Here is a 264,344-nt window from a genome sequence, read left to right as displayed (position 1 = left end):
TTTCCCTTTAATTTTTGTTCAAAAACCCTAGCTACAATCAGAGAAGGGAATAAAGGGGCAAAGGGAGAGTGGGGTTGCAATTTGCAGAGAGAGAGAGAGAGAGAGAGAGAGAGAGAGAGGGAGAGAGATGGGAGATCGGCAGAGAACATTTGTCATCTCCGAAAACGAAGAGCTGGTTCGGTTTCGGAGCACGGCGAGCATCTGAATCCAAAGTCAGAGTCTATTTTGTCCTAAATTTCAGGTAATTCCATTTTCTTAATTTCTTGTTTCGTATATAGAGTGTGCCTGTTATACTTGTTTGATTTCTGGGGCTATTCTTTCCATCATATTGATTTTATTCATGGACTCTGCTTCAATTTCCATTCAGTTTCTCATGCTAATCTTCTTGGGTTGCTCAATGTTCCGCTCGTCTCTGGATTTCTTGGGATTTCTCGGGATTTCTCGTTTGGTTTTGCTGATTTCTTTAGAAAAGCGCATATGAGAGCGGCTCCTAAATCCATGGGCCTTGTTAGGAAAGGGATATGGATATGGGCATATTTTTTATTCAATGATTGCTTTGAGCTGGAGCTACTCCTATTTTGTCTCCTTCAAATTAGATCAAATTAGATCAATCGGGTACAAAGAACTGAAATTATTCTCAGGTGACTAAGTGCAAAATAAGAAGTGAAATGATTTTCATCATAATGGTAATGTGGTTCTCCTTGGAACTCCATCATTTAACATTGTTAGTTGTGCTTATTGCCTGTAACTAGTTGATTCTGTCAATTGTCTTCCTTTGGATCATGTGGGAAGTCGGGATAGCTTTGGAACTATGAATGTCCAACTCTCTATATCCACATCACTAGATGCTAACAGTGCCATTGATCCTATCTGTGCTTCTCATTGCTTGGGCGATTTCGGAATCCCCATCGATTTTGGGAGCACTCGTCGGGTTTAGGCGATGACGGACGGCAACCTCTTGAGCCAAAACCCCATTTTAATCAAAAGGGATAAAAAATACATAGAAATCAAATAACAACAAATCCAAAAAACATCAAAAAACTCTCAAAGCGTTTTTCGGAAAGCTGTTTCGAACTACGTTGGCTTGATCCCTTTCTACAGGGTACGTAGGCAGCTTGGGATCTTCATCCCAAGTTCAGTCAAACTTTTCAATAAAATCATTTAAACCTTTCAAAAAAATCATTTCAGCATCTAAAAGTATCTTTCAAGCTTTTCCCAAAAAATGCGAAAACCAAAATGGGCAAGGATGGTGATTGCCACGTCACTCGGAGCCTCATTTTCATTTCATTTCCGATTGTGATCGTGGTTTGCCGGTTTTATCGGTTTTTCGATGTTTTATCGGGTTTTGGGATGGGCGACGACGTAGCGTGACCCCTTTACAGGGATTGTCCTCGCTGAGCCCAACGATAGGCTATGACGATCGCGAGACTTGTCCGATCTTTAGCGGATCAGGATCACTGAGCTCGATTCCTTTAGAATCGCTCCCTGAGTCTATCGTATATCCCATTTTCTTTTCCCTGGCATTTCGGGTTTGCGCATACCATCTATTTACTGATTCCTTTCTTTCCTCGCATCTTTTAGCTTATCGTGTGTTTGTCTTTGGTTCCTTGTGTGTTTACTTTCAGCTTACTTATTCTTTGTGCGTTTAGTTTCACATGCTTAGCTGTAGATATTTACTGCTTTTCTGCTTATCATATCTGCTATTACTTGCTTAACTGTAGCTGTGCATGCGGATGTTATTGCTTTCCTAGATGTGATGGGTTAGGAGTAGATGCGGTGAGTTAGGATTTGGATGTTTATTTTCTTTTGCCCATTCCCGGGTCATGCATGCTTAGATAGACGTTTCCTCGAGGATACTCGTTCCCATTTCACATGATTTTAACCCAAAACTCTTCAAAATTAATTAAAAATTACATAAGAGACCAGGTGCTTGCACTTGGGCGAATCGGGGGCGCTTAATACCTTCCCCATTCGTCATCAGGCACGGACTTTTGTATCTCTGGTTATCCGTTGCAACAGAGTATTTCATGGGATCCGAGGCCTACTTCCTTGGATGGCGACTCTTCTTTGTTATAGGTACATCTTGGTTCCAGGCTGGTCCTTGAATCGAGAGGTATCTCATTTATATCGCCACCCATGCTGCGAGTGGCATCATTTCGAGAGTTCCTTGGTAGAGCTCTCCTTCACATTGTGGAGATCTTAGAGGACCGGCGTGGGATCTCGTGTCCCTCGCCACACCGTCCTCGGGATCGGGGTCCACACAAAGTAATCCCGGTCCTGCTCATTGGGAAGCAGTGAAAAGAATATTGAAATATATCAAAGGTACAAAGCACCTTAAATTGTGTTTTCAGGAGGAAGAGCTTGAGGTTCTTGGTTACTCTGATGCGGATTTCGCAGGTGACACAGATGATGGGAAGTCCACTTCTGAACATGTCTTTTTATTTGGAGGTGCAGCTGTTTCTTGGTCAAGTTAGAAACAGGGTTGTGTGGCAAGATACACACAGGAAGCTGAGTACATAGCTTGTAGCATGGCAACTGCTAATGCGGTCTGGATTTGACGATTTTTGGTCTATTTGGACCTTGGCCTGGTTGAAGGACCAATAGAAATGTATTGTGACAATCAGGCTGCAATAAGCCTGATATACAGAGGAGCGAATAGCTCTAAGGGAAAACATATACGCGTGGAATATCACTATATTAGAGTTATAGTGGAAAAACAGGAATTGAAGGTAAGTTATATACCTACCTGTGATATGATTGCCGATCCTTTGACGAAAGGAATTCGTGCGGAAACCTTTATCAAGCATGTTGGCTTGATGGGACTTAGAAGAGTCTAAGTCAAATAAAAGATTGTTTGGGAGAATATCTCAAACTACGTAATTGCTGATTGGAAACTCTTATCAAGTATTAAGCTTGATGGGACTCAGAGACATTTGAGTCAAACGAAATTTGTTTGGGAGAATATCATAGACGAAATATTGCCGATCCATAGTTAAAAGGAGTTCGTGCGGAAATTCATTAAGCGTATAGGTTGATGGGACTCGAGAATAATTGAGTCAAGGGTAATTTGTTTAGGAGAATGTCCTAGACAGAAATCTTTTGTGTTACATTGCTGGTCCTTGGATCGTGCGGGAATTCATTAAGCGCATAGCTTACTGGGACTCAGGGATATATGAGTTAAGGTAAATTCTTTGGGAGAATATCCCAAGAAGGAAAATGAAACACAAAAGGAATACACTCAGCCAATGTGGCCAAGTGGGAGATGTTGGGATGTGTGTGGCCATATGGCCTTATCCCTTCCGGGAGTTATGTCGTGGTATGGGCGACAAATAAAGAAGGGGCGAAGCAACATGCTACGATTTAATATGGTGGTTGGCTTTGTGATCTATATATAGACCACAAATTCAACCCAAGAAATCAAAAGGTAATAGCTCCCACATCAGCTGAGCGTAGCCCCCTTCCAAAATCATCCTCCTCTATTCTTTGATCTCGGCATTGAGATCCTTCACTTGATGCTTCTTCGCTGCTGTTGGTAGGAAGTTACCACATGGGATAATATTGGATACTTTTTCTTATTGTTTTTGTTTTTGTTCTTGCTCTGTCCACAATATTTTGTAGAATTTTCTCTTTCATTTTTCCGACATAATATGATGGTGAGACATAGTGTTTCTCTATGTAAAAAGTTTGGCTACTATACTTCAGAAAAATGAAGTCAGATTCAAAATGTTATGTTGAAGTGCTCAAGGGCATCTGTATTTTGTAGAATTTTCACTTTCATTTTTCCGACATAATATGATGGTGAGACATAGTGTTTCTCTGTGTAAAAAGTTTGGCTACTATACTTCAGAAAAAAGAAGTCAGATTCAAAATGTTATGTTGAAGTGCTCAAGGGCATCTGTGTCCTTTTTAAGTAAGACAACAAAAAGCAAACTTGATTGATATTCTTAGGATCTTTTTGAATTGGGTTTTGTTAACGAGTGCCCTAAGGGCACTAGTTAAGCATCATTTAATGACCATCGGGAACATGATTTTACACATACTTTGATGAAAAAAAAATCTCAAAACGGGTGTAGAAGTATAAAAGTATGTGTAAAATCATGTTCCCAATGGTCATTAAATGATGCTTAACTTAGGGCACTCGTGAACAAAACCCTTTTGAATTTAAGGGCACGTTTGGCTACCATAAATTTATTTTCATGATAATTAGCTTCTCCAAGTGGTGAGGGAGAGTGGCAGAGCAATAGTTACAAGAGGGCCTAAGTGAGGGCAGGGAAAGAAAAGCCTGGGAATCCAGGAAACAAAAATCTCATCCCAAATATGAGACTTTTGCCTTGTTTTTTAGCCACTTCCCACCCTCAAGTCAGTCGTGCCCTATCAAGTCTCTCCTTCTCCCACCTGCACTACCCTCTCTCACCACTTAGACAAATTAATTTATCATGGAAAAAAATTTCATGTTAGAACATAAAACACTGATATGATCTAGTTATTGCGTTAAAAAATTTGTTTTATAGCGCTAATCTTTTCTTCCATACCAAGTATTTTACCGCCCAAATATTTTTACTACACGAAAAAAAAATCACGATAAAAATTTAATGCGCTAAATATTTTTACCTCTCTAAAAATGTTTTACCACATTATAATTATTTTATCGAAACTCATTTTCACCAACAATACTTTTTCTTATTCATTCAATTTTCTTCAGGAAAAACCCTAAGAATAGGAGGAAAAAGAGAAAACATAAACAATTGATGACAAACCTTGCCCAAAGGAGAAAGAAGAACGATAAGAAATGAAAATTCAATCCAAAAATGAAATGTCCTTATAGGGTAGTGCCTCGAAAACCTCAGCAGAGGCGTGTTTTCCCCTACACTCCCATTGAGCTAAGCTCAGCCTAACCAGTGTATGCATGACGCACATTAATCTGTTTTGGTGAAGAATCACTGTTAGAATACAAGATGTTTTGCAAAACAATCCTAAAAAAAAACCAGAGAAAATACCTCCATATGGAAGAAAGAGGTAATGAAAAAGAAGATGAAAAAGACGAGCGAGAGAGAGAGAGAGAGAGAGAGAGGACAACTTTTTTATTTTATTTTAAGAACTAAAATTTTCTTTTCTAAACTTTCTCACGTATATATAGTAGATTAGGCAAAGATTCCAACCCATTTTTTTATGCGTAAGCTGGAGGGCTAGGCGGACCCCTAACAGTATAATAAATAAAGAAAGATGATACAATACCATAAATAAGACCATTGCACAAACTTTATAACAATGTCTAAGGAAAAGGGCAGAACAACTAGGGTCATGATACACTTGAAGACAAACTCACAACTAGAAAAGAAAATACAAGAGCTGGACACGTGACCCTAGAGCAGGGCCCCATACTTAGATGAAGCCTTGTTTATTGTGATCCAGGAGGTCTATCATCTTCTGGTTATTCTTCCTTATTCTCTGGCTTCTCCTCAACTCTTGAACCTTTGAGGGTTGACTCGTTAATTTCATTGTGATGGAAGATAGCCCATTTATTGGCGAAGATAGGAAGAAGAGGGGAGTAAGTTTTCCTTTTCTTCATTTAAACTTTTCGCCATGAGTCTTCTTCAGTGGGATTGGATTCCAATTGGAAGGATGTTCCTTCCATATTCTGGTTTCCTTCTTCAATGTGGGATGTCCCTTTCTCCAGAAAATCTAAAGGCGAGAATTTGTTTCCTTCACTCTTTAGGGGATGTCTCTTTGAAGCTTCTACATGGTACTCTATTGCTTCGGTTTGCCTTCCTTTGAAGGTAAATTTTCTCAACGGTCTATTTCTGCCTCTACATTCCTCACCTGTGATTTCGGCCTCTAGTCTTGCCTTGTTTTTTGGGGCGGATTGGGTCATTTTAATTCGCAACCATCGGTCAAGTGACTGAAGTCAAAGCAATCCCTGCAAGCCTTTGGTTTCTGGTCATAAATAACCGGTTGAATGATAGGGCCGGTTGGGGTGTTGATTCGGATGGTATCGGGGAGAGGATTTCCGGCACTAATTTCCACACAATCCCTAGAGTAGTTCAATCTAGAAGCTTCGGCCATCTGAGTATCCATGTAAAGAGGCTTTCCAATATGGCTAGCTATCTGAGATTTTGGTTCTCCCAGAATTTAAGGTGGAGGCCTTGGAAACGAACCCAAATAGGGATGGATGATAGCTTTCGCTTCTCCTTTGCAATATGGGGGCCCCATTTTTGTATGATTAGGGGTCTTCCTCCATAGTTGTGGATTGGCGTCTCAAAAAGAGCGGTGCAATCCTCTGAGCTTGTGAATTTGAAGAGGAAAAATCATGCACGAGTGTGAAAAGTTGGAAATCCCCTTTCAATTTCCACTTCCTGACGAGATATTCTCTAACACAAGAAAATAGGGTTTTTTTTCCTAGAAAGTATCTAATAAGGCATTTTGCCCATTTTTCTTCAGCCTCTATGAATTCTTCTTCTTCAAAAGAGATTTCAAAGTTGTTTTTTTCTTCCTCGGATAGGGCTAAGTATGTGAGGTTTGTGGGGCTTGCTCCGGGGCCTTTGTGAATAGCAAGCTCCAAGGACCATTAACTGAATCCTTTGGACAATAAGAATCACTTTGTTGGTGGGCTCCTTGACAGTTGAGGTTTTACAAAGTTGAGCTATGGCAGAAAGTGATTTCCCAGTTTGAATTTTAAGAATAGGGGTGGCTGGGAGGGAGACGTCAGAGATCATGATTGCTACTGTCGTGTTTGGATCTTTGGTGGTGGCGAGTGCCTCTGGTTCCTCCTTTGTATCAATGAAATCATTCTCATCTACATCAATGACATGTTGAAGAGAGATCTTTGTCTTGTGCCTACTTCCTTATTCTTTTTTTTTCCTTTAATCAAGACAAATTGCTATCCGATTCAGTCAAGGATTTCTTAAGAGTTGACATGGGATTGAATTCATGTTCAATTCCTTCTAGCAATTCTATTTTCTCTTGCAATGTCACTTGTGGTGGGGATGCCAACAGTTCATCTATCTTTCCTTCTTTTGCCATCTCCTTCAACTCTTGCATCCAATTGCTTAGCATGGGGGTATTTGTAGAGTTAAGCTTGTGACTGATGAATTGTGCTATAGAAAGAGTTAAAGGAGAGGATGACTCCAGGTCATTGTCTTCCTCCTCCATAAGTAGCTCGAACACTAATTATCGTAAGTGGGGAAGAGAATGCAGTAATGGGATAGTGAGGATGCACCTTTCCCTCGAAACAGAGCTAGACATAACAGAGCATAAAAAGGCAGAGATGCTGGCAGGGTTTTCAATACTCACTTGCTGGACTAGTAGCCGAAACTGATGAAAAGCCTCCAAGCAAAATCATAAAGATGAAAAGAAAAGCATACCCTTTCTTCCTCATTTCTGAAACTGAAAAAGAAAGACCTCTTCACTCAAATCTCATGAGCCAATATGAACATCCGATGTTGAAAACATAAGGAAAACCCCATCTCCATTTAGGAGAAAAGCATTCAAACCTTTGCTCCGGTGATTTTCACTCGTTTTTTCAGACAAAAAAGAAGAACTGAACTGGAAATCCTTTCTTCTTTGCTCCTTTCCGAAGATCGGGACAAGATGAAGGATTGGGAAGGAGGGAGGTAGAGCGAAACCCTAACCCTATGACAAAATTAAGAGATTTACATTATTCTTGGATGAATTGCAATGAGTCTAATGAGTGTTTAAATATAACACTCAAAAGATAAACATAGAAAGATAAGCCTTGATTATGGAATGAGATAAAGATAGAAAGATCCTATTCAAATCTAATTTCCTCATGAGACTACCATCCTAATTTCTCAAGGTTGCCTCTTCTAATCTACTTGTTTAATCCACCTCCAAGGTGATCCAACGGTGAGATCTTAACCCGATCCTACCATTGGATTTCACATATTCTAACATGCCCCCTCAAACGTAAATCCATATACGTTTGATTACAATAAAATTCTCCAATACAATAGAATTCCCCAAATGACAAATGTAATCAAAATCCAATGCGTGATACCGAAAGTGGATGACGAAGATTCCTCCACGATGATGACTTATGTTGATTGCCGAAAAAGGTGCCTCTTTGTTGATGTGTCGCGAAGAGCCTCAATGGGCTGAATCGAACTCAAGCCTTGATGGGCGAGTTATCATGGCCGGTTTTGGAATACCGAACCTCATAAAAGTGGGTTGTAAGCCCAAGGGCTCCTCATACTTTCACCCATGTTTTGATGATTAACAAACACAAATTAATTAGCTTTTAAGGACTAATATGTTGCCTTGAGTGTTGTGTTGAAACAGGACAAAGTCAGTACATTACATTACACAACACAATGCATGACTTGGAGATCCATGTGGATACTACATGAAGCAACTCAATCTTGATGGGGGCAAGCTCAAAATGTCTTTTGATAGAAGATCCTACAAGATGGAGTGAGGATTCGAAGATCTCAACCAAGTCAAGCATCAAATGGAGCACATTGAAGATCATGTTCAAGAGAAGACTCAAGAGTTGGAAAATTCGATTATAGGTTGTATCTCTAACACTCTTGGTGTTTTCTCTATCAAGGCACACTCTCCTGGACCCCCCAAAATTGTATTTATTATGTCCAAGAGAGAACCCAAAAAGGATTGCAAAAGAAACCCTGAAAATCAAATTGAAAATCCAGTTTTTGCAATCGACGGTAGACCGACCCTAACACTCCGGTCGACCAGCAGTATAAAGAGGTGAAATTCAAAACTGGTCAATTCGGCGGGCGACTGACCCGGTCGACCTCGACACGCCGGTCGACCGATGCAGTTTGAATTTTGTTTTAAAAATCTGACCAGCGCATAGCCCATAGGTGACTGTGACCATCTCGGTCAACCGCGACCACGTGAAAATAGATCCATTGGTGCTCTACGTACTATTTTCAAAAAGAGCCAGTTTTTATTGTTTTGCCCCCCAACGGTTATATGATTTCAAAGACTATAAAAAGGAGATCCTAGCTCCATTTTAACTTGATGAAATCACTCTAAAATAGCCTAACACCTACTAACCTATTGTTTTATCTCTTTGGGTTTTTCAAACCTCTCCCAAACACTTGTGCCTTGATTTTGATCACATCAAAAGTGTTGGAAGTAGGATTATCTTGTTTTATCTTTGAAAGAGAGTTTATAGTGAACTTGATTGTTTGATCTCCCTATCTAGAGGCTTTTGAGCGTGTAAATCCTTCTTTATGTTCATTGTATTCACAAAGAGAAGCGGTTCCCTTTGAGGCGGTTTGCGAAAAGGGCTCATCTTCTTGGAGGTGTTCTTGCTAAGAGGAGCAATCACCTTGGAGGCGGTTTGCAAAGAGGTGGTGTTCCTTGGAGGCGGTTTGTACAAAGGGGGGTTTGTCCCTTGAAGGAGTTAAGTTGTAAAGCTCGAAGATTCGGTGTGCGGAATCTCAAATAGTGAAAGAAAATCCCAAGAAAATACCAATACCAAGTACTTGGGTAGTGGAGTAGGTCTGGTTGGGACCGAACCACTATACATGATTGTGTCGTCTCTTATCATCTCCTTCTCCTTCTCATGGTGATTGGAAAAATCTAAATCCTATTTTCATTATCATTGTGAATTTGAACAAGGGTTAGATTCATAATTGTTAATTGTGAAAATTAATCATAACATTACACTTAACTAGGGAAAATTTTTAATAACCCAATTCACCCCCCTGCTCTTGTGTTGCCTATTGGGATTTCAATTGGTATCAGAGCAGAAGACTCTTTCATAGGCTTTCATTGAAAACCTTCAAGAGAAAAAGATCCAAGGCAACCAATGGAATCTAGACTTCCCATGTTTGATGGTTCAGATTATGGATCATGGTCGATCCGTATGATGACCCATATTAAAAGTCTAGCGTTTGATGTGTGACAAACTATAGAAAAGGGAGTCATGTTCCCTAACACTAGAAAGTTTACTGAAAAAGACACCAACGAAATTATTTTGCATTCAAAAGATCTAATTGTATTGTGTTGTGCCTTAAGCACTAATGTTTATAATGTTGTATTATCATGCAAAAGTGCTAAGGAAGTTTGGAATGTGCTTAAAGAACATTATGATAATTACAACACTTGCAAAGTTATCTCACTTATAACTAAGATTGATGAACAAGAATGCGAGCAACTCAAAGCTAAATATTTAGAGCTTAATAAAGAGTTGATGGAAAGAAATAAAAAGTACTTGTTGATTAAGAAGTCTGTTGACTTCATGATATGTAAATCAAGACCTCTGAAAAAAATTTAGAAGAACTCAAGACAAAAGAGTTTGAATTGCTTGAGATAAACAAGGGTCTACTAAGTACAAACCATGAACTTAATAAAAAATATAAATATTTGAAAGAAGATGGAGAAGAGTTAGGAACTAAATCATCTCAAGAAATTGAATATTTAGAAGATAAGCTAGAAGAGATGGAGTTAGAAAAGGAAAAGATTAGGCTAGAAAATATCAAACTACAAGAAGAGAACAAGAATATGCTTAACCATAATCACTCTTGTAGTTCAAATCATCCCTCTACCCATGACCATTCATGCTCTTATTGTGGTAGAGTTGGACATTACAAATTTATGTGTAAATTTAGGTTTGGAAGGTCAAACAAGTTTGTTTGGATAAGAAAAGATACACTCCCAAGAACAAACTTGAATGGACCCAAGGTAATATAGGTTCCAAATTCCCCTACTCAAAATATTCATTGAATATCTTAATCTTAGGGGTTGTGCTTAATTGTGACATCACATGCATTCTTTCTAGATACTACATCTCATTGCATTAATCATTGTATCTAGATTACATGAGCTTTATTGACATATCTCTTTACTTATGAGCGTAGATGCATATAGATATGTACTATTAATGGAATGTATCTATGTTCATAAAGCTTAAATGATCACATCATATACAAGTTATAGTCTATGAAGAAATCAAGAAAACATGTATTGAGAACTATTGTTGTGCTATATTGAACACTTTTTTTAAAAATCCCTCTAAGTGCAAAATCACATTATTGTGCACTTAGCATCCACAACTAGAGAGCGTGTCATGATTATACTTTGGTAGAGATAGGTTAAACATATTTCATATACTCCACTTAGCAAAGACTAACAAAGAACATCCACATAAAACTTCAAAGGAAAAATCATGTCACTCCAACCACTTGAGTCAGAATGGAAGAAAAACATAAACAAATTTTTAGACATCCTCACACGACCCATGGGACAAATTTGTAAGCTCATTACAATTCCATGAAAAAGGGGAAATTAGAAGAAAAATGAACAAACGACGAATTCCCTTGAAAAATATCGAAAAATTGAAAACAAGGGGAGTGACAGTCGACCGAGCTTCGGCGAGCGACCACTAGGATAAAAATTGAAAAATAAAAAGATCCAGGTAGGGTGCGGAGGTTGACCGACCCTACGGCGGGCGACTGCGGAAAGATGCGAGATGAAAAATAAAAATCAACAGAAAGGTCGCGGTGGGGGACCGCGGAACCCCGGTCGACCACGGGCGTCGAAAACCGCTTTTTAAAGACCTTCCGCGACTCATTTTCTATCTTCTGTGGCTTGATTTTCTCATGGCGTTCTTTGTGTTCTTCGTCCCCAAAGCCTATTTTGTTCATGACTCTCCAAGAAAAGGGTTTTCAGGTAAGATTAATCCATACATTTCACTCACTTCTTCATTTTCTCTTCGTTCTTCCCATCAAAATCGTGTCTTCTTCATTTCACCCACTATCTCTTCATTCTCTCCCTAGAATCTCTAGCCTCCTTAGATTCTTCATCAATTTCCCCTTCTTTTCTTCTTCCTTCTCACCCAAATCCAAACCCCTTTCTTTCTCTCCATTTCCTTCTTTAAAACCCTAACCCTAGAATGGCATCTTCAAGGAAGACAATCGCTCAAATGGAAAAAAGAGCTAGGGTCGAACAAGAAGAGGAAGTGTTCCCCACCGAATACTTCTTCAACAACCAAGCCAAGGATAGATACAAAGCCCTTATGGATCGAACCGTTATCTCAGGAAGGAAAGTCATCCTCACAGACTTCAAAGCCTACGATCTCGTCAATCTCTTGGTGGAACATGATCTTCTTTTGGGGAAAGGACGACATTGAGAAATATTTCAGAAGAAAGAATGTTTATGTCACCCTAGGAACCGTCCCACGTATAAGAGAGAAGCTGAACATCCAGGCCAGTAAAATGAATGATCAGGCCAGAGTGATTCATAAAGTTGTAGCCTACAACGTCAACCCCAGAGCCGGTAATTTTGACATGGTAAAACCCTTTGAAGCCCTCTTGATCCACTACATCATTAAGAAGATCAAGTTGAATCTAGGATTCATTATCTTAGGATATATGGATGAGGCAATAAAAAGAGGTCAGGGAGGATTACCCTATGGGATGCTTATTACTAAGCTATTATGGTATAATGAAGTGGTCCTAGCAAGTGCCTGCTCTAGGAAGCCAAATCATGTACTCAACTCCACCACCATAATTCAGATGGGAATCAAGGGTACCCCAGGGGCAAGTAGCAGTGGAGGTGGCCCTAGCGCAGTACCAGAGGATGAGATAGATGAGGCTATGAGAGAGGCTGAGGAACAGGCAGAGGCCGAGCAACGCGAGGTCTCCACTACTGGTTATCAGAGACCATATGAGCAGCTTGTCAGGGATATGGGATCCTTGAGGACGGGACTAGAGAACCTCACTATTAGCTTCGTGACGGCCGAGAGTCAGAGGGCCACTGATCACTCATAGCTGATGGAGTCACTGGTTTCTGATAGGAGAGCCAGAGCATAGGAGCATGCCGAGCTGTTGCAGGCCATCTCAGGGAGTCGACCTATCCGATATTACACCAGGACTCCACCCCGCGACCAGCCTCCTCCTCAGATGTGATGGATGTACCAGCACCTTTTTGGTAACAGATATATTGTAGATGTTACGCCAGAGATGGTATACTATGTTGCTGCTAGGTCATCCAGTTCTTTTCAGTCTTCTCTTGCCCTATATGGGTTTTTTATTGTGGGTTTATATGTTTCCTTTCATGGATGTTGTTCTTGCCCAGTGTGGGCTTTATGTTTGGATGTCCATGCCCAGGACGGGCTTCAGTTTCATTTTGTTGTGGATGGTGATGCCATGTTTGGCATTGATGAGCACATAAATATGTGAATCTTAGGTAGTAAATTATGCATATTTTATACTTAGAACAATGCTACTTGACGTATTTTCCTTGTTTTTGTTGTTTCAGGGTTATTCCTGAATTTTCACGGAAAATGGACTAAGGTGGATCAAAAGCGTTCATTGGCACTGTTTCGCCCTTTGAAAATTCAATTAGGATGATTTGGATTAATTCAAGAGATGGATAATTTTTTTCTCTTCGGTTGTTAATGAGTTTTATTGCACATTTCATAAGGCAAAAAGAAGAAGAAGCTACAGAATGTGCCTTGGATAGTAACATGGAGGAATGTGCTACTCTTATCATTGAAAATTCAAGCCTTGTATAGGTTTCACTAGCTGCTGTTGGTTGTAATAGTGGGGAGTTGCCTAGGCTACCCATTAAAGATGATATCCCATTTAAATGGAGAGCCATAAGGGGACAATTCAATCAAACCTTGGAAAAAAATATTAGGTACATCTATTTACATTGAAGCTACTACCTAATGGACGGTCAAGATCAACTTTATGGATGAATTTGGAACATCCCACACAATGGACAGCTAGGATCATCTTAGTGAAAATTGATTTATTAAGAGAATACAAAGTCGTTTGGGGTGGGACCCACCATTTTCAATGAGTTTAAATCTATTTCCAAGGAGTTTCGGTCAAATTAAAAGTGGGCTCACTTTGTTAGTATTGGGATTAAAAGGGATACTAATCCAATTCAATTTTTTGACCATAAGGTAGGGCCCACTCAATGTTGGACGTTTATTTCTTTACATTTGTGGAGAAGTTGCACATTTGGAGTGTCGGCCAAGCTTGTAGATGGGCTTACTATTGTTGGAAATTGAGAAATTGATGGCCATAATGAGACAAAACACTTGTTATTTTTTAGAGTTACATAATGGAAATTACTAAAATAAGAGGATACAGGAAAGTGATTTAAAACGTGGGTCCCATCTATATAAGGCCACCCATTTTGGGCGTGAGTGATATAAGCACAACTACTGTACATAGATTGGATGATAAAATATAAAGGCAACACACATGTGCATGCCTCTTGCTAATCGGATGATAAAGTGGGTCCCATCCATATTCGGTAAGCCCACTTTGATTATTAGAAAGTGAATTTATAAAATATGTTGCTTTTTGCATGGCAAGCAAGAAAAAGGCATACGTATACATGTGCATGAAAAAATAGCAGTAAGGATTTTCACTGATAGAAGTTTGGCTTCCTTTTATATAGCAACATAATTGGGACCCATGCTTTCCTTTAATTGAAATTCTATTCCAAGAAGGGGTCAGTCAACACTCAATCTGGTCCCTTGTCCACTTTGAGAAAGAAAGAATGTTGGTAGAGGAAAGAAACAGTTAAAAAGGGAATTGGTCCAAGGTGAGATCCACTTTAATTGGCAATTGCAAGAAATGCACGTTTGCAAAGGAGGGACGTCCCAGACTTTCTAAACTATTAAATTGGAAATTGAATGAGGTGCCGAATGGTGCTATCTTTGGACGACACTTGAAATGGAAACAAGCAAAGAAAATTGGCAGCTTTCTTTTGTTAACAATCACAAACCGAGTAACTCTCTTGCTCTTCCATAAAAAGAAAAAAAATTCGCCCAACTTTGGGTGGTGGGAATTATTAGTATTTTTTTTTATACTCTCTCTCTCTCTCTCTCTCTCTCTCTTCCCTTAGTAGCTCTCTCTCCCATGCTCTTCTTTCTCTCCTCCTATGCCCTCTTTTCTCTAAAAGTTCTTTTCTCTCCCATCACTCTCTCTCTCTCTCTCTCTCTCTCTCTCTCTCTCTCTCTCTCTCTCTCTCTCTTTGCTCTCTACCTCCCTACTCTCAAGTTTATCATACACCATCAAGTCAAGGACCACCACTCCGAGGCAAGATCAAGGCGTGAAGGCGGAAGAATCGGCTTACTGGAGGGAGACCGAGACTAAGTTCTTTTTATCTTATTTGTTTATTTCAAGTTTAAAAGTGATGTACTTTTGATTATATTGAGGAGTGGAGTTATTTTCTTCGTCTTTTTACTTTTATAGCCATGGTTTGTATTATCTTTTTAATGTCTTTTCCTTTATCCATGAGTAGCTAAACTCCCTTTCTTGGGGTTTAGATGAACCCATGGGAAAGGGGAAGGATATTGATTAAAAAATATTTTTTTCGCAAATATAACATACGTTATATATATATATATATATATATATATATATATATATATATATATATATATATATATATATTTGCTCGGTCCCAATCAATCGGCTTTCCCCTTTCGTATGATTGATTGTTGATGGGTAAATTATATATCATATATATAAGATACAACTTGATTGTATAATTAATGAACTCTCATGGGGAATGACATCCTTCGATCTTATCCTCCATCGACCATGTTTATTGGTTATATAACAATCCAAATCAATATTTTCAATTTAATCAACAATCTAACTCACAACCCATGGCGGATTCCAGCCCCTAAGTAAGTTTTTAATATATCATTTTTCTCTTAAACAAATCTTGGTTTTAGTTGTCTTTTAATTTTAGGTTTCAAGTTTGATTTCAAATCTGATTTTTCCGTTTTAATGATGTTAGTAAATTTTCGAAGCCATTTGTGGGCAGGTAAACGACCAAATTAGGAAAAAGTATAAACATAAAAGTTGTAGATCTATCAAAATCCTTCGAAATGAGTACTCAAGGGTTAAAATCTGAGTTTAGATGAGTGAGATACGACTGTTTTAGTAAACAATATTTTTAATTCCAGATTCTGAAATTCAGATTTTAGTTTTTTATTTATTTTCTAATTAGAATAGTTTTAATTTATTTGTTAATTAGAACTGATTTTTCTTATCTAATAGGTACTTAACAGAATCATTAAATCTTTGGTTCACTTTGCCTAGATATAGGAAATAAAGTAATAATCAAATTAAAGTTAGTTTCGATCTTTGTTTTGTTTATGGAGTAAATTTATAGTAAGTTGTTGGCTCCGAGGTAAATCCACGGAAATCCTGAGACTCATGCTAGGCAATAACTTATTATACTTTTATTTTCTAAATATTATAAAGATAAAAAGTCCCCTGAGATCGACCCGTGACTGCATATGATCCGTGCACTTGCGGTTATTTAATATCACAATCAGGCATATATGTGGATAGTTTGGGATTTTGCCCATATGGGCTTTCTTTATTTTGGTTTAGTTAAACTCAGAGTTCATCTGTCCTGTTATTTATAGTGGTGATGAGAAGCACTATACTCTCACACCCATCTATTGAACTTTGTAGGTTTCAGATATGATGGGAAGAAGGACTGACTCTTCTATCATTTGACATGGACTGGAGCTTCATAAAGTCTTATCCTTATATATACATGTCACTTTCTTTGCCATGGATGTGCATTCGCATTTCACTTCATTGTCTATGTATCCATGTGCTTGTATCAGACTACATCTAAAACTTCTCTTTATCCTATATCTGATACTATTCATCTATATCAAAATGTAATAATCTTCAAATGAATCAACTTGAATGGTTAAGGATGTCAAACTAAAACTAAAAGTCACTCAATGTGTGCTCATGCCTTCTTATGAAGGAACAGCACAATCATTTTAATTAATGCATTTAACAACTTTGGTCTTAAGGCCTGCATCCGAAACCATCAAACTAGTGATATCTCTCTTATAATTAGTGCATAGAGTCAAAGGGAGAGTATCACAGTCAGGGGGAGCTTTCAAATCGGTATGACATCACGTTCTAAAGAATCTCCTTCAGCTGAAAACTCAGGATTTCTATTCCAAGCGCATCAACTGTCAAAACTCTAACGAGTAAACAACTGGTGAACTCAAAAAGTCATATAGTAGATCTGAGCATATCTATGCTCATGAAGAGACTTGTCTACATTTCAACAGGGAAACTTCTAGCAAATAAGTAAATAACTTCGAAGCCCAAGAGTTTTACTCAAGCATTCTGAGTATTTCTATTCCCTAAGACATACTTTCACTGTTATATTTAAGGGAAACATAAGCCCCAAGTGTGATTCTTAAAGCTTTACTTTGTCTAGATGACCCAATCGCACTTCATATAGGATGACCATTCACTTGCAAATCTTTAAAACCTAGATATTTTGATCCTCAAAAAATCATACTACAATATGGGGCAATTGCCAAGCCATATGACTCACTTACTTTGCCTAAATGGCTGACAATTTACATGAGCATGGCATACATGGTTTTTTGTATTTCAGATTAAAACATGCTTCATGTGTCTCTCTAGGATTTTGAATGATAACTCACTCTCAAGAGACAAATAAGACACAAAAAAAAAAACTGCCTTTCATGCATTGCATTGATAGTTCTTTCATGGTAAGGCCTATAGACAAGACTAAAATGTTATATCTAACATGTCTATAGATATATTAGGGTATTTGTTACACACCTTGCATATTTCACCTATTATTCAAGCTATAAATTGATTAAAAACTGCCATTTTTTTATCAATGCCAAAAGGGGGAGAAAATTTGTGAATTGATTAGCAATTCTTGTGTCATGGGCATATCTACATTACATTATTGAATTATACATGTGCATATACTTAGGAGGAGGATATTAGCCTTTATTTGCTTAAGTTCTTGATCCTCCTGCCTTCTAATCAATTTGAGTTTAGCACCATATAAAAGGGGGAGAATGTAAGCCCAAGGATTCTCCCAAGGTCTCCTCATACTTTCACCCATGCCTTGATGATTAACAAGCATAAATTGATTAGCTTTTAAGGACTAATATGTTGCCTTGAGTGTTGTGTCGAAACAGGACAAAGTCAGTACATTACATTATACAACACAATGCATGACTTGGAGATCCATGTGGATAATACATGAAGCAACTCAATCTTGATGGGAGCAAGCTCAAATTGTCTTTTGATAGAAGATCCTACAAGATGGAGTGAAGATTCGATGATCTCAACTAAGTCAAGCATCAAATAGAGCACATTGAAGATCATGTTCAAGAGAAGACTCATGAGTTGAAAAAATCGATTATAAGTTGTATCTCTAACACTCTTGGTGTTTTCTCTATCAAGGCACACTCTCCTGGACCCCCAAAAATTATTTTTTTTTATGTCCAAGAGAGAACCCAAAAGGATTAAAAAAGAAACCCAAAAAATCAAATTGAAAATTCAGTTTTTGCAATCGGCGGTCGACCGACCCTAACACCCCGGTCGACCGGCAGTATAAAAGAGGTGAAATTCAAAATTGGTCAGAAGCAATTCGGCAAGCACCCAGCCATCCTCGGGGGACCGACCCGATCGACCTCAACACCCTAGTCGACCAATGCAGTTTGAATTTTGTTTTAAAAGTCTGACCAGCACATGGCCCGCGGGCGACCGCGACCACCGTAAAATAGGTTCATTGGGGGCTCTGCGTACTATTTTCAAAAAGAGCAAGTTTTTACACTGTTTTGCCCTCCAACAGTCATATGCTTTCAAAGGCTATAAAAAGGAGATCCTAGCTCTATTTTAACTTGATGAAATCACTCTAAAATATCCTAACACCCACTAACCTATTGTTTTATCTCTTTGGGTTTTTCAAACATCTCCCAAACACTTGTGCCTTGATTTTGATCACATCAAAAGTGTTGGAATTAGGATTATCTTGTTTTATTTTTGAGAGAGAGTTTGTAGTGAGCTTGATTGTATGATTTGCCTATCTAGAGGCTTGTGAGCGTGTAAATCCTTCTTTATCTTCATTGTATTCGCAAAGAGAAGTGGTTCCCTTTGATGCGGTTTACGAAAAGGGTTCATCTTCTTGGAGGCATTCTTGCTAAGAGGAGCAATCACCTTGGAGGCGGTTTGCAAATAGGTGGTGTTCCTTGGAGGCGATTTGTACAAAGAGGGTTTGTCCCTTGAAGGAGTTAAGTTGTAAAGCCCAGAGTTCGGGGTGCGGAATCTCAAATAGTGAAAGAAAATTCCTAGGAAAGACCAAGTAGTTGGGTAGTGGAGCAGATCCGGTTGGGACCGAACCACTATACATGATTGCGTCGTTTCATATCCTCTTCTTCTCCTTCTCATGGTGATTAGTAAAATCTAAACCCTATTTTCATTATCATTGTTAATTTGAACAAGGGTTAGATTCATAATTGTTAATTGTGAAAATTAATCATAACATTGCACTTAACTAGGGAAAATTTTTAATAACCCAAATCACCCCCCCCCCCCTCTTGTGTTGCCTATTGGGATTTCATGGGTAACTATGGACCAAAGCTCAAACCTCAAGGAATCGAGGCCCTGCAACTGAGTAGAGCGAACATTTTAGGAACGTGCCTCGAAGAGGTACCTCAACTGAAATGGATCAAAGAACAAAAGAAAAAAAAGAGAAGTATAGAGATGAGCGACGAATAATGGCTAGGAAGCAAATGGCAATAAGTATGTTGATTGTATGGGGTGTGCATATCAAATTTGGGGTGGCAGTGCTTGTATAAAATTGATGAGACCATAAAGCGATGCGAGGACGATGGTATTGGGATAAACACAAATGAAAGGGTGTGTGTGAATCATAATGGAAGGGAGACTTATTTCACATATTAGTGTTTCCTCTTTGTGGGACCCGATCCCGCGAGAGGGGTGGTGGCGCGAGAGCCGCCACGCACTATCTCTTGGTCTCTCGTACCCACGCGATTGGCGTGTGCCTTTTATTATTAATTTTAATTCATCTTTTATGTGAACTTGGGATCACTAAGGCAATCCGAATTCCACACAAAAGAGACTGACAGAGTCGCCACCTAGATGTGGGATCTAGGACCCATAATTAACCAGAAATCTAGACTCGCTACCTGGTTACAAGAATGGAAGGTATGGGGATTTATCCACCACATGCACCATTCCTGCCCGATAATCGGTCTTCAATTCAAAAAGTTAACTCTTTTAAATTCATTTTTAATGGCTCATTCAACTCTCTGTTAATGTGCTATCTATGTGACATGCATCCTATGATCTAATTTCAATGTGAATCCTAAATGTGTATCTTGATTTCTTAATTGGTTTGGATTCAATCTAAGTGAAAGTTCTCCTAAAATTCTAATTTCATGGAAAATCCTAAGTGATTTGATTGTTTCAACAGTTTTAAAAGTGATTAGCCCGAGTCCTCAGATGATCTGGTATTCATCCAAAGAAGCCTACGTATCCCCGCCTCCACGAGAATCAAGGCAACGTAGTTCTCCGCGCCTATTCTAAGCTAGGATGCCTAAGACACCTAGACTTCTATCCTAGACTCGATCTAAAAGACCGAACCGGTTATTAAAGTTTCTTGTACGATTATTTAAATTTCAGTGAATTGTGGATTTTATGACACCCTATATGCCCTAACTAAATGCAGATTAGCCCTAAACTAATGCAGGTGGTTCTTACAACCTATGTGTGACTAGGCTGTATTTCTTAAGGAAAACCAAGGGTGGACTAGCGTATCATACTCTAGTCATCACTCGGCGATATGGATCGCCGACTGACCGGACGGAGGCGCTCCTATAACTCTAGGACAGACCCCTAACTCTAAAAACAAGCACACAACAAACAAACAATCAAACAACCTATCAAAAGAAAAACCCTAACTCTAAAACTCTCTATCTAGGAGAAACTCCTAACTCTAGAAGAAGATCTTTTGAAAATAAGATTTTAAAGGTTTTTGAAGAAAGTTTAAAACGTTTATTTACAAAAAAAGTTTGGCTGGACTTGGGATGTAAATCCCAAGCTGCACTACGTACCTCGGAAGAGGATCAAGCCAACGTAGTTCGAAACGAACTCTCAAACTACGCTTCTAAAAGAAACACTCACACTTCAGATTTTTTAAGGTTTTTTTATATTTTCAAATGTTTTTGATATTTTTAAAGTTTTCAAATGTTTTTGAGTTTTAAATTTCTAATGTTTTTGGATTTTAAAGCTTTTCCAATGCTCAGGACCTTTAGATGTTTTCAATCTTAAAGGGAACACGCAAGAACAACCACAAACTAGGGCAAAGCCCTAAATCCAAAAGGGGAAACCCCGAACAAACAACTAACGTCTCAAAGAGACGAACCATAACAAGAAAGATAGCGTCCCAAGAAGAGAGAAAACGATCCAAGATCCCAAGCAAGCAAAGCTCTAATAAGACTGAGTTAGCCTCTAATTAAAGCGAAGTAATCAACAACTCTAAAGGAGAAACTCCTAACTAAAAATATTAAAGAAGGGTACAAATGAGCAAATGAGTCAATGACTCTCTAATAGCGGTGGAAAAACGAGTCAAAGACTCCACTGATAACAACTAAAGGATAGACGAGTCAAAGACTCCCTAAAAGAGATGGAAACACAAGTCAAAGACTCACTGACAACAACATCACACAAACAAATGAGTCAAAGACTTTTATATGAGGCAAAGCATGCCTCCTATGGGTACACCAATTTCGGCCCAGAATGGCATCCAAGGGAGGGAATCGTGCGCTCTTTCCTTGCGCAATTTAATACTTAGGTTATAGCATCTTATTGCCTGGCAGATCTCAGGATTTCCGTGGACAGTAACCTCGGAGCCAATAACATGTTATAGCTTAAATATCTAAATTGTCAAAGATTGGTTGCAATTGGGATACGATTATGGATGCACTGGCCATTTTTCGAGGGAAATCTAAAGACCCTAAGATTTCTGTTTCAATGGATTAATGAGTTAACATGTGACAGAGATTTAAGGTTCTTTAGAAATTTTCAGATGATTTTCAATTAATTTCGGATTTTCAATGGATTTTATCAATTTTAAACATATGAGTGTTTTTACAAGTGAAACTGTAGCAAACGAATTCGAAATGAATCAAAATTTCTACAGCAGTAAGATGGGTATCCATGCAGCTTACGGGATGAATTTTGTGGATTTGTACATTAAGCTCATATTTAATTTTGATTTAACAACAATAAGACCAGATTACAAAAATAACACAGAAACTACTAGAAATAGAAATCTAAATTCCATGAAATTTCTACATTAGTAAGATATAAGTGAAAATAGCATGCTGTAAGATTTCCATGAATTTAGAAAACTATTTACTATCAGTTTCGGATTTTTTAAATTTCAAACCAGATTATGAATTAACACTACAGCTCATATGAAACAAGATCAAAATCACTTGAAAAGTTTACAGAAGCAAGAAGTATAGAATTTAAGACTACTGTAAAAATTTGGAGAATTGTATCTGTGATTTGACATCAGTAACAATTCTCCCAAAATCTGATAATTTTCAAAGAATGCATAAAATAATATACCAAACAAAATCCAAAAATTCTCACAAATTCATGGTAGAATGTATCATTATCATATTATTTTCCCACGAAATTTCATTATTTGTGGAATCTGTTTAGTATATCTTTTAGTTTTCTTTGTTAAAAATCATGCAAAAATCCGAAAATATACCAAATAATTCTAAAAAATTCCGAAAACAGTGTACCTACCTGTGATGAGTTCCTCGCCGAATCCAAGAGCCGAAGAAATCCAAAAATCCGGCCGACGTGCGATCCGCTCCGCTTCCTTCTTTGTTTTTATATTTTCCTCTCTCTCTTTCTCTCTTATTTTCTCTCCCTCTCTTCTTTTTTTTTTTTTTCCTTCTCCTCTTTTTTTTTCTCTTCTTTTTTTTTTTCCCTCTTCCTTCTCTCCTTTTTTTTTCTCTCCCCCTTTTCCTTCTCATCACCTCTCTTTATATAGTGAAAAACTTAGTGGAGAGGTGGAAATAAATAATGAGAATGGTGGGTGTGGTGGAGAATAATGGAATATATAATGGTAATGGTGGGAATGGTGGTGGGAATAATGGAATATATAATGGTAATGGTGGGAATGGTGGTGGGGATAATGGAATATATAATGGTAATGGTGGGAATGGTGGTGGGAATAATGGAATATATAATGGTAATGGAGATAATGATGTTATTTTAAAGGGAAAAATGAAGTTAGTGGAAATGGTAGAGAAAGTTAAGTCATGCTAATGGTGAGTCCCACTTTGTGGGTTCCGCAAAAGCGGGTCCCACATCAGCGGGTCCCACACAAGCGGGTCCCACATCAGCGGGTCCCACACAAACGGGTCCCACACCAGCGGGTCCCACATCAGCGGGTCCCACACAAACGGGTCCCACACTAGCGGGTCCCACACAAACGGGTCCCACACCAGCGGGTCCCACATTCTCTTTTGCTCGGATTCTTATGAATAACCCTTCTCAATACTCAACGGAAAAATACGAAACATGACGGAAACGACCAAAAATATTTAGAAATGTAACAAACGGACGCGGGAAGGAAGGACATTGGAAAACCGATGGAAAAACCCTAATTTCTTAAGGCAGAGCAAAATGGGGTGTCTACACGCCCAAGCATAGCGAACTTGGGTCCGGTCAAAATGGGGTGTCTACAGATGCCCCTCTTTGGCAAAGCCTGTGTAACACGCGAATGGCAAAGCTGAACAGACGACACATTTTGGCTGACCCGAAAGCAAAGCAATTTTTTGGGTTTTCGGGTTCTAAGGATGGTATTCACAAGGGCACACAACAAAGTAACATTAAGAGACTCATAAACAACAAGCAAATGGGAGATAACCTCTCACCGACCCATAACTCGGCAATCATGACATCTCAGTGAGATGGCTTCTCTCTAATACTCACAACTCAACTATTTAAATCAATACGCAAAGACTCTATTAAAGCAAACACAAACATACTCTTTTATAACAAAGCTTTTAAGAAAACGAACCCAATGAAATTACCTCAAAGAAAGCAGACCACTATCGATGCAGACGTAAATCAACCCTTCAAAGAATATCAAATCAAATTACTCAAAGAGTATGTAACACTCATAGAGTCTCAAATCAATCACTCAGAGAGCTTCAAACACACAGAAATCTTTATACTCAAAGAGCCTCAACTACCCGAAGAGTCTGTAATACTCAAAGGGCCTTAACTACTCAAAGAGTCTCAAATTAACGCGAAACATTTATACTCAAAGAGTCTCAACTACCCGAAGAGTCTGTAACACTCGAAGGGTCTCAACTACTCAAAGAGTCTCAAATCAACACAAAACATTTATACTCAAAGAGTCTCAACTACTCGAAGAGTCTGCAACACTCGAAGGGTCTCAACTACTCAAAGAGTCTCAAATCAACACAAAACACATTTATACTCAAAGAGCCTCAACTACCCGAAGAGTCTGCAACACTCGAAGGGTCTCAACTACTCAAAGAGTCTCAAATCAACACAAAACACATTTATACTCAAAGAGCCTCAACTACCCGAAGAGTCTGCAACACTCGAAGGGTCTCAACTACTCAAAGAGTCTCAAATCAACACAAAACATTTATACTCAAAGAGTCTCAACTACCCGAAGAATCTGTAACACTCGAAGGGTCTCAATTACTCAAAGAGTCTCAAATCAACACCAAACATTTATACTCAAAGAGTCTCAATTACCCGAAGAGTCTGCAACACTCGAAGGGTCTCAACTACTCAAAGAGTCTCAAATCAACACAAAACATTTATACTCAAAGAGTCTCAACTACCCGAAGAATCTGTAACACTCGAAGGGTCTCAACTACTCAAAGAGTCTCAAATCAACACCAAACATTTATACTCAAAGAGTCTCAATTACCCGAAGAGTCTGTAACACTCGAAGGGTCTTAACTACTCAAAGAGTCTCACATCAACAAAGGAATTGCTAAATTATCTCATAAGACCCCAGATTTATATGCCCGTGGTGTAACACGGTTCCATATAAATCCAGATTTGTATGCCCGTCATGCAACACGGATCCATACAAACCCCCTCGCAGGTATGCCTGACTCCCAACTTGTTAGGTAGGGACACACTGCGGACACTTAAAAAGTCCCAAATGTCACACTCAAAGAGTCATTCTTATTATTTTTTTTTTTTATTTTTTTTATTTTATTTTTTATTTTTAGAGATTGAAGCTTTACCAAAGCAACACGAGCCAAATACTCGACAGGAGAGCTTGAACAAAAAGAGCGTGTTCAAACTCTCTAGTCTCTATTTGAGGAGAATGTCCATTTCAAATATCAATGTGTATTTGACATCTTTTATGACGTGAGTCATAAAAGATGCCCCTAGTATGATTACTTCCATAACAAAATTCATTTGGAGAGCAACACAAGAAAAATGGGCCAAAGGCTTTCATTAATGTACACTTGGGGTTACAAACTTTTCTGATGAACACTTGGGCTTATAAGGCTCTTAAAAATACAAGAACATGGTTCTGCTCAAAATCCTGCTTCATCACTACCATCTGCTAATGCTGGAATTGGGCTGAAAGCCTATCAACCTCTGAATTGCTCTGCTTTGCACTTGTTCACAGGGGCCATAAATTCTCTGCTTCTCTGAGAGTTCTGCTTTCCCTCCTCTCTCTTTTTTTTTTTTTTTTTTTTGCCACCCCGGCTTGGGGAGGAACAGGACTCTGAAGAATTGAACTCGACTTGACAAAGGAAAGACTTTGACAAACAACGAACGAGGACATTGACGGACACCTGACTCAAATACCAAGATAGACTGAAATCTGCTTCTTAGTCTGATAGGGTTTTTTTTTTTTTTTTTTTTTTTTTTAAACAAAAAAAATGGTAAAAGCCACTCTCTTAGAGTCTTTTGAATACCGTGTTTAAAGGTGTTTCAACCCTCTTTTCAGGATTTCTGCCATGGTTATCCTCCCTTCAGATTGCTCGATTTCAACTTCTCTGGCTCAAAGAGTACCAAAAGAAGTCTTGATGGTGCTTACTTAGACTTTGAGAAGGTGCCAGAGAAAATCGAAAGTTTAGCTGGCTTTTTAAAGCCTTGTCCTCTCTCCATGAAGTCACTGCCATGACCAAATCGCCTTTTCAGGTTTTCGATTCGGCGGACCATATGCCTTAATTTTTGCCTGGACTGTCTGCCCTTGCAGATTTTCCATCCAGCAGGCTCAGCACCCTGATTTTTGCCTAAGCCGCCCTTTCGGGTTTTCAGCTTAGCGGGTGAATGACCCTAACTTTTGCCTAGACCGCCCTTGCGGGTTTTCAGTCTAGCGGGTCTAAGACTCCATCATTTTTCTTTCTTTCTGTTTCTCTACAAACTTGGGCCTGAGTACACCAGAAGGACTTTCGGGTGGGCTTAGGTTCAAACCGGTTAGACTTTGGTATGTTTGCATGTATCTGGACCGAATCTGGATCCTCCAGACTGCCTACGTATCCTTAAAGAAATTGGGAATCAGGTCACGCGTAGTTCGGGTTTAAAATCTTTTATGACGAAAGTCATAAAAGATGCCCCTGGTTTAAGTTTAACAAAGAAATTTTGATTTTGCTTTTGGCTCACAGGTTCTTTTAGCGGAAAGGGGTTTCATTATTCATTTTTTTCTAGGCCCAACGGGTTTGCAAATAGTTTAAAACATTTGGGTATTGGCTTGAAGCTCAAATCGTCCAAGGATGGCCTCCTGGTGTACTTAAGCATAATATTTTTTTAATTGATCCAGGTTTGTAGGTTCATTTAATTTTTCTCCATTTTCATTGAGCAGTCTTACGGCTTTTCCAGGCAGGACTTCATCAACAATGTAAGGACCAGACCAGTTTGGCCTGAACTTTCCTCTTGGGTCAAATACCGGTGCCCTGTAGGACTTCAATACAAGATCTCCAGGCTTCAAATCTCGGACACGAACCTTCTTATTGAAAGCTCTCTCAATCCGTCTCTGATATCCTTGGATATGATATAAGGCTCTCAGCCTCTTCTCATCTATCATCTGTAGCTCATTGTGTCTGGCCTTCGCCCATTCTGACTCTGGCAGATCGGCCTCCACCATCACTCTCAAAGAGGGGATTCTTAACTCAACAGGGAGAACAGCCTCCATTCCGTACACCAAAGAATACGGAGTCACGCCTGTTGAAGACCTGATCGATGTTCTATAAGCCCATAAGGCATAAGGAAGTTTGTTCGACCAGTCCTTATATGTCTCAGTCATCTTACTGATAATGACTTTGATGTTCTTATTTGCTGCTTCAACGGCCCCATTCGTCTGCGGCCTGTAAGGAGACGACTTGTGATGCCTTATCCTGAACTCTTCACACAGGTGTAACACTTCTTTCTTGAAATGTGATCCATTATCTGAAATCAACTCGTGAGGTACTCCGTATCTGCAAATTATATTGGTACGGATGAACTTCGCAACTGTGTTCGAAGTGATGGAAGCATAAGATGCAGCCTCTATCCACTTTGTGAAATAATCAATAGCCACCAGAATGTACTCATGTCCGCTCGAGGATCTCGGATAAATCTTCCCAATGATGTCTATTCCCCATACCGAAAACGGCCACGGCGAAGTCAGGGAGTGCAACTCCGAAGGAGGAACATGAATAAGATTCGCATAGACTTGACACTTATGGCATTTTCTTACAAATGCGAAGCAGTCTGTTTCCATTGTAGGCCAATAGAATCCAAGTCTAAGGATCTTTCTAGATAGCATCTTCCCGTTCATATGAGGTCCACAAACACCCTCATGAGTCTGCTCAATAAGTTCTGCAGCTTTATCTTCATCAACACAAAGGAGTTGTATGCCATCAAATGACCTTCTATATAGCTCTTCACCGCAAATGATGAAATTCGCAGATAACTTCTGGAGAGTTTTCCTTTCCTTGCTTGAAGCTTCCGGAGGATGACCCTTGCCTGAAATGAGGTTTCTGATATCTGTGTACCAAGGCTTCCCATCTGGACATCTAGCTGAAATCTCTATAGCATTTACGTGCGCAGGGGCCCATTGCAGTCTGATGGCTAACGGTTGAACTTCCATTGTAGCGGAGATATCTAACATCGAGGCCAAAGTGGCCAAAGCATCAGCAAAATGATTTCTGGTCCTTGATAAGTGAGTAAATGTGACGCTCTTGAATTTTTGGACTAGAGATTCCAAATACATATTATAAGGGATCAATCTATCTTCTCGAGTTTTCCATTGCCCATTAATCTGGTAAATGATCAGGATGGAATCCCCGAACACATCAATATCTTGAATCTGCAATGCTAAGGCTGCTTCAAGTCCGGCAATACAGGCTTCGTACTCTGCCATGTTGTTGGTGCACTCGAACTGCAACTTGATGGAGATAGGAATGTATTCTTTCTTCGGAGAGACCAAGACTGCACCTACTCCTTGCCCACGACTGTTTACGGCTCCATCAAAGTACATTAACCACTTGGTACTGAGAACCTCTTCTTCTTCGATATCCATAATTTCTTCATCAGGGAATTCGGCTCTTAGAACAGCATTCTCCTCAACTGGAGCATCGGCCAATTGTTCAGCTATAACCCGCCCCTTAACTGATTTCTGAGTGACATAACTGATGTCGAACTCAGACAATAACAATAACCACCTTGCAGTCCTTCCTGTAAGGGCAGGTTTCTCAAACAAGTACTTTAGAGGGTCCATTCGTGAAAGCAGAAGAACCTTGTTTGAAAGCAAATAATGTCTAAGCCTCTGGGTTGCCCAAACTAATGCGAGACAAGTCTTCTCCAAAACAGTGTATTTTAATTCATACTCTAGCATCTTCTTGCTGATGTAGTAAATGGGTCTTTCTTTCTTAGACTCAAGATCCTGCTGAGCAAGCATGCAACCCATCGCTGTATCCGTGATAGATAAGTACAACAGCAACGGCTGGCCTGGAATAACTGGTGAAAGAACAGGGGGCAAGGATAGGCATTGCTTAACCTTTTCAAAAGCCTCCTGACACTCTTCATTCCACTTCTTCGAGGAATTCTTCTTCAGAAGCTTGAAAATGGGTTCACACGTCATCGTCAGATGTGCTATGAACCGTCTCAGATACTGAACTTTGCCAAGGAAACCTCGGATCTGCCTTTCTGTCGTCGGCGGCTGCATTTCTTGAATCGCCTTGATCTTTTGCGGGTCCACTTCGATCCCTCTTTCGCTGACCATAAACCCCAAGAGTTTCCCTGACGTAACGCCAAATACACATTTACTCGGGTTCAGACGAAGCTGATACTTCCTGATCCGCTCAAAAAACTTTCTCAGGGCAACAGTGTGCTCAGGCCGAGTCTTCCCCTTTACGATCATGTCATCAACGTAAACTTCAACCTCTTTGTGAATCATATCATGAAGAAGAGTCGTGGCGGCTCTCTGATATGTAGCACCAGCATTTTTCAAGCCAAACGGCATCACTCTGTAGCAATATGTACCCCACTGAGTGATGAACGCTGTCTTCAACATGTCTTCAGGTGCCATTTTAATCTGATTGTACCCTGAGAATCCATCCATAAAGGATAAAAGAGCATGCCCAGCAGTGTTATCCACCAGGAGATCAATGCTTGGAAGAGGAAAGTCATCTTTAGGACTTGCTTTATTTAAATCTCTAAAATCAACACACATTCTGACTTTCCCGTCCTTTTTGGGCACCGGTACTATGTTAGCGAGCCATTCAGGATATTCCACCACCTGGATGAATTTTACTTCTAACAATTTCTTCACTTCTTCATAGACTTTCAACTCCCATTCTGTTTTGAGCTTTCGGAGTTTTTGCTTCTTTGGCTTAGCACCAAGGATTAAGGGTAATCTGTGCTGGACGATTTCCTCACTTAATCCTGGCATATCATCGTAAGACCAAGCAAAAACTTCTTTGAACTCTTTAAGCAGGGTGATCAATTCCTCGCGTTCTTCAGGGGATAAAGTTTTGCCAATCTTTATTTCCTTAATTGAGGTTTCATCACCAATATTCACAGTTTCAACTTCCTCATCAAGTGGTTTTGCTCGGCGACTCTCCTCCTGTTGGATCATATGTCTGATTTCAGGGGGAGTTTTGTCGGCATCCTCATCAGAGGGGGAGTCTTGATTGTTATTATTAAGATTATCAGATTTTATAGCAGATTCAGCAGATGAAATAGAGACAGGAATGTACTCAAAAGAAGAATCCTTCATTTCATTGGAATTTGAATCATATACATCAACAGACGAATTACCCTCATCGGGGGGTACAATGAACTTTGGACTCATTTTTACAGACTCGATGGAAATGTTGACACCTGCGTCAACTGACTCAGAACTATAAAAGGAAACAGCAACAGATGCTTTATTATGAACAGACTCCAACTCAATCTCGCTTGAAAAGGAAGAAACGTCGCCGATCTCAGGTGAATGGTCCTCTATGGTACCTGCATCAAAAGACTCATTAGAAGATATAGACTCTGAATCAAACCCGGAGACTGACACGTATTTATGGACGACTGACTCTTCTGAAGGGATTCGTTTGTACTGGAAAATAACCTGGGGTAGGACTTGAGAAGTCCAGTTAGTCAGAGGTTCCTCAGCCGGGGTGATAAGACGAGTTGGGTCAAGTATCAGCGGGCTCCTGCCAATCACGGCCACAGTCTGTGACCCTTCTTGGAAAAGTGAATTCAGAAGACTCGGCTCTATGTGCTCTGTCCAATCAGCCTCAGACTCTGTCTCTACAATCTGCATACCCACTGGCTCATCTTCTAGCTCAAGATCGAAGAAAATCTCAAACCCCGGAAGCATCTGACCTGTGCTCTCATCCAACCAAAACTCTGCAAAGCCACAGAAAGGAAAGGCTGCGCCTTCTTTTCGGAATCGACCGTTCATTTTCAAATCAATGGGTGCCATTGGTAGCCCCAAGCCCCGACGACGGTTTTCTGCCCATTTCAGCATCAACTGCTTCATCTCTACAATTTCCTTCTTTGTAGGCTTGTAACCTAGTCCGAACAAACCATTGAATGTTTTGAACACAGGAAACTCGGTCAAACCTTGATGATATTTGCCTAACCCGGCGCCTGGCATATAGCCCTGTCGGCGAATCATTCTGATGACATTCGAATTCGTACTGGTCAGGAAACAAATTTCCTCATTCAAAGCCTCTTTGAAAGTGATCGTAGTTACCTCTAGTGAAAACCCCGTCAAATTGACATCTTTGGATCTTTCCCCAGTTATGTCCGGAGTGATCTGCCCTATCTCGAGATCAGGATCCCCCTTTACTGTTATCACTCTGTTCCTGCGAATGAACTTCAGTTTTTGGTGGAGAGTAGACGGAACAACCCCGACCTTGTGCATCCAAGGACGGCCAAGCAACAGTAAGAATGAAGCCTTAATATCTAAGACTTGAAATTCTACCTCAAAGTCTTCTCCGCCAATCTGTATCTCAGTGACCAAAGTCCCGATTACATCTCGGCGAGTGCCATCATATGCTAGAATACCCTGCTCGGATGGAATAAAATTCTCAGGACTGAACCCCAGGGTTGCTGCGGTGCTTAATGGGCAAACATTCAGTGCAGAGCCGTTGTCAACCAACACCTCTGGCACCTTCTTCTTGTTACAGAAGACTGTGATTTTAAGAGGCTTAGTATGGTCTCGGCCCTCAGGAGGTAAATCGTCATCAGCGAATGACAATGTTTTCGCAGCTCTGGCCATGGCTACGAGACTGACAAGCTCGTCAGGTGAGGTATTAACAGAAACTTGTGCTGCATTAAGCTCTTGAAGGACTAGCTTTCTGTGCTTCGATGAGGCCATTAGTAAACCCCATACCGAGATATTAGCCTGAGTCTTCTTCAGCTGCTTTAACAGGCTCTCATCTTCTTCGTCTGCGCTCACTTTATTCTGCCTCTGATTTTCTGAGTTTCTTGCAACCCCTGCCGGGTTTTCTACACTCAATTCTGGTGGTTTGAACACTCGCCCACCTCGGGTCATGTGACGCATCTCGTTACACTGATCATCCAGCAATAGCAGTTCGTCTTCGTCCGTTCTGAAAACATAAGGTGCATTACTGACATCCTCTTCAAAGTCCTCCATCCTTAGAACATAGGTGGCTTCCTTTGCTTCTTCCAGACCAACATTCTGAAGCGCATATGACTGGGCTGAAGATGACTCAGCGAGTTCAGCATCGTCAAACGACAGCACATAAGGTTCTTTTTCTCTGAATTCTCTGAGCTCTTCATCGTCAAAGTTCAAAACATATGTTTTATCAGATGTAATAGCGCAAATGAGAGCAGAGGGATCAAGGATGGGCTCATCTACAAAGATAGCGTTTGTAGTGGGAGGAGCAACAGCACGGTGGTTGGGGAGAGGATTCTGAGTGATATTCGGCCTTTCAACTGCAAGCTCATCTTTATCGATCATGTTCTGAATCGCGTGCTTCAAGGCCAAACAGTTCTCAGTCATGTGTCCCGGGCCCCTGTGATATTCACAGTATTGATCCCTTCTCCAGTTTCCGGGCAGCGGATTAGGTACAGGTTTGACATCCGGAAGTCTGATCTTCTTGTCTCTGATCAACTTCTTAAGTATCATGGGCAGTGGAAATGGTAATGGGTCAAACTGCCTGAACTGCTTCGTCACCATTGGTCTAACAACTTCATCAACAGGCTTGGCCACTGGTCTGGTATAACTGACTGCTTGTACTTCCTTCGGTTGGATCATAGGCCTCTTCCCCTCTCGGACATCAGATAGCGTTTTGGCTCGGAGGCCCTTAGCAATAGCATCCTCGATCTGGGTGCCGGTCTTAATCAAATGATCGAAATTCTGATAGTGCTGCGGCGCCATGAAGTGAAAGTACTGCGGGGACAAGCTCTTGAGGACCAACTTTATCTGGTCTTCCTCTGACATTCTATGGCTCAGTTGGGCAGACTTGCGCCTCCAGCGCCTAATGAAAGATGTGAATGTCTCCTGAGGATTCTGCTTCAACAGCTTCAGATCTCTTTTAGTGACCTCGATCCCTTCCTCCATGGAGAATTGTTCTACGAATCGGTTAGAGATTTCTTCTAATGTCCTAATCTCTTCTGGTTTCAACCTCAAAAACCATCTTTTGGCTACCCCTATAAGAGACATAGGAAACAAATGAGCCATCTGCTCTCGACTTAAGCCATGCTGCTGGGAAAGAGTGATGAACCATCTGACGTGGTTTCTCGGACACCCAGTTCCATCATATTTGTCATAGTCTGGTGCCTTGAACTTAGGCGGGAATATGGCATTAGGGGACATCAGAAATTCAGAAATATCGAATCCCTTGGACGCTTGAACCTTCATGCTCTCAATGTCACGAGCCATCTTCTCATACTTATCGAACAACTCATTCTCCTTGTTAACCGGAGGGACAAAGTATTCCCCAGCATATTGCTCATCTTTTAGATCGATCTCTACGGGAGAGATGACTGGTCTGGTGAGGTTAGGAGATGTGGCCGGAGGAGGCTGAATGGCGGGATCTTTAGAAGTAGAGACCTTTTGAGTACTCTGGTCTTTTAGATGAGTCACCTCATCTTTCAACCCTGCTATATCTCGACACATATTTCTCAACATTTCCTGTATAGTTATCATGGGGTCCACTGGATCATTAGCCATTTGGTTGACTTCAAAAGAACCTGACAACTCTGGTGAAGATGGTAAAGGTGCTGTTGGTGACACAGTGGGATCAAAGTGACGAACAAGTCTAGATATTGAGGTAGGTCTAGACCAGGTAGGTTTAGCTTGGGTGCCCTTTTTTGAAGCGATGGTTGCTATCTTTCAGAATCCTGATTGGAAGTTAACATACTAGATCAATAATCATGAGATAAAGATTCTGAACAAATAGAGAAAAGAGTAATCTTGAAATACATCAACGGGTATGTTAATTTGGAAAGAATCCTCAATCTATTCCTTAAGGTGTTCTTTGGGTATAACCGTTCTTCTTTTGGGAATGAAAGAGTCAGGAACGATAAACATCCCTAATCAAAATAAGTTTCGATCTCAGCAACGATCATGCACTCAAAGAATACAGGTGAGATCAAACTTTTTCATCAATGATTTCGATATGATCCAGGGGTAAAAGATATATGATAAACATGGATCAATCAATGGCTCAGATAATAGACCATGGCCATAAGAATGACAAAAGTCGGGTCAAGGACCAGATCTAAAATCTGAATGATGGATATCAACAACAAGATGAGATCAAGATGAGATGAGATAGCATAAGATTGCTTTCAACAGATGGATCATGAATGACTAATCCTATGAGATCTTTGGAAATGAATGGGATTTACATCCTAACCCCAAAGGAAAAGTTTTTTAATTTTCGCACATTTTATCAGTGTTACCTGAAGGCATCAACCCTAACCCTAATCTAGCGGAGTGGAGAGAGGATCTCGACTCATGACTTTGTTTGTGTACCTAGGACCGATCGTAGCCATTGAAAGATGGACTACGGCCTAATCTAGACACAAATGGGTAGGATATCCTAAACTAGGCTCACACACACAATTGGGTAAGATATCCTAAACTAGGCTCACACACGTGATGCACATGTGTTCGTATACTACATGCATGTGTGGGTTAATCTAGGGGTAAGGCCAAGAGTTCCCTTAGCGCGAATCCATGTTCGATATACTGTACCAGTGTCCGGCGTATCAGTACGTGAACAAGAGATCCGTTTACGTACCATAAAGGTACTAGGCTAAGGGTGGAATGCTTCTCTAGCACAGAGGCACCAGGTGATGAAATCCCAGTCAACCATGCTAGATAACACTCCGGGTTCCTAAAATAGGACGTGTGTGCATGTGAGATGCAGGGGTTTAGATGAAAGTGATGTAAGTGTGTGCAATAAGTTCGCGCAATCTATGATGCCTTCAGGTTTTGTTAGATTAAGTTTGAGTAAATGTGATGAGAAAATAAAGCATACAAACTAATCTAACAAGCATAAAAGAGATAGAGTTTTCATGAGCCAGTTGAAATAGATTCAAATGAGTTATCCTTTGGAATTGTAATGAAGTTAGGTGGTCCCCAGCAGAGTCGCCAGTCTGTGGGACCCGATCCCGCGAGAGGGGTGGTGGCGCGAGAGCCGCCACGCACTATCTCTTGGTCTCTCGTACCCACGCGATTGGCGTGTGCCTTTTATTATTAATTTTAATTCATCTTTTATGTGAACTTGGGATCACTAAGGCAATCCGAATTCCACACAAAAGAGACTGACAGAGTCGCCACCTAGATGTGGGATCTAGGACCCATAATTAACCAGAAATCTAGACTCGCTACCTGGTTACAAGAATGGAAGGTATGGGGATTTATCCACCACATGCACCATTCCTGCCCGATAATCGGTCTTCAATTCAAAAAGTTAACTCTTTTAAATTCATTTTTAATGGCTCATTCAACTCTCTGTTAATGTGCTATCTATGTGACATGCATCCTATGATCTAATTTCAATGTGAATCCTAAATGTGTATCTTGATTTCTTAATTGGTTTGGATTCAATCTAAGTGAAAGTTCTCCTAAAATTCTAATTTCATGGAAAATCCTAAGTGATTTGATTGTTTCAACAGTTTTAAAAGTGATTAGCCCGAGTCCTCAGATGATCTGGTATTCATCCAAAGAAGCCTACGTATCCCCGCCTCCACGAGAATCAAGGCAACGTAGTTCTCCGCGCCTATTCTAAGCTAGGATGCCTAAGACACCTAGACTTCTATCCTAGACTCGATCTAAAAGACCGAACCGGTTATTAAAGTTTCTTGTACGATTATTTAAATTTCAGTGAATTGTGGATTTTATGACACCCTATATGCCCTAACTAAATGCAGATTAGCCCTAAACTAATGCAGGTGGTTCTTACAACCTATGTGTGACTAGGCTGTATTTCTTAAGGAAAACCAAGGGTGGACTAGCGTATCATACTCTAGTCATCACTCGGCGATATGGATCGCCGACTGACCGGACGGAGGCGCTCCTATAACTCTAGGACAGACCCCTAACTCTAAAAACAAGCACACAACAAACAAACAATCAAACAACCTATCAAAAGAAAAACCCTAACTCTAAAACTCTCTATCTAGGAGAAACTCCTAACTCTAGAAGAAGATCTTTTGAAAATAAGATTTTAAAGGTTTTTGAAGAAAGTTTAAAACGTTTATTTACAAAAAAAGTTTGGCTGGACTTGGGATGTAAATCCCAAGCTGCACTACGTACCTCGGAAGAGGATCAAGCCAACGTAGTTCGAAACGAACTCTCAAACTACGCTTCTAAAAGAAACACTCACACTTCAGATTTTTTAAGGTTTTTTTATATTTTCAAATGTTTTTGATATTTTTAAAGTTTTCAAATGTTTTTGAGTTTTAAATTTCTAATGTTTTTGGATTTTAAAGCTTTTCCAATGCTCAGGACCTTTAGATGTTTTCAATCTTAAAGGGAACACGCAAGAACAACCACAAACTAGGGCAAAGCCCTAAATCCAAAAGGGGAAACCCCGAACAAACAACTAACGTCTCAAAGAGACGAACCATAACAAGAAAGATAGCGTCCCAAGAAGAGAGAAAACGATCCAAGATCCCAAGCAAGCAAAGCTCTAATAAGACTGAGTTAGCCTCTAATTAAAGCGAAGTAATCAACAACTCTAAAGGAGAAACTCCTAACTAAAAATATTAAAGAAGGGTACAAATGAGCAAATGAGTCAATGACTCTCTAATAGCGGTGGAAAAACGAGTCAAAGACTCCACTGATAACAACTAAAGGATAGACGAGTCAAAGACTCCCTAAAAGAGATGGAAACACAAGTCAAAGACTCACTGACAACAACATCACACAAACAAATGAGTCAAAGACTTTTATATGAGGCAAAGCATGCCTCCTATGGGTACACCAATTTCGGCCCAGAATGGCATCCAAGGGAGGGAATCGTGCGCTCTTTCCTTGCGCAATTTAATACTTAGGTTATAGCATCTTATTGCCTGGCAGATCTCAGGATTTCCGTGGACAGTAACCTCGGAGCCAATAACATGTTATAGCTTAAATATCTAAATTGTCAAAGATTGGTTGCAATTGGGATACGATTATGGATGCACTGGCCATTTTTCGAGGGAAATCTAAAGACCCTAAGATTTCTGTTTCAATGGATTAATGAGTTAACATGTGACAGAGATTTAAGGTTCTTTAGAAATTTTCAGATGATTTTCAATTAATTTCGGATTTTCAATGGATTTTATCAATTTTAAACATATGAGTGTTTTTACAAGTGAAACTGTAGCAAACGAATTCGAAATGAATCAAAATTTCTACAGCAGTAAGATGGGTATCCATGCAGCTTACGGGATGAATTTTGTGGATTTGTACATTAAGCTCATATTTAATTTTGATTTAACAACAATAAGACCAGATTACAAAAATAACACAGAAACTACTAGAAATAGAAATCTAAATTCCATGAAATTTCTACATTAGTAAGATATAAGTGAAAATAGCATGCTGTAAGATTTCCATGAATTTAGAAAACTATTTACTATCAGTTTCGGATTTTTTAAATTTCAAACCAGATTATGAATTAACACTACAGCTCATATGAAACAAGATCAAAATCACTTGAAAAGTTTACAGAAGCAAGAAGTATAGAATTTAAGACTACTGTAAAAATTTGGAGAATTGTATCTGTGATTTGACATCAGTAACAATTCTCCCAAAATCTGATAATTTTCAAAGAATGCATAAAATAATATACCAAACAAAATCCAAAAATTCTCACAAATTCATGGTAGAATGTATCATTATCATATTATTTTCCCACGAAATTTCATTATTTGTGGAATCTGTTTAGTATATCTTTTAGTTTTCTTTGTTAAAAATCATGCAAAAATCCGAAAATATACCAAATAATTCTAAAAAATTCCGAAAACAGTGTACCTACCTGTGATGAGTTCCTCGCCGAATCCAAGAGCCGAAGAAATCCAAAAATCCGGCCGACGTGCGATCCGCTCCGCTTCCTTCTTTGTTTTTATATTTTCCTCTCTCTCTTTCTCTCTTATTTTCTCTCCCTCTCTTCTTTTTTTTTTTTTTCCTTCTCCTCTTTTTTTTTCTCTTCTTTTTTTTTTTCCCTCTTCCTTCTCTCCTTTTTTTTTCTCTCCCCCTTTTCCTTCTCATCACCTCTCTTTATATAGTGAAAAACTTAGTGGAGAGGTGGAAATAAATAATGAGAATGGTGGGTGTGGTGGAGAATAATGGAATATATAATGGTAATGGTGGGAATGGTGGTGGGAATAATGGAATATATAATGGTAATGGTGGGAATGGTGGTGGGGATAATGGAATATATAATGGTAATGGTGGGAATGGTGGTGGGAATAATGGAATATATAATGGTAATGGAGATAATGATGTTATTTTAAAGGGAAAAATGAAGTTAGTGGAAATGGTAGAGAAAGTTAAGTCATGCTAATGGTGAGTCCCACTTTGTGGGTTCCGCAAAAGCGGGTCCCACATCAGCGGGTCCCACACAAGCGGGTCCCACATCAGCGGGTCCCACACAAACGGGTCCCACACCAGCGGGTCCCACATCAGCGGGTCCCACACAAACGGGTCCCACACTAGCGGGTCCCACACAAACGGGTCCCACACCAGCGGGTCCCACATTCTCTTTTGCTCGGATTCTTATGAATAACCCTTCTCAATACTCAACGGAAAAATACGAAACATGACGGAAACGACCAAAAATATTTAGAAATGTAACAAACGGACGCGGGAAGGAAGGACATTGGAAAACCGATGGAAAAACCCTAATTTCTTAAGGCAGAGCAAAATGGGGTGTCTACACGCCCAAGCATAGCGAACTTGGGTCCGGTCAAAATGGGGTGTCTACACTCTTCACCACGCATGTAAATGTAACTGGTATGATTTGACGTTTCTCAGCACATTCATCATCAGCGATGATGCACTTTATGAGACAGACATTATAAGATGCAAATTTCTCTTTGAAACTCTTCTTCCTCTCTTGGTTGGGATAACAAGTGATGATATGCCATGCATATTTGACAAACGAACCTGATGAGAGTTGAAAATAAAAACCCCGACGCATAGAACAGCAACAATGAGGTGACGTGGAAATCGATGGTAACTAGCAGGAAACCACGAAGCCTGTAGGAGATGGTGATGCCCAAGTAGTGGGGTGAGATTGCAGGGCAAGGAGAAAAAAAAAGGGTTTTGTATAGGAGGATTCTTAGATCTAATGGGACCGGGCGGACGACTTGATCGTCCTTCCGCCGGAGAACAGCATTACTAGAATTGTGCTCAAGACGAGGTCGTATTGACCTGCTCTGATGCCATGACAAAATTAAGAGATTTCTGTTATTCTTGGATGAATTACAATGAGTCTAGACTAGACATTTCTTTCTGTATACAACTAGCACCAGCCTTGCCTACATGCACGTGTCGTGAGATGAGTTATCTCAGTCATCTGTGTAGTGGACCCTAAGTAAGAAGAGTGGGTGTGACGATTGGATCACGCAACTGAACCTGATCAAATAAAGAACAACTTGTGAACAAGAGAGTATAAAGTTGTTCTTCCAGACATGACCCTTCAAATGTCCTTAGACCTGAGGGATCTTATTAGTCAGTGGGCCCATTCTAGGGTCTTAGTCTATCCTATAGTGATTCTAATATAGAGTCACATTCGGATAGAGCTATATCCTAGAGCAAACCCTTGAGACCAATAGTGATACTCAACAAGGGATTCTTCGTCCTAAAATTTAGGGAATGACATCTACAATTTTGTCAGTGATAGGCATATTAAATATCCTGGTTAGGTGGATTTGATAAAAGGTTTATCGAAATGTTTCATGAAATATTGAAAAGTTTTCAAAGGATTTTACAAATGCATTTGGAGGTCGAACACCTCTTGACCAAAAATTATATACCAAGAGTGGGCCAAGGGGGGTAGGTGTCCACCCTCCGTATGACTCAACTCAGTAGATGTAGTCAAGAAGAGATGACCTGCACATACAAGATGTGATTAGGGGTAAGATGATCTGATGGTCATCTTCAGGGTTACGTCTCGATGGAGGCCACTGACCTAATGCGAATGTAGTTTAACTACAAAGCGAGATCGCAGTGGGACCTACCATAGGGTTCTGCAGGATCGAGTGCCCTGCGACGATCCCACTCATAACTCGAATAACTCGCTAACATTCAAACAGATCAGGGTTCCGCATTTTATGTAATTGCATGGACGGATACGATCCGATTTATCAATGTGGATATTTATTTTATATATATATATATGAGAAAAGTGTCTCTAGTCGGCCGACTAGAGAACCTTCTTTAGTCCGCCGACCCAAAACACAGTGGGCCCACAATGTTTGGATGATCCAAAGCATTAATTTGATAGGCCCTGACATAGATAGGGTGTGCCCAAAAAATCAGTTCCATAGGACCATCTTAACCCTTTGATTTGTGGAGCTAAAAATTGGGCAAATTAGTGAAGTTTTATACCCATCCATTTTAACATCCACAAATCGTAGGGTTGGGATGATCCTATGGAGCTGATTTTTTGGGCACACCCTATCCATGTCAGGGCCTATTAAATGAATGCTTCGGATCACACAAAAACTGTGGGCCCGCACTGATTTTTTGGCGGACGGACTAGAAAACTTTTCTAGTCGGCCGACTAGAAACATCAACCCCTATATATATATATATATATATATATATATATATATATATATATATATATATATATATATATACACACACACACACACACACACACACACACGTCTTTGTTAGTTAAGTAACAAGAGACAATGAGAGAATTTTTTGAGAACAAAATTGGACGCGTATAACTCCCAATGGATGCCAGTTATTAATTAATTAAATGGATAATTAATTAATTATTAATTATAAATTATTAAATATTATTAATATGATAAATAATAATAATAATGTGAAATCCAAATGAGGATAGTTATTCCCAAACCGGTTTAGCAATAAGAGCCAAATTGGAATGGAATTGAGAATCAGAATTGTCCTAACATTGGGAATCGTGTGGTGGGGCCCACCACACGCCCAACACTGATGGGAGACATGGGAGAACGTTTTCTAATGGGTCAAGAAGTTTCAGTTGCATAAGAACTCCTCTTGGAGATTGAATTGGTAAAATGTAGGATCTAGAATTCAAGCAATTCAACTCCAACACCAACTCTTATTGGATAAGGCCTCAAAGGGCTGGTGTGTGACTCAAAAATACACGCTCTCCAAGGATGCTTGTGCGAACCACTCAGCCATGGACGGTTTTGGGAGAGTCCCAATTGTTTTTGGAGTTGTTTGCAACTTGTCTTCTTATTTGGATAACTTTTGGATGAGAAAAATGACTTGACAAACTAAAACTCATTGTGAATATAAACAAAAAAAGGACTTCTCCCCCTTGAAATTTCGTTTTCACTCCCTCTCTCTATCTCTCTCTCAATTGCAAAATGTACATAGAAAAAGGCTTCCAATCTAGTTTTCTAATCTCTACAACAAATGTACTGATTAGATCAAACCTTATACAAGTGAATAAGAGTTATTCACATCCACTATCAACGGTGCAAAGAAAAGAATCCATCGATTCAACTTGCGGGGTTCGCGGCGTTCAGAACGATCGCAACCGTTCGAGGAGTAGATCAAGTAGCGTGGTTTGTTAATTTGTTCTTCAAAGAGGAATTTATTGATGTTTGATTAACAATAATAACTAATATAGACTCTAGGATCTTGGGCAAGAGCAAGATCAAAAAGAAAATTTAAAGTTTTAAACGATTCTACTTTCCTCTACGCATAGCGATATTGCTGGAAGGGGATAACTTTCCTTCAATTAGTTCATAAGGGATTCAATACGGTGATGCAGAGGCTGGTTTACTTACGCTTTCTCATATGCATCTCTTGTCTCCAACTATTAAGGGTCACATTTCCATATCAACTCAAGACATGGGTATTGGACTATGTTTAAACAATCGGAAATCGTCAATTGCAAATAGGAATAATCTCTGATGAGTACAAATAGGTTCTTCATAGACAAGGCTACATCAAAAAATTCTAGATGGGATCTTTGTTGTAATTGGAAGATCCCCATGGCAGCCATTATTAATATTTATTAGTTCATGACTGAACAAATCTACATCTAAGTCAATAACCAAGAAAATAGATTCAATAATACAAAAAAAAGAAGAAGGAAACAATTACAAGTAGAAAACAAGAGGTTCAATAAAGATGTTGCATCAAAAAAAGAAAACATAGCAAGGAAATAATTGTAGAAAAGGGTAGAATAGAATGGAAATGAAATAATTGCCTATCAGGGCAGAGTAGAAGAAATGATCAAGAAGGATGGAAATAAGGACAAAATTATGAAGCGAGAAAACCCAAATATGGAAAAGCCATTGTCGATCTAGGCAGAAAAGATGAAGACAATTGATCAGAGGAGAACAATGAATCAAGCAAGAAGCCCAAAGATAGAATAATATAATATCAAAGAGTCCAGGAAGAAGCATTCTAAATACATTATAATTTTTTTGCATTGAATCAACAATTTTCTTCTTCTTTTGGCATGATCTAACATAAAATATTATTAGAGTAATTACATTTAATTATCATGTATCCATTGAGCACAATAAATAAAATCTAACTAAATATAAAATACTTATGAATTCTATTGTTAATTCCTTAATTTCGGTTAGCACATTTTAATTAGTCACAATGTATATTTTGCCACTCTGTTTTATGTAGTGCTCTATGACCCCCACAAAAGAGTTCAGAACATTTTAAGTACCACATATAAGGGATGTTAGTTCATCGATGGTTCCTTTAGTCCTATCACCAATGCATAGTGTATTTTCATGGACATGTCTTGGCTTGTGAGATTGGTACACATTCTTGATAACCCAATTACTGTGGGTACACAAAATTTTGAAGGAAGAAAACCCAAATCTAGACAAGCTTTTGTAGATCTGGGAAAAAAAGGAAGACAAATAATCTGATACCAGAGAATCCAGACAAACATTCTAATCTTTTGCAATAAATCATCAAAAATAAAATTTTATATTAATGACCTAACATCAAATATTATTAGAGTAATTACATTTTCTTATCATGTATCTATTGAACACTCTAAATACAATCTAATTAAATATAAAGTACTTACAAATTCTATAGTTAATTCCTTAATTTTGATTAGTACATTTTAATGAGTCACAATGTAGGCATCTGCCACTATGTTTTATGTAGTGCCCTTTGTCCCTCGCCAAAGTTTCACCAGAATGGCTTCTCCGTTTAAGCGTATTGTGTATAAAATTATGGTACATATATATCAACATGCACATAATTTAATATATTTCAAAAATATATATTTATCTGAATCTATAGTTATGTTGAATTACTTTACGATCACTCGCACATATTGTGAATGAGAGTAGCCTAGCATGAGATATGCCTATACACATGCATGTGTTTCCCAGGCTCATAGGGTCATCTATCTTCAGGAGTTTATCCACAAATCCCAATGGAACATTTTAAGTACCACTTATAAGGGATGTTAGTCCATCGTTAATTCCTAGTCCTATCATCACTACACGATGTATTTTCATGAACATGTCTCAGGTCGGTATACATTCTTATACCCCACTTACACTGTAGATGTAGAGGTCCCATCCAACTTTGAAGACTATAAATAATTTGACTCAATGATATGTGCACTACCATTGTTTAAGAATTGCACAAACTCAGCTTGCCTTCGTTGGTAGACATTCTTGATACCCCATTTACTGTAGATATATGGGTCCCATCCGACTTGGAAGACTATCAATAATTTTAGGCTACTGTAATGTCTGCACTACCATTGTTTAATATATATAATTGCATAAAATTAGCTTGTGTGTGTGTCTGTGTGAGGGTGTATTGTTTGCAGGGGCGGAGCCAGGAATTTGGTGTGCATGAGTGTGTGGGAGAAGAGAGGAAAGGGGCGGGGGGGTTGTGGCGCGCGGAAATGGTTGTCATAGCATGTTGGGGCCCACACATCTACACTTCATGCATTAGGTGGAGCCCATAGTTTACACCTCTTTTACACTAGAGATGGTTGTCCCAAGTTTAAAATAAGGGGGCAAATGTATCATTTCCCAAACATGAGGTATAAAATAGTGAGCCCCACCACATCAAAATATCATGTGTAAAATGGTGGGACCAGCCCCATTTAAACATGAGCTGTAAAATGGTGGGACCTACCCTATGAATTGGGTGGAGATCTTGGGACACATCCCATCAAAACATGAAGTAAAATGGTAGGCCCCACCCCACCAAAACATGGTGTAAAATAGTGGGCCCCACCATATACATGTGTTTGGGGGGAGATGGTGGGCCCACCATACCATTACATGGTATGAAATGGTGGGCCCTATCATATCAAGACATGGTGTGTCAAATGATGGGGCCACCCCTGCAATGCATGGGTGTAAAAACGATAGGCCTCACCCTATGCATAAGGTGTAAAAAAAAAATCCATCGTAGAAAAAATTGCAAAAATGAGGCCAATAATCATTTGACTCTAAATCAATTTACAAAATCCAAAAGCTAAAAAGGCCTTAGGGTTTCACTTAAAAGCCAAACTCTTATTTTTGTAGTCCTTTCTCTTACATCTTGTTGGATATCCATTTTGGAGGGTAACAAGACTATCTGGATCACCCGAAGATGTTTTCCAATATAAAAGGTCTTGATTTCATATAGATGTCCACTTATGTCCTTTAAATCCCAAAATTATTTATCACCATGATCATAAAAGGTGACTTTCTTCTATTCCAAGGTGAGGGCAACTTCATAGTTGTAGTTACAAAATGTAGGCACCATTTATGTCATTTAAATCCAAAAATTGCTTCTTAAATTGATCATAAACTGTCGCTCCCCAAACCATACCCTCGGCATAGGAAATGACAACACCGTATGCCTGTAAAGCAAGCTCTATAAGTACACAAGGCTAACAAAATAATATCAGATCCAAGCATAACATAGACTAAACGAAAGGAGTTTAACAAAAATCTTTAACAAGGTTCACATAATACTCACTGTCTCACTGATCAAATGAAACTAAAAGATCTCCAAAGTTAAGCCTCGACTTTCTCGTTCGCCTCAGTTTGATCAAAATCTGAAAATTGTTAAACCACAATCACCTGAAAGCTCAGTACATAATAACAGACTACTCTAAGTGTCGACCTAAGCATATCAAGGCTCAATAAGGGTCAACAGATATAGTCAGAACTGAATGCTGAAGTCTCAAACAGAAAGAATGGGTATAGCAATAATCGAAGATGCATGTCAAAACATAATACTGAACAGAGGTGCAATAGAAACTAAACAGTTTCAAAATAGTAGTAAAAGCCAAAGGGGGTCCAGAATATAAATCCACTTCAGAATCATCGGCCTGATCCAGAAGACGTGTTATTGCTTACACTAACCATCCACGGTGTTGGAACTAGTTCGTCAAAGTTCAGATACTTGTCGACGGGGCCAACGCTCCACTCCCACTGACAGGATCCAAAACTCTAGTGCACTACCTCCACGGTGGGTATCAAAAATCCAGTATACTACCCCCACGGTGGGTATCAGAAATAACTCAAGCCTCCAGAGAAATGTCCAGAAAAAGGTGGTGAATCCAAAGTCGGTAACAAATAGTATCCACAAGTCCAGATAACGAAATAGAAGTCCATAATTGATAGTATCCAAAGGTCCATACGGTACTGAACATTGCTGATCGGAGATTTCCACAAAGGGTTCAAAGGTTCATATTATGAATAAAGCAAGCAAAGCAAGGAAAGTACAATAAACAAAGCGATGGCAAGTATAGGACTTATAGGGATCCATATGATTACAAAATAGGCATGCTAGTCCCAATTGGTTGCTGAGATAATGTAAGGACAAAGCAAAAGTACACAAATCTACTAATCAATGGGCAAATGATCAAATCAAATAGGGCTACCAATTCACCCAAAGTAGTACGTTATTACGTACCTAAAATGTTCTTTTCGAACTCTTCCAGACTCAAGATCAATCACCTAATATCACAGTCATTACATTATTATCAATAGGGAACCCCAAAATATGAACCAAAACACGAATACCCAATTCCCGAAACCAAATGGGGTCAAACGGTAATCCAAACTACAGTTCCTCTAAGTGTTTCTAAATTAACATAATTATAGAGTTTTCAAACATTTTTGGAATCATTTTTAATAGAAAGTATGCGTTTCCGGCATGTTCGTAGAGTATAAGAGCATCGAAAACAAATAAGAAACGAAGGAGTTATGAATTTTCGAAGTTTGAGCTGCCGCGCCGGACGTTCGGGATTTTGTCGGACGTCCGTCTGAGATCTAACCCCCCTCGGATTGATTTGGGCAGGACGTCCGCCTATGCGCTTACCCACTTTTTCCCGAAACGCAATTTTTTTCACTTTTTTTGCACAAAAATGGCTCTAACTTGATCATTTCTCATTGGAATTGGGCACGGTTGGGCTCGTTGGAAAGCTTAGAGCAAGGAGCTTCCAAAGAGATAAAAACCTCGCCGGACAGCGATTGGAAGTGAAAATAAAAGTCTAGGTCAAAATCGTAAATATTCACTTCCAAAGATCAAAACATGATGATCTAGGGTTCGACGGGGTTCCAAAGACACGATCAAATCCAAGGAACTCTAGATCTATCAAAGGGATTCTACCAAACACGATTTAAAGATCCAAAATCGCATCTCTCCATTCGATAGTATTAGATTTTTAAGGTTTTCAAAGACCTAACTCACTATGGACATGATTCGTACCTTGATTCACGATCTATGGCTTGAGAATCCGCTTCTCCTCTCTCTTCCATAAGCACTCCACGTCCAAGGGCTGGAGAAAACGTTTTAGAGTTTGTTTAGCCTTCACAAATCTCGAAAAAGGTATTTATAGGCTTTCTTAAAAAGCCCTAAGTGATAATTATCCGGGCGCCCTTCTGCATATGAGAGGGACGAATTTTTGCCAAGGGGTAATTGGGGTATACATAGTGTAAGGAAATTTTGTAGTTATAGTTACAAAATATGGGCAATGTGTGTGGATCATGGTATATCAAAAAGATATTCCTTACACCCCAAAACCGTCCTACTCTCTAGCCCGACTAATCCTAGGGGAAAATTGCCCTCTCTCACTCCCTAGCTCCATCCATGGTTGTTGGGACCTGCTCCTCATGGAGTGTAATTCCAGAGTAGTGTTTGCTGTGTCAGTGATTCATGAGGATAGAAGGTCGTATGCTTGTTCTTCTTAGAGGGAAGCAGGGAGATAGTCATCATCAGTAGCCTAACTTAGCCTAATTTTATCACACATGATGTATACAATAGGAAATGAAATGAGAATTAGATTAATAACTATAAGGGGACGAATATGTCACTCCCCCATGGAAGGTGGATTTATAAAGGGAAATGATATCAGCACAACCATATTTTAACAACGAGAAGAGTATGGAATGTGGGTAATAATTTCAAGCAATTACGGATTTCAGGTACTTTTTAAAACAAGCATCAAACATGGGCGATTCTTCAAAAAGGATGGGGAAAAGACCCCAATACCCTTCTGACATAAACAGAAATTTGAAGGAGCTTCCTTTTTCATTACTGGCCATTAAATTGGCACACTTCGAGGGGCTTCTTTTGGTTCGTTTGAATGTGTATTTGAACCGACATAACCTTAGGTTCATTTCTATCTTGGCCGTTGAAAATAACTAGAGATAGATGGATGCTTGACACGTGTTGAAAAACTTTTTGGAACACTGGCGCCTCTATACACAGCTAGTTTGGTTTGAATTTGAAATCTTTCTTTGAACCCATAGTCCCTTGGGTTCGTTCAAATCTTGGCCGTTGTCAATATGCATAGACTGTCGGATCCACGTCACGTGGACATCAATATGGAATGGTGGCATCTTCTAAGAATATCGCCTTTCTGTATGAGATTCCGGCGTACCCATTATTTACGCCGACTTACCCATTATTTTCGCTTACACCCTATTTTTGCCGGCGTACACCTCAATATTCCGGCGGCATTCTCTAGAATCCGGCGGTGTATTCGATATTCCAGTGGCGTACTCTAAAATCCGGCAGCATACTTGATATCTTTGAACGATGAGTGTTTCTTGAATCGGGCGGCATACTTGATATTCTAGCGGCGTTCTAAGCCAAAAGAGACGTGAGCCGTTATTATCCAAAAGATACGCATGCGCTCCCCTTATGAGGTGATTTGACGTGAAAAGTGGGCAACTTTAACGCTTTTTGATGATATTTTCACTCCCTACGTTCTCATCCTTTAAAGTTTTTAAAGATAATGATTGACGTTCTCATCCATCAGGAAGGGCAACATACAAGGACTCTGATCATGTCACAAGGGTATTGAGGTCTTTTCCCATCCCTTTTTGAAGAATCACCCGTGTTTGATGCTTGTTTTAAAAAGTACGCGAAATCCGTAATTGCTCGAAACTATTAACTACATTTTGTACTTTTCTCTTTAACAACTGCAGAGAGACCCGACTTGTCCTTTCATTTCTAATTGTCCTTTAGAGCTTTTTGGGAACTGTAATAACCCTGAAAGACAAGACATGTTAGTGAAAATATTAAAACGGGGCTGTGCTGATATCATTTCCATTTATAAAAGAAAAAATTGTTAGAAAAATGCAAAGTTTTGGTTAAATTGTCAAGTAAGGGTACGTTCTTTTTATTTGTGAAATAGGGGCTGTCAGTGCTTTTAGAAATCCCAAAGGACAAGAATACCCTCCCTTCTCTTTTTCCCTTCACCTTTTTAGCTCACTTCCCTATGCATTTTCACCTACCCTATCACCTTTTAGCTCACTTCCCTAATGGTTCCGAGATACAAAATGTGGTTCCCTAGTGGTTCCGTGGTAGAAAATGTGGTTCCCTTGTGGTTCTGGGGTATAAAATGTGGTTCCCTAGTGGTTCCGGGGTATAAAATGTGGTTCCATAGTGGTTCCGAGGTATAAAATGTGGTTCCCTAGTGGTTCTGGGGTGTAAATGGGGTTCCCTAGTGGTTCCGAGGTGTAAATGGTGGTTCCATAGTGGTTCCAGGGTATAAAATGTGGTTCCCTAGTGGTTCCCAAGTGGTTCCAGGGTAGAAATTGTGGTTCCCTAGTGGTTCCCTAGTGGTTCTGTGGTAGAAAATGTGGTTCCGTAGTGGTTCCGGGGTATAAAATGTGGTTCTGTAGTGGTTCTGGGGGTATAAAATGTGGTTCCGTAGTGGTTCCGGGGAATAAAATGTGGTTCCCTGGTGGTTCCATGGTATAAAATGTGATTCCCTGGTGGTTCCGGGGTGTAAATGGGGTTCCCTAGTGGTTCCGAGGTATAAATGGTGCTTCCATAGTGGTTCCAGGGTATATAATGTGGTCCCCTAGTGGTTCCGAGGTATAAAATGTGGTTCCCTAGTATAAAATGTGGTTCCCAAGTGGTTCCGGGGTAGAAATTGTGGTCTCCTAGTGGTTCCGAGGTATAAAATGTGGTTCCCTAGTGGTTCTGTGGTAGAAAATGTGGTTCCGTAGTGGTTCCGGGGTATAAAATGTGGTTCCGTAGTGGTTCTGAGGTATAAAATGTGGTTCCCTAGTGGTTCCGGGGAATAAAATGTGGTTCCCTAGTGGTTCCGAGGTATAAAATGTGATTCCCTGGTGGTTCCGGGGTGTAAATGGGGTTCCCTAGTGGTTCCGAGGTATAAATGGTGCTTCCATAGTGGTTCCACGGTATAAAATGTGGTTCCCTAGTGGTTCCGAGGTATAAAATGTGGTTCCCTAGTATAAAATGTGGTTCCCAAGTGGTTCCGGGGTAGAAATTGTGGTTCCCTAGTGGTTCTGAGGTATAAAATGTGGTTCCCTAGTGGTTCTGGGGTATAAAATGTGGTTCCGTAGTGGTTCCGAGGTATAAAATGTGGTTCCCTAGTGGTTCCGAGGTATAAAATGTGATTCCCTCATGGTTCCGGGGTGTAAATGGGGTTCTCTAGTGGTTCCGAGGTATAAATGGTGCTTCCATAGTGGTTCCAGGGTATAAAATGTGGTTCCCTAGTGGTTCCAGGGTATAAAATGTGGTTCCCTAGTGGTTCTAGGGTATAAAATGTGATTCCCTGGTGGTTACGAGGTGTAAATGGGTTCCCTAGTAGTTCCGAGGTATAAATGGTGCTTCCATAGTGGTTCCAGGGTATAAAATGTGGTTCCATAGTGGTTCCAGAGTATAAAATGTGGTTCCCTAGTGGTTCCGAGGTATAAAATGTGGTTCCCTAGTATAAAATGTGGTTCCCAAGTAGTTCCAGGGTAGAAATTGTGGTTCCCTAGTGGTTCCAAGGTATAAAATGTGGTTCCCTAGTGGTTCTGTGGTAGAAAATGTGGTTCCGTAGTGGTTCCGGGGTATAAAATGTGGTTCTGTAGTGGTTTCGGCGTAGAAAATCTTGTTCCCTAGTGGTTTCGAGGTATAAAATGTGGTTCTGTAGTGGTTTCGGGATAGAAAATCTGGTTCCCTAGTGGTTCTGAGGTATAAAATGTGGTTCCGTAGTGGTTCCGGGGTATAAAATGTGGTTCCATAGTGGTTCCGGGGTAGAAAATGTGATTCCCTAGTGTTTTCGGCGTATAAAATGTGATTCCGTAATGGTTCCGGGGTATAAAATGTGGTTCCGTGGTGATTCCATGGTATAAAATGTGGTTCCCTAGTGGTTCCGGCTTACAAAATGTGGTTCCCTAGCTATTCCGAGGTATAAAATGTGGTTCACTAGTGGTTGATATGTATAAAATGTGGTTCCTTAGTGGTTCCGGGGTATAAAATATGGTTCCCTAATGGTTCCGGGGTATAAAATGTTGTTCCCTAGTGGTTCCCTGTAGTTCCGAGGTATAAAATGTGGTTCCCTAGTGGTTCCGGGGTATAAAATGTGATTCCCTAATGGTTCCAAGGTATAAAATGTGGTTCCATAGTGGTTCCGGAGTAGAAAATGTGGTTCCCTAGTGGTTTCGGGGTATAAAATGTGGTTCCCTAGTGGTTCCGAGGTATAAAATGTGGTTCCATAGTGGTTCCGCAGTATAAAATGTGGTTCCGTAGTGGTTCCGTGGTAGAAAATGTGATTCTCTAGTGTTTTCGGCGTATAAAATGTGGTTCTGTAATGGTTCCGGGGTATAAAATGTGGTTCCTTAGTGGTTCCGGGGTATAAAATGTGGTTCCGGAGTATGGAATGTGGTTCTGTAGTAGTTCCGAGGTATAAAATGTGGTTCCTTAGTGGCTCCGAGGTATAAAATGTGGTTCCCTAGTGGTTCCGGGGTAGAAAATGTGGTTCCCTAGTTGTCCTGTAGTAGAAAATGTGGTTCCCTAGTAGTTCCGGAGTAGCAAATGTGGTTCCTTAGTGGTTCCGGGGTATAAAATGTGTTTCCCTAGTGGTTCCGGGGTAGAAAATGTGGTTCCCTACTGGTTCTGAGGCATAAAATGTGGTTCGGTAGTGGTTTGAGGGTATAAAATGTGGTTCCCTAGTTGTTCCGATGTATAAAATGTGGTTCCATAGTGGTTCCGAGGTATAAAATGTGGTTCTGTAATGGTTCTGAGGTATAAAATGTGATTCCGTAGTGGTTCCGAGGTATAAAATTTGGTTCCCTAGTGTTTCCGGCGTATAAAATATGGTTCTCTAGTGGTTCTGGAGTAGAAAATGTGGTTCCCTAGTGGTTCTGAGGTATAAAATTTGGTTCCCTAGTGGTTCCGGGGTAAAAAATGTGGTTCCCACGCCGGGCCCGTACGGGCCGGGTCGACCCGCGTGTCACCTGGATTTTTGCCGTATTTTTTAAGATGTTTTTGGGAAATGTTATCCGCACTACCGTATTTTGATGTGGACACTCCTCACTTTATTAAAAGTATGGTATGGCCCGCACCATAGGATGATCCAAACCGTTCATTAGATGGGCCACAGCCTAAATAGGTTGTGCCCCAAGAAGCATTTCCGTAGGTTTATCCTAACCCTCTGATCAGAATGTTAGAGGGATGGTCCTAACCCTCTATAGATCGTAGGGTTAGGATCAACCTATGGAAATGATTTTTGGGCACAACCAATTTAGGCTGTTGCCCATCTAATTGACGCTTTGGATCATCCTATGGGGGGCCATACCGTACTTTTAATTAAATGAGGAGTGCCCTCATCAAAACACAGTAGTATGGATAACATTTCCTTTTTTTGGTATGGGAGTTTGCTAGCCACCTTTGCCGAGGCAACTTCTCGGCTTGTGGCCCATCATTTGATGCAAATATTGGCAGAAGTAATATGGGTGCAAAGGTGGCTAGCAAAAGCATAATTGCAAAAAATAGTAATCATTACTTGCAAAAAATAGTAATCATTACGGATTTGTGGCTGAAGTGCTAAGTTTTAAATGAAAAATTATGAAAAAATGGAAGCAAAGTATTAAAATTACGAAAAGAATACCAAAAGGATGCACTTAGATATGACAATTACTGAACTATAAAGTTTGACTGTCTTCCGTCGGAAGTCCGAAGTTTTGTCCGGACTTCCGACGGAAGCCAGTAGAATAGGGATAATTCCAAAGATTTTTATTTTCAAATTGAGTAAAAATTCGAAGGATAATAGGGATATACATTGTGATCTTAGTGTCATGCAGGCAACTATAAATTGAAGCTTGATTTTGATGTTTTAGAATAAAAAAATGCAAAGAAAATGGATTACCAAACTCTGTTCCAAGAGTCCGACTCTCTCTCTCTCTCATGATTACCAAACCCTGTTGTAAATGGCAACCTTCAAAACCCTTCAATGGAGTTTTCCACGTTAGAAAAGTCTTGAGGAAGAAGAAGGTGATAGGTGAGAAGGTAATAAGTGCATAGAGATAGGTGCAAAAAGGTGGAAAGAAAAAAGAGGTAGGAGGGGTATATTTATCCTAAAAGCCATCTTCTTTCACCTTACAACACATTTTTTATAATTTTCAAATCACTATCCTTGACAATTTAGACAAAACTTTGCATTTTTCAAACAATTTTTCCTTTATAAAATAGCTCACGTCAATACCTATGCTGCGATTGCCGCCTCGAACTCTTGAGATGAAAACAAACAGAGAGAAGCAAACATAAACGTCAATACCTATGCTGCGTTTGCCGCCTCGAACTCTTGAGATGAAAACAAACAGAGAGACGCAAACATAAATTCTGACGCGGGAAATAGAGAGAAAGTCTTTCTTTTTTTTTCTTTTTTTTTATTTCAACTGTTTTAGGGCGATTATATTTTCACCCTCCTGCAGTACGCATGCACCCCCTTTTCACGTGATTTGACGTCAAAAAGTGTTAAAGTTGTCATTTGTTCACGTCAAATCACGTTACAAGGGTGCATGCGTACTGCAGTGGGGTGAAGAGATCATCTCCCTTGTTTTATTAATGTCTATTCAAGTCATTTAATCGTGCCGGCCTCAACTCTCTCTCTCTCTCTATTGGGAATCCTATTCAGTCTTCTCTTATGAGAGCCTTCCTCTATCTACAATTAAAATCTTTTCGTCTTCTCTTGTGCACTGCATTTCCATTCTCAGTTCTCTCTGTGTCTCGATGGCCTCTAATTCCGCTTTCAGAACTTCGCTCCGCTCAGAGAGACAAACCTCAGCAAAGACGAATTCTTCATCTGTTCGTTCGAAGCCCCCTTACAGTAAACGCTCCAATTTAAGGCCTCCCTCCAACAACCAAGACCCAGGTCCCTCCCTCTCTCTCTCTCTCTCTCTCTCTCTCTCTCTCTCTCCTTTTTCTTTTGCTCTGTTGAGAACGATTTACATTGCTGCTAATTTCATTTTTTTTGCTGTGTGAGGAATCTCACAAAAATAAATCAGAAAAGGCGTCCCTTTGCAAGAAGGGAGAGACAGAGAGAGAGAGAGAGAGTAATTCGTATATAAGTCGCTTGCAACATTTGGTTACTATGGGTTTCTTTATATGATTGTCAAAACATACAATGTGGTGGGAATCTATCTAATTATATCTCTCTGATTACATGAAAATAATAAAGTTATACTCTGTATAGATGTCTAAGAATAGTATATGTTAGGAAAGAAGAGGAGTGAAGAAGATGGGAAGTCTTCACTGGGGAGCTCCTCATGTGAATGATGTATATATAGGCCCAAATTAGGGCAACAATGTACAATGACTACAATACCCTCTACCCTACAAGTAATCACTAAACTACCCTTATACATTATTCAACACTCCAATCTAGCTGGAGTGTATATACTATGGAACTCTAGCTTGCTACAAAGAAAACTACCACAAATAACTAAAAAATAACAAAAAATACAATAAGCTCATACACACATCCAGCTTGGTATAACACCCTTCAGACTGGTGTGGTGAATACATAATGAAAGGTGTAATAACAAAAGACAACGGCCATCATGAGAGTACAATCGTCGAGATCATTGACAACAAAAAAAGGAACAGCTCCCCGTGAAGTAGCACTACGACAAGAGCAATCAGAACAGGGCCTCTTCTTGAATGAGAGCCCGACGAATAAATCTGCAAACCACGAAGGATCGAACGGAGGGACCTCGGTAGGGAAATAACAACGATCCGTCGAGCAAATAAGGGCACACTAAAGGTGCGCACATGAGCAACGGTGAAGCACTGCGAGTTGGAAAGCTAGCTAAACAGCACACCGCCAATAGAAGAAGATAAACAACGATGTGGAAACCATCGGAGACAAGATTGACTGGAAACTGTCGCTTGGAGTTAATAATAATGATAATAAGAAAACCAGCCAACGATGGGGAACTATCGTCTTGAGACAAGGTCGACGGCATCAACATCGTCGCTTGAAGATAAGAATAAGAGGAACAAGAAGATAACCAACCAATGATGGGGAAACCATCATCTAGATAGAAGGTCGATGGCATGAACATCATCGCCTGAAGAGAGGTCAATGGGAAAACCATCGCCTGAAGAGAGCCAACCAACAATAGGGACACTATCGTCTCGAAAGAAGGTCAAAGACATGAACATCGTCGCCTGATGAGAGGTTGACGGGGAAACTGTTGCATGAAAAAGAGCCAACCAACGATGGGGACACCATCGTTTGGAAAGAAGGTCGACGGCATGATCATCGTCACCTGATGAGAGGTCGATGGGAAAACCGTCGCCTAAAGGGCATATAGCCGGACAATAATACTTAAAATTATGCAAAGGAAAAACAGCAAGAACACGGATAAGAAACACGGAGAAGAAACAATGAACAATGCAAAGGAATGACAATGCAAAAAAGAGACAGAACAACCGGATAGTAGGCTTGTGGTTGGATTTTTTGTTTAGAGTTTTTAAGTGGCCGCATGCCTTCCACGGTATCCATTTTCCTTCCTCTCTTATGCCATTTACATACCCCCCTCTCCCTAGGGGTGAACATGGTTCCGTTCGGTTCGGTTCTTTTTTGGGGTATACCCAGAACCAAACCTATTGCTATCGGTTCCCAGAATTTGGAACTAGAATTGAAACACTTACCATTGGAACCGAACCGAACCAGAACCGAACTTGATTGGTTCGGTTCGGTTCTGGGTTTACCCAACCTTTTTTTTATTTTTTTTCATTTTTGGGATCAATTAATGGAATGCATGGCTCAGTTTATCATGCTAGTGATGCACTAATGCTCTATAGTCTATACTATAGAAATGAAGCTCAAGATTGGCCCATGAAAGGTTAATGCTATATTAAACTGATGCTCTATACTGATGCTCAACATTGGCCCATGAAAGTTTAATAAACCACCATGTATCAACTTGTTCAACAAAATTTAATATAGCATTGATGTTCTATACAAAATTTCATTATCTACACTCTTCCAGACAGTTCAGTTCTCAAGTCAAAAGAAAAATTGTAAAAATTTAAAACTCAATATGTTAAAAGTTTCGGTTCTGGTTCGGTTCTTAGCTCCAAGACCCAAACACAGAATTGAACAGGAAATAAAATGGGTCCCAATTTTGGGAACTGGAACCGAACCACCAAATCCTAGAACCGAACCGAACCAAATAGTTCGGTTTGGTTCGGTTCTTCGGGTTGAACCGGAACCATGTCCACCCCTACCTCTCCCTGCAAAAGCAAGGATGCAGGGAGGTTTTACAATACTGTACATGGATTGCATTTCGATTGTCGATCTTTAGTGGAGGTTTATGTCGGAACAACATCTGTTTTAGGTTAGTCTCTTTACCTCTTCTCGGTTTCTTTTTTTTTTGGCCTTGTTAGACGTATATACCCTTCATTAAGGGTATTTAAGTCATTCATTTTATTAAACATAATAAAATACATTTTCGTGGGAGGGGAGAGTAACTCTCTCATTCTTACGACTCTCCCTTTCTCTCTATCTCGTGTATCTCTCTCTCTCTCACTCGTGTATCTCTCTCTCTCTCTCTCTCACTATTACACCATGTAATATAACATGGTATCAGAGCTTCACGGCAAGATCGAAACCCTCATCCTACAAAAAAAAAAACGTATCTCCTCTGCTCAATTCCCAAAACCCTAACTTCTGAAAACCCAAACCCAAAACCCAAATCCAAACCCAACCATAGCCACCACCATTGGAAGTGACCCAAATCAATTCCTAATATACCCAAATCAATTCCCAAAACCCAAACCCAAACGCAACTATAACCACCGCCACTGGAAGTGACCTAAATCAATTCCTAATATACCTAAATCAATTCCCAAAAGCCAAATCCAAACCCAAACGTAGCCATGTAACGACCCGGATTTTTTGGATAACTCTAAACCTGGACCGTTAACAAAAGACAACAATTTTTTATAATTGAAAACTCAATTAAAAGTTTACTAAAAGGATCTAACAAGAGGATTTGACATAATTACAAAAAAAAATAGAAACAAACTAAGAATAAGACGGATAGCCGCGAAGGCCACACGACCACACCAATTACTCTATCCTCGTTCTTGCACACCCCTTTTAATTCTAGATCTCCTCGTTAGCATGTCATCCAATGTTTCGAAACCTGCAGTAAAACCCGTGCGGGAATTTTTAAGGGGTTAGTTCAACGAACTAAGTAGACTCATTCGGTACCTAAACAAATACAATTAAATTACTCTTGAATTTAAAAGCATACAAATTAATTCAATAGTGAACATGTGATAACAATTATTTCAAATTGAAACATGAAATATTAATAAAAGAACAAGCCATAATATCCATTGAATGTGAATCTCCTGATCTCATAAACCATACAACATTTTACATTTAAGCGGTTTATGTTTATTGACATCATCATGTCCACATTTGAAGCAGATCTGGTAGATGGGCGACATGTTCACATTGGAAGTTGGTGCAGGTGTTTAGCATCATGAACCTAAGAGTATTGGGGGAAGTGATCAACACTGTTGGGGTGGCCCACGACCATGTCCGCACCCACATCTTCCACAATTGTAACCACAAGAACTCGGAGGAGATTGGGTGGCAACAAAGGTATTGGCCGTGACTTGTTCTTGAGCGAAGTCTGAGGAATGCGCAAGGAAAAGTTTATGGTTGAGAAGGAGTGAGTATAACTGGTTGAAGGATGGGAGAGGTTGACAAATCGATATAGTTGTGGAGAAGGCGGCATAGTCAAGGTCACCTGCCAAAGCATAGATGAGAAGATCTTTGTCGGCAACAGGACAACGTGCGATGTTGAGGGAATCAACACTTGCTTTGAGATGGTTGAGATATTCCGTAACGGAGAGAGACCCTTTGCACACGTCTTGAAGTTTGCTTTGAAGCTGAACGATGTGAGCCGTAGAGTGAGTGGAGAAGGTGGATTCCAAAGTACTCCAAACGACATGTGAGGAATTAAGATTAACCGTTTGAGAAAGGACCGATTCAGTCATAGTGGCATTCAACCAAGTTAACAAGGACTGGCCAATGCGTTCCCATGCAAAATTTTTCAGATTAAGTTGAGGAGTAGAGTCGTCAGAAGAGAGTAGCAGACGAGGTGTTGGAGTGGTCGATCCGTCGGCAAATCGGAGTAATACGTGGCTGCTCAAGGCTGGCAAAGATGATTATGCCACAAGGGGTAATTGTTTCTCTCTGACCCAACAGAAACCAGATGAGTTATGTGGGTGAAGAGATGAGTGAAGGTAGTCATTAGCAAGGAGGCCGATGAAGCTTATGTAGGGGAGTTGGAGGAGGTGGGCCTATATATATATCCATTTTAGTCCCTATATATATCTATTTTTGTTGGAGGTGGGCCTATATATATCCAACTTAACAAGGATTTGTACACATCTTGCCCTAGCTGGGCCTATATATACATCATATTACATGGGAGCTCCCTAGTGGAGACTCTCCATCTCTCCATTCCTCTTCTTCTCCTCCTCTTACCTTATCCTCCTCATTTCTAACATGGTATTAGAGCAAAGATCCTAGGAAGAAGGAAGAAAAGAGGAGTCCCTTTCCATCTCTCTCTCTCTCTCTCTCATACCCGACGCTCCATCCTCTCTCTTTCTTTACTTATCCATTCTTGCATGAGAGATTTGGGTTTCTCTGTAAACTCACAGATCCCTAAAATCCCTCCCATCTCTCGCAATCTCCTCTCTTTGTCTCGCATATTAGGCACAGCGCAAATCCCCCCTCCCCTCCTTGCCGCGATACCCATAAACCCTTTTTTTGCGTATTTGCGCATTAGCGCATGTTGTGAAAGTTGCCTTATTTCCCACCCACGTGGGTTACTTGGGTGGGAAGGCAATAGGCAATAGGCAAAGACAAGATTGCAAAAAGGAAAGTGGGTACTTTAGGAAAACCCAAAGTCTATAAAAGAGAGTGCGTGAGTCTCTTTTGTGTGGCTAGAGAGTGAAAAAGAGAGAGGAGAGAGAAAAAGAGAAGGAGAGGAGAGTGAAAAAGAAGAGAAAGTGGGTTCTTCTTGGGTTTTTCTCTTGGGGTTTTCTCTTGGGTTTTCTCTTGTACGGTCTTGGTTTGAGAAGCAAGGAGAGGGTTGCGGGTTTATGGGTTTGTGATTAATCCATTGTGATCCTTGTATATTGTTTTTCATAGTGGAAGATCTTGTTTCTCGCCTGTGGAGTAGGCTTGGCCGAACCACGTAAAATCTCAGTGTTGATCTTGTGGCTTGTTTGTTACTTTTACCTTTCCGTTTAATTTGTGCACGATTGGATCGTTTTGCCCGGCGGATTTTCTCAACAAGTGGTATTAGAGCCATGTTGCCCATATCTTTTCCTGATTTACCACCACGCACTTTAATGCTAGGTAGTCGACACACATGCACTAGGAACCGTCCTTGCAGATCAGTAGTGCCAGAGACGAGTATGGGCTGCTACTGAATTCCAGCTTCCATCATGTCACGAATCAATCTCTCAATCTCATTCTTTTGAACGTGGGAGTATTGGTATGCCCGCACAATGGTTGGGACCGCACGTTGGTTGGGACCGCACCTGGTTGAATGGGAATGTGATGTTCCTATGATCGATGGGGTGATACTAAATTCGTCAAGAACCTTACTCATATCTTGTGGAATTGCTTCTGCTGGTTTCATGTGTGCAACATGTGTTATCTGAGCCAAATGACTCCATAGGCTGTGCTTAAGGATCTGCTGCATACTCTCATGATTAACTAGATGCACCGAACAATCACGAATACCTTCAAGGGTAAACTTTCGGTCAGCAATGGTGAAAGCGCATGTAGATCCGAAGTAAGAGGACCCAATGTGCTCAACCATTGCACACACAAAACAAGATTGCACCTTGGAGCGGGATGACAAACAGATCGGTAGAGAACAAATAATCACCAACCTTGACCTGGACGTTGGTGCAACAGCCTTTGCAACCCATACGACTAACTTCATCCACCATGACATTAAAGAAACTCCCTACTAATATCTTGATCTCTAGTCTGCGTTCCACATCTTCAACCAAAAAATTATGGTTACTCCCCGTATCGAGCAAAGCACTCACAGATTGCTTTTTTATAAAAGCATGCACCCGCATCATCTTTAACAGTGTCGAACCTGCAGCGGCATTTTTTGACACCTACGAAGATCCAATCATGGCATGTAGCGACACCCAGGAAGGTCAATGTCTACTACCTGCTCTCCTTCCTCCTCGTCATCTCCATCCAATAGAAAATTTGCAAACTCTTACAACGATGACCTGGCTTTAACTGCTCATCACAATTATAACAGAGGCCTTCGTCTCTGTGCTCCTTCATCTTAGCATAAGAGAGTAGTCGTATCGGAGGCATGGATGAACTAGACACAAGTTTGGGCTCTGCACTAGCATTCTTAGAAGTTGTGTTTGGTGTTGGTGGTGTAGGACGGGTTCCACTAGGCTTGTTAGCTCGTTTTTTGAAGTGCAAGCTTTTCCTCCTGGCATTGTGTGAGTCAGGTAGCCTCCATGAGAGAGTGCTTCTTTCGATCACCCTTCAACTCTACTCGCAAGACACTCAAATTCCTGGTTGTAATCTGCAACGTATCCTTAGTATCGTATCTTCGCTAAAGCCCCATCAAAGTTCTCATATTCAAGTGGTCCAAATCTGGTGCACAAGGCTTCCACGAATTCGCTCCATGAAGGGGTTTCATGCATGCGGTGCTACCTTTGGAACAACTGGGACGCAATGCCATCCATGAGAAATGAGGCCGGGGGAACCCGTTGATCTTCAGGTGTATTCTGATATGAGAAAAATTGTTCCACCTTATAAGCCCACTCTGGTAGGATCTCGTAAAAATGAAGAAAATTGATCTTAGCGAAACGAGGTATGAAACTATGTTCTCCATCGTGCATCCCTGTTCTTCCCCTGTGGTTTTCCATCTCAACTCGACCCGAAATTCTACCCGTTCCCTCTGCAATCATAGTAGAATGTCTAGCCAAACGATCAACAATAAGGGAGATAGTATCAAGCATGTCCTGCAGCCATAGTTGACGACTATATTTATTTTAATAGGATATTGACTGATCTAAACTAGGAATTCTGTCCCTGAAAAACCCATAGAATTGATGGTTGCAGCACTTGCCATCCGAAATTCGGAAAGCTGTGGATGCCTTCTTAAGGCCATCTCACAGAGAACACTAGATGCTGAAAATGCATTGTTTGAGGTCTGACCTCACAGGTCTCTTCAACTGCTAATGACAAATCCATAATCCAACAGTCCAACCATTATGACCAAGAAGGAAAACCAGCAATCACCCCTACAGAAGCTCAAACCAGGTGGTTCAGGGTCCCACATTTCCTTTATCATGATAGTTGGAAATTATTGAGGGGGTCAGGGTTGTAATTGTTAGTTACTATTCCACCTCTCCTTTTAGTTACTATTCCACCTCTCCTTTCAAATTCATCATGCATTTGCTCCATGCAGCATAGTAAATGTGTTAGGTTATTATGTCACAAATATCCCTGCCATTTTCAAAATATAGCGATTTTATCGCTACATTTTGGTGAAATGAAAAAATCTCGAAATAATCCTGAGAATTTAAAAAATATAGAGATATTTTCATTAACCGAGATAATATCATGATATTTTGACTATATTTTTTATTTTTCTTAATTTATATATTTTTATAATTTTAATTAATTTTATTTTTATCATTTTCCCGATATGAACCTGAAAAAATAAAAACAAAATTAATATTCCCAAGATTTCCCTTGCCGAGAAATTCCCAAGAACGATATTTGTGACTTAGTTTGTCTGTACTTATTACTACCAAGGAAGATTCTGGGACCCTGAAATCCCTATTTAATAAATATGGTATCATCTTATTGCTGTGTCTATCCAAAACTTACCCCCCAAAACAGAAAAGAACTTTGTCCTAATTTCTAGCTTTGGACTGACATATATTGGGCCAGTGGATATATCATATATATAACACACACATACAAAAATACATATATGTACACACACTATTAAGAGGCATTTGGACTTTTATATGCTCAAGAGTGGCATATATTGGGCCAAAGGATATATATATATATATATATATATATATATATATATATATATATATATATATATATATAGAGAGAGAGAGAGAGAGAGAGAGAGAGAGAGAGAGAGAGAGAGAGAGAGAGAGAGAGTATTGGAGGAGAGGTAGTAAAACAGAGTGGTTAAAATCTATAGTTTTTAGTTTTTTTTTTTTATCATGCTTCAATCAACTAACTCAAAAATGGCGGAGGATTGGTTTTGCTTAGTATGTGCTTACTGGAACTTCAAATGGCGGCGTTGTTGTCGATGGTGTAATTTAAACAATCGGGAGCACTTGCCTGGAGCTACAACCCCACATCCACGAAGGGGGTTGAGGAAAAAAATAAATAGGGTGAATTCAATTTGGAGACCCGGGGACTGGAATTGCTTATCCTGTAACTACCCCAATTTTAGATGGAGGGACAAATGTCGAAGGTGCCTTCTGACTGTGTAGGGTACTCTCTCGCCTGGGAAGGAAAAAACCAATCCGGATGCCACATTGGATAATGCTAATAAGGAAGCTGATCGATGGCCTGACTCGGGGGCGATCTCTCCTCTGATCGAGGGGGTATTCCGTCTTTAATCATCTCGGGTAAGGAAGTGGAAACAAGACTGGATACCCTTAAAAAATTGCCTCGTCGGAAAGAAGAGGAATATTTCAGGATCCCTTGAAGATCTTTGGCAGTGGGCTAAGGAATCCTGGAATATCCCTTCTCTCTCCTGTCCATGTGATCCATCAAAGAATGAGGTTTTGTTTATGTTTGAGTCGGAGGAGGAAGCCGCCATGATCCTAGCCAAAGGAAAGGTGGTATGGGATAGTAAACTGCATTCTCTTTCTATTTGGAGTACAGAGTATGTCCAAGGTGTGGAGGCGATATGTATTAACTTTTATGGCACCCCCCTTCATGTTTGGGCATTATCAATGGTTGAAGCTTTAGGTGGCTTACTTGGTCGAGTCTTGGAAGTTAAAATGGAAGGGGATCATAAACAATGTATGTCATTCGTATCAGTTAAAATTCTCGTACCGTGGTGGAAATTACTTCCAACCTCTATTCAGATCCGAACATTGGGCCAATGTTACTTTGTCGGAGTCGAAATCCGGAGTAATAGACGGCAGTTGGGTTCTGTAACCGAAATTTAGAAACCCCACTCTGGATTGGCCCCTTCCCCTCTGGCATTTGACCCTTCGAAGATCGTTTCTCAGATCTCGGAAAAACTACCGGCGATGCTGGAGACCTCGCTATCACACTGCTCGGAACTGGATAGGGAAACTGTTGACCCTATGGGGCCTTTGAATTTAAATCTCAAATTTCAGCATTTGACAACAGCATCAGGTCTCTTGCAGGGTAGTGCGCCCCCTTTTTCCTGTTCCTTCCTATGAAAGGGAAAAGAGCCTCGTCTTGGCATGTCAGTCCTATGAGTCAAAAGTTATTGAAATGTAGGCTTGTGAACTTAAGGAAAGATTTGGGTATCATTAGGCCTTGGACCTCTGGATTACTCAACCAGGGTACATATCTGGAACTTAGAAAGACGAAAAGCGCAAGACTAAGGAAACAATGATTCAGAATGGACAAGTATGATTCCGTCGGGAGGTCATCTTGTGGAAAATTACTCAAGGACAAAAGGGGCATCCCCTTGAAATTTACATAAAAAAGGGTTGAAGCATTAAAGATAAATAAATCGAGGTCTATTGAAGTCCCCTTGCTACCCAATGTATGTATTGTGAATGGATGGGGGGTGCCCCAAGCTTTAGTTGGGGTTATGATCAATTTCTTATACACTCATTAATGGTTGGACTTTGGGGGTGTGCCACCTTAACTTTTAGTGCTAAAATAATACTTATCCCTTCTATGGAAGAGCGGGAAGGTGTAAGGCCTTGGACTTGGACTTATAGGAAATCGCTTATTCAATACTTGGACTTGGCCTTGGACTTGGACTTATCCCTTCTATTGCTTACTTCTTACTTTGTAGAGAAGTAAGAAATCCATAGGAGTAGGTGTTGGGCGCCTCTTCCTCCCTCTGGGTAATCAAATCAGCAACCAGGAATGGATAATCAAGACAACACGGGTGGTTCCTCCTCTGGCTCGGTTGCGCGGAGAAGACGGTTATTCATGGAGATTATAATCTTAGAAAATATCCTCACGAGAATGAAGTCGATGACTTATGATGAGGAGAAGGCTTTTATTATTGATCCGACCCACAAAGAAATGACTAAAAAGCTTCTTCAGAAGCAGTGGAAAACTTTTAAACAAGATGCCAAGGATTGCCCCTTTACTTTGTACAGTCTCTGTGGGACATGTGAGGTCAAAGATACCCACTCGCCGTTATTTGAACACCCTTTTTTCAAACTACTGTTAGCTGAAGAAAGGGCAGAGAGGAGAATGAATTGGGAAGCTAACAAGGTGGTAGGCATCCGATTAGTGGAAGAAAGGATTGTTGAAAGAAAAAACACTTGTCGCCTGTATCGGATGCTGGAGGAACTTCTCATTGACATGCCGGATTTTCAAATCCAGCACATCTTGGAGGAGTTGGAGAAGTTCTCGGTATAGGTGAGCTGTTTAAAGGTGAGATGTTGTTGAAGATGCCCGAAAAGAGGGAGGCTCCCATAGCTTTTGGGACACTGTAAGACATTTAGTTTTTGGGGGACTGAAACGTAATTGTGGAGGCTTGGAGGAAGCTTTAGTGGTGTTTATTTTCATAGCATAGGCTAGTTTTTGTTTTAGACACTTTTAATGGTCTAGGAGTATACTTCTAGCTAATCTTATTTGATGCTATGTAATGGAAGTCGAGACCTCCGGTCCCTAATGTATCTTTCATAGTATCAATGAAATTGTCAATTTAAAAAAAGAAATAAAAATAAAAAATATATATACACACACACACACACACACACACACATATATATATATATATATATATATATATATATATATATAGAGAGAGAGAGAGAGAGAGAGAGAGAGAGAGAGAGAGGTGTCTCCAGTCTGTCGACTAGATAACCTTCTCTAGTCCGCCGACCAAAAACACAGTGGGCCCATATTGTTTGGATGATCCAAAGCATCCATTTGATAGGCCCTGACATAGATATGGTGTGCCCAAAAAATCAGCTCCATAGGATCATCCTAACCCTTCGATTTGTGAAGGTTAAAAATGAACAGATTTGTGGAGGTTTATAGGCGTACATTTTAACCTCCACAAATCGAAGGGTTAGGATGATCCTATGGAGATGATTATTTGGGCACACCCTATCTATGTCGGGGCCCATCAAATGAATGCTTTGGATCATTCAAACAACGTGGGCCCACTGTGTTTTTGGTCTGCTGACTGGATAAATTTATCTAGTCGACCGACTAGAGACACTTCTCTCTCATATATATATATATATGTATATATAAAATTATATATACAAACATACATTACATTATTCCATCATCCATTCAAAAACAAATCACTGTTCAAAATGGCATAGTATTTTTTTTGTTTTAAATATTTTCCAAAGTTTGATAAATGAAACATAACCCTAATCCCATCGATTGACAGTTCTGCACTGTTACCACAGTTCCTGGAAGAGTGCGCGTAGCTGTCAGACTTCGACCAAGGAATGCTGAAGATCTCCTTTATGATTCCGATTTTGCTGATTGTGTTGAACTGCAGCCAGAGGTGTTTAATCTTTCCATCAATAGAGATTTACGAGTACCACATAATTTCTCTGCAAATGGAGCATGGTTAATTCTCAGTGATTACAAAATACTTTATTTTAATGCGAATCTATTTCTTGTTCTCCACATGTGCATGATTCAAACTAATTTTTTTTTTTCCAACTTGGTGTAGCTGAAAAGGCTGATATTGAGGAAGAATTATTGGAGTTCAGAATCATTTAAATTTGACGAGGTTCTCACAGACAGTGCTTCTCAACGGCGTGTTTATGATGTGGTTGCAAAACCAGTAGTGGAGGTAAGTGACTAAGAGTGATGGACTGAAGATTAGGAGTAATCTTGTTTCATTACGGGCATGTTTGGCTGCCAGGAATTTTTTCCACTATAAATCGGGCGTCTCCAATTGGCGATGAGAAGCTGCTAAAATACCGGAAAAGGTCGATCCGGTTTTGAGTAGAGTTTTTTGTTTCCGGATTTTTAGCCACTTCTCATCACCGGCCGCGATTTTGTTTCCTGATTTGTAGCTGACTTCACCCTCATCTCCACTTGGAGATGCCGATTTATCATGAAAAACAATTCCTGATAGCCAAACGTGCCCTACATATTTGCAATCACCCATGAAATATACATGGATGCTTTGGTTCTGCATGTAGGCAGTTTAATGTTATCCTGGGATAATGATAAGATTGCAATGTTTAAACATATATTGCCCATTTTGATATACTTTTGCAGAGTGTATTAGGTGGGTATAACGGGACAGTGATGGCTTACGGTCAAACAGGTACTGGGAAAACATATACCATTGGTCATCTAGGTAAAAATGATCAGTCTGAGCGTGGTATTATGGTCCGAGCTTTAGAGGACATAATTGCTGCTTCCTCTCCAGAATCTGATACCGTGGCAATCTCCTATCTGGAGGTATATGAATTTTTACTTTTATGTATTTGATTTGGATATTCAACTTCAATTTTCAAATCTCTGTCTTGTTGAAGAGCTATATGTCGATCACATGTAGTATCAAATGTGGCTGGATGTTAGGTTCCTAATCTCTTATCAAATGTGGAAAAATACCTGTAGTAGCAAGATTCTGATCTACATCTTAACTCATGATGGATACATTTTCTCTAAAATTTTCCTAATTTGTTGAAACAGGGACCTATTTTTGGGTGCAAACAAACGGACGAGTCATGTCGAAGGAATACACACATACACATGCATATCAGTATATGTACATATATGTTATATATATATATGTTTGTCTATATATATATATATATATATATATATATCTTTTGTGTATAAAGAAATGAGTAATGCTAGTGAGACCGAGAGTCAGACTGAGCAGGGGACCGAAAAAATGGGTTTTCGCCACATCACAAGTGAAGTGAGCAATCCCTAGGTTTAGGAAAATCAACCAAAAAAAAAAGAAGATTTATTTTCACACGTGGCACATTCTCATCGTTGGGCTTTCCCATCGGTCGTACTCTCAGTCTCGATATCAATTTCCTAAAGAAATTGTGCACACAAACCTTCCCTTTTTCCATTTCCAAAAAAAAAAAAAAAACCTTTGGATGCAAGATAACTACTGTAATCATTTGAAACTTATACATATCAAATTACCATAGGATCTGAATCTTCATTAGCTATACACTAGATTGATTGGTCACGTATGAAAACTACAATGCTAATGTTAGTGGAGAGTTGTGCTTTTGGCTTGATTTTTACAACTTTGAAACTCATGCATGTAATAGATTCTAACAGGTTTCATAGCTACCTCAGTTGATCGTAACCCAACCTCCTTGCATTTAGAGAAGGGATGGATCCAAGACAGAGAAATTTACAAAGAAGAAAATGGGTTATCCCACTATTAAAACCCAAAACAACTTATTTCACAGGTCAATTTGAACAAATCTCTCTCTGCAACTCTTGACACTACACAGTTCATGTTGGATCGATGGACCCTTCTGTTTCGTATTCAGCCTGTTGTCAGAAACAGAGGTTTCTGCCTCCTACTGAAGATTTTGTAAATATCGAAATGAACCTCGATATGTATAGATAAGTATTAGACATCTTAGATTAATTTTCTGCATTCTTTGTGATTTTTGTAGAGAATTCTAGAAGGTCCTTCTTGAATAATTTATCCAAGTCTTCATTACATGATCGTCCTTTGATGAAGCCCAGGCCATTGGTGTGAGGATGCTAGGCTATGCATAGTTGAGATCCCATTTGGAGATCACCCCAAAAGCTCACAAGCATTTCCAGTTTCTACAAATGTAATACGAAGCATTCTTTCATCTTTCTTGTGTAATTCCTTGTGAGTGTCAGGTGGCCTATGTTGCCCAATTGTCTTAGGCTTACTTAGGCGATGTTGCACAAATGTCACATGAGTGTGAGGCAGGAGTGTTTTCGGACTCTTGACAATTGGTATTAGATTATGTCAGGTTTACTAGGTTCCTCAGCATGGGGGTGCTATGTTCATAGGCGAAGGAAACATGATGTCAGTGTTGGAGGTTATTATGGCGACAAGGGAGGTGCCTCCTGCAAGGATAGGTCTGTGGAGCCAAGGACGTATTGGTCATTATTATGCTTCCAGTTTTAGTTTCAGTATGCGTTCCGGTTTCGATATGCATTTATGTGGGGATGGAAGCATAAATCTTTTGGTCATTTTGTACCATCTTGGTAGAAATTTAGAACCATGGATAAGATCCCTAATCCAACTGAAGCCATCAACCAAGAAAGAGAACCAAACCAAAACCATAAGTTACACCACTCATCAAATCCAAGCTTGAAAGCATGTCTTTGTGATGCCATGATGATATCACCAGCATCCGAGATGTGGAAAATTCATCGAATCCCTGTGGGACGCTCCTTAAATATGCTTAATCGTCTTTTCATCCACACTTTCAAGTTGAGACTCCACAAGGATAGTATTACCCTACTTCATCTCATTTGATCCTGAATTTCATCTCCTTTTTTTTTTTCACTCGACCCGGCTCCTAATGTTCCATGCACCAATTTTCGTGGAAAGCCTACCAATCTCCACCCATTCGCTCCCCCTCAGCTCCATTCTTCTTGTCAAACTTCCCATCATAATTTACATTTGCGATGAGACCTTTTAGTTTTCTCTTACCCTTTTTGATGTTCTTCCGTTCTGTTAATAAAGCGACATCAGTGGTATCCCAATCTGTATTTTCTAGGTTCTGCAGAATTTTTAACATGCCACATGTGTCAACTCCTAACACTGCATTAGCAGATCCATTATGAATGACATCGGAGGCACAAAATCTCCATTTTCTGACTCAGATATTAAAGTCCTTCACTTTGGTGGAAGAGGCAAGCATATCTTTGATAACATGCAAATCCAACAAGAAGACAATACTATTGAATCTATACTACATTGACTATATATATATTAGATATGTGTGTGTAGCCCTAAGTTATCAATTCCGTTCCGTTCCGTTCCGGCCGGAACGCACCGGAATTCCGGTTTTGGTCCGGATCCGGAACGGAATGCCTATATTTTCCGTTCCGGCGGAATGGGGGAAACCCCCTATTCCGGCCGGAAAGTGCTGGAAAGTTGGAAAAAATAAAAAAAATTCCAAAAAATTACAGAAATGCCCTTATGGCTGTTGGGGAGTGTATTTTACATATTTACCCTCGTTTTATGACCGTGGGGATGCTGTTGGGAGGGCTATTTTCATCTTTTTGCAAAAAATTTGAAAAAAATTCAAAAAATTCCAAAAAACTCCCCTCGCCGGAGCGGAACAAAAAATTCCAAAAAATTCACTATACCCACTGGATTTTTTTCATATTCTTAACTATTTTTTTTTTAAAAAAAATTCCCCACGCCGGAGCAGAATGAAAAGTTTTGAACGATACGCCGAACGAAACGGCCGAAACGTTCCGTTCCAGTAGCCAAAACGGAACGGTGACCGGAACGGTATTTATAACTAAGGTGTAGTCTAAGGGCATAATGGTCATTGTAATACTTTTATCTTTATATAAATACATAAGTGAGGGGGAGCTTCTCCAACTCACTCATTTCTCTTATTCTTACACCTGCAACATGGTATCAGAGCCCAAGGGATGGTGCCCTAGGGACCATTGGTGGACTCCATCTCCTTCCCCCGTCTTCTTCTTCTCCTCCATTTCCTCTTTTTTTTTTTTCCTTTTCCTTTCTTCTTCTTCCTCCCAACCTTCCCTGCACAACCCCCCTCGCCACCTCTACTCCCAGCCCCCGCGGCCCTCCTCCCTGCTCCCAGACCCCTCGCCCCTCTCTCTTTCCACCGCACCACTCTCCCCTATCCCCCAAACCCTCACGCCTCTCCTCCCCTACCACCAGACCCTTGGCCCCCCTCTCCCATTTCCCTGCGCCACCCTCCCAGCCCCCTAGGCCCTCGCCCCTACTCCCAGACCCCTCGCCCCTTATTCCCTTCCCCCCGCCACTCTCCCCTGCCCCCAAAGGCCCTCGCGCCTCCCCTCCCATACCCCGACCCTTTCCTCCTTCTCCTCGACCCTCCAGCCCCTTGTCCCTCTTCTCCCTCACCTTCAGTTTCTCGCTCCTCCACCCAGCTCTTCCTTCACCCCTCTCCCTTCATCCACTCTCTTCTTTCTCCTTGTGCCTCTTTGTTTTCCCTTTACTAACCTTTTTTAGAACCCTAAACTTCTTCTCACTCATACCCTCTTCTCTCATGACCTAAAGCTATTTCTCCCCTCTTCTACTCAATCCGCGGCTCCGTCTCATGCCTCTCTCCTTCATTGTCTCTCCTCGGAGCCGCAGTGTCTTCTCTCGGCACATCTAGCCGCTCTTTCTTCTTTGTGCTCGCCGTTGTCATGGTTGAGCCTCTCTTTTTCGGTCTTTTTGCATGGAAGATTCCCCCATCATTGAGGATCCCTCTCTAGGCCAGCCTTCTATGGATCGTGTACCTCCGCCTCTTCCATCCTCTTCTTCGACTGGTCATTCTTCTTCGGTGGAGGGTTCATTCCAACCCATGACCACCTCCAAACTTGATGGGTCCAATTACTTGAATTGGAAAATTGCTGTGGAGACTTATCTTGTTGCTCGGCGGAAGATTTAACTTCTTCGTCAGGATCCTCTTGCTTTGACTGATCCCACTTATGAGACGTGGGAGACCGACGATGCCCTTGTTTGTACTCTCCTCTGGAAGAGTATGACCACTCAGCTTGCGGGTGCCATGATGCATCTCCCGACTTCCCAGCACATTTGGGACCATGCTGTGGCTCTTTATTCTGGCATAGGCAATCTCGCCCGCATCTGTGCCACAGATTCACAATTGATGCATCTCCGGCGTGGTGACACTCTCTCCACCTATTATAGTCTGTTTGTATCCCATTGTCAGTAGCTGGATGTCCTCATGCCTCTCACGACGTATCTCGCGACGGCAGCTCAACAACGAGATCAGTTGCGTGTAGTTCACTTCCTCGAGACGTTGGGCATGAGTTCTTACACCTTTGCTAGCAGTTTTTTGGCTCTGGCACCATGCCGTCTCTTCAAGACGTCTACTTACGTGCCCAACAGTGCCTCATTGGTGACCATTTGCTCACTCCCTATGTTGACATCCCTGCTACGGTAGCCTATGAGGCCGGTGATCGTGCTACCCATGGCGGTGGTACCTTTGGTTGTGGTCGTGGATGTGATTTCAGCCGTGGTGCTCGTGGGGTTGGCCACGACTCCCCTGCAGTTCGTGGTGGTCGACCACGTCCCTACTGCTCACTGTCGACGGGAGGGCCATTATCTAGAGACATACTATGCCCTCCATCCTGAGATGCGCCCTTCTCTTGTGCCTTGCCTTGGTAGATCCGTTCATCTTTTAGCGCCCAATGGTCCCGAGTTGAAGGCCTCATCTTCTCAGCCTAGGCCCGCTACGTCTACTGATGGTGTTTTATCTCTCAAGGGGTATATGAGGAGTCCCAGCGTCTCGGGTGGTCCAGCCGCCCCCCGACCGCCAGGTTTGCCCAGCCAGGTAGCTCTCCTGCCTCTTTTCTCACTAGCTTCAGCTCATGGATCATTGATTCCGGAGCCTCAAATCATATGACAGGTACTTCTTCCTCTCTTAGTTCGTTTTTCCACTGTTTTCTCAATCTATTATTCTTGTTGATGGGAGCACTACTCCTATCTCGGGTGTTGGGAGCATCTATCCTCACCCTGGTCTTACACTGCCCTCAATATTATGTGTTCTTAAGTCTCCATTTAGCTTACTTTCTGTTTACTAAGCATCTTCATTGCTCTGTCTCATTTTATCCCTCTTATTGTTTATTTCAGGATCTTTCGACTAGGAGGACGATTGGCTCGGGCCGTGAGGCAGATGGGCTTTATCGTTGCGGCTACGGACCTTCCCATCCCATTTTGCACAGTTCTGTCGACGCCCATCAATGGTACTGTCGTCTTGGCCACCCTTGTCTCGAGCGTTTACAGTGACATCTATTACTTCATCTCCTCTTTAGTCTTTTCATTGCGAGGCTTGTGAACCTGAAAAACACCATCGTGTGTCATTTCCTTCTATGCTTGCCCTTTTGACTTAGTGCACTCTGGTGTATGGGGTCCCTTGCGGACTACCTCTATTTTTGGCTATAGATTTTGTTGTCTTTATTGATAATTTTTCTCGCATGATACGGCTTTATTTGCTTAATGATAGGTCTGAGGTTTTCTCTACTTTTGTACTTTCCATGCCGAGGTTACCAACCAATTTGGTTGTAGTTGTACCCTCAAATATCTGCGGACTGATGACGATAGAGAATATTTCTCTAAATCCAATGTCTTCAAAGATTTTCTCTCTACTCATGGCATTATCCATCAATCTTCTTGTGCTCACACCTCTCAACAAAACGGTGTGGCTGAACGGAAGATGAGATCGTAGCTCGATGGGGCCCGTACTCATTCAAATGTGGGTTCTCAAGAGTTATGGGGTGATGCCATCCTCACAGCCTACTACCTGGCCAATCGGCTTCCATCCTCGGTTCTGGGTGGTTCCTCCCCCTTTGCTATCTTACATCCTCGTCATGACCCTTTTCCTCTCACTCCTCGGGTCTTTGGTTGTGTGTTATTTGTCCACTACCTTAGTCCCGGCCTCGATAAGTTAGATCCTCGTGCGGAACGATGTATTTTTCTGGGTTATTCACGTACTCAGAAAGATTATCGTTGCTACAGCCCTCGCTTACGTCGGTCCTTCGTCTCGGCCGATGTTACCTTCTTTGAGTCCGAGCCTTACTTTAGCACTCCTCAGGAGAGTATTCTCACTGCTCCTGATTCTGATCTTCTGCTTCCTGTTCCTGTTCTTCCAGATCCGGTTGTTACTCCTCCCTCTCGTCCCTTACCGGCACCCGAGTCTCCTTCTATTCCTGAGCCCTCGTCTTTACAAGTTCCCGTGGCTCCTCTTCCAGCTACTACGGAGACATATTAGCGCAGTTGAAATCTGCAACCCATCAGCTTCCTTCTGATCCATCGTCATCTCAGCTGGAGATCATGACCACCTCCTCTCAGGTACCTACAGATTCTCCTATTGCTTTGCGTACTCGTTCTCATAGTACTGCTGAAATAGAAGGTGACAATCCAAGAGGGGGGAGGTGAATTGGCTAATTAAAAATTTGGGGCTTAATTAAGTGGATTATGAAAATAAATTTGCCCATTGAGCCTTAACAAGTCTAACCCTTTATTAGTTATTAAATATAACGTAGGATAGGGATTAGATATGATTTTATGCTTATATACTCCAACCCTTGTTCAATGAAACATCAACACAAGTAAAGGGAAGAGATTACCAACCACCAAAGTGCAAAGAGAAGGAGAATAGAAAGCATCCACAAGGCACAAGTTTAATAGTGGTTCGGTCACGACTTGACCTACTCCACTCTTCCAAGTTTTACCTCATTGGGATCTCCACTAAAACATGAGATTCTTTAACGGGCGAATCTCAAAGCCGTACACCAACTTCTCCTTCAAAGGGATCACACCCTTTTCACACAAAGACTTGCGAGGGCACCTCCCTCTTACAATGATTCACCTTTATTAACGGGCAGAATCGGAGACCCTCACAACCAAATGAAGAAATAAAAGAAAGAACTCTCTTTGCCTCTTAGATAGGCTGATTACAACTTTGAAAGCTCACAAACACTCCAAGGAAGATAAAATGTAAAGCCTATGGAGTACTTCTTGATGGAATGTACAAATACAAGTTCAAAGAGGTTTTAACCTTTCATCTAAAAGTTTAGGTTCAAGAAGATAGGATTTAATCTTGCCAAAAGGTTGTTTAGAAAGGTTTGGATAGTGTATATATAGCCCTCAAGGAAATATGACCGTTTGGGGGGAAAATCGTAAATACAGGGTTGAAAAAGTCAACCTGCGCAAGCCCCAACGGATCTATTTCCATGTCGCGGCGGTCGACCGAGGCACGACGGTCGCCCGCCCTTATCGGGCTCTTAGTTTGAATTTCAAATATCATACCAGCGCGGTCGACTGGCCCTAGGGCGGTCGTCCGGCAAGGGCTACCTGTTTGAAATTAATTTTCGGCTTAAAAACACTATCACGGTCGACCGAACCTATGGCGGTCGACCTCCAAGCCCAACCTGGATGTTTTCTGGATTTTCGAAAAACATATCCGCGGTCGCCCGATAAATTTCGAGATGCCCTGGAATTCCAGGTAACATCCCCCGGTCGCCCGGCCTATCCCGGTTAACCGACCCTGAGTAAAATTTCATTTTTAACTTTAAATTCCAAGGGCTTTAGGCTTTGGTCTTGGGCTACAGTCCTAGGTTTTCAAACACATTTTTGGGTGTGTGTATGGTTTCCAAAGATGTAAAAAAGTTAAGTGTGAAAACCATTTGAAAACCTTTTTGAAAGTTCATTTAAACATAAAATCAAGAGGACTCCAAATACATTCTAAAAATAAGAACCTTGAGACTTCTTGGAATGTCTTTGCTCTTTGCACTTCCTTGGACTTCTTTAGCTTGAATGAACATTTTGAACTTTATTTTGGCTCTTATGACTTGTCCTCTAATCATCAATGCATGTCGAGGTACATGAGGAGTCACCATGGCATGTTCAAGTCCAAGCTCCTTCTTGACACTTGTTGGGGAAGTTGTGGGATCTTCATGTTGAGCTTCTTGACTTGATCATCTCCAAATGTAGGTGCAAATTCTTTGTTCCTTTGTCTCTTGATCCACAAGCCATGTGTTATGAAGAGTTGTGTAATGACGATTATGACATGACATTCCTATATACAACACAACACCTCAAGGCAACACATTAGTCAATAAAAGCTAATCAATTTAGTTTGCTAGCATCAAAACAAGAAGGTAAGGTGAATGATTAAACCATGGGAACCCTTGGGCTTACATTCTCCCCCTTTTTTATGATGGCAAACAAATTGATTAGGGAGGAAGGAGATAGAAAACAGATAGATGAGTATGCATGATATGATATACAAAATAGAGCGTAGCTCCCCCTCACTATATACACAATTATAATTAATGACTGTAAAACATATGGTGCATGAACATTTGGACTACCTAATCAATTTCCAAAATTCTCCTCCTTTTGGCAGCAGCACAATGGTAGAGATTTACAAGAACAAGTGGGGAGTCAAGATGACTAATAGCTTGTCTAAGCTATGTGCCTTGTATACGATATACCATTCAAGTTCTAGGAATGCTTATCAAAGAGAAAACAAAAGTGAGATGCATGATAAGCCCCCCCCCTTTTTTTTTGATCAACGGATTCGCAAGTTTAGCATAAGAATAGGGGCAATAGACCTTGTGAGCACATCACAATGATATATAGAAACATGAAGATATAACCTTTTGGCTCTCCCCCTATGAATTTGTCATCGGCCTTAGGTGAAACCTATGTTGTAGTGCATGACATGGCAGAATGATTTGAATACTTGGGCTTCATTTGCGACTTTTTGAAGCAGATAAGTATCTACCTGAGCAAGGATATGCTCAGATCTATAACTTAACCTTTCAGGTTCACAAGTTGCATTATGTAGGGGTTTTCTTGTCATAGGGCATACAAGTCTTTTCCTGAGCATGAACATGCTCAGAACTATAAAATATTTTGAGTTTAAGCTGTTTGGCTCTAGATAGTTATACATTTGCAAGTGAAAGCTCCCCCTGACTTTGTGCATCAAATCTAAATGTAAAAGTTCTAAGCACATAGGCCCCGATTTAAATTACCTTAGTCATTCTAATTTTTGCTCCATTCAAATGAGAAGTACAATTTGAATTAGAATGGATGATTATTAGACATAATATGATGACCTTGAGGCAAATTCAGTCTAATAAACACATGGATACAAAATAGTGAAAATCAACAAAATACACATCCATGGCAACCAAAAGATCATGTATATATATATGGGAAACATAAAACTCCATATACATGAACCAATGGATGGAAGAGACACACCCTCTTCACATCATGTCAAAACATCATCAGAGATACAGGAATGCTGGGTATGAGGAACAAGAACTCATCACCACTACAAAGGATAAAATCGCATAATCTCTGAATATGAAAAACAAAATGAACCATAAAGCTCAATGCCCCTTTGGGCAACTATCTAAAATCATCCAAACATATGCCAAACATGGCATATCCATCCACATCTACAAAAAGAAAGCCCCTACTGGGCATAAACGTCCATCAAGTATAAAACCCTTACTGGGCAACATTCATCACAACATAATAAGGATGTCCTACCAGCATTATGGTATACCATTTATGGTGTACCAACTACAGTCAAACTGGTGAATTCATTACATCTTTGGAGGATGCTGATCATGGGGAGGAGACGAGGAGTAAAGTCGAGGAAAATGGGATCTTGATATAGCCTATAATAGCTCATCATGCTCTCGGGCTCTCTCTCTCTCTCTCTCTCTCGTCAGTGGCTAAGGTATCCATTAGTTTCGAATGATCAGTGCCCCTCTGAATATCAGCCTTAGTAAGCCGTCCTATTTCTGCGCTCATGTGGTCAATCCATCTGACAAGATGCTCATATGATTTTTGAGGCTCAGTAGTCTGTGCTTGTTCATCTTCAGCCTGTCCCCATGGTACTCTACTAGAGTCAACTCTACTGCTACCTCCCCCTGTGGTATCTCTTACTCCCGTTTGAATCAAGGTAGAAGAATCGAGCACTGGATCAGGCAGTGTGAAGTGGGCCTTCATCAAATCAACTCCGTTATATTTTAGCAATTTAGTGATGAGCATCCCGTAGGATAAACCTCCTTTTCCCTTCTTAACTGCTTCATCCATGAATCCTAAAATAATGGTACCGAGGTTCAGTTGAATCTTCTTAATAATGCAGTGAGTTAAGAATGCTTCAAATGGCTTGATTGCATCAAGATTGTCAGCTCTTGGAGTAAAATTGTGAACCACAATTTTATGGATTATTTTGGCTTGATGATTCATTTGATTATATATAATATTTAATTTTTCACCTGTAGGGGGGAAAGATCCTAAAGTTTCGTAAACATCCTTCCTTGTGAAGTGATGGTTCTTCATGTCATATTTTCCCCAAAAGAAGATTCTCTTTTCCTTATTAGGGACATCAAAGATATTACAAATTTCTGCAACATTCAACACAAGCTGTGATTTGCAGTAGCTATTCATCACTGCTCCTCCATGTGATATTAAAAGATTTGCATAAAAGAGCTTTACAAGCTTGGGGAAGATCAAGGAGTTAGATTCTAGAATGTTACCCATCCTTGTGCCGAAAAGAGATTGAAGAGATCAAACTCAATAAGGTCAATAATCTCGACTTTCCTTTCCAAGATGATCGGCCTATCTTTGATGAGCTCGTACCTTTCTTGTGCTTGTTGATTGACGAAGTGTTTATTGGGAACTTCATTTTCTTCGGATTCGGATCTTGGCCTTTTTTCTTTATGTGCAAGCATTTTTCTTCTTGAGGATTTCATTCTAGGGTTAGGGTTTTGTGAGAAGATTAGAAAACGAGGTGAAAGATGAGGGATTAGGTGAAGGATGATGGAGGATGAAAGAAGAAGGTGAGGGATGAGAGAAATCAGTGGATTAGAGATAGATGTGAAGAGAGAAATAAAGAAGAGTTGGAATGGAGTGAAAGATAAGAAATGGAAGAGGAAGGACGAGAAAATAAGAGGAGGAAATGGAAGAGAACTCACTAGAACCCTTACTCTTGAAGTTCTTGATCGAAAATAGCTTGGAAGTGAAGAGGGAGGAAGAAAACCCTAGGAGAGAAAGGAAATGGCGGAAGTGGAAAAATGATTCGCGGATGCCCTTTAAAAAGCAGTTTTCGACCATTGCGGTCGACCGGGCTATCGTGGTCGCCCGCCGTGACCTGCCTTACTCTTTTTATTTTTCCCATTTTGACCATCCGCGGTCGACAGGGTTCACGCGGTCGTCCGCCGCGACTAACCTGTTTTGATTTTATTTTTGTCCAGGTTGCCTTCCGCGGTCACCCTCCGAGGCTCGGTCGACCGCCTCAACCCTATTTTCAATTTCTTGATATTTTCGAGGGATTTTGTGGACAAATCGATTTTCTCCTATTTTTCTTCCTTTTATGAGATTCTAATGGACATGTAAACTTGATCCCTAGGCTACGTGAGGACATCTAAAAATTCATTTCTATTTTTCAACATTTAAGCTCAAGAGAATGAATGGACATATCAATGAAGTTCTTTAGATGAGTTTTTAATGGATTTTGCTAGATACAAAATGTGACACTTGTTTAATCTATGACTAGCACTATTTGACATGTTAACTCATCTAGTTCTGGATGCTAAGTGCATATGTGTGTTTTTGCACTTAGATGGATTCTACTAAAGGATTTTCAACAAAGCACAACATATAGTCTAAAGAGGTAATTTCTTGTTTTCTTTATAGACTATAAGTGATATATGATGTGATCATGAAGCTCAATAAGCAAAGATACATTCTATTAAAAACATGACTAATGATATGTATCTATGCTTAATTATAAAATGATATATTGTTAAAGCGCAAGTGATCTAGATACATTGAATGTAATATTGAAATAGTATCTAGATAGAATTCATATGATATAACAATTAAAGCACAACCCATTATATTTGCATTTTCAATACATAGCTTTAATGGGGAATTTTGGAACCCAAATTACTTTGGTTCCAACCAAGTTTGTGTGTAGAAGTAAGTCTTTTCTTATCCACACAAACTTGTTTGATTTTACAAATCTAAGCTTGCACTTAGATTTGTGATGCCCTAATCTACTACAATATGAATATGTATATGAGTGGGTAGATGAGGAGCAACTAGAACCACAAGAATACATATGTGAACATTTTTCTTCTTGTAATCTTTGGTTCTTTAATGAGAGTTCTTCATTTACTAATTTTATCTCATTCAATTGATTTTCAAATATTCCTTTTGATGAGATGAATTAGCATTTAATTGTTCTTCATTTACACAAACATTTTTTGTATTTTTCATTTAAATCCTTGTTTGTGTTTTCAAGGCTTTCATTTTCTTTTCCAAGACTAATGCACTTTTTAATTAAGTCATCATTTTTGTTTATCAAGATTTTGCTCAAATGACTTAATTTTTCATTTCTTTCTAAAGATTCATTAACCTCCGATTTCCAATTTCCAATTTGTTTTTCCAAATCGGAAATTGAATGTTTGAAAGAATTTTCCTTTGCAAAAGATTTTTGTAGAGTCTCTTTTTGTTTAAAAATAATATTTTTATCATTTGAAGAGAGACTATCACTTTTCTCATAGGAATTTTCAAGTTTAGTCCAAATATCTTTTGCATTTGTACATGATGATACTTTCTCAAAAGCATTAGGACATAGTCCACACAAATTACAATAGAGCTTTTGAGTAATAGTTTTGCATCATTTTTAGTGCATTTCCTTAGAATAGAAAATCTCCTTTCAATGACATCTAAGATGTCAATGTCTATGGATTTGAGATAGGCAAACATCTTTACTTTCCAAGTTCTATAATTTGATCCATAAAAAAAAGGAGGAATTATAGCGGATTGGCCTAACTCAAAATCCATTTGGATTGTCACGGATCTTTATCTCTTGTAGATTTTGAATTTAAAAATCTCTTTAGGAGCCTATGCTTAGATACCAAATGAAATATAAGGTGACAATCCAAGAGGGGGGGAGGGTGAATTGGCTAATTAAAAATTTGGGGCTTAATTAAGTGGATTATGAAAATCAATTTGCCCATTAAGCCTTAACAAGTCTAACCCTTTATTAGTTATTAAATATAATGTAGGATAGGGATTAAATATGACTTTATGCTTATATACTCTAACCCTTGTTCAATGAAACATCAACACAAGTAAAGGGAAGAGATTACCAACCACCAAAGTGCAAAGAGAAGGAGAATAGAAAGCATCCACAAGGCACAAGTTTTATAGTGGTTTGGTCACGACTTGACCTACTCCACTCTTCCAAGTTTTACCTCCTTGGGAACTCCACTAAAACATGAGATTCTTCAATGGGCGAATCTCAAAGCCGTACACCAACTTCTCCTTCAAAGGGATCACACCCTTTTCACACAAAGCCTTGCGAGGGCACCTCCCTCTTACAATGATTCACCTTATTAACGGGCTGAATCGGAGACCCTCACAACCAAATGAAAAAATAAAAGAAAGAACTCTCTTTGCCTCTTAGATAGGCTGATTACAACTTTGAAAGCTCACAAACACTCTAAGGAAGATAAAATGTAAAGCCTATGGATTACCTCTTGATGGAATGTACAACTACAACTTCAAAGAGGTTTTAACCTTTCGTACAAAAGTTTAGGTTCAAGAAGATAAGATTTAATCTTGCCAAAAGGTTGTTTAGAAAGGTTTGGATAGTGTATATATAGCCCTCAAGGAAATATGACCGTTTAGAGGTAAAACCGTAACATACAGGGTTGGAAAAGTCAACCTGCGCAAGCCCCAACAGATCTATTTCCATGTCGCGACGGTTGACCGAGGGAGGCTGTCGCACGCCCTTATCAGGCTCTTAGTTTAAATTTCAAATATCATACCGGCACGGTCGACCGGCCCTAGGGCGGTCGCCCGACGAGGGCTACCTGTTTGAAATTAATTTTCGGCTTAAAAACACTAACGTGGTCGACCGGACCTATGGCGATCGACCTCGAAGCCCAACCTGGATGTTTTCTGGATTTTCAGAAAACATTTCCGCGTCGACTGGCTTACCTCGGTCGGCCGGCCCGATAAATTTCGAGATGCCCTGGAATTCCAGGTAGCATCCCACGGTCGCCCGGCATAGCCCGGTATGCCGGGCGACCGGCCCTGAGTAAAATTCCATTTTTTAACTTTAAATTCCAAGGGCTTTGGGCTAAAGTCTTAGGTTTTCAAACACATTTTTGGGTGTGTGTATGGTTTCCAAAGATGTAAAAAGTTAAGTGTGAAAACCATTTGAAAACCTTTTTGAAAGTGTATTTAAACATAAAATCAAGAGGACTTCAAATACATTCTAAAAATAAGAACCTTGAGTCTTCTTGGAATGTCTTTGCTCTTTGCACTTACTTGGACTTCTTTAGCTTGAATGAACATCTTGAACTTTATCTTGGCTCTTGTGACTTGTCCTCCGATCTTCAATGCATGTCGAGGTACATGAGGAGTCACCATGGCATGTTCAACTCCAAGCTCCTTCTTGACACTTGTTGGGGAACTTGTGGGATCTTCATGTTGAGCTTCTTGACTTGATCCTCTCCAAATGTAGGTGCAAGCTCTTTGTTCATTTGTCTCTTGATCCACAAGCCATGTGTTATGAAGAGTTTTGTAATGGCGATTATGACATGAAATTCCTGTATACAACACAACACCTCAAGGCAACACATTAGTCCATAAAAGCTAATCAATTTAGTTTGCTAGCATCAAAACAAGAAGGTAAGGTGAATGATTGACCCATGGGAACCCTTGGCCTTACAACTGCTCATCCTATTTCCTCAGTTGTTTCCTATGATTCTCTCACCACCATGTTTCAGAGTTTTGTGTCTTCTTTGTCTTCTGTTTAAGTACCGCAGTCCTTGCCAGCCACTCTTGATCATCCTGGTTGGCGTGTGGCTATGGACCTTGAGATGGAGGCCCTTTGTGTCAATCATACATGGGATTTGGTTCCTCTTCCTCCAGGAACTCGACTCGTGGGTTGCCGTTGGTTTTATGCCATCAAACACTTACCTGACTGGACAGTTGAGCGCCTTAAGGCGCACTTAGTTGCCAAAGGTTATACCAGACCTTTGGAGTTGATTATCATGAGACTTTCTCTCTTGTCTCCAAGATACCATCTGTCCGCGTTCTTCTCTCCCTTGCAGTTAAAAGGGTGGCACCTGCATCAGCTGGATGTGAAGAATGCCTTCTTACATGGCGAGCTTATTGAGGAGGTTTATATGAAGCAACCTCCTGGGTATGTTGTTCAGGGGGAGATGTCCTCCTCAATATGCTGGTTGTGGTGCTCTATCTATGGCCTGAAGTAGTCCCTAGAGCTTGGTTTGGACGTTTCACTGATGCTTTCATGCATTTTGGCATGAAGAATGTGCTGTTGATCACTCCGTCTTCAGTTATCAGTCAGTTGCTGCTGCTGGTTGTGTTCTATTGATAGTGTATGTTGATGACATTATCATTACATGCAGTGATTCAATGGGGATACACAAACTAAAGACTTTTTGCAGAAAGAGTTTTCAACCAAAGATCTGGGATGCCTTAGATACTTTCTCGGCATTGAGGTTGCTTATTCCACTCGGGGTATCTCACTCTCGCAACGAAAATATGTGTTGGACCTACTTGAGGAGATAGGTCACCTTGGGGTGAAACCAGCCTCAGTTCCTATGGACCCAAATGTGAAACTTCTTCCAGAAGGAGAGTTATTAGATGATCTTGGCAGATAGAGGAGGCTAGTGGGTAAGCTCAAATATCTTATAGTCACTCGTCCAGATATAACATTTGCTGTTGGTGCCGTTAGCTAACATATGAGCTCACCCTGAACTTCCCACATGGCAGCAGTGATTCAGATTCTTCGCTACTTGAAAGGGGCAACATGGAAAGGCCTCTTATTCATGAAGTATGGGCATATTAGGTTGGAAGGATTTTCTAATGCAGACTGGGCAGGATCTCTTGCTGATAGGCGATCCACTACTGGATATTGTACCTTTGTTGGCGGCAATCTAGTATCTTGGAAGAGTAAGAAACAGGACATTGTTTCCAAGTCTAGTGCCGAAGCAGAGTACCGGGCCATGTCACATACTAGTGGAGAGTTTCTTTGGTTACGCTCTCTCCTATCAGAGATTGGTTTCTCACCATCTTCTCCAGCTCAACTTTATTGTGACAATAGGGCTGCGATTCATATAGCTACCAATCCTGTCTTCCATGAGAGAACCAAACACATAGAGGTTGATTGTCACTTTATTCGTCAGCGAATTCATAGAGGCGAGATCCATGTTTAGTTTACTCGGTCTGTGGACCAACTAGCCGATGTTTTCACTAAATCTCTGATTAAATTGAATGACATTTGTAACAAGCTTGGAATGTATAATATATACATTCCAGCTTGAGGGGGAGTGTTAGATACTTAGATATGTGTGTGTAGCCTAAGGGCATTATGGTCATTGTAATACTTTTATCTTTATGTAAATACATAAGTGAGGGGGGGCTTCTCCAACTCACTCATTTCTCTTATTCCTACACCTGCAACAATATATTCCAAAACAGAATTCCTTTTTCCTTTTTAGAAGAACACAATGGGCTCTGAGAACAGAATTCCTTTTTCCTTTTTAGAAGAACACAATGGGCTCTGACCTTGGGTTGGTTACCATTGTGTCATATCAGGCTTAGGGCCAGGATATCAACCTAGTTTTGATAAACTACGGTGGCAGCATCGGCTATAGTTAAGTGTAGGTGCCCACTCATTTGTTAGTCTTAGGCTCCTAGCACTGGAGTTTAAGAACCGAAATGATTATGTAGAAGCATGTTTTCAATAGTTTCTTCCTGTTTTCAGCCAATATTTTGCCATAATTAGTGTTTATTGTTGTCATCATAACAACTGTTTGTTATGTGCTTTTAAACCTGGATCTATTTCTGGTTGCCCTTGCAAAAGCTTCCTGGGATGTACTACTGTTCTATGTCTTAAATATCGTTCTCGGGAATTTCTCGGCAAGGAATAATCTTGGGATATATTATTATTTTTTTATATTTTTTCGGGTTTATATTGGAAAAAAAAACAATAGAAATAAAATTGTTTAAAAATATACAAATATATAAATTAAAGAAAAAATATAAAATAAAAATATCAGGATAATATCGTGATTTTATCGTGATATTTTATGATAAAAATGGAAATATCGCTATACTTTTAAAATCCCAGGATTATTTCGGGATTTTATCGTTTTATCAAAAACGCGATATTTTGAAAATATTGGAAATGTTTGTGACATAGCTGCTGTTGTTCGGTACCAGATCATATTGTTGATGCGACAGGTTTTATTGCGCCAACCATAATTAATTTTGGCTTCACTTGCTTTTTTTCCCCTTCTTCTGTTGCTCTAGCTGTATTTGGAATCTGTACATGATTTGCTAGCACCGGAAAAGAACAATGTTCCTATTGCTGAGGACCCCAAAACAGGCGAAGTGTCCTTGCCTGGTGCGACAATAGTTAAAGTTCGAGATCTTGATCACTTTCTACAACTATTGCTAATTGGTGAGGCAAACCGCCATGCAGCAAATACAAGGCTGAATACTGAATCTTCACGTAGTCATGCAATTCTTATGGTGGTCAACCTCTCCAATCTTGTTTATCTTGATTTTTGTTTATCGCCTTTTTGTTTCAGCCCTGTTCGTTTAAGATTGTGACCACCGATTGTGAGCCCAAAACCTATTATTGGACTCAAAATTATGTTTAATTTTGAGTCCAATAATTGGTTATGGTCTCGCAATCGGTTGCATAATCTTAAACGAACAGGACCTTATTAGGATTTTTCTATTATACATTATGCCATGCATGGATACTTATTACCGCATAAAATGTATCTGCGCTGCATTTGTGTATAGGTTTATATCCAAAGAAGTGCTAAAGGGAAAGAGAACAATGATGTCTCTGGTCATGAGAATGGCAACACAGTTCATCTACATAGCAGCAATGGTGTACCTATTGTTCTGAAGAGCAAGCTACTGATCGTTGATCTTGCTGGATCTGAAAGAATAGACAAATCCGGTTTGGTTTTGAACTTATATCTTTAAGTATCTATTTTCCTAATTTGCATTGTTTCTAAGTTCAGATTACTTAGAAAATAGCACCAGTTATCTTATAATTAGTATTTTGTATGCTATTTCCAGATCTGTGGTTCTGTAAGTGAATATCATTGAACACCTAATAGACATCTCTAATGCCATGTTCGAACAACAGAAATGTCTAACTTCCTTACACTAGGAAAGCTCAAATGTTATTGAGAATGAAAAAAGAACAGAATATCCTATGGCATTTTTGCTGCAGTTTCAATATTCATCTGAACTAGATCTACATCAGTTTGGATCAAGCATCAAATGGGGATGGGTAATAAAGTAAGAGACTGGTATGGATGGAAGGTGGTAGGCATAGAAGGTTTTGGATCAAATATCAGAAAGAGTTTATGGATGGATAGATGACCTCACATCGCATCGGGGTCTCCTAGGCATCCCACCATAGGATCTAAGGCATCACAACAACTCAAAGAAAAAATAACTAATTTTATTCATCATTCATCGTGAGAAATAAGGCCATAGGCTATATATAGATAGATAGATAGATAGATATATATAGAGAGAGAGGCTTATCACAAAATTCAAGATTAGGGTAGAATTAGGACTCCTAAAACTCACACAAATCAAGTTCTAAACCTCAATTTCTATCTTACGTAGGGCTCAAACTTAAGACTCTTTATCGATGGACTTTCCTTTGTAGACTTCCTAAACCTACTACAATATCTACTAGGCTCTTAAAACAAACTCCTAGTAAGACTCAAATAGACGTAGACACCTTAATGAATTTCAACCAATACAGATATGACTAGTGTCCCTTTCACTTCAAGTTTTACCTCTTTTAACAATAGAAACCTCTCAACTAATACTATACTTTCTTTCCATGTGGGCGCTGTGGCTTAAGTGAAGTGTCAAAAACACTTGGGTTGACATTGATAATGGCACCCACTTTAATAATAGGCTAAAAAATGATAAGGGCACCCAAGATACCCTGAAACTTGTAGAATGCCAGCGATGGTCCCCACCGCAAGGGCCGCAACTGTCTAAAAATTTTATTCAAAAGGCTTTACATATATAGAACCTTCGACTAAGGCCAACTGGGTCTCTTAACAACTTTAACATGGACTTTTGGTAGCTAAAACTTGGACTCTTATTTACTTGAGACATGGACGCTTAAATCACTTAAAGCTTGGAATCTTAAAAATAAATTCTACATAGAAATAGTACTCTAATAAGAAAATGAACACTTAAAATATTCATAATACATTATGATCCCCACTTTTATGATGTATTTACTTGTCATTCTTGATTCATGTGAAGGATGGTTCCCATCACATTCCGTTCTTTTCAAATATTTTTATTTCTATACCTTATTTGTTTTCTCATTACATTATGTTTCATGTTGCAGGCAGTGAAGGTCACACGCTTGACGAGGCTAAGTCCATCAATCTTTCCCTCACTTCTCTTGGAAAATGTATAAATGCATTAGCTGAAAACAGTCCTCATATACCGACAAGAGACTCCAAGCTCACAAGACTCCTTCGTGATTCATTTGGAGGTTACACGATCTGTACTTGTCATTCATATTTTTCGCATTCTCTAAATGCTTCAAAAAGATATAGGAGTTTCTAGAATAATATTCAGGCCACTTGAATTGTGCACTATTGAATACACTCTGCAAATTCTCCTATGGGTATTTTCTTCCTGGAAATGGCTGTTTTTTTTTAATCTAAGTTGTAGTATACTATATGTAACTCATCAATACCATGGAGAGAGTTCTAGGTAGTAATCAAGGAGTTTTAATCTGAAAACTGCATTCGTTTCTCTTCATCGTGAAATAGAGGGAATGCGGATCAAATAAAACAACCATTTCTTTATTGTAAAATAAAACTGAACAGTTTTAATGTCCTTTTTTGTTACAACTTGTTCTCCATTTGCACAGTTAAAAAAAAAACTTGTTCTCCATTTGGCTAATTTTCAACTTTCTCATTGGTAGGTTAAATAGAAATTTGCAGGTCACCTTGAAATTCTGCATTTAAATTTTATTCTGTATTAACTGTCAACACCTTACTGGATTGGTTAATACTATATTATATGTCAACTGAAATTCTTCTCACTCATCTTTAGTTTCTATCGTACAGGATCGGCAAGGACCTCTCTTATAATAACAATTGGACCATCTGCACGGCATCATGCTGAAACAGCGAGCACAATAATGTTTGGTCAGCGGGTAAATACTGCATTTGGCAAATTATTTATAATTTTTCATGTCATAAATTGTATTGGCTATTGTTGTCACATACAGCCATTATTCTTTTCCTTTCCAGTAATCATAGGATATTACAATCCTTCATTGCTATGATATAGAAAAGCTATGGACACTCCCTCCCTTTTAGTGTTGCCAAATTGCCGGCACAATCATGCTTAAAATTATTGTCCACTCTTCTGTTGTTCACACATGTTGATGACCTAACCTGAGTGCCAAATTGTAAAAACATGGAGAGTATTTCAAAAAATTGCTATGTACAATCTAAAGTCTACAATTTTTGGGTAATTTTGCATGCTCAGGGTCATTTTTATGGCCGGAAAAGAAAATGATTTTTCCTTTTTGTCAATTTTATGAATAATCACAAAAATTTCTTATAAGATTCCTTTATCTCACCCTCCTAAGCAGTTTAATGTTATATGTATTTATATATCTGTATGTATGTATTTATTCTTTCACTTCTTCAGTTCCTTTTGGTTTCTTCTTTCTGAATTTTTCGCTTTTCCCATTTACTGTCATTATAACTTTAATCTTCTTGTATTCTCCTTTCCACTTCCTCTTCTATTGTTCTTACCATGCTTGACTTTCATCTTCTTTCTCTAACCCTAAGAAAGGGGCATTGCAAGAGGTAAAACATCTACTATTGGTGAGGATTCAAGGCAAGGATTTTGAAGTGCAAATAGAGTGTCTGTGACTCTAAATTTGATTAGAATTAGATGTGGCATTTTTGTACACACGTTTTGTCATTGGTATTATTATTTTATGTAATGTTAATTATAAACACTAGTTGTTCTTTCTTTGCTAAATCAGCTCAGACACTTCCAATTCCAACAATTTTTCATGCAATATCAACGTGCTGTAACAACCGATATACTGAAGGTGGAGAACTAAAACGATCTTTTTAGTTTTTACATTTAAAATTTGAGAAAAGGAAAAAGAAAAATCTTGACCCTGATTAAAGAAATACCAGCACGTAATCAAATACTCATATGCAACCAAATACAATCATTACACATAACAGATGAGATAGCAAGTGATAAATGAATAATTTATTATTAATCACAGGGACTTGTCTAATCTTGCATTGTGGAGATTCCAAAAAGCATGATTATAAGAGCAGGTGCCCTATCATCTAAACCTTCCAACCATTCATCTCATGCTATTAGCATTATAAAATATTAAATTATTTCCAATCTTATATTTAGGTGTTTAATAAAAGATTAGATGGATGGGCACCTTACCCATCAAATCACGAAAATGTTTCAATAAAAACTCCTACAGCTCCCTACAAGATAAAGAAAAAAAACACAAAAACCAAGACAGAGTATAAGGTACAGCAGAGTGACTTTGTACAGTAACTTGCATTGTTTGATCTGAGGTATAGAGAATTACCACAATTATTCAAAGAAAAATAATTAGCATCGTGTAGAACTGAATGGGAAAAGGAAACAATTGACAATTTACTTCAGGACTACCAAGTACCCCAAAAGCTTTAGTCGTTGGAGAAGGCATTATTTAATTTTTTATACTTTAACAAGGACAATCAGACAAGAGTTAAGTGGCCACCTGCCTAATCCCCAGGAATTACAAATAGTTTTCTCAAGAATCATCCAAGACCCAAGTGTCAAGGAAAATCAAATTCTAATGCTGCCTCACTGAATAAATGAATGGAAAACATTTTTTACCCATGGAAGCTACCCTTTGAATTAGAGATCTTGGTATTCCCTAATTGAAACTACCTTAAATAATGCTACCTCAGAATATTAACTACTACAGCTAAATTTTGAGACCAATTCCAAGAATAATAAAAAGAAACAGAAAAAAACACCTATGACTGTGAAATCAATAAAGAGTATACCCATTTGCTTATAGATGCATCAAGAGGACACAAAACCAAATCCCTTGTGCCACTTTCACGGAGAGGATGGAGCTGGTCTTCCACAGCTCGTCTCAAAAAATATTAGTTCGCTGCTTGTGTATCGGTTGAAGGGAGAACTTGTTCATCAATTTTGACAATGAGTGCTTTGGATGAAAATCCAAGACGTTCAGTAGGATAAGTTTGACGTTTAGAACGATGTAATGGACACTCATCTGAGGAGGAGGTTCTAGGGGGCGAAGTAGTACCTGAGCTTGGTGAAGGATATGGTTTCGGAACTTGGAGTGGGATGCCTTTCTTCTTCTTCTTTTTTTTTTTGTTGATAAGTGCCTTTCTTCCTCAGATGTAATGGACACTCATCTGAGGATGGAGCTGCCTTTCCTGTTCTCTACATTTCTGTCTTTGTTTTGATTGTTATTGATGTATTATCTTTGTATCTCTGGTGGTCCGTCTCGGCCCGCCTTCTTTAATATATTATCATCTCAAAAAGAAAAAAAGTGACTATGGGTGTCAATGTAGGTGTTGAAATCATCATAATGGGATGGACTACTTTCATCACCAAAGGAAGGAAGTAACATAGAGATGGAGGAGACAATTCCTATGGAAGATGGTCATAGTAATGTTTTCAAGAAAACTGTGTCAGGAGACATACATACGATGCTGACCAAGGTCAAAACAACAAAATCCTTTCTGACCACCTCTGTATTCTACAAAAATACATTTTCCAGCATGGGGTGAGAGTTTATCTCTCTCATGTCGAAGATGAATAAATAAAACAAATGCAATAAAAAATATGGAGCAGTGAATAGCCTGGGGGATGACCTAAAAGACTGATAATGAGATTTGCTGTGCAAGGTACCTGAAAACTGACAATTGATCAAATGGAAATGAGTAAGAGCAGCCTTCCCCCCTAAGAAAATGCTCAGCTTGGAATTCAATCAGAATGGAATAGATGGAGAGAAGATGCCTGTTCTTTCTTTCAACGATGCCATTTTGTCGAAATATATTCAAATAACTTTTTTGGGAGTGGACACCCTCGTTCTGTATAAATCTCAGAAAGTCACAAGATAGATATTCCCCCCCCGAATTAGAGCATGGAATATTTTTTCCCTGAGTGAAGATACGTTTTAACCATCTTGACAAGCACGTTGACGACATTTATAATGTTAAATTTCATTCGTAATAGTTGTAATCATGTAAATCATATATGATCATCAATAAACATGATTAAATAGATTATAACTTTTCCATTTCAAAAAAAAAAGAAAAAAAAGATGAATAGTGATACCCTTGGAGGTTTGACACTAATGCAGGTCCCATACACCCAGAATTATGAACCAATTCAAAATGTTCTTTGGTGCCATGAGGACTTATAAGGAAGAATACTTGGTTCTTTTACTAAGCAAATAGATATCACAATTTAAAGAGGAAGACAAAGAAAAAACATGAGAGACAATGCTTTGAGTCATTAGAAGGGTGTTATAGTGATTGAGAGCAAATACGGTGCAACTACAGGGCATTGGGAGACAGACGACTGATTAAATCAGCCAGGAGTGACGGTTTGGAGAGATATAGTCTGATTCAGACACAAGTTCTTAGAAGGAATTAGATTCAGGGTATACTTGGAAGACAGGGTAAGATTTTGGCAAGAGAAGTGGTGTGCCTCCATTCCCTTAAAGGAGTCATTCCCGGCATTATATCTTAGAGCAGTGTCAAAGGAGGCTTTGGTAAAATATTTCTACCACAGGAGTAATAACAGGATAATTTCAAGTCTGTCTTTTGGGATAAGTTTCTTTGATCGGGAACTTGAGATGGTGATGAGACTGATGGAAACATTATAAGGGTGTTCTATTAAGCTCTCGGGAGAGGACAAACGAGTTTGGATCTGGAATTTTTCTTGGATATTCTCTTTCAAATCGTTCTATCATCACCTTGGGCCGTGCCCTGCGACTTCCAGAGTAGCTAAAGTTTGGACCATCCAGCCGCCTCCTGGAGTATGCACCCTAGGCTGGGTTCCCCTATTTGACAGGTTCAGATGGTGGGCTTCCTTCGTAAGAGGGAAATGTTGATTGTTGACCATTGTGCACTATGCATAGAGGCAGGAGAATCAGTGGACTGCATCTTCATGCATTGCAATTTGGCTAAGGAACTATGGATCCGTGTCCTCAGCAGGTTTGGATGTCGTGGGTATTTCAAAAGAAACTCATTGAATTGTTGGAGGGTTGGCCAGCCGTCGCTTGAAGGAAAAAAGGAAAAATATTATGGAAGTATCATTTTTAGCCACGATTTGGGTCCTATGGAAGGAGAGAAATGCTAGAGTTTTTAAAGGATACGCAAAGAATTCCTCATTCCTCTTCTTTAAAGTGATAGCTTTGACCATATCCTGGATGAGGACACTTCCGGTTTCAGGTTTGTGTCGGCCTTCAATTTATGGTATGAGTGGAAAGAAATTTGTATGAGCACAGAGCAACGGCATACGATAGTCAGGAGTGGGAACCTCCGGGCTTGGGATTTTTAAAGTTAAACTTTGATGGTCCAGTGTGGGTAACCATAATCCTACAGGAATATGAGGTATCCTTAGAGCTGAGACGGGAGGTAATTTGGCCATTTCCAGGTCCCATTGGGATCTCGGATGCCTGCGAGGCGGAGGGTCAGGGCTACACACTAGGGAATACAATTACTAGACGTGGAAAGCCTCGAAAAGGTAGTTGTGGAAGGGGACTCCCTTAATGTGATTCGATGGCTACAAGGAGATCATCCGTGCCCTTGGCAATTTGCGCTATGTTTTGATGAGATTCGAGACCGAGTAGGAGAATCTCCAATCTCATTCCAGCATGTTAGAAGGTCAGCCAATAGAGAGGCTGATAGATTGGCTAGGGAAGGGATGCCTAAGGAGGGTCTAGAGATATATGATCATCTCCCTCCTTAAGATAGTTCGAACCCTTGTGACTGCCTTTGTCTGCTTATGATCTGTAGTTTTTTTAGTTTTTTCTTTGTATTGACCATCTCGGTCTTTGATTTTTCTTAATAAAAATTCCACCATTCAAAAAAAATAAAAATACTTTGTGTCATAATCAGTCTAGGTTTTAACATTGAACTAAATCTGTCTCTGTGTGGATGACCTAAATGTCTATGCCAGAGAGACCATGTGTTATGAAATGAAGATGAAGAAAGGAAATAGACAAGTGAGGAAATTTTCGCCTTATTAGCGAAAACAAAGTAAAGAAGTCCATGCTTATGTCACATCCTGATCACCCTCCCTGTGTTTAGGTCCTGTATAACACAACCAGATGGAGAGAATGAAATAGAGAAAAATTTCCTACAAAGACTAAGTTCGTATATACATGAGGAAAAACAAAGACACTAGTTAAAGATAGGGACAGATCTTGAGAGGTTTTATTCAAAACAGTTCTAACTTCAGATAGGCGTCCACCATTAACTGTGACAATTCTTTGATCACTGGTGTATTTTCAATATTGGAAATTGCACCAAGAATAGGAACTTCAATGGTCTCCTAAATCATCTGTTGGTGGAATTGTTGACGGTGCTTCTTGATCGGAGGCATTTTGGTTTGGGAATAGTAGCGTCACGGGGTTCCTCTACCACCAGAATTAATCAAATGAATTTTTTTTGACTAGATTGTTTGCTACCCCCACGACCCTCAGGTATGCAAAAACATTCATAGATTATGTTGTCCAGAGTGGTGACATAGGAAGATGTATTTCTTCTTGTAGTTGGAGACCAGATTTCTATGTGTAAGCCCAAGGGTTCTCATGGGTTAATCATTCATCTTACCTTTTTGTTTTGATGCTAGCAAACCAAATTGATTAGCATTTATGGACTAATGTGTTGCTTTGAGGTGTTGTGTTGTATACAGGAATTTCATATCATAATCGCCATTACACAACTCTTCACAATACATGACTTGTGGATCAAGGATCAAAGGAACCAAGAGCTTGCACCTACATTGGAGTCATCCTCATTTGAAGATGCTCAAGTAAAGAAGCTCATCATGAAGATCCCACTAGTTCCTAAGCAAGTGTCAAGAAGGAGTTTGGAGCTGAACATACCTTTGGTGACACCTCATGCACCTCTCTACATGCAGTGAAAATTGGAGGATGTTACAAGAGCCAAGACAAGGTCAAGATGTTCACCCAAGCCGAAGAAGTCCAAGAAAGTGCAAAGGAGCCAAGACATTCCAAGAAGGCTCATGGTATTCATTTTTAGAATGTATTTGGAGTCCTCTTGATTTTATGTTTAAATGCACTTTCAAAAGGTTTTCAAATGATTTTTATACTTAACATTTTATATCTTTGAAAACCATCAACACACCCAAAAATGTGTTTGAAAACCTTGGACTTAAGCCTAAAGACCATTGCCCAAAAGCCCCTGGATTTTAAAGTTAAAATGAAATTTCACTCAGGGCCGGTCGACCAGGTTATGCCTGGCGACCGCAGGATGGAACCTGGAAATCCAGGCAATCTCGAATTTTATCGGGTCGGTCGACCGGGTTAAGCTGGGCGAACGCGGATGCGCTTCTGTTTCAAACAGAACAATCCAATTTGGTCTAAGGCGGGCGACTGCCGTGGGTCGGTCGACCAGGATAGGTTTTTGAGCCAAATATTTTGAGCAAACAGTAAGCCCTCGCCGGGCGACCGCCATGTGGTCGGTCGACCGCGACGGTAAGAAATTTGAAAATAGAATAGGGAGCCCGATAGGGGCGGACGACCGCTGTAGCCCGGTCGACCGCCGTGGTCGAGCAAACTAGCCGTTGGGGCGTTTTCTGCTTGACTTTTTCAAGCCATTTATTCACAGTTTTACCCCAAACGGTCATATTTTCAAATACACTATATATACATGATTAAAACCTATCTCCTCAAATCCCATTTCTCTTTGAGCTTCAACCTTTTTATTTCAATAGCTAAAAACCTCTTTGATCTTCCATTTTTACATGTTATCAAGAGGCACTCCATAGGGCTTTTATTTATTTATTTCTTGGAGTGATTGTGAGCTTTCAACTTTGTAATCCGCCTATTAAGAGGCAAGGGGGTTTTTATTTTTCTTTGTTCTTCATGTGAGGGTCTCCTCTTCGGCCCCTAAAGAAAGGTGAAGAAAAGGGTCTCCGATTTGGCCCGGGAAGAAAGGTGAATCATGTGTGAGGGTTTGATTCCCTTGCGAAGGCTTCGTGCGACGGGCTTCGCTTTGGCCCTTGAGAATGGAAAAGCTTATTGTAAGAGCTTCGAGATTAGGCTTGAAATCTCACCATAGTGGAGTACCCAAGGAGCCAAACTTGGAAGAGTGGAGTAGGTCAAGTTGTGACCGAACCACTATAAAATCTTGGTGTCCTCATTGTGGTGTGCATTGTCTCTCTCTCTCTTCCTTTCCTTCTCTTGCACGTGTGGTGATTGGTAATCTCTAACCTTACTTGTGCTTATGCTTTAATTGAACAAGGGTTAGTAAATGCACTTGTGTTAAATGTTATAAACCCTAATTGCATTATGATATCCATTTGAACAAGGGTTAGTAAATGTGCATTATTAGAAAGTCTAAATCCTAGCTTTTATTTATATACATGTTTTAACAAGGGTTAGACTAATTAGTGCTTAATTAGAAGATTAATTTTTAATTTCCCTTAATTAAGCCTAAATTTTCTAATTGACCAATTCACCTCCCTCTTTGCATTCATAACATTGGACCTTGTGGTAAATTGTGTGTGAGGGGCTGTCCCTAGTGACCTTGTGGAAGGAATACCGCATCTTGTGTAGACGGAGGTGCAACATCAATGTTTGCCTGTGTATACATTCGAGTTTCCGCCTCAAGTAGTTCTGTAGTCATATTGTAAATCAAAATGTTTCCCACGACTACTAATGCCAGCATTACCTCTCAAACTTAGGTTGAAATTGTATGAGAAACTTCACAACATGTCTTGTTCCGTCCACCATCTCGTAAAATCAGAATAGTAGGATTGGATATCCTAATTATCTTGTTGTAACTTTTTTTTTTTTTTTGTGACGTAGGGTGTCCCCACCCCCTTTGGAAGTAGGACTATTCCCTACGGATGCGCACAATAGCCCGTAAACCACGCACATCGGGTAAACCCGGGTGGGATTCGATCACACGTCTCCAGATCTTGGTTGTTACTTTTAAACCACCAGAACTTCACTAAATTCTAATTAGTATCTGTATGATGTGGTTAAACATCAACAAATTCTTACTGTATACGGTGAGTTGACTAATATCATTATAGTTACTGTTAAAGTATAAAGGATTAAATAACACCGTCTCCAACAGCTTAAGCTTCTGGCGTTATTGGTAGTTTCACATGGTCTCAGAGCAAAAGGTCATTTGTTCAAATCTCCTCGACGTTTAAAATCCACATGTAATTGCCAATTGTAACGACCCTCTTTCAGAGTGGTCGCTACGAACAAAGAAACAAATAAAAACCACATGAATTTTAAAAAAAAAACCATACATACTTGAAAAATGATTCATCATGACAAACTAAACTAAATGTTCTCTTTCATTAAAATAAAATCCATAACAGTAATCAATTCTAAAATAATACCATATCTAGGAATAAAATAAAATTTCGACCGATCAACTATTACTCAGATACTACTCAAAGTCTGTAAACAAATCAAATAACTAAATATCCAACTACTGGATATTATATCAACACTTTAACTCTACGAACACGCTCCCAATTCCCGTGATGGTGAATTATGTTTGTTCGTTGGCAAAAGCCCCTTCCTCGATTTCCTCGATCCTTGTGAGGGAAAACGGGGTTAGCAAAAGCTGTGCAAAATCATCTAGTGGCTCGTATGGTAAGAGTCCACCAAAAATAAAATCTCATTATAAAAGTTTTCTTATGATTATAGATATTGCAATAATAGTATTTGAAAAGAAAATCTGGACAAGAAACATGTTAAACAACTAAAATAATAATATGTAGAAAGTAAGAAAATATGCATGTGCATGAAAAGTAAAAGATTCAATCGGCATTTCCCATCAAGGACCCTCTACCCACTTGTGGGTCTCCCTTTTTGGGCCTCCCTCCCAATATTACCATGCAGGCAATCATGCTTTTTATACGTACCTCTTTCACTCTTTACAATGAGGGCTTTTTGTGTCTCTTGCACCTACATTGTTAGCTTTTAACAAGTTCCATTTATTTTCAACAATTTCAATTATGAGCATGATATCCTTCAATAATGTAATATCATATGTAAGAGGCAACAAGAATTAAAAAAAAAACACAATTATAACTACGATTTCATTCTTGGAAACCATTGATATGAAAGTCACTATCACTTGCCTTTACTTGATTTAAATGGAAAGGATGAAGTGTAAAGTCCTACGTATCACTCGGGAAATTTCCTGAAAACACGTGTCAATGGTGTTAGCTTATTTATCTTAGTGGTTTTATTTTTCTTTAAATCCTAGTGAGCCCTTTTTAACTTATTTATTTTTCCTTACTATAAGTACTTCTAACCTATCCTTACATACAACTAGCTCTTGAAATTACAACTTTATCTAACTTGACCCCTCGTTTCTTTTTCTCACTAATCACCCTTATTTTTTTTTTTATCATTTGACACATAACAAAGATCCTCCAACTCACCAATACACACAACATTACTTTACATTAACATACTTTCACACATCACTCTTTTATATTAAATCCTTCCAAAAAACAAGGTTTTTAAACAAAATTCAAGCTCATTATTGCTGATTTTTTTTTTATCAAAACGACATCCAAACACCCTCATGTCTTCCATATAGCTTCACAAACATAATTCATAACATAATTATGCCAAAAAAAATCCTCCAAAACTGCCCTTTAAAACCTATTTTTACATGCTGATTTATTTAAAAACCAATCCAAAATTCACATACGATTCACTGCTAGACCAATAGCCTTTTGGAAAATCATACGTACACCACTCACTACAAACACATACCTATATCTTAAATTAGGATTTTACCTTAAACCCTAAAGAGATTACCCAAAATTCCCTTTTCTTGATTCAAGAAACTCATATTTTTCACAGAAACCCTAAAATACAAATCAGAACTAACATTAAAATTCAAAAGGTACCAAATTAGGGCACTTACGTGTGAAGAAGACCAAATTTCGGAGAACCCCTAGCTTATTCCCTTTTCTTCTTCTCTTTCTCTCTTTCTTTACTTTCTTTTCCTCATTTTCTCTTCTTTTCGTTTCTTCCACTCTCTCTCTCTCTCTCTCTCAGTCTCTTTTTTTTCAAGTCCTCTCTCTTGGACTCTTTCTCTCTCTAACTCTCGCCTCCCTCTCTCTCTCTCTCTACTTTTTATTACGATGACTCTCTCTCTCTTAGTCGGTTAGGTGGGAAGGGCCCACTAGAGGCATGTGTGTGTGGGTCTCATTATCAGTGGGTTTAAGTGGTTTCTAAAAAAAACGAGTGCCAATACCAAAAGCTTAAGTAATTTCAAAAAATCAAATAAAAGAAAAAGGGTGTCCTTATCAATTTGTTAAGTGATTTAATTAGGGTGTAAATTTTAATTCAAAACGAAGAAAAAAATGGTCGTTACACCAACCCAAAAAGTGGGGCCACATGTGCCACGTGTAGGGCAACCCTAAAAAGAAGGGCCACACATGAGGGGGAGTGTTAAAGTTTAAAAGATTAAATAACACCATCTCACCCGAGAGTCCATTATCAAATCCGCTCGCTCGTGTTCAATTCTGGTTTCTGTTCAAGTAAACAAATATGACATGTTTACAGGAGTCTATCCATCGCATATATGCTTCAAGGGACATCATGGCATAGCCGTCGAGGTGAAGTAGGGACCTCAAAGATCGAATGGAACGATATATAGACAAGTAAATCCCTCATTAGTAGTTTTACAGTTACTAAAACCTCGATGAACCATGCCATATAATATATTTTTTCAAGTTCATCTAACATTTAAAATTTTCCTTCCACTTTTTCTGTATTTAATGTTTGTTTTTTGTTTTCTTTCCTTCTCTCTCTTTTTATATGTCTGTGTGTGTGTGTGTGTGTATTTATGAAAAATTTGAGGATGAAGGGTTGAGGCCATAGAATTTTTATTAAGAGAGTCGGAGCGGGAGGTCGATGTTCTAGAGTCGAGGCATTAGGGATTTTATTAAAAGAGTATGAGTCGTGCTTTCATATAAAAAATAGTTATGAAGGAAACACGTTTAAAGGGAAAATATACAGGGTTCGCATTTTAAAAGAGACAATGATGAGTCGGATTTGCCCGAAAAAATAGGATTCGTGCAGGACATGGCTACGGCAAGAATCTAGGTTGTCCCACATGAATCCATGTCCGATTCGCGTGTGGAGACGTGTCGACATGGATTCAGCATAGGGGGGCAAAGAATTCATGCAACACAGCTTGGAATATTGGAATTCTCCTTAACAGTAACGACTAGTCATAGAATACCATTAAAGCTTTAGGAGATAGATGTGAACTTCTCATAAGTATGCTAGATCTGGGATCTGTACGCTAATCACGGATTGTTTTTGTAATTTACATTTCTTATTATTTTGTTTCTAAATGTTCTACAAGGGAAGTTATGTTTTGTGTTTAGGATCATGAATGCCATTTTATTATTTTCCATTTTATATATACATGTACTGCTTTTCACTAGTTAATAGTAATTGATTTAGGTGTTTTGAGCTGCACCTCTTTAATTACTATTTTGTTTGTTTAAAAAAGTCAAGTCCCCCTGTTTAAAATCATTCATAGACATCTTTTCAATAATCCTGTGCAGCTCAGAAATCGCCTTGTGTCCATTCTTTGCAGGCAATGAAAGTAATAAACATGGTCAATCTTAAAGAAGAATTTGATTATGAAAGTCTATGTCGGAAACTTGAACATCAAGTAGACTCTCTTACTGCAGATATGGAGAGGCAGCGACAGTTGAGAGATAAAGACATAGAACAGATAGAGAAAAAGCTCAAAGAGTGTCAAAACTCCTTTGGTGAATCAGAAAAGAGTTTTTCGGCAAAGTGTCAGGTAATTTGTTCTCGTAATGGACATTCTCCATGTCCTATTATGTATATTAGACTGATTAGAAGTTAATTTTTATCCATAGCAATGTAAAGTTCTGGATCTCCTGCAAGGTGGTTGTTATTTCTAGATATGTTTTCATAGTACATTTTGAATTCATGCTTAAGTTTGGCCTTAAAATTTTGTCAAAAAATTCATAAACTTTCCATTCAATTAGTTTATTGGTGAAGGTCCAATACGTTTGTTAGTGTAAAGTGATACAACATAAAATTTGTAGTAATGATTAGGAAATGCGTAGTATCTAAAACTCGATTTGACTTATATAAATAATGTATTTCTACTACTTTCTGCAATATAAGTCACAACCCAGAAAACAAGCTGAAGCACTCGACCATTACTTACTGAAAAGATGGAGTCAAGTATATTGTATGCAGTTCCAGGAAAGAGACTCAGCCAATACAACCACCTATACACTTGGAGCCTTTAGAGGCAAATTCGATTTTTTTACGTGCTGCAATTCATCATAATCCAACAGTAAATTTAGGCACCTTAGCACTATTTGATATATATATATATATATATATATATATATATATGAGGAAACTGTTGGTGAGCTTAAGCTCACCAAACTTATGGTGAGCTAGCTTGCCCAATCACAAGGGACTTTCAAATGAATGGTTTGGATCATCCTAACAAAGTGGGCCCCCATGTGATTGGGCAAGCTAGCTCACCAACAGTTTCCTCTCTCTCTCTCTCTCTCTATATATATATATATTTTTTTTTTTTTTTTTAAAAAACTTTCTCCACATATAGGGCAAACCATGGTTGCCAGAAACTCCTTGGGCAGGTGGGAAACCAGTTTCCCCTAAAACGCGTTAAACGTGTTTCGGAAACGTTTCCGAAACATGATAAAAAAATTGGAGATATGTCTCCGAAATACATGGGAAACATATGTGAAACTTTTATAGATCATGTGTGAAACGCGTGATAAACGAATGTATCACTCGTACAAAATGCATGTGAAACGGTAGGAAACATGTGTGGTACTTACGAAAATTATTTTGGAAAAACACATCAAAAATTGTGGAATAGAAATTAAAAAAGAAAACAATAGCATATATTATAAATGGAAATAAGAAAAATTCAAATAGAATTTTGAAATTAACAAAATTTAAATCTACAAAACCACGTATTTCATATTTTCCTTGTGTTTCATGTGTGTGTTTTCTATTGTTTCTAAAACGCTTCTAATGCGTTTCCTAAGCCGTTTCTCATACGATTTTCGATTGTTTTCTCATTTCTCGTTGCCCCTATATTTTTCCCACACGTTTTCCGTTTCGTTTCCCGAATTCGTTTCCAACCCTGGTAACTATGGGGCAAACTGACACTGGGGAATGTCTAATTTTAGCAGTCCCCTCTTTTGGATTATTTCTCCTCATCTCCAATTTGTTATTCCTTCTTGAGCTTTGTTTCTCATTTGGTGAATCTAGGACTGTTTGAGAACCATATTACTCCGGACTCTGGAGTATAGTTGAAATAATTAGATTTTCAATGAAGGTTTAACCAGTCTATTGTCTAATCAACTTATTTAGAACAATCTTAAGAGGAAGCTCACGTTGTTTTCTCACAAACTACTAGTAATGTACACTAGTCTTCGCTCCTTCACAAAGTGATTCCTTAATCCTTATCAAGATGCTATATGGCATGAGATCAGTAAAAAATCGAAAGACATAAGATGCCGGAGAACTTAAAGAAAAATCGTATTCCGTATGTTTTATAATGTTTTTGATCGTCAACTAGCCAGGTAGCAAATTTGTCAATTCGCCTGGACAACCTTATCAACTTTTTTTACTTTCAATTCGCCCCTTCTTTTTTTCATTTTGAAAATTAATTATTTTTTCTTTTTCTGTTAGAAAATCTTTAAAGGATAGGGAAAAACTATGTCTTCAAAAAAATAATATGTATCTTATATTGCATGCTAGCTCTATTTTTTTCTATGTGAGTTATTCCTTCTTGGTCTACTGATTAACGGAGTATCTTTTTTCATTTCTAAAACTGATTATCTTATTTATTTTTATTACAAAAATCCTTTGTATTTCCATCATTATATTGTTCTCAATTATATTATACGTTTTTTATACAATTAATGAATGAAGTTTGGCTATAGTTTTTTGTTTAGTTGATGCATATGTGTTTCTGATTGTATTAATTTTAGTTTAGAATGGACCATACTATTCCAGACATGCACGACAACGCATGTCATTAGATGACATGGTTCCGTTTCCTTGGTGACTGACATGCATACCGAAACTGAATTTAAAACCTTGCATATAACCAGAGTAACTACCTCACAAAAAATTCATTACAATCCTCATAGAAGCTTCGTAAATACCCACAGAAAGGCTCCAAAGTAGCCCACAATAGCCCACATAAAGGCTACAGAGTCATCTGAAATGACCCACACAATATAAGAGCTCTGAAAGGTGCAACAGGCCAACGAACAGGTCTAAGTCAAAGTAGTTCATAGACCTTCTATACAGCTGTGCAAGGAACCTGAATAGATTGCAAGAACACATTTCACAACAATCCACTCTTGATGAACATGGAGCCCTCACACTACGATTAGAGAGAGCACAATAGCCGCACTGCAAAAATGTATTGAAGATAGTAATGCATGATACAAGAAAGAATCTGATTCGCTCCATTGATCATAAGAATTCAAATAAGCTGATTTGATAATTGTTTGGTTGCAATAAGAATTCTTGCCGCATGACTCCTATCTTAGTTTGAAGCTGATGAAGATTGGTCTTTCGTAAGATTCTAAATAAAGTTGGTCTGCAGATATATTGTATTAGCAGATGAACATCAGTTCCACTTTTAGTATTTCAATTTATATGAGACACAGGACAAGGAGTTGATGAAGAAGAGAAGGAGCATAAATGCAGAATAGATCAACTTCCTAAGAAGCCAAAAGAGCAAAATTGATGATATATTGTGACTCTACACAAGGTAAACACAACAAGCAGGAGCGAAATGGTGTGGGCTTGAATTGGATGGTTGGTTCTGTTTTAATTTTAAAGAGTACTATTTGGTTTAAGAAATTATATTTCGGATTTTATAGTTTGGTTGGTCCTAGATGGGAATTTAATTTCTTGTGGGAAGAGTTAGGGTTTTAGAGCCGGTTTATGGTTTGTAGGCACAATTGTCAGAGTCCTGTGCAATCAACTTTCAGCTCTTGAAGCTTGACGTTTTGAACAGAAAATTTTCTCATAGTTTTCTCTTTTTGCTCGTGTCAATTTCTTATGAGCATGGTTAGCTGTAGTTGGTAGTTTTAAATATATTCTACCCTAATTCATGTCACTATGAATGTTGTAGCCTGTAGGTTTCTCTCCATCAGACCATTTGTGCTGTATTCATTTTCAAATTAGTGCAAATTAGATAGCTTGATTATAAGATTTTACTTGATCAAACACGCATCCTCTGGTTTCGTACTAATTATCCTTTTTTGCAGTTGTTAGAGGAAGAGAATATTCGTTTGGAAATGGAGATTAAAAATATGATCGAAACACTTAATCTTGAAAAGGATCGGAACAATTTGTTGAGTGGTGAAGTTGCGCGCATGGAACAGAACAAGGTTGTTACATTCTGGCGGCGTTCAGTTTGGTATTTGTTTTTCTTATATTTTCTATCTAAATTGAGCACTAGGTGACCATTCTTAAATATTTAGCTAAGCAGATGCAATTTATACTTCTTCTTTTGTCATATCCATCTTGATTTTATATTATTATTCTTAGTCTTTCTTCATGTGACATTGACAATGATAGATAGCATGGTCTAAACTATATCCTATATAGGATTGGCAACTTTTTTTTTTCTCTATTAAAGTCTTGAAAAATGTATTAAATGCTTATATGATTTCTTCAGGCACTCTCAAACAAAGGCCCCATGATCTTATTTGTTAATATTGTGAGTAAAACTAATTTGAGACTAAATACCTGATTCTTTAGATTCATTCAATATAAGCAAATTTGTTACATATGTTAAGTTTGTTTAGGTTGATTTATATTTATAGTTTACTGCAACTCTGTTACTTTTAAGTTTTTATTGTTAGATAACTACATGGTGGAAGAGAAAGAGAGAGATGATGAGAGAAAAAGAGAGAGAGAGAAAGTGTGAGAGAGTTAAAGCCCTCTCCACACGAAAACATACATACATATATACATATATATATATATATATATATATACATACATATATATATATATATATATATATTTGTATATATTACACTGGCCAAAATACCCTTAATGAGGTGCGTCTAACACTCCCTTTCAAGCTGGAATGTATATATCATACATTCCGTGCTTGTTACAAGCATCCTTTAGCCTAGCAAGCCCTAATGGTTTAGTGAACACATCGGCATGCTAATCTGTTGATCGAGTGAACATAGTGCATATTTCGCGTTTCTGAATTCTTTGATGAATAAAATGGCAATCTACCTCAATGTGTTTGGTTCGCTCATGAAAGACTGGGTTATTGGCAATATGAATCGCAGACATATAATCATAATATAACCGTGCTGGTTTTGAAGATGAGATTCCAATCTCGGATAGAAAGGAGCGTAACCAAATCAGTTCTCCACTCGTATACGACATAGCCCTGTACTCTGCTTCTGCACTAGATCTGGACACAATGTCTTGCTTCTTACTTCTCCATGAGACCATATGACCGCCAACGAAGGTACAATAACCAGTTGTAGATCTTCTGTCTGCAAGAGACCTTGCCCAATCTGCATCAGTATATCCCTTTACTCTTTCGTGATCATTTTTCTTGAAGCACAATCCTTTTCATCGGGTACTCTTCAAGTACTTGCTGATCTGAATTATTACTGCTCAATGGGATGTGCGAGGAGAATTCATAAATTGGCTAACAACTCCTACAACATACGAGACATCAGGGCGAGTAACTGTCAAATAAATCGGCTTTCCAACAAGTCTCCTGTATCGTCTTGAATTATCTAGCAAGTCTTCCTGATCTGGAAGGAGTTTGACATTAGAATCCATAGGAGTGGATGCGGGTTTCACGCCCATAGAGCTGGTCTCCTCCAATATGTCTAAAGTATACTTTCTTCGTGACAGAGAAAGCCCATAACAAGAATGCGCTAACTCCATGCGAAGAAAATATCTTAGGAATCCCAAGTCTTTAGTGGAAAACTCTCCATGGATGGAAGTCTTTAATCTCCGTATACCAGCTTGGTTATTTCCCGTAATCACAATATCATCCACATAAACTATCAAGAAGATATACCCGACTGTGGACTCATAGCTGAAAATAAAGTGATCAACCATGCACTGTTTCATGCCAAATCACAGAACTGCATCACTAAACCTCTCATCTGGAACATGATAGTGTGATTCATATCTAATAAGTATCATATCTGCAAGGTATAAGCATAGGAAGACTCATGGATGATGCCACGTGACTCAAGAAAATGCTAAAAACCATTACAGGTAGAGAAATACTCTTTGGCATTATCAGTGCATAAGCAAGAAATAGAACCAGTGTTCAAAAACTCGTTGACACGATAAGGAACTAGCCCAATTCAACAAGGATTTTTATTGGTGCGTTCCGCGTTGCGCCACATTCGCATTCCGCGTTTTGCCCTACAGAGTCATAAAAACTCCTTTGACTCTCCCGAGTTATGACCACGTCAACCGCATTCTTTGCCCCGTCTCGACAGGATTTTTCTTGGTGGCGTTCTGCGTCACATCCGCATTTTTAAATGTTGAATAGAATATTTAAATTGATTAGCAATTTCAAAGTAAAAATGACGAAATGCTTTAAAAACTTCAGAATGATCCTTAAGTAGAAACAACCATGTAGCATGCGAGAAATTATTCACAAATACAACAAAATATCGAAAAACCATATAAAGAGCCAGTACGTGAAGGACCCCATACGTCTGAATGAACAAGTTCAACGACAAACAACGAATACCACGTGAAGGAAAAGACACTCGATGGTGCTTTCCCAACTCACAAGGAGAAGGGTGGCCCAAACGATAGTGCTGCTAATAAGCATCAACAGAAGTACAAAGAGCAGCACCAAAAGGGCTCCAATTAAGATAGTATAAGCCACCAATCTCACGAACCAAACCAATCCTCATCCTAGTCTTCAGATCCTGAAAGGTGCAATAAGAGGGAAAGAAAGTAACAAAACAATTTAAAATTGACGACAGTTTAGAGTTTTTGTCAATTGACGCACAGACAATAGACTAAGAGGAAATGAAGGAACATAAAGAGCAGAAGATAAACAAAGGCCATTAGAGATGGAGACGACACCAACCTTAGAGACAGGTGATGTAGTTCCATCTGCTAATGTAATAGAATGAGGGGCACTAGAATGGGCGAACTGGAAAGAAGTAAGGGGATTAAAATTACCAGTTATGTGATGAGATGCTTCTGAATCAATGAGCCTTGATCCAGAAGCAGATCCAAAAATAAAATAAGATGAACTACTTGGATGGCCAGATGTGGCAGTGGGCTGCTTGCCTCTATCACGTAGGCGGACAAGCTCCTCATATTTAGCGTAATTGACAAGCATAGAGTCTGTAGAGGCCGATGTAGCAGGTGCAACAAGAGCAAGGTGGGAACCATCACAAGCAACAACAGAAGAGGTAGTAGAGCGGAATGGGCGAAGCTTTGGATGTAAATCATAATAGTAGTCAACACTGTGGCTATCCATATGACAGTGGGTACAATATTGAGACCCATGACTATGACCTCCCTCCTGAATCATGACCACGTCCACGATTCATAACAACAACCGTCGGTAACCACGAGAATAATGCCAAGAACAACTAACAGCAAACAACCTCCAATACACGCGAAGGCAACATTATCAGCCGGACAATAGGAGTCTCATAAAACACAAAGTTGCAAAGAACATCATCATACAACCAATAATCATCAAGGACAGAACAAATGGCAACCAACGAGCAGCCAACAATGAGCAACACCACCACCACAATAATCACCACTAACCAACAACCAACAATTACAAAAAAAAACCACCACCGACAACACTAACAATAATCACAACCAACCAACGACCACCAAGAACCACACAACCAACGATCACCAAGCAGCATCAACCAATCCAAAATCATCGAGAATCACAAACAAATCCACAACCAACACCACCAACAACAATTACCAACAATAATCGTAACCACCCAACAATCACAAATAACCAAAACCACTATCAACAATTATCAACCAATCCACCGCCAATACTGAGCACCGAGCACCACTAACAACCAAGCGTCGAAGCAACAAACCACCAAAGAACCACCAAGATCATAAAATCAAATCACTAACAACAAATCAACATAGATCCACCACGAGATCATCAATAGAAGACCCAACAAATGATGTCACCACCAGAACCTTCTACAAACCAATCACCCCCAACAACACAAGTAATGAGAAACAATCGATCACTACCAGAGGCAACAAAAAATTCTCTCAGACATTTCATCAAACAATTGGCATGCATTTATATCCAGTAAATCCACCACGGATAATCGCCAATAAAGCCATGATGCAGGACAATACATAATTTAGGGAAAATCCTACACTCCTAGTGGGATTAAGACTTTCGGACAATTTAGGGCTTACGCGGAAAACTAAAAGAACACTTAACAACTTACCTAGGGCCGAATTAACGCCTAATTAATCTATTGGCAGCAGTAATAATGAGACTTAAATAGCATAAGTAATTGTAAAGATAGTAATTAAGTATGAACTAAACCTTATACAAATCAATCAAAGCGATAAGGATTCGTTAGATGAATAGTCTGAAACTAGGCCTATGCATGCAACCAATTAAAAGAACTAAAAGCTAATGCAAGTACCAATGAAATAGATGTCACACAAGCATGACAATAATAATATCCAATGAACAAAAAAAAAAAAAATGTCCAGTAGCAGTAAAAGGCTCAAAACGGTCCAATTTTGGGTTGTAGGGGTATTTTGGTAATTTGGCAGATCTGGGATTTTGGTTTCATACTGCTGTCCAAATCTTAAGTTAAGGTTTAGAAGGTAAAAGAAAGGTAATTCTAGGGTTTAGGTTATGATTTGATGGTAGATTTAGGCTATGGATCTTTAAAAAGGGTTTCCGGGCTTGAAAAGGGTGCAAATTTTCAATAAGGCTCAAAAGGGGTTTAAAGTTAGGGTTCATGAGTGTTTAGGCTGAGGTTTTATCATAAAAACAATCCCTCAAAAATCATAACAAGATCTTAGAGAACAAGGGAGATCTATGGATTTTGGATTTTCTAGCTTTTGGGTTTAAGAACAAAGAAAATAGAAAATCTGATTTACTAACCTTGTTTGTGTTGATTTGATTGAAGAAATAGAAGATAATAGATGAGAGGAGATGCGAGAAGAATGGCTTCAAGCCACCAAGAGGAGAGGAGAAGAGAAGAAGAATTCCAAGCCACAATAGCTCTCACAAAAATTCTCAATTCTATTCAATGTTCCAAAGTCTTTTACATTGCTTTCATAATATGTATTTATAAGAAAAGAAACCTTAGAAGATAACCTAAAGTTAAAAACTAATCTCAACCATTCATCTAATCTAAAGCAAGGCTAAATAAAGAAAAAACTTACCTAAAATAGTAATCCCGTAATAGACCTTTACCAGTTCCTAAAAAATACTCATAACTTGCTCAAAACACATCCAAATCATGTGATCTTGGGCTCGTTAGATAGTTAATTGAAAAACCTTTCTAATGATACAAAAAACACGCTAAACGGATGAGATTTGATGCCTACAAAGTAGGATACAAATAAAATGACGAAAATAGAAAGTAAATAATAAAAAAAAGTCGCCAATGTCTGTTGCTCATGCTAGAGTCCCCACCATCAGTTTCGTCCACGTCTACGCTTGTAAACCTTGAATCCATACCCATTGTTGATGTCCCCATTATTTCTCCCCGGCTTGGAAAAATTCACCTCCGGTGAATTAAATTGCTCGTACTACTCTAACAAATCTGGATCAACCTCCTGAAGCTCCTCAACTGTAATCCAGGAATCGTCGCTATCTGGTCGTCCCCGCCATCTGACTAAGAACTTTCTAATTCCTCCAGCGTGATTGGAGACAATCTTCTCATCCAAGATGTCTTCTACTACTTTTCTTTTCTCAAATCTGGGTATTGGCGGGGTAGATGAAGGTAGTACTGAAATGGGTGGAGATTGGGCATATTTGGGGTTATCAAATGCAGAAAAGGGTTCATGATATGGTGAAAGGTCTTCAACATTGAAAGTATTACTAATTCCCATGTCAGGTGGTAAATCTAAAACATTGGCATTAGCACTAATCTTTTTAATTATTTTAAAAGGTGTTGTGCCACGAGCATGTAGTTTGCTAACTACACGTTTACCATAACGTTCAGGCCTAATTCTTACCATTACCATATCACATTCTTTAAATTCTTGTAGCGTTCGATGTACATCTGCATAAAATTTGTAAGATTCATTACTAATTATAATCTTTCTTCTTATTTCTGCATGTAATTCTCGAATGTGCTGCGAAAAGACTCGGCAGACTTGGAAACTCTAGAATTGGCACTAGCTACAGCAGGAATAAGGTCACCTGGTTTCCTAGGGGAATAGCCTGTGATAATCTGACAAGGGTAAAAACCTGTACTACGGTTCATAGAACTATTATAGGCAAACTCAGCTTGAGGTAGAACTCTATCCCAACTAGATATGTGGTCACCAATAAGACACCTAAGGAGGTTCCCTAGACTCCTATTAATGACTTCCCCTGTTTGGGGATGATATGCAGTAGAGAATTTTAACTCTGTTCCCATCATTTTCTGAGAGTTAAAATATATGAGAGCTTGATGGTTGGAGTATAACACAAACTCTTGTGGTAGCAGATAGTGTCTCAAATGCCGCAAAGCCTGAACTACTGCATAAAATTCTCTCATAAGTGGTATACTTTTGCTTAGCCTCATTGAGTTTTTCACTAAAATAGGCAATTGGGTGTCCCTCTTGACTTAGAACACCACCAATTCCGACACCAGATGCGTCACATGCAACCTCAAATACCTTAGAAAAGTCTGGTAGGCGCAATACTGGGGCCTCAGTCATGAGCTTCTTAACTTCTTGAAATGCTTTCGTGGCACTCTTGGTCCACTTGAACTCCCCTTTTTTTATGCAATCCGTCACGGGAGCCATAATGGAACTGTACCCTTTAATGAACCACCGATAGAATGTTGCCAATCCATGGAAGCTTCGAACCTCATGAATATTAGTGGGTTCTGGCCACTCAACAATTGCTCTAAACTTCTCAGGATCAACTTCCACACCCTCATCTGAGACGACAAACCCAAGAAATATAACTTGATTGCTGAAGAACATGCATTTCTTCAGGTTTGCGTACAGTTTCTCTCTCTTGAGTGTTTCAAATACTTATCGAAGATGTGACAAGTGGGCAATTTTGGTTTTACTATAGATTAAGATATCATCAGAGTAAACAACCAAAAACTTGCCAATAAATGGTCTAAGCACGTGTGTCATTACTCTCATGAATGTGCTTGGTGCATTTGTTAAGCCAAAAGGCATAACTAACTATTCATATTGACCATCCTTTGTCTTAAAGGCGGTCTTCCACTCTTCACGAACTCGAACTCTAATTTGGTGATACCCGCTTTTAAGATCAATCTTAGAGAAGATGGTGGAACCAGCCATCATGTCAAGCATATCATCAAGTCTAGGAATTGGAAATCGATACTTGATAGTTATCTTATTTATGGCTCGACTATCGATGCACATGCGCCAATTTCCATCCTTTTTTGGCGTAAGCAATGCGGGTATCGCACATGGACTCATGCTTTCTCGAATCAAGCCTTTACTCAAAATTTCATCCACTTGCCTCTTTAACTCGGCATGTTCTTTGGGGTTCATGCTATAGTGGGGCAAGTTCGGCAAAGAGGATCCAGGAACTAGATCAATGGCATGCTGAATGTCTTGCATATGTGGTAGTTCATCTGGTAGTTCCACAGGAAATAATTCCTCATATTCTTTCATTAACGGCTTCACCTCAGGAGGAATTTCAATAACAACCTCATTTTAGAGGACACAATCCTCTTTTCCCACTAGAGCGTAAATCTTTTTCAGACTCTTTACACTCTCTTTCAAAATCCTTTTGATTAAGACTACCTAAGGGTTTCTTGGACTTTCTAGTGGAAGGAACGTCCTTCTTTTCAGCCACTTTGAATGGTTGCGGTGGGCATGGCTGCAAAGTAATTTTCTTGCCTTTGTGCTCAAATGAATGTGTTGGATTTCCCCTTAATGCACAACATCTCTGTCATACAACCACGGTCGTCCTAGTAGAATGTGAGCAACATTCATATCAACTACATCACACCAGATTGTGTCGGTGTATGATAAGAATTGAAGGGGCACACGACATTTCTGGGTAACCGGAATGGTTGACTGATCAACCCAAGCAACTTTGGATGGATTTGGGTGTGGCTCGGGTTTAAGTTCCATTCGGCTAACTCCATTGGGAGAAACTACATTCATACAACTTCCACTATCAATGATAACTCTACAGTTCTTGCCTTGGTGTTTAGTGAAAGTGTATTCTTCTCCAGTCCTCATCCGCCTTTGGTTGTGTGATCATACATCTCATCAAGCCAACCCTGTTCGAATTTTCTTCTGCTTCTAATTCTTCTTCCTCAGTAATATAGCCGCCGGACACATAATTTTCTTCAATCGACGTCTCATTACCGGATGTCATTGTGTGGTAATCCTTACCACTACTAGTGGGCATGCAAAGGGAAACTAAACACAAATTTGGACTCTTTTTTTTTTAACACCCTAAAAGGATTCCTAAAAAAAATTACTCTGTGCTCTGATACCAAGTTGATGTGGACAATACCTAATTTAGGGAAAATCCTACACTCCTAGTGGGATTGAGACTTTAGGACAATTTAGGGCTTACGCAGAAAACTAAAAGAACACTTAACAACTTACCTAGGGCCGAATTAATGCCTAATTAATCTATTGGCAGCAATAATAATGAGACTTAAATAGCATAAATAATTGTAAAGATTGTAATTAAGCATGAACTAAACCTTATACAAATCAATCAAAGCGATAAGGATTCGTTAGATGAATTGATAAAGAAAGATTAGTCCGAAACTAGGCCTACGCATGCAACCGATTAAAAGAACTAAAAGCTAATGCAAGTATCAATGAAATCATCACACAAGCATGAAAATAATAATATCCAATGAAGAAAAACAAAAAAAAAATGTCCAGCAGCAGTAAAAGGCTCAAAACGGTCCAGTTTTGGGTTGTAGGGGTATTTTGGTAATTTGGAAGATCTGGGATTTTAGTTTAGTACTGCTGTCGAAATCTTAGATTAAGGTTTAGAATGTAGAAGAAAGGTAATTCTAGGGTTTAGGTTATGATTTGATAGCAGATTTAGGCTATGAATCTTTAAAAAGGGTTTCCGAGCTTGAAAAGGGTGCAAATTTTCATTAACGCTAAAAAAGGGTTTAAAGTTAGGGTTCATGGATGTTTAGGCTGAGGTTTAATCATAAAAAAAATCCCTCAAAATCTCATAACAAGATCTTGGAGAACATGGGAGATCTATGGATTTTGGGTTTTCTAGTTTTAGAGTTCAAGAACAAAGAAAATAGAAAATCTGATTTACTAACCTTGTTTGTGTTGATTTGATTGAAGAAATAGAAGATAATTTATGAGGGGAGATGAGAGAAGAATAGCTCCAAGCCACCAAGAGGAGAAGAAAAGAAGTCCAAGCCACAATAGCTCTCACAAAAATTCTCAATTCTATTCAATATTCCAAAGTCTTTTACATTGCTTTCATAAGATGTATTTGTAAGAAAAGAAACCCTAGAAGATAACCTAAAGTTAAAAACTAATCTCAACCATTCATCTAATTTAAAGCAAAGTTAAATAAAGATAAACTTACCTAAAATAGTAATCCCGTAATAGACCTATACTACTTAAAAACACTCATAACTTGCTCAAAACACATCCAAATCATGTGATCTTAGGCCCGTTAGATAGTTAATTGAAAAACATTTCTAATAATACCAAAAACAAGCCAAACGGATGAGATTTGATGCCTAAAAAGTATGCTACAAATAAAATGACGAAAATAGAAAGTAAATAATAAAAAAAAAGATGCAAATGTCTGTGGCCCATGCTAGAGTCCCCACTATCAGTCTCGTCCACGTCTACGCTTGTAAACCTTGAATGCATGCCCATTGTTGATGTCCCCATCAAGCCACCAACAATAATCATCCACAACCAACAACACAATCACCACCACTAACAAATTGACCAACAACAACATACAATTATCGAAGACACCACCAAATTCACCAACATATTACAGTCGAAGACACCAAGACATGGTTCCGGGACAAATAAAGAGGCAAGGATGCCCCAAAAACATAGAAGAAAGGGAGTAGAACCACCAACTAACGTCCCGGAACCAACTATGTAAAAATAAAAATAGAAGAAACCAGCTTAGAACATGAAGAAAATAGGATTTATGGACTGATTTGAGATGAAAAGAAGATTTAGGGATTGATTTGAGAAAAAACTTGACAAAATCATGGGGTTTAAAATGGGGTTGGATGGTGCGAAAAATAAAAAAATATGGTTGGATCGTGCGATTGGAAGAAACAAGTTAGGCGTAGGGTTGAGGAGAGGGGTGCTTGTTAGGGTTAGGGTTGAGGCAGCAAGAGGTGCGTTGAGAAGAGGGCGTGCGAGTGGGTTGGGTTAAGGTTGAGGCAGCAAGAGGTGCGATTGAGAAGAAGAGTGGGTTATGGTTAGGTTTCTTCAAGGATGAGAGGTTTGATCTTACCTTGAAGCTCTAATACCATGTTAGATGACTACATGGTGGAAGAGAAAGAGAGAGATGATGAGAGAAAGAGAGACAAAGAAAGCGTGAGAGAGTTAAAGCCCTCTCCACACGAAAACATATATATATATATATATATATTACACCGACCAAAATACCCTTGATGAGGTGAGTCTAACATTTACATTAATAGGATGGGGCCAATCATTGATGGTTGCAATTTATGTAATTAAGAACTTCACTATTGTATAGAGCCCCATCATCTATGGTTGCAATTTATGTAATTAAGAGAACATCACTATTATATGAAGCACATGGGGCATGGGGTTTGTCTAACAACCAGTTACTCCAAAAGTTTAAGCTGTTGGAGAAGGTGTTATTTATTCTTTTATACTTTAACAGGGTTGAACTTCAAACTCCTCAATATCCTTACCCCCATTCTTTCTTTCTTCTTTCTTCTATTTTGCTCTTCTTTTTCTCTCTCCCTCTTTACTTTTATTCTTTCTTCCATACAAATTGGATGTGGGTGCATTATTGAAATCATAACATGGTATCAAAGCATGGTTGATCTTGAACAAGATTGAAGAGGTATTTTCATTAGTTTGAAAGCCCTAATTATCCATTCCTATTCTCTTCTATATTTTCTTTTGGGTCTCCCTTCTACTATCAGATCTAAGAAGTTAGACTTTTGCTGCTATCAGTCATTGCATGGTTGATCTATGCATTTGCATGCTTTTGTGTTGCTTCTCACGTTATATTTTTATGGTTTTTCATATATAATGGGAGTCTTATATTCCATAAGTGTTCCACATCTTATTTACCAAAAGCATCAGCCAACGTGATTTCAAGATCTAATGCTATTTTTGTTTTTAGGAGCAGCACCAACATGAAAGTTCTACGTATCAGAAGGTACTTGCAGATACAACTCAGATGTATGAGAAGAAAATTACAGAATTGATTAAGCAAATAGAAAATGAGTACGCCCGTTCCGATGGTGCTCAAGAACAATTGGCTGAAGCAAAGAAAGTTATAAGTGATCAACAAAAATCACTTCAGGTTTATTTAATCTTTTCATCATTTTCTAATTAATGTGAGCCGTTTCTTATTATTATTTTTTTCTTTTCCCTCACTTATATTTTTCAAAGCTGCGTAGTAATTCATGATATTTTTGGATGATAAGTATTCCATGATCATTCTTGCTTTCCATATGCCAAAATCTGTTGAACATTGAATTCCAATCGTTACTTCTCCTGAGTAACTAGAACATTTTCATCTTATAATTATATGCTTGTAAAGGGGACTATACATTCATTTACGAATGCAATTTTGTGTTCCTTGAAATCCTGAATTTGTTTGTCTATGAACAATTTTCCACCTTCATAGGTCTGATCTCTGGATTTTTTTTCATGCCATTCATGGTTCCAGTTTGTGATCTTCACATTTAATGCTTTGTTTTATGTGTAGAATTTGCTCTGTAGTGGATACTATTGTCAGGGACCCTATCACTAGCTTTATTAGTTCTTGAGTATATCACCCTTAACTCACTTATTGGTGTGATAATGTAAAGTTATGTTCACACATACTAAAAAAATGGGCTTTCATGGGTTTCTAAGTCCCCCGTACGATTTCCCATCTCTTCTTCTTCTTCTATTTTCTCTCTTCACCTTGCATGCATCCCTAACTTTCCAATGCTGCCTTCCATTTTGTTCCCCGTGATTGGATTTTATTGTACAACTCAACACAGGTTTGAGTTCAACTTTTGAGTTGTATAGCATGGTTGACGAGTTTGTTTTGGCCGTTTGGCCTTTCTGACATGCCTTTGGGATTTTATTCGTCCATCCTTTTCTACATATAGCCGTCCCCAACTAGTTTAAGACAACGGCTTAGTTGAGTTGAGTTGAGTTGTATCCTTTTCTAAATATAAATATTCACCTACCCTTGGATATTTTGTGGATAACCTAGATAATTCCCAGAGTTCCAAAATCAAAATTAGGCTGATCCTGGAGTGTTTTAGGGAGAATATCTTTCTGAGTTCAAAACAATAATTCCCTCTTATTTTAACAATTTGGAAAAGTGTGTTGGAAGCAAGTAGTTATGGATATATTTTTTTTAAAAAGCAAGTAGTTATGGACTTATGGTTTCTTTTGGAACAATGCACCACTCAGGCTTAGCTCTTTCCAAATGAGAGACAAGAAAGCATAAATATGATTAATCCATGTTACATTGATTTGTTTGAATGGATGACGTACCGGTGTCGGACACGTTGAATTCCATTACTTCATGATTTTCTGTGACACTTAAAAATCTTTTATCTGTTTTTTCTGAATACTCACAACTTTACAATTATCACATGTTTTGTGTTTTATTCATCCTAATAGTAAGTTGTTTATATCGAAATAAAAATTTATATTTACCTATCCAATCAGCATTACTAATATACTGCTTGTTATAACCATATCATTATGGTAAAAAAAAAATTTGAGCATTGATTTAAACTGTTCAGATTTCAGAGAATCTGCGGATCTTTCTTTTTGACGGTTGCCGAATCCGACACTCGTTACCCATGTCAAATTCAGACACTTGTACCCGTATTGATGCAACATAGTGTTTATTCAATTCATAATCTTGTACAATACATTCTTTTCAAAAAAAAAAAAAAAAAATCTTGAACCAAACCCATAAGATGCTTTTTAATTGATAGGTTCTGAGCATTCTGGCATGATGCCATTGATTATAAGTATGTTTGAGGAAGTTCAACATATCCCCACCGTTTGTAAACTGAATGAGATATTCATAATTCCAACATTACCTGGATTAATGATCCATACATGATATTGTAATGTGGTTACCACTGACATTTTTCTTTGTACGATAAACATCCAGTTCAGATTTGATTAACCAATCTTCCACATTGATTGAGTCATAGGAAAATATTTAAAGTCATGACCAATAAGATTCATTTCTACCATTCATCCCAAGTCCTAACAGAAATAAGGAGATTCTGTTTTAAAATCTAACAAGTTGATAATGTTGAAGAAGCCATCACAAAAGCCTATATCTCCAAACAAGTAGACAACTGAAGGGTTAGAAACTCTGCGCAAACATTGATAAGGATGTCCATAAAAAACATCTTTCATCATCCAATAGATCTTAGACAAATCAAAGAAGGTTTAAATGTGAAAATAAACATACACATCTCACCTCAATCTCGATCCTGAACAAAACAATTCATAATCATTCTGTTTGCAAATTCTAGATCTAACAACCCCCTGAAGACACAAATATGAATTACATCCAGATTTGCAATAAAAATACACGATGCATTGTGACACGCACAAGAATTGTAAATTCATCAAAGTCACCATAGACTGTGAACAACCAAGTTCTACGAGCTTTTAGTCTCAACTCAACTCAACTCAACAAAGCCTTTGTCCCAAACTAGTTGGGGATGGCTAAATGAATCCTTTAGAAAAATTTCATGAAGAAGGTGAAAGGAATCTACCTGGCTCTAATCCTGGCTCTAGTTGGGTTCTTCTCTGTGGATCATTTTCTTCCATTCTATCCTATCCAAGGTCATGTTCTCTATTATGTTCCTAGCTATCAAGTCTTTTCTCAGTTGTTTCTACCCAAGTTGTTTTCGGTCTACCCCTACCTCTTTTTACTCCATCAACTTGGCACGAGTCGCCTCTTCTCACTGGAGCATCCAAAGGCCTACGTTGGATATGTCCAAACCATCTTGAGCGGTGCTCTCTCATCTTCTCCTCAATTGGTGCCACCCCCACCTTTTTACGAATGTCTTCATTTTTAATTCTATCTAACCTTGTGTGGCCGCACATCCATCTAAGCATTCACATCTCCGCTACAATCACCTTATGCACATGCTGCTTCTTGGTGGCCCAACATTCTGAGCCGTACAGTATGGCTTGCCTCACAACTGTCTTATAACACTTTCCGTTCAACTTGGTAGGGATTCTACGGTCGCACAGAACTCCTGAGGCAAGCTTCCACTTCAACCAACATGCTCTTATGCGATGGTTAACATCCTCTTCAATCTCTCCTTCCTTATGTAGAAATGAACCAAGATAGCGAAAGAAATCCCTCTTAGGTACCTCCCGTGTAGTCATATTTACTACATCCTCGTCTCGCGTCCTTGCATTACTAAAGTTGCACTCCATATACTCTGTCTTAGTCCTACTTAGTCTAAAACCTTTTGATTCCAAAGTAGTTCTCCATAACTCTAACTTAGCATTTACTCCTGCTTTGGTTTCGTCGAATAATACTATGTCATCTGCAAATAACATACACCACGGCACCTCATCCTGGATACCCTCCGTAAGCTCATCCATAACTAGCATAAAAAGATAAGGGCTTAGAGCTGATCGTTGCTGCAGTCCCATTGTAATTGGAAACTCACTAGACGTGCCATCTGTGGTTTTGACACTAGTTACTGCTCCATTGTACATATCTTTAATCACATCAACATATTTAGTAGGCACTTTTTTCCTTTCAAAGACCCACCACATAACACTCCTGGAAACCCTATCATACGCTTTCTCCAAATCAATGAAAACCATATGAAGGTCCTTTTTATTTTCTCTAAATCTCTCTATTAACCGCCTAATCGAGAAGATACTTCCATAGTCGATCATCCGACATGAAGCCAAATTGATTCTCTGACACCTTAGTTTCTTTTCTTAGTCTATGCTCAATTACCCTCTCCCAAAGCTTCATGGTGTGACTCATTAGCTTAATTCCCTTGTAATTGGTGTAACTCTGAATATCCCCTTTATTCTTATAAATAGGTATTAATATACTCTTCCTCCACTCATCAGGCATCTTCTTTGTCTTCAAAATATTGTTAAATAATCTAGTTAACCAAACCAAACCCACCTCACCCAAGCATCTTCGAGTCTCAATAGGAATATCGTCAGGCCCCCTAGCCTTACCTAATTTCATATTTTTCATAGCTACTCTTACCTCTGATGTTCGGATTCTACGAACAAACCTATGAAAAGCATTATCAAGTTCTCCCAAATTCGCTATAGGTTCTCCATTAAACAACTTATCGAAGTAGTTTCTCCACTCTCTTTAACCTCGTTTTCTTTTACTAAGTATCTTTGATTCTCGTCTTTGATGCATGTTATATGATTCAAGTCCATCATCGTCCTTTCTCTCATCTTAGCAAGCTTGTAGACATCTTTTTCACCTTCTTTCGTCCTTAACCTGTGGTACAAATCCTCATATGCCTTGCCTCTAGCTTCCCTTACTGCTTTCTTAGCTTCTTTTCTAGCCAATTTATACTTCTCAATGTTCTCCTCATTTCTACACTTATGTAAACATTTATAACACTCTCTTTTAGATCTAATCGCCTTTTGGACCTCCTCGTTCCACCCCCACATGTCTTTAGACGGCGGCCACTTCCTCTAGATTCTCCAAGTACCTCTCTAGCCACTTTCCTGATATAACTAGACATCCCATTCCACATAATATTAGTCGCCTCATCAAGACTCCAAGTTCCTTCTTTAAGCAGTCTATCTTTAAACATCTTTAGTTTTTCCCCTTTGAGATCCAAACACCTAGTCCTCGGATGTCTAACATCTCTATCTTTTCTCCTCCTACGTTTAATGCATATATCCAACACCATGAGCCTATGTTGTGTGACTAAACACTCCCCGAGTATGACTTTACAATCTTTACAAGCAGCTCTGTCCTCTCTCCTAGTGAGGATAAAATTTATCTGGCTACAGTTGGTGCCACTGCTAAAGGTTATTAAGTGTGAATCTCTTTTCATAAAAAAGTATTTATTAACATCAAATCATATGCCATTGCAAACCCCAAAATATCTTCTCCGGCCTCATTCCTATTGCCAAAACCCAGTCCTTCATGAACCCTCTCAAAACCTCGACCAGTTCTTCCAACATGTCCATTTAAATCCCCTCCTATAAATAACTTCTCTCGATGGGGTATTCCTTGGACTACTTCATCCATATCCTCCAAAAATTGCCTCTTGACAGAATCATTTAATCCTTCGAGCTTTTAGTCAGTCTTTACTAAATCTACATGATTGTCCACACCATTGCTGACATCACCAGGATGGATCTGATGATGTCAGTAGTGAAAATCTTTAGAGATAAAATTGGGGGAAGTTTTGGTGATCAACTTCATAGCAGTTGAGTTACAGATTTACAATTTATGATCCGAACACACTAACACATATCTCAGAGAAATCCGAATCCAAATTCTCAGATTTGATAAGAGTGTAGCAGAGACAAATCTTATCTTGAAATTGTACTATTGTAGTAACCGCTTTTGGATTTAATAAGACGATAAAAATTCTTTGAATGATTGACCTTTAATTTTACAGTGTGTACTTAGTGTACAAGTACAATACTTACGATACCCGTACTGCTATTGTATACAATGATGCACTATCTTAAAACAATAATTTCTTATATATATGAGAAAACAGTTCCTGCGCTCGAGCGGAGATAAGCTTATCTGCGCTCGAGTGCAGGAAATATGGTGGGCCCACATTTTTTGCGTGATCCTAAGCATTCATTTGAAAGGCCCGATCATGGATGGGGTGTGTACCAAAAATCAGCTCCATTGGATCATCCTAACCCTTCCATTTGTGGGCTGAAAAAATGGACAGATTTGTTGACAAACAGTATCTGTCCATCCCCCCCCCCCCCCAATGGACACCCTAAGATGATCCAATGGAGCTGATATTTGGTACACACCCCATCCATGATAAGTCCTTTCAAATGAATGCTTAGGATCACGCAAAAAATGTGGGCCCACCCTTGTTTCCTTCACTTGAGCGCAGGAACTGTTCTCTCTCTCTCTCTCTCTATATATATATATATATATAATATATATATATATATATATAATATATATATATATATATATATAATATATATATATATATATATATATATATATATTCTTATTTACGTCTGATTTTCCTTTTGCTTAAACAAATTTTAACATATCGAAACTCATTTATTTGTGTAAATAAATATTCATTTTCAGATGAAGGGGCAAAAAGAGATGGATGTGCTTGGAATGAAGCTACAGGAGATGAATCAGCTTCATGAGATAGCTGTAAATGAGCTTCAGTGCTTAAAAACAGAAAACAGGGAATTATTGTCAGGAAAGGTGAGGTTGACAAATCAGTAGCACATACTAGAAAAACCTCTGGTTTATAATCGTAGATCAGCTACTTTTTAAGGCCAATTATTCCCATTGTTTTTTTGATATGTTAAATCACTTATAGTACTAAACCCTCAAAATCATTGAGAACTTCTACTGGTTATTCTGGAATGGTAATGCCTACACAAGATATTGCTTAACTTTCAGCATTTATGTAGGCAATACTATATGACGAACTTCAAGCACTACGACAAAAGCTATCGGATGAGGAAAAGAAAAGAATGTTTCTAGAGGATGAGATTGTCAAACTGAAGATTATTGTATTTGATAATAACATTGACCTTGAGGTAAATTACTTTCTTTCATTACTGTATGGATGGTTAGTAATTTATCATGTGTCAAACATGGGATTCATGTTTCGGCGTTTGAAATTTGATGTTCTGTAGGTTAAAAGGCCAAATATGAAAGATGATTTTGATGGAGTTCCTTTAGGGTTGAGAAGTCCTATGAGCTTACTGAAGTCAAACCAATCAAGGGAGATTATATCTGGTCAAAGGGCTTCTATTGCGAAGATCTTTGAAGAAGGCATTTTTTTCCATGTTATACTTTGGAAGTGTAATAATGTGCAAAATTTTGTCGCTGTCATGGTTTTAAATTTTGGCCGAAATACTGCAATTTCGGATTTCAGTTGGGACCGAACCCGAAATCCACCGACCTCAAAATTTCGTTGTTTTGGAAATTTCGGCTGAAATTTGGGGAAAATGAATTATTTTTCAAACATATAATATATTTCCATAATTTCGGACAAAATTTCAAAATTAAAAATTAAACCTTTTTTTTTACAGGATTTCAGCCGAAATTTTGTGATTACTGCCGAAATTTCAGTTTCGGCCAAGGCCGAAACCGAAATTTAAATCAATGCTCGCTGCATCCTCTTTAAATTCCTGACTGAAAATTGTTTGTCCTAACCTTCAGTTGGTCTTCAAAAGATATTGGCTTCACTAAGATCTAAAGACTTGGATGTCCAAATCCATGCTGTGAAGGTGGTAGCCAACCTTGCTGCTGAAGGTATTCTATTATTTACAATAGTTATAAAGTTTTATGTGAGCATGTGAACTGATGTGGTACTTTATTTCTTGATTCAAGAGAAGCTAAGTCTAATGGGGTGGAAATATTTGACTCCTTATATAAAATTTAAGGAAAAAAAGAGAAAAATATCATGTAATTTTGAGATATTTTTGCACCACGGGAATAAAAAGGAAAATATCAAGACATTATTGAAAATCTCGAGATATTTTGTCCACACGAGAATAAAAAAGGAAAATATCATGAAACTCAATAGAGAAGCTTAAGTTGCTCCCGCATTCATCCTTATTGCTATCTCTCGTGTGACTAAGACCTTCACCACCGTGGGAAACGCTAAGGCCTACCTGTCAGCCTCCATTTTCACTATTATCAATCTAACTCATTGTCATCGGTCACCTGCATACCATCTCCAACCATCTATCATGTCTTTTCGTGGCCGAGCTATTCATTTGCCCTCGCCAACGCTATACTCTGTCGCACACTCCACTCCCCTCCTCCCTTCTCTTTTTTGTTTATTTCTCGTATTTTTTCTTCTCTCCTTTCTTATTTTTGTCCCGTTTTCCCTTTATCTCTTCTTATTTGTTGGTGCAAAAAACCCAAGGAGAAGGTCCAACGATGTCGTCATTTGGAGTAAAAGGCATCGAAAAATAAAGTAAAATAAAAGGAAGGGGTGGAATCGGTAATAAAGGGGATGAAAATATATTTCTCCTCTATATTTTAAATATTTTATTTTTCCACTTTTTTCGATGTAAACCCAAAAGGAAAAAAATAAATCTCCTGCGATATACCCTCCCAAGAAACTTATGAGAAATATATTCGTGACTATGCTTATGCTTCAGAAAACTATATTCAATTCAAGGTTCAATATTATTTCGGCATTTGATCTTCCTTTTGCCTTTGTGCCACTAGAAAGGTTCTATGTATTTAGGACCTTAGGTTAGCAAATTTTTGTACCTCTACATTGCTAGAAATAATGCTCTTGAATTTCTTTTGATTAGCCATTGTTTTGCTTGAAAGGGATTGTTACGAGAGATAGAGAAAGAGAAAAATGAGTTAGGGTTGTCTCCCCCTCACTGATTTATTTATATACTTAAAAGCAAGGTACAATTACTAGAATGCCCGTAGGCTTATTCTGACACTCCCCCTGAAGCTGGAATGTATAAGTTATACATTCCTAGCTTGTTACAAATGGCACTCAACTTTGCTTTATTCAAGGGTTTTGTCAACATATCAGCCAACTGTTATGCAGAATGAGTGAATACAGTACATATCTCCCCTTTCTGAATTCTCTAACAAATGAAATAACAGTCGACTTAGATATGCTTTGTTCGCTCATGGAAGACTAGATTTGTCGCAATATAGATGGCTGCCTTGTTGTCACGATACAACTATGAAGGCGAAGGAAACACAATACCAATCTCAGACAGGAGTGACCTCAACCAGATAATCTCTGTACTAGTATGTGCCATTGCTCTGATTCTGCCTCAGCACTTGACTTTGCAATGACGTCCTGCTTTTTGCTTTTCCATGAAACCAGGTTGCCTCCCATAAAGGTACAATATCCGGTAGTCGATCTCCTATCTGCAGGAGATCTAGCTCAATCAGCATCAGAGAACCCCTCAATTCGCATATGACCTTTCCGAATAACAAGCCCTTTCCTGGTGCACCCTTCAGATATTTGAGGATTTGAACTACTGCACTCCAATGTGAAGTACGAGGAGAGGTCATGTACTGACTGACCACCCCAACGGCATAGGATATATCAGGACGGGTAACAGTAAGATATATGAGCTTGCCTACAAGCCTTCTATACCTACCAGGATCCTCCAACAAGTCACCCTCTTCTGGAATTAGTTTTACATTGGGATCCATAGGTGCAGACACAGGTTTTACACCAAGATTTCCTGTTTCCTCCAACAAATCCAAAACATACTTTCTCTGTGATAAAGATAAGCCACTAGAGGAGTATGCCACTTCTATCCGAAGGAAATATCAGAGACTTCCCAAATTCTTTGTAGCGAACTCTTTTTGTAAGAAAGCCTTTCAGTTTCTGAATTCCCCCTGAGTTACTACCTGTAATAATGATATCATCGATGTATACAATCAACATAATGCATCCTGCTGAGGATTGATGACTGAATACTGAATGATCCACATCACACTGTTGCAGGCCAAACCTTATAACTGCCTCACTAAATCTGCCAAACAATGCACGTGGAGACTCCTTCAACCCACATTAAGATTTCCTGAGTTGACAGACGGAAGAGGACTGTTGTGCAGATGTCTTGTATTCTACAGGACCCTGACGGACTAATGCGCGCGACGCACACACGGGTTGAGCTATGTGCATCGTTCTTTTGCTATTTTGTTACACATCGTGTTCGATCCGTGTTGAGAAGTATTTATCGGATTTTCTACAAACTGGTATCAGAGCGATCAGGTTTTGGGTGATTGCAGTGATGGCGAGCGCCAAGTTCGAGGTGGAGAAATTGAATGGGGTAGGCAACTTCAGTCTGTGGCAAACAAGAGTGAGAGATCTCTTGGTTCAGCAAGGTCTCGTGAAGGCTTTGTCAGGAAAAAGCAAGAAACCAGAAAAGATGAGCGCCGACGATTGGGAAGAGTTGGATATGAAGACAGTTAGCGTGATCCGTCTGTGTTTGGCGGATGATGTTGTTTACAATGTAATCGGCGAAGAGACTGCAACCGGGATTTGGAACAAATTCGAGAGTCTCTACAGAAAGAAATCGCTAACCAACAAGTTGTTTCTCAAAAAGCAACTATATGCTCTTCGGATGGAAGAAAACTCAAGTCTGTTGGGACATCTTAATACTTTCAACATGATGGTCTCGGAACTGTTGAACGTTGGAGGCAAGTTGGAAGAGGAGGATAAGGCCCTACTTCTCTTGGCGTCCCTTCCTGGATCATACGACCACTTAGTTACCACTCTTCTCTTTGGGAAGGAAACCTTGGTCACAACAGAGGTAACGTCAGCCCTCTTTGCAAATGAAAAGCTAAAGAAGACTACTGGGGAAGAACACAAGGCAGATGGCCTTGTGGTGGATGCTAACAATAGGCAGGGGCGTGGTCGATCTTGTGACAGGAAGCCAGAAGGGAGTAAATCTTAAATCCAAATCAAGAGGAGGAAGCACGATTGAATGATACTGGTGCCATAAAAAGGGGCGCATTAGAAGAGACTGCAAGAAGCGCCAGAAAGATTTGGAAGAGAAGAAACAAAGAAGTTCAAATCAAGCTAGTGTTGCAGTGGAAAGCTCTAGCAAAGCTGAAGTAGATGTTTTATCAGTTTCTTCAGATAAGGGCTATTTCCAAAATGCATGGATTCTTTAATCGGGATGTTCCTATCATATGTGCCCGAACAAAGATTGGTTTGATACGTACAAGTCATACAATGGAGGAACGGTTCTTATGGGGAACGATGCTGCCTGCCAGGCTATTGGGATAGGCACTGTGAAAGTCAAGATGCATGATGGAGTTGTACGCATTTTATCTGAGGTAAGACATGTTCCAGATTTAAAGAAGAATTTAATTTCTCTCGGGGCATTAGATACTGGTGGCTGCCGGTACAGCGCAGCAGCAAGAGCTATGAAGATTGTGAGAGGTGCATTGGTTGTAATGAAGGGAGAGAATATTGGAAACTTGTACAAGCTGCTAGGGAATACTTTGACAGGTGGAGCTGCATCAGTCAAGGCTAACGAGGATAATTCACAATTATGGCATATGCATCTGGGGCATATGAGTGAGAGAGGGTTGATGGAACTTCATAAGCGGAAATTGCTTAAGGGAGTTCTAAATTGCAAATTGGACTTTTGCAAATACTGTGTATATGGGAAGCAGTGCAGAGTCAGATTCAGGACAGTGATGCACAAAAGTGAGGTGTACTTGATTATGTTCACTCAGATGTTTGGGGGCCATCGCCAGTGAGATTACGGGGTGGTATGGAGTATTTCGTTACTTTCATTGATGATTATTCAAGGAAGTTATGGGTGTGTTTCATGAAAAGAAATTCTGAAGTTTTCTCCAAATTTAAGCATTGGTTGGCAGAAGCTGAAAATCAGACGGGAAGGAGATTGAAATGTCTACGGACTGACAATGGCATGGAATAGAGGGATGGTGATTTCTTGGCCTTCTGCAAAGACCAAGGAATCAAACGCCACTTCACTAATCCAGGTACCCCACAGCAAAACGGAGTAGCTGAAAGAATGAACAGGACCCTTCTTGAGAGAGCCAGGGCCATGAGGCTTAATGCAAACTTGTCAAAGACATTCTGGACGGATGCAGTGGACATGGCATTTTATGTGATAAATAGATCTCCATCTACACCGATTGACTTCAAACTTCCAGAAGAGGTATGGACTAAAACGCCAGTTGATTTTTCTGTATTTCGTATATTTGGATGCCCAGCTTATGTGCATATTCAGAGTACGCAGAGAAGCAAGCTTGATGCTAAGTCTAAGTAGTGTGTATTTCTCGGGTTTGAGAAAGGGGTGAAAGGATATAAGTTATGGGATCTCACTACGAAAAGATAGTAGTTAATCGAGAGGTGATCTTCGATGAGACTAGTATGCTGAAAACTAGTGGACTGGTGGAAGAGTCGGAAGAGTCACAGGATGTAGATGTGGATGAAAAACATGATGCAACACAGTTTGATATAAATGACTCAGGAGTATCTGAAAATGGGAAGGACATGATTCACTCTTCCAGGGCAGAACCATCAAGTAGCAGTCATGATGAGCAGCAAGGAGCGCCACAGAAAATAGCAATGTCAAGGCTAAAGCGGAATACTAAGCAGTCAGTCAAGTATGGGTATGATGATTTCGTTTCTTTTGCATTGATTGCTTCTAGTGGAGAACCTATGTGTTTCCAGGATGCTACGAGTGGTGGGGAAAGCCATAAGTGGGTTATGGCTATGGCAGATGAGATGGAGTCTCTCCACCAAAATCAAACTTGGGATCTTGTGAAGCTCCCCGAGGGAAAGAAATCAATTGGCTACAAGTGGATATACCGGAAGGAGGCATCTTCTGATACAGATGGAGAAAGGTACAAAGCCCATCTAGTTGCAAAGGGGTATGCCCAGAAAGAGGGTGTGGATTACAACGAGATATTCTCATCTATGGTAAAACACACCTCAATCCGTGTGTTGTTGAGTCTGGTCGCAGGGCATAATCTAGAGCTAGACCAGATGGATGTTAAAACAACATTCCTTCATGGTGACTTGGAGGAACAAATTTACATAGAGCAGTAAGAAGGATTTGTTGAAAAGGGTAAAGAGAATCATGTATGCTTGCTGAAACGGTCTCTCTACGGTTTGAAACAGTCACCTAGGCAGTGGTACCTACGGTTCGATTCATTCATGACGAGGAATGGGTACACACGTAGTAGCTATGATTGTTGTGTTTATTAGCGTGTTATCGATGATAATTCATACGTATATTTGCTACTGTATGTTGATGATATGCTAGTTGCTGCGAACACCAGGCAGGAAGTCGATAGGCTGAAATTGATGTTAAGCCAGGAATTCGACATGAAGGATCTAGGCGCTGCTAAGAAGATCCTTGGGATGGAAATTAGACGGGACAGAAAAAAGGGAGTACTTTGGCTTTCACAAGCCAAGTACATTGAACAGGTGTTGCAGAGGTTCAACATGGCAAATGCAAAACTAGTTAGCACTCCTTTGGCAGGCCACTTCAAACTGGGTAAGCACTTATGCCCGTCCACTAATGAGGAACGGGCAAGTACGTCTAACATCCCTTATGCTAGTGCCGTTGGTTGTCTCATGTATGCGATGGTCTATACGAGACCAGATTTGGCTCATTCAGTAAGCTTGGTAAGTAGATACATTGCGAATCCAGGAAAAGAGCATTGGAATGCAGTGAAGTGGATTCTCAGGTACTTACGAGGCACTACAAATTTAGGCTTGATGTATGACATGGGCAAAATTAAAGATGGGTTAATAGGATATGCGGACTCAGACTTTGCAGGAGACTTGGATGAGAGGAGATCCACCACAGGCTATGTGTTTACACTAGCAGGTGGGTCTGTCTCTTGGAAGGCTTCTCTTCAGTCGACGATCGCCTTAATAACGATAGAGGCAGAATATATGGCAGCATGTGAGGCTGGCAAGGAGGCCATTTGGATGGCTGGATTAGTTCGTGATATGGGGCTGAAGCAGGAAGAAGTCGTGTTGCACTGTGACAGTCAAAGTGCAATTTATTTGGCAAAGAATCAAGTATATAATGCCAGGACGAAACATATACATGTGAGACACCATAAGATAAGAAAATGGGTGGCCAAAAGAAGTATCAACTTGAAGAAAATGCATACAGATGACAATGCCGCAGTATGTTGACAAAGTCAGTTGCAGCGACCAAGTTTAAGCATTGCTTGGACTTGGCTAGTATTAGCCGTTGTTGATGATTGGCGATGCCCCCCCATGGAGTGGGGTGGGCACCTCATGTGCACGAGGTGCGGAGCTGTGTTTCAGAGAACACACAGCGGAGTATGATCTTCAGGTGGTTGCAGAATCTAACCCAAGGTGGAGATTGTTGTGCAGATGTCTTGTATTCTAAAGGACCCTGACGGACTAATGTGCGCGACGCACACGCGGGTCGAAAAGTATTTCGGTAAATTTCTCCATGTAGTGGCGTTGATATATAAGCCACATGTTAGGGTTGCGGGATTAGGTTTTTTATTCTTTTGTGTTTTCTTGGCCAAGAAGAAGAGACTTTGTAAACCTAGACCGAAATAGTGAAAATCTTCCCCCCGTGGACGTAGGCAGTGCCGAACCACGTAAAATGTTGTGTTTCTTGTGTGATTGTGTTTCTCTGCATCGTTCTTTTGCTATTTTGTTGCACATCGTATTTGATCCGTGTTGGGAAGTAGTTCTCGGATTTTCTACAAGGAAACTCTCCCTGAGCAACATATACCCTGGAGGTTGCTCCCTATACACCTCTTCAAGGAGGTCGCCCTGCAGAAAGGCATTCTTCACATCTAACTGGTGAAGATGCCAGCCATTATTGACTGCAAGGGATAGTAGAACTCGAACTGAAGGTATCTTTGCCACTGGAGAAAATGTCTCATTGTAATCAACACCGAAAGTCTAAGTGTAACCCTTAGCAACGAGACGAGCCTTCTGTTGAGTCACTCAACAGTACTATCAAGCAAATATTTAATGTAGAACACCCAACATCAACCAACAGGTCGAACACCAGTAGGTAGAGAAACCAGATCCCACGTCTGGTTAGAATGTAGAGCACCCATCTCAAGGTCCATGGCCGCCCACCATCCTGGGTGATTGAGAACCTCATCTAAAGACTTTGGTAATACAAAAGAAGACATAGAGAGTGCAAAACTTTTGAAAGTAGGAGTTAGACGATCATAGCAAACAAACTGAGATATAGGATGTGTAGTAGAGTGTGAACGAGTACGCGAAGCGATAGATGAGTTAGATACAACTACAGGAGAGGAAGGTGAGGGTACCTAAGTAGAGGGTAAGGAGATCTCTAGCTGTGAAGACGATTTGTCAGGGTGAGGCTGCCGTGCTTGCTGCTGACGACGTTGATATTGAAACTTAATAGGTGGGGGAACCACACTGGGAACACAGGAGTCTACTTGGCTAGGAGGGCAGGCAGTAGTGGATGGTAAAGATGCAAGAGCATTGTCCGGAATGACAGGAAGAGAGATGGACACCTCAGACTCCAACTTAGAGGGTGTAGGGACAGAAGCAGAACCGAAGAAGGGTTCGGACTCAAAGAATGTCACGTCAGCCGATACAAACCACCTACGCAGACGGGGACTGTAGCAGCGATATGCTTTCTCGGTACGAGAGTAGCCCAGAAAGACACACCGTTCGGACCGAGGATCAAGTTTATCGCGACCAGGACCCAAATGATGAACAAAGCAGACGCAACCAAAGACGCGTGGCGTTAGGGGAAAAGGGTCCTGATGTGGGTATAAGGTGCGATATGGAGAATCGCCATTCACCACAGAAGACGGAAGGCGATTTGGCAGAAAACATGCAGTAAGAATGGCTTCCCCCCAAAAAGATTTAGGAACGTGCATCTGAAAAAGTAGAGTACGTGCCACCTCAAGGAGATATTGCAATTTCCTTTCGGCTACACCATTCTGTTATGAGGTGTACGCACATGAGGATTGATGTGTAATACCATGAGAGGAGAGGTAGTCCTGAAAACCATGAGTAGTAGAGAAAAACTCACGAACGTTATCTGTACGAAGACATTTAAGACTGCAACCAAATTGATTCTTTATTTCAGCATGGAAAGATTTGAATGCAGAAAAGACCTGGGATCGGTCCTTTAATAAATACACCCATGTCATAGGTGAATAATCATCAATAAAAACAATAAAATACTTGAATCCATTATTTGACGTGACCCTAGAAGGTCCCCCATACATCCGAATGAACTAACTGAAACATACTATCGACTCAACTAACGACCCGGGAAGGGAAAGACACTCTGTGATGCTTCTCGAGTTCACACGATGAACACTAAAAAGGAGAAACAGAAGTAGGAACTAAAGATGTCTGCCGGAGGCGCTGAAGTTATGGGTGACCAAGTCTACAGTGCCACTGAAAGGCATCCATAGAACTATGTAAAGCAGTAGAAGAGGGATTACAGTCAAGGCGGTAAAGGCCATCCACTTCACGTCTCTATCCAATCGTTCTCCCAGTCGAAAGATCCTGATATACACAATAAGAAGGGAAAAATGAGATAGAGCAAGCAAGATTCTTCGTAAGTTAACTCACAGAAAGTAAATTGAAGGGAGACTTAGGGACACATAATACAGATGATAGTGGTAGATGAGGTGAAGGACAAGTGGTGCCAATACCAGTAATGAGAGTAGTGGAACCAGAAGCTAGAGTGATTGACTAAAAATCAGAAGGAAAAGAGCGAATCGAAGAGAGCTGAGACGAGTTACCAGTCATATGATTTGAGGCTCCTGAGTCAATGATCCAGGACCCTGAGCTCATGGTTTTAAATTTCGGCTGAAATATTTCGGTTTCGGTGGAAAACGAAACGAAATTCACAGTGAGTCGGAAAAGTACCAAACTTCGCCGAAACGTTTCGGAAATTTCGGTGAAGTACAAAATTTCACCTGTAATTTCGGAAATTTCGGTAAAACGTTTCGGAAATTTCCGAAATTTTCCGAAATTTCACCGTTGAAATTTTTACAAGATTTCGTCCGAAATTTCGTACTGAAACCGAAACCAAAACCGAGATTTAAAACCTTGCCTGAGCTAGAGAGTAAGGTCGTGGGTGAACTATCTGGCTGAGCAAAGCCTGCATTGGGATGGGAGGCACTCTGGCGAAGTCGTCGCTGTAACTCCTCATAATCTGCCCTCGTGAAACTGAAGGACTCATCAACAAAGGTAGAACCAGGCGCAGAAGGCACTGTGTCAGAAGGCCCATCAGTGGTGAGATGAGCGGATCGAGGTGGGCGTAGCTCTGGATGAAGCTTATAGCAATTCTCGATCTGGTAGCCATCAGGTTGGCAGTGGGTACAGTAAGGACGGCCACGTCCACTACCAACATGTCCACCACCACGGCCACGACCACGAGCTCTGGAAAAAGAACCGCCTCCTCTGGGTGGCTGAGAACCACCACCACCATCATATGCTGCGAGAGCCGAACTATCAAAGGGGAGTCGGGAAGGAGTCTCGCCAAGGCACTGCTGTGCACGAGAATAGGTCTCACGCAACGACGGAATGTTGCCTGACCCGAGTATCTGATGACGGAGATGGGTAAACTCGGGAGCTAGGCTCTCAAGGTAGTCCACCACTCGAATTTGTTCTCGCTGCCGGCAGAGAACATTAACATCAGAGGTGAGGGGCATGAAGATGTCAAGCTGTTGACATAAGAAAATAAACTGCCCATAGTGAGTCTCAAGAGACATGTCACCATGACGCAGACGCATCCACTCAGAGTAAGTGGCACAGATACAGGTGAGGTTTTCAGCTCCAGAATAGGTCACGGCAGTGTGATCCTAGATTTCCTTGACAGTTGGGAGGAGTATCATGGTGGAGGAAATGGCAGGGGTCATGCTCTGCCAGAGAAGACTACGAATCAAGGCATTTTCCTGTTCTCAACCAGTAAACGAGGGGTCCTTGGGTGGGGGGATCCTGACGAAGAAAACTGACCTTACCTCGTCCAAGGAGGTATGTCTCAACTGCAACTTTCCAGGGTAAGTAGTTGGTTCCATCAAACTTGGCAATGTTCAACTGTGGGTAAGAACCCTCCACAGGTACCAAGGTAGGAGGAGAAGAGGAAGAGATAGCCGAAGGTGGGGCAGCACGGACTTCCGTGGTCATGCCAAGAGAGGAATCCACAATGACAGGTGGCTCCATAAGGACAACAAGTGACGAGAGACTGAAATACCAACAACCAACGGTTACAAAGAGAGGACAAAAAAGAAAAAGAGTGATGGAAAAAACCAACTAATCAAAAAAACAACTCATAGTCCGGCTCCACGGGCCATGGAGAAGAACCGAGAGGGAGACATATCGAGGACGGGACGAATCCACGAAGAGAAAGTGAACAAAACTGACCTAGATCAATACATGAGATGGAAAAGATGAAGAGGGGGGTTAGTAGGGGTGTAAATGAGCCGAGCCGAGCTTGGCCAGGCTCGGCTCGACTCGTTAAGCTCAAAAGCTCGGCTCGGGTTCGGCTCGGCTCGGTCAGGCTCGGCCAGGCTCGCGAGCCTTACCGAGCTCGGGTTATATTATGTTCACACCCCTCATCTTCCCTGGACAGCCCTACTAGTGTAATTTGACTACTTTTTTTACACTATGGGGGGTGGTCCTAGTAACAAATGGGGTTCCAAAAATGAAGTGACATATTTTGTCCCCCCCTTTCACTCCCTGGACAACCCTTTTAATGTATAAATTAATATATAATATATATTTTAATATATTAAATTCTTAACGAGCCTTAACGAGCCGAGCCTGGCCTAAATTAGGCTCGGCTCGTTAAGCTTAACGAGCCTGGTGAGCCGGCTCAGCTCGGCTCGTTAAGGATTCGAGTCGAGCTTTTTTCGAGCCGAGCTCGAGCGAGCCTCCGAGCCCGAGCCAAAATTGACACCCTTAGGGGCTAGGGTTTGTGCATGTGGGCTATAGATGGAGATGGAGATGGTGAGTGGTGGGGTTAGGTCAGGGTTTAGGATTAGGTTTATGATTAGTGTTTAGGGTTAGGGTTGGGGATGGAGACGGAGAAGGTGGAGGCTGTGGTGATCCCTATGGATCAGAAACCCTAGGGCTCTCATACCATGTTACGAGAGATAGAGAAAGAGAAAAGTGAGTTAGGGCTCTCTCCCCCTCACTGATTTATTTATATACTTAAAAGCAAGGTACAATTACTAGAATGCCCATAGGCTTATTCTAACAGACATAAAAGTCAAATTTAGAGTGATGCATGTGTGAGCCACGACCAGCCAAGGATTGGCATCCGTGGGAGCCATGGCCCACCCAATGGTCCACATGGCCCTTGAGTAGCATTAGAAGAGGCCATTTTTTATTTTAGCATAAATGGATATTGTTTTATGTTAAAGTAGGGGTTCTTAAGGGGAAATGATAAATGCGTCCCTTTTCATTACTTCGGACACCCAGCTGTAGGGTACGTGGCAATTAGGTCGGTTGAATCCTTCCCATGTGAAGTACATCAACCCCTCTGTCATACATACACTGCAGCTGGGTGTCCCAAATAATGAATAGGCAAGGTTTTAAATTTCGGTTTCACAGGTAATTTTGGTCCTGTCCGAAACCAAAATTTTAGTCGAAATTCCAAAATTTCGGCCGAAATTCGGTAAAGGGCGCTCGGAATGTCGTTTTTTGGGCCAAAAGTTTAGCCAAAATTACCTAAATTTCGGCTGAAATTCTGTGAAGGAATGAAAAATTAATATTTTATCTTAAATTTAGCCAAAATTTCTGAAATTTCGACCGAAATTTGGTACGTTTTGGGAATTTCGGTTTCGGAACGTTTCAGTTTCGGTGTTGAACGAAATCCGAAATTTTGGATTTCGGTCGAAATTTAAAACCTTGTGAATAGGGGCTCATTTATTACTTCCCTTCTTAAGTGAGGGGTAATCATGTCTTTTCACTCAACTTTTTGGTAAGGTTTTATAAGGAGGTCAAGACTCACGAATTTTAGGGTTTTAGATTCTAGAGAGAGAGAGAGAGAGAGAGAGAGAGAGAGAGAGAGAGAGAGAGCTATTCTCTTGGTTTTCTCCTTAAAATACAGATTTGGAGTGGAGTTTGGCTAGATTTTTGGGTATTCTAATTCAAGTAGGGTGATTTTCCTGTTAATCTTTGTTCTCTTGATTATGGTTTAGTTATTGTTGTTCATAAGAATTAATTCTTTTTAATCTCTTATTTTCTGATTAGTTCTATTCTTTGGGCAGTTTTAGGGATTGTTTCATGCTATAATTGTCCTGTGATAGCCTATTCACATGTGTTATGGTTTGGATCTGTTCTGAAAATTATCTTGGATTGATCTTAGCTTGTAGACTCTTCCCAGAACTGCATCATTGGTGCTTGTGGAACATATCAATGCTGGAGGAACAATGCTCTATGTAGAAAGTTGTTTCTTTCTAATAAAAAAAAATCAAACGTTCTTTTCTTAAGTTGCAACGATTGTTATCATTATTTATTCCTGCTTGACCTTATTTGGAAGTTACTTTTGACTAAATATTGCATTTTTATTGGTTTATCCTGTAATAATAGAAACTTATTTGGAGGAAGTTGTCATTTTATTTATTGTAAATAGATGTTGATTTAACAACATAAGAATGAATATATATATATATATATATATATATATATATATATATATATATATATATATAGAGAGAGAGAGAGAGAGAGAGAGAGAGAGAGGAAAGTGTTTCTGAGCTCGAGCTCAAAAACTCATGTGGGCCCACATTTTTGGGGTGATCCAAAGCACTCATTTGAAAGGCCCTTACATAGATAGGGTGCCTACAAAAAATCAAGTCCATAGGATCATCCTAACCCTTCCATTTGTGGTGGGAGAAAATGGGCAGATCTGTGGAGAAACAGTATCTGTCCATTTTTCTCTCCACTTTTGAATGGGTTAGGATGATCTCATGGACCTGATTTTTTGTAGGCACCCTATCCATGTAAGGGCCTTTCAAATGAATGCTTTTGATCACCAAAAATGTTGGCCCACATGAGTTTTTGACGCTCGAGCTAAGAAACACTTTACTCATATACCGTATTTTGATGATCGCACTCCTCACTTTATTATATATATATATATATATATATATATATATATATATATATATATATATATATATATATATATATATATATATATATCGGGAAATGATCTCACCACTACCGTATTTTGATGATCACACTCTTCACTTTATTAAGTACGGTATGGCCACCATAGGATGATCCAAACCGTCCATTAGATGGGCCACAGCCTAAATAGGATGTGCCCCAAAAATCATTTCCATAGGTTGATCCTAACCCTCTATAGATCGGAGGGTTATGATCAACCTATGGAAATGATTTTTGGGGCACATCCTATTTAGGCTGTGGCCCATCTAATGGACGGTTTGGATCATCCTTTGGTGCGGGTCATACCGTACTTCTTAATAATGTGAGGAGTACGATCATCAAAATATGGTAGTGGTGATATCATTTCCCTACACACATATCTCTCTCTCTCTCTCTCTATATATATATATATATATATATATATATATATATAGAGAGAGAGAGAGAGAGAGAGAGAGAGAGAGAGAGAGAGAGAGAGAGAGAGAAGAGAGGAAAGGGTTCCTGCGCTCGAGCGCAGATAAGCTTATTTGCGCTCGAGTGCAGACACAGTGGTGGGCCACATTGGGGGGGGGATCCAAAGCATTCATTTGATGGGCCCTTTCATGGATAGGGTGTCCACCAAAATTCAGTTCCATTGGATCACCATAGGGTGTCCATTTGTGGGGCCAAAAATGGGCAGATTTGTGGACAAACAGTATCTGTCCATTTTTGGCCCCACAAATGGAGACCCTAAGATTGTCCAATGGAGCTGATTTTTTGTACACCGCCCCTCCATGATGGGGCTTGTCAAATGAATGCTTAGGATCACTCCCCCAATGTGGCCCCACCCCCCTTTCCAGCACTCGAGCGCGGATAAGCTATATATATATATATATATATGAGAGAACATTTCCTACATACTTGTGTAGGTAAGTTACCTACACACTACCTTAAAATACAGTGGGGGCCCACATTGTTTAGGTGATCCAAACCATTCATTTGAATGGTCCTCACATAGATAGGGTGTCCACAAAAAATCAGATCCATAGGATCATCCCAACCATTCAAACTATGGAGGCAAAAAATGGACTAATTTGTGAAGGTTTATACACGTCCATTTTACCTCCACAAATCGTAGGGTTGGGATGATCCTATGGATCTGATTTTTTGTGGACACCCTATCTCTGTGAGGACCATTCAAATGAATGGTTTGGATCACCCAAACAATGTGGGCCCCCACTGTATTTTAAGCTAGTGTGTAGGTAACTTACCTACACAAGTGTGTAGGAAATGTTTTCTCTCTCTCTCTCTCTCTCTATATATATATATATATATATATATATATATATATAGAAAAGAGTTCCTTCTCCCTAGAGTTGATAACTTATCTACTCCCTAGGCTTAGAATATAGTAGGGGCCACATTGTTTGGGTGATCCAAAGCATTCATTTGATGGGCCGTCACATAGATAGGGTGTGCCCAAAAAATCAGCTCCATATGATCATCTCAACCTTTCGATTTGTGGAGGTAAAAATGGACGGGTATAAACCTTCACAGATCTGTCCATTTTTTGCCTCCACAGTTTGAAGGGTTGTGATGATCTTATGGAGCTTATTTTTTGGGCACACCCTATCTATGTGAGGGCCCATCAAATGAATGCTTTGGATCACCCAAACAATGTGCCTCCACTGTATTTTAAGCCTAGGGAGTACATAAGTTATCGACTCTAGGGAGTAGGAACTCTTCTCTCTCATATATAAAATTAATGGTTCACTTTCATGTTGGCCTTATTTTTGTTGTCGCAGATTCAAACCAGGAGAAAATTGTTGAGGAAGGGGGATTGGATGCACTTCTTATGCTTTTGGGATCTTCAGATAATGCAACAATTCATCGTGTTGCTTCTGGTGCTATTGCAAACTTGGCCATGAATGGTAATCCACATAGGATCTGATTCTCATGTATTCTACTCTGATAAGAAGAGTGCATTTAAGATATCATAGAAATATAGTTTTCCGTGCTAGGACAGAACATATAGCGACCAATTATCACTTTGTTCTGTTCGGGAAAATTTGAGTGGTTAGATCCTTATCCTCTTTGTTTTGAGTCAAGGTCAAATTGCAGATATTTTTTACAACCTCTATGAATCATAACATGCAGATTGCATCTGATTGCCAAGGTGATCATGTTTGGAGGAACATTTCAGCTTGAGGAGTGTTCAAAATATGCATGTACCTTGTCTATACATGTTTAGTTGACTATCCTTTCTCTTTTTAGTTATTCCATGTATAAAAGACAAGTAATACTCGTTACTATGCTTAGTGATGAAGGTGAAGATATATAACTTGGAGACGTCAAACAAACATTTGTTTATTTGCGTCAACCATTTGAGCGGTTTATTCAAGACTTACTCGATCTAAGGTTTCCCTATTATACTCTCCGCATGCTTTTTCTCTCCTCTCTCGTAGTCTTCCATTATATGATTGAAGAAGGTTTTACATGAAGATACTCTCTTCGGTTATTCTATCCAACCATGTCCCCTTGCGTGCTTGGTTGGATAAATGCTATAATGAATTCAAAGAAAATAAAGATAAAAATATGAGAGAAAATTGTTGCTGATTTCTATGTATGACTATTTATTCGAAGTTACTAGAACTTTTTAGAATTTACTAAGCATATAATGAATTTTCTTATGCCTACTTTATGATGTTATTGTCTATGTTTCCAGAGATGAATCAAGGCTTAATTGCGAGCAAAGGCGGCATTCGGCTATTGGCAAACATAGCTTCCAAAACAGACGACCCTCAAACCCTCCGAATGGTTGCCGGAGCAATTGCAAATCTATGTGGAAATGGTAAGACAAAAATGATTTGGACCTGTTTTTCAAAGTCAGCTAATAATATGTTGAAGGTTTCATTATGTCTTCTGTACTTCCCTTCATATTCAATCATCAATATGTAGCCCATTTGCAATTTAAGAGTGGGGATGAATATTGCATCCACTTGGAGGTTAAGTTGCAGTCGAAACACATGCATTCCTGGTAGATTTATTATGAACTTATGATTCTGGCAGCATGGAAATTTCTTATTTCAAATATTTAAATAAGCCACAAACTATTTTATCCTATTTCATGAAGAATAGTTTGAAATATTGGTAAGCTCTCAAAATGAAACATGATGTCCTCCTCCCCCGCCCATCCCTGTTACCACATTTCTGCATAACTAGAAATTATCAAATATATATATATATATATATATATATATATATATATATATATATATATATAGAGAGAGAGAGAGAGAGAGAGAGAGAGAGAGAGAACGGTTCCTACACATATGTGTAGATAAGTTATCTACACACTAGCTTAAAATACAGTGGGGGCCAAATTATTTGGGTGATCCAAACCATTCATTTTTAAGGCCCTCACATAGATACGGTGTCCATAAAAAATCAGATCCATAGGATCATCCTAACCATTCGAACTGTGGAAGCAAAAAATGGACTAATTTGTGAAGGTTTAAAGACATCCATTTTACCTCCACAAATCGTAGGGTTGGGATGATCCTATGGATCTGATTTTTTGTAGACACCCTATCTATGTGAGGGCCTTTAAAATGGATGGCTTGGATCACCCAAACAATTTGGGCCCCCACTATAATTTAAGCTAGTGTGTAGAGAACTCTCTACACATATGTGTAGGAACCGTTTTCTCATATATATATATATATAGAGAGAGAGAGAGAGAGAACATTTCCTACACACTTGTGTAGGTAAGTTACCTACACACTACCTTAAAATACAGTGGGGGCCCACATTGTTTGGGTGATCCAAACAATTCATTTGAATGGTCCTCACATAGATAGGGTGTCCACAAAAAATCAGATCCATAGGATCTCTGTTGTTAAAATCTTACGATTTACGATTTGAATCTTACGATTCAAATCGATTCGTGGGTTCAACGATTCAAATCGGACATAGAATCTTTTTTCGAAAAAATCTTACGATTCAAGTACGATTCTACTTTGAATCGTGCGATTTTTACGATTTTGATGATTCTGTCTATTTTGGATTTTGAGAACTTATTGTGATTTCAAAATGAAAATCATTTCAAAATACTTTTTTATTGCTGACATTTCTTTACATGATGATTACTATAGATTTGAGTACGTACTTTGTTTACTGTTGTGATAAATTATATAATGATTTATTATATGATGAATATATTTTGTGCTTTGTTTAGTAATTTATTGTGTGATGAATATGGTTTGTGCTTCGGATTACTAATCATGAAATTTTATATTTAATTTAATAGTTTCAAATGGAAAATAGATAATTACTCTTTTTATTCTTATTTTTTACCTTTTTATAGTTTTTAATATTTTTTCTCATTTATATATATAAATCTGAAAAAATCTTACGATTTACGATCCGATACGATTCGAACCCTGTTACGATTTACGATTCGATTCCGATTTTCAGAACCTTGCATAGGATCATCCCAACCCTACGATTTGTGGAGGTAAAATGGACGTGTATAAACCTTCACAAATTAGTCTATTTTTTGCCTCCATAGTTTGAATGGTTAGGATGATCCTATGGATCTGATTTTTTGTGGACACCCTATCTATGTGAGGACCATTCAAATGAATTGTTTGGATCACCCAAACAATGTGGGCCCCCACTGCATTTTAAGGTAGTGTGTAGGTAACTTACCTACACAAGTGTGTACTCATATATATATATATATATATATATATATATATATATATATATATATATATAAAATTTCAGATCTGCTTCATCATTCACATGCATAATGTCTTGTAAGAAATTTCAATGTACTTCTTTGATGCCAGATTTTTTGGTCATATTAGTTGACAATGAAACTTCTTGTGGATTAATGCCCTTTAGGCTGTTCATGCAACTCATGTGTTCAATTTCGTCGCTGAAAATAAAATGGATCGACAATATCACTAACATTATGGACATTTATTAAAACAAGAAAGCTCAGTCTCTGGTTTAATGATATATTGAAAATCACTATGGCTCAGATCTCAAACACATTCCACATATCATTCTACCGAATGAGTGGAGCAAATTTATAGAAGACTTGGGTTTGTTTCTGCATTGATGGACACGTTTGTGATGGCAAGATTTCTCTGATGTTGTAGACAACATTTATTCAGTATCATTACTCTGAGCCGTCAGCATTTTCAAAGAATAATGTCTTACCATGACAGTGTTATAATGAAGTTTGCTGGTTGTAGTAAAGGACTAAAGGTTGTTGTAGTTTCAAAATTTTGGATGATCTCTGGTCTGTGGAGCTATTCTGGCATTTGGATGCTACCCTCCAAGGATACACATGAGGTTCCAGCCTTTTTGCACCTGACTCTTACTAGGCCATAGTCCCTCTGCCCTTCTGATATGTACTAAATAAAGGAAATCTTGAATAGTTTTACTTCACAATTCAGAACATTTATGACAGTTGCAGTGCATGGAGGTTGCAGCCTTTTCTCAATTACCTTCATTTGTTTAGCACCCTGAAATCATCTAATGGATACCAAATATAGGAAACCTGAATAGTTTGTCTTCAGTCTTCACAATACACTAAATTTGGTCATTTGCAATCTATGGAGGTTACTAAAGTCCCTTGTGCAAAGTGAGAGGAAAACTAGTCAGTATATTTAATTGTAAAGTAGCTCAAAATGAAGTTGGCTGACAGAAATGGGACTTCATGTTCACTTTATTGTCATGTTATCTTGTCTAAACAGTTGTGATAGTTATAGGTCCCTCATCTTTGTTCTTGGCATTAAGACATGGAGTTTCTTCCTTTGAATATTGCTGTGAGTAGAAGTGTAGGGTCATTAATAAGGAAAATAGCTGTGGGGACAACCAATGTATTTTGGCTACCTGTTATGGTTTCTCTAGCGAGCAACTGGGGGAACTGTCACTCAGTTTCTCATTTGAGCAATGGAACACGTGGCCATAAGATACGGCCATCCCAAATATCACAGCGAAACACGTTGGCTACTCTTGATAGGGGCACATGGGTGTTGTGGCACATTGGGGTGCCGTGGCCCATGAATGCTTTTTGCATGGCCTAGCTGGCTAGATGCATGGGTGTTGAAGACCCTTGGTCAGGACCCAAATATTCATGGGAGGTGCAATAGCCAAAGGGGTGTCAATATCAGTTTATGACCCGAGTGCCCAATTACCAAAAAAGGAGTATGATTCTACAACACCTTTGGTGGGCACTCTTGGCTAAGGTGGGACGATGCCTCAACCCCTTAGGCACATATGAGGACACAGAACTTTGGTGGTTGGCTGTCCTTGGCGTGGTGTTGTACGAGGCAAAGCGGGAACTGTGTCGCAGTTCAGAGTTGCCTTTAGCGAGCCTTGAGTGTTGTCTGCAAGTTTTCTTGGCTTTCGGTACACCTTGTGGAAATTTAGAGACTTGCCATGAGTGTCGAGGTGACTTCGGTCACCCTTATGAGACGGAGGTCCATGCTGCTTAGTTATGCCTTGGACGTTGATGTGTGCAATGTCACATTGGTGTTGAGGAAGAATTGGAACATCATGTGCAACAGTTATAACATCTGAAGTTTATTAAAACATACAAAAGGAGTAAAGAAGTGACTGTGCATGATCCAGAATTGGGGCTCAGAAATGAGCCAAGAAGGAGGGGAGAAGTTGTTCGTGAGAGAGAGAGAGAGGGTGACCTTGATAAGGTCAACTTCAAGGACTTTTCAAACCAGCTATGATTTAGAAATGAGTCAAGAAAGAGGGGAGAAGTTATTTGAGAGAGAGAGAGAGAGAGAGAGAGAGAGAGAGATGGTCACCTTGATAAGGTCAACTTCAAGGACTTTTCAATCCAGCTATAATTTTTTTTTTTTTGAAAATTGACAATTTCATTGATACTATGAAGATTACATTGGGGACCAGGAGTCCCTACTTGCATTATATAGAATCAATCAAGGGTGGCTAGGAGCATACTCCTAGGGCAGTAACAAGCCAAAAGAAGAGATCTTCAGGGTCATCCACTACAGTGAAGTCTACACTTACATGCGCTGCCATCCTGTCGAATAATTATTTCACTTCCCTTTCGAATTCTTCAACTACTACCCTTTATTTCTTGAGATTCCCGCTCTCATCTTTTCAAAAACAGGGAGAAGGCAAGGCATTCATCAAAATAGACTTGTCATCATCATCTAAATAATCATTCAGATTGTGCTTTTGGGCAAGTCGCCAAAACCGAAAAAACGTCCTCCATGCTAAGCTGGATCTGGGATTCTGGTAGGAGAAGGAGAAAGACCTCAGAATCTTGTCCAGGGATCCCAGAGATCTTCTGCTCGTAGGCTTTTCTTCCACCAGCCGGATACCCACTGCCTTAGTCACATCCCATTTTTGCCTCCTCACAACCCTTTTTCGAACCCAAGTAGCTTAAAAAAAGAGTGCTTGTACAACGGTGAATGGGTGTCCTTTATCAGGATAATCCCACAGAGTCTATACCCAGTGAACGGCCCGACTTGAGACTCTAGCCCGAGTTGATTCCAGAGCGCACAAAGAATGGATAGCCGTCTTCCAGAGCAAGAAGAGGATTCTCTTGGATCACCAGGAGTTGCCATTCCTCCTTTTATAATGGTAGCCAGGAAGATGAAGTCTTTCTTTAGGCTTGAGAGGCTCTTCAAAATATCAGGTTGAGGGTACCTTTTAATACCAACTCTAAGGCCTTGAAACATCCGCTCCTAGAAGGGAGCGCTAGAACAGAGAGAGCCGAAAAGACGCGAGATGAATGACCAACTTCCCAACTACTGAGAAGAGATAAGTTAATGGATGCATCCACATACGCTTTAATCACTATAGCCTCTCTCAGCCCCAAAAACCAAAACCTACAACCATCTAGGACCTATCCTACCAGATTTGGAATAGAATTTTGGGAGCTTCAACAATCTGCTGTTTATCTTCCTTGACTCTGATTTTGAAGCTAAGATATTCTCCAATATATTCATAAAGAAATTTTCTTGTGATCTTGGCCCCCTGGCCAGGGAATTTGAACCATCATAAAAACCGCAAGGGGCTCGATAGTCAAAGCTCTTCCTGGCTCTTTGGTGCAGGCCAACTGTCTTGGTATTCGTGAATGGTGCATTCAGCCAAGCAATTTTCCGTCTAGGGGCAGGGTATTTAGGCTTAGATATCTCAGGACTCACCAACGGTAGACCTGAATGGTCTGGATTCCTCTCTTCAGGTCCCACTACACCTTTTTCGAGGCGAGCCACAGGCACTTTCTTTGGCGGCCCAACCTGAAGATTTGATTGGTTAAATTTGAAATTTGAATTCCAAACGGGACCCAATGACTCACCAGGCGAACACCCCTTACTTGCCGGGGATCGATCCGCTAGCGAACGAAAACCCGATTCTGGGATAGCGGGATCAAAATTTTCCTTAGGAATATCTACTCCAATGGTATAGGTCTGGTCTAAAATTTTCGTTTTAATGCAGGAATTAAGGAAATTCCAGCAGGGGGTTAGAATTTTGGCTGAGACATAACTAATACAATTTTGGTCGTTGCCTTCCATCTTGGTTTCTACAACCTTACCAAAAGGGCCCCCTAACGCCTCCATCGTTGAAACAACCCAGGAGTGCAAAGGGATGCCATAAAAGTGAACCCAATGAGCATCCTCTCCTTGAATAAATTCATTTTTCCATGATGAGAGGGAGATTAAATGATTATCCAAGGCCTCAGGTCCCTTAGCAAGAATCTGTAATGCTTGTGATTCTGTTTCAAGCATAAAAAAACTTTATTTTTCGCCAACATAGAAGGACAATGTATAGATGGGATTTCCCAGGACGCTTGTGCCCATTTCCAAAGCTCCTACAATGTCTCATTATGATTTTTCTTTTTCCCTATCAGGCAAGCTCTTAGGGAACTCATTCGCACATCCACTTCCATACCCGAGATAGATAAAACTGGACTCCTTGAATTTTTATGACGATAATTGTTGCCCGAATCAGGCCAAAGATCAATCCTCACCACCATTGGATTCTCCCCAAGAGGATGAGCTAGCACGAGGAACCCATTTTGAGGGGCTTATTGCCCGATGACACCAGCGGCATTCATCCCGCCATTTGAAGTTAAGATATTGACAGGGAGAGCAAAACCGTACTCCTGATCTATTATCTTGATCATGCTTAAATCTTGCTTTGGGTCTCCCCCCTCCTCCCCGAGATGTACTAGTTGAGGGGGTCAGATTCGATCTAGCTTGCAAACACCTTTTGCATCTATTCCACCATCTAAAATTATGGTAGCGACAATATGGGCATTGTCAATCCTCCACCATCCCAAGAGCAAAGAAAATGGAAAATCTGATTTGCTAACCTTGCTTGTGCTGATTTGATTGAAGGAATAGAAGAGAATAGATGAGAGAAGATGGTTCTAAACCACAAGAAGAAGATAGAAGAAGAAAGCCCAAATCTCTGGTTTCAAGCAAAACGTCAATTCTATTCAATAGAAGCCAGCTATAATTTAGAATACAATGGATGCAATTGGGACCCTCTTCCAAGTGTCTGAATCGAACTATTTAGGTTTAGTTGTATATTTAGTTTGGTGGGGTCCAATGCTAATATGTTCAGGTTTTATGTTTTATTTTTCAGTATGGACTTTATGTTTTATTTCAATGGGGTCCATCAGTCACTATTCATGTGAACAATAAAGTGAATAGTAACAGGTATTTCTAGTCCTATTAGGACTTTCTTGGCGTAGCAATAAAGGGTAATATATGCATATGAATAACTTTGGAGTTTTAAAAGACATTTCTATAAGAAAAATCTGTGCAGGTTTTTGCTAATTTTTTTTAGTGGTTGCTCTTAAGAGGTGACCCTCCATATGAAATCGCTTGCAATTACTTTTCGCAAGTTTTTTTGGTAGATCAATCTTATGGTTGTATCAACCCGGAGCTAACAACCCAGATTTGGGGCAAATTTTTAGACATTTTTTTTTCTTCAGAAATCCCAAAACCCGAATCGCTACCCCAAAAGGGAAACAAGTGGACAAAAGGAAAAAAAAAACCAATACGACTCACAAAGTAAAGGTTCTTTGCCCGAGAAGGCCACATGGCCAAACACTCTTTCTTCTATCCCTTTAGCTCCCTTGTTTGAGTTCATGTTATCATGTCATTATCTGTACCTACAAGAACTGTAGTAATTGAGTCAAAAAGAGCTGAACAAGATCCCTTAGTGGGCTCACATAATAAAAGTGCCCAGTAATGAAATTGTATTATAACAATGATACTTATGTCAATGAACAGAATAGGCAACAATTTGAATAGAGATATGGAAATTGAAATAAGAGTATGTGTACGATAGTCAAAAGCCATGAGAACAAAGAAAGAGGATATCAATGGATTATAGTAGAGATAAATAACGCAAGAATCAAAACCTCGTATTGGAGGAAAAACATAGATAGGTACTATAAAAAAATCACATCGTATATCAAAGTATACGATCTCATATCCGAATCATCATATGTATATATCCCAAGTCATCATCACCTGGCCGAAGCGGGTGGAAGCATAGGTCTTTGCATATATATAGGTCAATAACGTTACCATACGGCGACAAGGAGTATATGCATAAGATCATACGTTTTTTTTTTTTAAATCACATCCTTTCAAAACTCTCTTTTTTTCTTTGAAATTCCAAGGTACAGAAATATGATGCATGAACATAGGGAATATGACTATAATATTAAAACCATTAAAGGAACCATTATTATGAGAGTCCGCTATCACTTGCCTTATTGTTTGACTGTGGAAGGAGATGGAAGGCTCTAAGTATCAATCGAAAAGCAATCCTGTACAATTTACATATCAAGCGTGTTACCATTGGTTCAAGTGTTCAATTCTTTTCTACTAAACTTGTTCGTATTTATACCAAATTTATTACTAAAACTCGGAGAGACTTCAACTTAAACCTAACTGTTGATTTCTTCGTAAACCAATTGTTATAACATATTGTATCATTATCTATAAATCTGATTTCTTTTGAAAACCAAAATAAAATGATTATTTAACCCCTTTTAGGTGCCGATTTTAATGAAAATCAGCCATTTAAGGCTTATATAATACATACTTATCCCATATCTTTCATACAAAACCATATAGGTATGTTCTATAACAATTTTATCGAAGATGTTTATACAAAACAACCTATTTAAACATCCAGACTTATTGATTTTGTTGAAAATCAGCACCATAAGACCTAGATACATTATTTATATATCACATACGTTACATAAAACACTTGCATGAGTTATATAATTTATATACGATAAAATCTTTACAAAATAGCCCTTAAACACACTGTTTTTGTGCTGAATTTGTTGAAAAACTACCATAAAAATCATATACGACACACCTAGGTATCATATCTTTCACGAAAAACATCTTACATAATTTATATGACAAGTACTCGATGAAATCTCGAAAAAACAATCACTTTTAAGTGCTGATTTTTAAGGAAAACAATGACAAATCCTCTAGAAAATCACGAGTATAGGTTTAGACATCCAAAAATAATTCGTACTCTACTCTAGATTACTCCAATTGGGGTTTTTCGTAAGTAAAATACAATACATATATTTTTAAAGCATAAAATTTTAAAAAGAAAATTTAAAATAAGTTTCTTGATTAAAAAGAAAGTAAAGAAATCAATAAAACATTGTTAAAAACCCAAATTAGGTTAAAACAAGATCAACAAAAGCAAAAACATTGAATTTAAACAAGAAATTACGAAAAACATAGTTTTCGAGCACTTACTCGAAGACGAAAAACCAATCAATGCAAAACCATAGCTTTTCTTCTTCCTTTCTCCTCTTCTCCTCTCGTCCTTTCCTTCAATTATTTAGTGATTAAAAATAACCCTAGATGGGTTTATTTATAAACCTAGCCTAGAGTTTTATTTCAAGAAGGATTCCAATTATTAGATTTCTAATTATAATCTAATACTAACTTAAGAGGGAATTATAATCTAATACTAACTTAAGAGGGATGGAAATATCAATATTGGGTTTGCTAGCTTATTATAATATATTATTAGTATTTAGGTTATATTAGGTTACTTCTACATTTATCTTTTTTTTTTTTTGAATGGTTACATTTATCTTTTTTTAAAATAAAACAACTTAAAAGTTACCTAATAAGACAAAACTCGTAACTATGCCTAACCCTAACAAAAAAAGAGTCATAACTTGTTCAAATCATGTCCGAATCGCTAAAACTTGGGTCCGTTGGATAGATATTCGAAATACCCATCTACCGGGACCAAAATCATGTCTAACGGACAAGATTTGATGCCCCAAAAATAGGTTATAGTAAAAGTGACGAAAATACATTATGATCGTTGATTTTTTAAGATCGTTTAATCTAATGCAGGATAGGAAAGACACAAGAATCTTACAGATTGGGGATCGATCCAACATCTAATTTACATATCCTACTGTCCGAAAACACAAAATTGAAGATCTAGCTGTTAATCTTTGATCGAAAGATCTATGGTCTAGATTTAATTAGGATTTGTATCTTTATAGGCCCTTGGTGGGACCGGGTCATTACAAGTACACTTTTTGATCTGTTTTCAAGTAGTGGTAAGTTATTTCCCTTTTCATCTTCAAAATACACTTTTTGATCTGTTTTCAATTGGAGGTAACTTGTAATTTCCCCACAATAATTTGTTTCTTTGTGATTCTAGATCTGATTATATTATTTAAAAATGTAATCAAGAGCTACGCATTGGCTCTTGTAACGACCCGGGTTTTTGGACATTTTTTTTTTTCAAATCCCAAATCCTGAATAGCTACCACAAAAAAAGAAACGATATAAGTCCTAATTGAAATATACCAATTGCAAGACATTTTACCTACTTCTTCCGATCCCACACATCCTTTAATTTCCGTATTCCTTCTTTCAAAAAAAATATACCAAATATATATTTTTGAAACTAGGAAGTATAAAAGAATTTAAATGCCATTGATTAAAATCGATCAAACTTTAATTTGTGTACACTAATTATAATTATGAACTCCAACATTATTAAAAAAATTTAGTAAGAAAGATTAGCATGAATAAAAGGACTAAGGCGATCCTCCCGCCAAAACTATAAAGCCACTGCCTTGACTCGGCTCTCGATCATTACGCTTCCTATTAAATCTTGTGTCTTCCAGTGTCGCAAAACCTGAGATATATATAGCAACATTAGATACAACGATCTAGCAGAGTCATTCAGCTACCCAAACAAGTATAGGGATCAATAAAAGAGTGAAGCAATAACATAGTCTACTGAATAGAATGACCATATGGAATAAACAGGAATAAAGCTTAAGAGGTTAAATAAGATAATAAGAATAAGAGTGACAAGAAAAGTAGATAAACTGTGTGAAATATGCATGAAATATGGGACGGATACCCATGGTACTCCATCTTCCCATAGCCTTTTACATTGCCTGCACGGACTGCCCACTTCCCCGTCCAAAGATAATGGTCGTGAGGTCTTGTTACTGCAGACCCTACTGCCTCATGGACTCTTGGTCTTAGAGGATTCCACATCTACAAGGGGTTGCGCTCACCTAGGAAGCACGGGTACTCTCCCGGGGCTCCCGCACCCGACACGTATGGGGTGCGGGTACGTCCGGGTACGCCCCGGGTACGTCCGGGGTACGTACCCCATTTTTTTTAAAAAAAAAAAACTAGTTTTGGTGGTTGGGTGCGTGTCGGGTGCGCACCACGCTTACTTGACACGTCCTGCTTCTTCCTGCTGCTTCTCTTTCCTCTCCTGTACTTCTCTCTACTTTCCTGTACTCGGTATTGACATGTAAACCATTTAAGTAAATGTCTTTTACTTAAAATTTACATGTAAATAACGGAATACCCCCATTTTGGATTTATTAAAAATAGTTTCAACACCCAAATCTAAAAGGAAAAAAAGTCAACTCTCCAATTCTAGTACAAAATTCAAAGAAAAAGGGTTGGGTCAAAATTTTAACTTTCTTAACTTCCAAACGGTGGGGTATTTTTCAAATTTTAAAAATTCATAAAATCTATTTTGTCCAAACATTATTAAATCCCAAAAGTCCGGTAAAAAAAATCTCATAATTTGGTCTCTAAAAATTATTTATCTTGTCAGGCACTGGTCAACACACTGATGACAGACTTTTTTTTTCTAATGAATGATGTATTGATGCCTCATGTTATGAAATATGGAACTTAAGCACTTATGAAATGAAGAGTAATATTAGAATTTTCCATTTTGGTGATGTTATTGTTATTTGATTGCTCTACAATTATTATTTTTTAATTTTTATAAATATATAATAAAATATTAAAATATATTATTATATTCGGCGTACCCGAACGTACCTGCACCCGGTTTTTTTGGCAAATCACGTACCCACGTACCCGTGTCGTGTCGTACCCGCACCCGTACCCGTACCCGTGCTTTGTAGGCGCTCACCACCTGTGTCGTCTAAATATCCGGAGATTGGCTCAATGGCCTCCCATCACCCATCCCATTAACCTTGTTCATGCAATATTTCTTACCTTTCTGAGGATTAATGGCATAGCAATAATTTCCTTTTTTTTAAGCAATACAATCCGCTATCGTTCAACGGGTATTGCATTCCATTTCTATAAGAGAACTAAGAGGTCTCGGCATGTGACATGTTACCATTCAAAGAAACTACATTATTGTATCTACTTCCCTTATTGAAAACCATACAAAGTTTAGGTTTAGTTGTCACATGCCTTATCAAACCTGATATGTTAGAAATTGAAGCGACCTCCAAGTGCGAGTGGGAAGCGACCAACCTGAGAGTAAGGAGACTACCTTTTCTTATTGAAAACCATACAAAATTTAGGTTTAGCTGTCACCTGCCTTATCAAACCTGATATGTTAGAAATTGAAGCGGCCTCCAAGTGCGAGTGGGAAGCGACCAACCTGAGAGTAAGGAGACTACACACACTAAGTTTTCCATTTATTTCACAATTATAAGTCCTATTCTTAAGGTAGGTTAGGCCTTTGGATGAGAAGAAGTGACTCGTGCCAAGTTGATGGAGTAAAAGAGGTAGGGGCAGACCAAAAACAACTTGGGTAGAAACAGTGAGGAAAGACTCGAGGGCTAGGAACATAACAGAGAACATGACCTTGGATAGGATAGAATGGAAGAAAATGATCCATGTAGACGAACCTGTTGAGAGAGGTAGAGAAAAGAGAGAAAGTAAAGAGTGAGAGAAAAGATTGAGTTAGGGTTCTCCCCCTCACTCATGTAATATAAATAATAAAGAGTGAAGTACAAAGACAAGTATGCCCTTGGGCATGACAATAAAGACCTAAAGACTTGTTAACACTCCCCCTCAAGCTGGAATGTAGATATCTAACATTCCTAGCTTGTTACAATTTTCAACTAACTTAGCTCTACTTAGAGGCTTCGTGAACATGTGTGCTAATTGATCTGTAGATCTGGTAAACACGGGAGATATGTAACCTCGCTGAATCAAATCTCTAATGAAATGACAATCCACTTCAATATGTTTGGTCCTCTCATGGAAGACTGGATTCGTGGCAATGTAAATGGCGGATTTGTTGTCACAGTATAACTGAGCTGGAGAAGAAGGAGGAAATCCAATCTCTGAAAGTAAGGAACGTAGCCACATGAGTTCCCCGCTCGTATGAGACATAGCTCTATATTCTGCCTCGGCACTGGATTTAGACACGACATCTTGTTTCTTACTTCTCCATGAAACAAGATTACCTCCAATAAAGGTGCAATATCCTGTAGTAGACCGCCTATCAGCCGGAGATCCTGCCCAGTCTGCATCAGTGTATCCTTCAATTCTCTGGTTCCCATGCCTCTGAAATAACAACCCTTTACCTGGCGAACTCTTCAGATATCTCAATATCTGAATTACAGCAGCCCAGTGTGAAGTGCGAGGTGAGCTCATATGCTGGCTAACAGCGCTAACTGCAAAGGTAATATCTGGACGTGTAACAGTAAGATAAATGAGCTTACCAACTAACCGTCTGTATCGCCCTGGATCTTCTAACAGGACTCCCTCCTCAGGGAGTAATTTCATATTCTGGTCCATAGGAGTTGAGGCAGGCTTGACTCCCAAACAACCTGTCTCATCAAGAAGATCCAGAACATACTTCCTCTGTGAGAGGTAGATACCCCTAGTCGAATAGGCAACCTCAATGCTCAGGAAATACCGAAGAGGACCCAAATCCTTAGTAGAGAACTCTGTCTGAAGGAAGGATTTGACCCTCTGAATGCCACCTGTATCGCTACCAGTGATAATGATATCATCGACATATACTATCAATAGAACATAACCAGCCTGAGACTGAAAACTGAAGACGGAGTGATCAACTGCGCACTGCTTCATGCCAAAGCGAATAAGTGTAGCACTGAACCTCCCAAACCAGGCTCTCGGAGATTGTTTGAGACCATAAATGGATTTCCTGAAACCTCAAACAAGAGATATCTCCCCCTGAGCAACATATCCAGGAGGTTGCTCCATATAGACCTCTTCCTCCAAATCACCATGAAGAAAGGCATTCTTTACATCCAACTGATGAAGATGCCAGCCATGATTCACAGCAAGGGATAGCAGGACACGGACAGAAGGAATTTTCGCAACTGGTGAAAAAGTCTCGCCATAATCAATCCCATATGTCTGCGTGTACCCTTTGGTAACAAGTCAAGCCTTAAGGCGCTCAACTGTGCCATCAGAAAGGTGCTTGACTGCATAAACCCAACGACAACCAACGGGGCGAGCATCATATGGTAGAGGGACCAAATCCCATGTCTGATTGGCCTGAAGGGCCTGCATCTCAAGATCCATAGCCGCCCGCCAGCCTTGATGATCAAGTGCCTCCTGTAGAGTCTTAGGTAGAGAAATAGAGGACAAAGACGAAACAAAACTACGAAATACAGGGGTGAGAAAGTCATAAGACACAAAAGAGGAAATGAGATGACCAGTACTGCGAGACCGAGTGCGAGAGGCAATGGGAGAGTCAGAATATACCTCAGAAGTGGGGATCTCTGGCTGAGATGATGGCTCGGGCGGGGCTGAATGAGCAGCAGATTTGGCCCGACACTGATACTGCTTCAATGGTTGAGGTAGAGGGGCTGCACAAGGCGCTGACGTCGGCATAACAGTAGAATCAACTGTAGGGGAGGAACTGGACACCGGAGGTGTAGAAACAGGGATGGGATCAAGAAGAACCGGAAGAGGAAGAACAGGAGTATGCGAGGAATCCTCTTGAAGTGTAGAGGGGGAGGAATCCAACGAGATGGACGGACTAAAAAATGATTGAGTCTCAAAGAATGTAACATCCGCCGAGACAAAAGATCGTCGTAGGCGAGGGCTGTAGCAACGATAACCCTTTTGGGTAAGATACACCGTTCGGCGCGAGGATCCAACTTATCTAATCCTGACCCAAGAACGTGGACAAAACAGAGACAGCCAAAAACTCAAGGTGTAAGAGGGAAAGGGTCAGAGGTAGGACGGAGAATCGAGAACGGAGAGGTGCCACCAAGGACCGAAGAGGGAAGCCTATTCGCCAGGTAGCATGCTGTGAGTACAGCATCAGCCCAATAGGTCTTAGGGACCCGCATCTGAAAGAGTAGTGTCCGGGCCCCATCTAACAAGGAGCGAAGCTTCCTCGCAGCCACTCCATTCTGCAGAGAGGTATGAGCACATGAGGACTGATGAAGAATGCCGCGCGAAGAGAGGAATTCCTGAAAACCATTTGAGTAAGAGAAATATTCCTTTGCATTGTCAGTGCGAAGACATTGGATAACACATGAGAATTGATTACTAACTTCAGCATAAAAATCACGAAACACAGAAAAAACTTCAGAACGATCTTTTATTAAGTAAGTCCATGTCATACGTGAATAGTCATCAATAAAGACCACAAAATAGCGAAATCCAAATAAAGAGGTAGTCCTCGCAGGACCCCATACATCAGAATGAAGAAGAGCAAAAGGGTGTGAAGCCCGACTAACAGTCCTAGAGGGAAATGGCACACGATGATGCTTCCCAAGTTCACAGGCCTCACACTGAAAAGGCCTAACAGATGAAGAAGGAACGAAGGGAATCCTGCGTAAACGCTCCATAGACGGGTGACCTAGACGGCAGTGCCACTGGTATGCATCGACCAAGCCATGTAGAATCGGATGGGACGGAGTGCAGTCGAGACGATAAAGACCATCCACCTCACGGCCCGAGCCAATCGTCCTCCCAGTAGAGAGATCCTGAAAAAGACAATATGAAGGAAAAAATGAGATATAACAATGAAGATGCTTTGTTAATTGACTAACAGAAAGTAAACTGAAAGGTGACTTGGGGACACAGAGCATAGATGATAATGTAATGCCTGGTGAAGGGGAACAATTGCCAACACCAGTGATAGGAGAGGTACTCCCATCAGCAAGAGTAATAGAACGTGAAACAACATGATGAAAATCATGTAAGGATGACTGGGTACCTGTCATGTGATGAGATGCTCCCGAATCAATAATCCAGGAGTTAGAACTAGAGAGGAACGAAGCAGGAGAACTACCTGGCTGAACAAGACCAACAGTAGGAGGGCGGTTGGCAGACCTGAAACACTGTAGCTCATCATAGTCGGCACGAGAGACGACCATCTGATCGGTCGGAGTAGCCAGTGGTGTCTATGAGGGGCTGTCAATAGGAGCAGGCGAATCTGGAAGGGCAAGATGTGCAGTACGGCCCTGACGAGGATCTGGAGTGTGACGCAGCTCTGGATGGAGATCAAAGCATGTCTCGTGATAGTGACCCTCACGCCTACAATGAGTACAATAGGGCCGAGCTCGACCTCCACGGCCACCCTCTCGACCGCCGCCACGTCCGCCTCGGCTAGTATCGCAACCACGGCCGCGACCAAAAGTGCCTCCTCCTCGGGAAGGGCGGTCAGCGGCTCCTTAAGCAGCAGTAGTCGAGACATCCACGGGAGTAGGAACAGTAATGCCAAGTGCACACTGCTGAGCTCGTAAAAATACCCCCTGAAGAGTGGGTACAGTACCAGACCCAAGAATGTGTCGTCGAAGATGAGTGAACTCTGATCCAAGACCCTCAAGGAAATGAACAACACGGAGCTGATGCCGCTGTCTGGTTGCCGTGGTAAGATCAGTGGTGAGAGGCATAAGAGCATCCAGCTGCTGGCAATAGGAGACAAACTGTCTGTAGTAATCATGGACTGTAGAATCACCACACCTGTGACCCATCCAGCGCGAATAAGTGTCGCAGAGACGGGCGACATTCCCCTCACCAGAATATAATGCCGCAGTGTGCTCCCATACCTTTTTGGCAGTAGGGAGATCCATCATGGTGCTAGCAATGGCAGGGGTCATACTCTGCCATAGAAGTGTACGAACAAGGGCATCATCTATATCCCAATCATCAAAGGTAGGGTCAGTCTCAGGAGGGGGATCACGACGAATAATAGAAATCTTTCGTCGGGCCGTCAGATATGTCTCCACAGCAATCTTCCAAGTCAAATAGTTGGATCCATCAAGACGGGAAGTGGTAATCGGTGGGAATGACGCATCCACCGAAGACAAAGACGACGATGCAGCCTGACGCGGGTGGGAACTAGTAGCTATAGCTGGAGTACGAATAGTAGGGTCCTCAATACGAGGGGTATCTTCCATAAGAGACCGGGAAGAAGACTGAAGAGGACCAACAACGAGCAGGTAGAGACAAGGATGAAGACTATAAGCAAGCTAATAGACCGCGGCTTCGTGAGGACAACATACGCATAAGGGAGGCATGAGATAGCCTCACGACATAAGGACAAAGTCGAGACAACTCCGAGCCACAAACATCGCAATGATGTAAGTACAAATCCAGAACAACACCATGAAGATAGTGATCAAGCCGAACAAGAAAATCTAGGGCATAGCTATGACCCAAAAGAGGAAGAAGAGATTATGATGGATCAGATTAGGGCAAGGAAGAGTGGGGAAAAGAGGGTATTGTAGCAGGAACGGTAGTGATGTACTGTAACGATGTACTGTAGCAGTACTGTAGCGATGTACTGTAGCTAGCAAAGAATGGAGGGGTTATGGTTAGGGTTAGGGATGGAGGTGGAGGTTAAGGTTAGGGTTAGGAAAAAAAGAAGGAAAAAGAAAGAGAAAAAAAATGGCCCTAGGCATCCATGCCCTAGAGCTCTGATACCATGTTGAGAGAGGTAGAGAAAAGAGAGAAAGTAAAGAGTGAGAGAAAAGATTGAGTTAGGGTTCTCTCCCTCACTCATGTAATATAAATAATAAAGAGTGAAGTACAAAGACAAGTATGCCCTTGGGCATTACAATAAAGACCTAAAGACTTGTTAACAAAACCCAACTAGTGTCAGGAGTAGATTTAGTTCAATTTGAGCCAAGTAGATCCTTTCACTTTCTTCATGAAAATTTTCTAAAGGATTCATTAGCCGACCCCAACTAGTTTGGGACAAAGGCTTAGTTGAGCTGAGTTGAGTTCATATGTTACAACAAAGGTTGTGCTGTGATTTATATTTTACCTGGAGTTATTTGAGAATTGGATAGAGTTGGATTATTCTTCTTTAAATCTAAATAACCAAAAGGTACCCATCGACTTTTGGTTCTTATTTTTCGGTAGTTGATTCAAAATAAACTGGAGTGTCAAATGTAGATTTGTTCTATTAGAGTGTCAAACGTAAATTTATTCTACATTTAGATGCCTTAGCCCGAAAGATAGCCGGACTGGGACATGACATGGTCATGCCTCATGGGTTGACGGAGCGCATTGGATCTTGGTGCGACCATGTACCTTTAGTGTTGGGGTCAGAGAACTTGGCAGAGCCGAGCATGCTAGGGGCTTACCTCTCCAGCTGGCTTTAGTTTCCATGTGGGATATTCGATCCTATAGATTGGTTCATGGCATGGGTCTATGCCATGGAGAGTCGGGTTGCGAGACATTACAGATTGGTGTGTGGCATGGGTGTGCCTTGCACTTGCACAAGGCTAGAGAAGTTTTTGTTCAATTTGGCTCATGATGCAGTTGGATCATGAGGTGTGGGCTTAAATATGCGCATGACGATTGAGAGCTACAGGCATGGATTTAAATTTCGGCCGAAATACTCGGATTTCGGCCGGGACCGAGACCGAAATTTTAAGATTTAGACCAAAATTTCCACCGAAACCGAAGTTTCGGTTTTGGCTGAGGCCGAAACCGAAACAGAAACAGAAACCGAAATTTCAAGCCTTGGTCCTATAGGCACATAATCTTTAGTAATTAGTGCATTTTGAAAAAAGCGCAGGAGGTGTCATGTATATAAGACTTTCAGGGCCTTGCACTGGAGTAGGCTGCTCTTGACATACGATATGTTGGGGCGCCGCATGGGATTGTTGTCAAGGATAAAGTGAAGTCCTGTGACACATGGTTCTGTTTTGCTTTTGCATCCCGTAGCACAACTCTATTTATAACCACTGATGCTAATCTGTTTGAGTATAAAATGAGTTGTAGAACATACCTAAAAAACAGCTGTTGCAGAGTTAATACCTTTTAAGTTTTCTTCTGTTCTCTTCAGCCTTTGAAGTTTTCAATAGTATTTTCATCAATTAAACCATAGGAAAAAATATAGGAAGCCGAAATGTCCTATTTGGATGCACACTTTCTTTCTTCAAATTAAAAGAATAGCTCAAAGTCTTTTATGCTGGAAAACAGTAGGTTTAGATTATCCTCAAGTTCCATGGTGTATTGCTATCCTTTCTAAGTAATTTATACCAATACCAGATTACCATATGTTTGGCTCTGAACTAAGTGACTTGGTTTTGGCCCTAACTGAGCCATAACCAGTAAGTATTCACTTAGGTTCTAGAAACTCAAAAAGATCGTTGATTTGCACATTTTTCCCGACTTGGCTGAATCTATAAGAATACCCATGTACTCATTTTCCCTGTTCTCTTCTATTTATATATTCATGTATCAATGTATGTATCATTTTCCAGCACTTTTTAAGGTTTTCCATTTATTGGTTTAACTTGGCCATAGTCAATCGAAAACTTGGCTATGGAAACTCACCCAAGCCTATGAACAGGTTCACTTTCTATGGATTGATTTACTCGATAGAAGCTTTATAAATGTAGGTAGCATAATATTTTTTAACAAAATAGCTTCTATGCTCTATTTAGAAGTGTGATTCATACTGTTGGAGAATTTTATAGGCATTACAAAATTAGGTCCTAATTCTAATATTACTTATTTTTTGATGCACGTGTTCATGTTGACAGAAAAAATACATGTGATGCTAAAAGAAGATGGTGGGACAAAGGCTCTCCTGGGAATGCTGAGATCTGGGCATAGCGAAATTATAGGACAGATTGCTAGAGGGATGGCAAACTTTGCAAAATGTGAAACGCGAGGAATCAATCGAGGTCCTTATACAATTTTTTTCTTTAATCAGTTATATGTTTGCAGGTTGAGGTATGCTGAACTCAAGGGAGCCATTGCCAAAATCAGATGAAAGGGCGCCCCCTTTGGTTGTATGTCACCATAGTGCATTTAATATTCTTTGACTTTTGCATTTCTTTAATGCACTTTGGTGATGTGCAACCAATGGGGTGATGTAGGACTAGGAAGAGAAATAGGAGAAATGAGAGAAAAGGAGAAGATGAAGAGAAGAGAGGGAAGAATAGAAGAAGAAGAAGAATAGGAGAAGAAGTGAAGAATTAGAAGCAGAAGAGAAGAGATAGGGGAGAAGTAGAAGAGGAAGAATAGAGGAGAAAGAAGAAGAAGAAGAAACATGTAGAGGGGAGAAGCCAATCAATTCAATTAACCATCCAAAAACTTAATAATCTTTAATACATGAGGCTTATATATAGGCAATGGAACAGAAATTCCATGGAAAATAAAATCCCTCAAAACTAAAACATGGAAATAAAATCCTAGAAACTAAATAACTTGGAAATAAAGTCTAAAAGTCCTACTGGGAAAATATGCCTCTTATTGGCCTACAATCTGCATCATTCTCCCCTGCTTGAAAAGAACTCGCCTCGAATTCTAATCCGCCTGGATCAAATACGTAGATGACCCACTCAAGTAGTTGTAGTCATAATCCGTAGGAGGCACTCTTGATATATAAGACTCGTGATAACTGTCAAAGTGATCTGAAATGCTGGCCGAACGATAGGGAAGAAATCGCACATGTAGAATCACAAATACGTGAACCTCTCCTAAGAATCAATGAAGCGGGGAAAATGGCAATGCACTCCTCTTGGACTGGCATGAAAGCTACAGGAAGTACCAATCCATGACCATCCTCCAAAATATCAACACCTGCTGGTATCTCCTCAGGCTCAATGGAATCATCAATAAAATCCTCTGCTAGGGCGTATTTGGCTCAATGCTGTCGACCATTGTGCTAAAATCCTCTGTCGGAATATCCACGAGATACTCAACACTGCCACGATGCTCCTCTGTGTCAACAAAGCTCGACAATCTGCTCAAAGATAGGGCAATCCTTCGTAATATACTCTCGATCATCCGTCTCAGGTAATGGCTTAAAAGTTAAGTCACTCGGTGCTGACTCACAATGATGCTCGGTCGACTCAGTCAGTGGAGCAGCCTCACGTGGGCCTGCTACGGCTCTAACAATCACTAGACTATCTGGCTCTATATGGGACATCTCTGACTCAGCATCTGCCATCATGGACTCAGTATCTAACATAATCAAGGGTTCAACTATAATGATCTCATCAACACTTGCATCTGGTTCCTCAATAATATCATCGACAAGTGGTACGAGGGAAGAAGTAGTGAAGTGGCTCTGCAAATCCGACTCACGTATGCGACACTCTTGATATCTGGTAGCTGCTACAATTTCGACTTCTCGTGCACGACGGGTTGTAGCCTTTCTCTCATGGCGGGTTGTGGTTTCTTGTTCACAGCGAGCCGCCTCTTCGCGTACTATCCTCTGCTCGTATCGATAAAGAGCTACTTTCGCATAAGCGTAGAGAAACCCCTCAGGAACCTCCTCCCATTGATGGAATGGATGTTCGCCTGAGTGACGGCGCTTCGCCTCCATGTGTCTCCAATAATGCTACGGAATGAGGTTCGCCTAAGTGACGGCGCTTCGCCTCCATGTGTCTCCAATAATGTTGAGCTTGTTCTCTCATAGTTTCCCGGGCTCCGTAGATGGGCGCTCTGACATCATAGTCGTAGCACACATAATATGCATCCAAAGCATAGATCCATTGTAGACATGCATCCTCATAATAGCTATTGTGAGTGTGTGGGTGTCCAAGGAAGAAAGAGGGGTATGAAAATTTACTTTTAAAATAATTAGCAGGACAGGGGGTGCCAAGGTAAAAATAAGGGGTGGAATAATGTTTGGAGATAAGGAGTGGGGGAGTGCCCAAGAGAAGACAGGGGGGGGGGGTTGAAAAAAAACACAGATTCGATTCAAGGTACCCTTCTCGGTTACGTTAACAGGAATAGGGGTGACATGATCTATATGAATTTATCTTTGCCTATCACTATAGGTTATTGATACAAAGAAATACAAGGTAAAGTATTGCGACCTGCAGTGGCAGGTTAGAAAACTTGGTCTGCAAGTTCTCACACTTTATAAATGAAGTAATATGCCCCTTGTTTTGGATCACACGTACTGGTGAGAATAACTGTCAGGTAACTTGCATTTTATTTTGAGAAACTAGCTGAGCAAGTTCACCTCCTTCCTTTTCATTGAATGACCCGTATAGCTACTGGTAGGTGAGAAGGCAAGATAAATATTCTTTACTCAAACAGCTGTCCTCCTTTCCTTTTTTTTCATCAAACACAGCAACAATACTTTTCCTTTTGCCTTGTATTAAGCCTCAAATAGAAGTGGGGACCACCCTCATACCGTAATCTACTAGTCATGTTTCCTTATTTGATAGCTATAGTGATAACTGCCCTTATTTGATAGCTACCAAAGCATGAACTATCGGATGGATTTCCTTCCAAAATAGGATACGAAAAATTCCCTGGGTTACTTGCGTGAGGAGATCTCAGCCCCGGCAACGAAGGATCGAGCCGGAGACTTCGGCAGGAGTTCGTGAGATGGGCGGAAGGCTGGCAACGAGCCTTACATGTCCTTGTAGATCTTCGTATAGTAGAAACTAGAAACAGTTGGTTCACTTCCATCCGGCTGTCACATGGTTGTTAGAAATAATACAACGTAATATTAATGAGGTGGCATTGTGTCTTTCTTGGAATTTCTTGCAATATCTGTTTTCCATCTATCCCACAGTCCTATAATTATATGACAACCCCTCGGTGAGTTGCTGAATGTACCCACATATTGCAGGCCACAAGAAAGGTCGGTCTGTACTTATTGCAGATGGTGCACTCACATGGATGATTGCTAATTCTTCTACTACATCAGCTTCAACCAGGCGCCATATTGAGCTTGCTCTTTGTCATCTGGCACAAAATGGTAAAGCTTTAGGATGGTCTGCTTTTACTTACTAGCATTTTCAATTCCATGCGATCTTTTTAAAACCATATGACGTCATATGTAATGCAGCTAAATGAGCCCTTGAGAGAAAAAGAAGGGAACTGACGGAATGGCTGTGCAGAAATAAAATAAAAGTTGCAGCCAAATTTTATCAACTTTTAAAAAACATATTCTCCAATAGGGCTGACATGTTTTTATGCCGAGCTTAAGTTTGGTCATATGGTTTTAAATTATTGTGTGAAACTGTGAATTACCATAAATATAATATTTGTAAACTTAAAGCTGAGCTAAACTACACATTTAACTTGTCAACTTCTCCCTTTCGTACTTAAATTCACTACATTCCTGTGTATATCATTCTATATTTTTGAGATACATTTGGATGTGCCTGTGTTTATATATCTTCATGGGAGTGGGATAGGAGATATAATCATAGCTGCAAATATCTTTGATATTTTCAAAAATTTTGCGATATTTACGATTTTAGGATAAAACAACAAAATCCCAAAATTTTGCCGAGATTCTAAAAAATCACCCAGATATCTTCATATTTTATTTTTATCGTGAAAATATTACGAACATATCCAAATAAATTCATGATATTATTTTAATTTTATTCTTAAATTGTATATTTATATATGTTTGAAATATTTTTTTCCCTTGTTTTTTTTTCTGATATAAACTTGAAAATAATAAAAAAAATTAAAAAATCCCGAGATACACTTGTTTGTCACGTGTTTGTCTATGAATATAAGAAATTCAAGAGACAAATATTTTCGACTATGGATATAATCACGTGTTTGTCTCCCTTTTGCAGAGGAAAATGCTGAGGATTTCATATCTAGTGGAGCAGTGAAGGAACTAGTCCATATATCTCATGATTCTCCCAAAGAAGATTTACGCAACCTTGCAAAGAAGACATTGAACAAGAACCCATTATTTCTGGCAGAGATGCAAATCGCACGGAAAAATCAACAGTGATGTTCACCTATCACCGATCCTTTTTATTTAATTAACTATCATTCTATGTATTTTGCATGACAGCTTTAGTCAAGATATACATGACTTTCAAAATTCAGTGAAGAAGCAAATAGCTTGAAACTGTGGTCTATGGAGGGTCCTTGTTATGATCAAGTATTATTGTTTGTAAAGTTAAATTCTTTATAGACATTTTCCATTTTGTCATAGCATATTATTAGGGTGAAGTAAAATATATCTGTTAGCCATTGTTCATGAGAAAATATCAAGAAATCTTGTTTTTATCTTGACAATGCTCCCATTTCCTGATTATATCAAACATGGTAGATTGTTTGGTTTATAGTCTGATCTAATGAGAAATCAATATTTTTTTTGGTTTTCTCACAGAGCTATAGATAGTTTGCTGATCAGTATGACTCTTATTTTAAATTTCATGTTTGTGTATAAAATGGAAAGCATCTGTGAAAAACATCATGGCATGTTTTAATAGAAAATGCAGTTTAAAAAGATTGAAACATTACAATCCGTTTCTCTAATGCAGATGAAATGAATGGTTATTGTTGGACGTATTTCTCACGTATGAGGGCATACTTGTAATTTTCCTATATCTTTTATAAATATGATTTTCATGTGGGAGGGAGAACCATGTTCATGTTATCTTCTACATTGGATAATGAGGAGAGAAGAGAAGAGGTAGGAGATGAGAGAAATGATGTGAGAGAGTTGTTCGCCCTCCCACACGAAATCATATTTATATAAGATATAGGAAAATTACAAGTATGCCCTTATACATGAGAATTACATTCAACATCCCCCCTCAAGGTGGAATATATATATCATACATTCTAAGCTTGTTACAAGTATCTTTCAACTTATCAGGCCCCAGTGGTTTGGTTAACATATCTGCAAGTTGTGAAGATCTAGTAAATGCTGTGCAAATTTCACCTTTCTGAATTCTCTGATGAATGAAGTGACAAATCCAGTTTCCCATGAGTGTCACTTCATTCATCAGAGAATTCAGAAAGGTGAAATTTGAACAGTGTTTACTCGATCTACAGATCAGCTTGCAGATATGTTCACCAAACCGCTGGGTCTGCTAAGTTGAAAGAAGCTTGTAACAAGCTTGGATTGTACGATATATATATTCTAGCTTGAGGGGAGTGTTGGATGTATTTCTCATGTATAAGGGCATACTTGTAATTTTCCTATTTTTTATAAATATGATTTTCGTGTGTGAGGGAGAACAACTCTCTCATATCCTTTCTCTCATCTTCTATCTCTTCTCTTCTCTCAGAGTTTACCAGCCGTAAGGAAATGGAAAAATGCTAACAGGGAGTGGCTGTTAGCCTTTTTTTAACAGCCACGTTTTGGGCCCCACTTGTGGCGAGTGGACATTGTTAACCCAAATGGTTTCCAAGGGTTCAACAGATCACCCATGTTTTGATGATTAACAAACCCAAATTGATTAGCCTTAATGGATTAATGAGTTGCCTTGTAGTGTTGTGCTTTAGATAGGTTCTTCAATGGTCATATCCAACCTTGCACTACACTATGCCTTGGCTTGAGGATCAACATTTACAAGTGATCAATAGGCCTAAGAACTAACCTCCACACTTTGTTTCTTTCAAATTGGTTTAGTTCCTCTTGCATGGCAGTCTTTCAAAATTCATCATTTTCGGCTTCTTTAATGGACTTGGGTTCTATTTCGGTTATGAATGCTATGTTGGCACACACATTTCTATAGTGAGATCTTGTCTTTACTCCTTGAGAGGTTTCATCTATGATTTGAGTAGAATGATGACTAGACATGATTCTACTATGTTTAGGAGGACCTTCAACTTCAACTTCTTCTATTAGTTCACCTTCTAGATCAAGATTCTCTAATGGTTGAACTAGTGAATCAACTTGACTAGGAGGCTCTAGTAGATTGGCATCATCATCATCTTTATCAATGACTTTAGGAGGTTCAAATGACTCATCAAATTTAACATGCACGGACTTTTCAACAACTTGAGTTCTCTTGTTATAAACCCTATAAGCTTTACTATGAGTTGAATAGCCTGAGAAGATACCTTCATCGGATTTTGAATCAAACTTGTGCAAAGTATCTTTCATGTTTAAAATAAAATATTTACACCAAAAAACTTTGAAATAGCTAACTTTAAGGGGTGTTCCACTCCATAATTCGTAAGGTATTTTGTTAAGGTGAGGTCTAATGAGCACTCTATTTAAAATATAGCAAGCCGTGTGAACGGCTTCTGCTCAAAATTTTCATGGGACATTGTGCTCATTTAACATTGTTCTAGCCATTTCAATGAGTGATCTGCTTTTCTTTCAACTACCCCGTTTTGTTGAGGTGTTCTTAGAGCCGAGAAATTGTGCTTGATTCCATTTTCATTACAAAATGAATCAAACTCAACGTTCTCAAATTCGGTTCCATAATCACTTCTAATTTTATTTATAAAAACTCCTTGTTCATTTTGAATTCTTTTGCGCAAGTTGACAAATTTTTTGAAGGTTTCATCTTTGCTAGCTAAAAACAATACCCAAGTAAATCTAGAAAAATCATCAACAATTACATATACATATCTACTTCCACCTCTACTACTAGTCTTCATGAGACCAAATAGGTCCATGTGAAGAAGTTGTAGTGGACAAGATGTAGATATTACACTTATGGGTTTGAAAGAATCTTTAGTATGTTTTCCATGAATGCAAGCACTACAAACTTTATCTCTAACATACTGGAGCTTAGGTAGCTCTCTCACTAGCTTCTTAGAAGATAATCTTGAGATCAAATCCATATGAGCATGACCAAGTCTTCTATGCCATAGCCAAGGGTTATTTTCCATAGCGGAGAGACATTGGATGTTTTGATTCTCAAGGTCCTCTAAGGCCATTGAGTACATGTTATCATTTCTATATGCAACAAATTCTACTTCATTATTCTTAGCATTCAAAATCTTGCATCTATCTTTTTCAAAAAGAACTTTATGACCAAGATCACATAGTTGACTAATGCTTATCAAATTAAAAGAAAGACCATCAATAAGCAACACATGTTCAACTTTATTAGCTTTAATTTTAATGGTACCTTCATCGATGATTTTGATTCTTATGTCATCCCCAAATGTAACATTTCCTTGGTGGCTCATGGTGACAAAGGCGAACTCGGCTACGCCTCCCGTCATATGCCTTGAGCAACCACTATCTAAAAATCATTTGTCCTTTGAGGGCTTTCCTTTCAAGCAAACCTACAAAAATCAAAACTCATGTTGAAGCTTTAGGTACCCAACTTTTCTTGGGTCCTTCAAGGTTAGCAACATCATAAAGTTCATCTTTTCTAACCCAAACAAAATTAGATGCTTTTGACTTCTTAACATTACATGCAAATCTTAAGTGTCCTACTCTACCATAATAGTGACAAGTAGGAACAAACGAGCTACAAATTTATTCTTGAATGAGGCTTCTCTCCTTTGGAAAATGGTTGGTATCCAAGACCAACTTTTTCTAAAGAGACAAGCTTGTTTTCAAGAATTTCATTTAACTTGTTTTTTTCACAAGAAAACTTTCTAAATGATAAATCTAATTCCTTACATTTCAAAACAAGTTTTTCATTTTCTTCTTTCAAGCTCTTGTTTTCAAAAATTAATTTATCAACTTCTTCATTCAAGGCTTTGTTTTTCAAAATCAATTTTTCACTTGTATTAGTTTGCAAATCAAGTTCCTTTTTCAAATAGCCAAAATCTCTAGTTATGTCTTGTAAAGATTTTTTCATTGTTTTAGTTTTAGCAATTTTCAAATCTAGATTTTTATGGAGTTTTTCACAAGCAACAAAATTCATCATTAGAGAATTCTTAACAAATGTCATCAAGATCATTTACCAAGGAAATGAAGATATCATTTGTTACTTTGGCAAGTCCCATGAAGCAAAGATCATCTTCATCTTTTCCATTTGATTTATTTCCGGATGAAGCACTCCCTTCATCCCAAGCCGCCGCACATAAAGCCTTCTTGCCATTTCTTCTATTCTTCTTGTTTTTGTCATTGTTGTTGTTGAGTGGGAAATTTGGCGTTATGTGACCCACCTTCTTGCAATTGTAGCATCTCATCTCCTCTTGGCTTGAAGGTCTATTTCTTCCTATGCTTGAGTTGCCTCATTTCTTATACTTGAGAAATTTCTTGAATCTCTTAGTGAAGAGAGCAAGATCATCATCTTGTATGTCTTCTTCACTCTCTTCTTCACTTTCAACTCTTGCTTTGAAAGCTATCATTTTCTTTCTGGTGTCTTCTTTTTGTTTGTTTAAAGTTTCTCTTCCTTTTAAAACCATTTCAATAGTTATCAAAGAACCTATTAAGTCCTCTAAGCCCATTTTTGATACATCTTTTGCTTCTTCAATGGCGGTGAGTTTAGGATCCCAATCTTTAGGTAAAGATCTAAGAATTTTAGTGACTAAATCCTTGTTGGACAATTGTTTACCTAAAGATTTTAAGCCATTTGTTATATTAGTAAACCTAGTGTGCATTTCGACTATTGTTTCATTTGGGTCCATCATGAAGAGCTCATATTCTTTAAAGAGAAGATTCATCTTAGACTCATTGACTTGATTTGTTCCTTCATGTGCTACTTCAAGCATATCCCAAATCTCCTTGGCGGATTCAAGAGTCGAAACTCGGTTAAATTCCTCGTGAGATAAGGCACAAATCAAGGCATTCATGGCTTTAGCATTTATGGTGGATTCTTTCTTTTCATTGTCATCCCATAGTTCCATGTCAATGGTGGGTTCCTTATATCCATTTTGAATACTTCTCCATACTTCAAAATCTAAGGATTTTAAAAAGACTTTCATTTTAGCTTTCCAACAGGGATAATTCAAGCCATTGAAGAAGGGAGGTCTAGTAATGGATTGCCCCTCACTACTTTGAGAATAGGTTGCCATTTGGATCTTTTCCTTGTATGTTTTCAAGAGAAATCATATATAAGAGCCTATGCTTTGATACCAAGTGAAATTCCACTTAGCAACCCAAGAGGGGGTGAATTGGGTTTCTTATCAAATTTTACGGATTTAAAAACTTTGATTTGCACTAGTTTTAGTTTGTTTAGAAAACTAAAATTAAGATTCAAATGCAAAAGTAAAAAGCTTACCACAAGAGAAGAAGAGAAGAGGCAAGAGAGTAGACACAAGGATATTTATTGTGGTTCGGTCTTAATCCAAGACCTACTTCACTCTTCTCAAGTTGCTCTCCTTGATGATTCCACTATCTTCTCCAGGGAACTTAAATACGGTGTTCCTTCCACCTTGTACAAACCGAGCTTCGCGCTCCAAGGGTTCTCTGCGGCGCCCTTTCTTACCAAATACAAAGAAGAAATGAATATGTAGCTTGCTTGCCTCTAGATAGACTGATTACATATAAAGTACGCTCACTCTCACTAGAAAAAGATGAACAAATAAAAAGCCTAAGGTCTCTCAAGAATAATCTAAGGTAAAGGCACAAGAGAGAGAGGGAGAGTGAAAATCTTAAGGAGAATGAGAATAAATGCCTTTTAATGCTCTTATAATATTAGGTAAACTCCTTAAGTAAGTTCCCAAGAGTCCCAAGGTTCATATATATAGGGGAGCAACAAATATGCCTTTTTTAAGCTCCCCAACGGTCTTCTTGGAGTCTGGGTTCGGAGCTCCGAGCGAACCACAGTCCCTATTTTTTTTAAAGCTGGAACAATTCTCGGAGTTCCGAGCTCGGAGCTCCGAGAATAATCTCGGAGTTCCGAGAAGCCTGAACACAGCATATAAAATGTATTTTTGTTGCTGTTTTGGTTTGGGCTTTGGGAACTCAATTCTATCATGTTAAATGGAATGTCATGAGGGTCCAAACATGTGTGGACACCACTATGAACATTTACTAACCATTTAAGATCGATTTAGGTTGATTTTAACTCTCTTTTGTGCCTTTGACTTAGACTATACATGACAAACCAAATACATCCTAAAATTGCTTGGTCTTCAATCTTGTTGGCACTTTGTAGAGGCTTTGACATGTCTTCAATCAACTCCTTTGATGCTTGAGCCAAGCTTGAGCTTTTGAGTTTTTTCATCCTTGTTGGGCTTGACTTCAACCTTGACTTTGAATAATCTTGACTCGCCTTTGTGTTGGTATTGTCTTGCTTGATTGGCCATTGTGTTAATGATGTCTTCTCAAAGTATTTGATCTCACTTTGAGCTTGAATGATTTTGCCATTTGTTGTGCAATCTTGAAGGTGCTAAAGCTATGAACATAATCACTTAACCAATGAAAATCATTAGTATATAAAACTTTTTATGTCAAATTGAGTTTGTTAATCATCAAAATATTTCAATGGGAGTACTTGTAGAACCCATTGGCTAACAACGTGTGTGCATGTGATATGCAATGGTTTGGATGAAGTGATGATAGTGTGTGGAATAAGTTTTCGCAATCTATGATGCCTTTAGGTTTTGTTAGATTTAATCTGTAATGTAATGTGATAAGAAAATAAAGCATAGCATACAAACAAATCTATCGAAGAGCAACAGAAAGATATAAGATAGAGATTTTATGAGCCGATTAATCAAATTCAAGCGAATTATCATTTGAAATTTTAATGCAGTTAGGTGGTCCCCAGCAAAGTCGACAGTCTGTGGGACCCAATCTCGCGAGAGGGGCGCGGCCCGCCTTGAGCGGCGCGTGCTTTTGATTATTGATATGAATCATCTTTTCAGTGAACTTGGGATCACTAAAGCAATCTGAATTTCATACAAAAGAGAATGACTAGAGTCGCCACCTAGGTAAGGGACCTAGGACCCATAAGTGACACTGCAATGATCTGCGATCCCAAAAGTCTAGATTCGTTACCTGATTATGATAATTGAAGGTATTGTGATGACCCCCATATGCACGATTCTTGTCCGATAATCCTGTCTTCAATTCCAAAGATTAACTCATTTAAATTTCTTTTAAAATGCTCATTTAAACTCTCTTGATGTGCAAACTATGGGACATGTATCCTAGATGATCTAATTTCAATGTGGTTCCAAGGTGTATCTCTTAATTATCTTGATTTGTTTGGATTCAATCTATGTGAGAGTTATCCTAAAATCTAATTTTGGAAAAATCTTAAGTGATTTAATCAATCTAATTTAGGATTGGAAAATGATAAAGAAATAAAGAAAATAACCCTAAAACCCTACTGGAGTGTGTATGGTTGACTTGAGCTTGGAGTGCCATCCAAGCTGCCTACGTACCCAAGCCTCACTGGGATCAAAGTCGACGTAGTTCGGTGCGCCTAAACTAAGCTACTTATGCCTAACTCATCTAGCACACCGATCTAAACTGGACTCACTGTTTCAATAGTTTTTTAGAGATTAATTAATTCAAGTTGATTAAGTTTTAATATCTTAGGACTCCATCTAAGATGCTATATGATTCTATCTAAATGCAAGACACTCCCTAGACTAATGCAGGTGGGCCCTACATCCTAGGTTAACTAGGCATGTCCAATAGGGAAAGAGGGTTAACTATGTGAACTCTAATCTAAAGCTTAGTTACTAATCATTGCAACCAGCTGTGATGAAGCTTACTACACTCCTAACTTTAAGACTTCTTAGAACTTAGGATTCAATCGTGACTTGGGTTTTCCTAAAGGGGCTCTACAAGGTTCCTACGAAGTGGGACTGTGACCAACAGTTCCAGAATCATTTTGCACGTGGGTTCGGCCAACCCAATTTATTAAGTTGGTCATTTTGATCTTTTAGGGGTCCCTATCATCTAGAAATCAGGGTATTCTAAGGCTCTAAGGGTAAATTCACCTAGGCTAGGATTTTGACCAAAATAGCAAGTTGTGAAGACTCTTAGTGATTTTTTGGGATTTTTGCTTTAGTAACTTAAGTATTATGATGGTTCTGGAATATGTGGTTGTTCTGGAATTTTTCAGAATTTTATGAATTATGATCAATTTTTAATGATTTTTATAAATTTAGACAATTTATCGATGTTCCAAAACAACTTATAGCAAATATAGTCCAATTTGGTCCAAAACATCATTGAAACATGCTCATAACATTATTAAATTGCAATAGAAATTTCAGGCATTTTTACTGTGTTTTACTATTTTTAGTGTATTTATTTAGATTCAAGTTGATTCAAATAAAAATCACTAAAAAATCAATTGAAACCCTATTTCCTTTGATATCTTTTCTTTTTATTTAGAACGGCTTCTCTTCTAACAAAATAAGCACTAACATAGATTGGTCTATCAAATATCATATTATATTATATTCGTAGCAAACAACATCACATGAATTTTCTATCAAAAGCGTGGAAGAACAAAAAGATACACCCTAAAGCGTGCTACTACTACGATCTAACCATGAGTTGTAAGTGTACTAACCTTTTATTTGCTCATCCAATGGCTCAAAATCCTCACCGAAGAAACCCTTTTGATGACGCTTTGTTGTAGATCCAAGAATTGGCTCTTTTTTGGAGAAATCAACCATAGTTGAGGAAAAACGATCTAATTGCTATAGATCGACCCACTAGAAACTCTTGACCACCAAAATCTTTGACAATCAAAGTTGAATTCTTTAAATTCTTTGCCTCAAAAGATTTACGAATACCAAAGATAACAACCCAACACAGTAGTTTCAGCCGATGATTTTGGGCTCACCAAAGTAATTTCGGCCAATGATTTTAGGCTCTAGGAGGTCTCGGTCAATAATTTTGGGACCCGAAGATTTCAACAACAAAGATATTTGATCGAAAGAATAGTTTTGTAGCAAGGACGGGTCTAAAGGAAGAATTGTTTTGTGGCAAGGACGGGTCTCGAGGATTCGGTAACAAGACTTCCAGAGTGGTTTGGTAACTTAGAAGACAGATAGAATCATGAGAGATGAGAGAGTGAAGATATGAAATCTCGGTTCAAAGTGCATGTGTAGGAGAGATTGAAAACAAAGCTAGAGAATTAGAAGAGAGGTCGAGAGATAAGCCCTTCTAAAAAAATATACCTAAAAAACCAGAGAGACCGAAGTAGTTGAATGACCCAATTCAAAACGTCAGACCTTCTTCTTTTTTTTAGAAAGAAAGTGTCCCATGTTTCTTTTGGAATAAAGAGGACTACCCACAAAAGTGACTTTCTTTCTTTTTTATATATCTTGAAAAGACAAGAGAGAGTGTGTGGCCAAACTTTGAGAGATATGATCAATATCTTTTTGGGATTTTTGCTGATTAGTCGCTACATGGCAAAATAATTGCTTATTAGTCCCTAAGAAAAGCATATTAGCTGAAATATCCTACTTTTAGAAAATATTTGCTAAAAGGTCCCTATAACTCACGAACTTCAATTTTCTCCATAATATTCTCGTTAAAAAACCTTCAACAAAAAATCATTTTAGGAAATAAATAAATTGAAAATCCCTCTAAAATAAATTAAATAGGATTGGTTTGAGTTATCTTTTCTTCACAGATAAATAAAGTAAGAAATTTTAGGAATATTTTTCGTTTTTACCTTTTCTAAGAAATTCCTATCTTGGTTGGATTACAAGAAAATATCTCTGATGGAAAGTTATTTCTATGGAAATTTTTTTTTCATTGAGGAATTATGTCTGATCAATTGAGAGGGACAACATCATAAATCGAAGGTCCCTAACTAAAAACTTGAATAGGGTTGGTTTACCTTATCTTTTTTTTATGTGTAAGAAATAAGAAATTTTAGATTTTTTTTTTTCTTTTCGAACTTTTGTTTTGGGAATAAGAACTAGGGTTTGGCTTCTAATCTTAGGAGAAGAAGAAGGGAGAATGTCAAAGGGAAAGTCAATATTGGAAGAGATAATATTATTGCTTATTTGCTAGTTTTTTTCCAAAAATACTGTGAAATCCCACTAGGCAACCCAAGAGGGGGGTGAATTGGGCGTCTTTATAAAAACTTTCTCTTTTGAAAACTTTTACTTAAATCACCCTAGTTTTGTCCCTTGTTAATTAAGTTGAAATATTTAAGCTTAATCAAATATCACAAATTTATATAAGCTTAAAAACCCTTGTTAAACAACACACTTGATTAGGAGATTTAGTGGCCTAATTAACAATGTAGAGGTATTTAAATAAAATGCCAATGCTAACTCACTCAATTCTAAATATGTAATGCAAAGCACAAATAAGAGAGTCAGAGAGGGAGTGAGACATAGAGAAATACCAACACAAGTGACACAAAGATTTATAGTGGTTGTAAGCCCAATGGTTCCCAACTTGTCATCCCCATCTTCTTTTGATGATTCCAATCTCAAGTGATTTTATATCACTAATATGTTTAATTGTCGTAAGTTGTAGATCATGATTGTTCTATATCAAGGTTGCTTGGATTGAGGCCAAGAAACTCTAATTGGACCACATTCGGCCAAAGTCATTGGCGATCCAAGAAGCAAGAAGACTTGAAGCAGTGCAAGTGAAGATCATTCTCCTTGAAGTCTTTTAGATTGTAAAGATCCAATCCTAATTTAGGTTTTGAGAAGCATAAATGAAGTAATCACACACCCCTAAATGGACTAACATGTTCAAGTGATTGTCCTTGTGGTGTTCCAACACTTTGGAACCCTCATAACAATCCCATCTAAGTATAGAATTAGAAACCCTTGAAGCCCAAAACAAATCAGCATTTCAAACTTGAAAACCCGCTGGAAATAGGCTTCTCGGAACTCCAAGAGAATTCTCGGAGTTCCGAGCTCAGAACTCCGAGAAAGTTCTCGAAGCTCCGAGAAAGTTCTCGAAGCTCCGAGAAATGGTCCAGTAACTATTTTTTATCTTCTGTTTGTATTCCCGGAACTCCAAGAGAAATTCTCGGAACTCCGAGAAAGTCTCTCGGAACTCCAAGAATACTATGTCGAGTGAAAAATTATACCCGTGGTTTTTGATAGAATTACGACTATGCCCTCAAACAGTCATATTTGGGTTTTTCTATATATATGTGTGTTCTAAACTTCACTAATATCAATTCTAACACTCTAAAACTATATTTGAACATCCGAAGAGTGAATCAAGCTTGTTTATGCCTCTCATCCTCTAGATTTAGGATTTGGATCATAGGCTCTCATTTGTACATCTTCTTCAAGATTGTAACCCTTTGGAAGGGATTTTTCTTTGTTCTTTCTTTCTTGATAAACCGTGTATTTGGGTGAGTGTTCGGAGAAGCGAAGCCCTCTCTCCGTGGTGAGGATTGCCACCAAGGTTAAAGCATTTGGACATTGTAATTGCCACCGGTCGTCGCCAAGGTTAAAGATTTGGACATTGTAATTGCCACCGGTCGTCGCCAAGGTTAAGAAGATCAACATAGTGAAGCCATCAACGTATTTGGTTGGTGGAGTGGAGTAGGCCTCGTGTATGAAGACCGAAACACTTTAAATCTCGAGTGCACTCCTTCTTGTCTCTTGCTCTGTTATTTGAATATGCACTTTAGATTTAACTTAGTTGCTTAAATTGTGTTTTGATCTCTTAATCTCTAATTGGGTTAAAAAGTTTTCAAAAGGTTAAATTTTGTTTTTACAATTAACCTATTCTCCCTCCACTTAAGTTGCTAATAAGTATAAGTGGGCCTATCATTGGAATTTGATTTGGTATCAGAGTCTTGGCTCATAGAAGAGATTTTTTAAACTTTGGTAAGGTTTTTCAAAATCTAAAAAGGGAAAGATTGTTGGCAAATTTTCTATTTGTGAAATGACAAACATGATTGGAACTGGACTTTCGGAAGGCCATTCCACAACTAGACCTCATTTCTTTGATGGGTCCAACTATGGACATTGGAAGACAATGATGCGCATCTATTTTCTTTCGATAGATGTGGAGCTTTGGCATATTGTTAACAATGGATACACTTTGCTTTCCAAGCCATTTGAATAATGGAATGTTGTTGAGAAAAGGCTAGCAAACTTGAATTACAAAGCTATTAATTCTTTATTTTGTGCCTTATGTACGGAGGAATTTAATAGGGTAGCTCTTTTTTATTCCGTCAAGGTTATTTGGGATACCCTTGCCATTACCCATGGGGGAACATCTCAAGTCAAGGATTCCAAAGTAAACTTGTTAAAGAGCAAATATGAAATGTTTAGAATGAATTTAAATGAAAGCATTTCCGAAATGTTTACCCGATTTTCTGAAATTACAAATGAATTGGCTAATCTTGGTAAATCTTATCCTAATGATGAGCTTATGGGTAAGTTGCTTAGGTCACTTCCTCCACATTGGGATCAAAAGGTTACTGCCGTACAAGAATCAAAAGATCTCTCTAGGCTCACTATGGAGGAGCTTTTAGGATCTCTTATCACTCATGAGATGCTCCTCACTAGCCAACAAGAGGAGAAGAAGCCAAAAGAAAAAGAGAGTAGGTCTCTAGCACTCAAAGCCTCTAAGGCGGACTCATCTTCCTCAAGTGAAGCGGATAGTGATGAAGAAGAAGCATTAAGCAAATTCAAAAGCTTATGGAGAAAGAAGCACAAGAAAGATAAAAAGAAGAAGAAAGAAGAAAAATAAAGTAACTTAAAGGGTGGAATAAGATGTTACAATTGTAAGAAGACAGGACACAAAAGACCGGAGTGTCCACTTCTCAAGTCATCATCCTCAAAGTACAAAGGAAAGAAAAATGATTGGAAGAAGAAGAAAGGTCGTGTAGCCGCTTGGGATGCATCAAGCGCTTCAAGCAAGAGCTCAAGTGAAAAGGAAGCAAATAAAGATGATCTATGCTTCATGGCACTCACCCATGAAGATGATGTAAATTCAAACCCTTCTCATAGTTCATCTAGTAGTGATAGTGGAAACATATCTTATGATGAATTATGTAATACTTTGCATTCCCAAATTTTTTAAAAAAAAGTTCTTAAGAAATCTATTTCCAAATTAGAAAATGAACTTGATATTTTGAAAAATGAATCATCTTCTTCCAAATCTCAAGCTCAAGTACAAATTGAAAATCTTTAACTTGATATTGAAACCCTTAAGGGTAGTTTGGATGATAAATATTGCCAAATAGTTAATTTTCAAAATGTGGCAAGCTCTTCCAAATGTTATGAAGATGACAATAATGATATTTTGAATCAAATAACTCATCTTCATAATGAAAATGAAAGATTAAGATTATGTCTTCATGGATTTTTAAATGGTGATAAAATCATTGACATAATCTTGAACAAGGCTAGTCATGGACCTAAGCATATGTTTTATGATAAGACTAGTCTATTTAACCCTCATGTTAGATGCCATTATTGTGGAATTTATGGTCACTATCAATTCCAATGTGCATCTAAGATTATGGATTGTGGTGGGACCAAGAAAGCTTGGGTTCCCAAAGCCCCCACATGATTCTATTCATATTTTGTTTAGATTAGGGGCTTGCACTTAAATTTGAATATCATTCAATTATGGTTTTTAAAATCTCCTCTTGTGTTGAATTGGTATTCTAAATAGGGGGAGTTCAATGTTTCATTTTTCTTTGAAAAAGGGGGAGCTTAAAATTAAAAATTTTATCTCTTGAATTTTTTTACCCATCTTTTTATTAATGACAAAGGGGGAGAAAAATCTAGAGTAAGAAGAATATGCTTGCTATTATTAGAAAATCTCTTGTGCTTGTCATCATAAAAAATGGGGAGATTGTAAGCCCAATGATTCCCAACTTGACATTCCCATCTTCTTTTGATGATTCCAATCTCAAGTGATTTTATATCACTAATGTATTTGATTGTCTTAAGTTGTAGATCATGATTGTTCTATATCAAGGTTGCTTGGATTAAGGCCAAGAAGTTCTAATTGGACCACATTCGGAAGCCAAAGTCATTGGCGATCCAAGAAGCTTGAAGCAATGCAAGTGAAGATCATTCTCCTTGAAGTCTTTTAGATTGTAAAGATCCAATCCTAGTTTAGGTTTTGAGAAGCATAAATGAAATAGTCACACACCCCTAAATGAACTAACATGTTCAAGTGATTGTCCTTGTGGTGTTCCAACACTTTGGAACCCTCATAACAGTCCCATCTAAGTATAGAATTGGAAACCCTTGAAGCCCAAAACAAATCAACATTTCAAACTTGAAAACCTGCTGGAAATAGGCTTCTCGAAACTCCGAGAGAATTCTCAGAGTTCTGAGCTCGGAACTCCGAGAAATGGTCCAGTAACTATTTTTTATCTTCTGTTTGTATTCCCGGAACTTCGATAGAAATTCTCGGAACTTTGAGAAAGTCTCTCGGAACTCCGAGAACACTATGTCGAGTGAAAAATTATATCTATTGGGGTTTTCGACAGAATTACGACTATGCCCTCAAACGGTCATATTTGGGTTTTTCTATATATATGTGTGTTCTAAACTTCACAAATATCAATTATAACACTCTAAAACTATATTTGAACATCCGAAGAGTGAATCAAGCTTGTTTATGCCTCTCATCCTCTAGATTTAGGATTTGGATCATAGGCTCTCATTTATACATCTTCTTCAAGATTGTAACCGTTTGGAAGGGATTTTTCTTTGTTCTTTCTTTCTTGAAAAATCATGTATTTTGGCGAGTGTTCGGAGAAGCGAAGCCCTCTCTCAGTGGTGAGGATTGCCACCAAGGTTAAAGCATTTGGACATTGTAATTGGCACCGGTCTTCGCTAAGGTTAAGAAGATCAACATAGTAAAGCCATCAACGTGTTTGGTTGGTGGAGTGGAGTAGGCCTCGTGTATGAGGACCGAACCACTTTAAATCTCGGATGCACTCCTTGTCTCTTGCTCTTTTATTTGAATTTGCACTTTAGATTTAACTTAGTTGCTTAAATTGTTTTTTGATCTCTTAATCTCTAATTGGGTTAAAAAGTTTTCAAAAGGTTAAATTTTGTTTTTACAATTAACCTATTCTCCCTCCTCTTAAGTTGCCAATAAGTATAAGTGGGCCTATCTTTGGAATTTCAGTGATTCAGCCAACGGCCTACTCCACTCTGTTCAAGGTTGCACTTGAGGATTTCCACTACTGAAGTCTCCATCACGCCCGGCTCCAAGGCTTTTACAACCTAAGGGAATTAACTCTTGCCACCTTTACACCGACTCTCCTACTTCGCCGAGTTCTAGGCGCTTCACCCAAGGGAATTAAACACGGATGCCCTTGCCACCAAACAAACTTTCCATGGAACTTACACGGCGTTCCTTTCACCAAATTACAACGATGAAGAAGTTAAAAGCTTTGCCTCTATGAGGCTACAATGCAAGTTGAAGCTCACTACAAATCTCTCAAATAGATGTACAAACTATAGCCTAATCCACTCTCAAATGATTTCTCAAAATCAAGGCACAAAGAGAAGTGGGAGAGAAAAATCCAAAAATGATGGCCAAATAATTTTCAAGGGTTCGTTAGAGTTGGACCATGTTCATTGTTCATTTTAGACCATTTGAATCGGTATATATGAAATCCCAACTCAATATGACTATTTCAGGGGCAAAACAGTCATTTTAAGGTCAAACAGTCAACTAGCAGATTACTCGATTTCTAGCAATCGGCTTTCGACTTGAAAAATTCATATCTCCTTCGTTTCTTGTCGGATTTCGAGGTTCTTATACTCTACGGATATGAGAAAATGGAAAGATATCTATTAAAAATATTTTTTAAAATATTTGATAATGTTTTAAATAATTTGTGATAGGATTTAGTTGCTGGTCTAGGTTGATTCTTCGAAACTCTGTTTTGTTTAATGTTGTGTTGAATGCCATATAGCTCCAAACTTGTTGGTACAGCACCATGGCCATTCACTTATCCATTTAAGTCATTAAAGGGTGTGTTAGTCTCTTTGGAAAATATATTTTTAAGGGGTTTTAAGATGTGCCTTAATAAAGAGAAAACACAGGAGAGATGGGTGATACAATCTACCCTTTTTACCACTCTCTTGAATGAACTCTTGAGGTGGCCATTACTTGATCTTCTCTTTGAGTGCATGGCTTGTTTTGGGATCTTCAATGTTGAGCTTCTTTGCCTGACACCTTCCAAGGATGATGCCACCATTTGGTTCAAGCTTTTTGGCAAGTTGTTGATTCACAAACTTTGGCCTTCATTGATCTTCCTTTGTTTGTTTAATGCTTTAAGATGACTAATGTTGAGCTTCTCCTTGGTTAATCCTCCAAGGTATGATTGATCCAAGTATAGTTTAGCTCATTTGCATTGCGTTTGGTCCATCTTCAAGCGTAGGCCATCAATGGTGTGTTGGTGCTATCATGGATTAACCTGTGAATTTCCTGTCCATAGCAACACTCAAGGCAAACAATTAGTCTATAAATGACTAATCAATTTGCGTTTGTTAATCATCAAAACAAGGTGATTAAATGAACCCATGGGGAACCCTTGGGCTAACAATCTCCCCTTTTTTTATGATGACAAACTAAATTGATTAGACAGGTGGGAGGAACCTCTTTTGAGGATTATATAAATAAGTTAATAGATACTACTCCCCCTCAACATATGCATGAGTTATATTCACAAGTTATAGTACAAGAATGCGTATGATTATTGATCTAATCAATTACACAAATTCTCCCCCTTACGGGATTGGTAAAATAGAAGGATTAAGCATTTAAGCACAATACATAAAGCATCAAAGATATACAATGAGAATATGATGCTCCCCTAGCTTTTTTTCATGATTAGCCAATAAAATCAATGTATATATGGCATGATAAGAGACAATCAACATAGGAAAGGAATAATCACAAAACAAATCAAGCCTATGTTGGCAAAACAAAGAGACATTACCATTTTTAGCACAATATTTTAGGTTATATCATAGTAAATGAATAAAACCAATATAAATCTACCCGATGAACCATAATATAATAATAAATTTGCAAGTTAAAGCTTATATTTTGCTTATCATGAAAGAAAACAAGCAAGTTTAAAGTTTAGCATGATATGCCCCTAATTTTTTAAATTCCTATTAGAATCTTATCATGAGGTGATGTGTAGTTATAGACTCATCATGACAAGCAAGAATAGATATTTTTCAAGTTAAAAACATTCTCTTAAATTGTCACGCACAGAAATCAACATTTGATCCTAGTATGGACTGACAATGAGCTCTATCATGGATATATGGATAGCCAAGTGAGAATACACATGATAGGATGTGCAAGTTTTAGCTCTTGTTAGAAAATATTAAAAAGATAGATCATTTAAGTTTTTTTTTTTAAGATATGCAACATAGAGCACAATTAGTGGGGAAATATTATAATGGACAATGTGAGCATCTCACAATGATCCATATAAATATAGAGATAACAAGAATTAGCTCTCTCCCTTAATATTTGTCATTGGCCTTAGGTAAACGTAAGAATTAAGGCATGAGATGACACAATAGGCCAAAGATGTGAAAGTGAATACATGGCCAATAAAGCTTATCAGGATATATAGAGTGACTCACATTATAAGCACATGATAAGGAAATATTTTCATAGGAAATTGGATAATCATCTATAAGAAATGTCCTATGAAAGAAATTCTAGAGACTATGCAACATAGAGCTCTAGAATGAGAATACTTATGCTTGGAATATATGATAACATGTATAATCATCCAAGATAAGTCAAAGGCCTAAAGGGTATAACACTAAGTTCTAGGCTATGGGCTTTTTATCTATACAAAAAGAAAATGATACCAAAATAAGAGCACAAGACAAGTCTAAAACAACACACATGGAGCAACCATGCTCCAAATGAGTGTACTTATCATATGAGGAATGATATACACATTTAGAATCATATGATAAGACATAAATGACAAGATTAACTTTCAAGCTCCCCCTTTGAAAAAGGATCATGCAATGCATGAATCTAAAGGGTTGTCCTCACATAGGATCTTTAAATGAACAATTTTAGATCAACCCTTGGGCTACAATGACACTCTACTCTCTATGTGTCGGTTTATCATGAATAAAATTGTAGCCATAATCTAGCTCTACATGATAAACAAGCATAGCAAAAAAGATTTTCAATCTTTAGCTCATGCCCCCCCTAAATGTGATATCATATTTTTCAAATTCAAGCTTTACTTTCCTAAGTATGTAACATACATAATTAGCTAGGAAGATCGCATATAATTGTATACCTATTCATGTTTGAGATATTGTTACAAGGCCACATGGTTAAGTATTTTAATTATGATGATGGTACCGTCCCTTAAGAGGGCATAAGCACCGATTGAATGGCTTTTAACTTAAGGTTTGATATCTCATAAATATAGATACTATCAAACAATGGGTGATAACTATAGAATATATATAAACCAATTTGAGCTCAATTCTATAGGACTAAGACATAGTAAGAATGGCCAATAAAGTACCATGTCTTAGAGAGACATCCATGGCTCATGAAGGTGAGAGTATACCACAATGGGTAATCATGAGAAAGATATGATCAATATCAAGGCTCCCATGGACAATCAACAATGTTTGGACAAGTTAATCATGACAAATGAAAGAATTGGTCCAAACATCTACATCCTACACCCACAACCACCTATCTAATGACAAGGCATTAAACACAAAGTGCATAAGCCCATGGAAAACCAAAGTATGTGGGAGACAAGTGTTCTCATCACAAAGAATAGTGTACCAACCACCATAGTGTGTATATGCCCAAATAAGGTACTAGATTCAAATGATATTTTCAGTTTTTACTCAAGTGAGTTTTACATGTTGAATCTAGACTCATTGTCAACTTTCCCTACATAATGTAATCTTATATGACTTTAAGGGAAGACTCCAAGGACTCTAAGGATGTACCTATCAAGTGATAACACCTTGGACACATGTATTCCAAAGAGAACTACCATGACTAAATACATATGATATTATCTAACTTTCAAGGTTCATACTAGTCCTGAGAGTATCCAATTAAAGCTTTCGGGAATACAAATGCTTTAAACCTATCAATGATTTCTTATTGCTTTTAATGATAACTATTAAGCGCATAATAAGAAAGTCTTGTGTGGGGATTGGAAGGACAACTAGTTGCTAAGCAATATGTAACTATATTTACTCACCTAGAGCATAAAAGATGTCTAAGAGGTCATCATTTTCCTAGATATGGCATTTAATTTCTTAGTTTTGCTAGAAATGATATATAAATCACTTTAAATACCAAATAATCTAGCAAAAGCCAATTTTGTCCATACTAGAGTTCAAATATGAAAGATATACACGTATGGGTTTAACTTGAACTCATGGGGATGTTGATATTCATGTAAGATCAATCATGGTTTTCACATTAAGTAATCTATTGTGGCTTGTCATGTGGATTAGTACTAAGTGCAAAGTGATACAAGTCATAATGTGTAAACTTAGCCAGATACATATAGATACATAATAATCAAGCAAGATAGATCTAGTGTATCTATAATTTATTTCTTTTCAAAAGAGATGTGATCATGAAGCACATAAGGCTAGATGCAAGGAACTCAATATATTTTAAGCATACACCATCTAGCATGCAAAACTATAAAAGATATAGTATTATGCTCAGCCTAGATACATAAAAAGAGTTTGTGATGTCCATATGTACCTAGAAATCATAGTTTTCATAAAATTTAACAATCTTAGCACAACTATAGACTAGATATCAAAATGGGATATCTAGGGAACCTTTTCCAATAGATATAACAATTAAGTATAAGGATATAAATCCATGATTTTTAAACAAATAAGTACATGGTATCTATTCCATCAAAATCTCTAAAAGATATTTACATTTTAAGCTCAAATTATCAAAGTCTTATAGTAAAACAAGTTTAAGCATATAGACTTCGGAATTTCAAAAAGATATTTATCAATAAGGCACAAGTGTATATAGATACATAGGAATCAACCTAAGCATATGGTATCTATACAACCAAATTTTCAAAAGATTTAACATTTTAAGCACATCCCCTAAATCTACTAAGTACATGAAATGACTCAAGTAGGGGGTTTAGGAACCCAAACCGTTTTGGGGTCCAACCAAATTTATTCTATGTGATGTGTCTTTTATTTTCCATACAAATTTGGTTGATTTTACAAATCTAAACATGCATTTAGACGTGTAATGTCCAAATCTACCACAATAATCACAACAAATAGAAGCATGTGTAGATGGACTAGATGAATAACAAGAATGTTTACAATCACAAACAGGTTTAGCACATTTTTCTTGAAGGGTCTTATATTCCAACTCAAGTTTTTATTTTTCTAATTTCATCTCCTCAAGTTTATCTTCCAAGCGATCAATTTCATGAGATGAATTAGCTCTTAATTCCTCTTCATCTTCTTTCAAAAAGTTAAATTTTTTAATAAGCTCAAAGTTTTTCATTTTGCAAAACTTTACACTTTTTAACTAAGTCAACATTTTTGTTTATCAAAATTTGGTTAAGTTGACCTAATTTTTCAATTTTGCCCAAACAATCATCAACTTCTATTTTCAAGTTTTCAATTTCATTTTGCAACTCGGAAATTGAAGTTTTGAAATTGTTCTCGTTTGCAAAAGACTTTTGAGAAATCTTGTTTTGTCCAAAGGTAGTATTTTCATCAATAGAAGCACTAAGACAAATATTTTTCTCATATAATTTTCAAGGTTGGTCAATCTTTCTTTTGCATTTTTACATGAAGAGATTTTCACAAAAATATCACTAGATATACCACAACAGAATGCAATCATAGCTTTTGAGTTTAAAGAAAACATATTCAAAGCAAGCTTGTTGTATTTTTAGGTAAGGTGAAGCCTTTATCAATTATGTCCATTATATCATAATCTATAGATTTTAGAAAGAACCTCATTTTGACTTTCCACGATCCATAGTTCGTTCCCTCAAAGATGGGAGGAACAAGATAGGATCGTCCTTTCTCAAAATTCATAGGGGTTGCCATTTTAGATCTTTTCTCTTGTAGAAATTTGAAATAGTCAAAGATCTATAGAAGAGCCTTTAGCTTTGATATCAAGTGAAATTCCACTAGGCAACCCAAGAGGGGGGGTGAATTAGGTGTCTTTATAAAAACTTTTCCTTTTTAAAACTCTTACTAAAATCACCCTAGTTTTATCTCTTAGTTTTATCCCTTGTTAATTAAGTTGAAATAGTTAAGCTTAATCAAATATCATAAATTTATATAAGCTTAAACACCCTTATTAAACAACACACTTAATTAGGAGATTTAATGGCCTAATTAGCAATGTAGAGGTATTTAAGTAAAATGCCAATGCTAACTCACTCAATTCTAAATATGTAATGCAAAGCACAAATAAGAGAGTGAGAGAGGGAGTGGGAGATAGAAAAATACCAACGCAAGTGACACAAAGATTTATAGTGGTTCGGCCAACGGCCTACTCCACACTACTCAAGGTTGCACTTGAGGATTTTCACTATTAAAGTCTCCACCATGCCCGGTTTTAAGGCTTTTATAACCCAAGGGAATTAAATGATGATGCTCTTGCCACCTTTTGCACTGACTCTCATACTTCACCGAGTTCTAAGCGCTTCACCCAAGGAAATTAAACACGGATGCCCTTGCCACCGATTCCAAACTCTCCAAGGAACTTACACGGCATTCCTTTTGCCAAATTTACAACGATAAAGAAGTTAAAAGCTTTGCCTCTATGTAAGCTACAATACAAGTTGAAGCTCACTACACATCTTTCAAATAGATGTACAAAGTATAGCCTAATCCACTCTCAAATGATTTTTCAAAATCAAGGCACAAAGAGAAGTGGGAGAGAAAAACCCAAAAATGATGGCCAAATAATTTTCAAGGGTTTGTTAGAGTTGGACCATGTTCATTGTTCATTTTAGACCCTTTGAATGCGTATATATGAAGTCTCAACTCAATATGACCGTTTCATGGGCAAAACAGTCATTTTCGGGTCAAACAGTCAAGTAGCCGTTGGGCCACAATGGCTTTTTTTTTTCTTCCTGGTTGTTTTCTCAGAGCTCTAAGAAATGTCTCGGAGTTTTGAGAGAAATTCTCGGAGCTCCGAGACTGGATTTTCAACAATCTGCTTCCAACTTGAAAAATTCATATTTCCTTTGTTTCTTTCAGATTTTAACGTTCTTATACTCTACGGATATGAGAAAAATGAGAGCTATCTGTTAAAAATATTTTCAAAAATATTTGAAAATATTTTAAACAAGTTTTGGTAGGATTTAGTTGTTGGTCCAGGTTGTTTCTTCGGAACTCTGTTTTGTTCAATGTTGTGTTGAATGCCATATGAGTCCCAACATATTGGTACACCACGATGACCATTCACTTATCCATTTAAGTCCTTAAAGGGTGTGTTAGTCTCTTTGGAAAATATATTTTTAGGGGTCTTAAGATGTGCCTTGATAAAGAGAAAACACAAGAGAGATAGGTGATATAATCTACCCTTTTTACCACTCTCTTGAATGAACTCTTGAGGTAGCCATTGCTTGATCTTCTCTTTGAGTGCATGGCTTGCTTTGGTTGAGCTTCTTTGCTTGACACCTTCCAAGGATGATGCCACCATTTGGTTCAAGCTCATTTGCAAGTTGTTGATTCACAAGCTTTGGCCTTCATTGATCTTCCTTTGTTTGTTCAATGCTTTGAGATGACTAATGTGGAGATTTACCTTGGTTGATCCTCCAATGTATGATTGATCCAAGTATGCTTTAGCTCTTTTGCATTGCGTTTGGTCCATCTTCAAGCATAGACCATCAATGATGTGTTAGTGCTATCATGGATTAACGTGTGATTTTCTATCCATAGCACAACACTCAAGGCAAACAATTAGTCCATAAATGACTAATCAATTTGCGTTTGTTAATCATCAAAACAAGGTGATTGAATGAACCCATTGGGAGCCCTTGGGCTAACATTTTGGAAGGGAAATAAAAAAACGCTAAAACAGATTAAATGGGTTTGGAGTAAATTTGCCATTTTAAAATTTTAAATGGTGAAAATTGAATTTCGTGAGTTTTAGGGACCTTTTAGCAAATATTTTCTTAAAGTAGGACTATTCAGCTAATATGCTTTTCTTAGGGACTATGTTACGTGCTTGTATGGTCCCACATAGGCATAGTCACGTTAGAAATTAGCAAGATTTTCTTTGTGGTAATAATCTTTTCTTATTTGGTAGTATAATAATTAGCAGTTATGATAGCTATAGAAGTAGTTGCTATTTGATAGGGATTTGATAAGGAAGTTACCTATTTAATATAGGTGACTAGACGATTTCGTTGGGAGGGAGCGCCTACTTTCATGGGGAGCATCACGTTTGTAAACATTTATTTAAATCTTGTAAACAACATTGGAATGAATGAAGAAAGTTATCCCAAATTTGTGTTTTTTGCACAGAAAGGAGGAACGACCCTTCCCTTGAAGTGGGTCAAGAGGCCGATCTTCCCTCTGAGAAGATCAATTCGAATCGGGTTCATAGCAAAGTGGTATCAGAGCAAGGCATGGATGATCTAAGGATCAGACGGTTGGAAGCTGTGGTGCGCTCTCTTGCTGTGGGACAAGCGAGAATGATCAAAACAATGGATGAGATGTTTTCTGCTGTGAATGCAAAGTTCAACAAGATGAAACTTTTGTTTGGCGTGAATACAGAAGAGCCTCCATGTTTGAAAGAGCTAAATTGAAAATTCAACGAGAGCACTGTCGAGAAGGCTTGTATGATAAAAAAGAAAAGAAAAACTAGGAAAAGAGGTGGAAAGAACAAGAGAGAAAGAAATCAGATAGAAGAGAAAACGCCACAAAAGAAAGGTGTCACTGATTTTCAGTATCATCGAGTTCGCTGCCGAAAAATCCGTCATTCCTCTCCATCTGTCCAACATCACCAAGAAGATTCTCATCCACGAACATCAGTGCGTCAAAATTCTAATAAAGCTTCGATGGAGCCATGGATGAAGAGCTTGCTCAATCGGTCACAGGTTCATGGCATCCCACTTTGCCGAGACAACATGCCAACATCTCTAAGGCCTTATTGGTACCCTGACTGTCCAACGTTACTTGTGTGGCTCAACAAAATCATTTCCAATACGATTTGGGATCTGGGTGTGTAAGCCCAAGGGTTCCCCATGGGTTCATTCAATCATCTTGTTTTGATGATTAACAAACGCAAATTGATTAGTCGTTTATGGACTGATCATTTGCCTTGAGTGTTGTGCTTTAGACAGTCCTACACAAGTCAAATCATACTAGCACGCACCTTGTTGGCCTATGCTTGAAGATGAACCAAACACAATGGCAAAGGAGCTTGGAACATACTTGGACCAATCACACCTTGGAGGTACCAAGGAGAAGCTCATTATCAACCATCTCAACGCATTGAACAAACAAAGGAAGATCAATGAAGGCCAAAGCTTGTGGATCAACAACTTGCAAAGGAGCTGGAACCAAATAGTGGCATCATCCTTGGAAGGTGTCAAGCAAAGAAGCTCAACCTTGAAGATCCCAAAGCAAGCCATACACTCAAAGAGAAGATCCAGCAATGGCTACCTCAAGAGTTCATTCAAGAGAGTGGTAAAAAGGGTAGATTGTATCACCTATCTCTCTTGTGTTTTCTCTTATCAAGGCACATCTTAAAACCCCTAAAAATATATTTTTCAAAAAGACTAACAGACCCTTTAAGGACTTAAATAGATAAGTGAATGGCCATGGTAGTGTACCAACATGTTGGGACCCATATGACATTCAGCACATGAATGAACAAAACAGAGTTCCGAAGCAACAACCTGGACCAGCAACTAAATCCTATCAAAACTTGTTTAAAACATTTTCAAATTTTTTTGAAAATATTTTTAACAGATAGCTCTCATTTTTCTCATATCCGTAGAGTATACGAACATCAAAATCCGATGCGAAACGAAGGAGATATGAATTTTTCAAATGAGACACTGTTTGCTGGAAATCCAGTCTCGGAACTCCGAGAATATTTGCGGCGCTCCGAGAAATGATCCAGGTTATAAAATTAAAAGCTCTATTTGAATTCTCGGAATTCCGAGAATTTGCTCCGAACTCCGAAAAGTGTTTTTGTTCAAAAAAATATAGCCATTGTGGTCCAACGGCTAGTTGACTGTTTGACCCGAAAATAACCGTTTTGCCCCTGAAACGGTCATATTGAGTTGGGACACCATATATACCCATCTCATGGGTCTAAAACATGAGAGGAACATTGTCCAACTCTAACAAACCCTAGAAAATCATTTGTGAATCATTTTTGGGTAATTTCTCTCACCAACCTCTTGTGCCTTGATTTGAGAAAATCATTTGAGATTGGTTTAGGCTTAAACTTGCTTATTCTTGAGAGCATCCTTGGAGCTTCAACTTGCATTGTAGTCTACATAGAGGCAAAGCTTTTATCTTCTTCTTTATTCGATCGGTGGCAAGGGTACCCGTTGTTTTTAATTCCCTTGGGTGAAGCGCTTAGAACTCGGCGAAGAAGGAGAGTCATTGTAAAGGTGGAAGGGCATCCTTATTTAATTCCCTTGGATTGTAAAAGCCTTGGAGCCGGGCGTCGTGGAGGTCTCAATAGTGAAAATCCTTAAGTGCGACCTTGAGAAGAGTGGAGTAGGACGTTTGCCGAACCACTATAAATCTTTGTGTCACTTGTGTGATTGGTATTTCTCTCACTCCCTCTCACTCTCTTATTTGATTATTTGTGCTTAGAATTGAGTGAGTAGTTAGCATTGATAATCAACCTAAATATCTTAACCTTGCTAACTAGGCTATTAAAATCACCTAATTAAGTTTGCTAATCAACAAGGGTTTTGAACTTATATTAATTTGTAATATTGTTTAAGTTCAACTATTTCAAACTTAATTAAACAAGGGATAAGTCTTGGGTGAAATCTTAGGAAAAGTTCTTAAAAGGTAAAGATTTTATAAACATCCTATTCACCCCCCCCCCTCTAGGTCGCCAAACCAAGTCACTACTTGGATGTCAGGGTGGAGTAAATTATTTTTTCCAATTAATCCAACCTTGGGGGGACAAGGTTGACTTCAAGGGGGGAGGAATGTTACGTGCTTGTATAGTCCCACATAGGCATAGTCACGTTAGAAATTAGCAAGATTTTCTTTGTGTTAATCTTTTCTTATGTTGGTAGGATAATAATTAGCACTTATGGTAGCTATAGAAGTAATTGCTATTTGATAGGGATTTGATAAGGAAGTTACCTATTTAATAGGTGACTAGCCTATTTCCTTGAGAGGGAGCACCTACATTCATGGAGAGCATCACGTTTGTAAACATTTATTTAAATCTTGGAATGAATGAAGAAAGTTATCCCAAATTTGTGTTTTTTGCACAGAAAGGAATGACCCTTCCCTCGAAGTGGGTCAAGAGGCCGATCTTCCCTCTGAGAAGATCAATCCGTTGCGATCCAAATCGGGTTCGTAACAGACTAATAAGCAATTATTTTGCCATGTAGGGACTAATCAGCAAAAATCCCTATCTTTTTCCTTTTCTTTGAAAACGATTCCAAGCCATGTTAGGTGTTTTCCTTTCCAAGAAGAAGAAATTGCTATTTTTCATAGAAACCATGCCAAACTTATTTAGGTGTGCTCCCTGTATAAGAAATGTCTTTTTTCAAACGAGTTGCTATATCTCACCAAATCTTTGCAAAACACTTTGTTTCCCAATGCTAGCGGCTTTCTAATTTTTAGAGAGAGTGAGTGCAACTTGTTGCCGTTTTGATATTTGGGAGAGAGAAAGCAAGCCACCAACTTGCTATAGTAAGAATGGGTGAGCCCAAAATGCAACACGTTTACAAATGGAAAGCATCCCTTCTTTGACCGAAAACTCATATTTTCCTGTATTTGGTGCTTTCTATTTTCCAACAAAATCACAAATTTGCTTAGGCTCTCAAATTGATGACATAACCATTTAGGTTCACAAGTTGCATGAATTGAGGTTTTCTTGTCATAGAGCAGAGAAGTCTCTTCCTGAGCATGAACATGCTCAGAACTATAAAATAACTTTTGAGTTTCAGTTGCTTGCCCTTAGAGAATTGTATATTTGTAAGTGAAAGCTCTCCCTGACTATGTGCATCTAATTTAAATGTAATAGATCAAGGCACATAGAACCCATGATTTAATTAATCACCTTTAACCATTCTGATTGCTTCATTCATAAACCAATCACACTTTGAATATGAATGGATGATTATTAGACAGAGGATATGAGTTTAAGGCAGATGGTCTAATAAACACATTGATAAGAGAATGAAATCAGTGAGGTACAAATCCATGGTAACCAAAAGATCATGTATACATATATACGAACTATAAAGCTCAATATACATGATCAAAATGGAAGATTAATACCACATTTATTTTATCACTTCAAGAAACGATAAAAGTGGTATTTGAAAATCTCTTGAAAGAAGTAAAACTGAACTTCTTTTATTCTATTCTGCGCTCTTCTATTGATGAATGTTTAGAAGAGCTTAGATCAATGTTTGACCTTTTCTTCCATGTAAGAGAGCATCTTTTGACAAATCATTTCGGATTGAGAGATTAGGTACTTGTTTTAATTCTTCTCCTTCATCAAAGGGTCATCCTTGAGAGGATGATCATGAAGTGCACATGCCAGTCTTTAGACAAAGTCTTTAATTTTCTTAGTCTGAGTTCTTCCTTCACTGTGGAAGAATGTAGAGATAGACACAGAAAAATTGAGTACATCTACCATCTTATTACATCTGGCACGATGGAAGGTGACAAGTACCATAATTAAGCTACGAAGGACATACTCTGAGTGGGGTCCTCCGAAGCTAAAATCTTGGAAGAGATGATGGGACATGACAAACTCAAAAATATTTTTAATCTTCCTTCTTCCAAGAGATTGTCATTGGCCTTTGATAATTCTTATAATGCAAGGCCTGATAATACACAATGGCTTAGATATGAATGTAAAAACATAGCCATTAGAACTTATCATGATAAAATATTTTCATTCAAAAGTACATGATAAGAGATTAGTTCATAGGAGATAGGATGATCATCTCAATCACTATTCTATGAAGAAGAGTTCTATAGATTTTTCAAACTCTAGAATAATATACTTATCATTAGTAGAGATAGAAACATATAAGTCTATCTAAGATAAGTACAATGCCTGAGAAGATATGGCACTGAGGCACAGGCAAAGGAATCCTGTCAAAAGATGAGAGATGATCTCAAATTTAAATAATAGGAGAGAACCCAACTACAACACACATGGAGAAATGTGGCTCCACATGAGTGTACTTATCATATGTGATGCACATCACACATCATATGATAAGGTGGATGGCCAGACATTGAGCATGTATAGCTCTCCCTTTGTAAGTGACTCATACAATGTATGAATCCAAAGGGTTGTCCAACCACATAGACACCAAGGGATTTAAAGGTGAATGATTTTCAAACCACCCTTGGGCATGATTGCTACAAGTAGTCATATGATATCCAAAGAGATGACAACCTAGCAAACCATGCTCCCCCTAAATATGTGCAAATAATATATATATATATATATATATATATATATATATAACACAAGGCATATATGGCTTATTATGGTTAAGATGTTGGTTAAAAGCCAAAGTAATTAGATGTTTTAATTAAATATGAGTGTACACTCTCCAACTTACTAGGTAAGAGGACTAAGAGTACCAATTGAGTGGTTTTTAAATTTAAGTTTACCATCTTTACCGTACCAGTAGCATACAAGGGGAAAACTATAGAATACATATATAATATCAATTAAGCACAATTCTATAGGACTTAGACATTATAAAGGGATCAATAGAATCCCATGTCTAAGAGAGACATCCATGACTCATGCAAGTTAGAGCATTCATGGATAGTCTACTATGTTTGGATACAATGATCATGGTCCAAACATCTATGCCTACATCCACAAACCACCATATAAAGATAGGGCATTTAAGCATAAAGTGCAAAAGGCCCATGGAAAACCAAGATGTGTGGGAAATAAGTGTTCCCATCACAATGTGTTACATGATGACCACTACAATGAGTTGCTGCCCAATAATGATACTAGATTCCTATGATATTTTCAGCTTTACTCAATTTAGTTTCATACATTGAATCTAGACTCATTTTTAATTCTCTACACAAACAAAGATATTCATGTAGGACTGTAGAGAATAATCCAAAGACTTCTAAAGAATGTCAAGTGATGAACACCTTAGACACATGCATTCCAAAATGAACTACTATGACCAGATAGTTTTATCTTAGTCATGAGAGGATATTCATTTTAAGCATTTTTGGAATACATCAATTTAACCCATCAAGATTTCTTATGCATTTAATGATAATCATTAAAGACATAAGAATGGGTTTGAAGGACAACTAGGTGCATAGTAATAAACATACTTACTCACCTAGGGCAAAGGATATATAAGAAAGGATTTGAGTGGATTTTCTTAGACATGGCTTGAAACACTCAATTTTGCTAGAAATGATATTCTTCCTAAGTTGAATATACAGAGATCTAGTAAATGCCAAAATTATCTTAAAAAGAGTTCAAGGATGCAAGGAATGAACTTGAAAGATCAATTTGAACTCAAGGACAAAAATGATGGTTAATTTTCATGGAAGCACACATATGGTTCTCATATTTAATTTTCTATGGTGGATTTGCTATGTGGATGCTAAGTGCACAAGTGATGTGATTTGCACTTAGATAGGCTTTTCTAAAAGATATTCAATAAGCACAAAAATAAAAAAGGATATGATCAGTTAAGCTCAAATGAATATAGATACATCGCAAGATAAAAGCATTACATATATGAGATCTATATTCATGGATAAAAGAATATGACAATTAAGCTCAAGAAAACTAGATACAAAATGTATTCAATGAATTTAAAGTATCTAGCATGAATGTGAATGATATAACAGTTAAACATAGTCTCTAAACTAACTCATTTACTAATTAGATTAAAGGGATTCTTTTGGAACCCAAATCCCTTTGGGTCCATCCAAGTTTGTTTGTGGGAGTGTACATTTTCTTATCCAAACAAACTTGTTAGAATTCGCAATTCCAAGCTTACACTCAGAATTGTGATGCTCAACTCTACCATAATAATTATAATTGGTCGATGGGGAGTATTTAGAATCATAAGACTTAGAAGTGTGTTTATCTTTTTCTTTATGAAGTCTTTGATTCGTAATGGAGAGTTCTTCATTCATTTGTTCTTCATTTTCACAAACATGTTTATGATTTTCAACAAGTTCAATGTTTGTGATTTCAAGGCTTTTAATTTTTTTCTCAAAGGCTTGCATCTTTGAAATAAGTCAACATTTTTATTTATAAAAAATATGCCCAATTGACTTAATTTTTCACTTCTTTTCAAACTTTCATTTATTTCCAATTTCAAATTAGAAATTAAATGTTTGAAAGAAATTTCATTTATAAAAGATTTTTCTGAAATCTCTTTTTGTCTAGAAAATGTATCATCTAAAAAGAGACAAATATTTTTCTCAAAAGTATTTTCTAATGAAGTCCAAATATCTTATGCATTGATGCTATTTGAAATATTGTTAAAATGTTTGGAGTTAAACCACAGCATAGTAAAATCATAGCCTTTAAATTCATGGAAAATAATTTTATATCTCCTTCAGTGCATTTTCTTGAAAAAGAAATTCCCTCTTTAATGACATCTAAAATGTCATTATCTATGGATTTGAGATAGGCTTGCATTTGTGCTTTCCAAGCTCCATAATTCGTTCCATCAAAGAATCGAGGAATTAGGGTGGATCGGCCTTTCTCAAAATCCATAGGGCCTGTCACAGATCTTTTCTCTTGTAGATTTTTAAGATTTAAAAATCTCTTTAAGAGCCTAGGCTTTGATACCAAATGAAATACAGGTGTGGCAATCCAAGAGGGGGGGTGAATTGGTCAATTAGAAATTTTAGCCTTAATTAAAGGAGATTAAAAATTAATCCATTTAATTAAACACTAATTAGTTTAACCCTTGTTCAAATATGTATATCAATAAACTCTATGGATTAAACTTTCTAATCATGCACATTTAGGTAACCCTTGTCCAAATAGATATTATAATGCAATTTAGGATTTAGACATTTATCTTAAGTGCATTTACTAACCCTTGTTCAATTAAAGCTTAAACATAAGTAAAGTTAGAGATTACCAATCACCACACGCGTAAGAGAAGGAAAGAAAGAGAGAGACAATGCACTCCACAATGTGGACACCAAGATTTATAGTGGTTTGGTCACAACTTGACCTACTCCACTCTTCCAAGTTTGGCTCCTTGGGTAATCCACTACGGTGAGATTTCAAGCCTAATCTCGAAGCTCTTACAATAAGCTTTTCCATTCTCAAGGGCCAAAGCGAAGCCCATCTGCACGAAGCCTTCGGCGAGAGAACACACCCTCATATGTCGTCTTCACCTTTGTTCACAGGCCGAAGAGAAGACCCCTCTTCACAATTCTTTCCGGGCCGAAGAGAAGACCCTCAATGAAGAACAAAGAAAAATAAAAACTCTCTTGCCTCTTAATAGACGGATTACAAAGTTTAAAAGCTCACAATCACTCCAAGAAATAAACAAATAAAAGCCCTATGGAGTGGCTCTTGATAACATGTAGAAATGGAAGATCAAAGAGGTTTTTAGCTTTTGAAATAAAAAGTTGAAGCTCAAAGAGAAATGAGATTTGATCTTTCTCTAATATTTAAATCTTGTAGAGATAGGTTTTAATGATGTATATATAGTGTATTTGAAAATATGACCGTTTTGGGTAAAACTGTAAATAAATATCTTGAAAACGTCAAGCAGAAAACGCCCCAACGGCTAGTTTGCTCGACCGCTGCGGTCGACCGGGCTACAGCGGTCGCCCGCCCCTTTCGGGCGCCCTATTCTATTTTCAAATTTCTTACCGTCGCGGTCAACCTGCCACATGGCGGTCGCCCGGCGAGGGCTAACTGTTTTCTCAGAAAAGTTTGCTCAAAAACCTATCCCAGTCGACCAACCCATGGCGGTCGCCCACCGTAGACCAAATTGGATTGTTCTGTTTGAAACATAAGCGCATCCGCGGTCGCCCGGCTTAACCCGGTCGACCGGCCCGATAAAATTCGAGATGGCCTGGATTTCTAGGTTCCATCCCGCGGTCGACCGGCCCTGAGTGAAATTCAATTTTAACTTTAAAATCCATGGGCTTTTGGGCAATGGTCTTTGGGCTTAATTCCAAGGTTTTCAAACACATTTTTGGGTGTGTTGATGGTTTTCAAAGATGTAAAATGTTATGTATAAAAATCATTTGAAAGCCTTTTGAAAGTGCATTTAAACATAAAATCAAGAGGACCCCAAATACATTCTAAAAAAAAGAACCTTGAGTCTTCTTGGAATGTTGTGGCTCCTTTCCACTTTCTTGGACTTCTTCGGCTTGGGTGAACATCTTGACCTTGTCTTGGCTCTTGTGATATCCTCAAATCTTCACTGCATGTAGTGAGGTGCATGAGGTGTCACTAATGGTATGTTCAGCTCCAAGCTCCTTCTTGACACTTGCTTAGGAACTTGTGGGATCTTCATGTTGAGCTTCTTAACTTGAGCATCTTCAAATGAGGATGACTCCAATGTAGGTATAAGCTCTTGGTTCCTTTGATCCACAAGTCATGTGTTGTGAAGAGTTGTGTAATGGCGATTATGACATGAAATTCCTGTATACAACACAACACCTCAAAGCAACACATCAGTCCATAAATGCTAATCAATTTGGTTTGCTAGCATCAAAATAAGAAGGTAAGATGAATGATTAACCCATGAGAACCCTTGGGCTTACACTCTCCCCCTCTTTATTTGTCATTGGCCCTAGGTGAAACCTATGTGATAGGGCATGACAAAGCAGAATGATTGAAAAGCTGAGTGATTTAAACACTTGGGCTTCATTTTCAACTTGCAAGAGATGAGTCTCTACCTGAGCAAGAATCTGCTCAGATTGATGACATGACCATCTGGGTTCACAAGTTGCTTCGAATGGGGGTTTTCTTCTCGTAGGGCAGACAAGTCTTTTTCTGAGCATGAACATGCTCAGAATTAAAAAAAACTTTTTGAGTTCAAGTTGCTTGCCACTAGAGGATTTGCAGGTGAAAGCTCCCCCTAACTATGTACATCTAAACTAACTGTAATAGTTCAATGCACATAGAACCCATGATTTAATTAATTACCTTTAACCATTCGGATTGCTCTATTTATAAACTAATCACACTTTGAATATGAATGGATGATTATTAGACAGAGGATATGAGTTTAAGGCAGATGGTCTAATAAACACATGGATAAGAGAATGAAATCAATGAGGTACATATCCATGGCAACCAAAGATCATGTATACATAGATGAGAACCATAAAGCTCAATATACATGATCAAAATGGAAGATTAATACCACATTTCTTTTATCACTTCAAGAAATAATAAAAGTGGTATTTTAAAATCTCTCGAAAGAAGTAAAACTGAACTTCTTTTCTTCTATCCGGAACTCTTCAACTGATGAATGTTTAGAAGAGCTTAGATCAATGCTTGACCGTTTCTTCTATGTAAGGGAGCATCTTTTGACAAATCTTTCCAGAATTGAGAGTTTGAGTACTTGTTTTAAGTCTTCTCCTTCATCAAAGGGTCATCCATGTGAGGATGAGCATGAAGTGCACATGCCAGCCTTTAGACATGAATCTTCAATTTTCTTAGTCGCTGTTCATCCTTCACTATGGAAGAATGTAAAGATGGACAGAGAAAAATTGAGTACATCTACCATCTTATTACATCTGTCACTATGGAAGGAGACAAGTACCATAGACAAGCTACGATGGACATGATTTGAGTGGAGTCCTCCGAAGCTAGAATCTTGGAAGAGATGATGGGACATGACAAACTCAAAAATATTTTTAAATAATCCATCTTCCAAGAAATTGTCATTGGCCTTTGATAATTCTTATAATGCAAGGCCTGGCAATATACAATGGCTTAGATATGAATGTAAAGAGCACAACCATTGGATCTTATCATTATAAAATATTTTTATTCAAAATACATGATAAGAAATTACTTCATAGACAATGAGATGATCATCTCAAGCGTTGTCCAATGAAGAAGGATTCTAGAGATTTTTCAAACTCTAGAACAAGATACTTATCACTGGCAGAGATAGAAACATATAAGTCTATCTAAGATAAGTATAAGGCCTAAAAGGATATGGCACTAAGGCTTTAGGCCAAGAAAACTTGTCAGAAGATGAGACATGATCTCAAATATAAAGAATAGGACAAGACCCAACTACAACACATATGGAGCAATGTAGCTCCACATGAGTGTACTTATCATATGTGATGCACATCAAACATCATATGATAAGATGGATGGGCAGACATTGAGCATGTATAGCTCTCCCTTTGTAAGTGACTCATACAGTGTAAGAATCCAAAGGGCTGTCCAACCAAAGAGACACCAAGGGATTTAAAGGTGAATGATTTTTAAACCACCCTTGGGCCACTAACGCATGATTTGCTAAGGTTTAAGGTATCAACCTAGCATACCATGCTCGCTAATAAATATGTGCATATAATATATGCATAACACACACAGCACATATGGCTTATCATGGTTAAGATGTTGGCTAGAAGCCAAAGTAATTAGATGTTTTAATTAATGATGAAGGTACAATCTCCTTCTCAACAAGTAAGAAGGCTAAAAACACCAATTGAGCAGCTTTTAACTTTAAGTTTACCATCTTACTATGTACCTGGAGAATAACTATAGAATATACATATATTATCAATAAGGCACAATTCTATAGGACTTAGACATTTTAAGAGGGATTAGTAGAATCCCATGTCTAAGTGAGACATCCATGGCTCATGCAAGTGAGAGCATTCATGGATAATCTATCATGTTTGGACACAAGAATATGGTCCAACATCTATGCCTACATCCACAAACCATACAAGCACAAAGTGCATAAGCCCATGAAAAACCAAAATGTGTGGGATACAAGTGTTCCCATAACAATGTGTTACATGATAATCACAACAATGAGAAGCAGCCCAATAATGGTGCTAGATTCCAATAACATTTTTAATTTTTCTTAATTGAGTTTCATACAATGAATCTAGACTCATTTTCAATTCTCTGCAAAATATATTCATGAAGAACAGTAGAGAATAATCCAAGGACTTTTAGGATATATCAAGTGATAAACACCTTGACCAAATGCATTGCAAAATGAATTACCATGACTAGATAGTTTTATCTTAATCATGAGAGAGTATTCATTTTATGCTCTTGGAACACATCAATTTTAACCCATCAAGATTTCTTATGCATTTAATGATAATCATTAAGCACATAAGAATGGGTTTGAAGGACAACTAGGTGCATAGTAATAAGCATAATTACTTACCTAGGGCAAAGGAGATGTCTAAGAAAGGATTTGAGTAGATTTCCTTAGACATGGCTTTTAATACTCAATCTTGCTAGAAATGATATTCTACCTAAGTTGAATATACCAAGGTCTAGCAAATGCTAAAATTATCCTAAATAGAGTTCAAGAATGAAGGGAATGAACTTGAAAGATCAATTTGAACTCAAGGGCAAAAAGGGTGGTTTATTTTTATGAAAGAACACATATGGTTTTTACATTGAATTTTCTATTGTGAATTTTCTTGTGGATGCAAAGTGCACAAGTGATGTGATTTGCACTTAGATAGGCTTTTCAAAAAGAATATTCAATAAAGCACATGAGCAATGATACAATCTATTAAGAACATGAATAATGATGAGTATCTAAGCTCAAAATTAAAAAGAAATATCATTAAGTTCATGAAAACTAGATACAAAAGTATTCAATGAATTAAAGTATCTAGTATGAATATGAATGATAAAATAATTTAGCATAGGTCTTAAACTAACTCACTCACTAATTAGTTTAGAGGGATCCTTTGGAACCCAAATCGCTTTAGTTCCATCCAAGTTTGTTTGAGGGAGTGTATCTTTTATTGTCCAAACAAACTTGTTAGATTTCACAAATCTAAGTTTGCACTCAAATTTGTAATGTCCAGATCTACTACAATTAGTACAAAATGTTTTGGTAGATGTGGAACAACTAGAATCACAAGACTTAGAAATATGTTTATCTTTTTCTTCTTGAAGTCTTTGATTCTCAATGGAGAGTTTTTTTATTTATTTGTTCCTCACTTTTACAAATATGTTTATATTTTTCAATAAATTCAATATTTGTATTTTCAAGGCTTTTAATTTCTTTCTCAAAGGCATTGCATCTTTGAAATAAGTCAATATTTTTCTTTATTAAAAATAAGCTCAATTGACTTAATTTTTTATTTCTTTTCAAACATACATTTATTTCCGATTTTAAATTTTCAATTTGAATTTTCAACTCGAAAATTGAATGTTTAAAAGAACTTTCTTTTGCAAAAGATTTTTGAGAAGTCTCTTTTTGACTAAAAATTTTATCATTTGAAGAGAGACAACTATTCTTCTCATAAATGTTTTCTAATGAAGTTCAAATATCTTTTGCATTGATGCAATTTGAAATATTGTCAAAAATGTTTGAAGTTAAACCACAACACAATAAAATCATTGCCTTTGATTTCAAGGAAAATAATTTTAAATCACTGTCAGTGCATTTCCGTGAAAAATAAATTCCCTCTTCAATGACATCTAAAATGTCATGATCTCTAGTTTTGAGATAGGCTTGCATTTGTGCTTTCCAAGCTCCATAATTCGTTCCATCAAAGAATGGAGGAATTAGGGTGGATCGGCCTTTCTCAAAAACCATTTGGATTGTCACAGATCTTTTCTCTTATAGATTTTTAAAGTTAAAAATTTCTTTAAGAGCCTTAGCTCTAATACCAAATGAAATACAAGTGTGACAACCCAAGAGGGGGGTGAATTGGCAAATTAAAATTTTTAGGCTTAATTAAGGGGAGATTAAAAATTAATCCATTTTAATTAAGCACTAATTAGTCTAACCCTTGTTCAAATAGGCATGTTGATCAAAGCTAGGGTTTAGCCATTCTAATCATGCCCATTTACTAACCCTTGTTCAAATATATATTACAATGCAATTAGGGTTTATACATTTAAATCAAGTGTATTTACTAACCCTTGTTCCATTAAAGGCATAAACAAGTTAGGGTTAGAGATTATCAATCACCACACGTGCAAGAGAGATAGAGAGAGAGAAAGCATCCACAAGGCACAAGATTTATAGTGGTTCGGTCTATCACAAGACCTACTCCACTCTTCCAAGTTTTCCTCCTTGGGATTTTCACTAAAAATGATGAAGCCGTACACCCGACTTCTCCATTTCCAAACGGAACAAACCATTTCTGAACGAAGCCTTGAGAGGGGACACACCCTCTTACATGATTCACCTTTGTTAACGGGCTGAATCAGAGACCCTTGCCATGTCTTCTCAATTCTTAACGGGCCGAAGAGAAAGCTCTCATCTTCACCTTTGTTAACGGGCCGAAGAGAAGACCCTCATCTTCACAATTCTTACCAGGCCAAAGAGAAGACCCTCATGAAGAACAAATATAAAATGAAAAACACTCAATGCCTCTTAATAGGCGGAATACAACTTTGAAATTCCAAGGGTGGTCCCTAGTATGGCAACTAATGAGGAGGAAAAAATTAAGTTCCTAACAAGTTTTAATCTTTTGAAAAACTCAAACCCAATTTTGAAGATTAAGAGATCAAAGATGAAAATTAAGCATGCAAGTTAAATCCTAAGTGCAAATAAAAGAAAGGCAAGAGATAAGAGAGATTGCACCCGAGATTTTAAAGTGGTTCGGTCCTCCAACGCAAGGCCTACTCCACTCCACCAACCAAACCCGTTGATGGCTTCACTAATTGATCTTCTTAACTTCGGCGAAGATCGGTGCCGATTACAATTCCAATTGCTTTAGCCTTGGTGGCAATCCTCACCACGGAGAGTGGGCTCCGCTTCTCCGAACACTCGCCCGAATACAATCTTGATAAATAAAGAAAGAACTAAAAACAATCCCTCACAAGGGTTTACAAACTTTGTAGAAGATGTACAAATTTGAGCCTAATGATCCAAATCCTAATCTTAGAGGATGAGAGACATAAACAAGCTTGAATCACTCTTAAGATGTTCAAATAGAGTTTTTGAGTGTTAGGATTGATGTTTGGGAAGTTTAGAATGCCCATATTTATAGAAAAACCCAAATATGACCGTTTGATGGCATAGTGGTAATTCCTGCAAAAATTTCCAACGGCTATAATTCTTACCGTTATAGTGGTCTCGGAGTTCCGAGAAATTCTCAGAGTTCCGAGAATTTCTCTCGGAGTTCCGGGAATACAAACAGAAGATGGAAAAATTCTACTGGACCAAATCTCGGAACTCCGAGGATTTCTCGGAGTTCCGAGAAGCCTATTTTCAGCAGATTTTCAATTCTGTTTCTTTATTCATTGGGGCTTCCAACTCTACACCAAGTTGGGATTGTTATGAGGGTTCCAAAGTTTTGGAACACCACAAAGACAATCTCTTAAACATTTAGGGTGTGTGAGATTAACTTAATTTATGCCTCTTAAAATCTAATACTAGGATTGGATCTTATACATTCTAATATGACTTCGATCTTCAATAGATTCTTCAAGTCTTCATTCGTCTTGGATCTCCAATATCTTTGGCCTTCATAAGCAGTCCAATGAGAACTTCTTGGCCTCAATCCAACCAATCTTGTCTTAGCACATTTAAGATCTACAACTTAGACATGCAAACACATTAGTGATCTTAAATCACTTATGTATTGGAATCATCAAAATAAGATGGGAATGCCAAGGTGGGAACCATTGGGCTTACAATCTTCCCCTTTTTTATGATGACAAGCACAAGAGATTTTCCAATAAAAGCTTACATATATTTCCTTACACTAGATTTCTCTCCCCCTTTGGCATCTATCAAAAAGATGGGGTAAAAGAAAATCAAAGGGATAAAGTTTTCATTTTTTTAAGCTCCCCCTTTTTCAAGGAAAAAGACAAACATAGAACTCCTCCTATTTAGAACTTTTATTCAACATAAGAGGGGATATTTAAATAACCATAAAAAGATATTCAAGTTTAAGAGCAAGCCCCTAATCTAAGCACATTTGAAGAGAATCATATGCGGGCTTTGGGAACCCAAGTTTTCTTGGTTCCACCACAATCCCTAATCTTAGATGCACATTGGAATTGGTAATGACCATTGATTCCACAATAATGGCATCTAACATGACGGTTAGATAGACTAGTCCTATCATAAAATATATGATTAGGTCTATGACTAGTCTTCTTCAAGATTATGTCAATAATTTTGTCACCATTTAGGAATCTATGGAGACATAATCTTAACCTTTCATTTTCATTATGAAGATGGGTTATTTGATTTAGAAAATCATTAGTTTCATCTTCATAAGATTTGGAAGAGATTGCTACATTTTGAAATTGTGCTAATTGGCAAGATTTCTCATCCAAAATACCCTTAAGGGTTTCAATCTCAAGTTTAAAATTTTCAATTTTTACTTTTGCTTGAGATATGGAAGAAGAAGATTCATTTTTCAAAAGATCAAGTTCCTTTCCTAATTTTGAAATAGATTTTTTTTTTAACTTTATTTTTTGAAATTTGAGAATGCAAGGTTGTGCACAATTCATCATAAGATATGTTTTCACTATCACTACTTGATGAATTACAAGAGGGGTTAGAATTTACCTCATCTTCATGGGTGAATGCCATGAGGCAAAGATCATCCTTATTAGCTTCCACTTCACTTGAGCTCTTTCCCGAGGTACTAAAAGCATCCCAAGCGGCTACAAGACCCTTGTTCTTCTTCCAATCCTTCTTTCCCTTGTACTTCGAGGAAGATGACTTAAGAAGTGGACACTCCGGTCTCTTGTGTCCCGTCTTCTTACAATTGTAACACCTTAATCTTCCTTCTCCTTCATTTTCTTCTTTCTTCTTCTTTTTATCCTTTTTGTGTTTCTTTCTCCATAAGCTTTTAAATTTTCTTAACGCTTCTTCCACATCACTATCCGCTTCACTTGATGATGAGTCCGTCTTGGAGGCCTTTAGAGCTAGAGATCGACTTTCTCTTTCTTTCTCTTTCGGCTTCTTCTCTTCTTGATGACTAGTGAGGAGCATCTCATGAGTGATTAGAGATCCTACAAGCACCTCCATAGTTAGCGTCTTGAGATCTTTTGATTCTTGGATGGCGGTGACCTTTGGATCCCAATAAGGAGGAAGTGACCTAAGCAACTTAGTCACAAGCTCATCAGTAGGATAAGATTTACCAAGATTAGCTAATTTATTAGAAATTTTAGAAAATCGGGTATACATATCGGAAATACTTTCATTTTGATCAATTCTAAACATTTTATATTTGCTCTTTAACAAGTTTATTTTGGAATCCTTGACTTGTGATGTTCCCTCATGGGTAACGGCAAGAGTATCCCAAATAATCTTGGCGGAATAAAAAAGAACTACTCTGTTAAACTCCTCCGTAGATAAGGCGCAAAACAAAGAGTTTATAGCTTTGTAATTTAAATTTGCATACCTTTTCTCTATAACATTCCATTCTTCAAATGGCTTGGAAGGCAAAATGTAACTATTTTTTACAATGTGCCAAAGCTCCACATCTATCGAAAGAAGATAGATGCGCATCATTGTCTTCCAATGTCCATAGTTGGACCCATCAAAGAAAGGAGGTCTAGTTGTGGAATGGCCTTCCGGAAGTCCGGTTCCATTTTTGTTTGCCATTTCACAAATAGAAAGTTGCCAAAGATCTTATGATCTTTCCCTAGTTAAAATTTAAAAAAACATTTACCAAAGTTTTTAAGAAAAGAAAATTTTTTAAGAGCCAAGGCTTTGATACCAAGTGAAATTCCAAGGGTGGTCCCTAGTATGGCAACTAATGAGGAGGAAATAATTAGGTTCCCTAGTATGGCAACTAATGAGGAGGAAAAAATTAGGTTCCTAACAAGTTTTAATCTTTTGAAAAACTCAAACCCAATTTTGAAGATTAAGAGAGCAAAGATGATAATTAAGCACGCAAGTTAAATTCTAAGTGCAAATAAAAGAAAGGCAAGAGATAAGAGAGATTGCACCCGAGATTTTAAAGTGGTTCGGTCCTCCAACACGAGGCCTACTCCACTCCACCAACCAAACCCGTTGATGGCTTCACTAATTGATCTTTTTAACTTCGGCGAAGATCGGTGCCGATTACAATTCCAATTGCTTTAACCTTGGTGGCAATCCTCACCACGGAGAGTGGGCTCCGCTTCTCTGAACACTCGCCCGAATAAAATCTTGATAAAGAAAGAAAGAACTAAAAACAATCCCTCACAAGGGTTTACAAACTTTGTAGAAGATGTACAAATTTGAGCCTAATGATCCAAATCCTAATCTTAGAGGATGAGAGGCATAAACAAGCTTGAATCACTCTTAGGATGTTCAAATAGAGTTTTTGAGTCTTAGGATTGATGTTTGGGATATGGTGCTTAGGGAATGTCGAGCTTCTATCTTCGATCCATGGGAAAAGTTTAGACCTAACTGGTCTGGCCCTTACGTTGTTAATGAAATCTTGCCCGGAAAATCCGTCAGACTTCTTGACCAAAACGGGGATAGAATTCCTGAACCCATTAACCTCGATCAGTTAAAAAGATATCACTCTTAGAAACAAATCAAAATTCAAACTACGCGGACCAAATCCCATCCTCTTTGGGGTACGTAGGCAACCTGACAAACTCAGGTTTGGTCGCCCTTTTGGCACAGCCCAAACAGAACCCATCACATTACCCCTTTCGATTATTTTCCCCATAGAAAAGCCTCGAACTACGCAGACCTGATCCCAACCCTTGTTTGGGGCACTTAGGCAACCTGATCATCTCGGGTTCGGTCACCATTGGTAAAACCAATAAACCTTTTCAATATCTCTACAAATCTCCCAAATGTCCAGAACAAGAAGATCTGAAGATCCGCTAAGTTGAAAACCTGAAAGGGCAGCTTAGGCAAAAATTAGGATCATCATACCTGTAGGAACACAACCTGAAACTTTGTTCCTAGCAAAAATTAAGGTTTAAATGGTCCGCCAAGTTGAAAATCGACAATGGACGACTTGATTCTTCGTAGGGCATATCTTCGGAATGACCAGTCAGAGATTTCTCTGATCCAAAACAAAATGAGTTAATACTTCAAACATCTGGACCATGATTAAAAACCAGGGGCAGGAAACACTGCCTATGCGTAAGAATATTTAAACTCGTCTATCTAGAGTTCCGACTTTCCTAAATAAAACAAAAGCATTTGTTTCATTAAAGTCAAGTCTCCCTCCTTTCCTCCCTACATGGGAATTCAGAAGAAGAAGAAGAAATTTCATCTTTTCCTCTCAGCTAAACATTTGCCCAGCTTAGGTAATCGTATGTTGAAGAAAGGCACAACAAATTCCTTTATCTTAGAAGGTCATGATCCAACTCAGTATTTCAAGTCTCAGAAGATTAGCTCAGTACCCTGTGTACAGATCTCAAAAGACCAGCTCAGCACCCCGCGTACAAATCTCAGAAGATCAGCTCAGCACCCCATGTACAGATCTCAGAAGATCAGCTCAGCATCTCGTGTACAGATCTCAGAAGATCAGCTCAGTATTTCGTATACAGTTCTCAAAAGATCAAGATCCAGTTTTGGTACTCTGTGTACAGAAAAGAAACGTTCGAAGGAATGTAACTTTGCCATATGTGGCTATCAGCATGTATCTCCTTTGTGTTTACAATAAAATTGCTACCCTAGTCTCACCTCATATTTAGTTTTCTCTTGTCTATGGGAACGAATACATTAGGGGTATTTTTGTATTATTATCACATAAATATGATTAATATTACAAAAATACATGATCAAATCACTAAGAAACCATGCTCGAAAATCAAAAGTCAGCTTTTAAAATATTCAAAATCAAGTTGTTTTAAGAACTATACTATGGGCATTTTTGAAGAAATAGTCATCTAGAATGGATGTCTATTTATACAAAAATCTACTTTTCTCAGGAAACAACAAACGCGAATAATTGTAGATAAAAGCAAACCAGTCAAAAGTGATCCATATATATATATATATATATATATGTGTGTGTGTGTGTGTGTGTGTGTGTGTGTGTGTGTGTGTGTGTGTGTGTGTCTGATCAATTACAAAATACATCTCATCCCCAACTGAGGGAATCAAAAAGAGAAAAACATAAACAGAATACGCTAATCATTGCTCTGGAGGTGGTGGATCTCTTGGTTCTTGCTCTGGACGATCCTGATGTAGATTGACAGGAGGTGTAGTAGCTGCTCCATGCTGAGAAACTGAAGAATCTCCCGGCTTTCTAAAACCCATATGAACATCGTCCAAGATACGATGAAGTGAACTGGAAGTCATCGACATCCCTGTAACAAGTAACCCTCGACCGAGTCAGGCTCACCTCAAGTAGCTGCGGCTGCTCTGTCACTAGGGCCAACGTCTGGCTCTGAAGGAGGAGGCGCATACATGCCCTCAGGACCTACTCCAATCCTCACTCTTGTCGCCCGGACGGTGCTCTGTCTCGCCAGCCTCTTACCCCGCCTATGATCAGGCGAGGTAGTCTCAGCAACCTCTGGGTCCTCTAGGACATAGTCCTCATCAACCTCATCATCTCTATCGTCGGTACTGTCCCGACCCTCTGCTGCAGGCATCTCTGGCCTGTACACCTCCTTTGGCTCAGGGTCTCCCCGCCTCTGCCTCATCCCTTGTACCCACAAGATGTATCAAAACATCAAGATATATCAAATCATAGGTACAAGAATTCAATTTCAGAAAAGAGAAGAGCAAATACATGTCTGGTCCGTGGACCCGCTCGCAACCAATCTCTGTCTTAAAATCTCTATCTCATGCTGGAGCTCAGTTATGAGATGAGCGTCCTCCTGTCGAGCTGCCGCCATCATCTCATTCTTTCCTATCTCCTCAGTGACAAGTGATCGTAAAGCACCCACCATCAGCAACAGCTGATTTGCCTGATTACGAGGGATCTACATTTGCCAAGTAAAAATCAAATCAAAAGTGCAAGCAAATTTCAAATTTTGAAATTAATGCATAATCAAATTCACTTACTCCGGGATAGGTCTTCGGAATAGGGTATCCAATCGCTCCAGATGGAAGAGCCAGCTCAAACTCCCCTCTCCTTTCACAGGAAGGTATCGTCCAGCCTAGCAGCGGAAAGTACTAATGAAGTGAAGATGGACCGGCCTCTAAAGAATAGGGTCGAGTACCTCGTCTGCAAGGCGCTCGGGCAGGAGCCCTCAGTACAGCTGGTGGGCGTGGAGCTGCCCTCGCCGGAGAAGTGGACATCGAGGAAGACGCCATCACTGGCTCTTTCCCCATGCTGCGAGTAACATGTTTCTCTCTCTAGCGCTAGTGTTGTTGGAGCAGCCTATCTGATCACTGGACCACCTCTTGCCGCAACGGCTGTGGTCCTGATAGCAGCATGAAATGCCCTGTCCTCATCATAAGGCTCCTCTGTGGGCGTAGGTGCCTCAGGGACATCACCTATCTCCGGATCCTCCTGTAGAAGACAAAGGATTCACATCAGATATTGTATTTCAAAATCAAAGCAATCCAAAGTGAAAGAAAGAGAGGAAGGTATAAAGGAATACCTCTTCTGAGGTCAAAGGACCCATCAACTCAACAGAGGCCCAAGCTCTGTAGTCTCTTGGCCGGAAGTGGTCGTCCGGGACGATGAATCCCTCTGTCTGTAAGACAACTCGCTGAGCCTCAAGCAGCCAGTCTATGGTCCTCAAACTGCCGGCAGGATCATAGGGGATCCCCTGACTCTCGTGCCCTAGCGACTATCGGGCAATCCTATCAGGAACGTATATGGCTATTCCCATGTGGCAAACAAACGCCACCGTCCTCCGACTACTGCTCCTCGCATAGGCAAGTGCATCACCCATGATATCTGGGTGATCATCCAAGGGTCTCCATCGAACCTGCCAAGTCATGAGCTGTGCATCAAATGCATTGAATATATTTCAAATTGAAAAGTGCAGTACTGAAAATGAAAGCAAATTAAAGTACTCACAGTATCCAACTGAATCCGGTCTAACGGTCGACGAACCTGATCTGCCGAGTTTAGAGGACGTGACCCTGTCTCACCGACTGTCTAACGTCTCTGCGCTGGAAAGAAAACCCTCGTCGGCTCCCTCGGTACAGGAGCGAGAAGGCCGAAGCACTCGTAAGCCCATGCATGTTCAAAGTCATTATAAAACATTTCAGTTGCTTAAACAGTTCATAACATGAACTACGAATCATGAAGAAGCAGCTAGAATATTTTCGAACTTAAAGAGAGAAGGGATAAAAGCGTACCGCCCAAATGTACCAGAGACCGCACAGAGAGTGTGATCCGTCTCGCGACAAAGCATCCATCTCACGGATCAGATAAGCGTAAGCTGCTCCTCCCCAGTCGTATCCTGCGAGCCTGTCAACGTCGCGGATGATACTCAAAAACTCTCTCCGAACAGTATTCCCTGTGTTGCTAAACAAGGCGCGGCCCAGAAGGCCCATAACGAAGCTCCTCGCCAACTGGCGATAGTAATCATCTCCTGCTGCTGGTCTGGCTGGCCAATGATCTAATCGGCTCATCTGGAGCCTCGGCAAAGAAGCATGTGCAAGTCTACCATCCTGGTCCAGAGGGTCGTGCTCTGGCACTCCTAAAAGTACCCTAACATCTACCTCTGTAACATCAGTCAGTTGAATGGGGATCCCTCCCATTCGGAGTCCTGTCAGCGCAGAAAAGGCTGCAGGAGTCATCATGACTTCCCCAATCGGGAAGTGAAAAGTGTGGGTCGTCTCCCACCATCTCTTAACAAGGGCAAACACGAAGCCTGTACCCACCCCCTCAGAATCGGTATAGACTAATCTGTCTAAACCCGTCCCCGCTATATATGCCTGAGCTCGGGGGTGTAAGACCTCCCATCTAGTTCTGGTGTCTCTCATAGACCCCCTCGTAACCATATGAGGAAGAGCCTATATCAAAGGCAACGAGAAACGACTAAAGAACTATACTACTTAAAGAAGAGCAAGCGCCAAAAGCTAAAATATATATTCCTAAGTCTAGGAATTATAAAAAGCTAAGTTCAAGAGCGTACCTCTTCGACGTGAAACAACCGCTAGACGTGTCCAACCGTACCTCTCAGAAGCGTACCCTGGTACCATGAAACGCGATCCCGTTCCTCATCCCCTGAGGACTCCCGCCCTACGTCTCTCCTCCGAATATGAGGCCGGCGCACCATATCTGCTGCAAACTGAAGAAAACTCAGAAATCTCGCAAAGAACGCGAAGAACACTAAAAAACCCCAAAGAGAACTCAAGAACCTCAAACTCAACTCGTCAGAAAATGAGAAAAATGAAGGTTGTACAGGTACTTAAACCTGTACAGCCCTCCCATTTTCATCCCACCAATTCGTCTGAGACGAATTTGGGGGAATATTCCCCCGATTTCGGGAATATTCCTCCCAATTCGGTCGTTTTCACCGCTTTTCACCTGTTTTACTCACAATTCGTCGGCGAATTCCGCCAATCTTTCAGCTTTGGATTAAACCAGCTCTCTGGGCAGTGACCAGACCTTTCAAGTGTGTTTATTCGAAGTGTTCTCGGCAGAATCAAGTCTCCTGTACTACCGATTCAATCAAGGATTCATGCATCTTTCTTCGCAAAGTCCGCTTACGGCTTCCTCTAGGCATCAACCACCTCTCAAGCCTTTGCTTTAGGATTCTGGAACCCTTGATGACAAGCCAAAGCATCCTACATCATCCCCGGCGGAATCCTAAGCACCTTTTAAACAAGTCTCGTGCCGCCCCAAATTCAATCTGAGACGCATGAACATCCTGATTTCCCCCCACTTGAGCATGTCGATGTCTACCCGTTATTAGAAACTTTCTAAAGGCAATCTTATGCCACTCAAAGCCTCCTTTAACAAAGCAATCCTCCTCACCAGTAGAGTCAAAATTCTACGTCAGGACGTCTCTCACCCAGCGGACCAATCAATCGCCCAGCGAGGCTAGGGAAAGCCAAAAATCCTTTCCATAACGATTTGCCTGATAGTGGATTTATCCAAACATGGGTCAATCAAGATCAATCTCGATCTTTCGGCAGATGTTTACATCCCCTTCAGAATCGATTCTTCAATTCATCGACAATATGTCGATCTTTTCCTCCCAAATTATTCGGATCCCCTGCAAAGTTTGCAAAGTAAACATGGGTCATTCAAGATCAATCTCGATCTCTCAGCGGATGTTTATATCCCCTTTAGAATCAATACTTCAATCCATCGACAAGATGTTGACCTTTCCCTCCTGAATTATTCAGATCCCTTGCGGACTTGGAAACCAAATCCCAACCAAGTCCCCAGCAAAGATTGTACCTGCGTCCACAATAGAGTTTGTGACCAAACCAGACATTTAAAAATCAGCAAAAGCCTCATGAGGCATCATCCCCTGCAAGAGTCTTTTGAAATACTTTCAACCATTGTAAATCTGTTTCCACGTGGTATCTAATCCGAGTTTACCTGTTACGACGCGTTAGCTCTCCAGGGTAAGTCCGTCTGAACACGTTAGCCATTTCAAGCCAGTGTAAATCCGTTTCCACGCATCTGAGTCAACCCGTTATGACGTGTTAGCTCTTTAGGGTAAGTCCGTCTGAACATGGTGGCCCTTTCAAGCCAGAATAAACTCATGACTCAATTCTCCAGCAAAGTCGATGAAATCTGTCTGAACACGGTAGCCCTTTCAAGCCACTGTAAACCCGTTTCCACACGGTATCTAATCTAAGTTAACCCATTACGACGGGTTAGTTGTCCCTGGTAAGTCTGTCTGAACACGGTAACCCTTTCAAGCTAGTGTAAATCCGTTTCTACGCGGTATCTAATCTAAGCTAACCCGTTGTGACGCGTTAGCTCTCTAGGGTAAGTCCGTTTGAACACGGTAACCCTTTCAAGCCAGTGTAAATCTGTTTCTACACTGTATCTAATCTGAGCTAACCCATTATGACGTGTTAGCTCTCTAGGGTAAGTCCGTCTTAACACGGTAGCCCTTTCAAGCCACTGTAAACATGTTTCCACGCGGTATCTAATCTAAGTTAACCCGTTACGACGCGTTAGCTTTCCAGGGTAGTCCGTCTGAACACGGTAACCTTTTTAAAGCCAGTGTAAACCTGTTTCCACGCGGTATGTAGTCTAAGTTATCCCGTTACGATCGTTAGCTTTCCAGGGTAAGTCCGTCTGAACACGGTACCCCTTTCAAGCCAGTATAAACTCATTTTCACGTGGTGTCTAATCTAAGTTAACCCGTTACGACGTGTTAGCTTTCCAGGGTAGTCCGTCTGAACACGGTAACCCTTTCAAGCCAGTATAAATATGTTTCTACACGGTATCAAATCTAAATAAACCTGTTACGACGCGTTAGCTCTCTAGGGTAAGTCCGTCTGACCACGGTAACCCTTTCAAGACAGTGTAAATATGTTTCTACGCGGTATCTAATCTAAGCTAACCCGTTATGACACGTTAGCTCTCTAGGGTAAGTTCGTCTAAACACGTTAGCCCTTTCAAGCCAGTGTCAATCCGTTTCCATGCAGTATCTAATCCGAGTTAACCCGTTACGACGCGTCAGCTCTCCCGGGTAAGTCCGTCCAAACACGGTAACCCTTTCAAGCTAGAATAAACCCGTTTCCACACGGTATCTAATCTAAGTTAATCCGTTACGACGCGTTAGATTTCTAGGGTAAGTCTGTCTAAACATGGTAACCCTTTCAAGCCAATGGAAATCCGTTTCCACACGGTATCTAATTCGAGTTAACTCGTTACGACACGTTAGCTCTCCAGGGTAAGACCGTCTGAACATGGTAACTCTTTCAAGCTAATGTAAATTTGTTTCCATGTGGTATCTAATCCGAGTTAACTTGTTACAACGCGTTAGCTCTCCCGGGCTAACCCGTTATCACACGGTAGCCCTCCAACACAGTGTAAACTTGTTTCCGCACTGTATCCAATCTAAGCTAACCTGTTGCGACTTGTTAGCCCTACAGGGTAAGTCCATATGAACACGGTAGCCCTTTCAAACCAATATAAATCCGTTATCACACGGTATCCAAACCGAGCCAACCCGTAATAACACGATCGCTCTCTAGGAAATGTTTATTGTTTTTACACAATAACTTTCCAAACCAAAAGTGTTTCGGTCCTGCATTGATCCTGCAAATCAAATCAAAGCCCGAGTAAGACCATTTATATATGGTAACTTGTCAAAATCAGACACTGTTTAAACACAGTGTCGTATCAAAATCTTGCGTAAGATCCGTCGTATCAAGCGACTGATGTCGCTTTGGGATTTCTGTTATCAGTGTTCGCACTGGATGTCAAAATGACATCCCCAGAGGTCCCTCCCCAAATAGGTGTCCTTAACCTGACCCAGAGGTTCCTCCCCCAAGTCATATGTCCTAAATCTGACTTCCGATGACGCTCCCGGCTGTTAGTAACGACATCCATCCCAGGGCTCGTTCTAATGGTCGTATTTCTAAAAAAATTGTCAGCGAGAGGTTTCCACTCACTTGAAAGCAAGACTCCTCGATGAATGTTGTACACCAGAGGATCCGATGTGAATCTTGCAAGCTTATTATTAGTCTCCATTGAAATTTTTTTGTTGTCGCCTTACTTTGGCATTCAGGTGCCTTGCACCATCTACCAAAGAGGGGCATCTGTAGACACCCAATTTTGTCAAGAATGTATTAGTGATAGCTGACACGAGGAAGAACCTTATGACGAGTTCCAGAGCACCTGTCGTGTTTCTCTCAATCTCTCTTTAGGGTACCTAACGATGTTTTCAACCACCGAAAGCCTGTTTTAATACAGCAGCAACCCTTTTGAGCAAACCAAAGGCCTATTTACACAACACCCATCTTTTACGACATAAACTAGTAAGTCTGTTTGCACATGGCACTCCCAATCGGTAGACTAACCTAGGGTTTGAAACTCTCTTTTTATCACCCAAAGGACACCCTCTCTCTCGAAAGCGCCCGATGTCAGATTCATTGGAAAGCCTTGAACACAAGGAATCCAACGGACCTGACTGCGTACGAATCGGAGTCCAATCGGAAGAGATATGGATGACCGGATGCATTAGCAAGAGAGGAAACCACCACCACCCAGAACCCTGTTTAAACACAGCAAACGCTTTTGTCGTCAAACTAGAAGCCTACCCACTCAGTACTCGCCATTTACGGCATTCGTTGTTGAGCCCGTCTGCACATGGCATTCCCAATCGGTAGGTTAACTTTGGGTCTGAAACTCTCTTTTGGCAACCAAAGGGCACCCGGTTTTCCGAAAGCACCCGATTTCTGGTCCATTGGAAAGTCCTGAACACAAGGAATTCAACGGACCTGACCGCGTGCGAATCAAAGTTCAATAGGAAGAGATATGGACGACCGAAAGTACTAATAAAAGATAAAAATACTACAAAATAAAACGGAGAAGAGACGAACTATCGCGGCAACCGGGGATGACATCACCCAGATATTTATGGGTGATGTCATCACCTGGGTCGAGCCCAGATATCTTTTACCCCTCCCCTATTTGGAGGGGGTAAGGTCTTTTAACACTTATCTCTCCTCTCTCTCTCTCTCTCTCTCTCTCTCTCTCTCCCCTTAGGTATATACACCTTCTTTCGGTGTATTTCTCCATTTTTTCAAACCCCAAACCCCTACAGAAAATCAGACAGAAACCCTAGTTAGCTTGCTTTAAAAGGGAGAAAGTAGAGAAACACTAGGTAGCTACTTTTGGACGTCGGCACTCCGCCGAATTTCTGAAGGTTCAGAGCGTGTTTTTTTGTTTACACCGTTGTTCTGCCGAATTTTACAGAACTACGAGCTACTTTTCCATAGTAGCGCCCTTGTTCTGCTGAAATCTCGGTAAACTCGGAGGAAAATCGGATATACAGCACCGTTGTTCTGCCGAAAATCGATTTCTCCGCAGCCTCGAAGGCCCCCTTTTTAATATAAGCGTGGTAGCGCTACCAAATTTCAGAGAACCCAACGCCCTATTATCAATATAGCATCGTGGTTCTGCCGAAATTTCGGCAATCTCTGAAGTCTCATTCTTCCAACAAGCGCGGTTACGCTGCCCAACTCTTCAGTGGTAAGATCAGAAAACCTAAAAAATGTAATCTATTTACATTTCTGTCGTAAAGTAAGTTGCAAAATCAGGCTCTGCCGAAAGCAACTTACGATACAAACCTAAAAAATGTAATCCGTTTACTTTTCTGTCGTAAAGTAAGTTGCGAAATCAGGCTCTGCCGAAAGCAACTTACGATACAAACCTAAAAAAGGTAATCCATTTACTTTTCTGTTTGGTATTTACAAAACGGGTAGTGTGGGTTTCATCGCCTTGATGTCAAGCCCCTCTACCTAACTTTCACTAATTTTAGCATTTTACTGCTTTCTGTAGTTTTACATTTGCACAGTAAGATACGAGGTTGAGGTGTCAAAGAGACTTGTTCTGCTATGGCCGAGCGCTTGAGACATTATTCCCTCCGACTTGCTCTTTACTTTCTACAATTTACAGCTTTTTGCATAGTAGAGTACGAGGTGGTGACATCATAGGATCTCGGGAGCACAAATTGCCCCCTGAACTTATGATATAAACCCCTCTGCTTTACTTTTACTTTTTGTACAGTCATTTTCCGTTTGATTTAAGTTAACCTGGTCGTGAGTAGTTGCGAGTTCCTTTCGGGGACGTAAACAACTTACAACACCGATCAGGTTAATTATCGCTTATTTTTCGTTTTCTTTTGTAAATTCATTCTATTTACATTCAGAATTAAGCATAATCTAACAAGGGAAATAAGATCAAATCCTTTTATTTTAAATCCTTCCAAAATGCCAATCTAAGTTAAGAGACCGGATTAAGCCAGGCGAGAGGGGTGCTTAGGACCTTCCCCAATTGTAACCACAACCCTTACCTGGATATCTGTAAGGACCGTGCCTTAAGCAAACAGAGTAAGATATAAGGTCCTAGGCCCAGAGCAAAGGAACCCTTAATTACTATTCTTCCAATGAAATTCGAGTCGTTACTCATTTCCTTGGAAGAATAGACATGGGTCCTAGGCCCTAACCTAGGTGGCGACTCTGAGTTTCTCTAACTTGTGAAGTTAGGGCTACGGTCCCGAGTCCGCAAGTAGCGCATATCAAATAACACCCCCTACGTAAAACCCGATTGTGGTGATCCCCTGTCGTCCTGTGCAAACACGGGAAAAAACTGGCTCCCACAGTAAGGTATTGTTTCCCACTCTATGTATTTATTTAGATCACCATCGGACTATCTAGACCCTAGGATCCTGAGTTGATGGGCAAGATTCATCAAAAGTTTTTATACCATTCGATATTTAGTTCCACTGGGCATTGCAATCTCGCTTGGGGATTCAAACCCTTCTAACAACGAAGGCTCCTCAAGGCGGACCTACTAAGGGAGATGGAATCTCTACAATAGTAGGGCCACCAAGAGTGTGCCCAAGGAGACAACTCTTATGATTGGGGAAGCTTCTTTGAAATTCTTAGATGTAGGGTTGGTGAAGATTCTCCACCCAAGCACCTTGGCATAGGTGAAGTTCATCCTCCCTTCTCGGAAGGAGTAAAGGTTTTTATAGAACTCGCGGAACGAGACAAGATTTGTGCTTGATCGATGTGGGACTAAACTTTTGAACTTTTTAACGGAAAAGACGTCGGGGCGTACGGTTGGCCATATGGATGGCCGAGTAATGATGATTTTCCAATAGTGTTGAAAACGAGCGTGTGTGTTGGAGCTCAGGTTGTTGTTGGGCTCAGGGTCCGGGTCTGTTATGAGCTCGGGGCTCGGGTGTGTTGTTTGACCTTGGGGCTCAAGTGTGTGATGGACCTACGGCCCGAGAGCTTTGTCAAAAGTGTTTTAGTCCTTAAGAATGAGTGCGGATGACTCGTCGATTGGGTCCTCAGACTTTCGGTTTAGAAATATAGCTTCGGTCTAAAATTCATATTCCGTTTCGCAAGCCTATAAAAGGCCTTTCTCCTAATGACAAAGGGATTCATCGTCGGGTTTGCCGCCACAGGCTCCCATTAGCCAAGCGAAGGAAAATGGGGTGTCTACACCTAGATCCTCTAGGGAACCCCATTTGACTGACTGAGAGTTAGCTCACTCCGTTGATTACCATTTTACATATCCTGAGGGCTGACTTTGGACGGGATTGGGAGGAGGGTTGAGCGGACGTGCCTGGGTTATCTAGCCTAATTGTTATTTATTATTATTTCAGTGAGTAAAGGGATTATACACTTGTTGGTTTATAGGATGGGTGTGAGACAATTTCATTGTTCAGTTGATTACCTTTCGGTGTAGAATATTGGTACTATGGTTATTTGATCTTTCAATTGGGAATAAACATTAATTAAATATGGATATTACTCGATATTATAGCATTACACATATTTGGTGCTATCACGTGCCTGGACATATGCCCGGTTCGGGCCTTGACATAAAGAGCACCCCTCTTGTATGGAGTGGTAACTTCTATTCCTGTAGTCCTCTTGTATGGAGTGGTAACTTCTCCTATTCCTGTAGTTATTTTTCTGTCTACCTCAACTGACTTGTAGAGAGAGAGTGTGTCACCTCCCAAATGCCACCCTAGGCGTAGGACATGACAACACCGTATACCTGCAAAGCAAGCTCTATAAGTATACAAGGCTAACAGAATAATATCATATCCAAGCATAAAATAAGCTAAACTTAAAGAAATTTAGCAACATCTTTTACAGGGTTCACATGATAGTCACTGTTTAACTGATCAAATGAAACTAAAAGACCTCCAAAGTTAGGCCTCGACTTCCTCGTTCCCCTCACGAGGATTAAAGTCTGAAAATGTTATAAACTACAGTCAGCTGAAAAGCTCAGTACATAATAAAGCACTACCCTAAGTATAGGTCTAAGCATGCCCAGGTTCAATAAGGGTCAAACAGAAAGGTCAGAACTGAATACTGAAGTCTCAAATAGAAAGAATGGGTATAACGATAATCAAAAGAGCATGTCAAAACAGAATACTGAATGGAGGTGCAATCGAAACTAAATAGTATCAAACAAAAATAGCATATCAAAACAGAATACTGAATGGGGGTGCAATCGAAACTAAATAGTATCAAACACTGATCAAAGATAGTATCAAAACAGAAGTCAGAGCCAAAATCAAAATGTAAATCAAAGCCAAAAAGGGTGTCCAGAATATCAGAACAATAGTCAATACCAAAGGGTGTTCAGAATACAAAGTCCAGAATGCAAACTCCCCTTCGAAGATCTCCGGCCTGGTCCAGAAGGCACGTTATTGCTTACACCGACTGCCGACGGTGTTGGAACTAGTTCCTCCAAATTTTAGATACTTGTCGACAAGGCCAATTGTTTTACCCCCATATGGCAGGGTTCGGAAGTCATCGCGTACTACCCCCACGACTGGGTCCAGAGTTGCAAATTGATTTAGCCCCATATGGCAGGGTCCAAAAATAACCCAAGCCTCCACCAAAGTGTCCAGAATGCACGTTATTGCTTACACCGACTGCTGACGGTGTTAGAACTAGTTCCTCCAAATTTTAGATACCTGTCGACAAGGCCAATTGTTTTACCCCCATATGGCAGGGTTCAGAAGTCATCGCGTACTACCCCCACGACTGGGTCCAGAGTTGCAAATTGATTTAGCCCCGTATGGCAGGGTCCAAAAATAACCCAAGCCTCCACCAAAGTGTCCAGAACTGATAGTGCCAAAATTCACAATAGATAGTGCCCAAAAGTCCAGATAAGGAAACAGAAGTCCAAACAGAAGGTATCAAAGAGTCCGTATTAATTAGTATCAAAGAGTCGATAAGGATGAGAGACATAGCTCAGATAAAGGGTTCCATAGGGATTTCAAAAGTTCACTTTATAGGTAAAATCGAGAATATCGTGGCAAGGGCAAAAATCAAAATAATCCATATCAGTACAAAGCCAAAGAGTCCATATCAAAGCAATATCATAACGAAACTAAAATCAAATGGTCCATAGCATAATAAGAATTGCATGCTACACCCAAGCGATAACTGAAATCGTATATGTAGAAATCGAAGGTACACAAACAATAATATATGTAATTAAAGAGAATGGATTAGTAGTACGTTATCACGTATCTCAAGACCGAATGTCTTTCCTCAAATGCACCTTAAGGGTCAGTAACCAAAAAACCAATGACTCCGACGCTCACTACAGATGCCGACGATCGGATCGCTCTCCTATTCTGCTCTTCTTTCCTCTTCTCCCATTCAGGCTTGAAAACCAATGAGGGAATGTCCTAGGTCCAAAATTTGCCATAGGAGAAATCGATTCGTGCTGACTTTGAACTTGTTCATCTGAAGCTCCCTCCGTGAGCAGACATCACCTTCATGCCTTTCTTAGCGAAGCTCGATCAAAGAAGTCAGAAGCTTCTCCCTTTCATTTCATAAATCAGAGCATATAGAAGAGACCTCCCTTTTGATTAAAAGTGGAGAAACGCATGGCTAGAGCCCAAAAAGGACCAACTCCACGGCCTTCTCCCTTCACATGCATAATCAAAACTTGAAGAGATGAAATTCTATGAGAAACCGTCCATGAGATTGACTGATCCGATGGAGGTTTCAAGTAAACTAGAGATTAGGGATTTTATCTAATCCAACAAGACTTGTATTTTATTTTTAAGGTCTTCTAATTGATGGCACCTCGAGGTTCTTTTATTCCTTCACTTTGTTCATGGTACACGAATAGAAAAGGAGTGAGTTCATCTATCCTCTTTGCTCAACAAGCAATTAACTCAAAGATAAGAACTTTGACCCTTCAAATCAGCAATATACAACTCCAATAATAAAAGAAACCTTTCCTGTATGGACTCTACTGCACATCTAGACTAGGTGGGACTCTTGCCTTGCTCGACCCTCTTTCACCGGATACATCTTCCTCAAAGCATACAACCGGGAACCCTTTTCTACCTTTTTAGATATATAAATATAGAAGATGATTTATAGCTTCCAATTAAAGTACAATTGGAAATGCAATAAGTCTGGAACGTCCCTGCACTTGGAATGTGAGGCCCCATCTATTAGACCTCTTACAGTGGCCGAGCTCTTCCTTTTTATTTCACTAGTTGCCGTTTCGAACGGAGATCTTTCTTCCTTCTCCAACCTCCCAACCTAGAGAGAGAATCCTAGAAAAGTAACTTACCTGAGTATGGTAAATCCTCTTTATCGGATAGAAGTATAGAACCCAAAGGGCTCTGTGCAGTTAATCTTTCTATCTTACCCTTTCCTAATTGGATACCATTACCATTGGCTTAAATTAAAAAGGAATTTGGTTTGTCATGCCCAAACGACTTCCATAGTCTCTTTCTAATATATATATATAGTAAATGGGTTAAAAGAAACTTGCACAATATTTGTAATCCGATCCACCCATTCAATTCATTAGTTTCTTAAAACTTCCTAGATTATCTATTTCTAAAAAGGGAAATGCTAGCGTCCATCACAGAGCGTCCAGCGTCCATCGCAGATGGTCTGTTGCATGTCAGACAAGCCACACAGGCTCACTTTACAGCAGCTTTTGTCTTCACTAATGAGGTGGCTCATCTGACCTACAACAGACCTTCTGCGATGGATGCTCTAAGATGGACCCTAGCAAATCCCTTCTAAAAATGGGCTATCCCAAGGAAACTTCCTTCTCCTTTCTCATTGGTTAACATTCAATGACAATGATTATAAATTTGGCTAAATGATCATTAAAACCATTTTGATATTGGCACTCCTTACATGCTAAAAAAAGAAAATTTATATATACCCAGTTTTGGCAAAAACACCCATTTAGAAAATTGGGTTTTGTTACGGTGGAGCCGTGTATTAGAGAGAGAGAGAGAGAGAGTATTAAAAATTTTAAATTTCAATTTCATTTTCAGTTTTCTTCGAACAATTTGCCCTACGGCGTAATTGTCAAATTCAATTTTTTCACTTAATTTGACAACATCAATTTTCTTGACTTAATTTGCCAACTTCAATTTTATTGACTTAATTTGCCAACTTCATTTTACTGTAGGGCCCGTTTGGATACCTCATATATTGTATTTGGATTTGGAATTGAATTTTGAATACAAAATGAATAGATCCGGCAACTCATGTTGAAAGAGGGAGGGGGGTACTTCCTAGTGGAGGGGAGAGGTTGAGGAGCAGAGAGGGTGAAGGAAACTGCTAAGATCTGTGGATTTCCAATTTCTTATCTGCACAGCATATTTGGAAATCTGTTTTTTTTCACTGTCAGTTGCTGAATTGGAAATCCAAGAATTTGATCCGGATCCAAATTACAATGCAAAAAGGGCTGCAAAATGTGAGAAATCCAAGTAAAAATCTTCTCTACATCCAAACGGGCCCTTACTTAATTTGCCTAATCCAATTTTCTTGACACAATTTCCCTTACATATTACAATTCAGGTTCCATTTTTTGACTCAATTAACCTTGAACATTTCATATTTTTAGTCCTTAAATATTTAGGTCTTTTGGGTGTGAAACACGATTCTTGAAATATTATATTTTTTGATGATTGGGATTATTTTCGCTAGAGACAACCAATTCAATGAGATATATCTAGTTTGGGACTCTTTTAATGGATGCCAAGTTTCTCAGTAGGTAGTATAAATATTCCATGTCAGTAGAAAGCGCACCCATTGACCTTTTTACTTCACACCAGAAAAAACATTACAAGAAAAAACATTTCCGAACCCATGTAACCATTTTTCAGATGATTAATAGCTAGAAATACCAATAACTTAATCAGCAGCAATGCAAACAACGTGAGAATAAGTCAATGGAATGCATCTTTCAACAACATATACAAAAGCTAACCAAACAACACAACAAAACCAACAACCAATGACCCTTCCATCGAATCAATTCTATGATCAGGAAGTTTTGGAGCCTTCGACTCCTTCCCAATGAGGATTCCCTATAATTTGCATTGAGTGGGACTTCTAACCTTATTAAAATTTCGAATGGGGACCAGATTACAAATTATTCGTTTGTAAATCAGTTTACTCCAAAACCCAGTCAGAATCACTGTTTAGAGTAATGCAAGTGGAGAAGAGTGGACTTGTGTCCCTACACCCTAATGTGATCCTATCGGTTGATATGATTCGGTGAATCTTTTCAAAAAAATATTAAAATATTCATTTGCAATCAAGAAAAAAAATCTCCTACAAGAATCTTACTGAGTACTCACTTATGCCCCACCTGTTTGGATTGCTAGAAATAAAATATTTTTGACAGAAAATTTTCTTAGGAATTTTTTCTACAATTTAAAGGGAAATGATATGATTATGCTTAATTTAGAGGGATATGATCATAAATTGAAGCCCCCTTTAGGTAAAAAATGAATAAGATTGGTTTAAGTCATTATTTGTGTGTAAAAATTAAGAAATTTATTTTATTTTTTCTTTCCAACATTTTTCTGAAAAACGTTGCATTCCAAATAGAAAAACTCCGGCATATCAACTCAAAAGTTCTCAAAAAACCCAAAAAATCCTAAAGGCCAATTTTTATTGAATCATTCAAAGTAGTCATTTACAATGCTTTGATAACATTTATTTGTTAGAAAAAGAAACCCTAAAAGCTAACTTCAGATCTATGGAATTAATCTTAATCATCCATCTTAAGTCAACTCAACTCAACAAAGCCTTTGTCCCAAACTAGTTGGGGTCGGCTAAATGAATCTTTTAGAAAAATTCATGAAGAATGTGGAAGGAATCTTTCCGGCTCTAATCCTAGCTCTAGTTGGGTTCTTCTATGTGGATCATTTTCTTCCATTCTATCCTATCCAAGGTCATGTTCTCTGTTATGTTCCTAGCTATCAAGTCTTTCCTCATTGTTTCTACCCAAGTTGTTTTCGGTCTGCCCCTACCTCTTTTTACTCTATCAATTTGGCATGAGTTGCCTCTTCTCACTGGGGCAGAGGCAACTAGAGCTAGAATCATCCATCTTAAGTAACATAAATAAATTTATAAACTTGAAAAAAATAACACTTAAATAAAAATCCTATCGTAAACATGTACCCATCCTTAACTTCCTCAAATCACGTCCAAATCACGTGACTCGTTAGATAGGTAATTGAAAAAATTTTCTAAAGATACCAAAATCATTGCTAAATAAACAAGATTTGATTCCTAAGAAATAGGTTACAAATAAGATGACCAAAATAAAAACTTAATGAACAAATGACGACGCTTCCATGCTTTGTAGTCAATGACAAACTGCCAGTTCTTGGTGGTTTTTGCCTGCATAAAAAAGCCCAACTCAAATCCCAAAAGCTCAACCCACGTTGCACCCTGAAGTTGTGTACATATGAGACCTTAACCATTCTCATTGTATGCTAGAGCTTGGATCTAATGAATGGTTTGCTGGTTCTTTAGGGTGGTCCTTCATTTTTCGCCCATGTGGCTAGGCTTTAGCCCCTCCTATTTGTTGTTTCCGCATTTTCTTTCTATACATATTTTTAGGTCCGCCCGGAGATTCTTTTCAGTTTTAAAAATTGAATGGTTCACTGAAAATTAATTGGTTTCAACCCCTGCTAAACTTGAATTCAAGGTAAAAAGCTAAACCCAAATTCCAAAAAAAACCAATCCAAGTTGCACCCTTATTCTGTGTACATATAAGAAGAAATTAAACCATTCTCATTTTGTAGACTTGATCTTGGATCTAATGAATCGACGATTCTAACCATCAGATCAACGAGATGCATGTCACACCCATTTGCCACATGTACGTGTTAGATTGAAGGATACAAATTTTTAGTGATCTCTCACGGGTGGGTATCGAGAACTGTCACAATTACCAATAGTTTAATAACATTATTTTATTAAGACTAAGATTACATCGTAAACAGGTCATTTTTAACACAAACTTTCCACTGTCCCAATAACCAATAGTTTAATAACATTATCTTATTAAGACTAAGATTACATTAGCAACAGGTCGTTTTTAACATAAACTAATTTCCACGGAATCCAAAGCTGAAATAAAAATAAAGAAATGAAAATCAGTGTATGTTTGTCTTTGATTCTTGAATATGCCCACCCTAGTCCCCTATTCGCAATGACATATATTTCTGAACGTTGCAGTGAATCCGTACTTAAGCATACATCACACCATGTAAAAATAAAAATAAAGTAAATTTGCAGAAGAAAGAAAATCTTTTGTACCATGTCTTGTCAAGTTGTCATCAAGATAAGATCAAACAACAAAAACTGGTCTGAATCTCCCCCACCTTACCTTTGAAATCTAATGATTTTACAGTCAATAGTACAAGACCTTCCCTTGGGATTTGTTAACCCTAGTTGCACTTTGATCAATAAGGAAGAGATTGCATGAATTAGTACTAATCGGTTGTTTAATCTCCTCAAGATCATACTGTAATGAAGCTTCTTCCCACATACCAATTCCCTTCTGAAGCCCATTACCAAGCAAGAGCTTGTGGTTTTCTTCAAACCCATTATAGAAATTAGTGTCAAAAACCATATTCTCACCATTTTCATAGCCATTTATCTCTCCTCCAAACTTGATGACACTATTGTTTCTTTGATTGTGCATTGGGCTTGAAAAGCTCACATTCCCTTGAATGAGAGAACAGGTATTGGAGAGATCTTGTGAGATTGGAAAACCTGTTAGGCCAATGAGAGGTTTGGAGGTGGTGTAACAGTTGGTTGGTGGTGATGATTTTTCAAGACTAAATGGGAGAGGTTGTTGTGGTTTTTGTTGAGAAGGGAGAATCCCAAGCAGTTTCTTCTTCAGCTTTGTGTTCCAGTAGTTCTTGATATCATTGTCAGTCCTGCCTGGTAATTGGGAAGCCATAATAGACCACCTGGAATAAGTTCATGGAATAAGTTCCATAAGAGGCAATATATGCTCTTCTCTAAAACTGGCATTCATGCACAATGAATATCTAAATTTAGCAGATTTTATATACCCAAAACAGGTATATATTTTCAATCATCATTTGTTCAAATTTCCATTAACATTTTTCACAGAAAAAGGGGGAAAATCAGAATATAAAGGAAACCCAGATGAGTTTATATCTTCTAAGTAAAAGATGTAAAGTATAAATAGCAAAATTTGTAGAACCCATTGAGTCACCTGCTTCCAATAGTAGCAAAGAGAGTGCAAATCACCCTATCTTCATCATCAGTGAATTCTCCATGCTTTATGTTGGGCCTCAGATAGTTGAGCCATCTCAATCTGCAACTCTTTCCACATCTCTTAAGGCCTATTCAAAGTAATCCAATCAAGATCACACACAACACAACAACAACCAAAAAAAGACAAAACAAAGAAGTAAATGATAAAGAAAGCTTAATATTTTTCATGAATCGGTTTTGTTTCTCATGATGTAATATTACCAGCTCTTTGTGGAAGAGCTATCCAATTCCCACCAGTTCCAAACTTCTCTATGAACTCTTTGAGTTTGGTATCTTCTTCTGGGGACCACGGTCCTTTCTTCACATTTGCCTTGTCACAACAAGGAGCCCTTCCCATATCTGTTATGTTTCTGATTTTGCTTTTCCTTGATGAGAGATGAAACTAGGCCTTCAGGAAAGGGATCTTTCTAGATGGCTTTGGTGGTTTGGAAGCGATAGATATATTTGTGTTTATATTGGTTTATTTTCAAGTCAATGGGCAGCCCTAACTAATTTTTCAATCAGTTGTAACCTCCTTTCTCAGATATAAAACCTTCCATTTTAAATGATAAAACGAAACCCTTATCTACCTTGGTTTCTTCTGTCTTCGCTTTTCTCCTCTCCATACAAATAAGAAAAAAAAAGTCTAAGCTAGCTACAACAAGTGAAACCAATGTCCACGGCCCTATCAAACGTGACATTTTCAAAACTATTTATAGACTAAGAGTAACACACAAGCTTTACTAATTGGTTGCCACCTCTCTTACCAAAATACCCTCATAAAAATTTAAAATGAAGCTTGTATGTTAGTCACAAGCTTCATATTAATATCTAAAGATTTGCTAGGTAACTTGGCGGAAAGCCATTCCGTAACTGGCTTTTGTGTCAGAGAACAGCCACATAAGTTCACTTTTTAGCTGATTTTGTCCGATTACTTTAATTCACCAGGTGGCAGTCTCTCCCGCAGAAGTCAAGAGTGAAATGACATTCTGCAAAATTGCCTAGAAAATCCCCTATAGCAAATGTATCTAGATAAATACTTGTATGATTCGGGATAATATATCATATCACCTGCATGTTACACGTTGGAAGGGTTTTGACTCCCGGACGAAATTACTACGCGAAGCGGAACTTAGAAATCGCATAGAACAAAAAATTTCTCACTGATTTCGCCCGTTAACCCAGGATCCTATGGTCTAGATGATCTAATGGTGATTCAAATCAAAATATATGACATTAAAATACCTTTGTGATTGACTGTAATATCGCCTTTGCTTAATCTACTTCTCGAATTGCCACGAACGATCTAATCGTCACGGAGCCGCAAGTTGAACCGCGAAGGGAAGTTGACGAATTTTTCTTCAAACATATGTACTGATTTATCAACACTCTTGGATGGAAATTTTATTTTTCTTGACAGAGCTTTTGGTTTTGTAAAGATATTGAACTAGAAAGCAAAGAACTAGAAGAGAAAAATTTTAGAAGTTCTTCCAAAGAAGGGAGGACGTTTTCCCAACCAAATATCTGTAGAAAACGTTCTCATATGTGTTTATATAGTTTTTGCTTTCCTCCTTCAAAGCTTTCAATTAATTCTTCTTAAAACTAGCTAATTCAGAAAACTAGCTTTTTATCTTTTTCACTAAATAGAAATAAGATTTAATTGGAAATCATTAATACTAATTTGGACATATTTCCCACAAGTGAAAAAAAATTCCACTCTAAAAAATGTTCCCAATTTTCTCAAATCAAACTCCAAAAAAATCTTCTAAAATTTTTCCTACATTCTCTTTTTTTCCACTTTCCCACTACAAAGCTGCTAGCCAATTTTCGACTTTATTTTTACACTATTACATGGCCAAATTTGAAAAAATCATATGATACAAAGTTGTAGATCTTTCAAAGTTGTTCGAATCGAGTACTTACAAACTCAATTTGGCCAACAGATCAGAAAGTTATAACTGTTTTAGTAAAACTAGTCTATAAGCTTGTTATTTACTTTTTTCTAATTAAATAAACTTATTTCCACCCATCCAATAGGATAAAAGCTCCATCCATAATATTCTATAATTCTCAAAATACCTCTAAGTTAATAATTAACTCTTTGGGTATTCCAAATGTGTCATACGGTGTGTATACACCGAAGGAACTATGTAAATATTTCCCTCGCATCAAATGCAACGAATCTACTACGTCCGTATAATCTAGTAAATGTGGGACCTTTATCTAGAGGATATAAATGGGTCATTCGAGTTATGAGTGGGATCGTTGCAGGGATCCAACAGTCGATCTTGCATAACCCAATAATGGGCCCAACTGCGATTTTGCTCGGTAGTGAATAACAACAATCGCATTGGATCAGTGGCCTCCATCGAGACGTAACCCTGATGATGACCATCAATTCATCATACCCCTAATCACATCTAATATGTGCAAGTCCCTTCCCCATTTCACATCCTCCGAGTTTAGTCCTATGGGGGGTGACAACTACTACCCCCTGGGCCCACTCACAGTCTACCTTCCATTCAAGCAGTTAGGGCTCGCAAATGCATTCAAAAAATCATTTAAAAAATAATCAAATATATTAGTAAAATCTTTGATAAACCATCTATCAAATCCGATTGGCCAAGCTATTTTATAAGCATAGTGCTCTTACCGAAACTGTAGATGATATCCCCATAGTTGGGGCGGAGAATTCCATGTCGGGTATCACTATTAGCCTCGTGGGTTTATCCAAGACTCTAGTACTGTCACTTGGTAATCTCTAGAAGGACCACGGTTAGATAGGCAAAGAATCAAGGCTGAATCCACAGACCAATATGGCCCCTCAGGTCTAAGGACATGTAAATGGTCATATCTGATAGAATAGCCCTACTAACTCCTGTCCATAGGATATTCTAGTGTGATCATGTTCAGTGCGCAATCCCTATTGTCGAACCCACTCTTCTTATTGGGGCTACTACTCAAGTGCCTGAGATAAGCCACTTCATGATACGTGCATGTAGACAAGACTGGTGTTGGTTGTGTACAAGAGGAGATGTCCAATATCGACCCCAACTAGGAACATTTAAGGACTACAAAGAACCGTGAAACCATATCTGCCTGCTCCTTAAAATCCATGAATCCTTGAGCATGGTCTTCCTACTTTGCTACCTAAGGATGAATGTGTGACGAATAATAAGCACATCACACATATTCAATCATTAATTACCCATTAGATGTCATGAAATATTTCCTTTATAAAATTTAATGTGACAATACAAAATGTACTGGCTTTTAGGGCACTAACTCTAACAATCTCCTACTTAGCCTCAAAGCCAGTCATGCATATATTGCAGACCCATTCCCTCAGGTTCTTGTCAAAACTCATTTTTACTAAGGGACTTGGTCAAGAGATCCACCACGTTAACCTCTGAAGCACTCTAATGTATGGCTACATCACCCTTGTTGATGATCTCGGGTATCGTTAAATACCACCGAAGGATGTGCTTTCACTTCGGTTGAGATCTCAGTTCCTTTGCTTGAGCACTTTGCCCCTTGTTGTAATCAGACAACATAAGGGGCTTTCCAACAGAGTGAACAAACCTGAGTCCATGCCAGAACTCATACAGCCATACAACCTCTCTCTCTCTCTCTCTCTCTCTCTCACCATATCTCATATCACGGTATACTATACCTCAATCGTAGGGTCCTAAATAGTATCTTGCTTGAAAAACTTCTTCAAATAATTAGCTAAAAGTGAAAGTCCTTCATACCTTTGACATGAGATTATCATCTGTGTCTATTTATCCATTGATGATCTCATCATCCCACCAACTAAGTAATGCTTAGTACTCTTAAGTAACTAGAAAAGTATGCTCTACCATTTTACAATGCTTAGGACATGGGTCAAAACAAACACATGCTGACCTCAGTCATGTAGTGACAGATATTCGGCTTGGTACTCAGCATGGCCCACATCAGACTGCCCACAGCAAATATATAGAGACTGATGCTAATCCTCTGCTCCCCTTAGACGTCCCAAAAGACATCATCTTGGAAAGCCTATTTCCATACCGAAAGGAAATTAACCCTTTCTAGGAGTCTATCAAACTGAGCCTAGCCAGTATACTTTCCAACTTTCCTTGGACATCTGTGATATTCTATTTCTGATCCCTAAACACTCTATGGGCCCACAATGCAGGATTCTCAAATCGTTCATGGCAAAGCAATTGGAAATGCATATCCTGTGTAGAACATTGTTCCTATGCCATTTTCAATATGCTGTACATTATTTAAAACACAACACTAAAATATATATCACATCACTTCACTAATCTATTTGTAAAAACAAGCCTCCTTCATGTTTTGTGAGAGGCCGAACTCTTTGATCTCTTTACCAAAACTGGGTTTCCAGCTGTCTCTCAATCCATAGATTTCAACAAATTGCACAGTTTTTTTATTACTCTTTCTGGTAACCTCAAATACCTTCAAGGTGGAGCATATGTATTACATGAATGTTTTCATTCAAGAAGGCGGTCTTGATATCCACTGCCAGATCCTATAATGCTATTGTGCTACTATTATCAAAAGAATCATAATGGATTGTAGGTTAGCTATAGGTGAAACTTTCCCTTATATTCAATACCATCCATTTGAGTATAGCCATTTACCATTAGCTTAGCTCTACAGATCTCCACCTTTCCTCTTTTAGTCCTTCTTCCTCCTATAGATCCACTCATGTCCTCTAGGATCCAAGCCCTTTGGTGGGTCTAATAGAGTCAAGACATAATAGGAATATGTAGAGTCCGTCTGGATCATATTTAGTTACTTGTCTGGATCAATGTCTTACATCATCTCCTTGTAGTTTCGGTGATCCCATCTCAACCCCGTCAGAGACCATACTGTAATCTTCACTCAGATAGACACATCTATCAAGCGGACTGATCTACCTATAACTACATAAGATTTTTGGAATAGGTTAAGTACTTTTATGCTCACTATCCTTAGATGTCTTATATATTGTACTTTTAGGTTTGATCAACTATCGCAACCCTTTTCCATTTGCATGCATTTAAGAAGATAACTACTTTCAATGATACACCATTGCGGTTTGCAAAACAGTTTTGTTCACCTGGGTATGTAACCCTTTATCCCCTTAGGATATCCAATAAAGACATACAATTCGGAACTCGTCTCCAATTTTCAGTACCTTACTTTTTCACTTGGGCTAGAAAAATCCCATATCCTCTAGACGATTCAATGAGACGTTCTTGCCCTTCCATTTCTAATATGGAGCCCCTGGCACTTATCCAATTGAGACTCGGCTAAGAATACATAGAGCATCGTTTCTAAGGTGTAGCTTCAAAGAAACAAGCATGCTTTGGTGAAGATCATCATCGAACTATGTCCAACATGATTCGGTTTGTCCCTTTTGCAATACTGTCATCAAATGACGTTGAAAATGGAATCCACTGAGAGATAACGATTTCACTCATACGTAAGTAGTCCTTGAACATATCCGTGAGGTTTTCTTCTTCCCAATGAGATGAAGATCTTTACTTACCACCCTTGTTCTTTACTTCGTTCTTTGGACTTTTCAAAGATCTATAACTTGCAACGCTTTAGGTATAGGAAGCTATACCTAGAATTATCTATAAATACTATGACGTAGATGAACCCACCTCTAGACGGATAAGAGGAAGAGTCCATACACGATAGTGTGAATCTATCCCAACAAATCCTCTATCCTTCCACTCTTGCCCATAAGGAAAATTGTGGTCATCATAACCCACAGACATGGTTCACATATTGGATAGAGTTCCACATGAATTAAATGCAATGAAACCTCCAAAACTAATTAGTGATATGTTCTAAGGTAATATGACCTCAATCGAAGGTATCAAGGATAAGTTAGGTTTACAACATCCCTTGTTCTTTCAAGGCAACATACACTGTTTAAGCTCTACGCTCTTAGCAATTTTAACTTTGTTTGAGTAGGATTGGACCATTTATCAAAGTACCCTTACCTTCAAAATTTCATTTGTTTTCTAAAATAATTTTTATGAAAAGCAATCTTGTATTCAAGTAAAATATTTTTTTAAATAGAAAACTCATTTCTCGTTTTTTAGGATACCGATAAATGTCCTCTCATCTATAATAATTCCCTACCTCTAAAATAAGTTAACCTATACAATCCTATAGTCTTGATTACAACCATTGTGTCATTCCGACTTGTAGGTAGCGCTTTTCTTTGGTTAACGTTCTACTTTTCTTAAATCCTTACAACACTTGCAAATGTGTGTGATTGCATAAATATCCACACTAAGGAAAGTAGGACCAATCATATTGGTTTCCACAATGAAACATTTTTCATTGCTTTTAGGCGACTATTGCCATTGTTCTTTACCATAATTGGATCATGTCTCTTGGAATTTATTCATTGCCAACTTCCTAGAAGTTTGACTCCATCCTCCAAAACATATCCTAGATATTGGCCAATATATCTACGGTTGTCATTGATCCCTATTACTGTTTTTGAAGCAGTCGAATCACTGACTGCGAAGATGTGACATTTGCCATGTCCTTTCCACTATGCCACTTTACGAAGAATTTCTTATCAGTGGCATTTGGACCAAGTACTTTAAGCACCTCTATGATTAGAACGTAGTTGACTCTAATCATGCGGTGATAATTCTAGTTAAGTTCCTCACCCAATTTATGAATCACATTCTTTTATCTTCTTGGGTCATCTAGCTTAAGAGTCGAAGGAAATCGTATGCAAAGGAAAATGAGGCTAATTGAAGCAAATACCCACGTTTAGTTTATAAATTTCATGACATTAATCCATTGGATCTGGATTTTTGATCTACGATGGTACTTCCCATTGAACATCTCATTCACGGACCCCTCAACCTCGTGAATCAAGAGAAATTCAAAGATTTCTCAAATGGGCATCGGAAACTCATTCATGCAACCATGACCATTGGCTTTTTAGACCATTCTTGCCTTGAATAAGCAGATTCATCTAATCCATCATGTCCAACATAACATCTAATTTAATTTGGCCTCCAAGCATCGCAATGTGTATATCCTTTGGGCATCAACACCCTTTACTTGGTTAAGTCAAAGCCACCGCCTCGGAAACATATACAAAACTACAATGGCTTCTGCTTTGGCATATGACCACTGCAATTTCATACACTTTCCTTATCCAAGTAGGAATATGACAGTTGCTCTAGCTAAACAAAATAGGATCAGCTTCTACTTTGGCATATGATCGTCCCATTCTTTATACTAGCCAACAGTCAGATGGCTATGGAAGGCCATGAGGACCATTCTTTCAACTGAATACCCATTTAACAAACTTAATATTATCAAGGAGGAAATTGAATGTGGGAGTATCAAATTATACTAACCATTTTTTTAATCTAACCATCCCTTAGAAAAATAAAACATATACATGCAATCATACATAAGCAACAATGCCATTAACCATGGATCACATAGAAAATGTAAAGAAACCATCAACTAAGGCATCAATCACATGGAAATGAAAATTACACCATGAAAACATACACATCCATGAACCCAATTTGGTATCTTGGATTATAGAGATTCTCCCACTGACCTTATTTGAATAAGGGAATCCCTATAACACCATATTACCAAATTGAGGGTGAACTATGGACAACGAAGTGCTTTCGCACTACGAAAAATCCACCGACCTCAAGGAGAATTTCCAAAGGATTATACCTTTGATTTTGCCTCATCAAATGTAGCAAAGAAGGTCTGTAATATCAGCGTGCATGTCCATCCTCGGTTGGATCGAATTCTGCCACCATTCGCCAAACAATCTGGAGCATCACCTTGCCACAGTTCCCACGATCCATCCGTTAATTTTCAAGAGAGCGATCTCATCCTCAAAAAGTCTCTGACAGGCAAAAAAATAAACTAACCTAGTGTCCTACACTAAGCCTATGTAATCTATACATTAGGAATAATCTCCATGATAAACCAGTTGTCCGCACAACTGCCCAGAGGGTAAACATCAATGAAATAAAGAAGAATTAATTACATTGCAGACTTTAAAATATACAAACCAACAATAATAAATATCTGAAGAATATATCAGAACCATTCATCACAAATAATTCATTCATCCCATGCATGAATTGAGGTATAGAATCCTTTTTGTCCAATATTCACCAAAAGCGATCAATTTGCACAAAATTCAGCTTCATTAATTTTTAATTAACCTAACAAGTTACAGATTTCCATGAAAAGAAATTAATTTTTTTAACATCTATGAAATTAGCATAAAAAATTTTGTGCGAAAACAAGATTGTTTGGTTGTGAAACACACAAAACAGTCATCTATCGGGGACTTATCCGGGTAGCATGACCTATCGGGGACTTATCCGGGTAGCATGACCATTGGAACAATATAAGTGAGAATTAATTATTCCGTTGCCAAATCAAGGTTATCGTCATGCTAATAACATCCCAAATCAGTATTTGAAAGGTTTATACCTGGGTTATAGACTTTCGAAACTGTTTTGAGATCGAACGGAAAAAATCCTGTTAATTCCCGCAGTGAAACATTACATTTTTTGGCACAACCTCAAAAAATCATATGTCACAATCCGCTTGTTGAATTTCTATGATTCTTGATGCGTTGGACTCGTATTTGAGTTTACTTTACAACCATGAAAATTCCAGCAACCAGATCGTTTCCATTGATTTTTGCACAACAGTCCCCAAGTCTATTAAATCACACAACAGGCTAGGAACCCTGGATAGCCGGGATAAACGTCCGGACTCAGATAGGGTAACCGCATGATCTATCTTTAGTTCGTTAGCCTCCTAATCTATTCCCCAGTTAGCTCTGATACCACTTGTTAGAAGGATTTTTACCCCCGGGGCGAAATCGCTACGCGCAACGGAAATTTTCTCGCCGATTTCGCCCATTAACCTACGATCCTAGGCTCGATGATCCGATGGTGATTCAATTAAAAATATAAGACACAAAAATACTTTTGTGACTGACTGTAATATCATCATCTGCTTAATCTACTACTCGAACAGCCACGAACGATCTGATCGTCGTGGACCCGCAAGTTGAACCAATGGATTCCTTCAAATTGTCCGAAGTGAAGTTCAAGAAACTTTTTTACAAACAAATGTACTAATCAATATCAGCATTCTTTGATGAAAATTTGGTATTTCTCGATGGATCTTTTGGTTTTGCAAAGATATTGAACTAGAAAGCAAAGAAATAGAAGAGAGAAGAGAGGAGAAATTTTGGATATTCTCCCAAAGAAGGGAAAATGTTTTCCTAATAAAAAATCTGTAAAAAAGGTTCTCATATGTGTTTGTATAGTTTTTGTTTTACTCCTTTAAAGTTTTCAACTAATTCTCCTTAAAACTAGCTAATTCAAAAAACTAACTTTTTATCTTTTTCACTAAGTAGAAACAAGATTTAATTGGAAATCTTTAATACTAATTTGGATGTATTTTCAACAAGTAAAAAACATTTTTCACTTTGAAAAATGTTCCCAATTGGCTCAAATCAAATTCAAAAAAAATCTCTTAAAATCTCTCATACACATTCTCTTTTTCCGCCTCCCTCTACAAAGTTGCTGACTAATTTTTGACTTCATTTTTGGACTATTAGATAGTCGAATTAGAAAAAATCATACAATACATAGTTGTATATCTTTCAAAGTTGTTCGAATCGAGTATTTGTACACTGAATTTGGCAAAGAGATCAGAGAGTTATGACTGTTTTAGTAAAACGAATCTGTAAGCTTGTTATTTAATTTTTTTTAATTAAATAAATTTATTTCCTTCCATCCAATGGGATAAAAAAAGCTCCATCCATAATATTCTATAATTCTCAAAATACCCCTAAGTTAACAATTAACTCTATGGGTATTCCATATACATCCTACGGTGTGTAATCACCGAAGGAACTATGTAAATCTTTTTCTTCACATCAAATGTGATGAATCTAGTCATTCCGTATAATCTAGTAAATGCGGGACCCTTATCCAAATGACATAAATGTGTCATTCGAGTTATGAGTGGGATCGTTGCAAGATTCGATGGTCAATCCAGTAGAACCTATTAATGGGCCCCACTGCAATTTTGCTTGGTAGTCAATAACTACAATGGTATTTGGATCAGTGGCCTCCAATGACGTAACCCTGAAGATGACCATCAAATCATCATACCCCAAATCACATTTAATATGTGTAAGTCCCTTCCCCATTCCACATCTTATGAGTTGAGTCTTAGGGGGGTGGATAACTACTACCCCTTGTGACCACTCACGGTATACCTTTGTAGACACCTCATTTTGACCTGACCCAATTTTCCAAATTTGAATAAAATCCCCAAAGTCGAGTAAAATCCTGAAATCAAGTGAAGTCTCGAAGCCAATTTCTAATGTCCAAAGCCGAGCTCTTAAGTTGGAAAACCTAAAGTTGAACTCTGAGCATCCCAGGATTGAGCCATAATTCTGAGTCCCGGTCTCTTCAATCATTTTTCTGAAATTTGAAAAAATCACGAAATACCGCTGAGTTTTGGTATTGACACTCCCCTACTTTGAATCCCCAAGTTCCAATGACACTAGCTCTATCATATTTTGGTATTTTTCATCAACCCATCTTGTCTTTTAGTGTTTAAAAGATTATCCAAGGTTATTGCATTTCCCAAGAATAGAAAAGACAAGCCTAGTTCGTGCAAACATCAAAGCGGTTGTTCTAATAGCATTCCTTTCTTTTATCTACATAAGTGAGGTGAATTATCCAGTCATAGTGTGCCCATATCAACCTCATGAGCAACAAAAAACAAGACCCAAATATGGCACCATTTCCTTGCCTAGCAAGCCCCCTATAGTGCAAAAGGTAGTCATAAAGTACACTAGAGTAAGGGCTGTCCAGGAAGGGAAGAAAGGGGGTAGGTATATCATTTTCTTCATCATTTGTTTTTGCCCAAGCCACCCCTTGTAGCTGAAAAGAGTAGGGGTGTAAATGGATATTCGAAAATTCGATTACCGTCCGCATCCGAATCCGTTTAAAGCGAATATTACCCTGATCCGTTTCAAGTGGATATTATCCGAATCCGTTTATGAGATATCCGGCTATTAGCGGATGCGAATTTGGTAAATGGTATATCCGATCCGTTTAACATCCGAATCCGAGAAGTAAATCCTTTTTATTTATTATTAATAATATCGTTAATATTTATTTTTAGTAATGACACACTATCTTTTGTTTCTAAAAGAAAAGTGAATTTTCTTTTTAGAAAAAAACAAAAACCAAAAAGTGTTTGGCATAGGAAATGAAGTAATCTCTCATTTTAAGGGCATTCTTAGAGTTTGACATGGCTTCTTTATGAAGCAACAAATGTGGGTTGTAGGATGAAAGAGACAAATGGATGATGATGATTGAAAGAAGATGTCAGAGTTTCTAGAGAATTCTAGAGCAAAAAGGCCATAGTCATTGATGGTAAATGGACGGCTCAGATCAATTTTTCAACTTAGGGCTATATAAAAACCCAAAATGCAATTAAAAGATGGGACTTCTAAGGTTTGCAAGGAGAAGCAAGAGAGAGGAGAAAGGATGAGGTTGAGACACCATCTTCGGCATTCCTTGGTGCCTCAAATCCCACCAAAATCCACCGCCGCCCCTCTCCACCTTCTCACAGCCACCTACATCACCGCCAGTCACCTCCATCTCTAACCCAATCCCCATTTCCATCCTCATTTCTCTTCATCTTCCATAATCAGCACTTCCACTTCCCCTGTTCAAAATAGCCCAAACCCATTCCATCATATACATAAAAAAAAAACCAAAGACCACTACCAACACCATCATCCATCCCCACCGCCTCTCTCTGCCTTTGTTTTAAAAGGAAGAAGATGATCTTTTATATTTTGGGGTTTGAGAGTTAATTTTGTGAAGATAAGGTAGAGGTCTGGTTTTAGGGTTTAGAAAATTTATTCGAGGAGTAAGAAGGAGAAGAAAGATAAAGTGCTGCAATAAAATGTTCGAATTTACCGGATAAACGGATACGGATAATATCCGAATTCGAAAAAATATCCGACGGATACGAATTCGGTAATAGATATTAAATATCCGTCAAATTCGAATCCGAATCCGAATTCGGATAGTGTATATTATAATCGAATTCGGATATAGCCATATCCGATTCGAATTCGATCCGTTTACACCCCTAGAAAAGAGTGTCTAGGGGCTGTCCATAGGAAGAAAGGAGGCGAATTTATTATGCCCTTTTAGATGGCATCGAAATAGGGCTTTTGAGGAGATTGTTCATAGTTTGGCTCCCAACAGAGAGAGAGAGGTAGAGAGGGAGAAACATGGAGCAGAGAGGGAGAGGGTTTGCTCCAGCCTCCATCTCCGGCCATCTTCCTCATCTTTCCGACGAGACACCGTCCATTATCATCATCACCACCTCCATCAAATTCGGTTTTACCCCCACCACCAAAGCCCTTTTCTTAAACCCCATTTTCTACCCTAGTTTCTACCCAACCTGATCTCTTCTAGATCCAGCCATTGAAACCCATCTTCAACCTACAAAACCTAGATCTATACCTCTATTAAACCCATTTCCATTGTAGCATCTTTCTCAAACCCATTTTCGTTCACAAAAGAGAGGAAGAGCTACAGAGAGAGAAATTGCAGAGGAGAGAGCTGAGATCGGGAGAGGGCATAGAGCTGATATTTAAGATTTTATTGAGGGAAGAAAACTCCTAATTGCAGAAAAAGATTAGAGGAAGGGGAGAGCTACAAATAGAAGGAGAAATTGAGAGATAGGGAGAGGAGAAGCCACCATCCACCATCTTCAATCTCTGGCCCCACTCCATCCACCCTTTTCACCTACCATTGTAGCCCTCAAACCCCACCCCAACAGCAGCCCTTTCCCATTTAAACCCTCTCCTCACCATCATTTCCATCAACAATTTCTCAGCCACCATTGTCAATATCCTAAACCCTATTCCATTTGTTTAGAAAAATCAGCAGAGAGAGTTGAGGAGAGAGATAGAGTGAGAGATCAAGACAGGGAATGGAGATAGCTTGACTCGGTCCTATTCTCTCGGGCAGCTCAACATCGATTTCCGGTGCTCCGATCCCAATGATCATTTCGGTGTGTCGTCACCATCTTCGATAAATTTCACGGACAAGAAGGTAAGCCTCTTTTCATTTATCCTCTCTACTGTGATCTAAACTTCATGTTCTAATGGTGTTGTGTGATGCTTCTCCTCTGCTCCTCATGATCAGATTTGTGGTGATGTATTTCTTGCATTTCATGACCATTTTAAGTGGAAAATTATTGTCTGAATAGAGGTCTGTTGTTAGGATTTTCATTAGTGTCAAAATCTATATTCTTTCTGATTTCTTCTTGATAGAGAAATAGTAATTCCATGATAGATTTTGTGAAAAGTAGTCTGCAAATCAAATGAGATTTCTATTTCAATTGAGATTTCTCCTCTCTGCTACTTTGATGTATGGCTTGGGAATTATCTGCCCACGGTGTATACGAGTTTAAATTACTTGGGGGGTATTTGCGAAATTAACTATTTGTATGGGTATATGCCTTAGAGATCATCATTTTTTTGGCATGTTAGGCATGAATCAATGGGTAATTCACAAAGTAATCGTGGTCACCTACTACTGTATACTAGAGTGTATAACCCAGAGATTTCTCTTGAAGGTAACTTCCTGATTATTGACACTCTTTCGTCCAAGTACTTAAGATATGGCCTTAATCTAGACCTACTGTTTAGTGAAATGGGTATTTAAAAAAAAAAAAAAATCTTAGAACAAGGATATTGTAAAAAGAGGTCTTCTACCCGCCACCAGATTGATATGATCCAACGCTATTGTGAAATTTTAAATGATTCTTACTGAATACTTCAGGTTCATTCAGTTAGAAATTTACATCGTGCTTGTCCTTCAAAAGGATTTCCCTTGTGGTTTTCTTAGTGTTGCCAAATGAGTTTGGAGTCTATTGAATGATTTCCATTGAAGATTTTGAGTCTACTTTATTATACCAAGAAATGTGAGCCTTTTGTTTGATTATCAAATGCTGTGAGTTTGCTTTATTTGATCATCAAATAATCTAAACTCATTTGTTTGGTCATCAAGTGATGTATGTTTGCTTTGATGGATTTTCGCGTCCTCACTACAAGAAACGTGACATTTAGGGGTGGACATTTAGGAGCGGTCATAAAATCCGCCACCAATTGTGGTTCCGCCAGCGGTCTAGACCGCTGTTGAATGTCCCCCAAAGGACTAAACTCTGCAGCGGTCATGACCACTTCTAAACATGAAATATGACAGCTTGTATAAACAAGCAACTTGAGCGCGAAAATTTTATTCGTCCCACGAGAGTCATTTTCTTTGTCCTACGTTACTTTTTTCCCCATTTCTAGGATTTCATCTCTTCTCGATTAACAGAAATCAAACGAGACTTTTTTCCCCACGACCACCTCGGATTTCAACCGCCTATTTCTACCATCACCTCTGATATTTGGGCTTTATCATCTCTATCAATCTCTTTCTCAACTTTTAGGGTTTGGCAAAAAGGGGAAAAAAGCGTTTGAGGAGAGGTTCAGTTAGGGTTTTTGCAGAGAAAGAAAGGAGGATGCGATTCCTTTTAGGGTTTGGCTGAGGAGAAATAGGAAGAAGAAAAAAGAGAAAGGCATCGGCTCTGTGCTCAATCCCCTCTAACCTATTCTCTCTTTCATTCCACCTCTCTCCTCTTCTTGTTCATGTAGGGTTTCTTCTTCTTACTATCTCTCTCTATCATCATCTCATCTCACAACTATTTCCCCTTTCCCTCCCTTTCGCTATTGCCCTAAAAATTTTGCTCTGTTTTGGAATTTCGTCGAAGAAATCCCTGGATTTCGGATAAAGGTAATCATCTCTTTAGGGTTTCCATCTTTATTTTCTAGGATTTCTTCTGTTATTTCTTTCTGATTGTCTCATTTCTTCTCTGATTTTTCGTTTTTCTGTTTTCGGGGTCTTTTAGGGTTTAGGGTTTGAAGAGGAAGAAGAAGAAGGTTTGTTTTTTCCCTTTATTTCTTGCTTCTGATTTATGTTTATTCTCTTTTCTTCTGATATTTACAGTTTGTGGTTGTTTTCTCTTTTTTTCATACTTTTGATTTCCATTTCTTCTTCTCTTCTCTTCTGTTATTTTTTTTTTTTTGGATTTAAATGGTTTATTTCTCCTTATCTGAGCTCTTGTGTCACCATTAAACTTTTCACTTAATATATTGTTTCAAGCGAATTTGGAGGGCAGGGAATTAAATAAATTGACAGATAAGAAGTATTTTTCCCGTGTGATTCTTAGTAATGATGTTACTGATCCACCTTAGTAATTTAATTGATTTGTACAATTGTTTAAGAAAAGGTGAAGTAACTTTACAGCTAGAGTAATCAAGTCATACTGTTTCTAAACCAGCATGCTCCTCTCATAACCATTGTGACACAAATGCTTGTGGTGCTATCATTAATTGCATTCGTTCACTCCAATTTTTATTGTATCTTTTCTTGTTCTGTAGAACATGACTTCTCCATAGGAGAAATTTCAGATTGCACATTATATTAAATTTGGAGAAAGACATTAGATAAGCTCGGGAGCGGAGGATTTCACCAGGAAAAAATATGAGATTGGATTCCAGCTCGATTTATAAGTAGTGGAAAGAATTAATGATCTGCTGTGAAATTGAGGTACATAGATTGGTGAAGGAAACTCATTCAATAGGAACTGAAATGAAGCTAAGCATTATGGACATAACATAAGAGATTATTATGATTGTGGCTTTTCTCATTGCCTTCCTAGACAAAGACAAGAAGGTAATGAGAAAAGCAAGCATTCAAGGTAATGCCAACAGATTTAAATTTCATTTATAAAACTGAATTTAAGTGAGTTGAGTATTGGAAAATTATGTTTATGTCTAAATAGATCGGATTTGTATGAATATTGAAATAGTCATCAAATTGCATGATACTTGGTGCATGAGATGATCCTGAATTGTTTCTTTTTATTTATGCTCCCATCATGAAAAAAAGAAGCTCATTTGAAACTAAAGCTTAGATCTATTATTCTGAAAATTAGAACCTATAAAAGCTTTAGGATGCAATCTATGCAGTTCTAACTTGTAAGATTGTGATATTAAGCGCCCTAGAATACCAAAGCACAACCATCAATCTCCTTGTTAAAGGAAGTATGGTGCTTGAAGACATAATGAAAAAGCTTGGGAAAAGAGAGAAAAAAATCATACCTACCACAAGAGGCATGAGGGATGTTGGAATGCCTCTGTATAAAAAAAATAAAGAAAAAAAAAATGCTCATATTGGATTTAGCAGCAGTCTAGACCACTAATAAATGTCATTTTACGGACTAAAATATGCAACCATCATGACCGCTTCTAAATGTTAAGCAAGACCGCTGTTGGTAATTTCCCCTCTGTTCTCATCTCGGTCAGGGGTTTTGAGGCCAGATTTGGTGTTATTGGAGCCTTTTAGGGTGTGTTAAGAGAGGGATTTTGGTGGGTTCTTGATCTTTTTATCATATTAGGGCTTTATTTCTTGGAGATGTTAGATTTTGAGGTTTTGATTTTGCTTCTGAGTTATTTATTTCTTTCATAATCTTTTGAATTTGTGGGAAGGGCTGTGAGGTGAAACTAGGGTTTGTTCTTTGATTTTGGTTGCTGAAGTTAGCTTCTCTGAATTGTAGGGCTAGGGAGAGGGCGAGCTTGGTGATTGTGATATTGATCAAAGAAGATGTGGGTTGGGGTGGGTTTAACCCTTTGTGAAGGTGTTTTGGGGTTTTGATTTTTTAGAGTACAATTGGGATTGTGGGAATCAATTGAAGGTATTTTATGTTCTTTTGCATGGTTAATTTCATCCAATAGATGCTTTATGATCTTAGAACTCATTAATAATAATGTACTTTTTGGAATTGTATATATGTTGTTTTTCTTAGTTGGAATACGGTTGGACTGTAGAAGCATTGGCTGTGGTGCATTTTGTTGTTCGTATGATGCATAAAGAAGTTTTTAAATCTCATTTTTATTTCCCCTTGAGTTGATACATGTGCTTTGGTTCACAAAATTCCTACAAGTTAATTATTCTTAGAGACAATCATTTACTTCTTCAGTGAATATCCATGATATTAGGGACAATCATATCCGGATTGACCATCCGACCGGATCTCCATGGTGGTTTCAATTGTACGCGTTTCTTCCCATCATTTTCGTTCTGTTCTGGAGAAAATTAGAAAAATAATCATGGATAGAAGTTGGATTCAACTTCCAAGGTACGGCCACCTGAAGCTTTAGTTTTCCAAATATAGTATAAATTAGAAAGGAGATTCATTATTTTATGTTGTCTAATGTGTGTCTGGATTTGAATAAAATAGGAATGACCCGGCGTACGAGGAAGGTGTTGTTCAATTTCTTAACTTCGCATTTGCTCATGGAGCTCTTGAAGGAAAGATATTCTGCCCGTGTACGAAATGTGGCAACGTTAGAAGGGTTGATAAAGATGATGCCATGGCACATTTGCTATGACATGGGATGTTGTCGGGCTACACTAGATGGATTTATCATGGGGAAAGGTCATCTCGTGCTATGGATGATAATGCTTATCGAGTGGTCGATGAACTAATTATAGAAGATGAAATGCATGAAGTGTTAAATGATTTATATCCAAGGTCGAACCACGATGATGATGGACAAGCAGATGAGGGCGTTGAGCTAGCAGATGTAAGTAGGGACGGGCCTGGTGCAGATGCGGAGAAGTTTTATAAATTATTACAAGATGCAGAGCATGAATAATACCCTGGAAGCAAGTTCACAAAATTATTTTTCGTGGTTCGGTTGTTTCACATAAAGTGTCTGAATGGGTGGAGTAACAAGTCATTCACCATGTTGCTTGAATTGTTAAAAGATGTACTTTCCGAGAGTGCTGCACTACCGAAATCCTTTTATTAAACGAAGAAGATTGTTGGGGATTTGGGCCTCCATTACGATAAAATCGATGCATGCCCTAATGACTGTATGCTATACTGGAAGGAAGCCTCCAACGAGGAGACATGTCGCATGTGTGGGGCTTCAAGGTGGAAAACAACTGAAGGGTATTCGGAAGATCAGGGAACTCATTCATCCTCTAGATACCCAAAAGTTCCTGCAAAGATTCTGCGTCACTTCCCTTTAAAGCCGAGGTTGCAGAGGCTATACATGTCTACCAAAACGGCTTCTTTCATGACATGGCATCATGACAACCGTACCAAAGATGATATATTAAGGCATCCTGCAGACTCTGCGGCACGGCAAACTTTTGACTACATTCACCAGTGGTTTTCATTAGAGCCTCGCAATATTAGATTTGGGTTAGCAAGCGACGGATTCAATCCATTTAGGACGATGAGTGTTGCTCATAGCACATGGCCTGTTGTGCTCATTCCATAAAACTTGCCACCATGGACGTGCATGAAGCAGCCATATATAATGATGTCGTTGCTAATTCCTGGCCCATCTAGTCTAGGAAATGATATTGATGTCTACTTACAACCCTTGGTTGAAGAGTTGAAGGAACTATGGGAGACAGCCTATGATGCATCGAAGAAAGAGAATTTTCAAATGCATGCAGCACCTTTGTGGATGATTAGTGACTTTCCTGCACATGCTAACTTGTCGGGATGGAGCATCAAAGGAAAACTTGCATGTCCTTCTTGCAGTAAGGACACCTATTCTCTTCGTTTGAAGCATGGAAGAAAATTTTATTACATGGGTCACCGGCGTTTCTTAGAGGAGAACCACAAATTTAGGTTTGAAAAGTTTGCTTTCGATGGCACTGTAGAAAAGAGGTCAGCTCTGATTCCCCTGTCAGGGACACAGGTATTGCATCAATTACAAAGTATTAACACAACATTTGGCAAAAAGAAAGATACCGATTCGAAGAAGAAAAGCACCCGTAAAAAAAAAAGTGGAACTGAGGAGAATACATTGGACAAAGGAAGTTCTGATTCTGCAGCTAAGAAAAAAGAGAAAGCCTCATGAGGAACACAATTGGAAGAAGAAAAATATATTTTTCAGTCTGCCGTACTAGGAAACACTCCTACTGTGCTACAACCTAGATGTGATGCATATTGAGAAGAATGTATGTGACAGCGTAATTGGGACATTACTGAATATTGAAGGAAAAACAAAGGACATTGTAAAAGCACGGCTAGATTTGCAAGAAATGAAACAAGAACACTTCACCTGATAAATAATGAAAGGAACAAAACATACTTGCCCCCAGCATGTTTCACAATGTCTCCAAAGGAGAAAGAAGTTCTTTGCAACATCCTGAAGGGCATTAAAGTTCCAGATGGCTATTCGTCTAATATCTCGCGACGTGTGAATGTTCGGGAGCGCAAGCTTTCCGGGTTAAAGAGCCATGACTGTCATGTTTTGATGCAGCAACTGCTTCCGTTAGCTGTACGCTCATCATTGCCTAAGAATGTCAGCTCGGTATTGATTGAACTATGTAACTTTTTTCAAGAGTTATGTTCAAAAGTCCTTAATATAAGTGACCTCCTCCAACTCCAAGATCGGATTGCACTAACACTTTGCCATATGGAAAAGATCTTCCCTCCTACCTTTTCTGATATCATGGTGCACCTACCTATACATTTAGCAGACGAGGCAATATTGGCTGGACCGGTACAGTACCGATGGATGTACCCCATAGAGAGGTATGCATAGTTCATGAAATTGTTTTTCATACTTGAAAATTTATTCGTATTAGTGAAAGTAATGAAAAGTTGTTTTCATTTAGGTGCCTGCTCACATTAAAGTCATATGTGCGCAATAGAAGTCGTCCCGAGGGATCTATTGCAGAGGGGTACCTGACAGAAGAATGTATAACATTTTGCTCGAGATATTTTGAAGGTGTTGACTCAAAGTTGAATCGACCAATTAGAAATGATGAGGATATTCCGAGTGAAATCGAAGAAGGATTCGCTATTTTTTCCGTAGCAGGACGCCCTATAGGCAACGCTAAGACGTGCCTTAGATCAAATCATTGTTGATCAAGCACATCGATATGTTCTCTTCAACTGCCCTGTAGTTGAACCATTTATTGAGTAAGTCAATTAAATTGTCTAACCATTTATTGAGCAAAACGTTAAAGCTCTTTTCTCTAACAAACATTAATTTGTATGCAGAGAACACCTTAAACATATTCAAACGCAGCATCCTCGTGCTAGACCAAGGGTTATAGAAAACATTCACAACAAAAATTTTCCAACTTGGTTCCGCACACATGTAAGTTTGTTATGAACCTTACGCAAATCTTCAAGTTTATTTAGCAAACATGTTGATCTTTGTAATTGAACAATCAAATTCTAAATAGGTTCAAGAGTTGCATCTTTCAAGAAGTGAGCAGCTATCAAAAAAGCTTAGATGGTTAGCCGGAGGTCCATCGACCGTCGTTACGAAATACAAAGGGTTTATTAGTAAAGGTTTCTGCTTTCACACGAAAAGTCGCGAACGGTTAAGAAAAACACAGCATAGCGGGGTTGTTGTCACTGCAAGTACAAGACGTTTTTCAAGCTCTAGGGATCGGAATTCAATGGCAGGAGATGTTAGTTATTACGGTGTTTTGACAGATATCATGGAACTTAACTATTATGGAAGACTGAAGGCATTACTTTTCAAGTGTGATTGGTTTATGTTCTAACACCGGACAGTGGAATGAAAATAGATGAGTTCGGTTATACGGTTGTAAATATGGCACAAGAAATTTATAAAGATGAGCCTTTTGTATTTGCATCTCAAGCTGAGCAGCTATTCTACGTGCAAGATCACCCTAGCAAAAAAGATTAGCACGTGGTTGTGAAGACGAAACCTAGGGAATTGTATGACGTGTGCGGGGAAAATGAGGAGGCATATGTCCAGACCGAGGCAGTGGAAATCCAAAATTTGGAAGACATTGGTATCTGGGAACGGACAGATATAGTTGGGACATAATTTGATGAACCGTTGGAAACCTTGACCCAGAAAATTCAAGATGATGACGAAGAATGTGATAGTGAATCAGATGATAGTGACGAAGATGATACTGACGATGCTAATGTTGACATGTGGTCACTAAACTCTTAAATCAATTTTATTTATTTGGCAAAACTGTAAATTATTATTTTCAATTGGCTGTTAGTTTCATGCAGGAGCATCCACTAGAATATCTACAATTGGCCCTTTCATGCTTATTATTGTAGTATTTTTTTTTCATTTGACGCATTAGCCTACTAGTAGGTTAGTTTGTTTATTTGATGCATTAACCTAGAGACTTGTTAAATTATTATTCTTACCATCAAAATTTTAAATTATTATTCATTGTTGTTATTTCTATGATTTTGTTCTCTCATTGTTATTTGACCCACTTTTAAATTGTGAAATTGTTCTTTTTTTACAATAGTTGTATGTTTTTTAATTTAAATACTAATCTCAATTGATAATTCTGTGCAGGTAATCAGAGATGACACGACAAAATCTTTTGAGGCCATCGTCACAGTTACAGGATCAAGATTCATCTGATGATACTCAGGATCACTACCAGGATGACTTGGCTCAGCACCTGGATGAGCTGCCACACTCCCAGCCCTCAGAGACACAGGATGTTCCCTCCTCGTCGAGGAGGACTCGGGGTCCAACTTATTGCAAAGAGACTTGGGGAAAACAAGGCTCGAAGAAGAGAGTGAAGTTCAATTAGTTGAGCCAGCCTATAGGTAAAACAGGGAAAAAATTCACGAATTTCCTAGGCTCTGTTGCGAGAATTGGTCCTAAGTTGCCCATTGACTATCTTGATTGGAGAGAAATGCCGAATGAAAACAAAGAAGATGTGTGGGATATTGTTCAGGTACGATGAAAATGAAATTTATGTTAGATTTTCTTATTGCATTCGCTTTAATTCCATCATATTATTAACATTTTACATGACCTTTTAGCAAACTTACGATGTTCTTGAGATACATAAGAGTTGGGTGATTGGTAATATCGGTCTAAAATGGAAAAATTGGAAGTGTAAGATCAAAAAACAGTACTTCGATGAAAATATGGTATGCCCATAGCCGAGAGTAGAACATTCGCAATGGAGGAAACTTTGCATCCATTGGCGCTCCCCGCTGGGTCAGGTAAAATGTGATATTATTGTTTCGATTTTTCTGTGATTTCATTCAAAGATTTATAATTTTTATTATTATATTAATTCTAAATTGCAGGAGCGGAGTCAAACCAATAAGGCTAATAGGTCAAAACAAAAAAGTATGCATACTGCGGGAAGTAAGTTTCGCAATGATACGTAGTGAGGCGAGTGGGAATCTTAGCCGCACCGAAATGTTTAAGCGTACTCATATCAAGAAGAATGAGAAGCCTGTTGATCCAGCCTCAGAGGAACTGATGGTATGTTAGGATATAAAATGTTTATATTTATATATTTTTTGGTTTAACTGGGTAGTTTTCTTATAAGTTATCTTTATTTTATTTTCAGAACAAATTTAAAGAGTATGAGACACAACATCCAGAGGCTACCACTACCAGCATTGTTGCTAGGGACGGCAGCTTTGCCCAGTGCGTGGGATCAGAAAGGCGTGGCCGAGTATGGATGATGGGATATGGTGAAAACTTGACTAACACATTTGGGTGATCCTCAAGTTGCATGAATTACTGTACACAAATCGAACAACAAAGAGATGTAATTGAACAGCTTAGGGAGGAGAATAGCCAGTTTAAGGAGGCTATTACCAAAAAGATTGATGATTTCATATCGACTTACATGCGCAGCCAGGTAAAATTTGAATTTTGTTCGTTAGGAGTTAGTTATAAATATGTGATATGATGCTTTTGAATGATGGATCTACCTTAAAATATTTAAGGCTCCTGCTGAGGGGACACCTACACGAATGGATGCTTCGTCCCCCTCTAGTATCAACACAGATCGCTCCCGCCCTGAGGTATAAATGGTTTTTACGTTTCCATCAAATTAATCTTGTATTTTCTTTAGTATTATAATTTTGGAGTGTAAATGTACTTGACTTCATTTCTTTAATGTTGCTAAGGTTATTTTGATGAGCATGAAAGAACCGAGGCTTGAAGTGGCCAAGGGACTTCTTGTGAGTGATGATCCGATGACTCTAGTTGATGGCAAACCAATGGGAGATGGATTCTCTCTGGTTAGTATCAGGGTTGCAATGGTGGGTACTGAACCTCTGATAAGACCATCAGGACAACGCAAAACTATTAGAGACGCCACAGGAGGACATGTGCCATGGGTTTCTTCCTTTGTAAGTATATGATACTTTTATTTATTAGTAAGTTTATTTAGACTTTGTTGAAGCTGTCACTCATTCGTATCTTTTTTTTTTACAGGTCAAACGAACAGGAAGCACTTAAGCCACTTTCTTGTGTCTTTTCTATTTCTGTTCTTTAGTACATGCATGGATTTTCGTAACTTTTTGTATGGGGTTTTGATGTACTTAACCAAACACGAAGCACTTCAGTCACTTTGTCTTATTTCATTTCTATGGTTGATGTATGAACCTTTATATTTCATTTCTAAGTTTGAAGTAATGCATCATTATAGTCAATCTACACATGTAGTGTATTTTACCACATTATGTTATTTTTATGTAAGGTATTTTGATGTACAACTCGTACAAATTTAAGCTATTTAATGTCTCTGTGTTGTCTATTCCAAAAGGGAACTTTATAAGGTATAGAGATGATGGTTGTTGGGATGTTTTGGAGAGGGGGCTGATGGTGGATTGTTGAAGAAGGTGAGGAGAGGAGATTGTGGGTGATGGAAAGGTTGGTTGTTTGGCCCAAAAGAATTATGATATTTCTTTATTTGATAGCTTTACCAGTGATTTTATTAGATGTTACATAGTTAGTACTAACATATTTGATAGTTGTGTGCTTAAGTATATGATCCAGGTCTCTATGATTTGGTTTAGCCTCAAAGAATGGAATGGCTTTGTTCAACAGGTACCCATTATCATGTATAGATCCCATCATATTAATGTTAATATATTTGATGAGAATCATTTTCATTTCGTGAATGAAAACAATTCAATATAGCATGGACCCCCACCCGCAGCCACATGTGAGTACTGATTTGTATATATAACATATTTGGCCGAACTGACTTTTAATTAATATTTTACTTGTAAAAGTTGTTACCTAAAAAATCGGTTACCACAGGATCCTTTTGGTTTGCGACCAGTCCATTGTAAGGCCTAGTAGATAAATGATTTGGATCAGAAAACCACTAAGCCCCACCTACATTTTTGTGAAAAACTTAAGCCTAACACTCTGCTCGAGCTCTAATTGCCATGAATGAGTATTGAGAACTATGATGAATATTTATCTCATCATGTGGTCACATTTGCCTTCTTAATAATAGTACCCGTGATTGATTTCTTTAGTTTTTTTCATTATTTTGTTATCTAGCTGTGACTTGGAGGTTAGATTTTTTATTTTTTTTGGTAAATGTGGATGGTTAAATTTACAGGGACTACATGTTGAGCCAACAACTAGTGGACTTTGTAAATGAACAATTAAAAGTTGTAAGTGGGCAATATCTTTTCTTTCTTCAACTTGATTTGCCATGTTGTATCAGAAATAGGTTTGAGGAAGTATCATCAAGGAAAAGTTAGAAACTTACAGGAACTTGATTTATTTTAGCATCCGATGATAACCATATTAGTACAGGAAATCTGGGCTATAGCATGTGAGAGCAGCCACCTCATATGAATTAACTGAATAAGACAAAATCTAAGCCTGTGTGGTTGCTCTTACATGCAACAGCCCAGCCGTGGAATCCCTTATATTAACATAGGAAATTTGGAGGTTGATATTACTTCTATAGTTAAGTTGGTTATCTTCTTTACCATTTAATTCATTTTTATAATAATATACGAAATTTATTTCATCTTGATTGTCTGATTGTCATCTTTTCTTCAATCATTTTGCTTGGAGGCCCTGCATGGGATCCTGGAGTCCTTGTTTAGAAGGTAAACCGAACATGGAATGAGTGAAGACATGGCATACGAAAACATTGTGGAGTGCATAATGGGAATAGTATCAAGGACCATTTCAACATAGGTTGCTAATCTTGTCTTTTGGAAACTTGAATGCTTCACTTTGTTTCGCCGTTTATTGTTCAAATGTACTCATATGCAAATGTGTTTGTTTCTTGCAGGGATGCTGTTTGTGAATAACTCTTTGCCCAAGGAGGGGGAAAAAGGAATTTCAGGCTGAATACAATGCATCATACTATCCATGTATGGACATTTTGTATGAGTGCATCATACTATATCACATGTGGAAATGAAATTTGCAGTGTTGTCTTGGTTGGGTGTCGATTCTATGTATCTTAATTTGACTTTACAGTAATCAACAAGAATGAATGAAGGCGAAAAGTCCACTGATGCAAACACTTTTTTTTAATGTTGATGTGAACATTGATCGATTGAAATAGTATAGTTTTTGGTTTTTATAAAGGGAAAGGTGTGCGTACTCGGTCGAGTAGATAAGCTTATCTACTCGGTCGGGTTAAAAACAGTAGGGGCCCACATTTTTGGGGTGATCCAAACCATTCATTTGAAAGGCCCTTACCTATATAGGGTGTCCACAAAAAATCAGCCCCATAGGATCATCCTAACCCATCCAACAGTGGAGGGAAAAATGGGCAGATTTGTGGACAAGCTGTGTTTGTCCATTTTCCCCATTTTTCTCTCCACTGTTGCATGGGTTAGATGATCCTATGGGGCTGATTTTTTGTGGACACCCTATCTAGGTAAGGGCCTTTCAAATGAATGGTTTGGATCACCCAAAAAATGTGGGCCCCCACTGTTTTTAACCCGACCGAGTAGATAAGCTTATCTACTCGACCCAGTACGCACACCTTTCTCTTTTATAAATGTGATGTTTATATAACAGGTTCTAATTGTAAAACAAGTTATGTATCTAACAAATTTGTTATTCCCGTGTTTTGGGATCTGTTGAAAATTAAATTTAAAAAAAAAACAGTAACTTTTAGCGGCGGTCATGACCGCTGCTGGATGCTGCAAAATCCAGTCCAAAGTTAGATATTTAGTAGCGGTCTTGACCGTTGCTATATTGGCAAACCTCGACTCCTAGGACGAGAAAACAGCAGCGGTTTTGAACCGCTGCTAAATAGTTACATACATAAGCGGTCCTTTTAGCTGCGGTGATAACCGTTGCTAAAACATATAGTGACTCGATCTTTAGTAGCGGTCAAATAACCGCTACTAAAAGTAATGGTAGCAGTTTAGGCTGATTTTAGCAGCGGGCAAGACTGCTGCTAAAAACTCTTTTTGTTGTAGTTATATTTGTTATTCGAGGATGAAAATCTTCAAACATAAAATTTTTACATAGGACCGAGTTTCTGCTAAAGAAGCCATTTATTTTGTGTCATTTGCAAGCATGCATTTCACCATTTTTTGGAATTCTTGCTTAAGGAAAGGGCTACTCATCTATTCATCTTGATTCCCTTATGATTTTGCTTATGTCCCCAACCTTTAGTCATTGTTTTGCGTCGCAGTCTCTAGGTCTTGGATTTCCAACTTGTCTTACTGTGGGACCCGATCCCGCGAGAAGGGAATGGCCCGCGAGCCGCCTTTCTCTCTCTTGGTCTCTAGTACCCACGCGAATGGCGTGTGTTTTTTATTATTGATTTTAATTACCCAACCAAGCAGGCAGCAATCAAGCCATAGGGTGCAAACATACGTGCAACCCAGTACCCATAAGGGCAGGGGTAATCCGCCGAGCCTAGCAAGGTGTGATTTAATTCATTTTTTTCGTGAACTTGGGATCACTAAGGCAATCCGAATTTCACACAAAAAAGAGTGACAAAGTCGCCACCTAGATGAGGGATCTAGGACCCATAATTGAACAGAAATCTAGACTCGTTACCTGATTACGAGAATGGAAGGTATGGGGAGTTACCACCACATGCACCATTCCTGCCCGATAATCGGTCTTCAATTCCAAAAGTTAACTCTTTTGAATTTCTTTTAAATGAATCATTTAACTTTATATTAATGTGCGAACTACGTGACATAAATCCTAAGATCTAATTTCAATGTAATTCCTAAATGTGTATCTTGATTTTCTTAATTTGTTTGAATTCAATCTAAGTAAAAGTTCTCATAAAATTCTAATTTTATGGAAAGTCCTAAATGATTTAATTACTTTTAATTTAAGGATTAATATACAAAACCCCACCACTTATGTGTGGAGCCGACTCAGGCTTAGTATGCCACTCAAGTATCCAAGTTGCCTACGTATCCCAGTCACATTGGAATCAAAGTCGATCGTAGTTCGGTGCACCTGAACTAAGCTACTTATGCCTAACTCATCTAGGACACCGACCTAGACTAGATTGACTGTTTTAACAGTTTAAGAGAAATTATTTAATTCAAGTTGAAGATTTTATTATCCTAAGACTTCATCTAAGATGCTATATGGTCCTATCTAAGTGCAAGACGTCCCTTTGACTAATGCAGGTTAACCTATATCCTAGGTAACTAGGCCCGTCTTAAGGAAAAATTGGGTTACTACTGTAACTAGATCTATGGCACGGTTGCTATCCATAGCAAGCGGCAGTGATGAGGCTGGACTCGTAACTCTAGGACTCCCTAAAACCTAGGACATGATGTGACATAAGTGTTCCTAAGGGGGCCCTAAAGGTCCTTACGAAGAGATATCGTTATCCAACGGTTCCAAAAGCATTGATCAAATGATCTTAATTTATTAAGTAAATAATTTTTAATTTTTAAAAGATTTTCTATTCCTAACATCTAAGGGATATCAAAGGCTCTATAGTTGGCAAATTTCAACCTTGAGTTGCATCCATGGAAGGGCATCGTGCTCTCAATCCTTGTATAATTTAATACATAAATTATAGTATATTATTGCCTGGCATGATTCTCAAGATTTCAGTGGACAGTGGACAGTGGACCTCGGAGCCAACATACTATAATTTATATGCTCAAATTATGCAGGAACGATCACAATTAGTATACGATTATGAATGCGATCTCGGCAGTTAAACCGTCATAGCCTAGTCAATTTACAAAGAGAATCTATAACCTCTAGGGTTTTTGTTTCAAATAATTTCAAGGTTAAATAAATGATGAAAAATTAGGGTTTTCTGGAAGTTTTCACTGACTTTTGTGTTGATTTGCTATTAAGTTGTGATTTATTAACATTAAGACTAGATTGCTAGGATTAAACAGTAATCCTAAGCAATCGTACTCCAAATTCATTGCAACTTTTTCAGTACAATATATGAATGAGTTTAGACTACTAGAAGAGTTTCATGAGTTTGGAATAAGGTTTGCTATCAATTTTTGAATTTTCAAAATTTAGGTCAGATTATAAATTAAAAAATCAACTCATAGCATACGAATCTCAAATCAAGTAAAACTGTTACAGTATAGATAGAATCTTGGTATTAGACTACTGTAAAAATTTCAAAGGTGTTTATCAAGATTTGATGCCAATTAAAATTCACACAAAATTGGAATAAAATCAATGAATCAATTAAAAAGTAGACTAAATGGTATCCTAAAATCATGTACAAATTCCAGTAGATATAAAATAGGTTATATGATTTACCTGCAAAATTTCAAGACCTAATAATTAATGCTCCTCAATAAAATTGATTTTGAATAAAAAGGGGATTTCAGTTCCTAGGAATTAAAACCCGTTTTTTATAAGAAAATTGTGAAATCATATTAAACCTTTGTAAAATCTTTTGAAAATTTTTCACTAATCTTCTAATGACCTAAACTACTGGTTTGTAGGAAAAAGATTCGAAATGTCATTAGTTTAATGTAAAAAAGAATTACGACACGTAAAACGAAGAAGTGATTAGAAAACAAACAAAAAAACCTTTTTTCGAAAAAACAATTTCATGAGAAATTCAATTTATTATTGAACATTAATTCTGGAGAGTTTCATCAATTTTTAAAACCTTTTGATTTTTATTAAAAATGGCTGAAATGTAAAATAATTCAAAAAATTTCAAAAATTTTTGGGTTGTCTGGAAATCAAAACATTGGTTTGGAAACAAGATTTCACAAATTTTGAACATGGTTTGATATACTTTTGGCTTCATTCATCAAGAAATAACCCCGAAAGGGGTTATTTTTTGAAAAATAGAATGAAAATTAAAACGGCCAAACCGCGATTGGAAATTAAGTTTCCAGTAGTATTTTATTTTATAGAAATCCCAAAAAATATCATTTTTTAAAGAAACCCACGTTTTCAAACACTTGCTTTGATAATCCGATTTAAATCCATATTGAATAAAAAACGAAAGAAAATTATTATTAAATGAAGAAAAATTAATTTTTTGGTGAAATTTTGGATTTTGAAAAATTATAATCTATATTATAACATACTGGAATTTCAAGGAAAAATTCAGTGATTTGATTTATCAAAAGTAAAACCCTAGCATGTTTTTTTACTTTTGATATTACAAAGATAAAGATCCTACCGTTGATTGCGCTCTTTCTCTCTAGGGTGCTTAGATCCGAGGTATACGCTTTGTCGCACCCTTTTATATGATGAGGAAGACCCAAAAAACACCCCAAAGATCCTTGATGTGTGATTTGTTGAAGAAGAAAAGGGAATTCATGAATCACTTTTCTAAAGAACCCTTGAGAGAAATGAACACACTTCAAGAGAGAACAGGTTTCTTTCTTTCTTTTTTTTTCTTGGGAGGAGAGAGAAAAATGACGAATTTGGATTTTTTTGAATCCTTCTTATGATTGTTTGCTTTGATTTTTATACAAAAAAGCTAGGGTTAAGAGAGAAATAATAGATTCCAATGTGAGAGCTCCCATTTTTGGCTTGTTTCAATTTTCCCCTCTTGCTTTCTTTCTTTATTGTTTCCAAATTGGATTTGATTCCAATCTTAATTTCTTGTCAATCAAGATATGATATTCTCATTCCACATTTCTTCTTTGGAAGAAAACTTTTTTAAGCAATGATTCATCTTTTCATTCTTTCCTTCTTTTCTTTTTTTATTCTTTTTATTTTTCTTTTAACAAATATGATGTCACCATTGTGACATCATCAAGGTTGGGTGCTCAACTCATGTGGGTCAGCCATGTGGGGCGCCCACCATGGTGGTCGACACATATGGGTGAACCCATATGAGGTCCATCTTTATGGGCTTTAGCCCAATGGGCCATTTTACACGGGTTTCAGGTTTTTTTCCTAAAAATTCAATAAAATCTTTCTAAATTCAACATTTTATATATAGACCCAACCCATTTGACATTTATGGTGCATCCCTAACACATGATCGAACCATCTTGTTTGGAAAACAACTTTTCGGACCAAAATGCCCCTATTTGAATTTAGACATCCAAATGCGACCAAAATACCCTCAGATTGGTTCACCCCTAAAGGGAAAAATTAAAAAGGGAAAGTATTTGTGGTCAAACTTCAAAAATAGAAAATTTTAAAATTGGGTCCTTTCGGTGAGCAATATTAAACATGATCATTTGCTATCTCCTGAAAATACCCAAAATGTCCTCAACAATTAGAATTTCCAAATTAAGAGAAACCCCTGAGAAACTCTAAAAATAGCAGCTTTTTCAAAATTTGTAAAATCACTCAAGATTTCTCAAATATAACTCGGGGGTCAAACGAGACACATCGGGGGAATGGCCAAAATACCCCTGTAGTGTAAAAATTGGCAAAAATGAAGGAAACCCAAAAAATTCTAAAAATAACAGGTTTTTTTTCCAGTTGGTTGGAAATTTGAATTTTCATCTTCTAGATACCATTGGAACACCCCTAGAACCTCTAGGATCGCGAATCAACTTCAGAATTCCTTCAACGAGGCAAAATCTACCCTAAAGTGCACAGATGCTTAATCCTAGGTGGAATACGGACTCAAAACTTGACAAACTACCAAATCTTTTGCTTTTTAAAGTATAGCAAAATTGGGGTGTCTACAGATGCCCCTCTTTGGCAGAGATGGCGTAGTCATCGAATACCAAAGCAAAAGTGACAGAGCCATTTTGGGCAGCTTTAATAAACAAAGGACTCTAGACAAAATGCAAGCTAAACGCAAACATATACTTCCTAATGCAAGACTGAAATACTCAAGAGGGGGGGGTGAATTGAATTTAACTCAATATTAGGCCTTTTGAAAATTATCTATAAACCCTAATTGGAATTTTTCTTCACTTAATTAAATATTTGGTTAGTGCAAATATACTTGAAAGAACAAAGTGAAATGCCAAACCAAAACAATAATGGAAATGCAAGAGTGAGAAATGACACACCGATATATAGTGGTTCGGCCAACGGCCTACTCCACTCTACTCAAGGTCGCACTTGAGGGATTCCACTATTGGAGACCTCCACGATGCCCGGCTCCGAGGCGGTTACAATTCCAAGGGATATTAAACAAGGATGCCCTTACACCTTTACAAAGACTCTCCTTCTCCGCCGAGTTCTAAGCGGTTGCTCTCTAGGGAATTAAAAAAGGAATGCCCTAGCCACCTATACAAGATTTGAAAGAGAATAGCTTGGCTTCTTCTTGAAAGCTTGATGCTCTTTGTAGACCCTTGATTGCTCTTCAAAGATGGTGATTTGCAAGTGAAAGCACTACTATATCCAAACTCAAAAGATTCACAAGTGAAAGGCAAGTTTGGGATGAAAAACAAAAAAACTCAAGCTAAAATGGATTGCAAATGTTTTTGATGCTTAAGGATGTTTTTCAAAGATCAAGAGAGAGTGAAAAACTTCTCTACATGTTGTATATATAACCACACCAAAGAATATGACCGTTTGGGGGTGGACATATCAAAAACCAACAATTAATTTGAATCCCAACGGCTATTTTTTAGTCTGTCGCGAGGTTCTCGGAGTTCCGAGAATTCTCGGAGTTCCGAGAAATATTCTCGGAGTTCCGAGACAACGGCCAGAAGAAATAAAATTTCTACTGGACCATTTCTCGGAGTTCCGAGAAATTGTCTCGGAGTTCCGAGAAAGTGTCCAGATGCTACTGGACCTTTTCTCGGAGTTCCGAGGGAACTCTCGGAGTTCCGAGCTCGGAGCTCCGAGAAAAATTCTCGGAGTTCCGAGAAGCCTAAAAATCCGCAGTTTTTGATTTTTATTGCAAATTTGATTTTTAGCTTTTGGAACTCAACTCCTATGGTTATTTTGGAATGTTTATGAGGGTCCCAACATGTTGGTCCACCACATAACCATTCACTAATGCATTTTAAGTTCTTAAGTGTTCTTTGAAAACCAAGTTGAAAACACTTTGCCTTGACTTGGAAATCTAAAGAGAAAGGATGTACAATGATACCTATGCAATCTTCAACTTCTCTTTAGTCTTGGTCTTCAATTGATCTTCCATCTTGTGTATGCTTGCTTGAGAGATGAGGTGAGCTTCACTTAGCTCCTTTGACTCTTGTATGGGATATCTCCAAGCATGACCATGTTGTGTGTTGGTTTCTTCAATGATCAACCCTATCTCAAACACAACACTTCGAAGCAAATTGATTAGTATTCAAAAACACAATCAATTATGTTTAGAATCATCAAAACAAGATAGGAGAGTAGACCCTTGGGCTTACAATCTCCCCCTTTTTGATGATGACAAACAAAATTGATTATGAGGTGTGTGTGGAGTGACATAGTAGGCAAGTGAATACTAGAACTCCCCCTCAATATATGCACACATATAAATGATACAAGTTATAAGCAAGTGGTGCATATAGTCAATTGAATAGATAATCAATTTCAAACTTCTCCCCCTTTTGTCATCGACAGAAAGGGTGTAAAAAAAAATAGGAGTGGATAACTCCCCCTGAATCAATGCTTATGGTATAAAATTATATAACCAAGTAATGCACATATACCTGTTCATGATCGAGATGTTGACATATGTCAAGATGTTAGGTATTTTAATTAAAGTGAAGATACCTCTCCAACTTAGAAAAACTAAGAAGGCTAAGAATATCAATTGAGTGATTTTTAAGATTAAAAATTTGACATCTCATTCATGCAGATACTACCAAACAAAGATTATATATTTAAATACTATATAGATAAGCTGGTTAAAGGCACAAAGTATTTATTTGGCAATTTCTTTGATTTGATCCGCACTCCATATGTTTAAGGCACTTCGGATATAGCAAATTCTATCATCACTAAGGGGTTTTGTAAAGATATCCGCTAATTGTTCTTCAGTGTTGATATATTTTAAGCAAATATCCCCTTTTTGTGAGTGATCTCTGATGAAGTGGTGCCTAATCTCAATGTGTTTTGTTCTTGAGTGTTGTATGGGGTTCTTTGTTAAGCTTATAGCACTAGTATTGTCACATTGGATGAGAATATTTTCCATTTTGATTGCGTAGTCCATCAATGTGCTTTTCATCCATAGGACTTGAGCACAGCAAGCTCCAGCTGCCACATATTCTGCTTCTGTTGTGGACAGGGCTACTGAATTTTGCTTCTTGCTAAACCATGAAACAAGTGATTTACCCAAGAATTGGCAAGTCCCACTAGTGCTTTTCCTATCTACTCTACATCCAGCAAAGTCTGCATCTGAATATCCGATGAGAGTGAAGGAAGATGATCTTTCATACCACAGTCCTAGACTTTGGGTTCCTTTTAAGTACTTGAAGATCTTCTTAACTGCCGATAGGTGAGATTCTTTAGGATCCGATTGAAATCGAGCACAGAGACAGACAGTAAACATAATGTCTGGTCTGCTGGCTGTCAAATAGAGCAAACTACCTATCATACCCCTATACAATTTCTGATCCACAGATTTGCCAAATTCATCTTTTTCTAGCTTAGCAGTAGTACTCATGGGAATTCTTGATGTCTTACTGCTATCCATGCCATACTTCTTTAATAACTCCTTTGTATATTTTTCTTGATTTAAAAATATTCCATTTTTGTATTGTTTAATTTGGAGTCCTAAGAAGTAGGTTAACTCTCCCATCATGCTCATTTCAAATTCATTTTTCATTAAGGTTGCAAATTCATCACACAATTTTTGATTAGTTGAGCCACAGATGGTATCATCCACATAGATTTGGACAAGGAGGATATCATGATTTTCTCTTTTGATAAATAAGGTTTTATCCACCTTTCCCATCTCGAATCCCTTTTCAACTAAGAAAGTGCAAAGCCTCTCATACCAAGCTCTAGGAGCTTGCTTTAATCCATATAAAGCTTTATCAAGCCTGAAGACATGATTTGGATGTTTGAAGTCTTCAAAACCAGGAGGTTGCTCAACATACACTTCCTCTTGGATATAGCCATTTAGGAAGGCACTTTTGACATCCATTTGATATAGTTTAAATCCTTTATGAGATGCATATGCCAAAAGTATCCTAATAGCCTCCATACGGGCAACAGGAGCAAATGTCTCATCATAATCTATCCCTTCCTCCTGATTGTACCCTTGGGCTACAAGCCTAGCTTTATTCCTAGTGATAATTCCATTTTCATCCAATTTATTTCTATACACCCATCTCGTGCCAATGACTGGATGATCACTAGGTCTAGGTACTAGCCTCCATACCTTGTTCCTTTCGAATTGACTCAACTCTTCTTGCATGGCCATCAACCAATATTCATCCTTTTCTGCTTCCTTGATGGATTTTGGTTCCAATTCGGATAGGAATGCCAAATTATTGCTCACACTACGATAGTATGATCTAGTTCTTACTGGCAATGTGGCATCACCTAAAATTTGGGATTCAGGATGATCTACCAATGTTCTCCTATCCCTAGGCAATGAGTTATCATTTTCATTTTCTACTTCCTCACTAGGTAATGTATGACTTGTTGATGCATGAGGAGGAGCACTCAATTTTGGAAAAAGATGTTCAATGGGTTCATCCTCATCATGTGGCATTTCTTGTGGTGTTGGCTCTCTTTCATCAAATGTCACATGCATGGATTCTTCTACTACTAGGGTTCTCCTATTAAATACTCTATATGCCTTGCTATGAGAAGAATACCCTAAGAATATTCCATCATCCGATTTCCTATCAAATTTGTGTAGATTATCTTTGATATTTAAAATAAAGCATTTACATCCAAACACTCTAAAATAGCTTATATTTGGTTTCAAGTTTTTCCAAAGCTCATAAGGTGTTTTCTTAGAGATTGGCCTTAAGTATACCCTGTTTATGATATAGCAAGCGGTGCTAACCGCTTCCGCCCAAAAATATCTAGGGAGATCATTTTCATGCAACATTGTTCTAGCCATTTCTTGGAGAGTTCGATTCTTTCTTTCTACTACTCCATTTTGTTGAGGTGTTCTAGGTGCGGAAAAATTATGTTTAATGCCATGTTCATTACAGTAAGTGTCAAAGTGTACATTTTCAAATTCCGTTCCATGATCACTTCTAATGTGGGAGATGGCAACACCTTTTTCATTTTGAATTTGATTGCATAATGTTAGGAAGTTTTCATAAGTTTCATCTTTGTGTCCTAGAAATATGACCCATGTGAATCGTGAGTAGTCATCAACAACTACAAACACGTACCTCTTTCCACCTAGGCTACTAGTCTTCATTGGTCCAAAAAGATCCATATGAAGTAGCTCCAAGGGGTAGGAAGTTGAAATCATATTTTTAGGTGCAAAAGAGCTTTTCAATTGTTTTCCTAATTGACAAGTTCTACAAATGTGATCCTTGATGAATTTGAACTTAGGCAATCCTCTAACACTGTCTTTTGAGGAGAGGGTCGAAATGAGATCCATTCCGGCATGACCCAACCTCCTATGCCATAGCCAAGAATCCTCACTAATGGCATTTAGACAAGTCACTTTTTGGAGTCTAAGATCATCTAGTCCAATTGTATAAATGTTATTGTCTCTAGACCCTATGAATTTTACTTCTCCATTTATCTTATTTTTAACAATGCATTTGTCGGGATTGAAGACAACTTCAAAACCATTATCACATAATTGACTAATGCTAATAAGATTATGGGACAAGCCATAAACAAAGAGTACATCATGTATGGGAGAGGTAGAGTTACCTATGGTGCCTTCACCTTTGACTTTTCCTTTCTTGTCATCTCCAAAGGTAACTTCTCCACCATCCTTGAGTGATAGGGATGCGAATTGAGTGAGATCTCCGGTCATGTGTCTAGAGCATCCACTATCAAGGTACCATGTGTTCCTCTTGTTGTGGCTTTTAAGGCATACCTACATAGGAATAGGCAAGTGAGATCCCTTAGGTACCCAAATCTTCCTAATCTTGCTATGTTCATTTGTTTTCACTTTAGAGTTCAATTTGATCTTATCTTGTTTAGCATGCAAGCAAGCAACTTTATAATGACCTAACAATCCACAATAAAAGCAAATTTTGGTACTACTAGAGGAAGTCTTTTCAAGTTTGTTTTTATAGTTAGATATTGTGGTATTCCATCTATGTCCAAGTCCACTTTTGTCACTTGACATTCTTTGAAGATTTACAAGTTTATCCAATTTTAATGAACTATTTTCAAATTTTTCAAAGAGTTTCTTGAGTTCATCATATTCAAAAGATAGTTTACCATTTTCATGCTTTAGTTTGTTATTTTCAATAGAAAGATTTTGTCGATTTTCATTCAAATTCTTAATGGTAGCATTTAGCTCATGAATCTCTACTTTGCATTTTTCATTTTCATCATCTAAGAATTCATGATCCCTTTTTAACCAACCAAATTCTTTTGTCATGTTAGCAAGAGAATTTTCAAGTGATGCAATTTTATCAAATTGAATTTCAAGTTCATCATTTGCACTTTGTAAGGAATCTAAAACTTCTTGTAAGATAATGACATCATTTAAAGTGTTTACCTCATTGTTGTCGTTTGTTGAGGCCATGAAGCACACATTTCTTGCTAATAGGCAATCTTCCCCATCATTTTGTTCGCCTTCGCTTTCAATCTCCTCATCCCATGTGGCGGACATTCCTCTCTTGCCTTCTCTTCTCTTGAAGCGGTTGTTTGAAGTAGGTTCATTGTTGAGTGGACAATCCGGGCGAATGTGTCCAAGCTTCTTGCAACCGTAACATCGGGGTTGAGAAGATCCATCACCAACTTCTTCTTTCTTCTTGAATGGAGGATTGGTCCTTCTATTTCTCATGCCTCCCATGTTTCTTTGCAAGAATTTGATCCTTCTTGTTAGGAGAGCTACTTCATCCTCGATGTCTTCCTTTGCATCTTCACTTTCACCTACATTACAAGCAAAAGCAATTCCTTTTCCTTTTTCGATTTTAGTTTCGATTTCGGGTGCTTTTGTTTTGAAAATCATTTCATGTGTGATCAAGGATCCTATAAGTTCATCTAGGTTCAAAGTGTTCATGTCCTTGGCTTCGGTGATTGCGGAGGTTTTGGATTCCCAAGACAAAGGTAGGGACCTAAGAATTTTAGTTACTAAATCTCTATTGGAAAATTGTTTTCCAAGTCCCCTTAATCCATTTACAAGATTGGTGAATCTAGTGTACATGTCGGCAATTGTTTCATCGGGTGTCATTTGAAAAAGTTCGTATTGCCGAAAAAGATGGTTCATTTTAGATTCTTTAACTTGATTGGTTCCTTCATGGGTGACTTCTAGAGTGTCCCAAATTTCCTTAGTCGAATTCAAATTTGATACTCTATTGAATTCTCCGGGAGATAGAGCACAAATGAGAGAATTCATGGCTTTGGCATTATAATTCGAAGCTTGTTGTTCGGCTTCGGTCCAATCATTCAAATTTCTTGTGGGTAGGATATATTCATTATTAATTGCTCTCCACATTTGATAGTCTTGAGTTAAAAAGATTTTCATTTTAGTTTTCCAAAAACCATAATTTGTACCATCAAAATAGGGTGGCCTAGTGTTTGAATAACCTTCATGATGTTGAGGGTAGTTTGCCATTTTTGAATCTTTACTCTAAACCGGTTAGGGTTTTCAAAAAAAATAGAGACGAGGCTCTGATACCAATTGAAATACTCAAGAGGGGGGGTGAATTGAATTTAACTCAATATTAGGCCTTTTGAAAATTATCTATAAACCCTAATTGGAATTTTTCTTCACTTAATTAAATATTTGGTTAGTGCAAATATACTTGAAAGAACAAAGTGAAATGCCAAACCAAAACAATAATGGAAATGCAAGAGTGAGAAATGACACACCGATATATAGTGGTTCGGCCAACGGCCTACTCCACTCTACTCAAGGTCGCACTTGAGGGATTCCACTATTGGAGACCTCCACGATGCCCGTCTCCGAGGCGGTTACAATTCCAAGGGATATTAAACAAGGATGCCCTTACACCTTTACAAAGACTCTCCTTCTCCGCCGAGTTCTAAGCGGTTGCTCTCTAGGGAATTAAAAAAGGAATGCCCTAGCCACCTATACAAGATTTGAAAGAGAATAGCTTGGCTTCTTCTTGAAAGCTTGATGCTCTTTGTAGACCCTTGATTGCTCTTCAAAGATGGTGATTTGCAAGTGAAAGCACTACTATATCCAAACTCAAAAGATTCACAAGTGAAAGGCAAGTTTGGGATGAAAAATAAAAAAACTCAAGCTAAAATGGATTGCAAATGTTTTTGATGCTTAAGGATGTTTTTCAAAGATCAAGAGAGAGTGAAAAACTTCTATACATGTTGTATATATAACCACACCAAAGAATATGACCGTTTGGGGGTGGACATATCAAAAACCAACAATTAATTTGAATCCCAACGGCTATTTTTTAGTCTGTCGCGAGGTTCTCGGAGTTCCGAGAATTCTCGGAGTTCCGAGAAATATTCTCGGAGTTCCGAGACAACGGCCAGAAGAAATAAAATTTCTACTGGACCATTTCTCGGAGTTCCGAGAAATTGTCTCGGAGTTCCGAGAAAGTGTCCAGATGCTACTGGACCTTTTCTCGGAGTTCCGAGGGAACTCTCGGAGTTCCGAGGGAACTCTCGGAGTTCCGAGCTCGGAGCTCCGAGAAAAATTCTCGGAGTTCCGAGAAGCCTAAAAATCCGCAGTTTTTGATTTTTATTGCAAATTTGATTTTTAGCTTTTGGAACTCAACTCCTATGGTTATTTTGGAATGTTTATGAGGGTCCCAACATGTTGGTCCACCACATAACCATTCACTAATGCATTTTAAGTTCTTAAGTGTTCTTTGAAAACCAAGTTGAAAACACTTTGCCTTGACTTGGAAATCTAAAGAGAAAGGATGTACAATGATACCTATGCAATCTTCAACTTCTCTTTAGTCTTGGTCTTCAATTGATCTTCCATCTTGTGTATGCTTGCTTGAGAGATGAGGTGAGCTTCACTTAGCTCCTTTGACTCTTGTATGGGATATCTCCAAGCATGACCATGTTGTGTGTTGGTTTCTTCAATGATCAACCCTATCTCAAACACAACACTTCGAAGCAAATTGATTAGTATTCAAAAACACAATCAATTATGTTTAGAATCATCAAAACAAGATAGGAGAGTAGACCCTTGGGCTTACAAAGACCCTAAACGAAGTCCTAGAATTGGAATGGAATAAAAAATTATTTATTCTCGCTACCATGAGCTGATAGTTCAGAATAAATGGAGAAATGAATTCAATCTAAGAGCGAAAGTCACGCAACTTAGAATGAAAAATAATCTCGATGCGGCGCCGTTCACAAACGGGCAATGAGAGAATGGGATATCATTTTCGAATGGATTCTGAAGAGAAGGAACAAAGATCGTTCTCAAACGGTATTTAGAAGAAAATGAGACACCGTTCACAAGTGGGCTCAAGGAGGATAAGAGTCCATTCACAAATGGACTTGAAAAACGAGACACCGTTCACAAACAGGCTCAAAGAGGATATGAGGCCATTCACAAATGGACTTGGAAAATGAGACACGGTTCACAAACTGGCTCAAGGAGGATATGAGACCATTCACAAATGGACTTAGAAAATGAGACACCGTTCACAAAAGGGCTCAAAGAGGATAAGAGACCATTCACAAATGGACTCGGAAAATAAGACACCGTTCACAAACGGGCTCAAAGAGGATAAGAGACCATTCACAAATGGACTCGGAAAATGAGACACTGTTCACAAACGGGCCTAAGGAGGAATGAGACCATTCACAAATGGACTTCGAAAATGAGACACTGTTCACAAACGGGCTCAAAGAGGATAAGAGACCATTCACAAATGGACTCGGAAAATAAGACACCGTTCACAAACGGGCTCAAAGAGGATAAGAGACCATTCACAAATGGACTCGAAAAATGAGACACCGTTCACAAACGGGCTCAAGGAGGACATGAGACCATTCACAAATGGACTCAGAAAATGAGATACCGTTCACAAACGGGCTCAAAGACGATATGAGGCCATTCACAAATGGACTCGAAAAATGAGACACCGTTCACAAACAGGCTCAAGGAGGATATGGGGCCATTCACAAATGGACTCAGAAAATGAGACACCGTTCACAAACGGGCTCAAGGAGGATATGACGCCATTCACAAATGGACTTCGAAAATGAGACACCGTTCACAAACGGGCTCAAAGAGGATAAGAGCCCATTCATAAATGGACTCGGAAAATGAGACACCGTTCACAAACGAGCTCGAAGAGGATAAGTGACCATTCACAAAAGGACTCGGGAAATGAGACACCGTTCACAAAAGGGCTCAAGGAGGACATGAGACCATTCACAAATGGACTCAGAAAATGAGATACCATTCACAAACAGGCTCAAAGAGGATATGAGGCCATTCACAAATGAACTCGAAAAATGAGACACCGTTCAAAAACGGGCTCAAGGAGGATATGGGACCATTCACAAATGAACTTCGAAAATGAGACACCGTTCACAAACGGGCTCAAAGAGGATAAGAGACCATTCACAAATGGGCTCGAAAAATGAGACACCGTTCACAAACGGGCTCAAAGAGGATAAGAGACCATTCACAAATGGACTCGGAAAATGAGATACTGTTCACAAACGGGCTCAAGGAGGACATGAGACCATTCATAAATGGACTCAGAAAATGAGATACCGTTCACAAACGGGCTGAAAGAGGATATGAGGCCATTCACAAATGGACTCGAAAAATGAGACACCGTTCATAAACGGGCTTAAGGAGGACATGAGACCATTCACAAATGGACTCAGAAAATGAGATACTGTTCACAAACGGGCGAGTAGAAGATAAGAGACCATTCCCAAATGGACTCGAAAAATGAGACACCGTTCCGAAACGGGCTCGAAGATAAGAGACCATTCCCAAATGGATTCGAAAAATGTGATACCGTTCACAAACAGGCTCGAAGAATTTTAAGAGACCATTCCCAACTGGACTCGAAAAATGTGACACCGTTCCCAAACGGGCTCGGAGAAGATAACAGACCATTCCCAAATGGACTCGGAAGATGAGACACCGTTCCCAAACGGGATCGAAGAAGATAAGAAACTATTCCCAAATGGATTCGAAAAATGAGGCACCGTTCCCAAACGAGTTCGAAGAAGATAAGAGACTATTCCCAAATGGATTCGAAAAATGAGGCACCGTTCCCAAACGGGTTCGAAGAAGATAAGAGACCATTCCCAAACGGACTCGAAAAATGAGACACTGTTCCCAAACGGGCTCAAAGAAACGAGATAGCTTCGATTAATGAATTCAACAACGAAGAATTTAGAGATTTTTCATGAATTTGAATTTGACGTAAGACTGGGTTTGATGAATTTTAGATTTTTTGAACTCAATGAAATCAGGGATAGTAGAGATCGTGCCCGATAAAGATATTGGAAACTAAGACTTTGACGAATGATGAGACGACAAACCTTAGGAACGAAGAAGCATGACTAACGAGATGGTTTAGGAACACTTTCATGAAGCTTCAACAAGATTTTTCACAAAGAGACTGTTGGTCTTGTCTTCTGGGGATTTTGATAACTGAAACCTTGATCTAAATACTTGAAATTGGTAATCTAGAACAACGGCTCTCTTGGATACTAACATGAAAAAGTGGGATTTGCCTCTTGACTGGAAGGAAATTCTGAATTTTAATACTTCATCTTTCTGAGAAATTGGCTCAACTACCATTGCATCTGAGGTTCTTCCAAGCTTAAGGTGCCTTCCTGAGGTATGATC

At 38.7% G+C, this 264,344-nt stretch overlaps 4 protein-coding genes across 15 annotated transcripts; 2 read left to right on the top strand and 2 right to left on the bottom strand.

Annotated features, from left to right (window-relative positions):
• Positions 1-30,161: 30,161 nt before the first annotated feature.
• On the bottom strand, positions 30,162-38,265 carry LOC143853926 (uncharacterized). The gene is made up of 5 exons (XM_077363622.1): positions 37,811-38,265; positions 30,891-33,677; positions 30,526-30,710; positions 30,318-30,429; positions 30,162-30,208 (listed from the first exon to the last, which is right to left on the bottom strand). Exons 2-5 carry the CDS (start codon positions 33,505-33,507, stop codon positions 30,162-30,164), a joined length of 2,961 nt encoding a protein of 986 aa, XP_077219737.1. The 5' UTR covers positions 33,508-33,677; positions 37,811-38,265.
• A 15,093-nt stretch (positions 38,266-53,358) lies between these two features.
• On the top strand, positions 53,359-161,154 carry LOC143854295 (kinesin-like protein KIN-UA). 4 transcript variants are annotated; one of them, XM_077364174.1, is made up of 20 exons: positions 53,359-53,626; positions 65,410-65,510; positions 65,682-65,804; positions 66,239-66,424; positions 84,045-84,266; positions 84,546-84,708; positions 86,140-86,289; positions 86,873-86,961; positions 98,678-98,890; positions 102,396-102,518; positions 113,675-113,851; positions 119,831-119,956; positions 120,169-120,297; positions 120,397-120,565; positions 120,926-121,018; positions 136,157-136,282; positions 137,077-137,202; positions 156,676-156,819; positions 159,732-159,860; positions 160,699-161,154. In XM_077364174.1, the coding sequence occupies exons 1-20, from the start codon at positions 53,485-53,487 to the stop codon at positions 160,860-160,862; spliced, it is 2,895 nt and encodes a 964-aa protein (XP_077220289.1). In that variant the 5' UTR covers positions 53,359-53,484; the 3' UTR covers positions 160,863-161,154. The 4 variants fall into 4 exon arrangements, with proteins under 4 accessions (XP_077220289.1, XP_077220290.1, XP_077220288.1 ...); XM_077364175.1 differs by having other exon boundaries at positions 113,669-113,851; positions 120,397-120,535; XM_077364173.1 differs by having other exon boundaries at positions 113,669-113,851.
• Positions 161,155-221,165: 60,011 nt separating this feature from the next.
• LOC143855160 (transcription factor MYB32-like) lies at positions 221,166-222,645 on the bottom strand. Its single transcript, XM_077365378.1, has 3 exons — positions 222,373-222,645; positions 222,110-222,239; positions 221,166-221,837 (listed from the first exon to the last, which is right to left on the bottom strand). Exons 1-3 carry the CDS (start codon positions 222,506-222,508, stop codon positions 221,273-221,275), a joined length of 831 nt encoding a protein of 276 aa, XP_077221493.1. The 5' UTR covers positions 222,509-222,645; the 3' UTR covers positions 221,166-221,272.
• Positions 222,646-234,467: 11,822 nt separating this feature from the next.
• LOC143854115 (uncharacterized) lies at positions 234,468-247,668 on the top strand. 9 transcript variants are annotated; one of them, XR_013237374.1, is made up of 13 exons: positions 234,468-235,340; positions 239,339-239,478; positions 239,581-241,902; positions 241,986-242,292; positions 242,374-242,473; positions 243,677-244,067; positions 244,156-244,341; positions 244,429-244,609; positions 244,698-244,994; positions 245,083-245,160; positions 245,266-245,490; positions 245,576-247,309; positions 247,407-247,668. XR_013237374.1 is itself a non-coding variant. In XM_077363901.1 (9 exons), the coding sequence occupies exons 5-8, from the start codon at positions 244,866-244,868 to the stop codon at positions 245,597-245,599; spliced, it is 456 nt and encodes a 151-aa protein (XP_077220016.1). In that variant the 5' UTR covers positions 234,468-235,340; positions 243,677-244,067; positions 244,156-244,341; positions 244,429-244,609; positions 244,698-244,865; the 3' UTR covers positions 245,600-247,309; positions 247,407-247,668. The 9 variants fall into 9 exon arrangements, 1 of the variants encoding a protein (XP_077220016.1); XR_013237375.1 differs by lacking the exons at positions 239,339-239,478; positions 239,581-241,902; positions 241,986-242,292; positions 242,374-242,473 and having other exon boundaries at positions 245,576-246,013; positions 246,128-246,190; positions 246,717-246,771; positions 247,184-247,309; XR_013237370.1 differs by lacking the exons at positions 239,339-239,478; positions 239,581-241,902; positions 241,986-242,292; positions 242,374-242,473 and having other exon boundaries at positions 245,576-246,013; positions 246,128-246,190; positions 246,717-247,309.
• The last annotated feature ends 16,676 nt before the right edge of the window (positions 247,669-264,344 follow it).

The sequence above is a fragment of the Tasmannia lanceolata genome, unplaced genomic scaffold, assembly GCF_043159265.1.
Source record: "Tasmannia lanceolata isolate RefF3 unplaced genomic scaffold, GAP_Taslan_0.1 ptg000020l, whole genome shotgun sequence".
NCBI classification, from domain to species: domain Eukaryota; kingdom Viridiplantae; phylum Streptophyta; class Magnoliopsida; order Canellales; family Winteraceae; genus Tasmannia; species Tasmannia lanceolata.
The sequence above is the reverse complement of the archived record's forward strand: the minus strand, read 5'-3'. Positions and strand labels throughout refer to the sequence as shown.

Coding starts and splice junctions, on each gene's coding strand:
- LOC143854295 (XM_077364173.1), top strand. CDS start 53,485: ATGGCCTCTAATTCCGCTTTCAGAACTTCGCTCCGCTCAGAGAGACAA. Junction 137,203..156,675: donor TGCAAATCTATGTGGAAATG/GTAAGACAAAAA, acceptor TCATGTTGACAG/AAAAAATACATGTGATGCTA. Junction 156,820..159,731: donor AACGCGAGGAATCAATCGAG/GTCCTTATACAA, acceptor CACATATTGCAG/GCCACAAGAAAGGTCGGTCT.
- LOC143855160 (XM_077365378.1), bottom strand. CDS start 222,508: ATGGGAAGGGCTCCTTGTTGTGACAAGGCAAATGTGAAGAAAGGACCG. Junction 222,240..222,372: donor AGCTCTTCCACAAAGAGCTG/GTAATATTACAT, acceptor TACTTTGAATAG/GCCTTAAGAGATGTGGAAAG. Junction 221,838..222,109: donor TTTGCTACTATTGGAAGCAG/GTGACTCAATGG, acceptor AACTTATTCCAG/GTGGTCTATTATGGCTTCCC.
- LOC143854115 (XM_077363901.1), top strand. CDS start 244,866: ATGAATTACTGTACACAAATCGAACAACAAAGAGATGTAATTGAACAG. Junction 245,161..245,265: donor CAGATCGCTCCCGCCCTGAG/GTATAAATGGTT, acceptor AATGTTGCTAAG/GTTATTTTGATGAGCATGAA. Junction 245,491..245,575: donor TGCCATGGGTTTCTTCCTTT/GTAAGTATATGA, acceptor TTTTTTTTACAG/GTCAAACGAACAGGAAGCAC.
- LOC143853926 (XM_077363622.1), bottom strand. CDS start 33,507: ATGGCTAATGATCCAGTGGACCCCATGATAACTATACAGGAAATGTTG. Junction 30,711..30,890: donor TGTGTTCAAAACATTCAATG/GTTTGTTCGGAC, acceptor GTGGCTTTGCAG/AGTTTTGGTTGGATGAGAGC. Junction 30,430..30,525: donor AAGGGTCACAGACTGTGGCC/GTGATTGGCAGG, acceptor GTCCTACCCCAG/GTTATTTTCCAGTACAAACG.